The 214,759-nt window shown below is 43.6% G+C and overlaps 5 protein-coding genes and 1 pseudogene across 11 annotated transcripts; all 6 read left to right on the forward strand.

The window, feature by feature from the left end:
* Positions 1–18,884: 18,884 nt before the first annotated feature.
* LOC308297432 (G2/mitotic-specific cyclin-B2-like) lies at positions 18,885–26,602 on the forward strand (annotated as a pseudogene). The gene is made up of 7 exons (XR_013963370.1): positions 18,885–18,927; positions 22,179–22,316; positions 23,553–23,755; positions 24,351–24,355; positions 25,032–25,172; positions 25,287–25,394; positions 26,345–26,602. The product of XR_013963370.1 is annotated as a G2/mitotic-specific cyclin-B2-like (transcript).
* Positions 26,603–28,820: 2,218 nt separating this feature from the next.
* On the forward strand, positions 28,821–41,008 carry LOC308296608 (H-2 class II histocompatibility antigen, E-S beta chain-like). The gene is made up of 7 exons (XM_080739933.1): positions 28,821–28,885; positions 29,914–30,186; positions 30,807–31,017; positions 31,850–31,917; positions 33,702–33,785; positions 34,056–34,169; positions 40,170–41,008. The coding sequence occupies exons 1-7, from the start codon at positions 28,825–28,827 to the stop codon at positions 40,250–40,252; spliced, it is 894 nt and encodes a 297-aa protein (XP_080596059.1). The 5' UTR covers positions 28,821–28,824; the 3' UTR covers positions 40,253–41,008.
* On the forward strand, positions 38,058–39,302 carry LOC308296712 (arginyl-tRNA--protein transferase 1-like; the record flags this gene model as incomplete). Its single annotated transcript, XM_080740040.1, has 1 exon — positions 38,058–39,302. One exon carries the CDS (start codon positions 38,058–38,060, stop codon positions 39,300–39,302), a length of 1,245 nt encoding a protein of 414 aa, XP_080596166.1.
* An 11,856-nt stretch (positions 41,009–52,864) lies between the features above and the next one.
* Positions 52,865–141,038, forward strand: LOC308297054 (apoptosis-stimulating of p53 protein 2-like). 6 transcript variants are annotated; one of them, XM_080740434.1, is made up of 23 exons: positions 52,865–52,911; positions 53,335–53,560; positions 85,955–86,102; positions 91,042–91,155; positions 95,416–95,486; positions 97,481–97,582; positions 104,342–104,516; positions 106,092–106,273; positions 107,548–107,712; positions 109,019–109,057; positions 113,810–113,857; positions 117,560–117,755; positions 122,187–122,318; positions 123,077–123,198; positions 124,892–125,306; positions 127,834–128,257; positions 128,806–128,954; positions 129,855–130,222; positions 133,907–134,044; positions 135,446–135,579; positions 136,924–137,090; positions 137,685–137,887; positions 139,516–141,038. In XM_080740434.1, the coding sequence occupies exons 2-23, from the start codon at positions 53,534–53,536 to the stop codon at positions 139,555–139,557; spliced, it is 3,561 nt and encodes a 1,186-aa protein (XP_080596560.1). In that variant the 5' UTR covers positions 52,865–52,911; positions 53,335–53,533; the 3' UTR covers positions 139,558–141,038. The 6 variants fall into 6 exon arrangements, with proteins under 6 accessions (XP_080596560.1, XP_080596561.1, XP_080596562.1 ...); XM_080740435.1 differs by having other exon boundaries at positions 124,895–125,306; XM_080740436.1 differs by having other exon boundaries at positions 109,025–109,057.
* A 9,142-nt stretch (positions 141,039–150,180) lies between these two features.
* On the forward strand, positions 150,181–175,979 carry LOC308297433 (uncharacterized protein). Its single transcript, XM_080740839.1, has 13 exons — positions 150,181–150,391; positions 150,899–150,994; positions 152,076–152,213; positions 153,713–153,846; positions 154,592–154,758; positions 156,055–156,291; positions 156,842–156,903; positions 168,294–168,431; positions 169,675–169,812; positions 171,216–171,349; positions 172,644–172,810; positions 173,442–173,644; positions 175,332–175,979. Exons 1-13 carry the CDS (start codon positions 150,356–150,358, stop codon positions 175,371–175,373), a joined length of 1,692 nt encoding a protein of 563 aa, XP_080596965.1. The 5' UTR covers positions 150,181–150,355; the 3' UTR covers positions 175,374–175,979.
* A 1,128-nt stretch (positions 175,980–177,107) lies between these two features.
* Positions 177,108–195,618, forward strand: LOC308297434 (apoptosis-stimulating of p53 protein 2-like; the record flags this gene model as incomplete). Its single annotated transcript, XM_080740840.1, has 8 exons — positions 177,108–177,194; positions 186,496–186,633; positions 187,877–188,014; positions 189,258–189,395; positions 190,843–190,976; positions 192,273–192,439; positions 193,081–193,283; positions 194,971–195,618. 8 exons carry the CDS (start codon positions 177,108–177,110, stop codon positions 195,010–195,012), a joined length of 1,047 nt encoding a protein of 348 aa, XP_080596966.1. The 3' UTR covers positions 195,013–195,618.
* Between the last annotated feature and the right edge of the window lie 19,141 nt (positions 195,619–214,759).

Raw genomic sequence — 214,759 nt, forward strand, 5'->3', positions numbered from 1 at the left:
CCTTGGATGTTGAGAGGAGGGAACTGCCATGGTTTCCTGGATGTTGAGAGGAGTGCACGCGTCGTTGAGATTCCCAGGAAGTAGAGAGAAAACAATGCCAACGCAAGGAAATAAATCAAATGCAAAATAGATTAACAGTGTCGTCGAAGTTCCCTTGATGTTGAGAGGAGACGTGTCACTCCAGGAACATGTCTCCATGGCCCGGTTCTGGAGCGAGGCCCACTCTGACACGCCCAGGCCTTGGAACACATCTCCATGGCCCGGTTCTGGAGCGAGCCCCACTCCGACACGCCCAGGCCTCGGAACACATCTCCATGGCACGGTTCTGGAGCAAACGCTGGATGTAGAGAGGAGGAAAACGCGACCGTTTCCAGGATGTTGAGAAAGCCTGTAAACTCACCCAGGTGTCGTCGCGTTTCCTTGGATGTTGAGAGGAGGGAACTGCCATGGTTTCCTGGATGTTGAGAGGAGTGCACGCGTCGTTGAGATTCCCAGGAAGTAGAGAGAAAACAATGCCAACGCAAGGAAATAAATCAAATGCAAAATAGATTAACAGTGTCGTCGAAGTTCCCTGGATGTTGAGAGGAGACGTGGCCCGGTTCTGGAGCGAGGCCCACTCCGACACGCCCAGGCCTTGGAACACATCTCCATGGCCCGGTTCTGGAGCGAGCCCCACTCCGACACGCCCAGGCCTCGGAACACGTCTCCATGGCACGGTTCTGGAGCAAAACACTGGATGTAGAGAGGAGGAAAACGCTACCGTTTCCAGGATGTTGAGAAAGCCTGTAAACTCACCCAGGTGTCGTCGCGTTTCCTTGGATGTTGAGAGGAGGGAACTGCCATGGTTTCCTGGATGTTGAGAGGAGTGCACGCGTCGTTGAGATTCCCAGGAAGTAGAGAGAAAACAATGCCAACGCAAGGAAATAAATCAAATGCAAAATAGATTAACAGTGTCGTCGAAGTTCCCTTGATGTTGAGAGGAGACGTGTCACTCCAGGAACACGTCTCCATGGCCCGGTTCTGGAGCGAGGCCCACTCCGACACGCCCAGGCCTTGGAACACATCTCCATGGCCCGGTTCTGGAGCGAGCCCCACTCCGACACGCCCAGGCCTCGGCACACGTCTCCATGGCACGGTTCTGGAGCAAACGCTGGATGTAGAGAGGAGGAAAACGCGACCGTTTCCAGGATGTTGAGAAAGCCTGTAAACTCACCCAGGTGTCGTCGCGTTTCCTTGGATGTTGAGAGGAGGGAACTGCCATGGTTTCCTGGATGTTGAGAGGAGTGCACGCGTCGTTGAGATTCCCAGGAAGTAGAGAGAAAACAATGCCAACGCAAGGAAATAAATCAAATGCAAAATAGATTAACAGTGTCGTCGAAGTTCCCTGGATGTTGAGAGGAGACGTGTCACTCCAGGAACACGTCTCCATGGCCCGGTTCTGGAGCGAGGCCCACTCCGACACGCCCAGGCCTTGGAACACATCTCCATGGCCCGGTTCTGGAGCGAGCCCCACTCCGACACGCCCAGGCCTCGGAACACGTCTCCATGGCACGGTTCTGGAGCAAACGCTGGATGTAGAGAGGAGGAAAACGCGACCGTTTCCAGGATGTTGAGAAAGCCTGTAAACTCATCCAGGTGTCGTCGCGTTTCCTTGGATGTTGAGAGGAGGGAACTGCCATGGTTTCCTGGATGTTGAGAGGAGTGCACGCGTCGTTGAGATTCCCAGGAAGTAGAGAGAAAACAATGCCAACGCAAGGAAATAAATCAAATGCAAAATAGATTAACAGTGTCGTCGAAGTTCCCTTGATGTTGAGAGGAGACGTGTCACTCCAGGAACACGTCTCCATGGCCCGGTTCTGGAGCGAGGCCCACTCCGACACGCCCAGGCCTTGGAACACATCTCCATGGCCCGGTTCTGGATCGAGCCCCACTCCGACACGCCCAGGCCTCGGAACACGTCTCCATGGCACGGTTCTGGAGCAAACGCTGGATGTAGAGAGGAGGAAAACGCGACCGTTTCCAGGATGTTGAGAAAGCCTGTAAACTCACCCAGGTGTCGTCGCGTTTCCTTGGATGTTGAGAGGAGGGAACTGCCATGGTTTCCTGGATGTTGAGAGGAGTGCACGCGTCGTTGAGATTCCCAGGAAGTAGAGAGAAAACAATGCCAACGCAAGGAAATAAATCAAATGCAAAATAGATTAACAGTGTCGTCGAAGTTCCCTGGATGTTGAGAGGAGACGTGTCACTCCAGGAACACGTCTCCATGGCCCGGTTCTGGAGCGAGGCCCACTCCGACACGCCCAGGCCTTGGAACACATCTCCATGGCCCGGTTCTGGAGCGAGCCCCACTCCGACACGCCCAGGCCTCGGAACACGTCTCCATGGCACGGTTCTGGAGCAAACGCTGGATGTAGAGAGGAGGAAAACGCGACCGTTTCCAGGATGTTGAGAAAGCCTGTAAACTCACCCAGGTGTCGTCGCGTTTCCTTGGATGTTGAGAGGAGGGAACTGCCATGGTTTCCTGGATGTTGAGAGGAGTGCACGCGTCGTTGAGATTCCCAGGAAGTAGAGATAAAACAATGCCAACGCAAGGAAATAAATCAAATGCAAAATAGATTAACAGTGTCGTCGAAGTTCCCTGGATGTTGAGAGGAGACGTGTCGCTCCAGGAACATGTCTCCATGGCCCGGTTCTGGAGCGAGGCCCACTCCGACACGCCCAGGCCTTGGAACACATCTCCATGGCCCGGTTCTGGAGCGAGGCCCACTCCGACACGCCCAGGCCTTGGAACACATCTCCATGGCCCGGTTCTGGAGCGAGCCCCACTCCGACACGCCCAGGCCTCGGAACACGTCTCCATGGCACGGTTCTGGAGCAAACGCTGGATGTAGAGAGGAGGAAAACGCGACCGTTTCCAGGATGTTGAGAAAGCCTGTAAACTCACCCAGGTGTCGTCGCGTTTCCTTGGATGTTGAGAGGAGGGAACTGCCATGGTTTCCTGGATGTTGAGAGGAGTGCACGCGTCGTTGAGATTCCCAGGAAGTAGAGAGAAAACAATGCCAACGCAAGGAAATAAATCAAATGCAAAATAGATTAACAGTGTAGTCGAAGTTCCCTTGATGTTGAGAGGAGACGTGTCACTCCAGGAACACGTCTCCATGGCCCGGTTCTGGAGCGAGGCCCACTCCGACACGCCCAGGCCTTGGAACACATCTCCATGGCCCGGTTCTGGAGCGAGCCCCACTCCGACACGCCCAGGCCTCGGAACACGTCTCCATGGCACGGTTCTGGAGCAAACGCTGGATGTAGAGAGGAGGAAAACGCGACCGTTTCCAGGATGTTGAGAAAGCCTGTAAACTCATCCAGGTGTCGTCGCGTTTCCTTGGATGTTGAGAGGAGGGAACTGCCATGGTTTCCTGGATGTTGAGAGGAGTGCACGCGTCGTTGAGATTCCCAGGAAGTAGAGATAAAACAATGCCAACGCAAGGAAATAAATCAAATGCAAAATAGATTAACAGTGTCGTCGAAGTTCCCTGGATGTTGAGAGGAGACGCGTCGCTCCAGGAACATGTCTCCATGGCCCGGTTCTGGAGCGAGGCCCACTCCGACACGCCCAGGCCTTGGAACACATCTCCATGGCCCGGTTCTGGAGCGAGCCCCACTCCGACACGCCCAGGCCTCGGAACACGTCTCCATGGCACGGTTCTGGAGCAAACGCTGGATGTAGAGAGGAGGAAAACGCTACCGTTTCCAGGATGTTGAGAAAGCCTGTAAACTCACCCAGGTGTCGTCGCGTTTCCTTGGATGTTGAGAGGAGGGAACTGCCATGGTTTCCTGGATGTTCAGAGGAGTGCACGCCTCGTTGAGATTCCCAGGAAGTAGAGAGAAAACAATGCCAACGCAAGGAAATAAATCAAATGCAAAATAGATTAACAGTGTCGTCGAAGTTCCCTGGATGTTGAGAGGAGACGTGTCACTCCAGGAACACGTCTCCATGGCCCGGTTCTGGAGCGAGGCCCACTCCGACACGCCCAGGCCTTGGAACACATCTCCATGGCCCGGTTCTGGAGCGAGCCCCACTCCGACACGCCCAGGCCTCGGAACACGTCTCCATGGCACGGTTCTGGAGCAAACGCTGGATGTAGAGAGGAGGAAAACGCGACCGTTTCCAGGATGTTGAGAAAGCCTGTAAACTCACCCAGGTGTCGTCGCGTTTCCTTGGATGTTGAGAGGAGGGAACTGCCATGGTTTCCTGGATGTTGAGAGGAGTGCACGCGTCGTTGAGATAAAACAATGCTAACGCAAGGAAATAAATCAAATGCAAAATAGATTAACAGTGTCGTCAAAGTTCCCTGGATGTTGAGAGGAGACGTGTCGCTCCAGGAACATGTCTCCATGGCCCGGTTCTGGAGCGAGGCCCACTCCGACACGCCCAGGCCTTGGAACACATCTCCATGGCCCGGTTCTGGAGCGAGCCCCACTCCGACACGCCCAGGCCTCGGAACACGTCTCCATGGCACGGTTCTGGAGCAAAACGCTGGATGTAGAGAGGAGGAAAACGCTACCGTTTCCAGGATGTTGAGAAAGCCTGTAAACTCACCCAGGTGTCGTCGCGTTTCCTTGGATGTTGAGAGGAGGGAACTGCCATGGTTTCCTGGATGTTCAGAGGAGTGCACGCGTCGTTGAGATTCCCAGGAAGTAGAGAGAAAACAATGCCAACGCAAGGAAATAAATCAAATGCAAAATAGATTAACAGTGTCGTCGAAGTTCCCTGGATGTTGAGAGGAGACGTGTCGCTCCAGGAACATGTCTCCATGGCCCGGTTCTGGAGCGAGGCCCACTCCGACACGCCCAGGCCTTGGAACACATCTCCATGGCCCGGTTCTGGAGCGAGCCCCACTCCGACACGCCCAGGCCTCGGAACACGTCTCCATGGCACGGTTCTGGAGCAAAAGCTGGATGTAGAGAGGAGGAAAACGCGACCGTTTCCAGGATGTTGAGAAAGCCTGTAAACTCACCCAGGTGTCGTCGCGTTTCCTTGGATGTTGAGAGGAGGGAACTGCCATGGTTTCCTGGATGTTGAGAGGAGTGCACGCGTCGTTGAGATTCCCAGGAAGTAGAGATAAAACAATGCCAACGCAAGGAAATAAATCAAATGCAAAATAGATTAACAGTGTCGTCGAAGTTCCCTTGATGTTGAGAGGAGACGTGTCACTCCAGGAACATGTCTCCATGGCCCGGTTCTGGAGCGAGGCCCACTCCGACACGCCCAGGCCTTGGAACACATCTCCATGGCCCGGTTCTGGAGCGAGCCCCACTCCGACACGCCCAGGCCTCGGAACACGTCTCCATGGCACGGTTCTTGAGCAAAACACTGGATGTAGAGAGGAGGAAAACGCTACCATTTCCAGGATGTTGAGAAAGCCTGTAAACTCACCCAGGTGTCGTCGCGTTTCCTTGGATGTTGAGAGGAGGGAACTGCCATGGTTTCCTGGATGTTCAGAGGAGTGCACGCGTCGTTGAGATTCCCAGGAAGTAGAGAGAAAACAATGCCAACGCAAGGAAATAAATCAAATGCAAAATAGATTAACAGTGTCGTCGAAGTTCCCTGGATGTTGAGAGGAGACGTGTCACTCCAGGAACACGTCTCCATGGCCCGGTTCTGGAGCGAGGCCCACTCCGACACGCCCAGGCCTTGGAACACATCTCCATGGCCCGGTTCTGGAGCGAGCCCCACTCCGACACGCCCAGGCCTCGGAACACGTCTCCATGGCACGGTTCTGGAGCAAACGCTGGATGTAGAGAGGAGGAAAACGCGACCGTTTCCAGGATGTTGAGAAAGCCTGTAAACTCACCCAGGTGTCGTCGCGTTTCCTTGGATGTTGAGAGGAGGGAACTGCCATGGTTTCCTGGATGTTGAGAGGAGTGCACGCGTCGTTGAGATTCCCAGGAAGTAGAGATAAAACAATGCCAACGCAAGGAAATAAATCAAATGCAAAATAGATTAACAGTGTCGTCGAAGTTCCCTGGATGTTGAGAGGAGACGTGTCACTCCAGGAACACGTGTCCATGGCCCGGTTCTGGAGCGAGGCCCACTCCGACACGCCCAGGCCTTGGAACACATCTCCATGGCCCGGTTCTGGAGCGAGCCCCACTCCGACACGCCCAGGCCTCGGAACACGTCTCCATGGCACGGTTCTGGAGCAAACGCTGGATGTAGAGAGGAGGAAAACGCGACCGTTTCCAGGATGTTGAGAAAGCCTGAAAACTCACCCAGGTGTCGTCGCGTTTCCTTGGATGTTGAGGAGGGAACTGCCATGGTTTCCTGGATGTTCAGAGGAGTGCACGCGTCGTTGAGATTCCCAGGAAGTAGAGAGAAAACAATGCCAACGCAAGGAAATAAATCAAATGCAAAATAGATTAACAGTGTCGTCGAAGTTCCCTGGATGTTGAGAGGAGACGTGTCGCTCCAGGAACATGTCTCCATGGCCCGGTTCTGGAGCGAGGCCCACTCCGACACGCCCAGGCCTTGGAACACATCTCCATGGCCCGGTTCTGGAGCGAGCCCCACTCCGACACGCCCAGGCCTCGGAACACGTCTCCATGGCACGGTTCTGGAGCAAACGCTGGATGTAGAGAGGAGGAAAACGCTAACGTTTCCAGGATGTTGAGAAAGCCTGTAAACTCACCCAGGTGTCGTCGCGTTTCCTTGGATGTTGAGAGGAGGGAACTGCCATGGTTTCCTGGATGTTCAGAGGAGTGCACGCGTCGTTGAGATTCCCAGGAAGTAGAGAGAAAACAATGCCAACGCAAGGAAATAAATCAAATGCAAAATAGATTAACAGTGTCGTCGAAGTTCCCTGGATGTTGAGAGGAGACGTGTCCCTCCAGGAACATGTCTCCATGGCCCGGTTCTGGAGCGAGGCCCACTCCGACACGCCCAGGCCTTGGAACACATCTCCATGGCCCGGTTCTGGAGCGAGCCCCACTCCGACACGCCCAGGCCTCGGAACACGTCTCCATGGCATGGTTCTGGAGCAAACGCTGGATGTAGAGAGGAGGAAAACGCTACCGTTTCCAGGATGTTGAGAAAGCCTGTAAACTCACCCAGGTGTCGTCGCGTTTCCTTGGATGTTGAGAGGAGGGAACTGCCATGGTTTCCTGGATGTTGAGAGGAGTGCACGCGTCGTTGAGATTCCCAGGAAGTAGAGAGAAAACAATGCCAACGCAAGGAAATAAATCAAATGCAAAATAGATTAACAGTGTCGTCGAAGTTCCCTGGATGTTGAGAGGAGACGTGTCACTCCAGGAACACGTCTCCATGGCCCGGTTCTGGAGCGAGGCCCACTCCGACACGCCCAGGCCTTGGAACACATCTCCATGGCCCGGTTCTGGAGCAAGCCCCACTCCGACACGCCCAGGCCTCGGAACACGTCTCCATGGCACGGTTCTGGAGCAAACGCTGGATGTAGAGAGGAGGAAAACGCGACCGTTTCCAGGATGTTGAGAAAGCCTGTAAACTCACCCAGGTGTCGTCGCGTTTCCTTGGATGTTGAGAGGAGGGAACTGCCATGGTTTCCTGGATGTTGAGAGGAGTGCACGCGTCGTTGAGATTCCCAGGAAGTAGAGATAAAACAATGCCAACGCAAGGAAATAAATCAAATGCAAAATAGATTAACAGTGTCGTCGAAGTTCCCTGGATGTTGAGAGGAGACGTGTCGCTCCAGGAACATGTCTCCATGGCCCGGCTCTGGAGCGAGGCCCACTCCGACACACCCAGGCCTTGGAACACATCTCCATGGCCCGGTTCTGGAGCGAGCCCCACTCCGACACGCCCAGGCCTCGGAACACGTCTCCATGGCACGGTTCTGGAGCAAACGCTGGATGTAGAGAGGAGGAAAACGCTACCGTTTCCAGGATGTTGAGAAAGCCTGTAAACTCACCCAGGTGTCGTCGCGTTTCCTTGGATGTTGAGAGGAGGGAACTGCCATGGTTTCCTGGATGTTCAGAGGAGTGCACGCGTCGTTGAGATTCCCAGGAAGTAGAGAGAAAACAATGCCAACGCAAGGAAATAAATCAAATGCAAAATAGATTAACAGTGTCGTCGAAGTTCCCTGGATGTTGAGAGGAGACGTGTCACTCCAGGAACACGTCTCCATGGCCCGGTTCTGGAGCGAGGCCCACTCCGACACGCCCAGGCCTTGGAACACATCTCCATGGCCCGGTTCTGAAGCGAGCCCCACTCCGACACGCCCAGGCCTCGGAACACGTCTCCATGGCACGGTTCTGGAGCAAACGCTGGATGTAGAGAGGAGGAAAACGCGACCGTTTCCAGGATGTTGAGAAAGCCTGTAAACTCACCCAGGTGTCGTCGCGTTTCCTTGGATGTTGAGAGGAGGGAACTGCCATGGTTTCCTGGATGTTGAGAGGAGTGCACGCGTCGTTGAGATTCCCAGGAAGTAGAGAGAAAACAATGCCAACGCAAGGAAATAAATCAAATGCAAAATAGATTAACAGTGTCGTCGAAGTTCCCTGGATGTTGAGAGGAGACGTGTCGCTCCAGGAACATGTCTCCATGGCCCGGTTCTGGAGCGAGGCCCACTCCGACACGCCCAGGCCTTGGAACACGTCTCCATGGCCCGGTTCTGGAGCGAGCCCCACTCCGACACGCCCAGGCCTCGGAACACGTCTCCATGGCACGGTTCTGGAGCAAACGCTGGATGTAGAGAGGAGGAAAACGCGACCGTTTCCAGGATGTTGAGAAAGCCTGTAAACTCACCCAGGTGTCGTCGCGTTTCCTTGGATGTTGAGAGGAGGGAACTGCCATGGTTTCCTGGATGTTGAGAGGAGTGCACGCGTCGTTGAGATTCCCAGGAAGTAGAGAGAAAACAATGCCAACGCAAGGAAATAAATCAAATGCAAAATAGATTAACAGTGTCGTCGAAGTTCCCTGGATGTTGAGAGGAGATGTGTCACTCCAGGAACACGTCTCCATGGCCCGGTTCTGGAGCGAGGCCCACTCCGACACGCCCAGGCCTTGGAACACATCTCCATGGCCCGGTTCTGGAGCGAGCCCCACTCCGACACGCCCAGGCCTCGGAACACGTCTCCATGGCATGGTTCTGGAGCAAACGCTGGATGTAGAGAGGAGGAAAACGCTACCGTTTCCAGGATGTTGAGAAAGCCTGTAAACTCACCCAGGTGTCGTCGCGTTTCCTTGGATGTTGAGAGGAGGGAACTGCCATGGTTTCCTGGATGTTGAGAGGAGTGCACGCGTCGTTGAGATTCCCAGGAAGTAGAGAGAAAACAATGCCAACGCAAGGAAATAAATCAAATGCAAAATAGATTAACAGTGTCGTCGAAGTTCCCTGGATGTTGAGAGGAGACGTGTCACTCCAGGAACACGTCTCCATGGCCCGGTTCTGGAGCGAGGCCCACTCCGACACGCCCAGGCCTTGGAACACATCTCCATGGCCCGGTTCTGGAGCAAGCCCCACTCCGACACGCCCAGGCCTCGGAACACGTCTCCATGGCACGGTTCTGGAGCAAACGCTGGATGTAGAGAGGAGGAAAATGCGACCGTTTCCAGGATGTTGAGAAAGCCTGTAAACTCACCCAGGTGTCGTCGCGTTTCCTTGGATGTTGAGAGGAGGGAACTGCCATGGTTTCCTGGATGTTGAGAGGAGTGCACGCGTCGTTGAGATTCCCAGGAAGTAGAGATAAAACAATGCCAACGCAAGGAAATAAATCAAATGCAAAATAGATTAACAGTGTCGTCGAAGTTCCCTGGATGTTGAGAGGAGACGTGTCGCTCCAGGAACATGTCTCCATGGCCCGGCTCTGGAGCGAGGCCCACTCCGACACACCCAGGCCTTGGAACACATCTCCATGGCCCGGTTCTGGAGCGAGCCCCACTCCGACACGCCCAGGCCTCGGAACACGTCTCCATGGCACGGTTCTGGAGCAAACGCTGGATGTAGAGGAGGAAAACGCTACCGTTTCCAGGATGTTGAGAAAGCCTGTAAACTCACCCAGGTGTCGTCGCGTTTCCTTGGATGTTGAGAGGAGGGAACTGCCATGGTTTCCTGGATGTTCAGAGGAGTGCACGCGTCGTTGAGATTCCCAGGAAGTAGAGAGAAAACAATGCCAACGCAAGGAAATAAATCAAATGCAAAATAGATTAACAGTGTCGTCGAAGTTCCCTGGATGTTGAGAGGAGACGTGTCACTCCAGGAACACGTCTCCATGGCCGGGTTCTGGAGCGAGGCCCACTCCGACACGCCCAGGCCTTGGAACACATCTCCATGGCCCGGTTCTGAAGCGAGCCCCACTCCGACACGCCCAGGCCTCGGAACACGTCTCCATGGCACGGTTCTGGAGCAAACGCTGGATGTAGAGAGGAGGAAAACGCGACCGTTTCCAGGATGTTGAGAAAGCCTGTAAACTCACCCAGGTGTCGTCGCGTTTCCTTGGATGTTGAGAGGAGGGAACTGCCATGGTTTCCTGGATGTTGAGAGGAGTGCACGCGTCGTTGAGATTCCCAGGAAGTAGAGAGAAAACAATGCCAACGCAAGGAAATAAATCAAATGCAAAATAGATTAACAGTGTCGTCGAAGTTCCCTGGATGTTGAGAGGAGACGTGTCGCTCCAGGAACATGTCTCCATGGCCCGGTTCTGGAGCGAGGCCCACTCCGACACGCCCAGGCCTTGGAACACGTCTCCATGGCCCGGTTCTGGAGCGAGCCCCACTCCGACACGCCCAGGCCTCGGAACACGTCTCCATGGCACGGTTCTGGAGCAAACGCTGGATGTAGAGAGGAGGAAAACGCGACCGTTTCCAGGATGTTGAGAAAGCCTGTAAACTCACCCAGGTGTCGTCGCGTTTCCTTGGATGTTGAGAGGAGGGAACTGCCATGGTTTCCTGGATGTTGAGAGGAGTGCACGCGTCGTTGAGATTCCCAGGAAGTAGAGAGAAAACAATGCCAACGCAAGGAAATAAATCAAATGCAAAATAGATTAACAGTGTCGTCGAAGTTCCCTGGATGTTGAGAGGAGATGTGTCACTCCAGGAACACGTCTCCATGGCCCGGTTCTGGAGCGAGGCCCACTCCGACACGCCCAGGCCTTGGAACACATCTCCATGGCCCGGTTCTGGAGCGAGCCCCACTCCGACACGCCCAGGCCTCGGAACACGTCTCCATGGCACGGTTCTGGAGCAAACGCTGGATGTAGAGAGGAGGAAAACGCGACCGTTTCCAGGATGTTGAGAAAGCCTGTAAACTCACCCAGGTGTCGTCGCGTTTCCTTGGATGTTGAGAGGAGGGAACTGCCATGGTTTCCTGGATGTTGAGAGGAGTGCACGCGTCGTTGAGATTCCCAGGAAGTAGAGATAAAACAATGCCAACGCAAGGAAATAAATCAAATGCAAAATAGATTAACAGTGTCGTCGAAGTTCCCTGGATGTTGAGAGGAGACGTGTCACTCCAGGAACACGTCTCCATGGCCCGGTTCTGGAGCGAGGCCCACTCCGACACGCCCAGGCCTTGGAACACATCTCCATGGCCCGGTTCTGGAGCGAGCCCCACTCCGACACGCCCAGGCCTCGGAACACGTCTCCATGGCACGGTTCTGGAGCAAACGCTGGATGTAGAGAGGAGGAAAACGCGACTGTTTCCAGGATGTTGAGAAAGCCTGTAAACTCACCCAGGTGTCGTCGCGTTTCCTTGGATGTTGAGAGGAGGGAACTGCCATGGTTTCCTGGATGTTCAGAGGAGTGCACGCGTCGTTGAGATTCCCAGGAAGTAGAGAGAAAACAATGCCAACGCAAGGAAATAAATCAAATGCAAAATAGATTAACAGTGTTGTCGAAGTTCCCTGGATGTTGAGAGGAGACGTGTCGCTCCAGGAACACGTCTCCATGGCCCGGTTCTGGAGCGAGGCCCACTCCGACACGCCCAGGCCTTGGAACACATCTCCATGGCCCGGTTCTGGAGCGAGCCCCACTCCGACACGCCCAGGCCTCGGAACACGTCTCCATGGCACGGTTCTGGAGCAAACGCTGGATGTAGAGAGGAGGAAAACGCGACCGTTTCCAGGATGTTGAGAAAGCCTGTAAACTCACGCAGGTGTCGTCGCGTTTCCTTGGATGTTGAGAGGAGGGAACTGCCATGGTTTCCTGGATGTTGAGAGGAGTGCACGCGTCGTTGAGATTCCCAGGAAGTAGAGAGAAAACAATGCCAACGCAAGGAAATAAATCAAATGCAAAATAGATTAACAGTGTCGTCGAAGTTCCCTGGATGTTGAGAGGAGACGTTTCGCTCCAGGAACACGTCTCCATGGCCCGGTTCTGGAGCGAGGCCCACTCCGACACGCCCAGGCCTTGGAACACATCTCCATGGCCCGGTTCTGGAGCGAGCCCCACTCCGACATGCCCAGGCCTCGGAACACGTCTCCATGGCACGGTTCTGGAGCAAACGCTGGATGTAGAGAGGAGGAAAACGCGACCGTTTCCAGGATGTTGAGAAAGCCTGTAAACTCACCCAGGTGTCGTCGCGTTTCCTAGGATGTTGAGAGGAGGGAACTGCCATGGTTTCCTGGATGTTGAGAGGAGTGCACGCGTCGTTGAGATTCCCAGGAAGTAGAGAGAAAACAATGCCAACGCAAGGAAATAAATCAAATGCAAAATAGATTAACAGTGTCGTCGAAGTTCCCTGGATGTTGAGAGGAGACGTGTCACTCCAGGAACACGTCTCCTTGGCCCGGTTCTGGAGCGAGGCCCACTCCGACACGCCCAGGCCTTGGAACACATCTCCATGGCCCGGTTCTGGAGCGAGCCCCACTCCGACACGCCCAGGCCTCGGAACACGTCTCCATGGCACGGTTCTGGAGCAAACGCTGGATGTAGAGAGGAGGAAAACGCGACCGTTTCCAGGATGTTGAGAAAGCCTGTAAACTCACCCAGGTGTCGTCGCGTTTCCTTGGATGTTGAGAGGAGGGAACTGCCATGGTTTCCTGGATGTTGAGAGGAGTGCACGCGTCGTTGAGATTCCCAGGAAGTAGAGAGAAAACAATGCCAACGCAAGGAAATAAATCAAATGCAAAATAGATTAACAGTGTCGTCGAAGTTCCCTGGATGTTGAGAGGAGACGTGTCGCTCCAGGAACACTCCGACACGCCCAGGCATGGAACACGTCTCCATGGCCCGGTTCTGGAGCGATCCCCACTCCGACACGCCCAGGCCTCGGAACACGTCTCCATGGCCCGGTTCTGGAGCGGACGCTGGATGTCGAGAGGAGTGAAACGCGACAGTTTCCAGGATGTTGAGAAGGCCTGTCAACTCACCCAGGTGTCGTCGCGTTTCCTTGGATGTTGAGAGGAGGGAACTGCCATGGTTTCCTGGATGTTGAGAGGAGTGCACGCGTCGTTGAGATTCCCAGGAAGTAGAGAGAGAACAATGCCAACGCAAGGAAATAAATCAAATGCAAAATAGATTAACAGTGTCGTCGAAGTTCCCTGGATGTTGAGAGGAGACGCGTCACTCCAGGAACACTCCGACACGCCAAGGCCCTGGAACACGTCTCCATGGCCCGGTTCTGGAGCGAGGCCCACTCCGACACGCCCAGGCCTTGGAACACATCTCCATGGCCCGGTTCTGGAGCGAGCCCCACTCCGACACGCCCAGGCCTCGGAACACGTCTCCATGGCACGGTTCTGGAGCAAACGCTGGATGTAGAGAGGAGGAAAACGCGACCGTTTCCAGGATGTTGAGAAAGCCTGTAAACTCACCCAGGTGTCGTCGCGTTTCCTTGGATGTTGAGAGGAGGGAACTGCCATGGTTTCCTGGATGTTGAGAGGAGTGCACGCGTCGTTGAGATTCCCAGGAAGTAGAGAGAAAACAATGCCAACGCAAGGAAATAAATCAAATGCAAAATAGATTAACAGTGTCGTCGAAGTTCCCTGGATGTTGAGAGGATACGTGTCACTCCAGGAACACGTCTCCATGGCCCGGTTCTGGAGCGAGGCCCACTCCGACACGCCCAGGCCTTGGAACACATCTCCATGGCCCGGTTCTGGAGCGAGCCCCACTCCGACACGCCCAGGCCTCGGAACACGTCTCCATGGCACGGTTCTGGAGCAAACGCTGGATGTAGAGAGGAGGAAAACGCGACCGTTTCCAGGATGTTGAGAAAGCCTGTAAACTCACCCAGGTGTCGTCGCGTTTCCTTGGATGTTGAGAGGAGGGAACTGCCATGGTTTCCTGGATGTTGAGAGGAGTGCACGCGTCGTTGAGATTCCCAGGAAGTAGAGAGAAAACAATGCCAACGCAAGGAAATAAATCAAATGCAAAATAGATTAACAGTGTCGTCGAAGTTCCCTGGATGTTGAGAGGAGACGTGTCGCTCCAGGAACACTCCGACACGCCCAGGCATGGAACACGTCTCCATGGCCCGGTTCTGGAGCGAGCCCCACTCCGACACGCCCAGGCCTCGGAACACGTCTCCATGGCCCGGTTCTGGAGCGGACGCTGGATGTCGAGAGGAGTGAAACGCGACAGTTTCCAGGATGTTGAGAAGGCCTGTCAACTCACCCAGGTGTCGTCGCGTTTCCTTGGATGTTGAGAGGAGGGAACTGCCATGGTTTCCTGGATGTTGAGAGGAGTGCACGCGTCGTTGAGATTCCCAGGAAGTAGAGAGAGAACAATGCCAACGCAAGGAAATAAATCAAATGCAAAATAGATTAACAGTGTCGTCGAAGTTCCCTGGATGTTGAGAGGAGACGCGTCACTCCAGGAACACTCCGACACGCCAAGGCCCTGGAACACGTCTCCATGGCCCGGTTCTGGAGCGGACGCTGGATGTTGAGAGGAGGGAAACGCGACAGTTTCCAGGATGTTGAGAAGGCATGTCAACTCACCCAGTTGTCGTCGCGTTTCCTTGGATGTTGAGAGGAGGGAACTGCCATGGTTTCCTGGATGTTGAGGAGTGCACGCGTCGTTGAGATTCCCAAGAAGTAGAGAGAAAACAATGCCAACGCAAGGAAATAAATCAAATGCAAAATAGATTAACAGTGTCGTCGAAGTTCCCTGGATGTTGAGAGGAGACGTGTCACTCCAGGAACACTCGACACGCCCAGGCCCTGGAACACGTCTCCATGGCCCGGTTCTGGAGCGGACGCTGGATGTTGTGAGGAGGGAACCACGATGGTTTCCTGGATGTTGAGAGGAGTGCAGGCATCGTCGAGGTTCCCAGGATGTAGAGAGAAAACAATTACAACGCAAGGAAATATTTAAAAACTACTCTTTGAGTAAAAAGTACTTTCTTCTTTAGAAAAAATAAGTTGAGATCCGAGCACTCGGAGTTTAAAATAAACTCCTCGAGTGCTCGGATCTCAACTTCTTTTTTCTACAATATTTTAATCCCACTGATCCTAGAAGCACCACTTATACATTTTTACTATACGATTTTATCTCCCTTGAGCACCCGGTTGTTCTCTGCTTTTCGGTCTACTTTCATTTTTCTTTACATTAATTACATGTTACACGTTAACGTTTACCTAAGCTTTCCCAGTGCATTGTCATTAATTAGGAAGAGATAAACACTAATCAGAAAACCACTTTTAGTACAATTTTTAAGATAATATATTATGTAAACTGTATGTAAACAATACACACAAATCAAGTGCTGCAAATGTTGGAAACAAAGGACATATCTTAGGTCAGTGGTTCTCAATCTTTTCAGGCTGTGACCCCCAAAATAATAATATTTCAACTTCAAGCCCCCACCCTGACAACTACTTGGAATAGACCGTTTGTCAGCCTTCTGATTGGTCCCTGAGACTCCCTGACTGGCCAACCAGAAAAAAACATTCACTTTTTGCTATCGGGGGTGGAGTTTGTGCAGTGGAGAATGTTGAATGTGCCTTTCAACAACTGTCCGCAGTGCGCGACACGGAGATCGGCCGGTACGGTGATAGCGACGGCAAGCGTCAAGCGATCTCGCTCATCATAACGAATAAGCTTCAACAAACTAGTTCACATGTACCTTATCAATGGTCTAAGAGTCACGATTGGGTACATATAATTTAAATGGGCAGAATTACGAAAAGCCAGCCTATTATGTGAGGAGAAACATTCTCTCTGTCCTCTTCCTAGTACCCAAGATGCAATGCGCTTCTCTTTCTATCTCTGATCCAGAGGATTAAACTAATTAAAACATTTATTTTTCGGGGGAAAACTACTGTTTTGCTATGTAATTACTGTACCTTTTTCTTCCCTTTTTATTAATATCACGTAGATGTGTTTTTTGTGGTACTTTATATAGCTGTAATGAGGCTATGAAGGGGAAAAAAATCCCATCCACTACCACTATAAAAGAATCTGCAAAGAGGATTCTGTCCCACTGGGATAAAACAAATTAAAACATATATTTTCGGGTAAACCCCCTGTTTTGCAATGTAACTACTGTACCTTTGTCTTCCCTTTTTATTAATATCACCTAGGTGTTTTTCCTTTGGTACTTTATATAGCTGTAATGAGGCTATGAAGGGGAAAAAAATCCCATCCACTTCCACTATAAAAACAATCTGCCCAGGGTTAATGTCCCATCATAGTAACAGGGCAGAATGGGGCGGGATTTACAAAAGGGTTTATTGTAGGAGTTGGCATTACATTAGTTTGACTACATCTGTTCCATTGTAAAAATAGCAGATCTACATGCTGTGAACCCCAAAATAATATTTCAACTGCAAGCCCCCACCCTGACAAGCACTTGGAATTGTAGTTGTTGGCATTACATTAGTTTGACTACATCTCTTCCATTGGGAAAATAGCAGATCTACATGCTCAAATTTAATCCACACACACACACACACACACACACACACACACACACACACACACACACACACACACACACACACACACACACACACACACACACACACACACACACACACACACAAACAAATGTAATCTACTCGTACTCACTCGTTACTGTTCATTTGGACAGAGTAAAAGTATTTACTTTTTAAATTACTCAAAAGTAAGAGTAAAATTAGAGCATTTAAAAATGTTCCAACTCTAATTGCAGTATTGATACTAGATATGCGAGTACTTTTTCCACCACTGTTAATTACCTTGGTGTTATTGTTAGCTAGCCAGCTGGCTTTGGTGGCTTTTCCATCTGTTTAGATACATGCAAACAACCATTTTAAAAAACACGTTTAGCTCAAACAAAAACCAACCAACGGTCATGCACTTTACGTTTATAAGGTTCCAAATTTACTTCAACGTTGAATCAAAACTTTCAAAATGCACTTCACTAATGTTCAAAAGATTCAAAAAACGCCTCACTAACGTTCAAGATTCAAAATACACAACGAACAACCAGCTAACATAAACAAAACAGCAACCAAAGCGGAATGGACACAATAAAACAACGTGAAATAAGCCACAACAGCAAAACAACCGTTTCAAAAACGCGTTTAGCTCATACAAAATCATCCGACGGTAAAAAATACACTTTGCGTTCAGAAGATTCCAAGTTTACTTCAACAATAACATTGAATCAAAACATTCAAAATGCACTTGACTTCAGTCATGTTCAAAAGATTCAAAACGCATTGCACTAACGTTCAATATTCAAAATACACGATGAACAACCAGCTAAGCTAACATAAACAAACAAAACAACGTAAAATAAACCACAACGGCACCACGAAAACAAGACGCTTGCCGACCAGAGGACAGATATTCAAGCTAAAAAAGCGTCCGTTATGGTCAGATCGGTGAGCGACACCAACACCTAGCCTTGTATCACCATCATGTATTATGTATTTTATCGATTTTTACATTTACATATCACAACATGATAAAACACTTCCACAATAGTCTTAATCCAAGGCTAAGCATTAGCCAAACGAGCCATAATGCTAACGTTTAGCATCTCCTCTCCCTAAACGAGAGAATAAAAAGCCTTTTTTAGTTGTTCTTGTAGTTATTGTACTCACCGTTAACGCTGAACTCCACCGAAGAGTGATGAATCCGTTGAATTTTGAAAGCAACTGACGATGAAACTCTTGAGATGCAGGTCCGTTGTATCCTCAAAACAGTAAAAAAAATCGTTTGATTCTGAAAGCGAATGACGATTAATCCGTTTGACTTTGATTCTGAAAGCAAATGACGATGAATTCGTTGGATTCTGAAAGCAACTGATGATAAAACGGCTGAGAATCAATGATGATCCGGTGAAGTTGTCTGAACTAGTCTCCTCAACTCTCCAACGCTGAATGACACATAGCTGTATGTGTCAAAAGTTAAATAGCCGCTCCCTCGCCTCTGATTGGCCGACGGTTCGCACGTGCGGGCGCCGCTCATTGGCCGCCGGGCTGCATTGCGTCGTGACGTTTATTTTTAAAATGGCAGATCTAAAAGCTCACAACGCGTCGCGGAGACAACGCGCTGTGAGCTTGTAGATCTAGCTCTTTTCGCAAGTAAACATTGCGTCATGTAGAATTGGCCAATCAGAGGTGGGGGGCGGTGCGTGAAATGTTGATACAGGAAGTAGCGTGTCGTTCAGTCGTTCACAATTTTGTTAACTGACCAGCAGTGGTGCAAAGTAACTGTACATTTACTTAAGTACTGTACTTAAGGAGTACTTCTGCTTCTGCTCCACAACATCTCAGAGGCAAATATTGTACTTTTAACAGCGTATTTTCTGCATTACAGTATTTCATTTGATACTTTTGTGAGTCTGACCATCAGCGCGGCAGCGCCCTCTACTGGGCAACATAACTGAAATCACAGCCCAGATTTGGCGTCACGTGGTGTGTTGTTCCCCAATCACCTCCCATGTTTTTGTTTCCTTAAAACATGGCGGCTGTGGAAGCGCCAGAAAGAGAAGGAACTCACGCTTGTAACTTTTTACTCAGGTAAATGGAAATGTTGAGTACAGCTGCTGGGTTAAAATGATCCAGTGCAAACTAAAAACTAATTCTAGGTGTTAGTTTGCCGTTAAATTGGTCATTGAGCGTATATATTTTTATAGTTCATATCCCGTGGTGAAAAGAAATACTCAATTAATTTTTCTGTAAAAGTATCAATATTGCAATGTAGAAATACTCTGTTACAAGTAAATGTCCGGAATTCAATATTTAATTAGGTAAAAGTACAAACATATTTTGATAAAAATTAGTAGAAAGTAGAAAGTACTAATTATGCAAAATGTCCCAAATTCACAAGTTTTCAAATGTATACAAACATTTTGTTGCAAGCTTGTAGTTCTGCTATTTTCAAATGGCCGAAATGTATATAGAGCTGAAGTGGTTAGTTTATGTTTTGTAATAGTAATCAAAATCTACAAAGTAACTAGTAGCTACTAGCTAAAGTTGTCAAAGAATTGTAATGGAGAAAAAGCCTCTGATGTGTAGTGGAGTAGAAGTAAAGGTATTGGAAATACTCAAGTTAAGTACAACATACTTAGTTACTTTCTATCACTGCTGAAAAGGAAGCTTTTTTTTTTACAGTGCTCATGCAGTGCTCATGTTCATAATATTTTACTATTGAAGAACATCACTGAATCATTATAAGGCTTTGAAAGGCTGCATACATCAATGTGATCTTGAGATGAGTGACAGGTTATATGACTAATGACTGTACATATAACAGTCCTCAGATGACATTGAAGTTAACCTTTTAAATACCTCAACCAACAAAAAAAAAAGAAAGAAAAGACCATTAGGCCTACTGCATTTAAAGTAATCTACAAACAACTGTACTATAAAAACTGAGCTTATTGTAGATCGGATATTTTCACAATATTTATCTGTGGAACAGATAAATATTGGAGTCAAACTAAATGTAATTATTGGAGTCAAACTAAATGTAATGCCTCAACTCTTACCATTCCAAGTGCTTGTCAAATTATGATTATTTTGGGGGGTCACGGCATGAAAAGGTTGAGAACCATAGTTACTGCACTACTAGTGCATTTAGGTTATCGTGTGTGTGGGTGTGAGAGAGAGAGAGAGATATATTGGGTTAGTCTGATCATGCATTTCAACAGTAGACTACTAAATCATATGTAATTGCATTACCCTTATTTTCAATTTGACTAGTAGGTGTGATTATCCAAGATTTTAAAAAAACCAATTTATCAATAGAGCAGAGTAGTATTATGATGTTTTACTAATGCAACAAGTAATGATGAATAATGAATGATATTATAAGCAACATACATTATATGGTGCCAAACCGACCTTCTTAAAACGCGACACTTTGTTAGCTTGAATATCTGTTCTTGTATTGTTTTGTATTGGTTTGTGGTTGTTTTGTGGTGTTTGTGGCTTATTGCAACCAAAGGTCACAGTTTAGTATGTGAAACGGCACATGCTGACTCCGTCTGGACGTGAACACTTTTTTAAGGTCTATGGGTTTGCTGCTCTGACATCATGCTTCACTTCACTGTGATGTCACAATTAGCCTTATTCACGGCCCGCCCACTCAGCATCCCTCGGGTGCTGAAGTCACATTTTGAAGGGGAAAAATCCTACTATAGCCTATAGAGTTAACACAGAAATCGCAAATTTAATGCAATTTCCGAATGTAAAGTATAAAATACGGCTAGCATGATCAAGAACACAAGATAGTAAAAGGCACAAAGCATTATAATTTACTTTACTGTTCGAAATAATGATTTGTTGGCTTTAAGTCCAGCCAGAGCCTTCTACCTACGGAGAGTTGCGTCACTCCCGTTCACTTCATGGGGCCAGGTCTTCTACGCACACATCTATTGGCGTATAGTGACAAATGGCGAACCGGAAGTTTACAGAATGCATTGAAGTCTATGAGGTGTAAAGTGACAATGAACCACATGACCAGCGCTGTTTCTGACCCCGCAGTGGCAGGACTCTCTGATTAGACGACTCTGAGTCCAGCTAATTCTGTTATATTTTCCCCTTCTAAATTGATGTCAGCACCCGGGGGATGCTGAAAAATTTGCTGAGTGGGCGGGCCGTGAATAAGGCTTATAACGGAATCCCCTTTATGCCCATATATGAAGTTCCCTGATGTCATCAATAATATTAAGCCCATATCTAACAGGACTTCATATGGGAATACCCATATATGGAGGCCACATCGGACACATAATGTACCACACTAACAGAATCCATATATGGCCAAGACAGATGGCCAAGACAGCCCATATCTGTGTGGCTGGTTCTACAGACATGGATATCCATGTATGGGCATAGATGTCAGATGTCATAGATATCATACTAAGGACTTAACAAATAACTGAGTAAGCATGTTTGGGCTTTCACAGCATATCTCCATATACAGTACACAGATATCCATATACAGGGGTCTCCATATATGGGTAACTGCCTGGTCTGATATACATCACTGTCCAGATGGCCAAGACATGGCGTGACCTCACCCTGAGGCGTCTTACTAGTTGTATGTATCTTACCATATACAGTAGTAAGCGATTTGGTAGGATTTTGTGTTTGCTGGTTGTTCAACAGCTTTTAAACATAAAGTGGATTTTGAATATTCTGAACGTTGGTTACATGTATTTTGAACCTGCTAAACGTAAAGAGCGGTTTGAACTTAGTTTTGTAACGAACAGGTGTACGAGGCCAGGTGCAGTGCAGAGATCCTGGAGTCGTGAGTGAGTTTAGGCTAGTCTGCACCATGTCATTGAATATACAGGTAGGCCTACTTGATGTTTACATTTAAACTACAAGATACAGATTAGCTATAGTTTAACCCTATAGAACAGGGGTCAGCAACCTTTTTCAAATGAAGTACCATGTTTTTATTTTCTAGATGTGTGCCATGTCAACATACATTTTAATGACATCCCATCAAAATTCTGACATATTTTGATTGTCAGGACATTGTTATAACAATCATTAGACACCTATCTCCCCGACTCCCTCCCCAGTCAGAGTTCAGAATTTTAATGAATGTAGAATTATGTGCAGGATGTAATTTGCTGCTAATTAGGTGACTTTTAATTTAATTGACTATGTTTAAAACAATATTTGATTTTAAAATATAAATCCTCTCATACACTTCTGCCAGTGATCACCCTCCCCAGTGATATGTTGGCACCCGTGCCCAAGGTTTGCCTACCCCTGCTATAGAAGAATGCATTTAATCTTTTTGTCTTTTTAAGGACTGGAGTGACCAATCTTACAACCAAAATGACATGCAAGCTCTCCTAATCAGCTGGCTGATCCTGCTTCGTTCCAGATTCCAGCCGCTCCAGGAGACGCTGTATCTGACGGTTGCAATCTTCGACCGTTTCCTGCAAGTAAGGGCAACTTATATATGTGTTTTTGCCATTTGATCTGCTCTTGTGTTTTGTTCAGTTTTTGATCTGTGTGAAACACAGATCCAATACATTGCCATGAAAGCCACGTGACCATGAAGCGCTTGAATCACATCCTTTGTAACGCCGACGGCACCGCGTCCAATTGAATCTAACGTGCTGTGAGCCTAGCTCCGCCTTCTGTCTAATTTTTCGAGTGCTCCTGCTGCTTTTTCCCCCTCGAGTCGCTTTTTCAGCAGCCCCTCCTATTTTGGTTTATAGTTGTTTCCAGAGATCAAATTAAGCAGTCGACGAAGAAACAGCGTTAACACAGCAGGCAACAATATCTTCTTTGTTGGTGTCAAAACATGAAGAATACATGAGGTCAGGTACGTCCGTTATAAATGTTAGGTACGTCCGTTATAAAATATCTGATCTAAAAAATGTCAGCAGTGCTGGATCCAGTGATTGAGCTAGCCATCAAAGACTTTTCCCAATCGTCTTGATTGGTCATCAGAAGTTTTACAGGTTGATGTTATTAATCACCTCCAGATTAAATGAGATGAGGATTAGGTTTAGAATTCTAGATGTTCTGTAAGTCCCTCTGAGTGCCAGCAGTTGTTGATCTATCTGCTGCATGGGGTAATTAATTAGCGAGATATGATGGAGCGTTGATTAAGCCCTCCTCTAAACTCCTACAGGCTAACAATAGTGGAGGGTACTTAATGTTCTTGGCATAACAATATGGGCTGAATGGGTTCATGTGGTGGGATTACTTATGGTCTGACTTTGATCAGTTGATGTGTTCGTATCAGTTGCATTACTTGGCCTAACAATAATTTATAATCAATAAATAAATAAATCAGGGGGCACGGTGGCGCAGTGGTTAGCGCTTTGCCTCACAGCTAGAAGGTCCTGGGTTCGATTCCCGCCGGGGGACGCTGTGGGCGCTGGGGGCGTGTTCCTTCCACGCGCTACGTCCATCCCGGGGAAATCCCCCCTGTCAGGTGAAAAGAAACAACTTGGACTACTCATGCATTGAAGGAAGCATGAGGTCAGTCCGTTGTCTCCCCAGGCGCGGCAGAGGGAGAGCAGAGCCCAGGATTACATAGGCAATTGGCACCGGGTGAAAAAGGGTTGCAAAATCGTGGGATAAAAATTATAGAAAAAAAAAATAAAAAAAAATATTGACATTATGTCAATTCTAGTTAATAATAAGATGTTGTTGATGTATTACAGGTTCAGCCGGTTTCACAAAAGAAGCTCCAGCTTGTTGGTGGCTGCCATGCTGCTGGCCTCAAAGTACGAGGAGAAGTCGTGGGGCAGAGCCGGAGACACACCAGGGGTCCTGGACTTTGCTCACATCACAGACTACACCTTCACAGCCTCTCAGATTAGACAGATGGAGCAGGGGCAGCTGGGGCATCCGCTGCCGTTGCACTGTACTTCCTAAGGAGAGCTTCCAAGGCTGCAAGCGTGAGTCTCTGACTGTTCACATGATGGCTCACTAACATAGACACAGGGTTCCCACGGTCATGAAATTCCTGGAAATATTTTGAAATTAGAAAAATATTTTTCCAGTACTGGAAAAGTTTTGGAATTGATCAAGGGAAGTACCTGAAAAAAAAATAGCTATGCATTGTCTTTGGTTATTTTTGTTAATACCTCTGAATTGACAAATTAAACATTGGCCAAACTGTCAAATATTAGAGGCAGAAATTGCCTCTACTAATAGAAGATCTACATGCAGATATTTTCCCAATAAAACCGTGTTATACTAATTCCTCTACTCTTAGTGCTCGTCAGGGTGCCGGGGTCCCCAGTTCAAATATGATTATTTCGGGGGTCACGGCCAGAAAAGGTTGAGAACCACTGGCATACACTACCTGTCTTTGGGCATTGCACATAGGAGTAAGCGACTTGTTATTGAGCTGAATTATCGTTATATAGTCCTGGAAATCGGGTTAAATATTCTGGAAATGTTTTGGAAAAGTTTTGGAAATTAATGTGTAAATGTGTGGGAACCCTCCGCTGTAGACAGTGTAGTGATCAGAATGGACCCTCTGCACTAAGGCTTTACTCACACTGCGGGAAAATCTTGTTTGTTTCTCCAATCTGATCGTCATGACTGACTGCCCAAACTGTTATTTTGCAAGTGATTGGATTTGGGTTTCCGTGTTCAGACATCGGTGCATAACAGATCTACAAGCACTCGACACATAGCGGTGAAACATGTTGTTAAGCTTGTAGATTGGCTTGGACCTGGTGAGAGTATTTGGATTTTTATTTGCTACTGTTAGACTCATGATTTGTTTACCTATGATACTAGATTATTATTTCTATGCAATTGATGTGCTGTCCTTGCTTATTGTAAATCGTGTCTGCTAAATGCTTAAATTGTAAATTGAAACACACATTTGGTAATCATTTAGACTTTGAATCACATTTCAATCCACCAAACTATATCTGACTCGGAAAAATCTGATTGCATGAGGAAAATTATTTCCATTCTGGATATAATGATATCAGATTTGGGCTAGCCTCGGAAACCCAGACTTTTATTTTGGCGATAGGAAGAAGAAATAAAAAGATTTGGGCTGGCAGTGAACACAGGTTCCGTGAACCTGTCTGTGGTTAAAATAAAGGATGTAGCAGAGTATTTGAAATTGTATTTGCAAGCAGCATTTTAAATAGTGTTTGTTTGTTTGTTTCTTCCAGGTCACTATGGAGATGCACATGCTGGCCAACTATCTGATGGAGCTGACACTCTTCGACTACGACATGGTTCACTACCGGCCATCTGAGATCGCTGCTGCTTCCCTGTTCCTCTCCCAGCTGCTGCTGGATGGCCTGTCATGGGTGAGTTGACTAGAACCATTGGAGGGACAGCGATATGTTGGCTTATATTAGTACAGATGGCTAGCTGGACAGTTTGTCTTTTGGTTCTAGGTGTTTTTGCTTCTTGTGTTGCAGACACCTACAGAGCAGTACTACACCACATAATGACGAGGCTCACCTACAGCCAATCATGCAGCACATCGCTAAGAATGTAGAGGTCGTCGACAAGTGGAAAAGCTCCAGGTAAAGTACCATGCATAGTAGTAATTCATAAGGACTGCAGGTCTACACTAGAAACGGAGGGGGAGAGTGATTTCTTCCGTTTGGTCCGTTTGATGTACGTTCTTTCTCCCAGTCCGTACTTGTCCGTATTATACTGGATTTGTCCGTAGCAAGAAGTACCCGTGGCCACCGTTGTCAACCCTAGGGGCAGTAGTGAGGAAAATTACATTACTTTTCCTCTGCAAAAAGAGTGAAAAGATGTTGGCTGTTGAAAAAATTAGAAATATATTTTATCAAGAAATGGAAAAAAGGCACACCTTGACTCCTCACATGCACACGCGCGCACACACACACACACACACACACACACACACACACACACACACACACACACACACACACACACACACACACACACACACACACACACACACACACACACACACACACACACACACACACACACACACACACACACACAGGTCCGCCTCCAACACTGAGCGAGACTAGTGCAGTGCAGCAGCAACACGACACAACACAAGACAAGACAAGACACAGACAGCTATAGTAGGCTGAGGCACACAAGAAGAGCTGATTTAGCGCAGCGGCTCATTTATGTTCAATACGAGCGTAATTTTATGTTTGGTTGCTCTCAGTTGTGGCGTGCTGAAAATAGCAGATCACAGATCTACAAGACTGTAAAATCAGTCATTACGATGCCATCAAGGCCTGCCAAAATACATTTTAGTTGACTAAATCAACTGTAGATTTAGTCGCCTAAAACGTATGATATTTGGTCGACTAAAATTAGACTAAAACTAAAACTTTTCAGGTGACTAAATTATGACTAAAATTAAATGGCATTTTATTCAAAAGACTATGACTAAAACTAAATCAAAATGTGCTGTGGTTGGGCATGGGTATGTGATGGGTATGGTATGAATATAATGTTCATGTTCCCTCTCCTCTAGGTGGGCAGAGAAAGTACTCTGGGAGCAAGCTGATGAACATCTCTTCTCCCTGAACGGCAGTCTCCTGCTGTGAACAACCTGGCTGCTCCTCGACTACTGGACAACGTCCCAGTTGAATACTGATGGGGTTTTTTTTGTTAGTTTTTTCCCTCCCCATCCATTACTTGCACTTTATACTGTGACCAAATTATGACACACCGACAATATCAACTAGCAGTGAAACTAGCAAAGGTCTCTCATATGTAAATATATCTATGTAAATAACAAATTAAATTGTGTGATTAACTGTATTTGTTGTAGTTAAAAAAAAAAAAATCAAAATCAGGGGGTCCGGGACTCCTAGGGGGTCCTCAGAGTTTCTGCCGAGCAGGTGCCAAATCTTTGTGTGATAGGGACTTATTTTTACATTAACCACTTGAAACCTCCCATCCCTGTTCTTGGGGGAACATTAGCCTAAATGTTGAATAGTTTAAATCTGACAATAGTTTGAAAATGGACTAGTATTGTTGATTGTTGAAAAGGCAGTATATCGTCGTTGTCGAGTGGAAACCTCGTATCTCCAAGTTTCAAATTTGCACGTTATTTCGCAAAGTAAAGCCCTTATTCATCATGCAAGGCCGTCGCACAAAAGTAGTGAAAACAGCAGATCTACAAGCACACAACGCCTCGCGGTGCGAGGCGTTGTGTGCTTGTAGATCGGCTGTTTTCACTAGTTTAAATCATTTTTAAAATGATAAATGCAAAACAAACGGTTTTGGACATACAAGGTTTCCACCCGACAACGACGATATGTTGAATGGAATTGGTACTCTGCTCTGCTCTCCTTCGCATTTTTATTTCAAGAAAAATACAGTAGGACACATGTCAGTGAGACAGTGTTCACTAGCGTGCTTCAATCTCTGACCAGACAGTGTTTGAGTGGTTCTGAACTATGCAACCACCAGAACCACTACTTCAACATCAACTGTCATAGTTGCAGTAGCCTAGTCGACTATTACTTTGTGCTTTACAATTTTAGTACATGGTGAAGATGCTATAATTACAGTACATAATCTTTCCACTGGGTGGCAGTGTATCATTATAAATCGGATTCCTTCTAGGGGGCCTATGGTGCTTTTAAGCCGTGACATCATTTTGTAGGCAGAGGAGAACTCTGCCCCCAGAGCATTTTCTGTCCCTCGCTATTTCAACAGATCCGAGACAAAAATAACGACTAAATTCACGGAAATTGGGGGCAGAAATTCTCCTCTGCCTACAAAATGATGTCATACTTAACAGCCCCATAACAATTCAAGATTCAGGAACAATTCAAATTTCATATAGGATACAACTTCACATGTTAAATCAGTAGCCTATGCATATGGCATAAAATAGATTCTAGTAACTAGGATCTTTTCTATGCCATATGCATAGGCTACTGATTTAACCCAAGAATAGAATAGACTAGAATCTAGTCTATTCTATTCTAGGGCATTTTATTCAATGTTGTGTGCCTCAGTGGGTTTTAGCTATAAGGGGTTTGAGTTTGCATGGACATGGTCGTTAATAGGCCTATACCCATCAGTAGGTACTATTACAGCCGTGAAGACAGGCTAGATGAACCCATATAGCCTTATAGGCCTACTCCTCAGGCTCAGATTAGGCTACAAAGAGTATGCTATTAAAAATGGAAATAGGCCTACTCAAAGTGAACCAAAAGTCGGTCAAAATTGTACTCTTAAGTAGCCTACTTGAGTAAATGTACTACTTTCCACCACTGCATAATTACATGCAGTGGTGTAATGTAAATAAGTAGCAAAAACATGCAGGTTTCTTCTCCTCTCTCCAGACTCATTTCACATTGAAAATGCATTGAGTGCTTAAAGTTAAATATTTCAAAAATTACTAAACATTTCTCAAAGAAAAGTAATAGCACATGTCTCCACAGTAAGCTGAACACATTAAAGTGTGAATGGTGTTTTTGGTGTAAGTAGGAAAGTTTTGAGGAGAACTTGATATGACTGACTGACTGATAGATAGAAATAATAAATAAATAAGAGAAATAATGGAGATAACATATGTGTGCTCGCTTTCACTTTCAGCGAGCCCACAATAACGTGTTCCTTCCAAGTGCTATGTCCAGCCGGGGACCCCCCCTGTCAGGTGAAAAACAGCGGCTTGGACTCCTCGTGATAGAAGAAAGCATGAGGTCAGTCCGTTGCTCTCCCCAGGTTGGCAGAGGGAGTGTAGCCCCCAGGATTACATGATTAGACAATTGACACCGGGTGAAAAATGGGTTATAAAATCGTGGGATAAAAACATTTAAAAAGATAATATAATAATAAAATAATCTGTTGTACTAGATTATTTTGTTTGATGTCTGCCTAATGACAACAAGTGATGAGAGTGAACCGTGCTTTTTCATTGGTTGTTGTAGAGTAGAGACCGTAGAGATGTGAGTCTGTGTTTTCAGTTCCACCTCAGAACATCATCTCATCAACATGGCTTCAGCTAAACTCTGGCTCAGTGTTTCACTGTGTTTCATCTGTCTTCATGGAGCAGGTAGACTCCATATTCATTCATTAATCAGTTACTCATTCAGTTTGTGTTGACGTTATAGATATATAGTCTATCAGTATTAACCAGTTGAACCGCAGCATCCATTTTCTGGGGGGAGGATTATTTGCCAAAAATAGCTGATCTACAAGCTCACGTCTCGTGATACACACTAACATGAATCCAACACTATTAATAGAAAAGATTGTGTAAAAAGAAAACGTGCAATTGACACAACACTGGTGATAGTGCTGTCAAACAAGTCTATGGAATCTATGAAAAGGTTTAATCTGCAACATCATTGTATACACTTGTGTGGGTCCATGCTTCTCTCTCTCAGCTAGGGGCCATTGGCCTGAAAAAAAGAGGGTTCAAGTGTTTATTTAGTTAACAATTAAATCTGTATCCAAAACTCTTCTTATTAGGCCTTTACCCGATCGGCCATAAGATAAAAAACTGCGAGATAACATTTCTGGACCTTGGGTTCCTACAAGCCAAAAGGGTTATCGCCCTTTCATGGAAAAAGACAGGGAAACCTAGCATCGCTCAGTGGTTTAAGGAACTATCTTTGTGCCTTCCTTTAGAAAGAATCACATACACTCTTAAAAACAAACAAGAGCTATTTGAGAAAATATGGGGGAATTTTATTCAGTATGTTAAGGGCAACGATCTTTCCTATTTGATGGAGGAACCGGGAGTAGGGTAGCTGCTTTTTCTTTTTCTCTCTACAGTCATTTGTCTGGCCTTGTGGCATAAGAATCTGGATGTTAATGTGTTATATGTGCTCTTTGTATCATAATTATTTTATATTCTTATATGTCGTGTTAGTGTCAAGTATTTAGTTTTTTGTGTTTATTTTTTGTATATTGTATACTTTTTTGTTTTGTCTGAATTTTGAATGTAGTCTTTTATTGTATTGTATACGTTGTTTTGTATGTCTTTAAAAAAATAAAAAAATAATTAAATCTGTTACATTATAGAGACAGTATACAGTACATTTAAGACTGATGACATTTGAATGTTTCTATTTCCAGATGGATATCTCTTCTTTACGGCTGACCAGTGTGTGTTCAACTCCACTGAGCTGCAGGACATAGTGTACATTAAAACGTATACTTTCAACCGAGATGAGTTTGTGAGGTGGGACAGCAGGGTAGATCAGTTTGTTGGCTACACTGAGTTTGGTGTGAAGACGGCAGAGAGCTGGAATAAGAACCCTGCTGTGCTGGCTGGGATGAGAGCACAGCGAGCGACATACTGCAAACCCAACGCTGAAGTAGACTACTCCAATGTTCTGGATAAGACAGGTTTGATTGTGTGTGTGTGTGTGTGTGTGTGTGTGTGTGTGTGTGTGTGTGTGTGTGTGTGTGTGTGTGTGTGTGTGTGTGTGTGTGTGTGTGTGTGTGTGTGTGTGTGTGTGTGTGTGTGTGTGTGTGTGTGTGTGTGTGTGTGTGTGTGTGTGTGTGTGTGTGTGTGTGTGTGTGTCATTGATTGCTCAACGCACCAAGTCACATGTTGTGAGCTTGCAGATCTGTTATTTCCGGTATATCACCCTAACCCTGAAGCATACAGGATTTAAATGGTTAAAAAACACAACTCTACAGACTTGCTTTCACTTCCCGCTTTTATATTTAACTCAATGTCTTCAGTTCTGTCTTACAGGATCATGTGTATCTTGTTCCTCTTTGTTCTTCCTTTGTTCATATTAGTATATTCATGTAATTATAGTTTGCATTGTTGCAGTTTTTTGTTCATAACTGTTAAGGGCAAATAATAAGATAAAGATAAACCTTTATTAATGATCAGTGTGGGGAAATGAATAACACTGAATGCCTCTTTTTTTATGAAACTGCATGAACATCAGTCTGATTCATTTGAATTATATGGTAATAACTGAATCAATGAAACAATAATCTTGTTCTTCCAGCTGAGCCCAATGTGAGACTGACCCCAGTAAGGCCCCCTGTTGGCACCCATAAGTCCATGCTGATTTGCAGCGTCTATGACTTCTATCCTAAACTGATCAACCTCACCTGGCTGATGGACGGAGAACCAACCAGCTCTCCCTCCATTGAGCTGCTGCTGCCAGGTGGAGACTGGTACTACCAGCTGCACTCCTACCTGGAGTACACACCCAGGTACACACCTAATAGACACCTATACATATAAACACACCACTAAACATGAGGGGTCTTTCACTTTGAAACTAAACATGAGTGGACTTTCAAAGATCAACCAGACAAGGCAGAACAGTCCAAATCTGTTGGAAATTTTTTATTTTGATGTGGGGTCATAACTCAAACTAATCTCTATAGGTGCAACATAGGTTATTATTTTATAAATACTTATGTCCACATTGTTGGTCATTTCAGGAACCTCTGGAATATGTGAGCTATAGGTTTATGTCTGTATTGCTATCAAGCATATTTTAATATCTGGTCTGTTTTCTTTCTTTCTTTCTTTCTTTCTTTCTTTCTTTCTTTCTTTCTTTCTTTCTTTCTTTCTTTCTTTCTTTCTTTCCAGAAAACTACAATACTACTGACTGAAAAAACTATTATGTTTTACCCACAGATCTAAATCTGTGATGTGACAAAAAATCAAACCTCGGTTCGAAGTGAAGCGGTGAATTCTATGTGTTATTCTATGTGTTCTAGAGCTATGAAATCTGTGTTCTAGATCTATACATTTGTCATGTGAAGCTTGACCAATCCTCAATTCTGCATGCACGGGACATGTACGGGACAGACAAGATTGACCAATCCAATGCACTGGACATGTACGGGACAGACAAAGCCACACCTTGGAAGCGGCTTTCACCGCTTCAAAAAATAAATTGGCATTGAACTTGATGTGTGCATTGAAACTCATTGAAACTACTACGTAGCAGACACTGCTAATACTGTATGTGTGTGCTCGTGTGTGTGTGCGTGTGTGCGTGCGTGCGTGCGTGCGTGCGTGCATGTTTTACAGATCTGGAGAGAAGCTCTCCTGCATGGTGGACCACGCCAGCCTCAAAGAGCCTCTAGTGCTGGACTGGGGTATGTCACCCTGTAGTGTTGTACTCTGTTGCAGGGGTCCTAAAACGTAATTCACTAGAAGTTCGCCTGGCTTTGCCGGGCTCTTTCTAGGCTCGGCCCTTCTGGGTGCTCGCAGTCGAAGTATTTTGAGGCTCGATCCAAACATGCACGGCTGTCATAACTGTCTGTCGGGTGACTCGGGTCCATTTGGTTCCATGCATTTGCAGGGACACACGTGCTGTTAAAGCATTGCTTCTTTTTGTTTTGTCTGCATGCAAGTCCCATAGCTACCCCACTTAACACTCATGTTGCCAAACTCGTTCAGGGACGAGTTATGGCCACTAGATGTCCCCCTGCCACAGGAAGTTATATCGTTCAGGGACGAGGCAACAAACAGTTAACTTTTTGAGACTGCAGCTTCCCTTTGCATGACCTGAATCCATTACGTCACTGCAGTCAGTGCAGGAAGCCCCTCTAACTCTCCCCTCAAGGAAGGATTTAACACACGTGCTGTGATATGTGTTAAGGTGAGATCCGCGAGCGACACATAGACGACACAGGCAGCAGAGATGCAAACAGCGACATATTATGTCACCATGGCGACGGCCGCTAGCCAATTGACAGCGGTCCTATAAGCTGGGAGGCTATAATGGGCGTATAATGTGTCGCTATGGCGACAGCTCCTAGCGAATGAACGGCGAGTCCCGTACCGCCTGTCTAGTGCCTATGAGTGCAGAGCGGGTGGAATTGGGCATGAAAGTAGGCGTTGGCCTTAGTGAGAATGTATGTATAGATAGATAGATAGATCTCTTGGGCCGGCTACAGACCTAAAGGCACAAAGTCTAGTGAGAGTTGTGTGGGGGGAGCGGGGGGCAGAGACAGCACAATGCATTCCGGATGGAAGTCACATGGTTTGAAGTCTAGTGAGAGTCCTGTGGTGTTGCTTAAGCACAAGCACAGTTGCTTAAGCACAAGCACAGTTGCTTAAGCACAAGCACAGAGAGTTGTAGGCAAGCAGTAGAGGGCAGACAAGCTGCACTTGATGAGACAGAAGGGCAGGGTTCAACTGCCAACCAATAGGACAGAGAGGCCATGATGCAATCCCACACAGGTGTGTTCACTTGTAGTTTGTACTCCACAGCAGCAGAGCCTGTCTGCACTGCAGTGACATGAAACCTCCATTTCAGAACGAAAAATATTATAAATAAATTAAAGTTAAGTGTGTGTAACAGTAAACATTCGACAATAACAATGAATATTACAAATATTTCTTTACATGTCATACATGGTGACAGTGATGCCTACACAGATGCAATTGATTGAATGTGCTATTCATAATAAAATGTAAGCTTTATACAGTGGTGAAAAAAATACTCAAATTCATTGCTTAAATAAAAGTATCAATACTGAAACATACAAATACTTTGTTAAAAGTAACTTTTTTAAATAGCAGATCTACAAGCTCACAACGTGTCGCATGGTGGCACGCTGTGAGCTTGTAAATCCATTTTACCTGTCACCAAAAAGCAGCAGGTACTCTGCCTTCACCCGATGACACCTCCAAAAGAACTACATGGCCAAATACCATATCTGCTTCCTCCTCAAGCAGAACCGCCCACTTCCGCAAAGCATTGTGGGAAATGTATTCTTTTTTTGGAACAGACTTTGACTGAACACACAACTTTGACTGAACTTAGTGCGTAAGAGTGCGTTCCAGTGTGAGTGCAGCCTTGGGATGGAAACCTCATATGTTCAAAACTGTTACTTTTCTTATCAATGCATTGATAATGTTCTTCTTATTCCAGTGGAGCCCTATGAGACACTGACCTCTGATCAGGAGAGAATGCAGGAACACTCCAGCCTGAACGAGCCTCTAGTGGTGGACTGGGGTATGTCACTCTACTGTGTTTTTCACTCTACTTATGTTTTAATCTACTGTATGACAGTGAATCTCAACTTTGTTCTTTGTATTTAAACAGGAATCTACTGTATATTCATCCTATATAATATAACATGTCATAATGATATATGAAAGGTTCTCAACCTTTTCAGTTGGTTGATTACTTTTGACACAGTAATGGTCTTATTTTTCTTTTGTGTCCAGGTTGAGAAGCACTTGTAATAAATACATCATTGTGTTGTGGTTGTTATATTGTCAGATCCTTCCCTGCTGGAGTCAGAGAGGAAGCAGGTCCTCATGGGAGCATCAGGTGTGGTTGTGGGGCTGCTCTTCTCTCTGTCTGGATTCATCTACTACAGGAGACAGGAGCAAGGTTAGTGACAGGCACGTGCACACGTAGACATCAAAAGGGGCTTGAGCCCTTTTACAGGTCTGTAAAAAACTTCCTTCTCCAGAACACGAATGCAGTTTTTACTATGGTGAAAGAAATGCAAATGTCCCCTTTCCATCCATGCCATGCCAATTCAAGAGAATTTCCTCCTGAACTTGCAGCATATTATGTTGAAAGAATTGCCCTCTCTGTGTATAAATCCATGCTGTATGCGTACCATCTCCAGTATTGACTTGATTATGCTTAGTTGTGGGCTCGCCTGAAAGGCGAGAACACTATGTTATCCTCATTATTTATATAGTGAGTTCCGCCGCAGACAGTTCAAAGGCGAAAACACTATGGTTTCGTCATTATTTCCGCCGCATATCGTGTTCCGTTAGCCAATGAGGCACAATTGGTGGAAAACAATCTGGGAGTGGTGTTGGCTGGAGTATTGGTTGAGCTTCACATGACAGTTAGCACGCTGCAGAGTATAGTCACAAGCGAGCCCACACTGTTTCGTAGGAACAGTATTTCTAGTATCAGTATGTTATGCTATACTTTACGCCCACTCTGTTATACGAAATCTTTATAGGTCAAGTTTATTCTCCTAAGAAAAATGACCGACGTTACAAAGGCAGGGCCCTTAGCCAATAAGGAGCAGCGTTCTAGGTGACCTCATCACCAACAAGTGCGACCTGATATAAACAACAACACCCCCCACATGAAATCTTTTGCATTATGTTCTCACAAATCTTTATATACTCAGGTTATTCTCCTCCAGTACAAAGGCAGGGCCTTTAGCCAATGAGGGAGCAGCGAGCCCACACTGTTTCGTAGGAACAGCTTTTCTTGTCAAGTTAATTTCATACCTTTATGAATGAGTTTAATTCAGGATTTGGCCGCCGGAAATTATGATCTGCTTGTGAAATGTATATTGTAATAATCCATGCTGTTATTGCAGTTGTACTGTTCTATTTGTGTTTCTTCCCTATTAATGTACTAGTTTCAATACCTTTAATGTGTTGAGAAAGGTTTTAGTGTTAGTGTAATATGACCTCATCTTAAGTTGAGGCCTCATGAGTTTCGTACCGCGTAACCTGATAAACTAAGATCTGAGTGAATGTTTAGAGTGATTGTAATTGTTTTCCATAATTCAATAAATCAAAAAAGACATACTTTCGTCATTATTATAGACCGTTAGCAATAATAAACCAGCGCGAGTATTATCGTAAACCTATCCTGGGTCATCTCAGCCTTTTCAGTAGGCGAAGTTAATGCACACAAAGTGTGTTGGTCTAAAAAACTGAACATTTCTAGTTACTGAATGAAAAAATAAAATAAACTGGGTCTAATAATGGCCTGGCATCTACGTGGATCTCTTCCATCACGGTGGTGATGTCATATTGATGACGTCACTCTAGCTCAAATATGGAGTGGCGGCAGCCTGTGCACATCGGTGTTGTCAGGCATGCGCGGCAACCGCGCATGTGAGTGAGGTCAGACCCGAGCTCTGCTCAGCATGTATAAGAGTTGAACATATTTTTAATTCACTTCATTCCAGACCAGAGCATTCATTGTGTGAACTAAGTGTCGAACAGAACAGAACCTAAAACTCCCTATCACAGTCCATGGATAGATGCAGATTTGATGATGAACCGCCACTCCAGGAAGGAGTGTGGTTTCCCCAGACCAGGGTCCGCTGTACTGATTGTACACACTTCAGATCTCAATCGAACCATGATGACCTCTACTGCCAAATGCCCATAAATGGACAGGTCCCCTCAGAATCCAGAATTGCAACCAGCCAGGAACAAGGAGACACAAATGAACCAAAATCTTCCAGTTATCAAAAGTTTACCAAGACTTTAACTCAACCAGGAGAAGTAAAGACACATCAGCTGACTTGTACAGGGAAGAAAACTCACGTCTGTAAGCAGTGTGACAAGAGTTTCAGCAAGTTAAGTCACCTGGAAAGACACCAGCGTATTCACACAGGAGAAAAACCTTTCTATTGTAAACAGTGTGACAAGAGTTTCAGCCAGTTAACTAACCTGAAGACACATCAGCGTATCCACACAGGAGAAAAACCTTTTCACTGTAAAGAGTGTGACAAGAGTTTCAGTAAATTATATCACCTGACGACACACCAGCGTATTCACACAGGAGAAAAACCTTTCCATTGTAAACAGTGTGACAGGAGTTTCAGTGAGTTAGGTACCCTGAAGATTCACCAGCGAATCCACACTGGAGAAAAACCTTTCTGTTGTAAACAGTGCGACAAGTGTTTCAGTCATTTATCTAGCCTGAAGAATCACCTGCGAATCCACACAGGAGAAAAAACGTTTCACTGTAAACAGTGTGACAAGAGTTTCAGTCAGTTATCTAGCCTGAAGAGTCACCAGCGTATTCACACAGGAGAAACCCCTTTTCACTGTAAACAGTGTGACAAGAGTTTCATTCAATCAGGTAACCTGAAGAGTCACCGGCGTACCTACACTGGAGTATAACCACAGTGAAAACCATCATCTACACAATGACGAAAAACCTTTTCACTGTAAACAGTGCCACTATTTGCACATTTGAGAAGAAATCGCACCAGAGTGAAGGTATCAAACACGACACATGTATATCTCCTTGTATGGGCCGTTCTGTCAGTTATCTCCATACATGGAGATCCATGCTCACACACACAATCCATGGTCATACATACAAAGCCAGACGTAGGAGTAGGGATGGGACGATAAGCGATATTATCGTTTATCGTGATAAACTAGACCAGGTCAACCTGGTTGTGCCAGACCCCCTGTCTGTCATCATCATTTATGACATCATGCCTTTTGTAGGCATGTCATCATCATGTCATCATCATATATACCCTTTATATAGAAAACCCGGACCGACATTTGCTTATGTAGGCCTACCCATTTCATGGGTCTGGCAAAAACACTCACGATAATCGCATCGTGGAGATTTCATTTATCGTGATATATGTCCTCCGTCACGCACTGGGATCAATTCACCTTTTATTTGCCGAGCTGCATATCCGGGCATTTAAACCCTCTATAATTGGTAAAAGGTACTTATAATATACATACTTGATACAGTCTTGCAAGTGTGGTTGCACTGACATGAGTCCTGAGGAATCCACAGGGTAATGAATTCCCCCTTACCATTTATATACTCAGGTTATTCTCCTCAAAAAACTGGCCGACAGTACAAAGGCAGGGCCTTATGCACCCCAACATCATGATGTCATCATGCTGCTATTTGATGACATCGTCATAATATTAATCTCCCTTTCCCTATGGGTGTCCATTTTGTACTCAAAGGCGCTAAATGTGACTTTCATGCATTAAGACAAAGTTGACCAACGTGTTTTTTTACATGATCTGATGTCATAACTTGACTGATATAAATTAGATTCAGACAACATGTTCTGAACTGCTTCTGGGTGAGTGTTGGGTACTTGACATTTAACTCTATCAGTAAATAGATACATGTACCAATACCAATAACTAGCTCTATCTAACAATAACTAGGTCTATCTACTACCAATACGTTGCTCTATCTACTGTACCAATAACTAGCTCTATCTAACAATAACTATATCTGTCTCTGTGTCCTTGTCACCCATCTCATTAGGAAGTCTCGCGGTGCTGAATAACTGAAGGCGAGTATCTGTAGACTCCAGAACATATCCACGTTCATATCCTCCTCCCGTCAGACAAACAGACGTTTATGAAACGTATTCAGGTTACCATTGCAGCCATTGAAGATGGCAGTAAACAGTCACGTACACTTGTCGAGTATTTCGGTGAAGATGAGAGCCGCTGTGGTTACTGTAAAACTCAAAAGGGAAGCTTCTCTCATGGAATGTGGTCCCACACCATGACGGTACAAGACTACCAGGACCTCTTAGACCGAGGCTGGAGAAGAAGTGGAAAGTACATCTACAAGCCTACGCTGAACAAGACATGCTGTCCCCTGTACACCATCAGGTGTCGTGCCTTGAACTTCCAGCCGTCCAAATCTCACAAGAGGATCCTGAAGAGAATGAGCACATTTCTGTCTGAAGGGGAATTATCGCGAACGGAACAGGGGCGACCCACAGTGGACGCTGGCTGTGGTGAAACCAGCCCACAGGAAAAGAAAGTAGAGGGACCTGTTTTCACCAACGTTCAGACGGAGTTTGGGGACTCTGATCTATCTGTCTCCGAAGTATCTAGAAATGATTCAGTGCCCGTACCGGATGGGAGACCACCCACCTCAAACTCTAAACCAGGAATAGGAGCAGATCCCAGCCGGCCTCCGTGTCGGAAGCCAGCCCACAACCAGCCCACAATCCTGGAGGATTTCATCTCCGAGGCTCAGAAGCTTCGCCTTGAGGTGAGGCTGGTGCGCTCCAACCCCCCGAGCCCACAGTTCAAAGCCTCTTTCGACGCTTCCTACCAGGTGTACAAACTATATCAGATGGCCATTCACAAGGACCCCCCAGACAAGCCCTCCCAGAGCCAGTTCCAGAGGTTCCTCTGCGACTCTCCGCTGGAGGCGGAGTGGCCTCCTGACGGGCCGGATGCGGGCTATGGCTCCTTCCACCAGCAGTACTGGCTGGACGGGCGTATGGTCGCGGTGGGGGTGATCGACATCCTGCCTAGCTGTGTGACCTCCGTCTACTTTTTCTACCACCCAGAGTTCACCTCACTGTCTCTGGGCTCCTACTCTGCTCTCAGGGAGATCGCCTTCACCAGGCAGCTGCACAGACAGTCTGCCAGGCTGTGCTACTACTACCTGGGCTTCTACGTCCGCTCCTGTCCCAAGATGTGCTACAAGGGCCAGTACCTCCCCTCGGACCTCCTGTGTCCCGAGACCTTTGTCTGGGCGCCCATAGAACGCTGCCTACCCCGTCTGGAGAACTCCCTTTACTCTCGCTTCAACCAGGACCCTGACGCAGGGGATGCCCGGGTGCTCAGGGATGTGGACAAGGCTCTGGTGCTGTATAAGAGGACAGTCATGCCCTACGCCATCTACAGATGCAAACGCGAGGAGGGCTCCAGTGATGAGACGGAGGTGCGGAGGTATGCAGGTCTGGTGGGGCAGGTCTGTGCAGAGAGGATGTTACTCTACCGCACCTAAACATTAAAAGCAGTGCTTTCCAAAATTCCAACGTGAGGTCTGGAGACCGTGGTCCAAACGGAGGCTTACGGGTATGTAACTCTGAGAGTGTTCGAAATCTGCGAATGGAACCAAATGGACCCAAATTGTACAAATAAAACCAAATGGACCCTAATACCGGTCTGTAACTGAGAGCGTACAAATGGAACCTATGAATGGAAGTCTATGACTACAGTATGTGAGCGTAATGGAACCAAATGGTCCCATAAGGGTTTCACATTCGCTGCGTAGCCACTCGGCGGTCACGCGGCCTTCAAATCCAGTACTATATTGCGCTGATCAGAGCGATGGTCACTGATGGCCATTTAACTCTTTGACTGTCGATCGCTGTGGTGCTCCGATCTGAGCATGGGAGCATTCAAAAGACACCCACGGGTGTGCTAGAATCGGAACATAATCCCTGTTCACGCGTGACGATCCACTCCAAAGATAAATGCTTCTTTTTTTTTCTAAAAAACATATCCATCAGGTTTTTTCGGGTTTCATTCCAATTGACTGCAATTGTTGTGACCCGGTTTGCACGAAATCCCACAAATCCATAACATCCGATTGCTGTGAAACTTTGCAGGTATATTGCCAGTAGGCCATTCGAGAAACACCAACCCAAATCTATCAAATCAAATGGTGGTGCTATAACAGCTCACTTCATATTATTGGCCTCTAACTCTTGATTTGTTGTTGAATTAGATTATACTTGAGTACTTGAGTATAGCCTATACTTTGTCCACCACTGGTTATTTACAACAGTCTAATTCTTTAGAGGTTCGTTGTAGGCTATTTCCACAGAACAATGCATGGTTCTAATAACGGGATTGTTTGTGTTTTCAGAGATGAAGATGAAGCTGACCCCTAGTGGAGAGAGGAGGACAAATCCATGTCAACAGAAGCCCACTGATGATAAACCTTTTTGACAACATGTGTCCTTTAAACCAGTGGTTCTTATTCTTAAACGTTTTCATGTCAAGGGCCCCCAAATCGATATGTATCTGACAAGATATTGTAAGAAAAGATTATTTGTGATTAAAAAAAATAAAAACTAAAAAACAACTACAAATATCTTTGATTAAAACTGACGTCCAAATAAAGTAAAAGTTCCTCACATTTGTATTTGAGTAAATGTTCTTGCAGTTTCTTTCCATCACCGTCAATGGCAACTCTTAGCTCGTAGGCCTACTGAGTTAATATTCAAACACATGCATTGACCACAGACAAGTATACTGTATCTAAACCTGTTACCACTAGGAATCGAATCAGAATTTCAGGAAGAGGCTGGTATACGAGGCCACTGTCTGATGGGTGGGCCGTGCGTATACATTTTCAGAGCATTTTAACGATCAGTCAATCGATTGAGCGCCAGCTACGATAAACGGTTCAAATAAGTTCCTATTCATTGGAATCACGATAAAAAAATATATATATATGTTTCTCTACCTTTACTTAGTTTTTTGTTTTGCCAATTATATGGGGGTCCACTTACATTATCCTCACGGCCCACCTGCAGGCCACCGGACCACAGGTTGAGAACCACTGATCTAAATGGACATGGAAATGAAAAATGTCTTATAATTTACTTAAAAAAATCATATTACACAATTGTTTATAATTATGTGATAATAATTTGTGACTTGCAATAATGACGATTGCAATCATTCATAATAAATAATCATTTACTGTATGCAATCATTCATAATCATGCATTGTTTAATGGGATGTTTCATTCATAAATAAAGCAATGGAAAGCACTGTGTCTCTTCCCAATGAACGAGCACGCACACACGCATGGATAGTTAGATCTCCCATAGAGATTTCTGAAAATATTTGTGAAACATGAACATTTAATCTGTAGTGTTGCCTAATTGCAGGCATTCTGCATTGCAGGGCTTTTTCTCTGTATATCAGGACCTGAACAGATCCTGATATTTCAAATTAAAACCATCTCTCTGATCATATTTTGAATCCATAAAGAGATGATAATAAAACACCAACTCTGGGTTGACACGGTGGTGCAGTGGCACGGCGCAGTCGGTAGTGCGATACAACGAGAAGCCTGTTCAGAAAAAGCAAAACAACAGCTTTCAACAAGCTGGAGAACACATAAATGAGCTTCAGGGTCTGAGAACCTTTGGCTTGACAGATAGTCTACCAGAGACTTTAACATGTGTAATATGCTCTCGCTCTCTATGGCCTAAGAAATAGAGCAAAGGGCCAGCCATGTTACCGTCTTGATGAGCTAATTGTATTTAGACAGACATGCCAGTCTCACATCTGAGGATGCTTTTGAACAGCATGTTCAACAGGCTCTGACCGTACCAAACTGGTATATTGTGCCACACAGTCAAGTCCCAAACCCCTTCAGTGGAATCCAGTTGGGAAGGGCTGGATGCTAAAGGATGATACATCACTGCAGCCTGTCCTGTTCAAAAGGGAGCCTAATGCAGGATAATGGACATACAAATGAGCGGACAATGATATTACCAGAAACACATAAAGAACTAAAGCCTTAGATGTAGCCTGGCGTTGCCAGCCTCTTTCACACATGCAGGGTGGTGTTGAGGGCTGGAACCCAGGCTACCTTAGATGACCTTTACAGGTCTGTAACTCTGAGAGTGCACAAATAGTAAAGTAAACATTTACTACAGTAGTTGCAAAGCAGATGTTAATGCCGCCACAGTCATTGTCTGTGCCACTAGATGGCAGAACACAATTACAGCACTCTGTGCATTTGTATAGCCTGATCACTGTGAGCTACCACAGGCCTTAGGAGTGCAAATCCCTATAGCCTCTTTCAATATTGATCTAAAAAGTCACCTACAAAAGGCTACTATTCAAAACTTGTAATAAACTAAGCCCATACCTACCTCCCCCTTTCCTTTCCCCCCATTATTCCTTGTTCTATTTTTTATGACTGCTTTTCATTTTCTCCCCTTTTGTTGCTGACAATTCCCTATGCAAAGTACTGTGTTCTATCCGTCTGCCTTTCAATGTTATATGAGATACATGAAGTGGTTCCTTTGTAAATATGCCGAAAAGCTTACTAGGATTTTCTTTTTTGATTGAAGACTTTATTAGAAGTTTGCATAGGAAAAGGTAGAGTTTCATGACGGTACAGTTCACTGGTACAAGGTCTACTAAAAGGAGATCCATGAAAAGACTAAGCTTATTTCCACTGGAAACCATTGAAGTATCTCATTTAGTTTACCTTGTACCAGTGACTTGTACTGTCATGAAACTGCAAACTTCTAATAAATTCTTCAATCAAAGCTTGTAGATCTGCTATTTTTGCTGAAGAGGCTGAAAATAACCCTTTTACTAAGTATAGAAGTGATTAAACTGGTGGCATTGATATAGTATTTGAAAAGCCCTGCTGTAAAAGACAACCAGCTAGGACCTGAATGGTCTCTGGACACAGTCTAGTGACATGGATCACTGTATGTACAGTATATAAGTAAAGAATGAATGTTTGTTAAGGTTTTAAGACCTAAATTGATTGTCAGTTGATTATGGTGAGTTAACAGAAGGAGGAGGTACGGATGGATGTTGGGACTTCACTTGGTTATGTCCAAAGATCCAGTGTTTCAGCAAGGATGCCACATTACCAGTTCAACCCTGTTCAATAACACAAATACACACAACACAACTCTGATTTTGATGTGGTCTTTAGAAGGTCAGGTTTAGAAGGCAATCGATGCATGCTTTCAAAAAATCTAAGAAAAATAAAGAAAAGCTTTAATTCTGAACGCTCAGTTGAGTCCGTTCTAACTACATACCTACATCATGTGATTCAAAGCAAAGATAACATTTTAGCAACCTTTTATTTAAGTCCTTTAGACCACAACTGTTTGTGTGATATATGAGGAATTGAATAGTTCATTGTGATCCTTATCAGTGGTCATTTGAGGAGGCTTGTGCTTCAATTCCAAAAGTTCTTCAAGAGATGAGCTCATTGAGATTCACGGACTATGTCAGGCAGGCACATGTATGAAACCCTTGTAAGGTTATGAACTAGCTGTCAGGCAGAATTCCCACAGCTTACAACTTCTTATTATTTCTTCTTGTTTATTTATTTTTCTTTTTGTTCTTTTATATTTTTATTACCTTTTTCAACAGCATTATCTCTGTGAGAGTGGCCATAATACCTGAAGGATATAGCGATATACAGGGCAAGATCGGAGCCAAAATAATGTGTGCTCTTTATTTCCCTGTCCATCATTATAGCCAAGATAAGGCAGCCATGTCTTCAGCGTTGCAGAGACAATAACAGTGAAAATAGCAGACCTATGTGTAGATGGAGTAGCTTAAATCTACTCTGTGTAGACATCACACATTCTGTATTCATGTATGGTTCAGGAGATAAGACGCAAAATACATTATTTGGTTATGGCGGATATTAAAATGGCTACCAGGGCCACCAGGGGCGTTTTTGCGATGGCTCCATATCTGAAAATGCTCAGGGCCCCAAACTGTACAAGTTTAACAAGTTTCATACTTTTATGATAAAGTTAAAAATTTTAGTAGCCCAGTGTCTCTCTAATGGGGGTATGTGCTTGGGGGTATGTGGGGAAAAAAAGTAGAAAATGGAAATATGTATTTTATTGTTGGTTAATGATAAAACATTGACAGTTAGTGTGAACCTGCTCATCGGTACATTTCTAAACCAAATTATATCAATAACTTAGAAAGCGATGTTTATTTGCCATTATGCCGTTTTATTTTGAACGTATTGGCATTGGAACTGGACTGGTCAAATTTAGGAAGGGGGTACTTGGCTTCAGAAATCAGTGTAAGGGGGTACTGCACCCAAAGAATATTGAAAAACACTGCTGTAGCCTATCTCAGGGGGAAGGATTTACACATTTACCTATGACATACTGTAAATGTAAGGTGCTACATTAGTATCAGTGTAATTCAGGGTGCCGTGGATGAAGAGGTTATTTTCAGGGGTTGTCATAGACACCAAACGGACCACTTTGTCTGGTCCTTTGACATTCTACCTCTCCTTAGCTGCATCAGTTCTATCAATCCAATGGTGTAGAATAGAGCTGGAGTAATGACTATAGATAGAAGAGGTAACACTTTCGATGAAGGCCAATGCATCATAAACATTTGTATTATAATCTGCTTAAACACAATCATTGAGTTCATATGAATTATATATAATTCATAATCAGGGACCCCGCCATGGGGGATACAAACGTGTGTGACAGAGGGTTAAGAAAAGAAGGGTGCAGCAAACCGTTTGGCTTTGGCTGATGAGGTGTCCTCATTGAACCTCAACCCAAACTAGTGTGTGTGTGTGTGTGTGTGTGTGTGTGTGTGTGTGTGTGTGTGTGTGTGTGTGTGTGTGTGTGTGTGTGTGTGTGTGTGTGTGTGTGTGTGTGTGTGTGTGCGTGCGTGCGTGTGCGTGTGTGTGTGTGTGTGAGAGAGAGTGATTAGAGATCCAAGGTGATGTTTTTCCACACCATATCCATATCTCTCCACGTAGCCTTACTTTTATTCCAAACATTGATGCAACCTGGTCCCTCTCCCACAGTTATCAGGCATCAGTCAGCTATAAAAGTAAAGGGGAGAGGAAGGCCAGGCACACAGTCACCTGCGTTCAGAGTTCAGAAGGTAAGAGGTCTGCCGTTCCCTTTAAAAAAACATTTTTGTCTGCAGTGTTTTGTTGAAAAGAGAGGAAAAAGTAGGCCTATATAATATATGCAAAACAGTTTTTGTTTTTCCCCTGCAGAAGTCAGAAGAAAAAAAGACAAGATGAAGGTTTTTGTTTTCGCTGTCCTTCTGCTGGCGGCCGTCAGCTACGGTGAGGATCTTTTCTCAACTTCCTACAATTTAGGCATTTAGTGGACCCTCTTAATCCAGAGCGACTCACAATAAGCAATATCAATACATCAAATGTATAGAAATATCAATCTAGACAAAATAACGTAGGTAGACCAAACACCTAATCAATAAAACGCTTTATATAAAACCTAAAAAGAAGTGCTACAGACTTCCACTAGAACAGTGGTTCTCATTGTGGATTCCAGGGACTCTGTGGGTTTTATGGGGGTATAAATTGACCCATACGGGTCCATTTGGTTCCATTTGTATACTGTCAGAGATGTAAAGGTTGAAATGTAAAGGTTAACTGCTCTAGGTCATTCATTATCCACCATATGAACTAGTTGTGATCTTGAATAAGTCACGTGTGAACAGAAATACGAAGACACATAATTTCTTTCTCTCTTTCTTCTCTTCTCTCCTCTCCTCTCCTCTCTCTCTTTCTCTCTCTCTCTCCCTCTCTCTCCCTCCCCCAGGTGAGGCCCTCCAGTGTGCCAACTGTGTCCGTGAGGCGCCCGACACGGCAGAATGTGTGGAGATGGTGGAGACCTGCTCCCCGGACATGGACGCCTGCGCCAAGATCACCTACCCTGCCCCTTATGGTGAGTCCATATAGTTCACCTACCCTGCTTATGGTGAGTCCATATATCACCTACCCTGCCCCTTATGGTGAGTCCATATAGATCATACCCTGCCCCTTATGGTGAGTCCTCTGCCAAGATCACCTACCCTGCCCCTTATGGTGAGTCCATAGTTCACCTACCCTGCCCTTATGGTGAGTCCATAGATCACCTACCCTGCCCCTTATGGTGAGTCCATAGTTCACCTACCCTGCCCTTATGGTGAGTCCATAGATCACCTACCCTGCCCTTATGGTGAGTCCATAGATCACCTACCCTGCCCTTATGGTGAGTCCATAGATCAACTACCCTGCTCCTTAAGGTGAGTCCATAGATCACCTACCCTGTCCCTTATGGTGAGTCCCTGTGGCAGAGCGGCAGACCAGGCCCCCATCATGTGAACACTGACCCACAAATGACTTCAACTTGACATCTGCCACAATTAGCCTTATTCACAGCCCGCCCACTCAGCATCCCCCGGGTGCTGAAGTCACATTTTGAAGGGGAAAATCCTATTTCCGAATAGTAAAGTATAAAATACGGCTAGCATGATCAAGAACACAAGATAGTAAAAGGCACAAAGCATTATAATTTACTTTACCGTTCGAAATAATGATTTGTTGGCTTTAAGTCCAGCTATTTCTGTTATAGTTTCCCCTTCTAAATTGATGTCAGCACCCGGGGGATGAGAAATTTGCTGAGTGGGCGGGCCGTGAATAAGGCTTATCGTTTTCAAATCAGGCTTTAGTGCGTGCAAGCATGTGTGTGTGTGTGTGTGTGTGTGTGTGTGTGTGTGTGTGTGTGTGTGTGTGTGTGTGTGTGTGTGTGTGTGTGTGTGTGTGTGTGTGTGTGTGTGTGTGTGTGTGTGTGTTTTAATGTGTGGGGTTTATTATAAGTTTGCAGTCAGGCTGAGACCTCCTATATGTCCAAAATCGTGTCTTTTCAGGAAATGGGGAAAAGTCACAATATTTATCAGAATTGTTCAAAACTAGCTAAAACAGCGGATTTACAAGCTCACGTGTGAATTGGCAAGAGGTAAAATGTTGAGATATTTTTACTTTAATGGAGCATTTCCATTCTCAATACTCCACTACATCTCAGAGGCAAATATTGTATTTTTTTCTCTTCTCTACAATTATTTAAAAACTTTAGTTACCAGTTACTTTGTAGATTATTATTATTAAACATGCATTAACATAAGCTTTATATATAGTTCGGCCGATCTACAAGATCACAATGTGTCAAAAGATTTGTATACATAGTGAACTTGTGAAATGGGACATTCTGCATAATGAGTAGGCCTACTTTTACTTTTGGTACTTTAAGTATACTAGCCCTTACCCGTTCAAAGATATGAGCTCCAAAATTATGTGCAGTGTGTGGGTTATGGGATGTGCACTGTGCACACAGTATATGAGGGATGGAAAGTAACTTTAACTGGTGCTTGCATGATGTAGGAGCATCAATGTAAGAAACCCGTTTCGTTTAATGGCTACAGAGATACTGTCCCCCCCCCCCCCCCCCCCCCCCCCAGCCCGCCCGCCCACCCGCCTGCACACACACCCGCCTGCCTGCACGCACGCACACACACACACACACACACACACACACACACACACACACACACACACACACACACAGAGCTGGTTAAACATTTCGCCTCAAGCTAGATGCAGAATAGATGTGCCTCATGCTAGATGCAGAATAGATAGTAGATACACCATAAAAATGCTAATATACAGCATACGATTTGTGAAAGTGACAAACGGGCTTCACAGTTATGTCAGGTGTGTTCATATGCTAATGGTGATGCGATTTCAGATCAATTGCTCCAGCCACTGAGGAGAAACGCTGTTTCAGACAGACAGACACTCAGACAGACATTCGCAAAATTATAGTATAGACTAGCCCTTACCCGTTCAAAGATATGAGCTCCGAAATGATGTGCAGTGTGTGGGTTATGGGGTGTGCACTGTGCACACAGTATATGAGGGATGGAAAGTAACTTTAACTGGTGCTTGCATGATAATATGTAGGAGCATCAATGTAAATACCCGTTTCGTTTAATGGCTACAGAGATACTGTTTACCGATCTGCATGATTTTTGGACAACATCTGTAACAGGGCCAGACAACACCCCCCCACCCGCCTACACACACACACACACACACACACACACACACACGCACACACGCACACACGCACACACACACACACACACACACACACACACACACACACACACACACACACACACACACACACACACAGAGCTGGTTAAACATGTTGCCTCATGCTAGATGCAGAATAGATATGCCTCATGCTAGATGCAGAATAGATAGTAGATACACCATAAAAATGCTAATATACAGCATATGATTTGTGAAAGTGACAAACGGGCTTCACAGTTATGTTAGGTGTGTTCATATGCTAATGGTGATGCGATTTCAGATCAATTGCTCCAGCCACTGAGGAGAAACGCTGTTTCAGACAGACACTCAGACAGACAGACAGACAGACAGACAGACAGACAGACAGACAGACAGACAGACAGACAGACAGACAGACAGACAGACAGACAGACATTCGGAAAATTATATGTTTGATGTTGATGCCAATACTTTTGCACTTTTACTCAAGTCATTTTAAAATGCCAGACTTTTTTACTTGTAACCGAGTGTTTCTAGATTGCGGTGTTGATACTTTTTCCACCCCTGGAATGGGCACTGGTGAACCTCTGTCTCTCTGTTCTCCAGAGAACACCTTCCACAAGTCCTGCTACAAGATGATGGAGTGTCTGAAGCTGGGCATCACCGAGGGCCTGAGGGTCACCTGCTGCAACTGGGACCACTGCAACAAATAAGCTGCTGTCTCAGCTATGTAGGAAGCATCACACCATCCTAATAAAAGAGTTGATCTTGGATTTCTGTCTGTCTGTTTTCTTTTCCTTTTTCGGCGGGATAATGGCGCAGGAGCTAATAGCAGGAGTTTGGGGAGGAGGATGGAGTTTGCAGAGACGATGCTAATACTACTGGCAATCAGTGGTGTAAAGTAACTAATTACATTTACTTAAGTGCTGTACTTAAGTACAGTTTTGAGGTACTTGTACTTTACTTGAGTATTTCCAGTGATGCGTCGTTGTGAGCTTGTAGACGTCTATTTTCAAACATGTTGTACTTTTACTTTTGGTACTTTAAGTAGCCTGTTTTGATGGTCAAGGATTCCATTGAGAACATGTGCACCATCATAAAATGTTCAGATGAATGGTTAATAATCAATTCAGTGACATAATGAGGATTGCAATTAAATAGTTAAAAAAAGTTGAAAATTTAAATAGATGAGATTACCGTATGCAGAATTACATTTCAAGCATATTTCATATCATCCCACTAACTGGGGCCTAATTTACAGTTATGTTAGTGTCCACAATAAGTATTTATATGGTTGATACATCTCAGTAACTGATATTACCCATTCTCAGTGCTGGGCAGTAACTTATTAGGCCTACTTAGTAATATATTACTATAATATTATTACTTTACTTGTGGACCCAGTGTCCTATCTTCTCACCCACAAGGAACAGAGTTGATTGCCCATTGCACACACGAAGAGGCAGACACAAGGATGCATGTGGCAGATGTGGCAAGAAAGGGGAATAAGAAGATCACTCCCCTGCCCCTTCTCTACCCTCCCCTGCCCCTTCTTTGTATATACTTACTGTTTGTTTAGACGCACTGATTTTTTTTCTTTTTTTTTTTTGGTTCTTTCATTTTATTTTATTTACATATCTACTGCATAGTACTGTGTTCTATTCATCTGTCATTCAATATGAGATACTTAAATGGTTTCCTGTGGAAATAAGCTTAGTCTTTTCTAGGATCTCCTTTTAGTAGACCTTGTACCAGTGAACTGTACCGTCGTGAAACTGTACCTTTTCCTATGCAAACTTCTAATAAAGTCTTCAATCAATCAATCAATCAATCAATCAATCAATCAAACTCTGCGCACTGTGGACACAGAGGTTGTGGTCCTAGCAATTGCTCATGTTTTTGAGCTGAACATTGACAAACTACTGGGTGGCATTTGGGACTGGCAAAAACTTCAGACACATACCTGCCCATGAGATTGCCAAGACTCTGGGTCCTGACAAATCCAAGGCTGTGACACAGTATCTGCATTTGCAACCGGGGGAAAGAAGAAAGCATGTGAAACCTGGAATGCCTTTGACATGGCAACAGAGGCCTTCGTGGCTCTGTCAAAGTAATGTCCATTGTGGAACGGTTCACAATTCTCCTCTATGATCGCACCAGCAACCAACTCAACCTCAATCAAGCTCGTCTTGAGTTATTCACAAAAAAGAAAGAGAGATGGAAGACACTGTTGGGACAAGCACTCGAGGTGACACGCACCATGTTTGCCATCTCCAACAGACGGGGGTTGGACAAACCCATGTGATTGGAGACCATTGTGGTCAATTCTTCCACAGGCAAGCCAATCCCCCCTCCAGCTCTTAAGTTGTGGCTGCAAGAAAGGCTGCCAGGGGTATTGGGTATTGCAAATGCAAAAAGGCCTCCTTAAAGTGCACAGCATTGTGCCAATGTGGAGGAGGCTGTAAAGGAGACTGTGAAGAATAGTTTCATCGCCTTCATCAACAAGACAACAATCAATCAATCAATCAATCAGTCAAACAAAAAACATGCTCATGAAAACAATTCTAGCCAAACACAACATACCTGTATACTGTATGTAGACCTATGAGCTTAAGAAATCAATTTAAACAAGCCAATGAAACCAATATGTTACCTTTGACTGTGATACATTGTTTTTTAAGCAAAACATATGTGTGGGCATCACATATTCTGTATTATCATGTTTGGTTCATAGTAAGGGAATTTTATCGGATATTTGACTCATGACTCATCACTAAACCATAGTTTTGTGGGTCCGTTTTTAGCCCAAGGAATGTTTTTCATGCAAAAAATGCTTGCAATGGATTCAGAATCATGAATCAACCCTAGTTTGACCCCTCACATGCTACTTAAAGCAGATTTATTTTTAGTATAAATAATATCATATAATAAAATAAAATAAAATAAAATAAAATAAAATAAAATAAAATAAAATATAATATATAAAATAAATGATTTATTTTTGTACGTTTTTCCCTATAGCCTATAGTAAAGTTAATGGGACACAAACTTTCAGCAGCTTTGTTTCCCTTGGGAGTTGAATTTCAAACTTTTTGTACATATTACCAGTAAGACTCCCTAATCGGGAGATAAGCGACCGTTGGTCGCTTATCTCCACAAATAGGCCAAAAGTTTGTTTTACCAATTATTACACTCTATGTGAACATTTACATCAACAAATCCCAAGTACTATGCAGAACAACCCATTTCAAGTTTTTAATGTACAACAATATTTAGAAAATAGGTCTACAGGCTGACAGTCCTCGTCCCTTATATTCCCATAGGTTATATGGAGATCTCAGTGTTTGTCAGTCCTTGTTCATTTATGCCCATATATGGACATCTCTATATCTACTGTAACAGTCCTTGTCCCTTTATGCCCATATATGGAGATCTCTTAACTGTAAGTCCTTGTCCCTTTTATGCCCATATATGGATATTCCTGATCTCATCAGTATATGAACATATATGGGCTTTCTGATATGCCCATATATGGAGATCTCTTAACTGTAAGCCCTTGTCCCTTTTATGCCCATATATGGATATCCCTGATGTCATCCGTATATGCCCATATATGGGCTTTCTAATATGCCCATATATGGAGATCTCTGTATCTCCATATATGGGTATAAAAGGATACTTCAGGTCTGACATCAGGTTTGTTTATATTGGGTTGCTAGGTTTGACATCACAAACTCTATGGGCCATCTGACCTAGAAATCTATATTTGGGCATAGATGACTCATCGTGACCTCATCACACGTCTACCGCACGTGTGACGTGCGGTCGACCGCACGTGTGACCGACGGACGGCCGGTGGAGGTTTTCATACTAAACTGCGACCTTACGGTCGCAATTACACACCTTTAGAAACACATTGGTGAAGGCATTTCTTGGTAACGATTTAGTTCCCAGATTTTCATTTGTTTACCTAACTATCAGGAGATAATGACACAAAATACATATTTGGTATTATGGAAAGTAAAATGGCCACCAATGTTCAGGGTCTCAAACATGCGTGATTCCTAAACCCACCAGGCTTGAGTTAAGACCCGCCTCGCGGAAACGCGAGGACTTCCAGGAGTGGCTGAAATCCCTGCCTGACACATGGAGGGTGGATAAAGTTAGAGGCATGAAGACTTGTACTTGAGAAAAGCCTGCATTTGCACAATGCACAACTATTAATTTCTCACTACAGTGCTCAAAATAAACTGTACTAAAAAAAAAACTTGAAACTGACTTAATTGTAGGTGCACTTGCAGTTTAAACACTTCAATAGTATACAGTGTAAAGGGAAAACTTTGTAACTTTGCTAAAGAGAAAAACGTTCTGAGAAAGCTATTAATTTGTCACTACTGTGCTCAAAATAAAAACTCTTACTGATTATCAGTTAAATTGTTATGGTTTGGATATGGCTTTGGGCCTCTTATGCTGCGTGTATTATAGTAATGGTAAAGGTAGTAGGTACTTTGCACTTGAGCGAGCAGCACTAACGTTCATGGGCACTTTCATAATTAAGATTATCGAGAGGAGGCGGGTCTTAACTCAATCCTGGTGGGTTTAGGAATCACGCCTCAAACATAGGTCCCAAACTATACAAGTACCAAGTTCAGACAAAACCACCGGTCTACCTCACAAGCATCACCAAATTGACCATTAACCTGGACAGTTTATGATGTTGTACATGATATCAATGGAATCCTTGACCATCAAGATTCAAAACATAGGTGTAGGCCTACTTACTTATGTCTCATGGCGTGACTAATCAATAGAAAAAAGTAATTTTGGGGTGAACTACTCCTTTAATAGAAAAAAAAGAAGCCTTGTTCCAAAAAGAGGCGGGGCTTACATTCCAATGTGGGATGAGTTTCCTCTCACTACGTCACTCACTTCGGGATAGGCTGCCGAACAACACTGGTCTGTCAACGGGCGTCCTCTCGGGTAAATATATCTCCTAAAAACACAGCTTATAACTAACTATTCGTGCACTATTATGTCATTGATAGCGGCTTTACAATATGCCAAGTTGAATATCCAGCAGTGTGTGTGTCTGTGTGTTCGATATTAAGGCAACGCGCTCGCTAAACAAGCCATATAAAAAAAAGGAAAAACTTCCAAAAGAAAAAAAAAAGAACGATGCTCGAAACGACCGCTACGCCAAACTTTCTCGCCAAGAAGGCCTCGTTTATGTGTGTTACTGGTTTAGTTGCAACAGGTCCGCGACGCAGTCCAGTAAAACAACACGTATAATAACTGCGATATAACGTATTGTTGTTGCGTTTTATATTCACACTATCGATGGATGCAGTTGACTGGACTTTCAGGTAACCTGCGGTGCATTGTGTTGTGTGTTGAAACATCCAGGAGGGGACAGACAGCGGACACAGGGAGAGAAACTAAAGTCTCTTGGATATAAACTGGGCTGATAGGAGGGCGCTGCTCTGCTCTGGGATTACTGGCTGTTGACCGCATTCCCACCGCCGCTTGTTCCATCGATACCGAGCCAGGCTGGTGGGATTCGGGGGTTCGAACCATCGTTCTCGGCTTGGAAGAGGGGAACTAAATGCGGTACGACGCCAAAATGATGCCGGTGAGTCTCGCCTTTCTATTCACCGCTAAGTAAAGCCCCGTGATGTTATAATCATTCTGCTATGCTATACGATGCCGATGGTGTGTCGCTTATTTTTGGCAAAGTAAAAGAACGGAATCTACATGATGCGATGGGTAAGGTTGGTTGTACTTTTTGTTTTGGCAAGGGACACCCTCCTCGCGAGATGGATGCATTGTAGCTGGTGGATATGTATAGCCTATATTGTAGCTGGATATTATGTTACAAGCCGGTGTAGCTAGCCAGTCTACCTAGGTCCTAGTACTACCTGTCCTGGGCATTTAAATTGACGTGGCATCTGAAAAGTAGCAACTGTATCGACATTGCAGAATAAGTTTATGTGGTGAAGTTTCACCTGTGTGTCTTATGTCCCGCACTCGTTTGGTGGGTTGATTTTAAAGCAGGGTTAACCTTAACCCAGATTCCAGCTCCACACTTAACCTACATAGTACATGATGTAGGTTAACATGTACCATACATAGTACACAATACACAACCTACATAAACTGTAGTTAAAGCCGGAGGGCACCCACTAAGATAGTTGCCAGACATCCGCAAATTGTAACACTATATATTTGTTTTAATATTTTGAATCTAGGGTTTCAATACCCCCCATTGGCAGCCTATGTATCCAAACAGTCAAACTCACCAACATAGCTTGAATTATCCTCTTTCTATCTGCAAAGTGTTTGTTTAATACAAATCCACAGTAGACATGTTATCAGCTACTTTCTGTCAAGAAATTCTGTTCAGGTGATTATTTTTCTAAGTGTTGGAGTTTGGAAGCGCTTGTGTGAAATGGTATTATTGTATCCGTAGAAGATGTCTTGTAAAGGAGCGCTTGTTTTCAGTGGAGACGACGGAGGCACCGTCTCACGCGTACTTGAGCCACGTGAGACACTGGCGAGTGAGTTAAAGCGAGCGAGTTGCCGTGTCGAGTGTTGCGAATTCCATTTGAGCCGACTCAGCGCCGTCCAAGTTACGTTCCGATAGGGACAGAATCGTAAATCTTCGTCCCCCCGACTTTTGGCACCTTCGTACGATCCAAGTGAACACAGCAGAGCGCTCCCTAACTCTGATTCAGCCAATCACAAGCCGCGGCCAACAAGGCATCTCCTACGGCCACCATAATTGCGTGTGAAATCACACGTTTCTAAATTGCACATAATGCAGGAGGAGGCAGCGGGCCGTTGCATTATAAAAGATGATTCTTCCGAAGTTCAACACCTGAACGGTCGGAATTGAACCTGAAATAATCACCTGAACGGTCGGAATTTCTGGACAGAAAGTAGCTCATAACATGTCTATGGTACATTTCTATTTAATAAACAACGTTTGTGCAATGTTGGTGAGTTTGATGTCATTTAATAGAATCAGATAGCGAAAGACTGTTTGGATGCATTGGCTGCCAATGGTTGGTATTTCAACCCTAGCTTCAACATATCAAAACAAAAAATCTAGTGTTGCAATTTGCGGCTAGTCGCCAGATCTGGCAAGGAGTACTAACTACACTAAAAAGCCTTGTTTTTTGGAAATGTGCCCATGTCATCACCAGAGCCTCTGTTGCTTTTGCCGCAGTGCTAGTAGGCTCCCCATCTCTCAGCACTTCTTTGGTGTAAATACACTACAGTGCGTGTGGAGAGTTTTGTGGGGGTGTACGTGAGTTTTTAAACCACCCTCCTCTAGACTTCTCAACCTTTTCAGGCAGTGACCCCCTCAAATGGTCACATTTGAACAGTTTTACACAATTTTTTTATATAATTATTATTTGACAATTTGGCCAATGGTAGAGCAGCTTTTATGGTATAGTTTGTTGATTAAGTTTGATGCAGTAAAGGTCTTTCTTTCTCTTTTTTGTTGAGGTATTAAAAAAAAGTCCTTGAATTGTCACTTCACTGTCATCTGGGGAGTCGTGGGGACACCCCCAGGGGACCCACAGGTTGAGAACCACCTCTCTAGACCAGTGGTCCTCAACCTTCTCAGACAGAGACCCCCTGAAAAGAATCGTATGAGAACCGACGGGGAACCCCACGGTGACAAGCACTTGGCAAAGTTGGCATCGTGGCGGTTAAGGCATTACATTTAGTTTGAATCTGTTCTACAGATAAATAATATGAAAATAGCCCATATAGCGCCTCGCAACGTTGATGAGATATGAGCATGTAGATCATCGACATGTATGTTCTTTTTGTCTTATAAGATTTGACAATTTTACCAATGTTTGACTATTTTCTAGTCTAGTTTGTTGGTTACATTTGACACAGTAATGGTCTTATTATGTATTTTTGGTTTCATTTTAGAAGTATTAATGAAATAGTCCTTAAATTGTAACTTTAGACATCATGCTAATCATCTGGGCACCCAGACCTCCTGGGGGTCCCGACCCACATGTTGAGAACCACTGCTCTCTACTTTAGAGGAATCGGTCTTGAGCTACAGCTGTACTTCGCCTACACCAAAATCTCTTCGGCTTGTAGATCTGCTATTCCAGAATGGGCATGCTGGGGTTCAAGTCAAGTGGTTAAGAGAAGTCCTAGTCAGTCTCAGTCAGTACATTAGGCCTATTGTTGTGATGGTTGGATGAATGGTGTTGAAAAATGCCTGTCTCTTACGTAGTGGTTTTAGTGGTGGTGGATCAAAGGTCATCCGTGTCAGTGAAGAGTAGCTATTAAAAAATTGGGGATTGATTTACCTGAGGGAAAATGTCTATTTGAAGGACCTTTCGTTGACACACAGGGGAGAGAACAGTCATTTTCTACGGGTTTGAAACCTGGTTGTTTTTGTTTGCTTGGTGAAATAGAACATTCTAAGGAAATATTGTAATAACTAATCTACAACAACACATTAAGAATTTAAGCTACAACATACCCCAAAATATATCGAAACCGATATTTAGAACCGATAACCAACTTTAAACCGAATAATGGAGAAGTATGTTTATTTAGCTAGTTTCCTTTTCTTGTGTGACGACTAATTCTTTTTAATAGATTTTATAATTGGCTAAATTGATGATTAACCTGATTACCCACCTAACCCTGTACTCTGTATTTATGTATTTTAGGCTTTGTAAACAAAAAGAATCACAGGGCATACATGACAAATAACTTGAATATAAGAAATGCCTGACTGACTGTCTCTAATACTGATTTAATAATTGTTGTACAGTACACTTGCACGCACACGTCAAGATGTGTGACGGCACGGTAAACACTTCAATACCCCTCCCTACCTGGCTGCTTTGCATAACAATACTCGGCCGCACACATGCGAGTGCACGACGTGCGCGCGCATGTGACGTGACATTATAAAAATATAGTTCCACTAGTTAAACAAATCCACATCACACTACTGGCAGCACGTCTGTATTTTGTGCACAAGTTGTGTCTCAGTGTGTGCTGCTCAGTCAGAGCTCCTCTTCCAGTAAGACGTGTGGGGGGGGGATCAGCGTGCATTCATCATGTTGTCAGGGGAGACAGATTGGTGTTGGGATGCCGTCTGCTCCAGGACCTGTAGGTCAGCTGCTCTCACACAACAAGTCATTCGTCAACGCCAAGCAGCAGGCTACATTTTCATGTACGATATCAATATAAATTGTTACCGTGCCATGTTTTCCCCATAAAAACACTTCATAATGTCACACGAGACCTTGGCCGACGCTTGCCCCCACCGCTGTGTTTGTGTGTGTGTGCCGTGAGCCGTGTATTACTATACTTGTGTGAGGGCCAAATGTATAGCAGGGTACAAGGGAATGGGAAATGTACTTATCCAAAGGACAAGTGCCTCAAAAAGTTCATGTCAAGCTCTACTGCATACTTAATATCTTGATCTTCACCAAATATCTACGCCAAAAAACAGCACATGCTCACTACGCGTCACGGCGCTTGTAGATCGGAAGAGATTTGATGAATGTTCCCCCCCAGGGATGCTGGGTATCTAGTGGTTAAACAGCAAGTGTAAAGTTATTTTAATGGAAACAGATATTCTCTCATGCTTTGCCCGGCCGTGACATACTGTATCCCAAGGGAAAGGATTTGCATATCTATTCGTACTGTAAAATGACATAAATGTAAGGTTCTATAAAGCAGTGGTTCTTTTTTGGCTGCAGTACCCCCTAACCTTCTGATTGGAGATGTGTAACCCTAATCCCCTGAATGGAGATGTGTAACCTACTAGGGCTGTCTTCGACACAGGATTTATGAAGTCGATTCGAGTCGCGGGGGTTAATCCGACGCGTCGACGAATCGTTTTATAGTCTACTTTGTGTAAAAAAATAAATAAAAAAAAAGTGTTGCTTTAAACCACGTCAACATAATAGAATAATACATTAAGAGATGAATTGAATACACAGTGTTTTCGGTGATATCGGTGCGCGAGCACAAATGTTATCTGCATAGCAGTGTACAACCATAGAGTTAAAACACACCGTTAAAACAAATAAAACATCTCCGCTGTTTCAACTCTGCCCCGTCTCTCTGCAGCGTGCAGTAGAGATGAGACATTCGCGAACGATTCCGCTCTCTTGAACGGCTCTTTTAAATGAACGATGGGATCCAGTCCGCAGTCGCGGGACACAGAGCACTGACAGAGTAATGAGTCAGTGTCGAGAACAGATTCATTTCAGAAACTGATCATAAAAAGGTGGAGGCACAGCTCCCAGCTAGAGCCCTCAGTGTGGACATGTCATGGACGCAAACACAGCGAAACACAATCATTCATCATGGATTACAACACTGGAACAATTCAGAAGCACTTTAATTAGAAAATGTAACTTGTAGCCTACACTTGTGTATGTTCATTTGACTTTAGAAGATTGTTTACTACTTCGTGGATGCGCGTTTGTGCTGTGGCAGGTTATTTAATATGGGATTTTGACAGCGTGCTTCCTCCTCTTAACGGAACACTGTCCCGGCTCTGAATGTTTTAACGAAGCGGCGGTCTGAACAGTTCTGGCCGTTCCGTCTCACTTTCAACCCGACGCTGGTGCGAGACAATAAATAACTGTTCGCCAATTGCTACTTCTCATTGGAAGTACATGATACCACACCAGTCCAGCAGTGCACCGCAGTACTGGCAGTAGTAGGCTAACTGGTGATATAAAAAAATATATATTTTCGCTTCGACTCAAACAATTGGCGTCGATTCCCGGGGCTTAAAACGACGCGTCGATTTTTAGAAGACACCCCTATAACCTACACTGATTTCCGAAGCCAAGTACCCCCTTTCTCTGACTGCAGCAAAATGTACAACAAAAGTCCAGTTCCAATGCCAATACGTTCAAAATAAAACAGCATAATGGCAAATAAACATTGCTTTCTATTCAACAGTCACTAGTAAAGTAATTGATGTACAGTCATTTTGTTTAGAAATGTACAGATGAGCAGGTTCACACAAACTCTGTCTATGTTTTTTATTGTGGCATGAGACAACAAAAAAGTTTGCTGTGTGGGGTGTAGAATGGTTTTTTTTCTTCTTTAAAGTCTGAGCTATGGGCCAGATCGGCAGAAAAGAATGTGTCTCCACTCTCCACACAGCCATGTTTAACTATGAGGTATTGTCCGAGCCTGTAGTGTACAATATCCCCTGGTACAGGCTACCGACTCAACGCACAGACAGTCAGAATAGCGTGGTAATTGCTGGCTGGGATGGAAAAGAGAGGGGGGCACTGTTTTTGGAACACAATGGCCTCCCAGCCATCTTTACGACATGCGGTGGGAGTGGGAGGGCACCATTGTGTGTGCCTGGCTGCTCTGTGGCTGCCAGGCAGCACCCTGATAAGGGATGCTTGTTTCTTTATTGAACCCTATGCAGCGTCCAACAAACACTTCTACCTTAACCCATTTAGGCCTAAAATTATTGAATGCTTTAACCAGTGAAGAATAGCAGATATACAAGCTCACAGCGTGGCACCGAGTGCCGCGCTGCGAGCTTGTAGATCTGCTCTTTTTGAAAAAGTCGTGAAAATGTGTGCGAATCTTTGAATATATGTATTTTCAAAGCGAACGTTTGCAACTCAAATTTTGCTTCTGGGTGGTCCCTGGAACTAAATATTTTGAGATGCGGGTCTGTGGCCAAATACATATCATTTTGGGGGTCCTTCACACGCAAAGGTTTGAGAACCACTGACATACTGTAGTAGTCTCTCAAGAACAGACTAACTGAGCTCCAGTTAAGTGAATGGTAGCTAGCCAGATTGCTGACATAGAAACATAGGTTTTTCCAAAAACCTTAAGAAGGATTCAAAAGACAAGAATCTGGTCAAAATTTAAATTTTCATGATTTTTCAAAAATAGCAGATCTACGAGCTCGCAGCGCGGCACTCGGTGCCGCGCTGTGAGCTTGTATATCTGCTATTTCTCAATAGTTAAAGCATAAAATAATGATACACAAAATGTGTACCCGTTCTAAATGGGTTTTAATTCACCCCCGTCTCTCCAGCAAAGCCCAGGCTTTGTTCTTCTTTCGACATCGATTGATTGATGGATGCCAATATGCCACCTCTTTAGGCCACCGTCCCGCGCTGCTGTCATCGGCCCATATGTCTAAACTAAAGCCATACTGTACACTTTGCTCTCATTAGTTAACAAAGTGTTGCATTGCGACGAGTTGTGAGCTAGTACATCTGCTATCTTTGCTACATAAAAATAAACAAAAAGAAGAACAATTTGGGGGGGCATTTTTTTCTGGACAGTGTGACAATTTTCACATATAAAGACAAACCCATTGAAAATGGGTTTGATGTGTCATACATTTATTCCTCTTGACTTTATAACATAACATTATACTGAACACAATTCAATTTTCAATTCAAAGGAGCTTTATTGGCATGCAAAAACATACGTTTACATTGCCATAGCAAGTGTCACAGATAACACAGAACACAATGTCTTCATTGCTTTGCCTTAAAATGTTGTGTTCTCAAAAAATATCTTTCCTCATTCTTCTCTACATACCAGCAACGTGTGTGTGTGTGTGTGTGTGTGTGTGTGTGTGTGTGTGTGTGTGTGTGTGTGTGTGTGTGTGTGTGTGTGTGTGTGTGTGTGTGTGTGTGTGTGTGTGTGTGTGTGTGTGTGTGTGTGTGTGTGTGTGTGTGTGTGTGTGTGTGTGTGTGTGTGTGTGTGAGAGACTTTCAAGCAGGTGAAAGTTTGCCTGCCTGGCCGGCCGGCGAGGCCTACACTTTCGGTGGTTGTGGCGTTGTTCACTTTGACCACACTCGTCTGCTAAGACTGTAAAATGTCAGGCTTAACAGTAACCACTAACTATCTATCTGTTATGACGGTGGGAAAATGAGGTAATGTTCTGGGTAGGCAGGCTTTAGTGTGTGTGTGTGTGTGTGTGTCAATACAACAGAAACCCGAGCTGCTGCCTTCCTCTGTGGCTCAGGCAAAGGCTTTGTGTTTACTCTGTGGGAGGGGAGGGTCTCCGTGGTTGTTACGTAAGCACACAGTCACATCGGGGATACTAGCCAAATGGACACACACACAAGGCCAGTGTTACAAAGCGCTGTCTGCTTTTAAGAAGAATGGATTATAAAACTCAACTGATTACAGTGGTGGATGGAATAATGGACCCTTCATAACTCATAATAACTCATAGCTATGGACGGTACCATTTCCATAATGGCTAGGCTGTAATACACAAGTCTCTTAAGTGCTGTACCGTAACAATGTAATTGATGTTGCACTGATGATTTAGCACTTTGAGATTTGTTTCAGATGTTAAAGTGCAATATAAATAAAACAATATATTATGTGTTTATGTCTCAGCACACAGAGCATCCAGCTTTTGTTATGGAAAATAAGTTCAGTTTCACTCAACCCTTTGCTCTCATACAATACTCTAAATAAATGTTAAATACATGTCTTTTACATGCATAGTAATGTCACAACCCCTCCCAAACATGCATGTGAGTCCAGGCATTGACACTAAGGCTTGCCCACCTGCCCCCGACAGATAAATAAAACTTTCGGGCAGGTGGAGTTTGCTTTCAGGTTGCCCGACCGGTCAAGTGTTTGAGAGGGAACACAACAGTCTCTGTTACTTACTACACGAGATATCTGTCTAAACACCCGAACGTGGCCAGAGCGCTCTGTCTTCTGGTCTGTGGAATGTAAAATAAGAGCACTGTTTAAGAGCATTGTTTACCTATCACTGTTGCTACACTTAAAAATATAAAATAAGTGTGAACCCATAGTCATATTCAATCATAGTATGTAGGTATTTGGATAAAAAAGTAGGTATGAATTTTTATTTATTTTTATTATCGCACAGCCTCAGAAAGTAAAACTAAATAAGTGTTAAATTGAACAGTAATTAAAAATGTACTTATCATTTTATTACTTTTTCGGGCAAGTGGGCAAGACCTTTGGGCAAGTAGAACATGACCTGTACTTGCCCGATGGGCAAGTGCCTCTGAGACCTTAGTCTCTGAGACCCTCTGTGTGGTCTCTCCATGCCCCATCACAGCAGTGTCACACAAACCTGTTTCCCAAGGAGAAAGACAATACACATCACAAGAGTCACCCGAGCAGGTATCAGTTTTCCCTGCCTTTAGAAAAGTGACTGTGACATCTGTGAGGAATCCAGGCGAAAACACAGAATCTGCTTTGACCACTTATATAATTAGGCCAAGTTCACACTATGCACAATGTTTGTCCACTCTGCGACATTTACAAGCAAAGCCCTCAGATCTGGGCTATATCTCTTTTTTTTTTTTTTTTTCTTTTCAGTGATCGGTGAACTGTGAACCGATCAAAAGTTGACCAATCTGGATAAGGGCTACGTTTCAAGCAGTTAAAGCCACTTGATTGCCAGAGAATGCTGTCTTTTCCATTTTTACAAAGTCAGGAAGACATTGTGGCCATGATGACCCGTCTGCCTACAGAGTGCAGAGAGGCCAGGGTTGAGAACAACTGTTGTACCAGGGTTGGTGGTCTGTCTGTGGTTCTCATTCATTTGGGGGTCTCTAATTTGCTTTTCCCTAAAATGTTGTAGGGGGAATGTTAAGAAATATTTTCCTAACTCTTCTCTATATACTGTACCAGTAACAAATGAATATGTATTTGGCCACGGACCCCCATCTGAAAATATTTAGTTCCAGGGAGTCCCATAAAATATTTTGGTTGTTTAAAACATTTAAAAAAGTCCTAGTGCACTCGATAATGTTTCCAGGAACTGTACCCCCCCATCATCACTGATCTCTTTATTCTGCATAGAGATACTCATTCAGTGACAGTTGTTTGAGGAGGCCAATTACTGTCTGCTTATTTTCCCACAACTTTGACTGAGTGGCTCTTGCCTCCCTCCTCTGAGAGTTGATTTGATAAAGAAACACGACCACACAGACTCCAAACAACTGGGCTGATATTTTCCGTGAGCGTATTCATTTATTTACCTGCTCACAAGAAACTGGATGACGTATTTATCACTGTTTTAAATTTCTATATACTTTCAAATGCCAAATATGCGTCACCATACGTGGCGATATAAATAATTCAGATGAGCGACCCCAGATGTTACTCTGAAAAACTTTTATCCAAGTAGTGTAGCCAGGCCTGATTTTGGACAGAATAGATACTCCTCTTTTCTGCATAGTTTTGATACCCACCCATTCTCCTTATCTCTTTATGGGAAGTACAGTCAGTGTTGGAGCTCTCATTATGTAGAGCAGTGGTCCTCAACCTTTTCAGGCCGTGACCTCCAAAATAATCATATTATAACTGGGGACCCCCCCCCCCCCCCCCCACCCTGACGAGCACTAAGAGTTGAGGCATTACATTATGTATAACACGGTTCTATTGTGATTAAATAGCAGATCTACATGCTCGCAACGCCTCACGTTGCGAGCATGTAGATCAGCTATTTTCACAATTTCTGCCTCTAATGTTTGACAATTTGACCAATGTTTAATTTGTCATTTTAGAGGTATTAAAACTTCCTTAAATTCCACATTTTGACCCAAATACTTCCATATATATGGTGGGGATTCGTATTGATGCTTTCATAAAAAAGTTACTCAATGAGTTTTGATCACCAGTAATAACTGAAGTGGATAAAGGCAATTAACCCATTCAGGCCGGAATAGAGCCCTGCACGGGCCTGAAATGTGGGGCCCGGCTCGACCCGGGCCCGTGGAATTAAGGCCCGGCCCGGCCCCAGGCCTGTTGGTGAGTTTCAGAAACGAGCCCGGCCCGGCCCGTAAGCCCGTCACCTTATTATTTGATTAAATATTTTCGTGCGTGGCTTTCACTGCTGCGCGCAGCAGCTACACTCTCAACGGGAGTCCATACTGTCACAGACCACCGAAATTTGCGTCTGAAAGGTCCGGTTCTACTACAAAATGACATCTCTTGCAACTTCTGAAAAGGATTACTCCTAATTTGAGTTCGGAAAGCTGCACGCACTTTAGAAAGTTGGAACTTTCCCACGAAAACGCTGTGGTCGGAGACAGTATGTACAGCCCTCTACTCCAGCTGTGCTCGTCTTGCGCTCTGATTAAAAGAAAGAAGTCAACATCACAACACAAGTAAGAAATCTTCCTCCACCCACCGTTTGTGATGTTACTGTATATCCTCACAGCAGAAAATTAGACATTGATTGATTGATATTATTGTCGGCTTGCCGTGGTTACAAGCCATCTCGTAAAATACGGAGTATCGTCCAGTTAGCCTACTAAAGAGTAAAGACGCATTCCGTAATGAACGGATACGGGAGGTCGGGGAATCATTACAAGGCGATTTATTTGAGAAATGACTGGGTGAATCTACAGTAGTGCTCCTAATTTTCTAGTCTCGCTGTGTGAGTCGCAGACACAGAGTTTGTGTGAGTGTGTGACAGAAGAAAAGCCGTAAAGCGCTCGGCTCGTCGTGGCCATTGGCTAATTTACTCATTTTCACGACCAATCAGAGCCGTGTTGCTAAAGATACGGATAGAACCCATAGCCTAGAAGACTATAGGCTATGCGAGCCAGCACCGCACTCACTCACACTCTCCATTCTAGCTATGCGCACAGCCGCACACAGAGACGTCATGTGTGAAATTCACGACGCGAAATGTTCCGAGCATGGTTCTGAGCCCGGCCCGGTCCTAGGCCCGTTGGTGAGTTTCAGAAATGAGCCCGGCCCGTTTTTGGCGGGCCGGGCCCTGGTCGGGTTCCGTCAGGCTTGCAGAGGGCTCTAGGCCGGAACACATTTTAGTGTAGTACAGTACAGTGTACAGTATGTAGCAACACATTTGTTTTTGTAATTTTTTTATGTTTTTCAGGAAAGGTTTAGGTCACCTTTTCTGAAAATAAATTTAGGTCAGGCCTAAATGGGTTTAATGGAACGAGGAAGAATTATTGTTGAAGACTCTTTTTTTCCTTAACTAAGAAAAATTACATCACTTTACTGTAACGGCGGCCTTTAAAACCAGGAATGGATAACGCAACTTTCCAGACGATAGTCTCTCATCTCATGGTATGGATATAATACCAGGTTATACTGCACAGTCCTATGAAGACGCACAGCGTTTGAACTCTCCCATCTCCCATGTAGATTAGGAACAGCAGCATAGCATACTGTACGCTGTGATGTTAGATTATACATTAATACCCCAGTGTGTACTGCAGTGCAGATAGTGGCTTGCTGCAGTTTCTGCATACTTGGTGCTCCTGCATGTCTTCCTAAATATTGCAGCCAACTGGGAAAACTGCACCTGCACCCCCCTCCAAATGTTCTCTCCCATGCATTTTACTTGACCCGCTCTGACCTTTCTCCCACCTTGCCCCCAGAATAGGGATGCAGGGGGATCAAGTGGTTAGAAAAAGTGACATTTTAAGCCTGAAGCATATTTTAAAGATTTTCTTTGGGGGGGAGGCTTTATGCCTTTATTCGACAGGAGAGTAGACTGACAGGAAATGGGGGGAGAGATGGGGAGCGACACGCGGCAAAGGTCTTCCGGATCGGGAATCGAACCGGCGACGCCGCCAGGCATCAATGCCTATGTGGCAATGCCTTGTGGTATGCGCCTGGACCAGTAGGCCAGCGGGAGCCCCGTCTTAAAGGGGCACTCCACCACTTTTCAACCTATGTTCATATAATTGGTCCTCACTCAAAAATAGCTTATTTTTTTTTTCTCAGAGGAGGGCTGTGGGCAGGTCAGAAACCCATCGTCTTGTGACATCATCGATTGCCAATCCAGCTTATAGAAACTGCAGGCTTTCTATTCCTGAAAAGTTGCAATTTTAAAGTGGAAGCCATTGTTCTCGCGATAATAAAAAACGAAATATTAAAAAAAATATATATTGATTACATTCTTTTTTTTTTAAATGATGATGTCACAAGACGATGGATTCTGAACTTCCCACAGCTCTCCTAGGAGACTAGATTTTTTTTTTGATATTTTATCATGAACATTAGTGAGGACCCATTATATGAAGACAGGTTGAAAAGTGGTGAACTACTCCTTTAAGCATATTTTGATTATCGCGATAATATCAATAGATTATTCAATAATCGTGACGTATCATATTCGCATCTTCCCATCCCTAATGAAGTGCAGGAACAGTCGCTACGAGCTCACAACACAATGTAGATCTGCTATTTTTGTCAAATCGATGTGTGCGTGAGTGAATACCAAATGCACTCTTTACAGGTCAGTTTGTACAGTACAGAACGTTTTAAGTGGCGACAAAAGCGAATTTGTCCTATAATTGTGTATGACAGAGCACAATTTCACGATAAATTAACCACGATACAATTATTGTGAGCGTTTTTTTTTATCGCGATAACGATTATCGCCCCATCGCTACTAGGGATGGGACGATATGAAGAAAAGAAATCGCGATTTACGATATTATCGTGATAATCAAAATCCATTATCCTGGGGCCCAACATTTGCCAATGAATAGCAGATCTACAAGCTCACGTTGCAACGCGTTGTGAGCTTGTAGACCGGTTATTTTTTGGCAAAGACATTTGATGGAGTGAAAAAAAGTCTTGTATCAGACAAGTACGTATTTTATAAGTATCTTTGATATGCAGCTCGGTAAATTGATCCCAGTGCATGATGGAGGACGATATCACGATAAACGATACTATCGCTTATGGTCCCATACCTAATCGCTACCCTTCATTTTCCTAATGCAGCAAAGAGAGACAGAGAGAGATGAAGAGGATTAAACCATATAGCTCTTAGCTAGTTGTCGTCATGCCTCTTTTTGAAGGTGTTCTCTGCTGGAACCGTGTCAAGTCTTGAGGCACAGTGTTTGGCTGGGGAGGACAGAGAGATGCTGCTGCTCGCTGGGGGGATGGAACGGTAGATCCTGCCGCATTCTCCTCCTCCGGCGCACTTCTCCTCATAAACTCATAGTAATCACATTCAGAGGTGACTCGCTCAAACAAGACTTGGTTGGCTCGATTGCTTACCACAGCAATATGTGTAATGGAAAGTGTGTGTGTGTGGGTGTGATGGGCAGAAGCCCCCACCCCCCCATCCCCCCAGGCAAGCCCCTCAGCCATGGTCAAGGACGGCATCCGGCCTTCTGTCTTTGTCTCCTGTCGTTCCCCCTGGCTCCCAGTGCTCCGTAACGGGCTTCAACTGTGATGCTGTTCGACCCGCGGCATATATCCAACCATTACCTCTTTCAACCTGGCATTAGGGGTGGGCGTTATGGTGATAAATATCGTTGAGACGATACAATGTCTCCACAATATGCCTTTTCCGAGATATCGTATATATCGTGATACAATGAGGGAGCCTTATAAAGAAATCCTGTTGAATTTTTAATACAGAGATCCATTGCAGAATTCATTTTTAAAACCTGCATTTTGGTCTAAATCAGTGGTTCTCAAACTTTACAATGTCAAGGTCTCCCCTTAACTCTGACAGTATACAAATGAAACTTACGGGTCCATTTGGTATTCATTTGTATGCTGTCAGAGTTACATACTTGTAAGGGTCAATTTAGACCTCCCAAAAGGATCTTTTTCTTTTAGTTTTTGTTATCTTATAGGTGGTTGTGCCGTTAAGTAGCATGAAAAATATCCATAAAAATCAACATGAAAAAAGAACCGTGATAAGATTGTGTATCATAATACAGCTTAGAAAGATATCGTGATATCGTATTTTTCCATATCGCCCACCCCTACCTGGCATCCATTTTTTGGCCATGTCATTCTAATGTTGAAAATGAAAATCTTTAAAACAAAAAAATCACGAAAGTAAGCTTATAGATGGGTCTGTTTTCGCCCGACGACGTCATCTGATGAAAATATGAAATAGGGCTTGAGTGATTAAATGACCTCTATTCCTCTACTCCTTGCCTGCACTACCTTATTTATATATACGATATTTGCAACTTGAGCTAAAACAACAACATTGGCGGTTTGTTGCTTGTTCATGTTTCACTTTTTTATGCACACGTGGACTATTAGTCGTTAAAATTGTAGTGATACATTCAGACACCAGTGTGCAGATGTACGTGAATATTCAAATGAAAACGTCACATTCTGCCATGTGGCATAATAAATGACAAATAATTGCGTTGTCGCCATCCTCCTAGCTGATGAATGTGTGATTGGGGTCATAATTAACCAACAGTCTATAAAGGTTTACTGATTAAGTTTTGTATGGGATTTTCCTTTAATCTCTCTCGTGACATTCATGAAATAGTACTCAACACTGCTCCTATTCAAGGTCAAGTAATTTCTCTTCGCCATTTATATGACATTTATTTACAGTTTACTTGATAGGGATAGATACCGTACACAGTCGACTGACAGGCTGAGAATAGCTATTCAATGCAAGTGCCATAGTGCTTAGAGCGGATGCTCATTTTGCAACAACACCTACCTACCCCTTGGCCAGTGGTTCTCAACCTGTGGGTCGGGACCCCCAGAGTGGTCCCCAGATTATTTTGGGCGGTCCACAGATGATTAGCTAATGTGCAACATTGTTTCATCACTCAACAGTAAACAAACCACCATAAAGTTTTAAGTGTTAGTGTATAGAGGGTATGTGCATTGTGCACATTTCTAGTGACAATTGAAGGACTTTTTAATACTTCTAAAATGACAATTTAAACATTGGCCAAATTGTCAAATATTAGAGACAGAAATTGGGAAAATATCCGATCTACATGCTCACAACGCCTCGCAACGAACGCCTCGCAATGCGTTGTGAGCATGTAGATCTGCTATTTTCACAATAGAACCGTGTTATACAAAATTCCTCAACTCTTAGTGCTTGTCAGGGTGGGGGGTTCCCAGTTAAAATATGATTATTTTGGGGGGTCACGGCCTGAAAAGTTTGTGAACCACTGCCCTAGGCCTAGAAGGACTTGTGTGAAAGTGAGGTTAAAAAGACAGTGAGTTCCATTTCTACAGTATGACCTGGCCAGGGAATAAACCCCCGACCTCACAACCTCAGGGCAGACGCTCTAACCACGGGCCACTGAGCTTGTAAACATGTGTATAAATGCCAAACGGGCATTAGAAATAATGTTGTTGCAGCATTTAGTTTATTTTTGTATTTATTTTGTATTTATAGCTGCATTGATGTTTATTCCCAGTAATGGGCTTTCATTTGGTAACGACTCCTGATTCAGCAGTGTGATTGCATTTCGACCGTCGTGCCGTGCTTTATTCTTGGCGGCGTGAGATGGGGAAACTGCAGCGGCAGACAGTTCCGAACGCTCTTCTATTTTAACTCGATAAGAGGGCAATTGAGTTTACACAACGGTCTCGGGAGACTAATGCAGCAGAATTGACCCTTTACAAGGAGAGGATGGGCTCCGAGAGGGGCGTTTAGGATTGAAATGCTAAGCCTCTTAAAAGCCGACTGGAGTGTAAGTCTTCTGATGGGAAATCGAACCACCACCCCACTCTCCCCAAAGCTCATCTCTTGAGTCTCATTCTTCTTCCCAGTTCATTTTTCATCAATTTTTTTTTTCAATCAATTTTTGATGTAGTTTTATTCATAGTCTTTTGAATGAAATGTCATTTAGTTTTCGTCATCTGAAAGGTTTTAGTCTAGTTTTAGTCGACTAAATATCTAAATCTACAGTTTATTTTGGCAGATATGACAAATAACTTATACAAAGAAATGACTGACAATGACCAATAGTCCATGGGCCATACGAGTTGTCGGTATCAAAACGGTGGCAAAGGTTACCATGCATTTTTTAGCTCTATATCTGTAGATTATATTTTGGTATGATAACCCTTTCTTAGACACAGCTAAATTGGTGTTATCAGCCGCTAGAGTTGGTGTCCCATTAACTTTACATTACAGGAAAAAAAAAGCTAAAAATTCATCTGCTTTAAGTAGCATAAGAGGGGTCAAATTAGGGGGTTTTCATGATGCTGAATCCATTGCAAGCATCTGTTTTGCACGAAAAACATTCCTGGGGCTAAAACAGCCCCCACAAAAGTGTGAAAAGTGATGACTCATCACTTTTCATCACTAAACCATAGTCTTGTGCGACAGTTTTTAGCCCAAGGAATGTTTTTTGTGCAAAACAGATGCTTGCAATGGATTCAGCATCATGAAAACCCCCTAGTTTGACCCCTCATATGCTACTTAAAGCAGATTCATTTTTTGCTTTTTTTTCCTGTAATGTAAAGTTAATGGGACAACAAATCTAGCAGCTGATAACCCCAATTTAGCTGTGTCTAAGAAAGGGTTATCATACCAAAATATGATCTACAGATATAGAGCTTTTATAAAATGCATGGTAACCTTTGCCACCTTTTTGATACCGACACCTTGTATGGCCCATGGACAATAACAATAATCAAAATAAATCAATACTACTATGGCAGGAACAGGCCATATATTATTAATTTTATACTTTGAACATCTTTGAAAAATAATGGAAAAAAGGCCTAGCTAGAACCAGCGAACTAGAACACCTTTCAACAGAATAACGTTTACAGATGAATGCCCCACGTGTCTTGACGATTATGCAAAAAAAAAAAAACTATTGCTATTCTCTCAACAATCATTGTGTCATCTATGTTCTGTTCTGCCTACTACTTATGTTGGCATCCAGTCTGATGTGTGTAGTAGCAGAATGCCCTCCCTGCCCTTTAGTGTTGGAGCACACGTGCATCAGTGCACGTTATCTCAATGATCAGTGGGAGTGACACACACACACACACACACACACACACACACACACACACACACACACACACACACACACACACACACACACACACACACACACACACACACACAGCCGATAGCATGCCTCCCTGTAATTGGCCACGGGTTACATTGTTTATGTTTGAACTGCAGGCATCTTAAGTCTTCTGGCAAAGCAAAGCAGGGAGGCCTGAAAAGCCAGTTCCCCGCGGACCTCCCCTCTCCTCTCGCTGTTTAACAACAGAGGACATGCAGGAATAAATCAATTGAACACACTTGTGGGCCTCAGGGGCCTGCCCTGTACTAGTGATTGGACGGAGCCGATTGAAGCTCGCAAGGGTAAGGCCTGGCGATATACGACTTCAAATCTGTATCGCGGTTCATTTCAAGCTTTTGCCTCAAGGTTTTTGTGCGTTGTGAGCTTGTAGATTGGCTATCTATGCACGCCACCATTGTGCAGCGTTGTGAGCTTGTAGATTGGCTATCTAACAAAGTATAATATTGTCGTTGTCGGGTGGAAACCTCGTATCTCCAAGTTTCAAATGTGTATGTTCTTTCGCGAAGTAAAGCCCTGCTTCATCGTACAAGGCCGTCGCACAAAAGTAGTGAAAACAGCAGATCTACAATCACACAACGCCTCGCACCGCGAGGCGTTGTGTGCTTGTAGATCGGCTGTTTTCGCTGGTTTAACTTATTTTTAAAATGATAAATGCAAAACGAATGGTTTTGGACATACAAGGTTTCCACCCGACAACGACGATATAATGCTCAACTTGTTATTCCGATTATTTTCATTTCAATTAATTGATATATAAGAAGAATAAAATGTATATACAAAGATCTTGCTTCTCGATGATTAGAGTAACCTACGGTTATTGCCTCCAAACGTCGGTTGTGATATACTTTTTGGTTAATTGGCCAGGCCTATGCTTATAGTGCCAGCTCAGCACCTTGAAGGGCAGTAAAGAAAGGGCTTGCATCAGTGAGATTGGGTGGACTTGGCAGAGCTCGTGCCCCCACTCCTCCCTCCCCCTCTCCGGACTTATCTGTCCTGACGGGTGATTGGCACATGGGATTATTCACATAGAGGCACTGAGGGATGTACAGTAAACAGTGGTGTAAAGTAACTATGTACATTTACTTAAGTAATGTACATAGTTACTATTTCCAATACTTTTATTTCTACTCCACTACATCTCAGAGCCACATTTTTTACTTTTACTCCACTATTTATTTGAAAACTTTAGTTACTAGTTACTTTGCAGATATATATTAATATGTTATATAACACATAAACCACTATAGCCCTATTTTATACCGTGGCTATTTGAAAATAGACAATCTACACGCTCACAACACGACATGTTGTGAGCTTGCAGATCTGCTATTTTGAAACATTTTGTACTTTTACTTTTGAGTACAATTTTATGCATTGCCAACACTTTTATACTTTAAAGTACATTTTGAATTCCAGACTTTTACTTGTAACAGAGTATTCCTGTATTCAATATTGATATTTTTACAACTACTACTTTTTCCAACTCTGACAGTAAACTACATTATGTCTCTTTCTCTCTCCAAATGAGTTGCTCTTGGTTGTTGTGTTTTTTTAGAGGGCACCTCAGGTCAGTGTTTATAGCTGTTGCCATTATCTGCCCAAGTGACTCTCTATACATAACATACGTAATCTATTTCGGGGTTTCTCAACTTTGGGGTTGAGACCCCCATAGGGGATGGCAGTGGAGTGCATGACAATTTGAGGACCTTTTTTAAATACTGTCCTCAATCGGAAAAAGAGGGAAATGAAAAAGACCGGTTCTGCTTCAAAAGTAATCAACAAACTATGCTATAAAAAATTGTCAAACATTGGCCAAACGCCTCCCAACGCATGTAGATCTGCTATTTTCACAATATTTATCTTTGGATCTTAGTCAAACTAAATTAGATGCCTCAAATCCTACATTCCAAGTGCTTATCAGGGTAATTATTATTATTATTATTATGGGGGGGGGGGGGGTCCATTTGAGTGTTTTATATTTTTGCATTCTTGCAGTCTAGACGAGAGACACAACACTATTAGACTGTGCGTGTAGATGCAATTGAATTGTCCGATGGTTATTGTTGTTTTGCTCAACTTGTAGCATCGCTGCAGGCGAGAGAGAGAGCGAGTGAGGCGAGCTCACCGTTGCGAGACAGAAATGGTGTATGTGAGAGACAGAGTACGCTACAGTATTTTGACCCTGGCAAGTCAGAATACATAATCATCATCATAATCACAATCATAGTAAAATAATAGTGTGAAAAACATAAAAAAAACAAACAAATAGATAGCAAGTCGTTAGAACAACGCAGAGAATCTAAGTGGAAGGGCAAAGTTATGGAGACGGAACGGAGATTTGGGGAGAAGAGGCTAGAACAGGGGTCTTCAACAGGGGGTCCGGGACCCCTAGGGGGTCCTCAGAGTTACTACAGGGGGTCCTCCAAATCTTGTGTGATAGAAACCACAAGCTCACAACGCCTCGCAGCGCGAGGGGTCCTTGGCCTGAAAATGTTGAAAACCCCTGGGCTAGAATTAAAGCACGCAACACAGTGAGACGCTGCCCCCAGAAGCGTTCCACTGGCTGATGCTGGGGGTGGAATTATAATTCTGTCCCCACATGCAGCCGCATTAGCTATAAACTTAGTTATAAACTTGACCTTTCAGTCTGTACTTAGTCTGCTCTTTTTCTCCTCTACACCAAACCTCTTTGCCAAAAATAGTCGATCTACAATCTCACAACGCCTCGCAGAGCGAGGACTGCTATTTTTGGTTAAAGTTCTCAGAATATGGACACTAGGGTTCAAGTGGTTAATATAAAAAAGAAGAAAAAAGTTCCTATCACTCAACGATTTGTGGGACCCCCTGTAGTAACTCTGAGGACCCCCAAGGGGTCCCAGACACCCTGTTGAAGACACCTGCCGTAGGCTATATAATACCCGAAAACATTTTAATCTAATAAGGGGTTCCTGGCACAACATGTCTTGTCATGACATTTTTTGAGAACCACAGGTTTAAGGTCACCAGTGACCAACGCTCTGTGGTTTGAACTCTTAGCTCTGCGGTTTGTTTGCTTCCGTGCGCCCGTCGGGTTGATCTTACGTACATGGAGTTGTTAGTGAGCTGTTTAATTCCTCCGGACGGGGTTGTCTAATGAATATTTAAGGTGGCGCAGGACTCGGGAGTTGTTTGGCTGAGAGAAAGCAGAGTGTCTGAAGTGCCTGTGCTCGCCCTTGTCTCCAGCTCGCTGTACCGACGACACTGGAGGCAATTACATTCATTCATTCCCCCTCTGCTTCCAGGATCACACGGGAGGCTCAGCCACATTCCATTATCTATACCCTCTCAGCCAGCATATTGTCGGGTGGAAACCTTGTATGTCCAAAACCGTTCGTTTTGTAGTTATCGCTTTAAAAATGATTTAAACTAGTGAAAACAGCCGATCTACAAGCACACAACGCCTCGCATCGCGAGGCGTTGTGTGCTTATAGATTTGCTGTTTTCACTACTTTTGTGCAACAGCCTTGTATGATGAAGCAGGGCTTTACTTTACGAAAAAACGTACACATTTGAAACTTGGAGATACAAGGTTTCTGCCCGACAGCGACGATATTATTGTCGCTGCCGGCCAGAAATCTTGCATGTCCAAAACCATCTACGAGCTTGTCACTTCTGCAAGTCTGCTGTTTTTGTAACATTTTTGAAAAATCTCAAAAGTGTGAGCACTACTGATTTTAGAAGGCCTTTCTAGAATCGGCCGCAGGTCTTCTTAAAGGGATCCCTGGCTAACGCGACAAATATGCCTTAATACATTATAATTGTCTTCTAAACCTTAAATATTGTATTTCTTCTAGAAATAGCTAATCTTTCTCTCAATAGGGGAAACACCCGTCGCAAGTTGATATTGTCATGAAACCATGTGTGATCAAGCTGGAATGTATGGCATGCATGTGAAAATAAAAACAAACTTAATACTTCCTATGGTTAATATGAGCGTCAAATCAATATTTTGTGTGTGTGTGTGTGTGTGTGTGTGTGTGTGTGTGTGTGTGTGTGTGTGTGTGTGTGCGTGTGCGTGCGTGCGTGCATGCCATGAATTCCATAGGGATAGATCACACATGGTTTTATGACATTCATCAACTTGCGACGGGAATTTCCTCTATTGAGTGAAAGATTAGCTATTTCTAGAAGAAATAACATATTTTTACATTGTAGTTATAGATGACAATTATAATGTATTAAGGCATATTTGTCGTATTAGTCAGGGATCCTTTTAATGGGTCAATCCCTCTTGAAGCACCTTGCATACTTTCCCTAGTTGCGCTGGTGAGCCTGACCTTTTCATGTACTGTAGGTGTATCATCATATTATGTGCACCCACTCATACACACACAACACATAGACAATAATTTGGGGTGGGGGGCTGGGTGGGGCCTACTTGAAATATCCCCAGCCCACAGTTTGGGAGTGGCTGGCGTAGAGCAGGGGTTCCCAAACTTTTTTGTCTCAGGGCACCCCATAAATATATTTTTTTAATCCGAGGCACTATTATGATTTTCACTCCCAGCACCTTACATTTATAGCATATCGTCGTTGTCGGGTGGAAACCTTGTATGTCTAAAACCGTTCGTTTTGTATTTATCATCTGTAAAATGTACTAAACTAGTGAGAACGGCAGATCTACAAGCACACAACGCCCCGCATCGGCTGTAGATCGGCTGTTTTCACTAGTTTTGTGCGACGGTCTTGTATGATGAAGCAGGGCAAAAGACGTACACATTTGAAACTTGGAGATACAAGGTTTCTGCCCGACAGTGACGATATTTTAGTGATTATGTTGTGAAGAAAACGTTGAGATAATAGCCATTTTGGTTAGAACTGACTGAAAATAACGTTGTACTTCAAGTTTAAAATTATACAAAATAATATTTTTTCAAGTGTCCAAATAAATTCCAACTATTATCAAATTATCTCGCGGGCACCCCTGGACTGCTGTCACGGCACCCCAGGGTGCCCCGTCACCCACTTTGAAAACCCCTGTCGTAGAGGGACTGTCGGGCTGTGAGTGAGGGTCAGTGTGAGTTAAGGAGCATGAAGGTCACCGGGTAAGACGCAGCAAAGTGCCAGCAAATGACGGGATGCAGGCTGGGGGTGGGTGGGAGTGGTCTGCGTGTGTGAGGGTCCTGGATCATTAACTTGTAGTGCTGAGTAGAATGGTATTTAACATAGAGCTCTCCTCCCCTCCCGCACCATCCTCCTGTCAGGGGCGTCACAAGGGGGGGAGGGGGCGAGTGTGACTGAGTTACTAGGGCCCAAGGTGGAGGGGCCTTAATTATTTTATACTATTGAAAAATAGCAGATATATAAGCTCACATCTGCTATTTTTGTGAAGTCGTGAAACTGTGCGCAAATCTTTGAATATATGTATTTTTTAAGCTAACATTTGTAACTAAAATTTTGCTCCCGGGGGGGTCCCTGGAACAAATTATTTCGAGATGGGGGTCTGTGGCCAAATACATATCATTTTGGGGGTCCTTCACATGAAAAAGTTTGAGCACCGCTGACATAGAAACATAGGTTTTTCAAAAACATATTCAGACTCCGCTGATCTACAAGCTCGATCTACAAGCTCGCGCAATAGTTGAAGCACAGAATAATGCGTAATAATGCGTTCCTGGTCTAAATGGGTTAAACCCCCTCCCCCTATGAATAACAATCACGGGGGGGCCGCAGTGAATCCTTGTACCCAGGGGGGCCCAGAATTTGGTGCGACACCCCTGCTCCCGTTACTGTTGTGCTGTCCTCCTTTTCTCTTACGTTTTAAAATGTTTCTCTTTCCCACACGCACTAAGCCCCGCCTCCTCTGTTGTTTCTCATTCACTCCCGCAAACATTAACGGGGTCATTTTGAATGCCCTTACTTTACTCAACGCTAACAGGAAACCCTGATGATGTCAGCCGTTCCCAACAAGCTCTCTGAATGAATGAATGACTCACGTCAAGAGAGGCGATGTGTACTTTACTCTACAGCGGAGGGGGGGTTGGGATCATGGCTTTTATGATGGACTTCTAAAGAGTCCGACATTTTTGGTATTCAGCCAACTTGAGGACACCCCTGTCAAGTGAGCCTGATTTATATGCAGCGTACGGCAGTGTCACGTGGGTACTGGGGATGGGGCTGTCACGATTATGACAGTTTACATGACGATTAATTGTCACTCAAAATCATTGCGATTAACGATTTAATTGTGTTTTGACAATTACATTTCTGTTTGGCTTTTAGGCTTTGAAGTTGCACATGGTAGATATGACCAAAATATACAGAAAAATTATGACATATTTGACAACTTTATACTTAAAAAAGAACATTGATAGTGGTAATAGCCGATCTACAAGCTCACAACGTGGCGCGATGTGACGCGTTGTGAGCTTGTAGATCTGCTATTTCCACTGTTTTTGATTTAAAAAAAAATATATGAAAATTTTTCAACATGGAAACAATTATAACGATTATGAAAAATAATCACGATTATGTCAAATAATTGCGATTAGACGATTATGTAATAATTGTGACTAGCCCTAACTGGCGTAGAGGGGATGCCCGGGAATCGAGCAGGTCCCAGGTTCGATTCCCGGCCACGCGTTGACTTTGAGGTGTCCCTGAGCAAGACCCTAACTGCTCTGCCCCTGCGCTCAAGTGTGACCACTTGGGCAGCAATCAGCTGGTTGAAGCTGAACAATGAATTTCCCCCTGAGAGATCACATTTTAAAAAAAAAGCCCAAATACACAACAAAACTTTAGAAACAAGCCCAAAAGACAGCAACTCACAGCCAACCAATATTTACAAGCAACTTCACAGAAAAAAAAGAAGTCGCTTATAATATTACACCAGGAGCAATGGAGGGTGGACTCTTCTTCCTCCTGCGAGAGTCGTCATTAAAGGCCCAGATCTATTCTCAGCTGTGTGTGGGAACTGTAGATTAGCGAGCATGATGAATCACTGATCGTTAGCTCCATTGAAGGGATCGTTCATTTGCATCCCGGGGGAACAAAGCCACCACCGGTGTGACTCAGATCCCCTGAGTAACTCAAACACACACACACCATCCATCCCTCACTTCTGTCTTATCTGCTGGGCATTGAGCAATGCACACTTTTACAGAATTTATAGTGTTGCATTTGAGGAATAAGAAGTGGGATAAAAGGCAACCCATTAGGCCTAGAATTATTGAATGCTTTAACCAGTGAAAAATAGCAGATATACAAGCTCACAGCGCGGCACCGAGTGCCGCGCGGTGAGCTTGTAGATCTGCTATTTTTGAAAAAGTCGTGAAAATGTGTGCAAATCTTTGAATATATGTATTTTCAAAAGCGAACGTTTGTAACTCACATTTTGCTTCTGGGGGGTCCCTGGAACTAAATATTTTGAGATGCGGGTCCGTGGCCAAATACATGTCATTTTGGGGGTCCTTCACATGAAAACGTTTGAGAACCACTGACACAGTAGTCTCTCAAGAACAGACTAACTGAGCTCCAGTTAAGTGAAAAGGACCTTTTCTTTGACGATGGCTGGCCAGATTGCTGCCATAGAAACATAGGTTTTTCAAAAAACCTTAGAAGGATTCAAAAGACACTTATAGAATCGGGTCAAAATTCGAATTTTCACGATTTTTGAAAAAATAGCAGATCTACAAGCTCGCAGTGCGGCACTCGGTGCCGCGCTGTGAGCTTGTATATCTGCTATTTTTCAATAGTTAAAGCATAAAATAATGATACACAATAATATGTACCCGTTCTGAATGGGTAAGAGTGTTGCTCACTGCTTTTAGTGCACCCTGCAGTTGTAAAGGCCTTCTCTGAGTCTGACCGCCGTTTCACCGTCTGTCTTCCTGTCAGAGGCCACCAGCTGCTGCTACTGGTGGTGCTTTTGGTCCCTCTGGCCTTTGTGTCTGTGACCCTCCTGACCTCTGATATTCCCATCATACAGTAGTCCCTGAAGTCCTGCTGACGCTTTTAGAATAGGAAAACCCTCCCAGTCTGTAATGCGGGTTTAGCCATAGCCATACTTTTTATGGGTCATCGTGAACTTGTTAACTATACCCCCAACACATTGTGAGCTTGTTGTGAATCGTCGGATTTCGCTATTTCTTTAAAGGGATTAGTGTTTTTGTACGTTTGAGTCCTGGCCAGAAGGTCTGAGTGACCAAAACGTTATATTTTACCATTTCAAATATGTTTTTGGAAGTGAATATGGTGTATGGGACTTCCTCTCCCCCTTCCCGCTTTCTTCTACTATTCATGTCTCAGTCTCAAGCTGAAACATTTTGGTACGTAGCTCCTGATTTTGGACATTGAGCGGGGAGAATAAGCCACTACATTGCAGAAGAATGACACTCACTCTGTCCTGTTTTTGAATGTAATTATTTTCGCGACTTGTGAGGTTTAGAGAGCACATGGTCTCACTGGGCCGAGGATTGTTGCACAGAGACTAGGGATGGGACGACAAGTGATATTATCGTTTATCACAATAAAATACACTCTCAATAATCGTATCTTAGAGATTTCATTTATTGTGATATCGTCCTCCGTCATGCACTGGTATCAATTCACCTTGTATTTGCCGAGCTGCATATCCAGTTACACTTAAACCCCTCTATAATTGGTAAAAGGTACTTATAATATACGTACTTGACACCGTCTTTTTTTCACTATCAAATGTCTTTGCCAAAAAATAGCTGATCTACAAGCTCAGTAGATCGGCTTGTAGCTTGTAGATCGGCTATTTTCTGGCAAATGTTCTGCCCCGGGATAATGGATTTTGATTATCGCGATAATATCGTTATAAATCGTGATTTCTTTCGTCACAATAATCTTGATATCACATTTTCATATCGTCCCATCCCTTACCCCCCGGCTCCACCGAGCGCGTCAAGCGTCGCGTCAACGGCAACGTTGGGAACGCTCCGGTTTTAATCAATGTAGTGTGCTCCACTGCCGACGGCAACGTCGGACGCTCCGGTGACGGCGTCCAAACTCGAAAATCGCCCCGGTTCAAATTTTTTTACGCGTCCACAACGTCCAGTCATGTATAAATTATGATTAAAAGTAATTGCATTGCATTTAAATGTATATGTTACAGTATGTTTGGGTAACTCAGGACGGTAAGAGTAAGAACGCTTGTTTTGTCGTTCACCACACACTAATCACCACCAGATGGCGACGACAGCCCATAGACAGCCATTCACTAGTGCAGGCGCTGACGTCACTCGTTTGCGACTCTCTTTCTTTATTTACTAGCCTAGCTGGGCGGTGTTTAGCCATTAGCTTAGCCATTAGCTTAGCCATTAGCTTACTATGAGCGTTTATCGTGGGCTTGCCCAGGCCTTACGGCCTGGGCATAAATATAACGATTGCATTCACCACGGCTTCGTAACTCCCGCGGCGCTCCGCCGGCCGCGCGGCCCTGGCCAAGGTCCGCTGGCCTTCGCGCCGCTTGCAATGTCGTGGACAATCGAGCGGCACCGCCTGGAGGACGTTGTTGTGGGCAACCGCTTGTTCCGCCCCGTGCGGCACCACGAGTGCTCCGTTTCTCGACCGTCCTGTTTCTCTAACAAACCGTGACATATATACTGTATACCTATATGAGCTTTTCTGCCGGCTATCCATTCACGTAATTCACAATGGTGACTATAGATGTCCCAAAAATCCTAGCACATTTTTAATGTAATTACAGTGGTCTTTTGATAAAACTATGTATAAACACAACAGGCTGGGAAACGACTCCTTCCTCATTTCTTCCTCCTAAAACAGGTCAGCAGTGAGTGACTGAGTCTAAACTCAGAACACTAAAGACCGATTTTTATACATTATCGTGGCGGCGCTTGTGCACCGAAAATAGCCAGTCACAAAACAGCATGTCCTGACTCATGCATGCGACGTGTTGTGAGCTTGTAGATCTGCTACTTTTTTCCGTCCCTTAACAGCATACATTATAATTTGTTAGGCATAACACTATAGTTGATAATGCTCATATCCTCATCTGATCTTTGATTGAAATATCAACAAATTCACGTTCAGTGGAGCCAGTCGGACGTCAACGTGACGGCGCCAATGACGGCGTCCGACGCCGGCAAGACGCCGTCTTTTTGGTGGAGCCCTGGAGTAACAGAGACTTCACAAAGCTCAGCTCACGCCACACAGGGCACCTGTGGTCTTCATGTTGGTTTTATTACAGCCTTATCTAAGCTCTCGTCACATGCAGACGGACACACATTAGAGCAGTGACCGTGTCCCAGTACGGCTTTAAAAGCCTCTTAAACCGCACTTCCCGTTCATGACATCACACTGACAGGGATATTGTAGGTATTAGACTGCATCACGCCCAGGAGAATGGAACGGCACTCATTACGTTCACATGAACTCATGTGAACTTATCGATTCAATAGATTATTAAAAGACAAAAAGTTGTTAATCAGACTAATTGATTTGGTCTAATCTGTTAGAATCTTTGTGCTTGATTATGCAATTAATCCAAAAGTAATCACTAGAATAAATGCTAAGTATATAATCAATAGTTTCAACTCACTATAATCAATAGGTTTGATGCAGCCCTAATAGTAGTTTGTAGGTGTTTTTAGGTTTCTCTGCACTGGCCACCCCAGCATAATGTTTACTGTGCACAGTAAATACAATGGTGCACAGTTGTGTTATGTTATTACATGATTACATCTAGCTATGTTTAAGATCAAAAGGTAAATAGGGCCTCTTTACTCCCACATGTGTGCTCTCTCTGCATGAATAATCGTATGTGCAGAAGGCAACATGTAGGCTTATATATATATATATATGTACACTATTCAAAAACAATGCAATTATCCCAAACCCGGAGCATGAGGTTTGAGCTACGGTTTGATGTATGCTTAGTTGCGCACAAGTGTTAACGCACCAAAAATAGCCAATGTACAAGCACACAACTCGTAGGCTATGCAGCACGTCGTGAGCTTTAATATGAATAAGGCATAATTTGTCAGCATCCGTCGTGTGTGTCTGTGTATGTCCTCTACCGTGGACATTTCTATGCAGCAGTCATAAGAGGCACATGAAGGAACTTGAAAGGAATGTGAGAACCATGTACACCAGCCCCGCAGACGGCTCATCTTTAGATTCTGTTCAGGGGTTGACACTAAGGTCTCAGAGGCACTTGCCCGTCGGGCAAGTACAGGTCATGTTCTACTTGCCCTCGGGTCATGACCACTTGCCCCCCCCACCCCTCCTCACTGCCCCCCTCCCAAAAAAAGAATAATAATAAAAGGTTTTTATTTCCATAGACCTGATTGCTTGTTTCTCTCTCATAAACAAAACATGGCAACGGTGGGCAAAGGCACCAATAACTCGTGAATAATAACACAAATACATTATGAATTAACCACTTAAACCCTTATTTCTAAAACGGTGACATTTCTGTGGGGTGTGGAGTGGGATAGTGGTGGGGTGAGAGTAGGGGTGAGCGATATGGAAAAATACAATATCACGATATTTTCCCAAGCTGTATCACGATACACAATTTTATCGGGATTCTTTTTCACATTGGTTTTTATGTTTATTTTTCAAGTTACTTGACAAAAACTAGACACTCTGGGTTCCTTTTGGGAGGTCTAAATTGAACTTGACAAGTATGTAACTCTGACAGTATACAAATGAAACCAAATGGACCCTTACGGGTCCATTTGGTTTCATTTGTATACTGTCAGAGTTAAGGGGAGACCTTGACATTTTAAAGTTTGAGAACTACTGATTTAGACCAAAATGCAGGTTTAAATTGAATTCTGCAACGAATCTCTGTATTAACGATTAAACAGGATTTTTTTACAAGGCTCCCTCAATTGTATCACGATATATACGATATCTCTGAAAAGGCATATCGTGGAGACATTGTATCGTCTCAACGATAATTATCACCATATCGCCCACCCCTAGGTGAGAGGGGGTTCTCTCACTATGGTGACAGGGCTGGTTAGCGAGGCTGCGCAGGGTGGGACGGAATGCCAGGCCTTTCACTGTTGACATAAAGGAATGAGGGCAGTGGAACGAAGGGAGGCAGGTGTCAGTGAAATACACACACACACACACACACACAAAATTACACTATTTACTGTGGTTTTCCTTCACTGTCGGTGTGTGTGTGTGTGTGTGTGTGTGTGTGTGTGTGTGTGTGTGTGTGTGTGTGTGTGTGTGTGTGTGTGTGTGTGTGTGTGAGTGTGAGTGAATGCATTTATTATGGGTGAAAATAACGTACGTTGTACATGTAAAGGATGTACAGTAACTAAATGCACCATTTATTTACCATTTTACAATTTACATCAGGGGTCTTCAACGTTTTCAGGCCAAGGACCCCTTAGTTGAGAGAGAGATAAAGCAGGGACCCCCCACAACCTCCATATAGTTTCATTGTTTGACAGCCCAATCGTCGGTGTATTTTGGTTTCATGTCAATTTGTGTATTCACATATTTAACCACTTGAACCGTCAATACTTAATAAACTTGACTTTCCCTCTGTACTTAGTCTGCTCTTTTTCCCCGCTACATCAAAGCTCTTTGCCGAAAATTGCCGATCTACATGCTCACAACGCCTCGCAGCGCAAGGCGTTGTGAGCTTGTAGATCTCCTATTTTTGGCTAAAGTTCTCTGAATATGGACACTAGGGTTCTAGTGGTTAATATAAAAAAGGAGAAAATAACTTTCTATCACTCAAAGATTTGGAGGACCCCCTGTAGTAACTCTGAGGACCCCCTAGGGGTCCCGGACCCCCTGTTGAAGACCCATGATTTAGACATTTAACAGACTTCCTCATCCAGAGTCATTTACAATAAGCAAGGTAATCACATTTTCTCATGTCTCATAGTGACTGCATGGAGACAGTGTGGTCTGTAGTGTGTCAAGGAACTAGGATCAAAGCAAGGTAAACCTAGCATCAGTCTAAACTAGAATATCAAAAACTAATGTGTACATTGAAACTATAGGATACCAGGTAAACCATGAACATAGCATCTGTAGAAATAACATGCTATCGAAATTAAAACATTTTAACATTGTGGTTAAGAACAGAAAAAAAGAAAAAAAGCGTAAGTAACACAAACACAAGAACAATTTATTATGGAGCTAGGTACGTCTCTGCATGGTCGTCATATCTAGGTCAAGTGCTAAGGGCTGAGGCGGAGTCTGAATAGTCGAGTCTTCGGATTACGGCGGAAACGTTTGGGAGCGGTTCTTCAGTGCTCCTCGGTGTCTGCCTCTCCTCCAGATGTTCGAGACAGTGTGTACCAACCTCATGAACGTGTCTGTGCCTCCTAGGGCTGTCACAATTATTACATAATCGTCTAATCGTGATTATTTGACATTATCGCAATTATTTTGTCATAATCGTCATAATCGTGAATGTTGAAAAATGTCAGAAATAGTGGAAATAGCAGATCTACAAGCTCACAACGCGTCGCATCGTGACGCGTTGTGAGCTTGTAGATCGGCTATTTCCACTATCAATGTTATTTTTTAAGTAGTAAGTTGTCAAATATGTCAGTAATTTCTTTGTGTATTTAGGTTTTGTGTCATATCTGCCATGTGCAACTTCAAAGCCTAAAAGCCAAACAGAAATGTAATTGTCAATGACAAAAACACAATTAAATCGTTAATCGCCAATTATCTGAATGACAATTAATCGTCATGTAAAATGTCATATCGTGACAGCCCTAGTGCCTCCTCCGTTCATTCTGGACAGTGGTGTAAAGTTACTAAGTAGATTGACTCAAGTACTGCACGTACTTGCTTGTCTTCAGAATTTCCAGTTTTCAGTACTTTTACAAACACTTTTCGTCCGTGGCACCCCTACATTAAATCGTCTTTGTCGGGTGGAAACCTTGTATGTCCAAATCCTTCTCTTTTTGTGTTATTATTTTTAAAACGATTTAAAGTAGTGAAAATAGCCGATCTACAAGCACACAACGCATCGCGAGGCGTTGTGTGCTTGTAGATCTGCTATTTTCACTACTTGTGTGAGACTTTTTTATTTTACCAAAAAACATACACATTTGAAACTTGGAGATACAAGGTTTTTGCCTGACAGTGACGATATTCATCATTTTCACTCCCTGCACCTTATAGTGCAGGCGTTTCGGGCAGTATTTTGATGGAATCGTGCACTTTATGAAAGAAGCATGAAATTTGGCACACAGTTAGAACATGCCATATGGAACATTTTTGGCTATAGGGGCATCGCAGATTTGTCTTGGGAAACGTGTGGGAGCCAATCAAAGTTGGGCTCTCATAGACTTTACTATAGAGTAAAATAATACAAAAAATAAATATGCTTTAAGTAGCATGTGAGGGGTCAAACTAGGTGTTTTTCGGGATTCTGAATCCATTGCAAACATTTATTTTGCTGGAAAACCATTCCTTGGGCCAAAAACGGACCCCATATAAGTGATAAAAGTATGGTTTAGTGATGAGTCATCACTTTTCAACAGTTTTGTGGTGTCCGTTTCTCGGAAAGGAATGTTTTTCGTGCAAAACAAATGCTTGCATTGGATTCAGAATCCCGAAAAACACCTGGTTTGACCCCTCACATGCTACTTAAAGCATATTTATTTTTTGTATTATTTTACTCTATAGTAAAGTCTATGAGAGCCCAACTTTGATTGGCTCCCACAAGTTTCCCAAGACAAATCTGCGATGCCCCTATAGCCAAAAATGTTCCATATGGCATGTTCTAACTGTGTGCCAAATGTCATGCTTCTTTCATAAAGTGCACGATTTTTGCCTGAAACGCTCCCACTATTATATTTATAGCATATTTTAGTGATTATGTTGCGAGCAAAACGTTGAGATAATAGCCATTTTGGTTAGAACCGACTGAAAATAACTTTGTACTTCAAGTTTAAAATGATACTAAATATTTTTTTAAGTGTCCAATTAAATTCCAAATATTACCAAATGATCTCGCGGCACCCCTGGACTGCCATCGCGGCACCCCAGGGTGCCCTGTCACCCACTTTGAAAACCCCCGAGGCAGACATTAACATATCTATGTCTCCTCCGTTCATTCTGTCGCTTCCAAATGTTCCCTCATTAACATGTCTATGTCTCCTCCGTTCATTCTGTCGCTTCCAAATGTTCCCTCATTAACATGTCTGTGTCCTCTCGTTCATTCTCTTATCTTCCAGATGTTCCTGACAGTGTACCTCAGTAACAATGACCAGCATTTTACCGAGGTGCCCGTCACCCCGGAGACGCTGTGCCGGGACGTGGTGGAGCTGTGCAAGGAGCCGGGCGAGACGGACTGCCACCTGGCCGAGATGTGGCGAGGCTCCGGTGAGTGGAGGAGGCTGTCCCTTTTGTCACCTGTATCTAGGGGCTGTCACAATTACAGTATTTTCTGGACTATAAGGCGCACCTGACTATAAGGCGCACTGTCAATGAATGGTCTATTTTCAAACTGTTTTCATATATAAGGCGCACCTGACTATAAGGCGCACTGGACTATAAGGCGCACTGTAGTTTTTTGAGAAAATTAAAGGCTTTTAAGTGCGCCTTATAGTCCGGAAAATACGGTACTACATAATCGTCTAATCGTGATTTTTTGAAATAATCGTGATTATTTTTCATAATCGTCATAATCGTTTCCATGTTGAAAAATTTTCATATATTTAAAAAAAAAATGTAAAAAATAGTGGAAATAGCAGATCTACAAGCTCACAACGCGTCGCATCGCGACGCGTTGTGAGCTTGTAGATCGGCTATTTCCACTATCAATGTTATTTTTTAAGTATAAAGTTGTCAAATATGTCAGTAGTTTTTTGGTATATTTAGGTTATGTGTCATGATTGCCAATGTGCAACTTCAAAGCCTAAAAGCCAAACAGAAATGTAATTATAAACGTCAAAAACACAATTAAATCGTTAATCGCCAATTATTTGAGTGACAATTAATCGTCATGTAAAATGTCACATCGTGACAGCCCTACCTGTATCAGTGGTTCCCAAGCACTGGGGTCGGGACCCATTTGTGGGTTGCAGACATATTTTTATGGGTCCCTTGATTTTTGTTTCCTACATTTTGTTTTGGACAAATTGTCAAGAAAGAGGCAAATATTGTGAAAAGAGCTACGCGAGGCGTTGTAATATAAAAAGCTAGATGCCTCGTCCGCCGCTGCGGATCATTGGAGCGACCCGTCAAACTTGATAGGCAGAAATAGATAGATAGATAGATAGATAGATAGATAGATAGATAGATAGATACTTTATTAATTCCCAAGGGCAAATTCAGATATCCCATAGCTCATACAGGAATATTAGTTAAAAACACATGACAAAAAGAGGAGGGAAACACAAGTTAAAAACAAAACAAAGAGTGAATAAACATAAAAGACATTAAAAAGCATTTAAAAGGTAACCATGAAGATCATAAAAAGTCCTTTGCATAGGCCCAGAAAAACAATTTAATGCGAAAGTGTCAAGGGCAGGCTGCCACTCAAAAAAAACTACTGGCCAATCGCAGCGCATGTTTTCCGGGACTTCAATTCAACTGAACGTCCCCTTCTGTGACACACACGGAAGCGTCCACGCCTGCAGCCATACAGTCTTGGAAAAGTTGCCTATCAACCAAGACTGACGCCCCAGAGCCGAAGGAGGCGTCTACCTTTTTATGTCTATGATTGGGACCTGTGGGCTCCGTCTCGGTTAAGGGGGAGGAGGAGGAGGAGGAGGAGGAGGTGGTGTTGGAGGATTCAAGCCCCTCCCCCATCCTTTGATGCTCACTCAGGAAGTGAAGTGTGCACCATCACAACTCAAGGACCTGGGCTTCACAGCCGTTGCCATGACAACGCCGCCTTAAGTGAGTGAGGAGAGCGCCAGCCAATCTGCTCGAGTGTTTTCACAAGACAAAGCAATGGTCAATGACCAAGACATCAGAAATGAGACCACTGATGGCTTTACAGTTTCTGTATTTATCAGACTTACAATAAAGCCCTTTGCACAAAGACGCGTTTATCCGTACGGATAAAACGGACAATTTCACTTTTTAAAAAGAATGATTCTCTACGACCTCATGCACACCGGATCCGAATTGGCCGTGCGACGAGTGGCTGCGGCCGTGCGTTTTTTTCTCGATCGAACCCAGTTCGATTCGTGTGTCTTGTCGCATGCGGTAAAAAACTCATCACTTCTTTTATGACTCCTTTTGGGATCCGCAGTGCCGATTTCTGCACAGCATTGCACACCAAATCCAATGCGTTTTATTCATGCAGCAAACGGAAGAAACGCAACTGTCCTGTGTGCAAAGGGCTTTAGAAACCTAGCATCAGTCTAAACCAGTGGTTCTCAACCTGTGGGTCGAGACCCCACCCCAGGGAGGTCCCCAAATTATTTTGTGAGGTCTCCAGATCGTTAGCTTAATGTAATTTATTTTTTCTCACTCAACGGTAAACAAATCAATATACAGTATAATTGTATACAGGGTATCTGCACATTTATAAAATGACAATTGAAGGACTTTCAAGACCGTTTTAATACCAAACTGGCCAAACCGTCAAATATTAAGTTGGCGAGACGTGAACATTGTGAAAATAGCCAATCTACATGCTCACAACGCCTCGCGCTGCGAGGCGTTGTGAGCATGTAGATCGGCTATTTTCACAATATTTATCTGTGGAACCGAGTCACATTGCATGTAATACCTACAATTCCAAGTGCTTGTCAGGGTGGGGGTCCCCAGTGCAAATATGTTTATTTTGGGCGTCGCTGCCTAAAAAGGTTTGAGAACCACTGGTCTAAAACAACGTGCTATCAAAAATAACAATCTGAACTTTATCCAAATCTTAACTGTTGTGGTCAAGAACAAACAAAGCTAAAACGTGAGAACAAGTGGCCAAGATGTACTGTATGTCTTCACAGTAGCCCATTGTCTTGGTCAGCCGCTCAGTTCATCAGCCGAGAAAGAGGGGGAGAGTGAAGTGCTAAGTGAGGGTGAGGGTGAGGTGGAGTCTCAATAATCCTCCCTCGGCTGTTGTGTGTCGGTCCATTTGTTTAATGAAAAGAAACTACTAATGAGGCTGAATGATGAGCTCTCTGCCTCTCGGGAACAGCCTAATATTATCTACAGTATAATAGATGTCTGGATAGGGCTGTCACGATATGACATTTTACATGACGATTAATTGTCACTCAAATAATTGGCGATTAACGATTTTGACAACTTACTACTTAAAAAATAACTTTGATTGTGGAAATAGCCGATCTACAAGCTCACAACGCGTCGCATCGCGATCTGCTATTTCCACTATTTCGGACATTTTTCAACATTCACGATTATGACGATTATGAAAAAATAATTGCGATAATGTCAAATAATCACGATTAGACGATTATGTAATAATTGTGACAGCCCTACGTCTGGACGTTTCCCCGAGGCCTTTCCTCATGAAGATGCGGTGCATTCTTATTTAATTTTTATGGACGGATGTCCTGTTGAAACAAATACACTGCCTTGAATTTAAAGGGCACGTACCTTTTAGGCGAAGCCCGAACTGGCGAAGTGGGGAAATGTCCGATACCGTAGCGATCTGGCGAACGTCTTCTGGACAGGGCGTTTATCGTGCGCTTGCCCAGGCCTTACGGCCTGGGCATAAATATAACGATTGCATTCACCACGGCTTCGTAACTCGCGCGGCGCTCCGCCGGCCGCGCGGCCCTGGCCCGCTCTTCGCGGCCACTCGCGCCTGCGGCGCTCGGGGGCGAAGAGCAGGACCAAGGTCCGCTGGCCTTCGCGCCGCTTGCAGTGTCGTGGACAATCGATTCGCCAGATCGCTACGGTAGGAGACAAATCCTCACTTCGCCAGTTCGGGCTTCGCCAGAACAGGACTTTCCCAATTTAAAGGTATCGGCTCTGTTTCATACTGTATGTGCAGTAGGTCTAGATGTCAATCCATGGTTTTGTAGTCCTTAGGGTGGTTGTGTTTCTAGCCTTCTTTTGTCGCAACAGTTCACAAATCTTGCAGCCGTGCATTCTTATTTTATTTTTATGGACGGATGTCCTGTTGAAACAAATACACTGCCTTGAATGTGGGCCGACGCAGGTGTGGTCTGACAGGATTCACAAGGCACGCTTCTTCACGTACACACAACCATAGCATTGTCTTGTTTGTGTTTGAGTTTGTTTCTGTGTGTGTTTGCTGACTGTGCACATGGATTATACTGGTGTCTTAAAAGTTTTTCAGGCCAAGGACCCCTTAGCTGAGACAGAGATTAAACGGGGACCCCCCTCTACATACTGTATAAAATTGTGTTGCAGATTAAACCTTTTTGATAAAAAAACAAATAAAAGAATGTAACACAAAGATTTGGCTGTAGTAACTCTCCCGACCCCCTGTTGAAGACCCATGGATTAAAGATTTCACTTGCCATTTTTATAAGATTAAAGTGTTCAATTGGTTGAACTACCAATCGAAGTTCTACTGCTCTGAAATTGATTTTCAGAAGCATCTTCCCTCAAACAGTAATGGCAATTAGGTTATTTAATAAACTAGTAAGACGCCTCAGGGCATATATGGAGAGGGCTGCTCTGAGTATCTGACATCACTGTGATGTCACCTGTGATGTCACAGTGATGTGTCTGTACGGACGGATACAGACAAGCTGTGCCGGTACTGACAGTAAACTGCGACCTATGGTCATGATAAAAAAGCAATGTTCAAAGTCTCAATCTGCAATTTCTTATTTCAGATCTTATAAGTTTACCACAGGGGTATTTCAAATACAAATCATAAAGGTCCAGAACATTTTCAAAGGTCTGTGTATATTAATTACAACTGACGTATGTGGAGACAAAGCAGGAAATATACCGCTGTTGCCTGTTCTAGGCTGTTGCGTGTCGCATACAGTCAGTCTCACATGACAAGTCGACAACACACAGCACAGAGAAATTGAAAAGGAAAGAGAGATGGATGAAAAGAAGACAACGCTGTTGCATAATCTGCTGATTCTTCAGATTTGGTCGTGAAAAAGGAGTCAACCGCCATTGTTTTGGGAAATTTGGATTTAAAATTGAGGATGTAAAACAGCGTTCATGTGTTGTGTATGCGGCCGTGACTCGTGCCGTCCCCCGCCTTGTCACATCGAAGCAAAGCAACACAAGCAACGCTGTACAGTTCAATGAGAAGAAAGTAATTTCCCCATCAATAAACTCTGCATGCTTGCAACGCATCGCCGTGCCAGTCCGGCCCTCTGTGTATTTGACTTTGACATCCCTGTTGCAGAGCGTCCCGTAGGCGATGGGGAGAGGATGCTGGATGTGCTGCAACGATGGGGGCAGCACCGGGCAGAGGTCCGCTTCTTCCTGCGGCACGACAGAGCCCCCAGCAGGGAGTCTGGTAAGTGTCCATGTCTTGCACGCACGCACGCACGCACGCACGCACGCACGTACGCTCACACACACACACACACACACACACACACACACACACACACACACACACACACACACACACACTTACACCTAAACATGGGGCTGGGTTCCGGAACCATTCATTCATTCATTCATTCATTCATTCATTCATGCATGCATTTATTTAAATCACACTGTCATAGCTGGTATGTAGCTTCACGTATCCTAAATGATCCTGATCCTTCACACACACACCTGATAATAGTCCACAGACAGAGACAAGGTTCAAGACCTGTCTTACATAAGGTCCGTCGGCTCCTGGGATTCCTAGCATGTCACACACAGACACACAGACACACAGACACACACACACACACACACACACACACACACACACACACACACACACACACACACACACACACACACACACACACACACACACACTCTCTGCAGGTGGGATCTTGTGGGAAAGGTGTATTACATAATGTTCCAATAGCACAGCTGTGGAGCATGTATCCTATAAGACCCTCTCCCTCCAGGTCCAGACATGGATTTATGGATTTATGAACAGCCTTCAAAATCCCCCTTCAAGCCTCCTTTAGCCTGAATGTAAAGCCATGGAGTCTGAAGAGAAGTGTCTGATCTATCCCTATTTTGGGCAAAGAGAATCTTTTTATTTTTTTGAGCGTAGGTCGCATTTAGTGTGAAAACCTGCAGATCATGTCCGTGCGCGTGCGCGTCACGCCTCATGTCGCGCTCCATATATGGCCAAAACATCTGTTGTGAGCTTGTAGATGGTGTTATTTTACTATTTTCCCAAATTATTAGTGACAAAGCATAAAATAGAGCTCAAATAAAAAAAAATCTTCTTTATTATTCGATTAATTAAAAAAAAAGTAATTGATGGAATAATTACTAAAGAAATAATCGATACTTGCAGTCCTAGTATGTCCCAGCAGTGACATTTAGACAGTTTAAGTTTGACGATTTTCAGGATGGCAACGCCGGGTGGAGTACGGCTGCTATGACGTAATCGCTGTAGCAGTCAAAATCGTTAAGCAAACAGCCGTCGGCGGCGACGGCGTCGCACCCCTTTTACTGAACGCTTTGGTTCCCATGGCGACGCATTTATACAGCAGACGTTTTAGGCGCAACGTGGAAAGGGAGCTTCTGGCGTTGTAGAGACGGCAGGAGGTTGATCTATCGAGCGCTGATCATTTCGGGTTACCGTTGTCATCTGCCGTAGCCATTTGCTTAAAGTCGCTACTGTCATAAGCCTGCTACTTTTCAGTTTTCTTAGAATAAGGCATTAAAAAAGCCTTAGTATTTCAGTCCTGCTCTATCCTGTCCGGTTGCATAATAACTAAGCCCTCTTACCCCCCTCACAGCTTGAGTCTGGAGCAGGGATTAGATGCCTGTTTTCCTTTCCTGTTATCTTAGCCCGCTCTTGTTTTCCCACATGGTTAGCTTAGCGCAGCTCAGCCCGTACAACGCAGCCGGGTGTCCGTCAGAGTCAGGTTGTTCTTTTTTAACAAACATCTGGCGGGCTTCTCTGAGCTGTGTTTTTTATTTAAGTAAAAGTATCAATACTGCAATCTAGAAATACTCTGTTAAGATTAAAAGTCCAGAATGAAAAATGTACTTGAGTACAAAAGTTTTGATATCAAAATATCCTCGGACACACCCCAAAATGATCATGTATGATACAGTAAGTCACATGGTCTCTCTAAAAAACAGTTTGAGACGACGCGCAAAGTTGCTGCGGGCGAGGGGAAGAGATTGTACAGTAAAAGAATTTGATTGGCTTATTGTGCATTCCCACAATTACATAATCAAAATGTTAGCGAATAAAAGAGCAGTTTTCCCCCTTTTTTTGAAATGTCAGCGGTCATTTAAAGTACCAAAAGTACAAGTAATTATGCAGAATGTCAACTTTTCAAATGTATAAATTCTATAAAAATATTTTGAAAATTGCAGATTTTATGTGCTATGTAAGCTTGTAGATTGGCTATTTTCATGGAATTATAATATATTATTATTATAATTTCTTATAATTATATTTAGGCTTCGATTATCGATTATGTCACGTAGCTGCATTGAATTAAATTACGGTACGATGCATTGCTGAACCGATTATTTTTGACATTTAAGTACTAACTTGAATAACTCGACTCTACTTCAGTTTTTTTAGAATCTGTACCATCAAAAATACACCGTGTATAAAAGTAATTGGGTGAAATTATTTTGGGCATGCTTCCCGCCAAATGCAGTACCCTAAAAAAAACAACAACAGTGAGATAAACAAAGTCCGTTGCACACCTGATTAAAAGGCTCAGCGACAGGTGTGCAGTTGGAGCAGCAACGTGTAAGGAGAAGGAGACACCCGCCCACCTCCATCTTCGCTTGCTTAAAGCTATACTGTGTAAGTTGCTCAACTAGTGGTCAGTAGCTCTATAGCAAACCTCGGTCGCGTCCGCGTCTTTTGGCCGTTTTTCGCCGCGGACACCCCCGCGTCTGCCTCCACCTCGCCGAGATCTATCTTTAGAGGGGTCCCTGGTTCCTGTGCGTTCAGGCATTCCGGAGAAACAGACTCCTTCACCCATGCTTCACCGTTCACCCGAGTATAGAGACACACGGGAGACTACAAATATGGCCGCCCTAGCGACCCCACTTCAAGATGCGCTGTGATTGGCTGGCAGTGTATAACCCTCGCTGTGATTGGCCGGTAGTGTATGATGACGTCATTTTGCCGCGAAATTCTCCCCCCCTCACGACTTATAGAAAACATATAAAGAGAAGGCTTTTGAAGCTGAAAATAACGGAGTGGGTGTTCTAAAACTTTAGCGATTTAACAGTTAGGACAATTTTAAGATTTGTTTTATAAAAAAAGTTACATGGTATAACTTTAAATTCGTAACGTTTCGGTCCAAAGACCCGAGGATGGTCTGCAAATGTAATAATAGTATTTTATTTATTGAGCAAGCGAAGATGGCGTGCAGGTGTCTCCTTCTCCATAAATAAACAATAAGAAAAAGAGGTGGAAGTAAGTGCAAAAACATCAAATATCAAACCCGCAGTGTACGACACAAAAGAAAAGACATGTCATGCAAAAGAATAATAGACGCCATGTTGGGTGCTGTGGGTTCCTCATCCTGAGCAGGTGGACTAAGCTTGTTGGCTAATAAGTGTTCTTGTGCGTCTCCCTTTGAAGGCTTAATAAGTCCTGGTCTCTCTGACTGGCAGAGTGTCAGGACACGTATGACACGCATGTCAAAGGGTCGCCGCTCAATGCCATTATGTAAGTGTAAAGGGGCTTTGTTAGACGCGCCACAGCGCTTGGGAGAGGGGCTGCGTTTCTGCTCCACCGACCCCCTAATAAGACCCCGACGCGTTAATAACCTGGATCAACAACAACATGCGTGCTCCGCGGACACGTGGAGCGTACGCCCACGCCGCACACACATGTGCACACACACGCACGCGCGCGCTTACACACACAGACACAGACATACAAAGGGCGCGGCCTGCCTGTGTTGTAGGTTAAATCCCTCAGATTATGACGGCGGCTGAAGACGACACTGATCTCTTTGTGTGTGTCCCGAGAAGAAGCGAAGCTTTAAAGCCGCTTCACACCAGCCAGTCTGTTTGACTAAACTCCTGTTGACCTCTGGCCCCCCGCGGAGACAGCCTAAAGAGGACTAATACACACCTAGGTGTGTTTAGACTGTTTGTGTGAGGAGGGAGGGAGGGGGGAGAGAGAGGGAGAGAGAGAGAAAGAGAATCGAAGCTTCCTGCCACTTAGCTGTTTGTTTTGTTGCTGGAGTTCGGAGAAAGGCTGGGGCAATTAACCCCAACTATATGGAAATATATTATTTAGAACTGATATCCAACTTAAAATCTTGCTCACGTAGCTTGAATTGAATAATAATGATTATATTTCGATCGACGAGGGAAAATTCCAATGGATTATTTTTTCAAATAATTGACTAAATCGAATATACGTTGTTGTACAATGGTAGCGTAAAAAAATAGACGATCTACAAACCTGCAACGCGCTGCCGCTATTTTCAAAGCTATAGTGATTTCTTTACACGTTTCTTTATAATCTTTCACTCGTTGATTATCGGAAGTCGTAAGGCCGCAGCCCCAGTATTTTTTTTTGGGACTAAACAAACCTCGGTTGTGTGAGACATGCAGCTGATGATGACTGAGCGGGTGTTGTGTCGTTTTGCTGGCTACACAGGAGGTTCCAGAAGCCTGGAGCCCAGGAGGAACGGAGTGAAGGCTCCTCCAGACAGAAGGATGGAGAATGGGGTGAGTCTTAACGTCTACAACCCGCGTTTGTGCTGGCCATTCTCTAACCCAGGGGTCTTCAACGTTTTCAGGCCAAGGACCCCTTAGTTGAGAGAGAGATGAAGCCATATATATTCCATATAGTTTCATTGTTTGACAGCACAATCACCAGTGTTTTTTGGATTCATGTCAATGTGTGTTTTCAGATATTTAATCACTTGCACCGTCAATACTTAAAAAACTTGACCTTTGACTATGTACTTAGTCTGCTCTTTTTCCTCTGTACACCAAAGTCCTCTGCCGAAAATAGCCAATCTACAAGCTAGCTTTGTAGATCTGCTATTTTTTGCGATTAAGTTTTTATCACACAAATATTTGGAGGACCCCCGGTATTAACTTTAACTCACTTACTGCCAATTTAAAATGCCCCTCGAGTGGCACTAGTGCCAGAAGCCTCCATAGACTCCCATGTAATTTATAGTGCACAGATCATGCACGCCCATGCACAGATCATGCACCATGTTTGTGCAGGCTGTTCACAGCTTTCAAACAAAAAAAAAAGATTGGAAATCCGTTCTGGCATTCATGATTTATCAGCCATAATGTTTTCTTCAGATGTAAACAAAAATGGCTGCCATGTTTGAAAGATGGGGTTGTATGGGGGGTGGAACATGCAAAATCGCGATTGAAATCATGTTTACTAGATTTAATTGGGTCCAAAAAAAAAGTAAAAGTCGCCCAAAGTCGCTTGGCAGGGAACTCCATAGTGAGAAAGTTGCTCTAAAAGTCGCCTGGCACTGTATGAGTTAAGGAACCCCTGTTGAAGACCCCTGTTCTAACCCATTTAGACCTGAGGCCAATTCTACAAATGGCCTATCTAAGACCATTTGATATGTTTCGAAAATGTTTGAAAATAGCAGATGTAAATGCTTGTACATGTAAGTCTGCTATTTTTGAATGGCCAATGCAAAAAAAATCTAAAATGACACGGATTGGTCAAGGTGCAAGAACATGAAACATGGCCAAAAACAATTAATCGGTCATCATATCAGTAAAATGCAATATCAGTAATCAAACCTATATCGAAATAATATATCGGTTACAGCCGATATTTTATTTTATAATAATTATGTTTGAATGTGAAGCTGAAAAAACCTTTTGAGACGATAAAGGGCTGCAGCAGATTCTATCAGTGTTTTCTGAGGAAGCTCTCAAAAGGGTCAACACGTTGGAACATTTTGAAATAAAAAATACTACACTCAAGCTGTGTTTATGTTGGGGTATGGGCCAACATTTCAATGACGGTGCATCCATAGTTTTGGAATAAAGAGGCATTGCCTTTGTAAATTCCGTGTTTAGGCTACATACCTTTTTTTTCAGAAAGGAAAGAAGGACATTTGGAACATCTGTAAATATCGGTTATCGACCATGACAGCAATGTTGACATCGGTTATCTGTATATCGGCCAGAAATGCAGTGGTGTAAAGTAACTAAGTACATTTACTTAAATACTGTACTTAAGTACAGTTTTGAGGTTTTTGTACTTTACTTGAGTATTTCCAGTTTTCAGTACTTTTACTTCTACTCCACTACATCTCGGATCCAAATATTGTACTTGTTCTCCACTACAATTATTTGAAAACTTTAGTTACTAGTTACTTTGCAGATATTAATAATTATATTATTAAACATACATTAATGCACTTTAGCCCTATTCTATACCGTGGCTATTTGAAAATAGCCGATCTACAAGCTCGCGACCCGTTGTGAGCTTGTAGATCTGCTATTTTCAAACATTTTGTACTTTTACTTTTGGTACTTTTAAGTACATTTTGATGCCAATTCTTTCATACTTTTACTCGAGTACATTTTGAATTCCAGACTTTTACTTGTAACAGAGTACATCTACATTGATACTTTCACTTATGTACAAAATGTGAATACTTTTTCCACCACTGCAGAAATGTCACATGGGTGCATTCCTAATATCAATGAGCGTTTGTGTCTTTGTCCAGGTGGGGGCTCCCAGGATGGACATGACCCTGGCTGAGCTGCAGGAGATGGCCTCCAGACAGCAGCAGCAGATAGACGCACAGCAACAGCTGCTGGCTTCCAAGGTACAATTTGACCATTTAGGCATTCAGCGGACACTGTTATCCAGGGCGACGTACCTTGCGATACCACGTGACATTGAGCAGGGTAATCGCATGACATCAAATGCAGAGAGACAGTGTGGTGCCTCTGTAAACTAGGATTGCAAGGTAAACCAATAACCTAGCATCAGTCTAAACCAGGCGTCTTCAACGTTTTCAGGCCAAGGACCCCTTAGTTGAGAGTGAGATTGTTTGACAGCACGATCATCAGTATATTTGGGATTCATGTTATTGTGGGTTTTCAGATATTTAACCACTTGAACCGTCGATACTTAACAAACTTGACCTTTCGCTGTACTTAGTCTGCTCTTTTCCCCCTCCAAAGCTCTTTGCCAAAAATAGCCGATCTACAAGCTCACAACGCCTCGCAGCAGTGAGCTTGTAGATCTGCTATTTTTGGCTACAGTTCTCAGAATATGGACACCAGGGTTCAAGTGGTTAATATAAAAAGGATTGGAAGATTTGGAGTAACTCTGAGGACCCCCTAGGGGTCCCAGACCCCCTGTTGAAGACCCCTGGTCTAAACAATGTACTGTACTATCAAAAATATTATGTACTGTACATTGAAACCATAGGATGCCCGGTAAAAAAATAACCTAGCATCTGTTTTAAAAAATTATACTTTCAACATTGTGATCAGGATACAGAGATCGAGAGAGAGGGAGAGAGAAGGGCTGGCAAGATTGGGGAGATGGTGACGAGAGGAGATGGGGGGGGAGGATTGGGTGGAGAAACGGGTGGAGAAACGGGTGGAGAAACGGGTGGAGAAACGGGTGGAGAAACGGGTGGACACGGCGAAGGCAAAGCGGCTGAAAGAGAACAGATGAAAGTGTAAAAGCCGGCGAGGAGAGGAAGCAGAGAGACACAGAGATTAAAGGAGCGGTGGAGAGAGGAGCACTACAATCACAACAGAGTGGTGGAGATGGGGAGCCGTGTACCGAACACTCTGGGAAATTGAACACGCCGGGGGGAGGGTCAGTAGGCATTCAGGATTTAGAACAGGGGTCTTCAACAGGGGGTCCGGGACCCCTAGGGGATCCTCAGAGTTACTACAGAGGGGCCGCCAAATCTTTGTGTGATAGAAGCTTTTTTTCTCTCCTTGTTTATATTAACCACTTGAACCCTAGCGTCCATATTCTGAGAACTTCAGCCAAAAATCGCAGCGCGAGGCGTTGTGAGCTTGTAGATCGGCTATTTTCGGCAAAGAGGTTTGGTGTAGAGGAGAAAAAGAGCATACTATTTACAGAGTGAAAGGTCAAGTTTATTGACGTTTCATGTGGTTAAATACCTGAAAACACAAATTGACATGAATCCAAAATACACTGATGATTGTGCCATCAACTATTTGGTATCTATGGATTGTGGGGGTCCCTGCTTCATCTCTCTCTTAACTAAGGGGTCCTTGGCCTGAAAACGTTGAAGACCCCTGAATTAGAATATTGTTTCTGTCGGGTGGAACGCTTGTATATCCAAAATAGGGACGGGACGACATGAAATCGGAAAAATGTCACGATTATTGTGACCAAAGGAATTGCGATTTACGATATAATCGCGATAATCAAAACATCCCCAACGTCCATTATCCTTGGGGCGGACACATTTCCCAAAAAGTAAATAAAGATCTACACGCAATGCGTTGTGAGCTTGTAGATCGGCAAGCATAAGAAGTTGACATTCATGGAGATATAAGGTTTCTGGCCGACAGCAACGAGATCAAACCAGCTGTGTGGATCGCTACAAAGCTGCAATGAGTGTGTTGGTTGTCATAAATCGTTGCAGTCTGGGGGAAACCTTGTATGTTCAACTTTCAGGATTCAAATTCAAAAATGGCTAAAATTGCTGGTAGATTTTTTTTTAGGTTTCGGGCCTGACATTGGAATCGGCACGAATAAATTCTAAATGATTCTTTAGATAATCGACTAAACCGACGAGCTTGATTAACCACATACGCGCCACATTTTCTATACTAAAGCTAATCGTCTATTTTCTCTATTTTTGAAAATTGATTTATTTGATTAAAATCTATATATTTGTGTATTATATATTACATGTTTTATAATCAATTGCATTGATTAGTTTGATTAACTGTTGCACCTCTAGTGTGCATGCTTGTGGACAACATAGTGAGCTTGAGATTGTATAAACTGGGATCGGTCACGCACAGCAGTGGCTCTCAACCTTTTTAGGCCGTGACCCCCCCCAAAATAATCCTATTTTAACACTTATGTTGCAATGATTTTTTCTCTTCAATGTCTCGCGTTGCCATGGTTACCATAGACTTCCATGTAATTGTGCAATTGTGTAAAAAGTGCACGCCCATGCCTAGATGATGCACCACGTGTGTAGATGCTGTTCACAGCTTTCAAACAAAAAAATCCGCTTGGAAATCCGTTCAGGCATTCATGATTTATGGGCCATTATGTTTTCTTCAGATGTAAACAAACATGGCTGCCATGTTTGAAAGAATGGGTTGGTATGGGGGTTAAACATGCAATTTCGCGATCGCGATCATGCCTAATACATTTCTGGAGGTCCAAAAAAAAAATTTGAAAAAAAAAATTTAGATTTTTTTTTTTTATTTATTTTTTTTTTCAAAAACGGCCCAAACTCGGGAAACTCGGGGTTGGCACAGCGTTGGTATCAATACAAACTCGGGAAACTCGGGGTTGGCACCAGATGTGTTAACTTGTTACCCTCCCAAAACCTGTCAAGCACTTGGAATTGTAGGAGTTGAGGCATTTAGTTTGACTCGGTTCCACAGATAAATATTGTGTAAACAGCCGATTTACAAGCTCACAACGTCAGATCATCTAAGAGGCCATAGTATAGTTTCCGTTTGTTGATTACTTTTGAGTCTGTTGTTCTTTTAGTAAAAGGGCAGTAAAAGGGTCTTAAAAGTCCTAAAATTGCCACATGACTGTCATCTGGGGGGCCCCCCCTGAGGGTCCCGACCCGCAGGTTGAGACCTACTGACCTTCAGTATGCTAGTGCTGCACAGCAGTCATGTGTCAACAAACTGGCTCTACTATGTGACATCACCTGAAAAGAGCTGAGTGGCACAAAGGCTGCATTGTGCTCATCCAGGAAGCGCTTCTAGCTTGTTTTTACATCACACAGCTGAGTGGACTGGAGGATTTTAAAGGCACTGTAAAGTGACCAACCTGATTGAATTATACTATTATTTACATCAAAACAGCCGCCCCCATTAATTTCAATGAACCTACCCACACCGGTGGCGTCACTCCTATTTACGCCACTGTTATATTTCCAGGCGTTGCCGCGCTGTGAGAAATGTTTTGTTTAGTCCGCAGCCGGTGTGTGTTCCCCTTTACCCTTTAGCTACCTCCTCCACCCCAGCCTCCACCTTTTTATCTGGCACAGGCTCAAATAATGTTTTTATGATTCATGTCTCTGCTGTTTCTAGCTAATGTGTCAATGTATAACTATTGTACTGCTATTGTATCCCTATGGGGGGTTCTGCTTAACGTTCCCTGACATTAGCCATGTTTCCATAAACTTATTCGAATTAGGGAAGCGAATTATCAGAAATACGCATTAAGACAAAGCGAATTTAGCATGTTTCCATTTGCGGGTGTCATTCCAATTAGCGACGGTCGCAAGAGTTGATCGGGCTGATTTTTTTCAGACCGAACCTGAGCACTGCACCGTTATCAGTCATCATCATGGCCCCAAATAACTTTTAAATATATTACAATTGGCGACGAGTCTCTTACGAAATTGGCAAGAGTTCCTCTCAATACATAAAGCTACCGGTTCACCGGGAAAAACGCGGTCGCGTCGCTGCACAGTGCTCATCCTCCAAGTTTCAGCGTCCTCTGGAAGGTCAGGTGGCCGATCTGCAAGCTCACAACCCGGCGCGGAGACATGGATGCGAGCTGCTGTGAGCTTGTAGATTGGGCACTTCAGGCACGCAACACCGTGTGATGAGGAAGGGTTTGCCACCGATGACTCCGGGAGGTGAAAACGGGAGGAATTTACACACGGTCCGTGTCACTCCGTGTGTAACAAACAACCGGTTTGTTTTGTGGGCTAACGCTATACCATGGACGTAAAGCGGCAGGGGAAATGGACCTAGAACGTCATAATCTATTCGCATTTATTGTCTGACCCGTTTCCATTCACTTATGCGCTTTTAGTTTATTCGATAAAGGCTCAAAATCCTCCTCCTCCAAGCGGATAACTTTTTTTGCGGATAATGAAAGTTTCCATAAAAACATTTTGCGAATAAGCCGTTAATGCGCAAAAAGTGGCTTTATGGAAAAGCCACTATTGCCTAGCAAGCAGCTTGGTCAAAATCCTGGGAACATCTCAGAACGCGGAGCCTTTAGCGCCAAGTTTAACTATTCCATTTGTTGCAATAAATGGTTAAATCTATTTTGACTAAACTATGAAAATGGTACCCAATACAATCCAGCTTGGCACTCCGGATCGGGTCGGACATACTAACTAGCATCATGTCCAGGGGGTGTACTTGTACATCAATCAATCTCACGCTTCAGAAACAGGCTCAGGGATTGTTGTTTCCCAATGCTATTTACTTAACTCATTTAGTGCCCCTGAAATTAACGGATTATAAAGTCCACGATGCCACCTTCAGGCTGGCATCACCGCCGTTATCTTATTTTGAAGGCCAGAAGTCCACCGCGCAATCACTTCCGGTCTGACGTCATCGGATCGTGCGCCGGAACCGATCCGTGTCCACGTGGAGTTGTGTAATGGCCGACCGGGAGCTTTTATAACTGTGTAACATAAGCGAGCATCTGCCTCCATCCTAGCTTCTAAAGTTTAGTTTTGAGATAATGGACATTAAAGATGAGATCCCCCCTCCACCTCAATGTTATGGATGGGACTATTTTGTGCTCGTGGAGCCGTGATGATGCAAAATCAGCGACGGATTTCGTCTCCGGACCGCCGGCCATTCTTCTCGGTAATGTACTCGCCGTTACAGTAATAGATTACTTTTCACGAGTATACTCGGGATTGGCACTGCAGATACTCCATTACTTTTCACGAGTCTTCGCGGGATTGGCACTATATGAGTTAATTAAGATGAGACAAGAAAACACTGAATTATTTAGCTGACTACAAAATCATTCTGTGTTTTCAATGACACCCATCATAAAAGGCCTTTATTGATCCTGTGATGTAAATTTAGTCACCAGAGGCAGCATGGCAGTTAAGATACAGTTCTCCAGGGGCAAGAGAGAAAGTACTGTAGAGATACAGCAGGGTAAATGACATCACTCATACAAAGGATACACCATCAATAATGAACAACAACATCAACTCAACAAAGTGTGCATTATGCAGTACAAAAATAAATAAGGAAGTGCGTTCCGTAATCCTGGGAAGTCTCAGAACTTTTTGCACTGACCGCCGCGCACCTCCAGTCCATGTCCATGTCCTGACTCTCCAAACTATAGTTTGGAAAAGCCTGCCCGAACCGGCAGATTGTTTTCCCCACATCAGAAGGAGCATGCATTGGCCTTTAGCCACTTAACCCATTTAGGCCTGAACACATTATGACGCAATATTTTATGCTTTAAATATAAAGAAATAGCAGATATACAAGCTCACAGCGCGGCACCGAGTGCCGCGCTGCGAGCTTGTAGATCTGCTATTTTCAAAAAATCGTGAAAATTAGAATTTTGACCCGATTCTATAAGTGTCTTTTGAATCCTTCTAAGATCTTTGGAAAAATGTTTCTATGTCAGCAATCTGGCTAAGCCATCGTCAAAGAAAAGGTCCTTTTCACTTGACTGGAGCTCAGTTAGTCTGTTCTTGAGAGACTACTATGTCAGTGGTTCTCAAACCTTTTCATGTGAAGGACCCCCAAAATGATATTTATTTGGCGACGGACCCCCATTTCAAAATATCTAGTTCAAGGGACCCCCCAGAAGCAAAATTTGAGTTACAACCATTCGCTTTGAAAATACATATATTCAAAGATTTGCACACATTTTCATGACTTTTTCAAAAATAGCAGATCTACAAGCTTGTATATCTTCTATTTTTCACTGGTTAAAGCATTCAATAATTCTAGGCCTAAATTTAAACCCTACAGTATATGGTTGAGCGGAGTCCCTCAGCGCGCTATTCTAGTGTCTTTTCAGTTTTCAGTTATTATGGGGCTGAAAATGGCCGACCGACGAGCTCACAGTGCTGTGAACTTGTCGAGCGGCTGTTTTCTGAACATTTTCGGCAAAAGCTATCCTCACAATGCCCGGGGTTTAAGTGGATAATGTCCTTAACTGCAATGAGCTGTTGTTACTTCAGAGCTAATTAGGCTGTTGAGCGAGCCTAACGAACTTACATGTTTGTGCGTGGATGTCTGACACGTCTCTCTCTCTTCTCCTGCGTTCAGGAGTAGGGATGGGACGATAATCGTTATTATCGTTTATCTACGTGGAGATAAAGGATTATCGTGAAATGATCCTCTGTTGTGCACTAGGATCAATTCACCTTTTATTTGCCGAGCTGCAAATCCGGTTAAACCCTCTGTAATTGGTCAAACGGACCAATTATTTGTTGATGGTCTTTTTTTCACTCTCTACAAAATCTCTTTGCCAAAAATAGCTGATCTACAAGCTCACAATGTGTCACATTGTGACGCGATTATTGCGATAATATTGTAAATCGCAAATTTCTTTTACCCACAATAACCGTGGGGTGACATTTTCATATGGTCCCGTCCCCATTCAGGAGCAGCGGCTGCGCTACCTGAAGCAGCAGGAGCAGCGGCAGCAGCAGCAGGCCTCGGAGCAGGAGAAGCTGCTGCGCCTCCGTGAGAATGTGGAGAACCAGGAGACCCGGCTGAAGAAGGTCCGGGCCCTCAAGGGCCAGGTGGAGCAGAAACGCCTCAGCAACGGCAAGCTGGGTGAGTGAGTGCTATAGGCCTTCCGTGTCTCTTGGTGTTGGAGACACAGGGAAGTTTGCAGCAAGATGACAACGTGACAAATACTGTAACTGAAATATACACAGAAACAGGGGTTAAAGTTCTCAGTCCTGGGGACTGATTTCAGTCTTGATATTATGGTATGTGTGGGTTGTATATTGCGATAGCAGTTATATCACATTTAAAAGGAAAATCAAATAAATGGGAAATGTTATTAGAAGACAAATAAAATCCCTACAAACCCCGTATTCAACCACTGAAATTACAGTATTTTACTATGCCTCTCATAAGGATCGCATTGACAGCTGCAGTAAACCGTTCTCCCTTATCTGAAGTGGGGCTGCTATCACAATCAGGGGCGTGAATTTGTAGGCGCCCGTGTGTATCTATTTAGTGGGCGTACAACAAACTTTGAACGCTTTGTGCCAACACTGCTTAAAAATAGTGACATAAGTGAGTGCACATGATGGATCGATGGATGTCCTCTCTCCCTCCTGCAGTGGAGGAGATCAAGAGATTTCTTTATATATATATATATATATATATATATATCCATCCATCCATCCTGATATGTTTAACCCATTTAGGCCTGAACACAATATGACGCAATATTTTATGCTTTAAATATAAAAAAAATAGCAGATATACAAGCTCACAGCGCGGCACCGAGTGCCGCGCTGCGAGCTTGTAGATCTGCTATTTTTGAAAAAGAATTTTGACCCGATTCTATAAGTGTCTTTTTGAATCCTTCTAAGTCATCTTTCTAGGTCATCAATCTGGCCAGCCATCGTCAAAGAAAAGGTCCTTTTCACTTAACTGGAGCTCAGTTGGTCTGTTCTTGAGATACTACTGTGTCAGTGGTTCTCAAACCTTTTCATGTGAAGGTATGTGGCCATGTATTTGGCCACGGACCCCCATCTCAAAGTATTTAGTTCCAGGGACCACCCAGAAGCAAAATTTGAGTTACAAACCTTCACTTTGAAAATGCATATATTCAAAGATTTGCACACATTTTCACGACTTTTTCAAAAATAGCAGATCTACAAGCTCGCAGCGCGGCACTCGGTGCCGCGCTGTGAGCTTGTATATCTGCTATTTTTCACTGGTTAAAACATTCAATCATTTCTAGGCCTAAATGGGTTAATATTAAAACTTGACAAATGTATGTGAACGTGCTGCTGTAAAGCTTTATACCAAATTAAGTACGAAATTTGACTAGCAACTGTTACTGAATAGAAAACAGTACGTTACCGGTACTTGCTTTCAACATATTGACATAAAAAGTGATCTTTTGAGATGTCAGTATATTCCGATCAAAATGGTGTCGATTAAAGGGGGTACTTGGATTCAGCAATCAGGAAAAGCCCAAAAAGTTTGAGAACCACTGCCCTAGGAGACACGGGGAGAACATGCAAACTCCACACAGAAAGACCCTTTTAGCTGTGAGGCGACGGCACCACCTACTGCGCCACCATGCCCCCGAAGATGAACACTTTCTATAATTGTCTCTACTTTCTTCCGCTTTCTCTCCTCTCTCTCTCCTCTCTCCCCTTGCAGTGGAGGAGATCGAGCAGATGAACAGCCTGTTCCAGCAGAAGCAGAGGGAGCTGGTGGTGGCCGTGTCCAAGGTGGAGGAGCTCAGCAGGCAGCTGGACATGCTGAAGAACGGCAAGATGGACGCCTTCCACGACAACCAGAGCTCTGTGGCCGAGCTGGACCGCCTCTACAAGGAGCTGCAGGTGTGTGTGTGTTAACTGAAAAATAGCTGATCTACAAGCGTCGATGTCGGATGGAAACCTTGTATGTCCAAAACTGTTATATTTTTTTAATTATCTTTAGTTAAGTTAAAGTAGTGAAAATGGCTCCCTATACGTGGCCGTGTGGGTCTGTCTGTCTGTCTGTGTGTGTGTGTGTCTGTGTGTATGTAGCCTGAACTTCCTAAACTTCGGCACTAAGAGAAAGGTTCTATAGTTTAATTGATATTAATTTATTAGTGAATTAATTTTCCCCATTGACTTATAATGGGAATTGCAAAAACTCACATTCAATTATTTGTCTCTCGCAAACCATAGGGGCTAGAGTTTCAAGACTTGGAGAGGAGGTTCATAATGATTTCAAGGATTAAATAAAAAATAATTGTGTCATTTGGCCGCATGGTGGCGCCATAACACCCCACTTTACGTTTTGGCCTGTAACTCTTGAACCGTAGGTCGGAAAATTAAAAATATTTTTTCCCTGGATTCCTTGGGTCATGACGCATCTCCCCATATAGGCCACGCCCATTTGCGCCATGATAGATTTTCCGCCATCTTGAATTTTCTCCAAAACACACTTTTTGCTCCTTCTCCTACATATTTTCTTCAAATGTCACAAAAATCGGTACACATGATCCACACACACACACACACACACACACACACACACACACACACACACACACACACACACACACACAGCTCCACTTCACACGGGTGTGATTTTTTGATGAATTAGGGGTTTAATTTACGAAGGAAGATAGTATTTTGAAACTTGGAGATACGAGGTTTCTAACCCTAACCCGGCCCCCAGGGGGGTCCCCAAAATATTTGGGGGGGTCCCCAGATGATTAACTTAATGTGCAACATTGTTTTCTCTCTCAACAGTAAACAAACCATCATAACGTTTAAGTGTATAGAGGGTATGGTATCTGCACATTTCTAGAGTGACAATTTAAGATGACAAATTAAACATTGGCCAAATTGTCAAATATTAGAGGCAGAAATTGTGAAAATAGGAGATCTACACGCAATGAGAGGCGTTGTGAGCCTCTCATGGCGAGGCGTTGTGAGCATGTAGATCTGCTATTTTCACAATAGAACCGTGTTATACAAAATGTTATGCCTCAACTCTTAGTGCTCGTCAGGGTGGGAAGGGTCCCCAGGTAAGATATGATTATTTTGGGGGTCACGGCCCAGGTTGAGAACCACTGGCATAGATGATTAACACCCGTGCTGTGATGACTCTTGGTCCACAGCTGAGGAACAAGCTGAACCAGGAGCAGAACTCCAAGCTGCAGCAGCAGAGGGACAGCCTGAACAAGCGCAACCTGGAGGTGGCCGCCATGGACAAGCGCGTGAGCGAGCTGAGAGACCGCCTGTGGAAGAAGAAGGCTGCGCTGCAGCAGAAAGAGAACCTGCCGGTGAGTTGGAGCTTGCTGCTTCGCACGTCAACACACATCAAGACCATAGATATAAAAAGCTAGATGCCTCACCCGCCTGCTGCAGTTCATTGGAGCGACGCGCAACAACTGGAGGCCGGACATCCGGGAGTGCCGGAGAGACCGCTCCGTGAGCTTGTATATCTGCTGTTTCTTTGAAAATGACGGAATGGATGCTTTCCCGGGTTTTAATGGGTTGTTATAAACACACTTGCGAGGACCTGTCACCATCGTGACTCACTATATCACTATACTTGGTTGACCGGAGTCCCACAGGGCTCTATACCAGGGACCTTTTTATGTTTTCAACCTTTTATGTTGTCCTACCAGTAATTGCTATTATTTAACTGTGTTTTGGCCATTGAAACATCGGGGCATAGTAATCAAAATCACATTTCTGTTGGCCTCTTTAGGCTTTGTAAACGTAACTAGAGGGTCGCGGCCCTTTGGGCCGCTCACATCTAGTTAAAAAACAAAAAACAAAAAAAAAAATGGGGGGGGGGGAACTATTGTGCCGCAGCGCACGTTTCCGGTCGGACATATTTGACCGGCGGACTATTTTATACAGAGGCAAAATATGAGGGTAATAACGAATACAACTGTATACAGAGGTTTGGAAACGACATCTTGCAAAGGTGACATGGGTGTTTGAATTTTTAAGCTATATTTAGTACATATGTAGTACATCTTGGCCAAGTGGTTTGGTATTTAAGTTAGCGATACATGACCCGGAAGTAGATCACTTACTCTGATGTAATATAAAGATAGTTGATAGTTTATCATTAGGAATAGTTTCACTCAGAGCTCCCCCTAGTGTTCAGATAGAGTAAAGCAGAGGTGGGCAACCATGTCTTTTTTCAGTCTATAACCCAGACTAAGACATCCATTCCTTTCTTTTCCCCCATGCAAATAGCCAGACTTTAATCGTTAATATTTAAAAAAAATTTGATTAGCAGCCTGTAATAAGATGTCTCCACATGAACCCTAAGTGTCCCTTTTCCGTTGGGGGATTATGCCAAAATAGCAGATCTACAAGCTCACAGTGTATTGTGACATGTTGTGAGTTTGTAGATAGACACAGATCCCGGGAGGGTTAACCAAGGGCTGTATATAAGAGGGTAAAAGGCAGTAGTTATTTTCACTATGGACTTGGGCTGGTGATGGTACAGTACATGAGGTCGCCCCAAGCCTTAGATACAGTAGATCACATGCCAAAAAAAAGGTCATCCCACACAACAACCCTGGAGTAAAAAGACTGTGTGTTTTTACATGTGTTTACCTCCGGAAGCCACAGATTCCCAGGCAGTCCCAATCGGCCCGTACAAAAGTAAGGTTTCTCCTCGACCTCTCACAAAACCTCTGCTGTCTTCTCTCTGTACCGAGGGAGGCTTAAGCCACGATTCGTACTTCCGTTACGCGGTGGTGTCGCGCACGTGTCTGAGAATAGCAGAATCGTGCGAGTTCACAGCTGTGTACGGTTCTGCTATTCTCGCCCGTTCTCGCCGCGCAACATCATCGCGTAACGGAGCAGAAAAACAGGCCTTAACGACCTCCTGGACAGGAAGGAGACACGTCCCCTTCTGATCTGTCTCTTCCTCTGCTCTTCTTTGATCTCTGTCTCTGTTTGAGTGAAAAAGGGCTGGCAGGGAGAGGGGGGGATTTGATCGCATCTCCGACGCTGATAATAATGATGCCGTCTTGGAGTTTACACTACTAGTCCCCTCCCCTTTTCCCTCTGCCATTTTCCCTGGGTTCCTGCTCTGTGAAGGCTGAGGGGTTAATGAAAACAAGCAGACATGAGAAGACAGGAATGTCAGGGGAGATGCTAATCTCTCTCTTTCTCTCTCTGACTGTGTCTCTTGCAGGGAAAACTGCATACAACTTAAAAGCTGCGATCCATAACTTTTTGGTGGGGAAAAAATGAATACATACATTTTGTATGGTAGAGCAGTGGTTCTCAAAGTGGGGTCCAGGGACCCCTCAGAGGTCCCTGGTGGGGTTCCAGAGGGTCCCCAGCTAAATGATTGATAGTTAGGAACCAAATGGATCCTTAAAGGTCTTTAACTCTGAGAGTGTACAAATGGAACCAAATGGACCCGTGAGGGTTCCTATTGTACTCTTGCGTTATGGGGGTCCGTGACCTAATGCAGAGTGAACTGGGGGTCCTGAAATTAAAACATTTGAGAACCTGGTAGAGAAGGTGGTTGTAGTTTTCTGTTGAGAACTTTATATCCTGAGGTTGGGTGTAGGCCCCCTACCGGTTGAAAAGAGGTATCACAATCAGGCTTTCCGTTATACAGCTCAACAGTATAAATATCTGCGCTTGTGCTGGCGACACGGTTTCAAACACCTGTGTAGGATATAAAAGTTACGGATTGCAGCTTTTAAATCGTATTCGCTCAAGACAATTGTAGACTTGCAATGACAAATTCTAACAAACATTTCTTAACATCAACTACAATATAATAAACACTAATTGGAAGGTGGCCTTTTTTTTGGCCTTTTTATTGCTTAAGTTCCTGAGCTGACGTCTCCTGTGTTCCTTTGCCCCTCTCTTCCCCTCCTGAGCGTCGCCATGGGAACTGTTTAATCTTGAGTAAACCAACTCCTCCTTGAAATGGTTTATCGGGAGAGGAGAAATTAACATATTCAACGTTGCCTCATTCAGAGAGTGATGCGGGAGAGAGTGATGCATTCTGGGGTAGCGAAAACATGGGTGACAACAAGGATGGCAGTCGACGCAAATAAAACTACTCGCAGCCTAACTGATGTGGATGATTGTCTCTCCTGTTCATATTCTTAAATAACAACACATGATTTCTAAGTATTCTGAAAAAACAAGAACACTCTTCTTTTTTTCCCCCCCTAATCAGTTTGAAACTGCTAAACAGAATGATGGTGTTTTGGTGTCGCACAGCCAGACGATTGGAGATGTCTGCCTACCCTATCGTCTGGGGAAATTAAATTAGATGTGGGGGCTTAGAACAACGGAGAACTAAGGCACTAAGACCAGTGGTTCTCAACCTGTTGGTCGGGACCTGTGGGGGGCCATTACGGCATCAAAAGAGTCGATACTGCATCCAAAGAGCCTGTGGATCTGCTATTTGCACAATATTTATCTGTGGAACCGTCAAATAAAATGGACTCCACTCCTACGTTCCAAGTGCTTATCAGGGTGGGGGTCCCCAGTTCAAATATGATTCTTTTTGAAAAGGTTGAGAACCACTGACCTAAAACTGTGGTCCTTTTCAGGCTGCGACCCCCAAAATCATATTTTAACTGGGGACCGCCCCCACCCCCACCGACGAGCACTTGAGAGTTGAGGCATTACACTCTGTATAAAACGGTTCCATTGTGAAAATAGCAGATCTGCATGATCTACCTCGCAACACGAGGCGTTTTCACAATTTCTGCTTCTAATATTTGACAAATTGGCCAATGTTTAATTAGTCATTTTAGAGGGATTAAAATGGACACTTTAGAAATGTGCAGATACCCTCTACACACTTAAACTTTATGTTGGTTTGTTTACTGTTGAGTGAGAAAACAACATTGCACATTACGTTAATCATCTGGGGACCCCCCACAATAATTTGGGGACCCCCCTAGGGGTTCCGACCCACAGGTTGAGAACCACTGACCTAGAAGACCCACGGCCTACTGCTTTGAAAACCAACGCGAAATCCCCGAAGGATCTCTGCGTTGCAGTTTGTTTGTTAAAGTTTCCAAACTGTTTCAACCCAGTTCGATCCCCTACATTGAATTTAGACGTCCCCACATGTCTCTGTACTGTAGGTAGAGGTCGCTGATCATCTGGCTACACGAGAGTAGTGTTTCTGTGACCTATGCTAACTATGCTAAGTTTCTTTTTCTCAAATCAAATTAACCGAATTCAACCACCTAACTATAATGTGTGTATATATGTTGTTGCAGAGTGTTAACATGTAAATACTCTTTTATACATCGCTTCTTCGTAGAGAATACAAAGATAACTTATCGTATTTGAGATTTACATCAGAAACTACTTGATTTGTTTTGGAGATATATACAGTATAGGAGCATGTAGTCATGCTTTGAGGATGCTGTACGAAGCATTTCCATTGCAAATACAGCCTGCCCTGCACAGCTTAGAGCCGCTCTGGACTTTATTCCTCAACAGCGGGTCCCACAGTGCCACCTTGAGGCCTTTCAGTTGAAGTGAAACAACATTGACCTGTGAGGTGGCAGAGTACCCAGCATTTAATACTAAAATCTGGAATTTACAGAAGACCACCTCACTTGATTGTGCCTTCGTCATGTGAGTGTGTGTGTGTGTGTGTGTGTGTGTGTGTGTGTGTGTGTGTGTGTGTGTGTGTGTGTGTGTGTGTGTGTGTGTGTGTGTGTGTGTGTGTGTGTGTGTGTGTGTGTGTGTGTGTGTGTGTGTGTGTGTGTGTGTGTGTGTGTGTGTGTGTGTGTGTGTGTGTGTGTTAGGGATGGGATGATAAGCGATATTAAAAACACTCACAATACGTATTGTTGAGATTTAATTTATCGTGATATATCGTCCTCCGTCATGCACTGGGATCAATTATTTTGATTTGCCGAGCTGCATATCTGGTACCACTTAAACCCTCTATAATTGGTAAAAGGTACTTATAATATACGTACTTGATAAAGTGTTATTTTCACTCTCTACCAAATGTCTTTGCCAAAAAATAGCCTACAAGCTCACAACGCGCTGCGTTGCGTTGCGTTGTGAGCTTATCGGCTATTTTTTGGCAAAGACATTTGATGAGCGTTGTGAGCTTGTAGACGCTCATCTTGTGAGCTGTAGAAGCTCACAAGATGAGCGTTGTGAGCTTGTAGATGAGCTTTTAGATCTGCTATGCAAATCTTTCGCCCCACGATAATGGATTTTGATTACTGCGATAATATTGTAAATCGCAATTTCTTTTGTCACAATCGAGAATTGAAATTTTCATTATCGTCCCATCGTGTGTGTGTGTGTGTGTGTGTGTGTGTGTGTGTGTGTGTGTGTGTGTGTGTGTGTGTGTGTGTGTGTGTGTGTGTGTGTGTGTGTGTGTGTGTGTGTGTGTGTGTGTGTGTGTGTGTGTGTGTGTGTGTGTGTGTGTGTGTGTGTCGGGTGCTGAAGGTCTGAATAGGCCCCCGTGAGGCGGTGATTTACCCTCCACTCTGCCTGGAATCATAATGACTTGGTCTTTTTCAACAGCAGCCACACAAAGCCATGCTCCCTGCACCAGGCAGGCAGCCACACACCACCAGGCCTCTGTTTGACATCACACACCAAGCATGTCCTGCCGCTGTCCCCCGCAGAAACCTCCTAACTCCAAAACCCTCAGGTTTCAGGGAGATTAACCCCAAAAATACCTAGAAAAGTGTTCTAAATCCTAACGGTTTTCTGAAAAACCTTTATCTGTGGTGCTCAAAGTTTTTTATGTCAAGGACCCCTAGAGTTGTATTTATTTGGCTGCGAATTCTTATCTCAAAATATTTTGTTCCAGGGACCCCCCAGATGCAAAGATTTTAATTAAAAATGTTCCCTTTGAAAGAATATTATGTTAAAAGTCTTTCACAAAATAATGTTCATGTTTTCTTTTTTCCAAAAATAGCAGATCTACAAGCTCAAATCTGCAAATTGCATCTGGGGGGTCCCTGAAACAAAATATTTTCAGATGAGAATCCAAAGTATAAAAAAAGTATAAAAACATTGAAATTAAAGTCGGTCTTAATGTTTAATACTTTAACTTTAACTTTAAAACAAATTCAAAACAATTCTGAGCTTGTTGGTGTCACAGAAACAAAAAAAAGTTAAATTATGGAGATACGAGGTTTCTGCCGGACACCGGCGAGGTACCACCACACTGACTGAACAGGCTTGAGAGTTCATCCCACACTCACATTCACACACAGTTAGGCCAGCGATCGGATCAAAAGGACACTATTAGATGTTGATATTAGGACTGTGTAGTGACCAAGAGGAGAGAGGGATTGCCTGGCATTTATTTCTTTGAACTGCTGTTGCATCCTTGTGTTTATTTTATTTTTTTATTTTATTACTTTTTTGTTTTACTTTCTCAAGAATGGCTATGCTGGTAAAGAGCGGGCTTCAAAAGACACTCATCACCAGGTAACTAAAACTAGCGTTGGAGCTGAACCTTTTCTACCCCTTTCCCCCCCCCGCCCCCACGCACACACACACACACACACACACACACACACACACACACATGCACACACACACACGCACACATACAGTACACATCGTTTAATCCGACCTTTTCCCGCAGCATGACTCGACACAAACTGTTGGATTTTTTTTTTTCTTCTTTGCTTCGGCACCGATAACAACTCTTGGCAGGGACTTACTTGGGTTCATCTGGGTTTAAACAGACACTACTTTCTTTTGTGTAATGATTAATTCATGCTCTGTCATTGGTGTTGTGTTTGTGTAGAGCTTATAGATCGATGACGTTTAAATCAGGCTTTTAGAGAAGTCTTCGCACGAGGGATAAAGGGTCTGAGTTGAGCTGCTCAGTTTGGGTGATACATTGTCCAACGTTACAAAGTACACGTCATAATGTGGATGTAATGTGTATCATCATTAGGGCTGTCACGATTATGACATGTCACTCAAATAATTGCGATTAACGATTTAATTGTTTTTATCGCTGACAATTATATTTCTGTTTGGCTTGTAGGCTTTGAAGTTGCACGTGGCAGATATGACACATGACCTAAATATACAAAGAAATTACTCACATATTTGACAACTTTACACTTTAAAAAGAATAGTGGAAATAGCCGATCTTCACTATTTATTTTTTATGTTTGAACATATATAAACATTTTCAACTTGTAAACGATTATGACGATTATCACAAAATAATTACGATTATGTCAAATAATTGCGATTAGACGTTTATGTAATAATTGTGACAGCCCTAATCATCATTGTCGGGTGGAAGCCTTGCATTTCCAAGAAAAATGTCCAAGAAAAAAATATATAACTTTAGTGTCTATTTGAAAATAGCCGATCTACAACGCCTCGCGATGCAAGCCATTGGGAGCTTATAGATCTGCTATTTTGTGTAGCACTCTTATATGATGAAGTAGGGCATTCATTTACAAGAAAGAAAAAAAAACATTAAATAGTGAAAATATCGAGCTATGAGGTTTCAGCCTGACAATGGCAATACGTAGGACTTTCACAGTGTTATTTTGTTCATTCACTGTCTGAGAAGCAGTGAAACTAACATCACGTCTTCACGCACTTAGTCTTTGGGACTCAAATGAACAGCTAGGCATCAGTCACAATGAAAGGACAGTGCATTGTCCTTTTGTTCTGACTTGTGCTTTTGTCATCTCCATGTGTAGAGACAACTGAAGTCTGACATCACTATAATAGTCTGAGCGTTTCGTGCACAAATCGTGCACTTTATGAAAGAAGCATGAAATTTGGCACACAGTTAAAACATGCCATATGGAACATTTTTGGCTATAGGGGCATCGCAGATTTGTCTTGGGAAACTTGTGGGAGCCAATTAAAGTTGGGCTCTCATACTGTGAAGAGTGACGACTCATCACTAAACCATGGTTTTATGGGGGCCGTTTTTAGCCCAACTAACTAGAATGTTTTTCGTGCAAAACAAATGCTTACATTTGATTCAGAATCATGAAAAAAAAACTAGTTTGACCCCTCACATGCTACTTAAAGTATATTTATTTTTTGTATTATTTTACTGTATAGTAAAGTCTATGAGACGCCAACTTTGATTGGCTCCCACAAGTTTCCCAAGACAAATCTGTGATGTCCCTATAGCCAAAAATGTTCCATATGGCATGTTCTAACTGTGTGCCAAATGTCATGCTTCTTTCATAAAGTGCATGATTACATCAACATACTGACCGAAACGCCCGGACTATAAGAACTGTGTTCCAAACATTAACAAAATGAGCATGGCAATTTTACTCGTATGGATATGAAGTATCAACTGACGGTGGAAAAGTTCTAATTCACCCAAAGAGTATGAAAATAAATGCATTTTCTACAAATATAGACGTTATCAAAATGTGACTCAATATCATAAACAACACAGAGTCCTGTGGGCTTATTTATTTATTTTTGGAACACAGTTATGGTTTGACACAATCTTAAGTTTTCCCTAGGGGATTTTCAATAGAAGAAATACTTCTGTGTCCATGGGGTAGCAGGGCTGACGTCAGGATTTTGTTACTCTACATGACTGAATATTAACCTTAAAAGGATCCCTGGCTAATACGACAAATACGCCTTAATACATTATAATTGACCTCTATAACTACAATGTAAAATTAAAAACACCTCAAATATTTTATTTCTTCTAGAAATAGCTAATCTTTGAGTCAATTGGGGAAATGCCTGTCGCAAGTTGATGATGTCATAAATGTCATGTGTGGTCTAATTTATGGCATGCATGTGCAAAATAAACCACAAATACATTTGAAATATTGATTTGATACTCATATTAACCATAGGAAGTATTATGTTTGTTTTTTATTTTTACATGCATGCCATAAATTCCATAGGGATAGATCACACATTACATTTATCATCAACTTGCGACGGGCATTTCCCCTATTGAGTGAAAGATTCGCTATTTCTAGAAGAAATAAAATAATTGAAGTGTTTTTAATTATAATGTATTAACACGTTGCAAGCCGCGGCAGAACCCTCTGAACAGAGGTAGCGCCGAAGAAATAAGCCATTTATTTACAAACATGTTTTAAAAAAACAAAGCCCACATGATAACAACACGTACTGGAGTGCTCGACACAGCGTACATATTCATCCTGCAGAGGTCGGCGATCTTACTTTGGCGAGGCGGAGGGGAGATCAATTCCATTCGTTTACGTGCGGCGAAGCAGGGAAAGGAGCGATAGAGAAGCGGCGCCCGAACGTGATTGAAACCGCGATCCACGAACAGAGACAAAGACCAGCCATCTTGTTTGAGCTTCTTGCTGAGTTTCAACACTGGGGAGAGGATGAGGCTCCTCCTGGCCAGCCATCCATCCAGAATGTGAGTCAACGGCGTGGCCTGCTGGATATTAGGAGTATCACACCCAGCACCAGAAAATGACTGTCAGAGCATATTAACCCTTTCAGATCGCTCCAAAAAGACACAGAGAAGAATTTCCGATGTTTTTTTTTTTTTTATTATAATTTATATCAAAAGTCCGGGAATAGACGGCGTGGCTGATGGGACCCAGTAGGAAGTCCGAGGGAGTACGGCCAGGCTTAGAAGGTGTTAAGGCATATTTGTCGTATTAGCCAGGGATCCCTACACTTGGTCACTGGCACAATATCTTTTCAGATGGGGTTCCGTGGCAAAACAACATTTCAATTTGGGGTTCCTTGACATGGAAATGTTCTCACTGGTCTTCCACACCATCGCTAGACATTTTAACTCTCTCTCACCTCTAACACGGTGGTTCTTTTCAGGCCGCGAACTGGGGACCCCCCACCCTAACAAGCACTTGGAATTGTAGGAGTTGAGGCATTACATTTTGTTTGACTGAGTTCCCACAGATAAATATTGTTAAAGTAGCCGATCTACAGCTCTTTATTTGACAATTTGGCCAATGTGTGAAACATTTTTATAGTATAGTTTGTTGACCTTTGGTGCGTCTTTTTTTCTTTTTTAGGTCGGCCTCTTGCAAAGGTCTTAAAAGTCCTTAAATTGTCACTTTACTCATCTGGGGACCCCCACAAATCATGTGGGTGGGGACCACTGCTCTAACAAATCATATCTCTGTCTCTGTATCTCTCTCTCTCTCCATCTCTCTCTCTCAGGTGCCCTCTGACGGGCCTGTGGTCCAGCAGTCGGGTCCGTCCCGCGTGGCGGCGGTGGGTCCGTACATCCAGTCGTCCACCATGCCCCGCGGCCCGCCAGGCCCAGTGAGACACGAGCTGCTGGTCAAACCCGCCGCCCACCCGGACGGCACCAACACACTGCCGCCCCCTCCGCCCCCCGCTCACGACACGCAAGGTGAGAGACAGAGAGAGAGGGAGAGAGAGAGAGAGAGAGACGCCACTAGACAGTAGGGCTGTCACGATTATGACATTTAAGTTGAAGATTGATTGGCACACAAATAATGGCGATTTAAGGAATTTTTTTTTGCGTTTCATTAAGGATTTTTTTTTTGCGTTTCATTTTGTCAAACATTGGAACACAATGTATGTATACAGTTTACATTTTAGTTTCAGCTTTTAGGCTTCGTAAACAAAAGGTGCACAGGCCAGATAAGAAAACATTACTTTGTAAAAAAAAAGGGGGGGTAGGGAAACCGTCATTAGAACACGGAGGGATCCCGAAGTCTACCTCTACAGTATGTCACGTTTATATTCAAGAGCTGAAATATAACATACAATGTCCTGCTGCACCCCCCTTCACCCCACCCACCCCACCCAGCTGAACCCAAGGAATGTGAGAGATCTTCTGCTTGTGATGTCAGTCTGAGTTCTGAAGGTAGCTGGTCTGGTCCATCTCCTGGATGTGCTGCTGTGGCCTTGAAGCTGCTGTTTCTCAACGTGGGGTTCGAGGACCACCAGCGCCAGTGTCTGTAGGGCTGTCACGATTATGACATTTTACATGACGATTAATTGTCACTCAAATAATTGCGATTAACGATTTAATTGTGTTTTTGTCGTTGACAATTACATTTCTGTTTGGCTTTTAGGCTTTGAAGTTGCACATGGTAGATGAGATGACACAACCTAAATATACAAAGAAATTACTGACATATTTGACAACTTTATACTTAAAAAGAACATTCATAATGGAAGTAGCCGATCTACTTGTAGATCAGCTATTCCTACAATTTGTAACTTTTTTTTTTAAAAGTATATGAACATTTTTCAACATGGAAACGATTATGACGATTATGAGAAATAATCGCGATTATGTAATAATTGTGACAGCCCTAAGTGTCTGTAACTCTTAAGAGGGTGTGAATGGAACCAAATGGACCCGGATGTGCCATTTGAACCAGAGGTTCCATTTGGTTCCGTTTCACTGTACCCCGATATTCACTGTGAAATCCTCAGTGTAAATGTAACTCTGAGACAAATGGAATCAAAATGGTGATGGTGAAGGGTTACATTTGAAGCCCTGGCGGTCCCCAAACCCGGCTGAGTTGAGAACCAATGGCTCAAATGTGTTAAAGTGCACTCATACACAGCAGGTTATGGATGTTCAACTTCTCTCACATTGTTTAGTTTTTTCTGCTTATTTTTGTGTGTGGATTTGCAGTGAGGCTGCTAGCACTGCTGTTGAAATTCAGAGGAGTGTTGTGATGTGTTTGTGTGTGCTATGTTTTCTGTCCTGTCACCATTCTGTTGATCTCACCATGACGGGACAAAGGTCAAGGGGACAATTAGCAAATTATAATGGTGTCCCATGTACAAGTGTATCCAGTAGATGGGGGTAGAGTGCAGGTCATCATAGAGGTCTTCTGGCTGGTGAAAGGGCCAGATTTGGACATACATTCGCGAACATAGAAGATTATTGATTAGTTTAGTATGTGAACGGTCACAGCTTGACCGTATCTTTGTCACGCCTGACACTGTGGTTCCTGTGACATCATCCTCTGACTTCACTGTGATGTCAGGGAAACCACACTAACAGAATCTCTTTTATGCCCATATACTGTATGGAGATCCCTGATGTCATCAATATTAAGCCCATATCTAGGCTTCATATGGGAATGCCCATATATGGAGGCCACATCAGCCACATACCACACTAAAGACCGATGGCCAAGACAGCCCATATCTGTGTGGCTGGTTCTACAGACAGGGATCTCTATGTACGGGCATAAAAGGGATTGTATGTATGATGTCAGATGTCATAGACGTCATAGGACTTTCACCAGCATGTTTGGGCTCCCACAGCATATCTCCATATACAGTACATGGATCTCCACATATGGGTACCAGGGGTCTCCATATATATATATATATATTTATGTCCGATATACATCACTGGCCAGATGGCTAAGACATGGCCACATGTTGCCCTGAGGCGTCTTACTAGTATATATATAGAGAGAGAGAGATAGAGATAGATAGATAGATAGATTTTTTACAAGTCGTTTTTTGGACCGACTTGTATAGTCGGTATGCCAGATTCCCAGTCCACCCCATGGTGAAACAGACGATGGAGTAGTGTATGTGTTATGGATACATACAGGTCCCATTTAGTGATGCCCCCCCGCCCCGCCACACACACACACACACACACACACACACACACACACACACACACACACACACACGCGCTGCACTACTGTACACAATGCACACAAGCACTGTGACAGGCTCTCCTTAGATGCCCCCCTCCCCCCCAGTGACTCCTGGGCCAGCAGAGAGCTTGATATCATTAAAGATAAATGAGCTGGGACTCCAGAACAAAACAAACTAACAAACAACGGCATAATGGATCCTCCTTACGACAAGACACTCCCCCTTCCTCACCCCTTCTCGCTGCCTCCACATCCGACCATCCTGTGTTTTAGTGCAATTGGAGAAAAAAGAAGCCGATAGTAACAAGACTGTACTCGTACTACTTTTACTTTAACCCATTTAGGCCTAGAAATATTAAATGCTTTAACTATTGAAAAATAGCAGATATACAAGCTCACAGCGTGGCACCGAGTGCTGCGCTGCGAGCTTGTAGATCTGCTATTTTTGAAAAGTCGTGAAAATGTGTGCAAATCTTTGAATATTATGCATTTCTTAAGCAAACATTTGTAACAAAAATCTTGCTTCTGGGGGGTTCCCTGGAACTAAATATTTTGAGATGGTGGTATGTGGCCAAATACATATCATGGGGGTCCTTCCTGTGAAAAGGTTTGAGCACCACTGACATGGAAACAGGTTTTTCACACAAAAAAAGACTTGCACAAATGTTCAGGATTTTTTTTAAATAGCAGATCTCGCAGCGCGGCACTCTGTGCCGTGCTGTGAGCTTGTAGATCTGCAATAGATAAAGCATAAAATAACTGTTAAAGCGGTTCAAATCTTAACATGACACAGATTTGTGTTCAGGTCTAAATGGCTTTTTAATAAATAAAAGCAGTGAACCTCTTTCCCTACTGTTTTTCTTCATTCTTGTTTGGTGATGTTGCATGCAATCTGTTCCGCATGGTGAGTTGATATGGGGAGGTTGGAGGGCTTGGAGATCTGGGGCTCCAAGTGCCATTGAGTGCAAGGCAGGCTCCTGGGAGTGTGTGTGTGTGTGTGTGGGGGGGGGGGGGGGTGATGGAGAGAGCAAAGGGGGAGATGGGAATATCTAAGGTGGTCCTCTCTCTCTATCTCTCTCTTTCTCTCTCTCGTGCGCATCTTCTCCAGAAGCCATGTTCTTACTAAATCCAGTGAAAGAGCTGCGGGCAAAGAGAAAAGGTACACACTTGTTGTGTTGTGTGCGCGTGTGTGTGTTCTTATCCTGTGTTTTGCGATTCTCTACGGTTGTTGTGAGCACTTGTCAACTTTAACCCTAGCATCCATATTCAGGCAGGTGGGGTAGGTAAGAATATCAATATTTTGTTAGCAATAATGTCCAAAAACGTGTCGCGTTCTGTGCCTATAGATCGACAATTCTTGGTGATGTGGAAAAAAGCAGTCCAGAGTTAAGAGCCACTGAGTCTAGAGGGGCTTAATTTGTTAAATGAAGTGGCGGCGACCGTAAAGAGCAAACGTCGGCTCCATCCGTCTCTCAAAGCGACGTTACTTTATCCGTCCTGTTTGCTGTGCTTTGCTTCTGTCTTGTGTTTGGCGTGTTGTTGGCTCGGTTGTCCTCCTCGATTCATCTCTCTTCTCTCCGCTGTTCTAAAATGGGTCATAACAATAACCGCGCTCTGAACTGACTTGTGGTGTGGATCCCGGGCAGACTTCTGCGACTGTTTCGCGCACCTCTCAAGAGAACGCTTTTTAGTTGCCGGTGATCAGACGTCCCAGTTTGGATCGGGATTTAAGTGATTAAGGGTCCTTTGGGTTAGGGTTAGGGTCACCCGCCCTAGTGTTTTACGTGCCTCTCAAGAGAATGCATTTTTGTTGTCAATCCTCAAGCAATGCACTGGTGAAGTGGTGATGATCCGTTGTTTTACCATCTTAGTTGTGATGCTAATGTCTCTGGTTGAGAAGAGACTCCCCCTGCTTGAGTGGCTGCCCAACGTTTGCTGATGTCTTGAAGGCTTTTTGGTGCAATCAACCACAATGTGGCTGATTAGTAATCTATGTTGTAATACATAATGGCCTCCTCTGGTTGCCATGTTCTTTTCTTTTCAAACGGTCGAAGCTGGTTTCCATCTCTGTGTTTTGATTCTTCTTTTATTTAGTTTCGCTTCCATACCAGATCCCGAGGTACACAACATTAACATCCTCCCGGTGTCTCTCTGTGTGTGTGTGTGTTTTGTCACAGGTCTTCAGTCATCCAAGCTGGCTGAGTGGGGCTCCTCCTCCTCCTCTGGTCCTGAGTCCAGTGCCAACAGCCATGGCTCAGCATCCACACTGCCACGCATGACCTCCCGCTCCAGCCCCAGCGCTGAGCAAGGTAACGCGCCGCAAACAGTACTGGTCCTCAATCTCAACCTGTGGGTCGGGACCTTATTTTGAGGGGTCCCCAGATGATTAACCTAATGTTCAACATTGTTTTCTCACTCAACAGTAAACAAACTACCATAACATGTAAGTGTATAGAGGGTATATGCACATTTCTAATGTGAATTTTTAAGGACTTTTTAATCATTCTAAAATGAAACATTGGCCGAATTGTCAAATATTAGAGGCAGCAATTGTGAAAATAGCATGTAGATCTGCTATTTTCACAATAGAACCGTATTAAACAAAATGTACTACCTCAACTCTTAGTGCTCGTAGGGTGGGGGGTCCCCAGTTAAAATAGGATTATTTTGGGGGTCGCGGCAGTGGCTCAGGGGTAGAGTTTCGTCTTAGAACACGGAGGGTTGCAGAAGGGTTCCCAGTTCGATCCCGGACTCCCCCAGAGTTAAGGGCTTTGCGCACAGGCTTGTTGCGTTTTTTCCGTTTGCTGCATGATTAAAGCGCATTGGATTTGGTGTGCAAGGCTGTGCAGAATCCACACTGCGGATCCGAAAAGGAGTCATAAAAGGGGTCGATGAGCTTTTACCGCAAAAAGTTAAATGTTTGTGACTTGTTTTGAGCTTGTACCTCTGCAGCAACAAACATTTCATAACTGTGTGTGCGTGTGTGTGTGCGTGTGTGTGTGCGTGTGTGCGTGTGCGTGTGTGCGTGTGTGCGTGTGTGTGTGTGTGTTTCTCTTTCTCTCTCTAGACGAGACAGAATTAAAGAGGGACAGAAAGGTGCGTCCATTCTCCATGTTTGAGCCCACTGAAGTGCCCGCCACCTCCCTGCGCAAGAACCAGAGCAGTGATGACCTGGTCAGGGACGCCCAGGTGAGAGGGGACACGAGCCACACGTCCACCTAGGCTATTAAAAAAAAAAAAGCAGATCTACAAGCTCACCGCGTGTCACTTCGGGCCACGCTATGAGCTTGTGGATATGCTATTTTTTTGCTTCTGGAACTAAATATTTTTAGATGGGAGTCTACGGCCAAATACATGTCATTTCGGGGGTCCTTGACATGAAACATTTGAGCACCACTGATATATAGCAAGTCTTTCCGAAAAATGACAGGATTTAGAAGACATTTCGTAGAATCGGCCTCAGGTCTTTAACTCATTGCATGCCAGGCCCGATAGTCCCGAGATTTTTTCAATGTCTTTCCCTGCCAGGCCCGATAGTCCCGAGAATTTCCGCCATTTTGAAAAAAAACATTTTTTTCAAAATTTTTTTTGGACTCCAAAAAATGTAGTAGGCATGATAGAAATCACGATAGGCACGATAGTCCCGAGAATTTCCGCCATTTTGAAAAAAAAAAAAAATTCAAATTTTTTTTTGGACTCCAAAAAATGTAGTAGGCATGATAGAAATCGCGAAATTGCATGTTTAACCCCCATAGCAACCCCATCTATCAAACATGGCAGCCATCTTTGTTTACATTTTAGGAAAACATAATGGCTTGTATCTCATGAATGCCTGAACGGATTTCCATTCGGATTTTTTTGTTTGAAAGCTGTGAGCAATGTGGACACACATGGTGCATTATCTAGGCATGGGTGTGCATGATCCGTGCACTATGAATTACATGGAAGTCTATGGAGACCAGAGGCACCATAGAGTACGAAGGTATTGTTAAATGGCGGGGAATGTGTTAATGGCTTTTTATACACCCAGTTCTCTGCTCCTGGGCCTCACATGTGTGTCTTACAGGCACGTGCACACATAGACATCAAAGGGGGCTTGAGCCCCTGCCCTTTTATCCGTCCGTAAAAAAGTGCCCTCTCAAGACGATGAATGCCGTTTTTACTATGGTGAAAGAAATGCAAATGCCCTCTTTCCATGCCATACCTGAAGGCAGCATTCAAGAGAATTGCCTTGTCCAAACTCTCCTGAACTTACAGCATCTTATGTTGAAAGAATTGTCCTCTCTGTGTAGAAATCCCTGCCGTTATGCCACATGTGCAGTATTCGATTGATTATACTTAGTGTGGTTAGGGCTGTCACGATATGACATTTTACATGACGATTAATTGTCACTCAAATAATTGGCGATTAACGATTTAATTGCGTTTTTGTCGTTGATAATTACATTTCTGTTTGGCTTTTAGGCTTTGAAGTTGCATATGGCAGATATGACACATAACCTAAACACACAAATAAATTACTGACATATTTGACAACTTACTACTTAAAAAATAACATTGATAGTGGAAATAGCCGATCTACAAGCTCACAACGCGTCGCGATGTGACGCGTTGTGAGCTTTTAGATCTGCTATTTCCACTATTTCTGACATTTTTCAACATTCACGATTATGACGATTATGACAAAATAATTGCGATAATGGTCAAATAATCACGATTAGACGATTATGTAATGATTGTGACAGCTCTAAGTGTGGTTTCAAGTACCGAAAATAGCCGACCTCCAAGCTCGGAGGTCGGCTATTTCCGCTATATTTCCACCAAAAGGCCCTACCTGGTGTCTTTCAACTAAGAACCCTCACTCTCTCCTCTCTCTCGTCAGCAGTCTGCCGCCACCAACAAGCCCCCCGTGGTCAAGGTGCCCCCGCCCGTCCCCAGCAAGCCCAAGGGTCCCTCCGGCGGGCCCTACGGCAAGCCGGCCCTCAACACGGGGACCTTCCCCAAAGCCACCAAGCCCCAGCAGCAGAGCCAGCAGCAGCACCTCCAGAGCCGCGGCAGCCCCGTGCCACCGCCGTCCCAGAGCCAGACGCTGCCCCTGCCCTCCAAGCAGCAGGACCCCCAGGCGCCCCCCGCGGCCACCGTGCGGCCCTTCACCCCGGAGCTGCCCTCGTCCAAGCCCCAGACCCTGGCCGCCAGCTCCATCTACTCCATGTACACGCAGCAGGGCGTCTACCACCAGCCCGTCATCCAGGGGGCGCTCAACAGGGCCCAGGGGCGCGGCAACGGATTCGTCAGTGGTACGAATGTTATGAATATTCTAAATCAATCTGCTTTTTTTGAAAAATTCTTGAACTTTTGTGCAAGTCTTTGAATTTTTTTGACACGATTCTCTAAATGTCTTTTAAAAACCTCTAAGGTTTTTTGAAAAAAGGCATGTTTCTATGTCAGCGGTGCTCAAACTTTTTCATGTGAAGGACCCCCAAAATGATATGTATTTGGCCACGGACCCCCATCCAAAATATTTCGTTCCAGGGACCCCCCAGAAGCACAGTTTGAGTTACAAATGTTCGCTTAAGAAATACATCATATTCAAAGATTTGCACACATTTTCACGACTTTTCAAAGATAGCAGATCTACAAGCTCGCAGCGCGACACTCTGATATTTTTCAATAGTTAAAGCATGAAATAATTCTATGCCTACACTTTTTTTTACTTCAACCCTAGCATTCCTATTCTAGGTGGAATTTACCCCTAAAAAATAACAGATTTACAAAAATGTAGATCAGTTATTTTTGGCCAAGAGGTTTGGTGTAGAGGCAAAAAGTGGCAGACCAAGTACAGAGCCTGTAATACTACCTATGACAATGTAACACAACAAATATGTAGTGGGGGGTCCCTGCTTCATCTCTCCCTTGGACTGAAAAACCTTGAAGACCCCTGATATAGGGCATAAGTGATTCCTTATGCGATGTTGTAACCTTTGGTCCCTGGGGACAGTGGGGAGACTTTTGGGACTTTGAGCTACAAAGGTTTATAGGCAGCACTGCTATAAAGCACACCGCCCCCACACTTTAACTCATTCTGAGCCCCAGACATTAACGGATTATAAAGTCCAGAGTGCCTCCCTCAGGCCCCATTAACGGTCATTATCTTATTTTGAAGGCCAGAAGTCCATAGCAGTAACACTTCCGGTCTGACGTCATCGCGTCATGCGACGGAATAGATCGTTGCTTACGTGGTGTCATGGCGGCTCGGATCAGTGCTTTTATACATGTGTTATATAAGCGAGCATCTGCCTCCATCTTCGCTTCTAAAGTGTAGTTTTGAGATAATGGACATTAAAGATGAGATCCCCCGTCCACCTCAATGTTATGGGATTACTATTTTGTGCCCGTGGAGCCGTGATGATGACAAATCAGCGACGGAGATCGGATCGGGACCTCCGGCCATTGTATCCGGTAATATAACCGCCGTTACAGTAATATATTACTTTTCGCGAGATATCTCGGGAATGGCACTCCAGATACTCGAGTACATTTCGCGAGATATCTCGGGAATGGCACTAAATCGGTTAAAAGTGTCACCCTGTCAACAGTCGGTCTCCATAAGAGAGGAGAGTGGAGAGGAGTGCCCATCTGGTCCTTTATCGCTCCATTTGAGTCCATTTAACTGGACACAGTTCAGAGAGCTTTTTATTTATTTATTATGTACTGTCCTTTTTTCAATCGATCAGAGCGCTTTTCTGGACGCCGTTGTCATTGAGAGTGGCAGTTCCTGGTTCCTCTTGGCAGCCTTAACGGCTCCCCAGATGCTGTTCAGTAGCGGCACGGCAGTGCTTTTACCATCTAGTGACCCAGCAATGAAAGTCATTTTACCCATAGCCAATGCTACACGTAATTCTTACAGTAACCCAAGAAAAATTACTCCATGTGCAAAGTGGTCATCTATAAGCTACTGCAGGGGTGGGCAACTTTGATGATGGCGAGGGCCACTATATTTCCACGTTCACTCCAGAGGGCCACATTACATATTGCTACGTCCTACTTTGTCATTCTAGTATCTCATACAAAAAGAAGCAAAAATAGCCGATCTACAAGCTCAAAACGCATCGCGCTGCGATGCGTTTTGAGCTTGTAGATCGGCTATTTTTGATCAGCTGTGCTCACACTCATGTGCATTAATAGCCGAGCTGAAGCAATGTGAACGTGCCATGGACCTCTCTTGGTCGCAGTAACGATGTCAACGTCAGGTTGTAAATGACCCGTTTGTCGCATACGTAACGATTGGGAGGATCAAAAAGTCGGGCACGCGGAATCGCGGGCGGTCGGCCCGGGGAAGAGGAGCAGCACTAGCGCTCCTTTACCATAGGAACGCATGGCAGACGGGCGCCGCCAGCTCAAACGGCCTTCTCTCTGTGGACGCGGCCCCTTTAGTCCGTCATGATTAGCGGTGATGCCTTAAGGGGAAAATGCCTGTTGACATGTAGCATGTAAAGTGGGTAATGTGCCTTTTTAAATAATATATATCGTCGTTGTCGGGTGGAAACCTTGTATGTCCAAAACCGTTTGTTTTGCATTTCATCATTTTAAAAATGATTTAAACTAGTGAAAACAGCGCACAACACCTCGCACCGCGAGGCGTTGTGTGCTTGTAGATCGGCTGTTTTCACTACTTTTGTGCGACGGGCCTGTGCGATGAAGCAGGGCTTTACTTTGCGAAAGAACGTACAAATTAGAAACTTGCGAGGTCACGAGGTTTCCAGCCGACAACGACGATATGTATTTGTATTATAACTGGGTCTCTGTGCGCTTGTGTGTTTACAGTCTACGGTAAACCGGTGATCTCCAGCGGAGGCCCGCAGCACCCAGACAACCCCTACACGGAGCGCCGTTCCTCCCCCGACAGCGAGGTGGACCACTACGCCGGCGGTCCGCCGTCCCAGGGAGGAGGAGGCGGCGGCGGCTCGTCCTCCGAGACGCCGGCGGCGGCGCCTCCTCCCCCCGAGACGGAGCGCAACCCGCGGCCGCTGAGCCCCACCAAGCTCCTCCCCTTCATCTCCAACCCATACCGCCACCAGAGCGACGGCGACCTGGAGGCCCTGCGCAAGAAGCTGTACAACGCCCCGCGGCCGCTGAAGAAGCGCAGCTCCATCACGGAGCCCGAGGGCCCCGCCGGCCCCAACATCCAGAAGCTGCTCTACCAGAAGACCACGCTGGCCGCCATGGAGACCATGGTCTCCTCGCCTGGGTATTTTAACGTTTTGTTTTTTTTTTCTTCCTGATTGTTTGTTTCTTTCCCTTCGTTGTCAGTTTTTTTTAGTCATATTGGGTAGTCAGAGGCAGGGGCGTAGCCAAGCGTGGGCCTGTATAGGCCTAGGCCCACCCATTTCGTTTTTGTGCCCCACCCAAAAATAACGAAAAGATTTGCGGCGCGGCAATTATGAAGTGATTTCTAAAATTAAAACGTCTCCATGTTGCTTGGGAAGTCCACTTCCGAATGACTGTATTGTGTCCCTGTAAATATTTGAATATTCGCTATTTTAAAATAGCTGATGTACAAGCTCGCAACTGTGCCCGCCCACATTGTGCCAGGCCTTAGTTGGTAAATCCTGGCTACACCACTGGTCAGAGGCAAGATTAAGAATCATATAATAATAAAAGAAAATAGCAGAACAGAAGCTCATAATGCGCTTGTAGATGACTCACATATCAGTTAACTCACATATTTTGCCAATTGTAGTTTTCATTGTGTTGTTAGTATTAATGAAGTACAATCACCTTGCTCCACACCCTCAGCACGCCCACTTATCCCGGTGAAGCGGAGAAAGCGGTGGAGGGATCGATGGCGCCACCTGGTGTCCCTGCAGAGAACGGCCAGCAGGAGGCAGCAGCACAGAGTCAGGAGGGAGGACAGGTTCCACCTCACATCCCCTCTTATACTCAAGGTATCATAGTGTTAAATTCTTCATTTCATTTTTATTTTTATTTACAATATATATACAGAGTGTATGTTAATTTCCCACAAAGTAAAGCCCTGCTCCATCATACAAGGCCGTCGCACAAAGGTAGTGAAAACTACTTTGGATCGTTTTTAAAATGACAAATACAAAACGAACGGTTTTGGACATACAAGGTTTCCACCCGACAACGACGATATACTAGGGAACTAACCAAAAAAGTCGACAAGTCGACTCAGTCGACTTCAGTACACAAGTTGACTCCCACAAGGGAAAGTCGAAAGTAAAAAAAAAAGGAAAAAGAAACAAACTAAAAGCATATCATAATTATTTTTGCTCCATGTGTATGTGTGTACAGCATTCAAACCATAGGCTTGTCCTGTTCCAACTGTGTTTTTTCAATGGAATTAAGCACAGGGTTTTGAGTTTTGTGTCCCCCGTACACGCACAATTGATGACACCTTGATGGACAATTTCTCTATTCACTATATATGTCTCCAATGTTATCTTGAGTCTTTTTCACTATTCAGAATGCAAATTTTCCATAGGAGGAAATCCTCTCAATCCTCTTTTCCCTAGTAAGTGATCACAGCATTACAATTTGGTAAGAGAAATGTGATGTTTTACACTGCATTTGTGAATTCTTAGGGGTTTGCATACATTTGGTGGGTCAAGAGTAGCCACAATCATTGTAGTTTTGTGTCCTCGACTGTTCCAATTTGGGCATGCATTTTAGGCGGATTTTTCCCCTTGACCCCCCTGGGAGCCGTTCAAGTCATGACGTCATCAAACAATAAGTCGATTTCAACTCACCTTTTCACTGAGTTGAGTCGACTTGCAAAAATCACAAGTCGTTAATGCCCTACGACATTCTGTCCCTGTCCGCAGCCCAAAGTGAGCACCACTCCGGCCCTGCATCCTCCTCCTCCTCCTCCTCAGTGGTCCCTGCAGACAGCGAGGACATCATCCCGCCGCCGCCGCCCTCCCACCCGGCGCCCCGGCCCGACGACGGCGGCGCTCTGTTCCCGCCGCCGCCGCCTCCTCCGGGCGGCCTGGAGGAGGAGACGGCGCCCGCTCCTCCCAGCCTGCCTCCTCCCCCGCCGCCCCCCGCCCCTCCCGAGGGCTTCCTGGAGGAGTTCCCCCCCTACCCGCCGCCCCCTTACCCCAGCGGAGCCGAGCAGGAGGGCATGCTGGGAGACGACACCTTCAGCATGAAGGCCCCGGAGGTCACGGGACAGGTCACCACTCTGCCACCGGTACGAACTGTTAGGGCTGTGACCATCATGACATTTTACATGACGATTATTTATCACTCAGATAATTGCGATTAGTGATTTAATTGTGCATTTTGTCGTTGACAATTACATTTGTTTGGCTTTTAGGCTTTGAAGTTGTACTTGGCAATTATGAAACATAACTTAAATATACAAAGGAATTACTGACATATTTGACAACTTTATACTTAAAATAGAACATTGATTGGAAAATAGCCGATCTACAAGCTTGTTGTGAGCTTGTAGATCTGCTATTTCCTCTACTTTTTGAAAGTGTTTGAAACGTAACATTTTTCAACATGGAAACGATCATGACGATTATACAAAATAATTGCGATTACCTCAAATAATTGCGATTAGACAATTATGTAATAATTGTGACAGCCCTAGCTGTGACTGTTATCCACCTTGGACCCTGTCGTCCATATATTGGGGGGAACATTAGCTAAAACAATTGCAGATCTACAATCATTGCATTGCGACCTTTTGTGAGCTCGTAGATTGGTGACAGAAAAATGCAGTCCCGGGCAGCGCAGAGACAACTCATGTCCAGTTCATCAAGTCTAGAGGGTTTAACACATTGGGTGCCTAATATATAATTAATTATTTAGACTAGTCCTTACCCGTTCAAAGATATGAGCTCCGAAATGATGTGCAGTGTGTGGGTTATGGGATGTGCACTGTGCACACAGTATATGAGGGATGGAAAGTAACTTTAACTGGTACTTGCATGATAATATGTAGGAGCATCAATGTAAGAAATACCCGTTTCGTTTAATGGCTATGTGTGTGTGTGTGTGTGTGTGTGTGTGTGTGTGTGTGTGTGTGTGTGTGTGTGTGTGTGTGTGTGTGTGTGTGTGTGTGTGTGTGTGCAGCGGTTTGGACCGTGAGACCATCCGCAGAGTGGTCTGTGTTTCTTTTTGAGAGGGTCGGTCCGCCTGAAAAACGCGTTTTGGAACAAAACGGTTACGTTTTGCGCGTTTGTGACGCCCTCTACGGGTCGAATTGGAAATGCTTCTGGGGATTCGTTGAGTAAGCCACCCGCAACCTGTGGCAGAAATTCAGTGTCGACGTTTTGTTTGTGATTTATGGCTATTGTTTGCAAAACGGGCCCCTCCCGCTAACTTTGGAGGCCCGTTACGAACGAACGGTATGGACTATCAAAATATCCCTTGACTATGTTCATTGCATGGGTTCAGAGATCATGTGTACCCATTTTCGTGACATTTGAAGAAAATATGTAGGAGAAGGAGCAAAAAGTGTGTTTTGGAGAAAATTCAAAATGGCGGAAAATCTATCCTGACGCAAATGGGCGGGGCCTATATCGGGAGATGCGTATTGACCCAAGGAATCCAGGGAAAAAAGAATTTTAATGTTCCGACCTACGGTTCAAGAGTTACAGGCCGAAACGTAAAGTGGACTGTTATAGCGCCACCATGAGGCCAATTTGTGAAAGTGACAAACGGGCTTCACAGTTATGTCAGGTGTGTTCATATGCTAATGGTGATGCGATTTCAGATCAATTGCTCCAGCCACTGAGGAGAAACGCTGTTTCAGACACTCACTCAGACACTCACTCAGACATTTGGTGAATTATATGTTAGATAGGGGCACACACACACTCAATTCAATTCAATTCAAAGGAGCTTTATTGGCATGACAAAACATACGTTTACATTGCCAATGCAAGTGTCACAAATAAAATAAAAACTGTTGAAAATGTAAAACATAAACATGTATATACAGTTGGAGGGGGTACAGCATTGTGCCAACAGAGCTACGTCGCATTAGGGTATAAAGCTTTTGGAACAAATAGCATTATTTTTTTCTCAAAATGCATTTAAAGGTAGCAGCTCTGTTTCATACTGTAATTAGGAATCACTCTCTCTGGTCAACAAGGTTCATGGGTCATTCTGCCTGTCCAGACTCCAGACTGTACATGTCTCATTACTAACAAGCTGTTCTGAGGTTACATAATGAACTAAATCCCCCACCAAGGGCGTCCATTGTTTGGAGAAGAAAGTGCTCTCTGTTTGGTCTCCCCTAATCGGCGGCAGGCCCCGTAATTCCAGCACCGCTCCGTTTATTTACACACGTTGTGCTGTGCTGAAAATAACCAGCGTTGTGTGTTTTAGCTTCTATTCATTCTCCATAAGAGGGCTTAGCCGTGAGGTGGAAGGTCTTGCCCTAAAAGTGTCAAACCAACCAGCAATCAGCAGTGGTGTAATTTTTACTTAACTGGAGTATTTCCAATTTTCAGTAACTTTTACTTCTACTCCACTACAATTATTTTAAAACTTATAGTTACAAGTTCTTGTTAGATTTTTATTATTATTACAAAACATACATTAAGGGGTCTTCAACAGGGGGTCCGCGACCCCTAGGGGGTCCGCGGAGGTACTGCAGGGGGTCCTCGAAATTATTGGTAAAAAAAAAAAAAAAAGATTTCAAAAAATGTTGTTTTTCACATTTATGTTAAAAAATAAATCATGATTCTATCTATTTTGAATAGCTTGAATACATGATTACTATGCAATTGACAGATTGTTGATACTATTGACATTGGTTCTCAGTTAATAAGTAGTATGTTTAGAAATGGTAGTGGTACGGCCCACCCTGCTCGCTGTAACTTGTACATGTTTAAAATAAAAAATATGTCGTAGCCCCGACCCCCCCCCCACTCTACGAGGTGGTAAGGGGTCCCTGCTCCATCTCCTCATCAGTTTGGGGGTCCCCGGCCTGAAAACGTTGAAGACCCCTGCATTAAGCTCTTCAGTCCTACAGTATATACAGGCCATTTGAAAATATTTTAGTTTTCAAAAGATTTTTATACATTTGAAAACGTGCGAAATAGGACATTCTGCATAATGACTATTTTATACTTTTGTTACTTTAAGTACATTTTGATACCAGTACTTTTGTACTATAACTAGAATATATATAGTTTTAATATTGGACTTTAACTTGTAGCAGAGTATTTCTACATTGCAGTATTGATACTTTTACTTAAAAAAAAAGAATTGAACTGACAATCAGTGCTCTGACCAGAGGAGGAAAAAGAATTTCAGAAGTCAGATAAAAGTAATGCAATACCTCAGTGTAAAAATACTCTGTTACAAGTCAGTCGTTTATTCAAAATTACACTTGTGAAAATAGAACAAAAGTGTTGGCATCAAAATATTACTACGGTACCAAAAGTAAAAGTACTTGTTAATCATCTAAATCTACAAAACTACTTGTAATGAATAACTAATTGTACTTCTTAATTACTGAGTCTATGTATTTATTCATTACTTTCCCACCTCTGCTTATGTCCCATTTCTCTCTCCGGCTGCCCTGGGTCCTGCCCTGTGCCCCGTAACCCCAGACAGGATTTGTACAACAATAACAGATTGCATAACAATCTTTCAGCGAAGCGGGTGCGTTTTTGGTACAGCAAGCCACCCTTCAGTGCTGAATTGGATTAGTGGTGAGGTTAAGAGCCTCTCGAAACGAGCACCTCCTCTTTTTCTGCTTCGAAACACCGAAGCAGGCGGACATTATCTGGACGCAAACGCATAGATTTAGTCTCTCTTGCTTTCTTTATTTTATTTGTTTTGTGTTGCTGCTTGGGATTCCTGATGCCTCTGTGGTGCGGCTCACCGGTGGTGTGATTGTGTTCTGCAGGGCAAGAGGACCAACCTGCGTAAGAACGGCTCGGAGCGCATCAGCCACAGCATGAGGGTCAAGTTCAACCCGCTGGCTCTGCTGCTGGACTCCTCGCTGGAGGGAGAGTTTGACCTGGTGCAGAGGATCATCTACGAGGTGAGGAAGCTGCTCCGATCGATCGGTGGCAGATTTAAATTAGCCGATTTATTCAATTAATGATGCGATCGGCCGTCACCGATCCGGAAAGCGGATCTTTTATAATATAGCTGCCAAGTTTACATCCTAAATAGCTGTTGCCACACAGCACAGTCTGATTGGTAGAACACGTTTGGTGGTGGAAGTAATGCAACTGCAGACATCCTTTTGTTAGGTATATTAGTTTAAATAATTTTGAATTCACGTTTCTATAATTTGCAATAATTCAACTGTATGGCATGCTAATGTTTTGTATTTGACATTGTATTTTATTACTACATACGTAATTGATCAATAATCATCTATAACAGAGGTTAAATATTTTCCTTTCAAAATAAATCGGTATCGGCGGATCATGAAAAAATAAATCGGTGATCGGAAATAAACCTCCAAAAAAGTGATCGGAGCATCCCGGAGCACTGGTTCCCATTTAGGGATGGGACGATATGAAAGTTTCATGTCCCGATTATTGTGACCAAAGAAATGGTGATTTACAATCGCGATAATCAAAATATCCCCAACATTATCCCGGTGGCGGAACATTTGCCAAAAAAAATCCGATCTACAAGCTCACAACGCATTACGGTTGCGACGCGTTGTGAGCTTGAAGGTCGGCTATTTTTTGGGCAAAGAGATTTGGTAGAGAGTGAAAAAAAGACTATCAAGTATGTTATTTCCAGGTTAGTTTTATCGAGGGTTTAAATGGTAATGGATGGGACGATAATCGTTGTCGTTTATGCAACTCGGCAAATAAAAGGTGAATTGATCCCAGTGCATGACGGAGGATAATTTCGCGGTTTCATGTTTTTTTATCACGATAACCGACAATAACGATTATCGTCCCATCCCTAGTTCCCAAACAGTGGGTCGGGACCAGTGTTGGTCGTGTCGCGCACGTACAGCTTGTAGATCGGTTGTTTGGGTCCCGGGGCAAACCTCTAATTTCAATTGATTATTATCACTAATTAACCACACGCGACACATTGTGAGCTTTCAAAAGATTTTTACGAGTTACTTTACTTACTTACTTTTAAGTACATTTTTATGCCAATACTTTTGTACTTTCAGTCAAGTACATTTTGAATTTCCGGACTTTTACTTGTAACAGAGTATTTCTATATTCCATCACTGATACTTTTAAGTAAAGAATTTTAGTACTTTATCCACCACTGGTGTTTGGTACTATTTGGCCATTCGAAAGTAGCAGATATACAAGATCCATCAGCCTATTTGGCCATTCGAAAGTAGCAGATATACAAGATCCATCAGCCTAATATATTAGGCTGACAGGTGTGCCTGGAGCTCAGACCAGGCCCCAGTGCCTGTATTTCTGTGACTAACAAGTCAATATGGCGCCCCCAGGTGGACGATCCGAGCCAGCCCAACGACGAGGGCATCACTGCCCTGCACAACGCTGTGTGTGCCGGACACACAGAGATCGTCAAGTTCCTGGTGCAGTTTGGAGTCAACGTCAACGCTGCAGACAGCGACGGATGGTAAGTGGCCGCCGTTACAATCGTGATGACGAAAAATCACATTATGTTTTCCATATGTATGGAAAGTAAAGCCCTGCTTCATCAGACAAGGCTGTCGCACAAAAGTAGTGAAAACAGCAGATTTACAAGCACACAATGCCTCGCGGTGCGAGGCGTTGTGTGCTTGTAGATTGCCTGTTTTCACTAGTTTAGTTCATTTTTTTTAAATGATGAAAACAAACGGTTTTGGACATACAAGGTTTCCACCCGACAATGACTATATATAGCTTGCTGCTTAGAAAAAAATGAAATAGGGCTGTCACGATTATTATATAATCGTCTAATCGCAATTAGTTGACATAATCGCAAATATTTTGTCATAATCGTGAATTTTGAAAAATGCTCATACTTTTCAAACATTTTCAGAAATAGTGGAAATAGCAGATCTACAAGCTCACAATTGTGAGCTTGTAGATCGGCTATTTCCACTATCAATGTTCTTTTTTTAAGTATAAAGTTATCAAATATTTCATATTTTCTTTGTATGTTTAGGTTATGTGTCATATCTGCCATGTGCAACTTCAAAGCCTAAAAGCCAAACAGTAATGTAATTGTCAACGACAAAAACACAATTAAATCGTTAATCGCAGTAATTTGAGTGACAATTAATCGTCATGTAAGATGCCATAATCGTGACAGCCCTAAATGTAAACATAAAATGTAAAGATATGTTAAAATGTATTTTTTTAAGAGAAATGCCAGCTTGAGGGGCGGCATAGCTCAGGGGTAGAGAAACCGTTATTAGAGCACGAAGGGTTCCCGAAGGGTTCCCAGTTCGAATCCGGGCTCCCCCTGAGTTAATGTCGAAGGGTCCTTGGGCAAGACTCTGAACCCCTAATTGCTCCCGGTGAGTAGGTTGGTACCTTGCATGGTTTCCTCCGCCACCGGTGTATGAATGTGTGCGTGAATGTGTGAATGTAATGCACAATCTATGTAAAGCGCTTTGGATAAAAGCGCTATATAAATGCACCATTTACCATTTACCATTTTCCTGATTTTATATACAGCCAGGAAGGGTGTAGTTAGGGTGTAGTGCTCAAATACCTGTAGATGTTCTGGCTACGCGAGACTAGGTTCTATCCTAACCTTTCTTTTTTGTCAATTAAGTCCTGTGTAAAATGACCCCAGAAAATGCGGTTGTAAACTGTAACTCTCTCTCTCTCTCTCTCTCTCGCTCTCTCTCTCTCTCTCTCTCTCTCTCTCTCTCTCTCTCTCTCTCTCTCTCTCTCTCTCTCTCTCTCTCTCTGTCTGTCTCTCTCTCTCTCTCTCTCTCTCTCTCTCTCTCTCTCTCTCTGTCTGTCTCAGGACGCCGCTGCACTGTGCGGCCTCCTGTAACAACGTGCAGGTGTGTAAGTTCCTGGTGGAGTCTGGAGCGGCGGTGTTCGCCATGACCTACAGCGACATGCAGACTGCTGCTGATAAGTGTGAGGAGATGGAGGAGGGATACACGCAGTGCTCCCAGTTCCTCTACGGTAAGACTGTGTGTGTGTGTGTGTGTGTGTGTGTGTGTGTGTGTGTGTTGTTTATTGTGATTAAAAAACATAATCATAACGTGGAGATTTAGATTTATCGTGAGATTGTCCTCTGTCATGCACTGGGATCAATTCACCTTTTATTTGCCAAGCTGCATATCAGGCACCATTTAAACCCTCTATGATTGGTAAAACTGACCAGGAAATAACGTACTTGATACTGTCTCTTTTCACACTCTCTGCCAAAAAATAGGCAATCTATAGCTCACAATGCGGAGCTTGTGGATCTGCTATTTTTCAACGACAAAATGATGGTCGTTATAAGATGGCTCCGTTTCCGTCTAATTTTTGCAAGTCTTTGAATATATTTTTTTAAAAGCGAACATTTGTAACTCAAATATTGCTTCTGGGTGGTCCCTGGAACGACATATTTTAAGATGGGGGTCCGCTGCTAAGTACATATAATACCGGGGGGGGGTCCTTGACATTAAAATGTTTGAGAACCACTGATCACAGGTTTAACAAGAACCTTAGCAGGGCATTTTTTAGAATCAGGTCCTCTGGTCTTAACCCCCACCTCTCCCCACTCCCCAGGCGTCCAGGAGAAGATGGGCATCATGAACCGGGGCGTGGTGTACGGCCTGTGGGACTACGCCGCCGAGAACGCCGACGAGCTGTCCTACCACGAGGGTGACTGCATGGCCATCGTGCGCCGGGAGGACGAGGACGAGGTGGAGTGGTGGTGGGCGCGCACGGCCGCCGGCGCCGAGGGGTACATCCCCCGCAACCTGCTAGGGGTGAGTTCACGGAGGAAGATAATGATAGCCAGTGGCAGAACGATTTTCACAGTGCTTGATTGGCTGTCGGGCCGAAGCTCCAAAATGTGTTCAAGTGGAGTTGGGAGGTTTTGACCGACGTGCTTTTTACTACTTTTCATTGGTTCAATATTATTTTAACCAACACACAGACGTAAAGGGTGTTCAATAGCACATATTTATGAAAACAAGAGAGGGCCAATCGGGTGGAGTTAGCTGGTTTGGCAGAAAGTGTGGAGTTAGGAGGTTTTGGCCCAAGCACTTTTTACTACTTTCCATTGGTTCAATATTATTTTAACCAACACTCAGATGTAAAGAGTGTTCAATAGCCCTGATTTATGCAAAAAGAAATCAAAAACCTCAAAAATGGAGTTAAGAGGTTTTGGCCAGACAGTGACGAATATAATCCGATAGTAATCATTGCTATAGAGTCTTTGTTCAGTAACAGGTGTCTCCCTGTTTCTTCAGCTCTTTAATAAACAGAATAAATCAACCTTTTTTGGTTGGGATACAGATTTTATCCAATCAGGAACTCATACAGGATACAGGTTAAACAAGTGGTATCGGAAGCGATGACACAAAGAAATGAGCAGACACAATTGGAACTGGAACACTACTGTATATAATTGACACTGATAAATGGGTTCTCTCTTATAATTGGTTTAAAATTTCCAACCCACCTAAAAGAATATTTTCTGTTCTGTGATTAATAATGGCGGCAGTGGCTCAGGGGTAGAGTTGCCGTCTTAGAACACGGAGGGTTCCCGAAGGGTTCCCAGTTCGATCCCGGGCTCCTCCAGAGTTGGTGTCGAAGAGTCCTTGAGCAAGACTCTGAACCCCTAATTGCTTCCGGGGATAATGTTTAATGTTTAACAAAAACAAAAATTTCACTTACCCTACCTTTAATTCATAATTATACGTTTGGGTTCCGGGGAGACACCAAATGTATCTTTTTGGGCCTTGAGCTGCAAAGATTGGGAGCCCCTGGATTTAACGTTGTGTCCCTTAACCCATTTAGGCCTAGAATTATTGAATGCTTTAGCTATTGAAAAATAGCAGATCTACAAGCTCACAGCGCGGCACCGAGTGCCGCGCTGCAAGCTTGTAGATCTGCTATTTTTGAAAAAGTTGTGAAAATGTGTGCAAATCTTTGAATATATGTATTTTTAAAGCGAACGTTTTATAACTCAAATTTTGCTTCTGGGGTGGTCCCTGGAACTAGATATTTTGAGATGGGGGTCCGTGGCCAAATAAATATAATTTTGGGGGTACTTCACATGAAAATGTTTGAGAACCACTGACATAGTAGTGTCTCAAGAACAGACTAACTGAGCTCCAGTTCAAGTGAAAAGAACCTTTTCTTTAACGATGGCTGGCCAGATTGCTGACATAGAAACATAGATTTTTCAAAAAACCTTAGAAGGATTCAAATGACACTTATAGAATCGGGTCAAAATTCTAATTTTCATGATTTAAAAAAAATAGCAGATCTACAAGCTCGCAGCGCGGCACTCGGTGCCGCGCTGTGAGCTTGTATATCTGCTATTTTTCAATAGTTAAAGCATAAAATAATGTTCTAACTGGGTTTATGTCTCCTGTCCTCCCAACAGCTCTACCCCAGAATAAAGCCCCGTCAGAGAAGCCTGGCTTAGAGGAGGACATGTCCCACTGTGTCAGACAGACAGACAGACAGACTGAGAGGACACAGACACTCACTGGACATCTTCAGCTGGGTGGACCACCAGAGACAAAGCAATCAAAATGAAGAACGTGGAAATGAGACCAAACCATATGAAGGATCTTTAAAAAATGAACTATGAACTATTATGAACACCACACTAATAGCTGGGCCCGGGAAACCACAGTACGTTTCTGGTCCAACTGGCACTTTTTTTATATAACGTCTCCACAGACAGGATTTCCACATGTATTTTTCCAGACCACTCCTTGATGTACTGTACACTAATGGCATTATGCTGTATTGCTCCCTTTCCTTTTTTTTATTTTCTATTTTTTAACTTGTTTCATAATGAGATTTAAGCATCTGGGGCCGTTTATAATGCGTGCGACCCCCGAGCCATTATGTTGGGATGTCAAATGGAATAGGGTTGCAATATTCTATCGGTTTACTTTTTTCGATTAATCGGATAATCGAGAAGGGTTTCAAATTTAAATGTATTTTATTTTTTATAATCAACTAAATCGATGAGTCTGACTGATTAACCACTTTAGCCCTATTTTATATTTTGTTCTACAATGGTGTTAAGAAGAAAACAGCCAAAATAGCCGATCTACAAGCTCATTAACTCGTAAATGGCTATTTTCACCATTTCACTATCAGTTAGTGTCATTAACTGTTGCGCCCCTAAAAGGGAGCAAGCAGTATTTTACAGTAGAAAATGTGAATTATTTTTTGTCTTTACACCTTTATTTTTTTTTAGTTATTTCTTCGAGCTTAACTGGTTGTTTTCGATAGGTTCACCACACAGTGCATGATATGAATGAAAGGATGATGATGATGATGAAGATGATCGTGATGATGATCGTGCTTTTTGAAAATGTCCCCCTTTCTGTTACCGTGACAATCCCTTGAGGCTTGGTACTTTTGCCTTGGTCCTTTACTTGGCAAATATGCCTCAGTTTAACATAATATACAGTAATTAGCTGCATCAACAACAGCTGTACAGCTTTTCAAACTTGGATTCTTTCCTCAAACCACCATTCCAGCTCTGGATTCTAGAATGTGCAATGATCACCATGATGTGGTTGATGATTTTGCTTAAAAAAAAAAGAGAGAGACCTACTGCTATGCTTTTGACTCTTCTGTGGTCGATGACACCCAAGAAGCCAGCCTCCTTCTCTTCCCCGGGCTGGCAATGTGGCCGAGATACCCACAGACATACTGATACTAACATATACTGCAGCAGGTTGAATATTGGTGTGAAGGAAATCATAGGCAAGAGACCAAGGAGGTGATATAATAATATGTTGTTTTTTTAATCACTTTATTATACAGATTGTTTTAGAGGCGTTGCGATGAGAAGGCCACTCTTGAAGGAGCACTCTTCACCCATTTTCCCCCTTTCCCCCAACCCCATCTTCACATAATTAGTCCTTGCTAATCGTGGTTGTCGGGTGGAAACCTTTTTATCATTTAAAAAAAAATAACTAAACTAGTGAAAACAGCCGATCTACAAGCACACAACGCCTCGCACCGCGAGGCGTTGTGTGCTTGTAGATCGGCTGTTTTCACTACTTTCGTGCGACGGCCTTGTCTGATGAAGCAGGGCTTCGCTTCGCAAAAAAAAAAAACATACACATTTGAAACTTGGAGATACAAGGTTTCTACCTGACAACGACGGAATGATGATCGTTATAAGATGGCGCCCTTTCCGTCTAATCACTGTGACTGTGTCTCGTTGGTTGGCTGCTGGGGACAGGTCAGCAGCCTGCCTGTAGTACCACTGGTACCAGTGACATACATCATCAATGGGGGATTCCTGGCTAATAGAAACCCCGGCCTTTTCGCTTCCCTGGAGCCATTGTTCCATGTTTTGAAAGAAAGTTTGAAATCTTGTTTTGAAATGACCACTGTCATCATCATCGTGCTTATCGATGCCATCATCAATAAGCACGTTTTCCAATCATCCACGGCCCACCGCTGAGACAGCTTGTCGACAGCGTCCTGTAGTGAGCATTCCATAATTACAGTATAATAGTCCATGGGCCATACGAGATGTCGGTATCGGAAAGGTGGCAAAGGTTATCATGCATCTTTTAAAAGCTCTATATCTGTAGATTATAATTTGGTATGATAACCCTTTCTGAGACACAGCTAAATTGGTGTTATCAGCCGCTAGAGTTTTGCACAAAAAACATTCCTTGGGCTAAAAGACGGCCCCACAAGACTATGGTTTAGTGATGAAAAGTGATGAGTCATCACTTTTCACACTTTTGTAGGGGCCGTTTTAGCCCAATGAATGTTTTTTTATGCAAAACAGATGTTTGCAATGGATTTAGAATCATGAAAAATATGTTACTTAAAGCAGATTAATCTTTTGCTTTTTTCCCCTGTAATGTAAAGTTAATGGGACACCAACTCTAGCGGCTGATAACACCAATTTAGCTGTGTCTCAGAAAGGGTTATCATACCAAAATATAATCTACAGATATAGAGCTTTTCAAAAATGCATGATAACCTTTGCCACCTTTCCGATACCGACATCTCGTATGGCCCATGGACTATAATATGGATTCATATATTATATACAGTACGTACATACAATATGTATGGAGGTGATAAAGACGCAAACCGTTCCTTTAATCCAGTGGTTCTCAAAGTGGGCTCCAGGGGGGCCTCCCCAGGGGTCCTCGAGAGGGGTTCCAGGGGGTCCCCAACCAAATGTCTGATAGTTGTCTGTAACTCTGAGAGCGTACAAATGGATTGTGTTCCATTTGTACCACAGTGTAGATTCGGGGTATCAAAATGGTATCAAATGGGCCATATCAAACTGGGCGGTCCTTGAAATGAAAATGGTTGAGAATCATTGCTATTAGTTGTTAAAAGGCTTCTTTTATGGGGGATCCGTGGCTGTGGGCTAATATGTGTCAATTTGGGGGGTCCTTGACATGAAAAAGAACCACTGATTTGATCCAAACCCTCTTCAATCTTTGTTGTTTTGTAGTAACGGTGAACGATGCCGTTCTCTTTATAACGAGTGCAGTTATTTTATTTTAAGTCTCATGTTTCACTAAACCCGTCTGCCATCAGTTGATGCGTTCTAAATCCCAGACATCATGGCTGTCAACGCAGATATATTTATTTTTGCTACCTATCGTTCTATTTTCTTGTCCTCTTGGCAATATACTGTAACCACACACACACGTAGTATTTCCCACATTTACAATAAAAATACTTTGTACTACTAAGTATTTGTGGTGATTTTTATACTCGTTTCTGGCCATTTGGTGCCATTTCTCTTGAGTGTTATCTTAGGAGACTGGGGGTACGTAACAAAAGGTATTTTACCACACTGATCTCTTGCTTAGAATATCGGATTTTAACCTAAGATTCCATGATTTTATTCAATGCACCAAGAAAGAACTGTGTGTGTGTGTGTGTGTGTGTGTGTGTGTGTGTGTGTGTGTGTGTGTGTGTGTGTGTGTGTGTGTGTGTGTGTGTGTGTGTGTGTGTGTGTGTGTGTGTGTGTGTGTGTGTGTGTGTGTGTGTGTGTGTGTGTGTGTGTGTGTGTGGCGCGTACGTACGTACACACAGTTGGCATTCACTGACTATTGGACAACTAGCAGGTGACACTGACTGCACAGACTACAACTGGTATAGATAGGATCCTGCTGTAAGGAATATTTTCAGACTAGTATATAATAGTAATGAAATGGTGCCTGAACTTGGAGAAAATGGAAATAATAACAATACATTGACGTAGAAAATGGAAATAACAATAACAATACATTGACGTAATGAAATTGGGACACTTTTTTTGTATTGTTTGTTATTTATGGTACACTTGCATCATCACAAAGTGGTTTGTACTCTGTAATGATGCTTTGATAAAGTGTTTAAGTATGTCATCTAGTGTGTGCGTGTGTGCGTGCGTGCGTGCGTGCGTTGGTGACGAAACTTTTCGACTAAGCCCCTCCCCTTCATTAACATACGGTCGTCTGCATTTTTTACGCGCTGGGAAACCTACCTTAACGCCCTCATTAGCATAATGTATGCGAGCATAATGTATGCGCACCACGCCCACACGCATTTCCAAACCACGCCCCGCCCCCAATTTGCATATGTCGACTAAGCTCCTCCCCTTCATTTACATACGGCCGCCTGCATTTTTTACGCGCTGGGAAACGCCACTTAACAGCCTCATTAGCATAATTTATGCGGACCACACCCACACGCATTTCCAAACCATGCCCCGCCCCCAATTGTTTTAAGTCGACTAAACTCCTCCCCTTCATTTACATACGGTCGTCTGCTTTTTTTACGCGCTGGGAAACCTACCTTAACGCCCTTATTAGCATAATGTATGCGAGCATAATGTATGCGCACCACGCCCACACGCATTTCCAAACCATGCCCCGCCCCCAATTTGCATATGTCGACTAAGCTCCTCCCCTTCATTTACATACGGCCGCCTGCATTTTTTACGCGCTGGGAAACGCCACTTAACAGCCTCATTAGCATAATTTATGCGGACCACACCCACACGCATTTCCAAACCATGCCCCGCCCCCAATTTTTTTAAGTCGACTAAACTCCTCCCCTTCATTTACATACGGTCGTCTGCTTTTTTTACGCGCTGGGAAACCTACCTTAACGCCCTCATTAGCATAATGTATGCGAGCATAATGTATGCGCACCACGCCCACACGCATTTCCAAACCATGCCCCGCCCCCAATTTGCATATGTCGACTAAGCTCCTCCCCTTCATTTACATACGGTCGTCTGCATTTTTACGCGCTGGGAAAGGCCACTTAACGCCCTCATTAGCATAATTTATGCGAGCATAATAATAATAATAAATCTTTATTTCTATAGCACCTTTCAAAACGAGGTTACAAAGTGCTTTACAAGAGTTACACAGAACATCAAAGGACAGAGAACAAAACATACACACAAGAGGTTATAAGGATTAAAAATAATGCAGAAAACAATGCATTGAATTAAAAACAAAGCTGACATATGGTAGGATACAAATACATAAAAGTTAAGAGAATTAGGGATTAAAAGCTAGTCTATAAAAATGTGTTTTAAGGAGGGATTTAAAGCGGGGGACGGACTCAGCGAGGCGAATCTCAGGGGGCAGGGCATTCCAAAGGGAAGGGGCTCTAAAAACAAAGGCCATATGTCCTTTGGTGTTATATTGACCTGTAGGAGGGTTGAGAAGTGCTTTATTAGCAGATCTTAGTGAACGTGAGGGCACATAATTAGTAATTAGATCTGAAATATAGGTGGGGGTAAGGCCCATCCTGGCCTTACATGTAATTAGGAGGATTTTAAAGTTAATTCTGAACTCAACTGGGAGCCAATGAAGAGATGCTAGGATGGGTGTGATGTGATCATATTTTCTGGTACCGGTTAATAGACGGGCTGCTGCATTTTGAACCAATTGGAGACTATGGATGGATTTTTTTGAGAGACATGTATACAATGAGTTACAGTAATCTAGACGAGAGAATATGAAGGCATGGACTACTTTTGACAGATCGGAAGGGGTTAGGAATGATTTGATTTGTGAAATATTTCTTATGTGATAGAATGATGATTGAATGACCTTTTTTATATGTTGTTGAAAGCTGAGGTCTGGGTCGAAAATTACACCAAGGTTTCTAACTGTGGGTTTAAGGTTGGGAATCAATGGGCCAAGGTTAAGTTCGATCTGGGCTCTGGCGAGGGGGGGGCCGAACACCAAAACTTCTGATTTATTTTCATTTAATTGAAGGAAATTGTTGTGCATCCAGTTTTTTATATCAGTTATGCAGTTATGGAGGGTGGCTAGTCTGTCTGTATTGTCTGGGGTTAATGGTAAGTAAAGTTGAGTGTCGTCTGCGTAACAATGAAATTGAATGTTATGGCTACGGATTATATCACCTAGTGGGAGCATATACAGAGAAAAAAGGATAGGGCCGAGGATCGAGCCCTGGGGGACACCACAGTGTAAAGGGGCTACGGATGATGATGCATCACCGATAGCGACGGAAAAACATCTACCACTTAAATATGATGTAAACCATTTAAGGGCCACACCAGAAATGCCCACAACAGTCTCCAGTCGACTGATGAGGACCGCATGGTCGATGGTATCGAACGCGGCCGTTAGGTCGAGCAGGACCAGGATGGAGCAACTGCCAGAACCGGTGGATAACAGCAGATCATTGGACACCTTTAGGAGCGCTGTTTCCGTGCTATGCATGGAGCGAAAACCTGACTGGAACTTTTCAAAAATTGAGTTTGCACTCAGGTGGGTTATAATGTATGCGCACCACGCCCACACGCATTTCCAAACCATGCCCCGCCCCCAATTTGCATATGTCGTCTAAGCTCCTCCCCTTCATTTAGATACAGTCATCTGCATTTTTTACGCGCTGGGAAAGGCCACTTAACAGCCTCATTAGCATAATTTATGCGAACCACACCCACACGCATTTCCAAACCATGCCCCGCCCCCAATTTTTTTAAGTCGACTAAACTCCTCCCCTTCATTTACATACGGTCGTCTGCTTTTTTTACGCGCTGGGAAACCTACCTTAACGCCCTCATTAGCATAATGTATGCGAGCATAATGTATGCGCACCACGCCCACACGCATTTCCAAACCACGCCCCGCCCCCAATTTGCATATGTCGACTAAGCTCCTCCCCTTCATTTACATACGGCCGCCTGCATTTTTTACGCGCTGGGAAACGCCACTTAACAGCCTCATTAGCATAATTTATGCGGACCACACCCACACGCATTTCCAAACCATGCCCCGCCCCCAATTTTTTTAAGTCGACTAAACTCCTCCCCTTCATTTACATACGGTCGTCTGCTTTTTTTACGCGCTGGGAAACCTACCTTAACGCCCTCATTAGCATAATGTATGCGAGCATAATGTATGCGCACCACGCCCACACGCATTTCCAAACCACGCCCGCCCCAAATTTGCATATGTCGACTAAGCTCCTCCCCTTCATTTACATACGGCCGTCTGCATTTTTTACGCGCTGGGAAACGCCACTTAACAGCCTCATTTGCATAATGTATGCGCACCACACCCACACGCATTTCCAAACCATGCCCCGCCCCCCCTCATTTGCATAAGTCGGCTTAATTTACATAATTAATGCGTGCGACGCCCACAAAACTCATTACGTTAGGCCCACTCATTAAGTCAGACTCCTCCCTCTTGTTGAAACCACGCCCACTCATTAAGTTAGACTCCTCCCACTCATTAAGTTTGACTCCACCTCTTGTATTTGCGTCCACGTCAGCGCGGTGAAGAGAACGCTTGTCATGCGGCCTCATTTACATAATTAATGCAGACCACGCCCCAACCTCATTTACATGATTAATGCAGACCACGCCCCCAATTTGAATAATTAGTCTAATTAGCCCCGCCCCCTGCATTCGCGTATAATTAGCAACAAGACGCGCGCGTCAAATGCATGTTGTGCAGGCTCATTTACGTAATTGATGCAGACCACGCCCCAACCTCATTTACATAATTAATGCAGACCGCGCCCCCAATTTGAATAATTAGGCTAATTAGCCCCACCCCCTGCATTCGCGTGTAATTAGCAACAAGACGCGCGCGTCAAATGCATGTTGTGCAGTCTCATTTACATAATTAATGCAGACCACGCCCCCAACCTCATTTACATGCCACGCCCCCAATTTGAATAATTAGGCTAATTAGCTCCGCCCCCTGCATTCGCGTGCAATAAGCAACAAGACGCGCGCGTGGAATGCATGTTGTGCAGTCTCATTTACATAATTAATGCAGACCACGCCCCCAACCTCATTTGCATAATTACGGCAGACCACGCCCCCAACCTAATTTGCATAATTACTGCAAACCATGCCCCCAACACATTTGCATAATTAATTAGGCTAATTAGCAACAAGACGCGCACGTCGAATGCATGTTGTGCAGTCTCATTTACATAATTAATGCAGACCACGCCCCCAACCTCATTTGCATAATTAATGCAGCCTCATTTACATAATAATCATTTGCATAATTAATGTAGCCTCATTTACATAACAATATGTAAATGAGATTATTTATTTATTTATTTATTTATTTATTGAAGGAAGGAAGAAAGAAAGAAAGAAAGAAAGAAAGAAAGAAAGAAAGAAAGAAAGGTTGCACGCTATTTAATTATTTATTTATTTATTTATTTATTGAAGGAAGGAAGGAAGGAAGGAAGGAAGGAAGGAAGAAAGATGTACGCTATTTGTTTATATATATTTATTTATTTATTTATTTATTTAGCCGATAGGCAGACGCCTGGGGGGGGGGCGGAGACCCGATTCCGGATAAGCGGTTGAAGATGGATGGATGGATGGATGGATGGATGGATGGATGGATGGAAGGAAACATAGTCGGGAGGGAAATAAATAAATACATAAATAAATGAATGAATGAATGAATGAATAAATAAATAAATAAATAAATAAATAAATAAATAAATAAATAAATAAATAAATAAATAAATAAATAAATAAATAAATAGTCAGTCTCGACAGGGGCCTCATATAATAATAATAATTAATTAAATAAATAAAGCTCCTTTTAGTTGACCTTGTACCAGTGAGCCCAGCCAGTGCAGGGGGCGGGGCCATAATTAATTAATTAATTATTTAAAGAATCAGTAGCCTACGCAGTCGGGGGAAAGTTAGTTGCCGGGGCCAATGTGTCCTTTCGGCCTGGTGCAGACAGGGAAATAATTAATTAATTCATTCATTCATTAAATAAATACAGCCAAGGAGTGTGTGTGTGTGTGTGTGTGTGTGTGTGTGTGTGTGTGTGTGTGTGTGTGTGTGTGTGTGTGTGTGTGTGCAACGTTTGGCATGGATAAATAAATAATTAAACCAGTAAGACTCCCTAATATATACTGCGTGGCGATTTGCGTGATTTTAGGGCAAAATCTGTAGGAGTAGTGTCCAGAATGGGTTTCGCCTCATGGTGGCGCTAGAAGAGGAGGAGAGAATCGATGGGTGGAGGGCAAGGACTGTCTGTGCAAAATTTGGCACGGATCGGCCAGCGGTTGCAGAGATAGGTTGCAGAGATATGAGCAGTGCAAAAGTGTGACGGACATACAGACAGCTGGTCGAGGTTTCGATAGACCTGACGGTCGCAATCATTCATTTGTCAGCCTCGACAGTGGCGGCGCCCAAAACAGCTGATCCACAAGCTCACATATGCAGCCTTGTAGATCGGCTGTTTTTATTGTTTTATTTTTTAAATTGTTTCCCCTGCATAGTGCTTTGTTCTATCCGTCATTCAATGTTATATGAGATACTTCAATGGTTTCCTGTGGAAATAAGCTTAGTCTTTTCTAGGATCTCCTTTTAGTTGACCTTGTACCAGTGAACTGTACTGTCAATGACACTGTATACCTATGACAGTCCTATATCAATAATTAGTTCATTCATGAATGACTTCCCTGTGGAAATAAGCCAACAACATTACTGGGATCTCCTTTTAGTTGGGCTTGTACCAAATCATGTTTATTACGTATCTATCTATCTCTCTATCTTCCTATCAATTAGTCACATGCATTCACATTGCACTGAATGCACGCACGCACAGGTCAGCTCAGCTTAGCAGCTGGCTTTTTTTTTTTTTTTTTTCTTTTTCTCTCAGAGCTCCAGACTCAGACACCGAGGTCTCGGAGGGCACCCAAGCCGGACTGCGTGCTCTGGCTGCGGCCGCGAAGCGGCCGCGGCCCCCCTCAACCCCCTGGAGCCAGGTAGAGTCTGGTGAAATAAGAACCTATCTCCCGCTATTGACACTAGCTGCCATGGCAGCTACGCTAGAAAACCCAAACCACGTAACCAATCAAGCCAGCCATGGCCCCCCAGCCCATGGGATACATTCTCCTGGCAGCCGGTTGGCTCTCCCCAATCACCTGACCAGGAAGTGTTCTCTCTCCTTCTCTGTTTACCTAGGAGCAGACGCATGAGTTGAGTGTTGCTTCAAACTATGTCAAGGGATGTATATAGATGTCACATTGCTCTGTTCAATTGCTCTTTAAACAACTTGGGACAACATGAGACGACGCTGTGTACATTTGGACACAAGACGTGGGTCAACGTGCCTCGTGAGGAGAGGAGAGGAGGTGATGCACCATGGTGTCATGAACTTCAAACAGAAGCAGCGCGAGGAACAGGCAGAACCAGACGGCACTGAGGGTGAGAGGAATGAAAATAATGCTGTAATGCTTTGTCACAAAGATTGTATTTAGTTATAATATTCTAAATGAACTAAGCCAGTGGTTCTCAAACCTTTTCATGTGAAGGACCCCCAAAATGATATTTATTTGGCCACGGACCCCCATCTCAAAATATTTAGTTCCAGGGACCACCCAGAAGCAAAATGTGAGTTACAAACGTTCGCTTTGAAAATACATATATTCAAAGATTTGCACACATTTTCACGACTCTTTCAAAAATAGCAGATCTACAGGCTCGCAGCGCGGCACTCGGTGCCGCGCTGTGAGCTTGTATATCTGCTATTTTTCACTGGTTAAAGCATTCAATCATTTCTAGGCCTAAATGGGTTATTTATCACGATAAACGATATTAAGGATTATGGTCCCATCCCTAGGTGGAGGCGGAGTCGGAGTCGGAGGACGAGGGTGCCGCCAGGCGCAGAAGGAGACGGCGCCAGCCCCCGGCGGAGAACGTGGTGTCAGAGGTGGACATCCCCAACGTGGGACGCATCATGGTCCGAGCGGACGCAGACGGATACAACGAAGAGGTTCGTAAAATGTGGTCGGATTGTATCGGTGGTTCTTTTTTATTTACATTTTTATGTCGGGGACTTTTTCAAAAATCTTGACTAAAATCTTACAAATGATTCCCCAAATGTTCATATTGGGAATTGACGATCTACAAGCTCACAACGCGTCGCCATGCGTTGTGAGCTCATAGCTATCTTTGAATATCCGAAGTATAAAATAGGGTTTTTTTTTGCACACAGGGTCTGATTTTCCACACGGACAAAACAGACAATATTGTCCAAGAGAGCTCGCCCTCCCTCCCTGTATGCAAAGGGCTTTATTCACTCATTTTGCTGGGGACCCCCTGGAACCCCTTCAAGGATCCTTGGGGGTCCCCACCGGCTGCTGGGCCTCCCTTTGAGAACCACTGAGTTATGTCACACGTGTGTGTTTTTAATCCATACGTCTTCTGTTCATGGCTATGATGATGTGGATAGGAATGTAGTTTCTAACATCTATGTGCTTGTATGTTGTTCCCTGTCCAGATGATGCTGACTCCAGCCATGCAGGGAGTCATCATGGCTATTGCCAAGGCCAGACAAACCTTTGACGACGAAGGCCCTGAGAAAGCTCTCATCAAGGTATGCCTTTAACCGTGAGGTGGAAGGTCTTGCCCTAAAAGTGTCAAACCAACCAGCAATCAGCAGTGGTGTATTGGAGTATTTCCAATTTTCTGTACTTTTACTTCTACTCGACTACAATTATTTAAAACTTTTAGTTACTACTTCTTTTTAGATTTTGATTTTTATTACAAAACATACATTAAAGCACGTCAGTCCTACAGTATTATACATTTCGGCCATTTGAAAATATTTTAGTTTTCAAAAGATTTGTATACATTTTATTCATTTGAAAACTTGCGAAATAGGACATTCTGCTTAATGACTATTTTATACTTTTGGTACTTTAAGTACATTTTGATACCAGTACTTTTGTACTATAACTAAAATATATATATTTTTAATATTGGACTTTAACTTGTAGCAGAGTATTTCTACATTGCAGTATTGATACTTTTACTTAAAAAAAAAGAATTGAACGTCCCACCACTGACAATCAGTGCTCTGACCAGAGGAGGAAAAATATAATAAAAGTAATAATGCAATACCTCTGTGTAAAAATACTCTGTTGCAAGTCAGTCGTTTATTCAAAATTGCAAAAGTGTTTGCATCAAAATATTACTACGGTGCCAAAAATAAAAGTACTTGTTAATCATCTAAATCTACAAAACTACTTGTAATGAATAACTAATTGTACTTCTTAATTACTGAGTCTACGTATTTATTCATTACTTTCCCACCTCTGCTTATGTCCCATTTTTCTCTGGCTGCCCTGGGTCCTGCCCTGTGCCCCGTAACCCCAGACAGGATTTGTACAACAATAACAGATTGCATAACGATCTTTCAGCGAAGCGGGTGCGTTTTTGGTACAGCAAGCCACCCTTCATTGCTGAATTGGATTAGTGGTGAGGTTAAGAGCCTCTTGAAACCAGCACCTCCTCTTTTTCTGCTTCGAAACACCGAAGCAGGCGGACATTATCTGGACGCAAACGCATAGATTTAGTCTCTCTTGCTTTCTTTATTTTATTTGTTTTGTGTTGCTGCTTGGGATTCCCGATGCCTCTGTGGTGCGGCTCACCGGTGGTGTGATTGTGTTCTGCAGGGCAAGAGGACCAACCTGCGTAAGAACGGCTCGGAGCGCATCAGCCACAGCATGAGGGTGAAGTTCAACCCGCTGGCTCTTCTGCTGGACTCCTCGCTGGAGGGAGAGTTTGACCTGGTGCAGAGGATCATCTACGAGGTGAGGAAGCACCTTCAAGTGGTGTAAAGCACCGGTTCTCAACCTTTTCAGGCAGCAATCCCCAAAAGAATCCCATTTTAACTGGGGACCCCCCCACCAAGACAAGCACTAAGAGTTGAGGCATTACATCTTGTATAACACGGTTCTATTGTGAAAATAGCAGATCTACATGAGCATGTAGATCGTCTATTTTCACAATTTCTGCCACTAATATTTGACAATTTGGCCAATGTTTCATTTGTCTTTTTAGAACAGGGGTTCCCAAACTTTTTTGTCTCAGGGCACCCCATGAGTATTTTTCTAATCTGAGGCACCCCTACATTATAAATTTCACTCCCAGCACCTTATATTTATAGCATATCATCTTGTCGGGTGGAAACCATGTATGTCCAAAACTGTTCGTTTTGTATTTATTAACTATAAAATGTACTAGTGAAAACAGCCAATCTACAAGCACAAAACGCTTCGCGATGGGAGGCGTTGTGTGCTTGTAGATTGGCTGTTTTCACTAGTTTTGTGCGACAGAGGTTTCTGCCTGACAGTAATGATATTTTAGTGATTATGTTGCGAGGAAAACGTTGAGCCAATAGCCATTTTGGTTAGAACTGGCTGAAAATAACTGTGTACTTACTTCAAGTTTAAACTGATACTAAATATTTTTTCAAGTGTCCAAATATTATCAACTGATCTCGCGGCACCCCTGGACTGCCGTCGCGGCCCCCCAGGGTGCCCCGTCACCCACTTTGAAAACCCCTGTTTTAGAGGTATTAAAAAGTCCTTAAATTGTCACTTTAGAAATGTGCAGGTACCCTCTATACACTTAAACTTTACGTTGGTTTGTTTACTGTTGAGAGAGAAAACAATGTTTCAACCACTGGTGTAAAGTACTGGTTCCCAATAGGGACGGGACGATATGAAGGTTTCATGGCACGATTATTGTTACCAAAGAAATAAGCGATTTACAATATTATTGTGATAATCAAATATCCCCGGGGGGCGGAACATTTGCCAACAAAAATAGCAGATCTACAAGCTCACAACGCGTTGCAACCTTGACGCGTTGTGAGCTTTCAAAAGATTTTTATACGCTTGAAAACTTGAAATGGGACATTCTGCATAATGAGTACTTTTACTTTTGTACTTTCAGTTAAGTACATTTTGAATTCCGGACTTTTACTTGTAACAGTATTTCTATATTCCATCACCGATACTGTACTTTTACTTAAGTAAATAATTTTAGTACTTTTTCCACCACTGGTGTTTGGTACTCTTTGAATTATACTCCTCTTCTAGCTACCCTGATTTCCTCAACAAATGAAGACCGCAAAAGCATGTGTGTCATCTTGGATTCGAAAGCTTTGGCTATTAAAAAATAGCAGATATACAAGATCCATCTGCCTAATACATTAGACTGGCACTAGGTGTGCCTTAGTCCTGTGGAACTCCAGGCCCCCAGTGCCTGTATTTTTGTCACTAACATGTCAATATGGCGCCCCCAGGTGGACGATCCGAGCCAGCCCAACGACGAGGGCATCACTGCCCTGCACAACGCAGTGTGTGCCGGACACACGGAGATCGTCAAGTTCCTGGTGCAGTTTGGAGTCAACGTCAACGCAGCAGACAGCGACGGATGGTAAGTGGCCGCCGTTACACTCCTGATGACAAAAAAATCACATTATGTTTTCCATATGTATGTTTTCCCACAAAGTAAAGCCCTGCTTCATCAGACAAGGCCGTCACACAAAAGTAGTAAAAACAGCAGATTTACAAGCACACAATGCCTTGCCGTGCGAGGCGTTGTGTGCTTGTAGATCGGCTGTTTTCACTAGTTTAGTTAAATTTTTTTAAATGATAAAAACAAAAGGTTTTGGACATACAAGGTTTCCACCCGACAACGACGATATATAGCTTGCTGTAAACATAAAATGTAAAGATATTTTAAAATATATTTTTTAAGAGAAATGCCAGCTTCCTGATTTTATATACAGCCAGGAAGGGTGTAGTTAGGGTGTAGTGCTCTATATACCTGTAGCATTCTGAGATTTTCTGGCTACGCAAGACTAGGTTCTATCCTAACCTTTCTTTTGTTGATTAAGTCCTGTGTAAAATGATCCCAGAAAATGTGGTTTTAAACTGTAACTCTCTCTCTCTCTCTCTCTCTCTCTCTCTCTCTCTCTCTCTCTCTCTCTCTCTCTCTCTCTCTCTCTCTCTCTCTCTCTCTCTCTCTCTCTCTCTCTCTCTCTCTCTCTCTCTCTCTCTCTCTCTCTCTCTCTCTCTCTCTCTCTCTCTCTCTCTCTCTCTCTCTCTCTCTCTCTGTCTGTCTCTCTCTCTCTCTCTCTCTCTCTCTCTCTCTCTCTCTCTCTGTCTGTCTGTCTCAGGACGCCGCTGCACTGTGCGGCCTCCTGTAACAACGTGCAGGTGTGTAAGTTCCTGGTGGAGTCTGGAGCGGCGGTGTTCGCCATGACCTACAGCGACATGCAGACTGCTGCTGATAAGTGTGAGGAGATGGAGGAGGGATACACGCAGTGCTCCCAGTTCCTCTACGGTAAGAGTGTGTGTGTGTGTGTGTGTGTGTGTGTGTGTGTGTGTGTGTGTGTGTGTGTGTGTGTGTGTGTGTGTGTGTGTGTGTGTGTGTGTGTGTGTGTGGGGCTGTCACAATTATTACATGATCGTCTAATCGCAATTATTTGACATAATCGCGATTATTTTTCATAATCGTTTCCACGTTGAAAAATGTTCATTATATATTTTTTTAAAGTCGAAAATAGTGGAAATAGCAGATCTACAACAAGCTCGTACTGTAGATCGGCTATTTCCACTATTAATCTTCTTTTTTAAGTATAAAGTTGTCAAATATGTCATAATTTCTTTGTATATTTAGGTTATGTGTCATATCTGCCATGAGCAACTTCAAAGCCTAAAAGCCAACAAGTAATGTACGACAAAAACACAATTAAATCGTTAATCACAATTATTTGAGTGACAATAATCGTCATGTAAAATGTAATTATCGTGACAGCCATGTGTGTGTGTTCGGGATGGGACGACATTCGTTATTATTGTTTATCGTGATAAAGAAAACAGTCCGTCATGCACTGGGATCAATTCACCTTGTATTTGCCGAGCTGCATATCTAGTACCATTTTAAACCCTCTGATTGGTAAAACGGACCAGGAAATGACGTACTTGATACTGTCTCTTTTCACTCTCTATCAAATCTCGCTCTGCCAAAAAATTGCCGATCTACTATCTCACAATTGTAGATCTGCTATTTTTTTTTTTTTTTTTTTTTAACATTCCACCTCAGAATAATGGATGTTTGGGATGTTTTGATCATTGCGATAATATCGTAAATAGCCATAACTCTCACATGAAATGTTCATATCGTCCCATCCCAAATATTTAGAGATGGGAGGGTCCGCTGCTAAATACATATAATTCTGGGGGGTCCTTGAGATTAAAACTTTTGAGAACCACTGATCATAGAAACATAGGTTTTTCAAAAGCCTTAGAAGTAAGCCATTTACCATGAGAGGGAGTGGGTTGTTCTGGTAAATCAGCCAACAACCCACGACCCTTGAATGGTAAATTGCTTTTATACCACTTCTACCATATAAATGAAAGAAAACACAGTTGTAACTTGCAAGATCTTGGAAATGTTACAACTGCAACACAACAGTGGGCGGGGTCCATGAGCCAACTCAAGGTTGTTGACTGATTTACTACTGTTTTAAGCCAATCAGAATCCAGTATCTGAACATGTGACCACAAAAAGTGGTAGAAGGACATTTTTAGAATCGGGTCCTCAGGTCTTAACCCCCACCTCTCCCCCACTCCCCAGGCGTCCAGGAGAAGATGGGCATCATGAACCGGGGCGTGGTGTACGGCCTGTGGGACTATGCCGCCGAGAACTCCGACGAGCTGGCCTACCACGAGGGCGACTGCATGGCCATCGTACGCCGGGAGGACGAGGACGAGGTGGAGTGGTGGTGGGCGCGCACGGCCGCCGGCGCCGAGGGGTACATCCCCCGGAACCTGCTAGGGGTGAGTTCACTGAGGAAGATAATGATAGCCAGTGGTAGATCGATTTTCACAGTGCTTGATTGGTTAATCCATTTAGGAATTATTTAATACTTTAACTATTGAAAAATAACAGATCTACAAGCTCACAGCGTGGCACCGAGTGCCATGCTGTGAGCTTGTAGATCTGTAATTTTTTGAAAAAGTCACGAAAATGTGTGGATCTTTGAATATCGATTTTTTTAAGTGAACATTTGTAACTCAAATATTTGCTTCTGGGGGGTCCTGAAAATATATATATTTTGAGACGGGTGTCGGTGGCCAAATACATATTCTAGGGGTCCTTGACATGAAAGAGTTTGAGAACCACTGACGTAGAAACGTGTTTTTCAAAAAACCTTCTGAGGATTTAGAAGACACTTATAGAAGGGGTCAAAATTCAAATGTTCACGATTTTTCAAAAATATCACTTACCGCACCTTTAATTCATAATTGTACGTTTGGGTTCCGGGGAGACACCAAATGTATCTTTTGGGCCTTGAACTGCAAAGTTTGGGAGCCCCTGGATTTAACATTGTGTCCCTCTGTGTCTCCTGTCCTCCCAACAGCTCTACCCCAGAATAAAGCCCCGTCAGAGAAGCCTGGCTTAGAGGAGGACATGTCCCACTGTGTCAGACACACAGACAGACAGACAGACAGACAGACTGAGAGGACACAGACACTCACTGGACATCTTTAGCTGGGTGGACCACCAGAGACAAAGCAATCAAAATGAAGAACGTGGAAATAAGACCAAACCATATGAAGGATCTTTAAAAAATGAACTATGAACTATTATGAACACCACACTAACAGCTGGGCCCGGGAAACCACCGTACTTTTCTGGTCCAACTGGCACTTTTTTTATATAACGTCTCCACAGACAGGATTTCCACATCTATTTTTCCAGACCACTCCTTGATGTACTGTACACTAATGGCATTATGCTGTATTGCTCCCTTTCCTCTTTTTTTATTTTCTATTTTTTAACTTGTTTCATAATGAGATTTAAGCATCTGGGGCCGTTTATAATGCGACCCCCGAGCCATTCTGTTGGGATGTCAAATGGAATAGGGTTGCAATATTCTATCGGTTTACTTTTTTCGATTAATCGGATAATCGAGAAGGGGTTCAAATTTAAATTGTATTTTACTTTTTTTTATAATCAACTAAATCGATGAGTCTGACTGATTAACCACTTTAGCCCTATTTTATATTTCGTTCTACAATGGTGTTAAGAAAAAAACAGCCAAAATAGCCGATCTACAAGCTCATTAACTCGTAAATGGCTATTTTCACTGTTTCACTATTAGTGTCATTAACTGTTGCACCCCTAAATGGGAGCAAGCAGTATTTTACAGTAGAAAATGTGAATTATTTTTTGTCTTTACACCTTTATTTTTTTTAGTTATTTCTTCGAGCTTAACTGGTTGTTTTCGATAGGTTCACCACACAGTGCATGATATGAATGACAGGAGGATGATGATGATGAAGATGATCGTGATGATGATCGTGCTTTTTGAAAATGTCCCCCTTTCTGTTACCATGACAATCCCTTGAGGCTTGGTACTTTTGCCTTGGTCCTTTACTTGGCAAATATGCCTCAGTTTAACATAATATACAGTAATTAGCTGCATCAACAACAGCTGTACAGCTTTTCAAACTTGGATTCTTTCCTCAAACCACCATTCCAGCTCTGGATTCTAGAATGTGCAATGATCACCATGATGTGGTTGATGATTTTGCTTAACCCATTTAGGCCTAGAATTATTGAAAGCTTTAACCAGTGAAAAATAGCAGATATACAAGCTCCCCCCATCTCAAAATATTTAGTTCCAGGAACCCCCCAGAATCAAAATTTGAGTTACAAACGTTCGCTTTGAAAATACATATTATTCAACGATTTGCACACATTTTCACGACTTTTTCCAAAAATAGCAGATCTACAAGCTCGCAGCGCGGCAGTCGGTGCCGCGCTGTGAGCTTGTATATCTGCTATTTTTCAATAGTTAAAGCTTAAAATAATGTGACACAATAATGTGCACACGTTCTAAAAGAGAGAGACCTACTGCTTTGCGTTTGACTCTTCTGTGGTCGATGACACCCCAGAAGCCAGTCTCCTTCTCTTCCCCGGGCTGGCAATGTGGCCGAGATACCCACAGACATACTGATACTAACATATACTGCAGCAGGTTGAATATTGGTGTGAAGGAAATCATAGGCAAGAGACCAAGGAGGTGATATAATAATATGTTGTTTTTTTAATCACTTTATGATACAGATTGTTTTAGAGGCGTTGCGATGAGAAGGCCACTCTTGAAGGAGCACTCTTCACCCATGTTTCCCCCTTTCCCCCAACCCCATCTTCACATAATTAGTCCTTGCTAATCGTGGTTGTCGGGTGGAAACCTTTTTATCATTTAAAAAAAAATAACTAAACTAGTGAAAACAGCCGATCTACACACAACGCCTCGCACCGCGAGGCGTTGTGTGCTTGTAGATCGGCTGTTTTCACTACTTTCGTGCGACGGCCTTGTCTGATGAAGCAGGGCTTCGCTTCGCAAAAAAAAAACATACACATTTGAAACTTGGAGATACAAGGTTTCTACCCGACAACGACGGAATGACGATCGTTATAAGATGGCGCCCTTTCCGTCTAATCACTGTGACTGTGTCTCGTTGGTTGGCTGCTGGGGACAGGTCAGCAGCCTGCCTGTAGTACCACTGGTACCAGTGACATACATCATCAATGGGGGATTCCTGGCTAATAGAAACCCCGGCCTTTTCGCTTCCCTGGAGCCATTGTTCCACGTTTTGAAAGAAAGTTTGAAATCTTGTTTTGAAATGACCACTGTCATCATCATCGTGCTTATCGATGCCATCATCAATAAGCACGTTTTCCAATCATCCACGGCCCACCGCTGAGACAGCTTGTCGACGGCGTCCTGTAGTGAGCATTCCATAATTACAGTATAATAGTCCATGGGCCATACGAGATGTCGGTATCGGAAAGGTGGCAAAGGTTATCATGCATTTTTGAAAAGCTCTATATCTGTAGATTATAATTTGGTATGATAACCCTTTCTGAGACACAGCTAAATTGGTGTTATCAGCCGCTAGAGTTTTGCACAAAAAACATTCCTTGGGCTAAAAGACGGCCCCACAAGACTATGGTTTAGTGATGAAAAGTGATGAGTCATCACTTTTCACACTTTTGTAGGGGCCGTTTTAGCCCAATGAATGTTTTTTATGCAAAACAGATGTTTGCAATGGATTTAGAATCATGAAAAACCCCTAGTTTGACCCCTCATATGTTACTTAAAGCAGATTAATCTTTTGCTTTTTTTCCCTGTAATGTAAAGTTAATGGGACACCAACTCTAGCGGCTGATAACACCAATTTAGCTGTGTCTCAGAAAGGGTTATCATACCAAAATATAATCTACAGATATAGAGCTTTTCAAAAATGCATGATAACCTTTGCCACCTTTCCGATACCGACATCTCGTATGGCCCATGGACTATAATATGGATTCATATATTATATACAGTACGTACATACAATATGTATGGAGGTGATAAAGACGCAAACCGTTCCTTTAATCCAGTGGTTCTCAAAGTGGGCTCCAGGGGGGCCTCCCCAGGGGTCCTCGAGAGGGGTTCCAGGGGGTCCCCAACCAAATGTCTGATAGTTGTCTGTAACTCTGAGAGCATACGAATGGATTGTGTTCCATTTGTACCACAGTGTAGATTCGGGGTATCAAAATGGTATCAAATGGGCCATATCAAACTGGGCGGTCCTTGAAATGAAAATGGTTGAGAATCATTGCTATTAGTTGTTAAAAGGCTTCTTTTATGGGGGATCCGTGGCTGTGGGCTAATATGTGTCAATTTGGGGGGTCCTTGACATGAAAAAGAACCACTGATTTGATCCAAACCCTCTTCAATCTTTGTTGTTTTGTAGTAACGGTGAACGATGCCGTTCTCTTTATAACGAGTGCAGTTATTTTTTTTTAAGTCTCATGTTTCACTAAACCCGTCTGCCATCAGTTGATGCGTTCTAAATCCCAGACATCATGGCTGTCAACGCAGATATATTTATTTTTGCTACCTATCGTTCTATTTTCTTGTCCTCTTGGCAATATACTGTAACCACACACACACACACGTAGTATTTCCCACATTTACAATAAAAATACTTTGTACTACTAAGTATTTGTGGTGATTTTTATACTCGTTTCTGGCCATTTGGTGCCATTTCTCTTGAGTGTTATCTTAGGAGACTGGGGGTACGTAACAAAAGGTATCTTACCACACTGATCTCTTGCTTAGAATATCGGATTTTAACCTAAGATTCCATGATTTTATTCAATGCACCAAGAAAGAACATTGTGTGTGTGTGTGTGTGTGTGTGTGTGTGTGTGTGTGTGTGTGTGTGTGTGTGTGTGTGTGTGTGTGTGTGTGTGTGTGTGTGTGTGTGCGCGCGCAGAGCGTGTGCGTGTGCGCGCGTTGCACACACACAGTTGGCATTCACTGACTATGGGACAACTAGCAGGTGACACTGACTGCACAGACTACAACTGAATGGAATCATGACATGATATCATCGTATAGCGCCTGGGTATAGATAGGATCCTGCTGTAAGGAATATTTTCAGGCTAGTATATAATAGTAATGAAATGGTGCTAGGCCCACTCAGCTATGTTTACAATGATGTGCCTGCCTGGGACTGGGCCTGAACTTGGAGAAAATGGAAATAACAATACATTGACGTAATGAAATTGGGACACTTTTTTTGTATTGTTTGTTATTTATGGTACACTTGCATCATCACAAAGTGGTTTGTACTCTGTAATGATGCTTTGATAAAGTGTTTAAGTATGTCATCTTAAGTGTGTGTGTGTGTGCGTGCGTGCGTGCGTGCGTGCGTGCGTGCGTGCGTTGGTGACGAAACTTTTTTGCATACATCGACTAAGCCCCTCCCCTTCATTAACATACGGTCGTCTGCATTTTTTACGCGCTGGGAAACCTACCTTAACGCCCTCATTAGCATAATGTATGCGAGCATAATGTATGCGCACCACGCCCACACGCATTTCCAAACCACGCCCCGCCCCCAATTTGCATATGTCGACTAAGCTCCTCCCCTTCATTTACATACGGCCGCCTGCATTTTTTACGCGCTGGGAAACGCCACTTAACAGCCTCATTAGCATAATTTATGCGAACCACACCCACACGCATTTCCAAACCATGCACCGCCCCCAATTTGCATACGTTGACTAAGCTCCTCCCCTTCATTTACATACGGTCGTCTGCATTTTTACGCGCTGGGAAAGGCCACTTAACGCCCTCATTAGCATAATGTATGCGAGCATAATGTATGCGCACCACGCCCACACGCATTTCCAAACCACGCCCCGCCCCCAATTTGCATATGTCGACTAAGCTCCTCCCCTTCATTTACATACGGCCGCCTGCATTTTTTACGCGCTGGGAAACGCCACTTAACAGCCTCATTAGCATAATTTATGCGGACCACACCCACACGCATTTCCAAACCATGCCCCGCCCCCAATTTTTTTAAGTCGACTAAACTCCTCCCCTTCATTTACATACGGTCGTCTGCTTTTTTTACACGCTGGGAAACCTACCTTAACGCCCTCATTAGCATAATGTATGCGAGCATAATGTATGCGCACCACGCCCACACGCATTTCCAAACCACGCCCCGCCCCCAATTTGCATATGTCGACTAAGCTCCTCCCCTTCATTTACATACGGCCGCCTGCATTTTTTACGCGCTGGGAAACGCCACTTAACAGCCTCATTAGCATAATTTATGCGAACCACACCCACACGCATTTCCAAACCATGCACCGCCCCCAATTTGCATACGTTGACTAAGCTCCTCCCCTTCATTTACATACGGTCGTCTGCATTTTTACGCGCTGGGAAAGGCCACTTAACACCCTCATTAGCATAATGTATGCGAGCATAATGTATGCGCACCACGCCCACACGCATTTCCAAACCACGCCCCGCCCCCAATTTGCATATGTCGACTAAGCTCCTCCCCTTCATTTACATACGGCCGCCTGCATTTTTTACGCGCTGGGAAACGCCACTTAACAGCCTCATTAGCATAATTTATGCGGACCACACCCACACGCATTTCCAAACCATGCCCCGCCCCCAATTTTTTTAAGTCGACTAAACTCCTCCCCTTGATTTACATACGGTCGTCTGCTTTTTTTACGCGCTGGGAAACCTACCTTAACGCCCTCATTAGCATAATGTATGCGAGCATAATGTATGCGCACCACGCCCACACGCATTTCCAAACCACGCCCCGCCCCCAATTTGCATATGTCGACTAAGCTCCTCCCCTTCATTTACATACGGCCGCCTGCATTTTTTACGCGCTGGGAAACGCCACTTAACAGCCTCATTAGCATAATTTATGCGAACCACACCCACACGCATTTCCAAACCATGCACCGCCCCCAATTTGCATACGTTGACTAAGCTCCTCCCCTTCATTTACATACGGTCGTCTGCATTTTTACGCGCTGGGAAAGGCCACTTAACGCCCTCATTAGCATAATTTATGCGAGCATAATGTATGCGCACCACGCCCACACGCATTTCCAAACCATGCCCCGCCCCCAATTTGCATATGTCGTCTAAGCTCCTCCCCTTCATTTACATACGGTCATCTGCATTTTTTACGCGCTGGGAAAGGCCACTTAACAGCCTCATTAGCATAATTTATGCGAACCACACCCACACGCATTTCCAAACCATGCCCCGCCCCCAATTTTTTTAAGTCGACTAAACTCCTCCCCTTCATTTACATACGGTCGTCTGCTTTTTTTACGCGCTGGGAAACCTACCTTAACGCCCTCATTAGCATAATGTATGCGAGCATAATGTATGCGCACCACGCCCACACGCATTTCCAAACCACGCCCCGCCCCCAATTTGCATATGTCGACTAAGCTCCTCCCCTTCATTTACATACGGCCGCCTGCATTTTTTACGCGCTGGGAAACGCCACTTAACAGCCTCATTAGCATAATTTATGCGGACCACACCCACACGCATTTCCAAACCATGCCCCGCCCCCAATTTTTTTAAGTCGACTAAACTCCTCCCCTTCATTTACATACGGTCGTCTGCTTTTTTTACACGCTGGGAAACCTACCTTAACGCCCTCATTAGCATAATGTATGCGAGCATAATGTATGCGCACCACACCCACACGCATTTCCAAACCATGCACCGCCCCCAATTTGCATACGTTGACTAAGCTCCTCCCCTTCATTTACATACGGTCGTCTGCATTTTTACGCGCTGGGAAAGGCCACTTAACGCCCTCATTAGCATAATTTATGCGAGCATAATGTATGCGCACCACGCCCACACGCATTTCCAAACCATGCCCCGCCCCCAATTTGCATATGTCGTCTAAGCTCCTCCCCTTCATTTACATACGGTCATCTGCATTTTTTACGCGCTGGGAAAGGCCACTTAACAGCCTCATTAGCATAATTTATGCGAACCACACCCACACGCATTTCCAAACCATGCCCCGCCCCCAATTTTTTTAAGTCGACTAAACTCCTCCCCTTCATTTGCATACGGTCGTCTGCTTTTTTACGCGCTGGGAAACCTACCTTAACGCCCTCATTAGCATAATGTATGCGAGCATAATGTATGCGCACCACGCCCACACGCATTTCCAAACCACGCCCCGCCCCCAATTTGCATATGTCGACTAAGCTCCTCCCCTTCATTTACATACGGCCGCCTGCATTTTTTACGCGCTGGGAAACGCCACTTAACAGCCTCATTAGCATAATTTATGCGAACCACACCCACACGCATTTCCAAACCATGCACCGCCCCCAATTTGCATACGTTGACTAAGCTCCTCCCCTTCATTTACATACGGTCGTCTGCATTTTTACGCGCTGGGAAAGGCCACTTAACAGCCTCATTAGCATAATGTATGCGCACCACGCCCACACGCATTTCCAAACCATGCCCCGCCCCCAATTTGCATATGTCGTCTAAGCTCCTCCCCTTCATTTACATACGGTCATCTGCATTTTTTACGCGCTGGGAAAGGCCACTTAACAGCCTCATTAGCATAATTTATGCGAACCACACCCACACGCATTTCCAAACCATGCCCCGCCCCCAATTTTTTTAAGTCGACTAAACTCCTCCCCTTCATTTACATACGGTCGTCTGCATTTTTTACGCGCTGGGAAACGCCACTTAACAGCCTCATTTGCATAATGTATGCGCACCACACCCACACGCATTTCCAAACCATGCCCCGCCCCCCCTCATTTGCATAAGTCGGCTTAATTTACATAATTAATGCGTGCGACGCCCACAAAACTCATTACGTTAGGCCCACTCATTAAGTCAGACTCCTCCCTCTTGTTGAAACCACGCCCACTCATTAAGTTAGACTCCTCCCACTCATTAAGTTTGACTCCACCTCTTGTATTTGCGTCCACGTCAGCGCGGTGAAGAGAACGCTTGTCATGCGGCCTCATTTACATAATTAATGCAGACCACGCCCCAACCTCATTTACATGATTAATGCAGACCACGCCCCCAATTTGAATAATTAGTCTAATTAGCCCCGCCCCCTGCATTCGCGTATAATTAGCAACAAGACGCGCGCGTCAAATGCATGTTGTGCAGGCTCATTTACGTAATTGATGCAGACCACGCCCCAACCTCATTTACATAATTAATGCAGACCGCGCCCCCAATTTGAATAATTAGGCTAATTAGCCCCACCCCCTGCATTCGCGTGTAATTAGCAACAAGACGCGCGCGTCAAATGCATGTTGTGCAGTCTCATTTACATAATTAATGCAGACCACGCCCCCAACCTCATTTACATGCCATGCCCCCAATTTGAATAATTAGGCTAATTAGCTCCGCCCCCTGCATTCGCGTGCAATAAGCAACAAGACGCGCGCGTGGAATGCATGTTGTGCAGTCTCATTTACATAATTAATGCAGACCACGCCCCCAACCTCATTTGCATAATTACGGCAGACCACGCCCCCAACCTAATTTGCATAATTACTGCAAACCATGCCCCCAACACATTTGCATAATTAATTAGGCTAATTAGCAACAAGACGCGCACGTCGAATGCATGTTGTGCAGTCTCATTTACATAATTAATGCAGACCACGCCCCCAACCTCATTTGCATAATTAATGCAGCCTCATTTACATAATAATCATTTGCATAATTAATGTAGCCTCATTTACATAACAATATGTAAATGAGATTATTTATTTATTTATTTATTTATTTATTTATTTATTTATTTATTGAGGAAGGAAGAAAGAAAGAAAGAAAGAAAGAAAGAAAGAAAGAAAGAAAGAAAGAAAGAAAGGTTGCACGCTATTTAATTATTTATTTATTTATTTATTGAAGGAAGGAAGGAAGGAAGGAAGGAAGGAAGGAAGGAAGAAAGATGTACGCTATTTGTTTATATATATTTATTTATTTATTTAGCCGATAGGCAGACGCCTGGGGGGGGGGGCGGAGACCCGATTCCGGATAAGCGGTTGAAGATGGATGGATGGATGGATGGATGGATGGATGGATGGATGGAAGGAAACATAGTCGGGAGGGAAATAAATAAATACATAAATAAATGAATGAATGAATGAATGAATAAATAAATAAATAAATAAATAAATAAATAAATAAATAAATAAATAAATAAATAAATAAATAAATAGTCAGTCTCGACAGGGGCCTCATATAATAATAATAATTAATGAAATAAATAAAGCTCCTTTTAGTTGACCTTGTACCAGTGAGCCCAGCCAGTGCAGGGGGCGGGGCCATAATTAATTAATTAATTATTTAAAGAATCAGTAGCCTACGCAGTCGGGGGAAAGTTAGTTGCCGGGGCCAATGTGTCCTTTCGGCCTGGTGCAGACAGGGAAATAATTAATTCATTCATTCATTCATTAAATAAATACAGCCAAGGAGTGTGTGTGTGTGTGTGTGTGTGTGTGTGTGTGTGTGTGTGTGTGTGTGTGTGTGTGTGTGCAACGTTTGGCATGGATAAATAAATAATTAAACCAGTAAGACTCCCTAATATATACTGCGTGGCGATTTGCGTGATTTTAGGGCAAAATCTGTAGGAGTAGTGTCCAGAATGGGTTTCGCCTCATGGTGGCGCTAGAAGAGGAGGAGAGAATCGATGGGTGGAGGGCAAGGACTGTCTGTGCAAAATTTGGCACGGATCGGCCAGCGGTTGCAGAGATAGGTTGCAGAGATATGAGCAGTGCAAAAGTGTGACGGACATACAGACAGCTGGTCGAGGTTTCGATAGTAACTGCGACCTGACGGTCGCAATCATTCATTTGTCAGCCTCGACAGTGGCGGCGCCCAAAACAGCTGATCCACAAGCTCACATATGCAGCCTTGTAGATCGGCTGTTTTTATTGTTTTATTTTTTAAATTGTTTCCCCTGCATAGTGCTTTGTTCTATCCGTCATTCAATGTTATATGAGATACTTCAATGGTTTCCTGTGGAAATAAGCTTAGTCTTTTCTAGGATCTCCTTTTAGTTGACCTTGTACCAGTGAACTGTACTGTCAATGACACTGTATACCTATGACAGTCCTATATCAATAATTAGTTCATTCATGAATGACTTCCCTGTGGAAATAAGCCAACAACATTACTGGGATCTCCTTTTAGTTGGGCTTGTACCAAATCATGTTTATTACGTATCTATCTATCTCTCTATCTTCCTATCAATTAGTCACATGCATTCACATTGCACTGAATGCACGCACGCACAGGTCAGCTCAGCTTAGCAGCTGGCTTTTTTTTTTTTTTTTTTTTTCTCTCAGAGCTCCAGACTCAGACACCGAGGTCTCGGAGGGCACCCAAGCCGGACTGCGTGCTCTGGCTGCGGCCGCGAAGCGGCCGCGGCCCCCCTCAACCCCCTGGAGCCAGGTAGAGTCTGGTGAAATAAGAACCTATCTCCCGCTATTGACACTAGCTGCCATGGCAGCTACGCTAGAAAACCCAAACCACGTAACCAATCAAGCCAGCCATGGCCCCCCAGCCCATGGGATACATTCTCCTGGCAGCCGGTTGGCTCTCCCCAATCACCTGACCAGGAAGTGTTCTCTCTCCTTCTCTGTTTACCTAGGAGCAGACGCATGAGTTGAGTGTTGCTTCAAACTATGTCAAGGGATGTATATAGATGTCACATTGCTCTGTTCAATTGCTCTTTAAACAACTTGGGACAACATGAGACGACGCTGTGTACATTTGGACACAAGACGTGGGTCAACGTGCCTTGTGAGGAGAGGAGAGGAGGTGATGCACCATGGTGTCATGAACTTCAAACAGAAGCAGCGCGAGGAACAGGCAGAACCAGACGGCACTGAGGGTGAGAGGAATGAAAATAATGCTGTAATGCTTTGTCACAAAGATTGTATTTAGTTATAATATTCTAAATGAACTAAGCCAGTGGTTCTCAAACCTTTTCATGTGAAGGACCCCCAAAATGATATTTATTTGGCCACGGACCCCCATCTCAAAATATTTAGTTCCAGGGACCACCCAGAAGCAAAATGTGAGTTACAAACGTTCGCTTTGAAAATACATATATTCAAAGATTTGCACACATTTTCACGACTCTTTCAAAAATAGCAGATCTACAAGCTCGCAGCGCGGCACTCGGTGCCGCGCTGTGAGCTTGTATATCTGCTATTTTTCAATAGCTAAAGCATTCAATAATTCTAGACCTAAACGGCTTAAGAGCCTCTTGAAACGAGCACCTCCTCTTTTTCTGCTTCGAAACACCGAAGCAGGCGGACATTATCTGGACGCAAACACATAGATTTAGTCTCTCTTGCTTTCTTTATTTTATTTGTTTTGTGTTGCTGCTTGGGATTCCTGATGCCTCTGTGGCGCGGCTCACCGGTGGTGTGATTGTGTTCTGCAGGGCAAGAGGACCAACCTGCGTAAGAACGGCTCGGAGCGCATCAGCCACAGCATGAGGGTCAAGTTCAACCCGCTGGCTCTGCTGCTGGACTCCTCGCTGGAGGGAGAGTTTGACCTGGTGCAGAGGATCATCTACGAGGTGAGGAAGCTGCTCCGATCGATCGGTGGCAGATTTAAATTAGCCGATTTATTCAATTAATGATGCGATCGGCCGTCACCGATCCGGAAAGCGTATCTTTTATAATATAGCTGCTCAGTTTACATCCTAAATGGCTGTTGCCACACAGCACAGTCTGATTGGTAGAACACGTTTGGTGGTGGAAGTAATGCAACTGCAGACATCCTTTTGTTAGGTATATTAGTTTAAATAATTTTGAATTCATGTTTCTATAATTTGCAATAATTCAACTGTATGGCATGCTAATGTTTTGTATTTGACATTGTATTTTATTACTACATACGTAATTAATCAATAATCATCTATAACAGAGGTTAAATATTTTCCTTTAAAAATAAATCGGTATCGGCGGATCATGAAAAAATAAATCGGTGATCGGAATCGACCTCCAAAAAAGTGATCGGAGCATCCCGGAGCACTGGTTCCCATTTAGGGATGGGACGATATGAAAGTTTCATGTCCCGATTATTGTGACCAAAGAAATGGTGATTTACAATCGCGATAATCAAAATATCCCCAACATTATCCCGGTGGCGGAACATTTGCCAAAAAAAAATCAGATCTACAAGCTCACAACGCATTACGGTTGCGACGCGTTGTGAGCTTGAAGGTCGGCTATTTTTTGGGCAAAGAGATTTGGTAGAGAGTGAAAAAAAGACTATCAAGTATGTTATTTCCAGGTTAGTTTTATCGAGGGTTTAAATGGTAATGGATGGGACGATAATCGTTGTCGTTTATGCAACTCGGCAAATAAAAGGTGAATTGATCCCAGTGCATGACGGAGGATAATTTCGCGGTTTCATGTTTTTTTTATCACGATAACCGACAATAACGATTATCGTCCCATCCCTAGTTCCCCAACAGTGGGTCGGGACCAGTGTTGGTCGTGTCGCGCACGTACAGCTTGTAGATCGGTTGTTTGGGTCCCGGGGCAAACCTCTAATTTCAATTGATTATTATCACTAATTAACCACTTCAACCCTATTTACATTTCGGCCATTTGAAAATAGCCGATCTCATCGCGACACATTGTGAGCTTTCAAAAGATTTTTACGAGTTACTTTACTTACTTACTTTTAAGTACATTTTTATGCCAATACTTTAGTCTCTCTTGCTTTCTTTATTTTATTTGTTTTGTGTTGCTGCTTGGGATTCCTGATGCCTCTGTGGCGCGGCTCACCGGTGGTGTGATTGTGTTCTGCAGGGCAAGAGGACCAACCTGCGTAAGAACGGCTCGGAGCGCATCAGCCACAGCATGAGGGTCAAGTTCAACCCGCTGGCTCTGCTGCTGGACTCCTCGCTGGAGGGAGAGTTTGACCTGGTGCAGAGGATCATCTACGAGGTGAGGAAGCTGCTCCGATCGATCGGTGGCAGATTTAAATTAGCCGATTTATTCAATTAATGATGCGATCGGCCGTCACCGATCCGGAAAGCGTATCTTTTATAATATAGCTGCTCAGTTTACATCCTAAATGGCTGTTGCCACACAGCACAGTCTGATTGGTAGAACACGTTTGGTGGTGGAAGTAATGCAACTGCAGACATCCTTTTGTTAGGTATATTAGTTTAAATAATTTTGAATTCATGTTTCTATAATTTGCAATAATTCAACTGTATGGCATGCTAATGTTTTGTATTTGACATTGTATTTTATTACTACATACGTAATTAATCAATAATCATCTATAACAGAGGTTAAATATTTTCCTTTAAAAATAAATCGGTATCGGCGGATCATGAAAAAATAAATCGGTGATCGGAATCGACCTCCAAAAAAGTGATCGGAGCATCCCGGAGCACTGGTTCCCATTTAGGGATGGGACGATATGAAAGTTTCATGTCCCGATTATTGTGACCAAAGAAATGGTGATTTACAATCGCGATAATCAAAATATCCCCAACATTATCCCGGTGGCGGAACATTTGCCAAAAAAAAATCAGATCTACAAGCTCACAACGCATTACGGTTGCGACGCGTTGTGAGCTTGAAGGTCGGCTATTTTTTGGGCAAAGAGATTTGGTAGAGAGTGAAAAAAAGACTATCAAGTATGTTATTTCCAGGTTAGTTTTATCGAGGGTTTAAATGGTAATGGATGGGACGATAATCGTTGTCGTTTATGCAACTCGGCAAATAAAAGGTGAATTGATCCCAGTGCATGACGGAGGATAATTTCGCGGTTTCATGTTTTTTTTATCACGATAACCGACAATAACGATTATCGTCCCATCCCTAGTTCCCCAACAGTGGGTCGGGACCAGTGTTGGTCGTGTCGCGCACGTACAGCTTGTAGATCGGTTGTTTGGGTCCCGGGGCAAACCTCTAATTTCAATTGATTATTATCACTAATTAAACACTTCAACCCTATTTACATTTCGGCCATTTGAAAATAGCCGATCTCATCGCGACACATTGTGAGCTTTCAAAAGATTTTTACGAGTTACTTTACTTACTTACTTTTAAGTACATGTTTATGCCAATACTTTTGTACTTTCAGTCAAGTACATTTTGAATTTCCGGACTTTTACTTGTAACAGAGTATTTCTATATTCCATCACTGATACTTTTAAGTAAAGAATTTTAGTACTTTATCCACCACTGGTGTTTGGTACTATTTGGCCATTCGAAAGTAGCAGATATACAAGATCCATCAGCCTAATATATTAGGCTGACAGGTGTGCCTGGAGCTCAGACCAGGCCCCAGTGCCTGTATTTCTGTGACTAACAAGTCAATATGGCGCCCCCAGGTGGACGATCCGAGCCAGCCCAACGATGAGGGCATCACTGCCCTGCACAACGCTGTGTGTGCCGGACACACAGAGATCGTCAAGTTCCTGGTGCAGTTTGGAGTCAACGTCAACGCTGCAGACAGCGACGGATGGTAAGTGGCCGCCGTTACAATCGTGATGACGAAAAATCACATTATGTTTTCCATATGTATGGAAAGTAAAGCCCTGCTTCATCAGACAAGGCCGTCGCACAAAAGTAGTGAAAACAGCAGATTTACAAGCACACAATGCCTCGCGGTGCGAGGCGTTGTGTGCTTGTAGATTGCCTGTTTTCACTAGTTTAGTTCATTTTTTTTAAATGATGAAAACAAACGGTTTTGGACATACAAGGTTTCCACCCGACAATGACGATATATAGCTTGCTGCTTAGAAAAAAATTAAATAGGGCTGTCACGATTATTATATAATCGTCTAATCGCAATTATTTGACATAATCGCAAATATTTTGTCATAATCGTGAATTTTGAAAAATGCTCATACTTTTCAAACATTTTCAGAAATAGTGGAAATAGCAGATCTACAAGCTCACAATTGTGAGCTTGTAGATCGGCTATTTCCACTATCAATGTACTTTTTTTAAGTATAAAGTTATCAAATATTTCATATTTTCTTTGTATGTTTAGGTTATGTGTCATATCTGCCATGTGCAACTTCAAAGCCTAAAAGCCAAACAGTAATGTAATTGTCAACGACAAAAACACAATTAAATCGTTAATCGCAGTAATTTGAGTGACAATTAATCGTCATGTAAGATGCCATAATCGTGACAGCCCTAAATGTAAACATAAAATGTAAAGATATGTTAAAATGTATTTTTTTAAGAGAAATGCCAGCTTGAGGGGCGGCATAGCTCAGGGGTAGAGAAACCGTTATTAGAGCACGAAGGGTTCCCGAAGGGTTCCCAGTTCGAATCCGGGCTCCCCCTGAGTTAATGTCGAAGGGTCCTTGGGCAAGACTCTGAACCCCTAATTGCTCCCGGTGAGTAGGTTGGTACCTTGCATGGTTTCCTCCGCCACCGGTGTATGAATGTGTGCGTGAATGTGTGAATGTAATGCACAATCTATGTAAAGCGCTTTGGATAAAAGCGCTATATAAATGCACCATTTACCATTTACCATTTTCCTGATTTTATATACAGCCAGGAAGGGTGTAGTTAGGGTGTAGTGCTCAAATACCTGTAGATGTTCTGGCTACGCGAGACTAGGTTCTATCCTAACCTTTCTTTTTTGTCAATTAAGTCCTGTGTAAAATGACCCCAGAAAATGCGGTTGTAAACTGTAACTCTCTCTCTCTCTCTCTCTCTCTCTCTCTCTCTCTCTCTCTCTCTGTCTGTCTCTCTCTCTCTCTCTCTCTCTCTCTCTCTCTCTCTCTCTCTGTCTGTCTCAGGACGCCGCTGCACTGTGCGGCCTCCTGTAACAACGTGCAGGTGTGTAAGTTCCTGGTGGAGTCTGGAGCGGCGGTGTTCGCCATGACCTACAGCGACATGCAGACTGCTGCTGATAAGTGTGAGGAGATGGAGGAGGGATACACGCAGTGCTCCCAGTTCCTCTACGGTAAGAGTGTGTGTGTGTGTGTGTGTGTGTGTGTGTGTGTGTGTGTGTGTGTGTGTGTGTGTGTGTGTGTGTGTGTGATTTATTATTGTTTATTGTGATTAAAAAACATAATCATAACGTGGAGATTTAGATTTATCGTGAGATTGTCCTCTGTCATGCACTGGGATCAATTCACCTTTTATTTGCCAAGCTGCATATCAGGCACCATTTAAACCCTCTATGATTGGTAAAACTGACCAGGAAATAACGTACTTGATACTGTCTCTTTTCACACTCTCTGCCAAAAAATAGGCAATCTATAGCTCACAATGCGGAGCTTGTGGATCTGCTATTTTTCAACGACAAAATGATGGTCGTTATAAGATGGCTCCGTTTCCGTCTAATTTTTGCAAGTCTTTGAATATATTTTTTTAAAAGCGAACATTTGTAACTCAAATATTGCTTCTAGGTGGTCCCTGGAACGACATATTTTAAGATGGGGGTCCGCTGCTAAATACATATAATACCGGGGGGGTCCTTGACATTAAAATGTTTGAGAACCACTGATCACAGGTTTAACAAGAACCTTAGCAGGGCATTTTTTAGAATCAGGTCCTCAGGTCATAACCCCCACCTCTCCCCCACTCCCCAGGCGTCCAGGAGAAGATGGGCATCATGAACCGGGGCGTGGTGTACGGCCTGTGGGACTACGCCGCCGAGAACGCCGACGAGCTGTCCTACCACGAGGGCGACTGCATGGCCATCGTGCGCCGGGAGGACGAGGACGAGGTGGAGTGGTGGTGGGCGCGCACGGCCGCCGGCGCCGAGGGGTACATCCCCCGGAACCTGCTAGGGGTGAGTTCACGGAGGAAGATAATGATAGCCAGTGGCAGAACGATTTTCACAGTGCTTGATCGGCTTTCGGGCCCAAACTCCAAAATGTTAATTTTCTTGAAAATGAGTTCAAGTGGAGTTGGGAGGTTTTGACCGACGTGCTTTTTACTACTTTTCATTGGTTCAATATTATTTTAACCAACACACAGACGTAAAGGGTGTTCAATAGCACATATTTATGAAAACAAGAGAGGGCCAATCGGGTGGAGTTAGCTGGTTTGGCAGAAAGTGTGGAGTTAGGAGGTTTTGGCCCAAGCACTTTTTACTACTTTCCATTGGTTCAATATTATTTTAACCAACACTCAGATGTAAAGAGTGTTCAATAGCCCTGATTTATGCAAAAAGAAATCAAAAACCTCAAAAATGGAGTTAAGAGGTTTTGGCCAGACAGTGACGATACAATCCGATAGTAATCATTGCTATAGAGTCTTTGTTCAGTAACAGGTGTCTCCCTGTTTCTTCAGCTCTTTAATAAACAGAATAAATCAACCTTTTTTGGTTGGGATACAGATTTTATCCAATCAGGAACTCATACAGGATACAGGTTAAACAAGTGGTATCGGAAGCGATGACACAAAGAAATGAGCAGACAAAATGGAACTGGAACAATATATCATTGAAGCTGATAAATGGGTTCTCTCTTATAATTGGTTTAAAATTTCCAACCCACCTAAAAGAATATTTTCTGTTCTGAGACAGGGAGACTGTTACAAAAAATATACATATATAAAACTCTATAGCAGTGATTAATAATGGCGGCAGTGGCTCAGGGGTAGAGTTGCCGTCTTAGAACACGGAGGGTTCCCGAAGGGTTCCCAGTTCGATCCCGGGCTCCTCCAGAGTTGGTGTCGAAGAGTCCTTGAGCAAGACTCTGAACCCCTAATTGCTTCCGGGGATAATGTTTAATGTTTAACAAAAACAAAAATGTCACTTACCCTACCTTTAATTCATAATTATACGTTTGGGTTCCGGGGAGACACCAAATGTATCTTTTGGGCCCTGAGCTGCAAAGATTGGGAGCCCCTGGATTTAACGTTGTGTCCCTTAACCCATTTAGGCCTAGAATTATTGAATGCTTTAGCTATTGAAAAATAGCAGATCTACAAGCTCACAGCGTGGCACCGAGTGCCGCGCTGCAAGCTTGTAGATCTGCTATTTTTGAAAAAGTTGTGAAAATGTGTGCAAATCTTTGAATATATGTATTTTTAAAGCGAACGTTTGTAACTCAAATTTTGCTTCTGGGGTGGTCCCTGGAACTAGATATTTTGAGATGGGGGTCCGTGGCCAAATAAATATCATTTTGGGGGTACTTCACATGAAAATGTTTGAGAACCACTGACATAGTAGTCTCTCAAGAACAGACTAACTGAGCTCCAGTTCAAGTGAAAAGAACCTTTTCTTTGACGATGGCTCGCCAGATTGCTGACATCGAAACATAGATTTTTCAAAAAACCTTAGAAGGATTCAAATGACACTTATAGAATCGGGTCAAAATTCTAATTTTCATGATTTTTCAAAAATAGCAGATCTACAAGCTCGCAGCGCGGCACTCGGTGCCGCGCTGTGAGCTTGTATATCTGCTATTTTTCAATAGTTAAAGCATAAAATAATGTTCTAACTGGGTTTATGTCTCCTGTCCTCCCAACAGCTCTACCCCAGAATAAAGCCCCGTCAGAGAAGCCTGGCTTAGAGGAGGACATGTCCCACTGTGTCAGACACACAGACAGACAGACTGAGAGGACACAGACACTCACTGGACATCTTCAGCTGGGTGGACCACCAGAGACAAAGCAATCAAAATGAAGAACGTGGAAATAAGACCAAACCATATGAAGGATCTTTAAAAAAATGAACTATGAACTATTATGAACACCACACTAATAGCTGGGCCCGGGAAACCACAGTACGTTTCTGGTCCAACTGGCACTTTTTTTATATAACGTCTCCACAGACAGGATTTCCACATCTATTTTTCCAGACCACTCCTTGATGTACTGTACACTAATGGCATTATGCTGTATTGCTCCCTTTCCTTTTTTTTATTTTCTATTTTTTAACTTGTTTCATAATGAGATTTAAGCATCTGGGGCCGTTTATAATGCGTGCGACCCCCGAGCCATTCTGTTGGGATGTCAAATGGAATAGGGTTGCAATATTCTATCGGTTTACTTTTTTCGATTAATCGGATAATCGAGAAGGGGTTCAAATTTAAATTGTATTTTACTTTTTTTTATAATCAACTAAATCGACGAGTCTGACTGATTAACCACTTTAGCCCTATTTTATATTTCGTTCTACAATGGTGTTAAGAAAAAAACAGCCAAAATAGCCGATCTACAAGCTCATTAACTCGTAAATGGCTATTTTCACTGTTTCACTATCAATTAGTGTCATTAACTGTTGCGCCCCTAAATCGGAGCAAGCAGTATTTTACAGTAGAAAATGTGAATTAATTTTTGTCTTTACACTTTTTTTTTTGTTTGTTCTTTTTTCTAGCTTAACTGGTTGTTTTCGATAGGTTCACCACACAGTGCATGATATGAATGACAGGAGGATGATGATGATGAAGAAGATGATCGTGATGATGATGATCGTGCTTTTTGAAAATGTCCCCCTTTCTGTTACCGTGACAATCCCTTGAGGCTTGGTACTTTTGCCTTGGTCCTTTACTTGGCAAATATGCCTCAGTTTAACATAATATACAGTAATGGCTGCATCAACAACAGCTCTACAGCTTTTCAAACTTGGATTCTTTCCTCAAACCACCATTCCAGCTCTGGATTCTAGAATGTGCAATGATCACCATGATGTGGTTGATGATTTTGCTTAAAAAAAAAGAGAGAGACCTACTGCTATGCTTTTGACTCTTCTGTGGTCGATGACACCCAAGAAGCCAGCCTCCTTCTCTTCCCCGGGCTGGCAATGTGGCCGAGATACCCACAGACATACATATACTAACATATACTGCAGCAGGTTGAATATTGGTGTGAAGGAGATCATAGGCAAGAGACCAAGGAGGTGATATAATAATATGTCGTTTTTTTAATCACTTTATTATACAGATTGTTTTAGAGGCGTTGCGATGAGAAGGCCACTCTTGAAGGAGCACTCTTCACCCATGTTTCCCCTTTCCCCCAACCCCATCTTCACATAATTAGTCCTTGCTAATCGTGGTTGTCGGGTGGAAACCTTTTTATCATTTAAAAAAAAATAACTAAACTAGTGAAAACAGCCGATCTACAAGCACACAACGCCTCGCACCGCGAGGCGTTGTGTGCTTGTAGATCGGCTGTTTTCACTACTTTCGTGCGACGGCCTTGTCTGATGAAGCAGGGCTTCGCTTCGCAAAAAAAAAACATACACATTTGAAACTTGGAGATACAAGGTTTCTACCCGACAACGACGGAATGATGATCGTTATAAGATGGCGCCGTTTCCGTCTAATCACTGTGACTGTGTCTCGTTGGTTGGCTGCTGGGGACAGGTCAGCAGCCTGCCTGTAGTACCACTGGTACCAGTGACATACATCATCAATGGGGGATTCCTGGCTAATAGAAACCCCGGCCTTTTCGCTTCCCTGGAGCCATTGTTCCATGTTTTGAAAGAAAGTTTGAAATCTTGTTTTGAAATGACCACTGTCATCATCATCGTGCTTATCGATGCCATCATCAATAAGCACGTTTTCCAACCATCCACGGCCCACCGCTGAGACAGCTTGTCGACGGCGTCCTGTAGTGAGCATTCCATAATTACAGTATAATAGTCCATGGGCCATACGAGATGTCGGTATCGGAAAGGTGGCAAAGGTTATCATGCATTTTTGAAAAGCTCTATATCTGTAGATTATAATTTGGTATGATAACCCTTTCTGAGACACAGCTAAATTGGTGTTATCAGCCGCTAGAGTTTTGCACAAAAAACATTCCTTGGGCTAAAAGACGGCCCCACAAGACTATGGTTTAGTGATGAAAAGTGATGAGTCATCACTTTTCACACTTTTGTAGGGGCCGTTTTAGCCCAATGAATGTTTTTTATGCAAAACAGATGTTTGCAATGGATTTAGAATCATGAAAAACCCCTAGTTTGACCCCTCATATGTTACTTAAAGCAGATTAATCTTTTGCTTTTTTTCCCTGTAATGTAAAGTTAATGGGACACCAACTCTAGCGGCTGATAACACCAATTTAGCTGTGTCTCAGAAAGGGTTATCATACCAAAATATAATCTACAGATATAGAGCTTTTCAAAAATGCATGATAACCTTTGCCACCTTTCCGATACCGACATCTCGTATGGCCCATGGACTATAATATGGATTCATATATTATATACAGTACGTACATACAATATGTATGGAGGTGATAAAGACGCAAACCGTTCCTTTAATCCAGTGGTTCTCAAAGTGGGCTCCAGGGGGGCCTCCCCAGGGGTCCTCGAGAGGGGTTCCAGGGGGTCCCCAACCAAATGTCTGATAGTTGTCTGTAACTCTGAGAGCATACGAATGGATTGTGTTCCATTTGTACCACAGTGTAGATTCGGGGTATCAAAATGGTATCAAATGGGCCATATCAAACTGGGCGGTCCTTGAAATGAAAATGGTTGAGAATCATTGCTATTAGTTGTTAAAAGGCTTCTTTTATGGGGGATCCGTGGCTGTGGGCTAATATGTGTCAATTTGGGGGGTCCTTGACATGAAAAAGAACCACTGATTTGATCCAAACCCTCTTCAATCTTTGTTGTTTTGTAGTAACGGTGAACGATGCCGTTCTCTTTATAACGAGTGCAGTTATTTTTTTTTAAGTCTCATGTTTCACTAAACCCGTCTGCCATCAGTTGATGCGTTCTAAATCCCAGACATCATGGCTGTCAACGCAGATATATTTATTTTTGCTACCTATCGTTCTATTTTCTTGTCCTCTTGGCAATATACTGTAACCACACACACACACACGTAGTATTTCCCACATTTACAATAAAAATACTTTGTACTACTAAGTATTTGTGGTGATTTTTATACTCGTTTCTGGCCATTTGGTGCCATTTCTCTTGAGTGTTATCTTAGGAGACTGGGGGTACGTAACAAAAGGTATCTTACCACACTGATCTCTTGCTTAGAATATCGGATTTTAACCTAAGATTCCATGATTTTATTCAATGCACCAAGAAAGAACATTGTGTGTGTGTGTGTGTGTGTGTGTGTGTGTGTGTGTGTGTGTGTGTGTGTGTGTGTGTGTGTGTGTGTGTGTGTGTGTGTGTGTGTGTGTGTGTGCGCGCGCAGAGCGTGTGCGTGTGCGCGCGTTGCACACACACAGTTGGCATTCACTGACTATGGGACAACTAGCAGGTGACACTGACTGCACAGACTACAACTGAATGGAATCATGACATGATATCATCGTATAGCGCCTGGGTATAGATAGGATCCTGCTGTAAGGAATATTTTCAGGCTAGTATATAATAGTAATGAAATGGTGCTAGGCCCACTCAGCTATGTTTACAATGATGTGCCTGCCTGGGACTGGGCCTGAACTTGGAGAAAATGGAAATAACAATACATTGACGTAATGAAATTGGGACACTTTTTTTGTATTGTTTGTTATTTATGGTACACTTGCATCATCACAAAGTGGTTTGTACTCTGTAATGATGCTTTGATAAAGTGTTTAAGTATGTCATCTTAAGTGTGTGTGTGTGTGCGTGCGTGCGTGCGTGCGTGCGTGCGTGCGTGCGTTGGTGACGAAACTTTTTTGCATACATCGACTAAGCCCCTCCCCTTCATTAACATACGGTCGTCTGCATTTTTTACGCGCTGGGAAACCTACCTTAACGCCCTCATTAGCATAATGTATGCGAGCATAATGTATGCGCACCACGCCCACACGCATTTCCAAACCACGCCCCGCCCCCAATTTGCATATGTCGACTAAGCTCCTCCCCTTCATTTACATACGGCCGCCTGCATTTTTTACGCGCTGGGAAACGCCACTTAACAGCCTCATTAGCATAATTTATGCGAACCACACCCACACGCATTTCCAAACCATGCACCGCCCCCAATTTGCATACGTTGACTAAGCTCCTCCCCTTCATTTACATACGGTCGTCTGCATTTTTACGCGCTGGGAAAGGCCACTTAACGCCCTCATTAGCATAATGTATGCGAGCATAATGTATGCGCACCACGCCCACACGCATTTCCAAACCACGCCCCGCCCCCAATTTGCATATGTCGACTAAGCTCCTCCCCTTCATTTACATACGGCCGCCTGCATTTTTTACGCGCTGGGAAACGCCACTTAACAGCCTCATTAGCATAATTTATGCGGACCACACCCACACGCATTTCCAAACCATGCCCCGCCCCCAATTTTTTTAAGTCGACTAAACTCCTCCCCTTCATTTACATACGGTCGTCTGCTTTTTTTACACGCTGGGAAACCTACCTTAACGCCCTCATTAGCATAATGTATGCGAGCATAATGTATGCGCACCACGCCCACACGCATTTCCAAACCACGCCCCGCCCCCAATTTGCATATGTCGACTAAGCTCCTCCCCTTCATTTACATACGGCCGCCTGCATTTTTTACGCGCTGGGAAACGCCACTTAACAGCCTCATTAGCATAATTTATGCGAACCACACCCACACGCATTTCCAAACCATGCACCGCCCCCAATTTGCATACGTTGACTAAGCTCCTCCCCTTCATTTACATACGGTCGTCTGCATTTTTACGCGCTGGGAAAGGCCACTTAACACCCTCATTAGCATAATGTATGCGAGCATAATGTATGCGCACCACGCCCACACGCATTTCCAAACCACGCCCCGCCCCCAATTTGCATATGTCGACTAAGCTCCTCCCCTTCATTTACATACGGCCGCCTGCATTTTTTACGCGCTGGGAAACGCCACTTAACAGCCTCATTAGCATAATTTATGCGGACCACACCCACACGCATTTCCAAACCATGCCCCGCCCCCAATTTTTTTAAGTCGACTAAACTCCTCCCCTTGATTTACATACGGTCGTCTGCTTTTTTTACGCGCTGGGAAACCTACCTTAACGCCCTCATTAGCATAATGTATGCGAGCATAATGTATGCGCACCACGCCCACACGCATTTCCAAACCACGCCCCGCCCCCAATTTGCATATGTCGACTAAGCTCCTCCCCTTCATTTACATACGGCCGCCTGCATTTTTTACGCGCTGGGAAACGCCACTTAACAGCCTCATTAGCATAATTTATGCGAACCACACCCACACGCATTTCCAAACCATGCACCGCCCCCAATTTGCATACGTTGACTAAGCTCCTCCCCTTCATTTACATACGGTCGTCTGCATTTTTACGCGCTGGGAAAGGCCACTTAACGCCCTCATTAGCATAATTTATGCGAGCATAATGTATGCGCACCACGCCCACACGCATTTCCAAACCATGCCCCGCCCCCAATTTGCATATGTCGTCTAAGCTCCTCCCCTTCATTTACATACGGTCATCTGCATTTTTTACGCGCTGGGAAAGGCCACTTAACAGCCTCATTAGCATAATTTATGCGAACCACACCCACACGCATTTCCAAACCATGCCCCGCCCCCAATTTTTTTAAGTCGACTAAACTCCTCCCCTTCATTTACATACGGTCGTCTGCTTTTTTTACGCGCTGGGAAACCTACCTTAACGCCCTCATTAGCATAATGTATGCGAGCATAATGTATGCGCACCACGCCCACACGCATTTCCAAACCACGCCCCGCCCCCAATTTGCATATGTCGACTAAGCTCCTCCCCTTCATTTACATACGGCCGCCTGCATTTTTTACGCGCTGGGAAACGCCACTTAACAGCCTCATTAGCATAATTTATGCGGACCACACCCACACGCATTTCCAAACCATGCCCCGCCCCCAATTTTTTTAAGTCGACTAAACTCCTCCCCTTCATTTACATACGGTCGTCTGCTTTTTTTACACGCTGGGAAACCTACCTTAACGCCCTCATTAGCATAATGTATGCGAGCATAATGTATGCGCACCACACCCACACGCATTTCCAAACCATGCACCGCCCCCAATTTGCATACGTTGACTAAGCTCCTCCCCTTCATTTACATACGGTCGTCTGCATTTTTACGCGCTGGGAAAGGCCACTTAACGCCCTCATTAGCATAATTTATGCGAGCATAATGTATGCGCACCACGCCCACACGCATTTCCAAACCATGCCCCGCCCCCAATTTGCATATGTCGTCTAAGCTCCTCCCCTTCATTTACATACGGTCATCTGCATTTTTTACGCGCTGGGAAAGGCCACTTAACAGCCTCATTAGCATAATTTATGCGAACCACACCCACACGCATTTCCAAACCATGCCCCGCCCCCAATTTTTTTAAGTCGACTAAACTCCTCCCCTTCATTTGCATACGGTCGTCTGCTTTTTTACGCGCTGGGAAACCTACCTTAACGCCCTCATTAGCATAATGTATGCGAGCATAATGTATGCGCACCACGCCCACACGCATTTCCAAACCACGCCCCGCCCCCAATTTGCATATGTCGACTAAGCTCCTCCCCTTCATTTACATACGGCCGCCTGCATTTTTTACGCGCTGGGAAACGCCACTTAACAGCCTCATTAGCATAATTTATGCGAACCACACCCACACGCATTTCCAAACCATGCACCGCCCCCAATTTGCATACGTTGACTAAGCTCCTCCCCTTCATTTACATACGGTCGTCTGCATTTTTACGCGCTGGGAAAGGCCACTTAACAGCCTCATTAGCATAATGTATGCGCACCACGCCCACACGCATTTCCAAACCATGCCCCGCCCCCAATTTGCATATGTCGTCTAAGCTCCTCCCCTTCATTTACATACGGTCATCTGCATTTTTTACGCGCTGGGAAAGGCCACTTAACAGCCTCATTAGCATAATTTATGCGAACCACACCCACACGCATTTCCAAACCATGCCCCGCCCCCAATTTTTTTAAGTCGACTAAACTCCTCCCCTTCATTTACATACGGTCGTCTGCATTTTTTACGCGCTGGGAAACGCCACTTAACAGCCTCATTTGCATAATGTATGCGCACCACACCCACACGCATTTCCAAACCATGCCCCGCCCCCCCTCATTTGCATAAGTCGGCTTAATTTACATAATTAATGCGTGCGACGCCCACAAAACTCATTACGTTAGGCCCACTCATTAAGTCAGACTCCTCCCTCTTGTTGAAACCACGCCCACTCATTAAGTTAGACTCCTCCCACTCATTAAGTTTGACTCCACCTCTTGTATTTGCGTCCACGTCAGCGCGGTGAAGAGAACGCTTGTCATGCGGCCTCATTTACATAATTAATGCAGACCACGCCCCAACCTCATTTACATGATTAATGCAGACCACGCCCCCAATTTGAATAATTAGTCTAATTAGCCCCGCCCCCTGCATTCGCGTATAATTAGCAACAAGACGCGCGCGTCAAATGCATGTTGTGCAGGCTCATTTACGTAATTGATGCAGACCACGCCCCAACCTCATTTACATAATTAATGCAGACCGCGCCCCCAATTTGAATAATTAGGCTAATTAGCCCCACCCCCTGCATTCGCGTGTAATTAGCAACAAGACGCGCGCGTCAAATGCATGTTGTGCAGTCTCATTTACATAATTAATGCAGACCACGCCCCCAACCTCATTTACATGCCATGCCCCCAATTTGAATAATTAGGCTAATTAGCTCCGCCCCCTGCATTCGCGTGCAATAAGCAACAAGACGCGCGCGTGGAATGCATGTTGTGCAGTCTCATTTACATAATTAATGCAGACCACGCCCCCAACCTCATTTGCATAATTACGGCAGACCACGCCCCCAACCTAATTTGCATAATTACTGCAAACCATGCCCCCAACACATTTGCATAATTAATTAGGCTAATTAGCAACAAGACGCGCACGTCGAATGCATGTTGTGCAGTCTCATTTACATAATTAATGCAGACCACGCCCCCAACCTCATTTGCATAATTAATGCAGCCTCATTTACATAATAATCATTTGCATAATTAATGTAGCCTCATTTACATAACAATATGTAAATGAGATTATTTATTTATTTATTTATTTATTTATTTATTTATTTATTTATTGAGGAAGGAAGAAAGAAAGAAAGAAAGAAAGAAAGAAAGAAAGAAAGAAAGAAAGAAAGAAAGGTTGCACGCTATTTAATTATTTATTTATTTATTTATTGAAGGAAGGAAGGAAGGAAGGAAGGAAGGAAGGAAGGAAGAAAGATGTACGCTATTTGTTTATATATATTTATTTATTTATTTAGCCGATAGGCAGACGCCTGGGGGGGGGGGCGGAGACCCGATTCCGGATAAGCGGTTGAAGATGGATGGATGGATGGATGGATGGATGGATGGATGGATGGAAGGAAACATAGTCGGGAGGGAAATAAATAAATACATAAATAAATGAATGAATGAATGAATGAATAAATAAATAAATAAATAAATAAATAAATAAATAAATAAATAAATAAATAAATAAATAAATAAATAAATAAATAGTCAGTCTCGACAGGGGCCTCATATAATAATAATAATTAATGAAATAAATAAAGCTCCTTTTAGTTGACCTTGTACCAGTGAGCCCAGCCAGTGCAGGGGGCGGGGCCATAATTAATTAATTAATTATTTAAAGAATCAGTAGCCTACGCAGTCGGGGGAAAGTTAGTTGCCGGGGCCAATGTGTCCTTTCGGCCTGGTGCAGACAGGGAAATAATTAATTCATTCATTCATTCATTAAATAAATACAGCCAAGGAGTGTGTGTGTGTGTGTGTGTGTGTGTGTGTGTGTGTGTGTGTGTGTGTGTGTGTGTGTGTGCAACGTTTGGCATGGATAAATAAATAATTAAACCAGTAAGACTCCCTAATATATACTGCGTGGCGATTTGCGTGATTTTAGGGCAAAATCTGTAGGAGTAGTGTCCAGAATGGGTTTCGCCTCATGGTGGCGCTAGAAGAGGAGGAGAGAATCGATGGGTGGAGGGCAAGGACTGTCTGTGCAAAATTTGGCACGGATCGGCCAGCGGTTGCAGAGATAGGTTGCAGAGATATGAGCAGTGCAAAAGTGTGACGGACATACAGACAGCTGGTCGAGGTTTCGATAGTAACTGCGACCTGACGGTCGCAATCATTCATTTGTCAGCCTCGACAGTGGCGGCGCCCAAAACAGCTGATCCACAAGCTCACATATGCAGCCTTGTAGATCGGCTGTTTTTATTGTTTTATTTTTTAAATTGTTTCCCCTGCATAGTGCTTTGTTCTATCCGTCATTCAATGTTATATGAGATACTTCAATGGTTTCCTGTGGAAATAAGCTTAGTCTTTTCTAGGATCTCCTTTTAGTTGACCTTGTACCAGTGAACTGTACTGTCAATGACACTGTATACCTATGACAGTCCTATATCAATAATTAGTTCATTCATGAATGACTTCCCTGTGGAAATAAGCCAACAACATTACTGGGATCTCCTTTTAGTTGGGCTTGTACCAAATCATGTTTATTACGTATCTATCTATCTCTCTATCTTCCTATCAATTAGTCACATGCATTCACATTGCACTGAATGCACGCACGCACAGGTCAGCTCAGCTTAGCAGCTGGCTTTTTTTTTTTTTTTTTTTTTCTCTCAGAGCTCCAGACTCAGACACCGAGGTCTCGGAGGGCACCCAAGCCGGACTGCGTGCTCTGGCTGCGGCCGCGAAGCGGCCGCGGCCCCCCTCAACCCCCTGGAGCCAGGTAGAGTCTGGTGAAATAAGAACCTATCTCCCTTAATTGACACTAGCTGCCATGGCAGCTACGCTAGAAAACCCAAACCACGTAACCAATCAAGCCAGCCATGGCCCCCCAGCCCATGGGATACATTCTCCTGGCAGCCGGTTGGCTCTCCCCAATCACCTGACCAGGAAGTGTTCTCTCTCCTTCTCTGTTTACCTAGGAGCAGACGCATGAGTTGAGTGTTGCTTCAAACTATGTCAAGGGATGTATATAGATGTCACATTGCTCTGTTCAATTGCACAACTTGGGACAACATGAGACGACGCTGTGTACATTTGGACACAAGACGTGGGTCAACGTGCCTTGTGAGGAGAGGAGAGGAGGTGATGCACCATGGTGTCATGAACTTCAAACAGAAGCAGCGCGAGGAACAGGCAGAACCAGACGGCACTGAGGGTGAGAGGAATGAAAATAATGCTGTAATGCTTTGTCACAAAGATTGTATTTAGTTATAATATTCTAAATGAACTAAGCCAGTGGTTCTCAAACCTTTTCATGTGAAGGACCCCCAAAATGATATTTATTTGGCCACGGACCCCCATCTCAAAATATTTAGTTCCAGGGACCACCCAGAAGCAAAATGTGAGTTACAAACGTTCGCTTTGAAAATACATATATTCAAAGATTTGCACACATTTTCACGACTCTTTCAAAAATAGCAGATCTACAAGCTCGCAGCGCGGCACTCGGTGCCGCGCTGTGAGCTTGTATATCTGCTATTTTTCAATAGCTAAAGCATTCAATAATTCTAGACCTAAACGGCTTAAGAGCCTCTTGAAACGAGCACCTCCTCTTTTTCTGCTTCGAAACACCGAAGCAGGCGGACATTATCTGGACGCAAACACATAGATTTAGTCTCTCTTGCTTTCTTTATTTTATTTGTTTTGTGTTGCTGCTTGGGATTCCTGATGCCTCTGTGGCGCGGCTCACCGGTGGTGTGATTGTGTTCTGCAGGGCAAGAGGACCAACCTGCGTAAGAACGGCTCGGAGCGCATCAGCCACAGCATGAGGGTCAAGTTCAACCCGCTGGCTCTGCTGCTGGACTCCTCGCTGGAGGGAGAGTTTGACCTGGTGCAGAGGATCATCTACGAGGTGAGGAAGCTGCTCCGATCGATCGGTGGCAGATTTAAATTAGCCGATTTATTCAATTAATGATGCGATCGGCCGTCACCGATCCGGAAAGCGTATCTTTTATAATATAGCTGCTCAGTTTACATCCTAAATGGCTGTTGCCACACAGCACAGTCTGATTGGTAGAACACGTTTGGTGGTGGAAGTAATGCAACTGCAGACATCCTTTTGTTAGGTATATTAGTTTAAATAATTTTGAATTCATGTTTCTATAATTTGCAATAATTCAACTGTATGGCATGCTAATGTTTTGTATTTGACATTGTATTTTATTACTACATACGTAATTAATCAATAATCATCTATAACAGAGGTTAAATATTTTCCTTTAAAAATAAATCGGTATCGGCGGATCATGAAAAAATAAATCGGTGATCGGAATCGACCTCCAAAAAAGTGATCGGAGCATCCCGGAGCACTGGTTCCCATTTAGGGATGGGACGATATGAAAGTTTCATGTCCCGATTATTGTGACCAAAGAAATGGTGATTTACAATCGCGATAATCAAAATATCCCCAACATTATCCCGGTGGCGGAACATTTGCCAAAAAAAAATCAGATCTACAAGCTCACAACGCATTACGGTTGCGACGCGTTGTGAGCTTGAAGGTCGGCTATTTTTTGGGCAAAGAGATTTGGTAGAGAGTGAAAAAAAGACTATCAAGTATGTTATTTCCAGGTTAGTTTTATCGAGGGTTTAAATGGTAATGGATGGGACGATAATCGTTGTCGTTTATGCAACTCGGCAAATAAAAGGTGAATTGATCCCAGTGCATGACGGAGGATAATTTCGCGGTTTCATGTTTTTTTTATCACGATAACCGACAATAACGATTATCGTCCCATCCCTAGTTCCCCAACAGTGGGTCGGGACCAGTGTTGGTCGTGTCGCGCACGTACAGCTTGTAGATCGGTTGTTTGGGTCCCGGGGCAAACCTCTAATTTCAATTGATTATTATCACTAATTAACCACTTCAACCCTATTTACATTTCGGCCATTTGAAAATAGCCGATCTCATCGCGACACATTGTGAGCTTTCAAAAGATTTTTACGAGTTACTTTACTTACTTACTTTTAAGTACATTTTTATGCCAATACTTTAGTCTCTCTTGCTTTCTTTATTTTATTTGTTTTGTGTTGCTGCTTGGGATTCCTGATGCCTCTGTGGCGCGGCTCACCGGTGGTGTGATTGTGTTCTGCAGGGCAAGAGGACCAACCTGCGTAAGAACGGCTCGGAGCGCATCAGCCACAGCATGAGGGTCAAGTTCAACCCGCTGGCTCTGCTGCTGGACTCCTCGCTGGAGGGAGAGTTTGACCTGGTGCAGAGGATCATCTACGAGGTGAGGAAGCTGCTCCGATCGATCGGTGGCAGATTTAAATTAGCCGATTTATTCAATTAATGATGCGATCGGCCGTCACCGATCCGGAAAGCGTATCTTTTATAATATAGCTGCTCAGTTTACATCCTAAATGGCTGTTGCCACACAGCACAGTCTGATTGGTAGAACACGTTTGGTGGTGGAAGTAATGCAACTGCAGACATCCTTTTGTTAGGTATATTAGTTTAAATAATTTTGAATTCATGTTTCTATAATTTGCAATAATTCAACTGTATGGCATGCTAATGTTTTGTATTTGACATTGTATTTTATTACTACATACGTAATTAATCAATAATCATCTATAACAGAGGTTAAATATTTTCCTTTAAAAATAAATCGGTATCGGCGGATCATGAAAAAATAAATCGGTGATCGGAATCGACCTCCAAAAAAGTGATCGGAGCATCCCGGAGCACTGGTTCCCATTTAGGGATGGGACGATATGAAAGTTTCATGTCCCGATTATTGTGACCAAAGAAATGGTGATTTACAATCGCGATAATCAAAATATCCCCAACATTATCCCGGTGGCGGAACATTTGCCAAAAAAAAATCAGATCTACAAGCTCACAACGCATTACGGTTGCGACGCGTTGTGAGCTTGAAGGTCGGCTATTTTTTGGGCAAAGAGATTTGGTAGAGAGTGAAAAAAAGACTATCAAGTATGTTATTTCCAGGTTAGTTTTATCGAGGGTTTAAATGGTAATGGATGGGACGATAATCGTTGTCGTTTATGCAACTCGGCAAATAAAAGGTGAATTGATCCCAGTGCATGACGGAGGATAATTTCGCGGTTTCATGTTTTTTTTATCACGATAACCGACAATAACGATTATCGTCCCATCCCTAGTTCCCCAACAGTGGGTCGGGACCAGTGTTGGTCGTGTCGCGCACGTACAGCTTGTAGATCGGTTGTTTGGGTCCCGGGGCAAACCTCTAATTTCAATTGATTATTATCACTAATTAACCACTTCAACCCTATTTACATTTCGGCCATTTGAAAATAGCCGATCTCATCGCGACACATTGTGAGCTTTCAAAAGATTTTTACGAGTTACTTTACTTACTTACTTTTAAGTACATTTTTATGCCAATACTTTAGTCTCTCTTGCTTTCTTTATTTTATTTGTTTTGTGTTGCTGCTTGGGATTCCTGATGCCTCTGTGGCGCGGCTCACCGGTGGTGTGATTGTGTTCTGCAGGGCAAGAGGACCAACCTGCGTAAGAACGGCTCGGAGCGCATCAGCCACAGCATGAGGGTCAAGTTCAACCCGCTGGCTCTGCTGCTGGACTCCTCGCTGGAGGGAGAGTTTGACCTGGTGCAGAGGATCATCTACGAGGTGAGGAAGCTGCTCCGATCGATCGGTGGCAGATTTAAATTAGCCGATTTATTCAATTAATGATGCGATCGGCCGTCACCGATCCGGAAAGCGTATCTTTTATAATATAGCTGCTCAGTTTACATCCTAAATGGCTGTTGCCACACAGCACAGTCTGATTGGTAGAACACGTTTGGTGGTGGAAGTAATGCAACTGCAGACATCCTTTTGTTAGGTATATTAGTTTAAATAATTTTGAATTCATGTTTCTATAATTTGCAATAATTCAACTGTATGGCATGCTAATGTTTTGTATTTGACATTGTATTTTATTACTACATACGTAATTAATCAATAATCATCTATAACAGAGGTTAAATATTTTCCTTTAAAAATAAATCGGTATCGGCGGATCATGAAAAAATAAATCGGTGATCGGAATCGACCTCCAAAAAAGTGATCGGAGCATCCCGGAGCACTGGTTCCCATTTAGGGATGGGACGATATGAAAGTTTCATGTCCCGATTATTGTGACCAAAGAAATGGTGATTTACAATCGCGATAATCAAAATATCCCCAACATTATCCCGGTGGCGGAACATTTGCCAAAAAAAAATCAGATCTACAAGCTCACAACGCATTACGGTTGCGACGCGTTGTGAGCTTGAAGGTCGGCTATTTTTTGGGCAAAGAGATTTGGTAGAGAGTGAAAAAAAGACTATCAAGTATGTTATTTCCAGGTTAGTTTTATCGAGGGTTTAAATGGTAATGGATGGGACGATAATCGTTGTCGTTTATGCAACTCGGCAAATAAAAGGTGAATTGATCCCAGTGCATGACGGAGGATAATTTCGCGGTTTCATGTTTTTTTTATCACGATAACCGACAATAACGATTATCGTCCCATCCCTAGTTCCCCAACAGTGGGTCGGGACCAGTGTTGGTCGTGTCGCGCACGTACAGCTTGTAGATCGGTTGTTTGGGTCCCGGGGCAAACCTCTAATTTCAATTGATTATTATCACTAATTAAACACTTCAACCCTATTTACATTTCGGCCATTTGAAAATAGCCGATCTCATCGCGACACATTGTGAGCTTTCAAAAGATTTTTACGAGTTACTTTACTTACTTACTTTTAAGTACATGTTTATGCCAATACTTTTGTACTTTCAGTCAAGTACATTTTGAATTTCCGGACTTTTACTTGTAACAGAGTATTTCTATATTCCATCACTGATACTTTTAAGTAAAGAATTTTAGTACTTTATCCACCACTGGTGTTTGGTACTATTTGGCCATTCGAAAGTAGCAGATATACAAGATCCATCAGCCTATTTGGCCATTCGAAAGTAGCAGATATACAAGATCCATCAGCCTAATATATTAGGCTGACAGGTGTGCCTGGAGCTCAGACCAGGCCCCAGTGCCTGTATTTCTGTGACTAACAAGTCAATATGGCGCCCCCAGGTGGACGATCCGAGCCAGCCCAACGACGAGGGCATCACTGCCCTGCACAACGCTGTGTGTGCCGGACACACAGAGATCGTCAAGTTCCTGGTGCAGTTTGGAGTCAACGTCAACGCTGCAGACAGCGACGGATGGTAAGTGGCCGCCGTTACAATCGTGATGACGAAAAATCACATTATGTTTTCCATATGTATGGAAAGTAAAGCCCTGCTTCATCAGACAAGGCCGTCGCACAAAAGTAGTGAAAACAGCAGATTTACAAGCACACAATGCCTCGCGGTGCGAGGCGTTGTGTGCTTGTAGATTGCCTGTTTTCACTAGTTTAGTTCATTTTTTTTAAATGATGAAAACAAACGGTTTTGGACATACAAGGTTTCCACCCGACAATGACGATATATAGCTTGCTGCTTAGAAAAAAATTAAATAGGGCTGTCACGATTATTATATAATCGTCTAATCGCAATTATTTGACATAATCGCAAATATTTTGTCATAATCGTGAATTTTGAAAAATGCTCATACTTTTCAAACATTTTCAGAAATAGTGGAAATAGCAGATCTACAAGCTCACAATTGTGAGCTTGTAGATCGGCTATTTCCACTATCAATGTTCTTTTTTTAAGTATAAAGTTATCAAATATTTCATATTTTCTTTGTATGTTTAGGTTATGTGTCATATCTGCCATGTGCAACTTCAAAGCCTAAAAGCCAAACAGTAATGTAATTACTGTTAAATTACACAATTAAATCGTTAATCGCAGTAATTTGAGTGACAATTAATCGTCATGTAAGATGCCATAATCGTGACAGCCCTAAATGTAAACATAAAATGTAAAGATATGTTAAAATGTATTTTTTTAAGAGAAATGCCAGCTTGAGGGGCGGCATAGCTCAGGGGTAGAGAAACCGTTATTAGAGCACGAAGGGTTCCCGAAGGGTTCCCAGTTCGAATCCGGGCTCCCCCTGAGTTAATGTCGAAGGGTCCTTGGGCAAGACTCTGAACCCCTAATTGCTCCCGGTGAGTAGGTTGGTACCTTGCATGGTTTCCTCCGCCACCGGTGTATGAATGTGTGCGTGAATGTGTGAATGTAATGCACAATCTATGTAAAGCGCTTTGGATAAAAGCGCTATATAAATGCACCATTTACCATTTACCATTTTCCTGATTTTATATACAGCCAGGAAGGGTGTAGTTAGGGTGTAGTGCTCAAATACCTGTAGATGTTCTGGCTACGCGAGACTAGGTTCTATCCTAACCTTTCTTTTTTGTCAATTAAGTCCTGTGTAAAATGACCCCAGAAAATGCGGTTGTAAACTGTAACTCTCTCTCTCTCTCTCTCTCTCTCTCTCTCTCTCTCTCTGTCTGTCTCTCTCTCTCTCTCTCTCTCTCTCTCTCTCTCTCTCTCTCTCTCTCTCTCTGTCTGTCTCAGGACGCCGCTGCACTGTGCGGCCTCCTGTAACAACGTGCAGGTGTGTAAGTTCCTGGTGGAGTCTGGAGCGGCGGTGTTCGCCATGACCTACAGCGACATGCAGACTGCTGCTGATAAGTGTGAGGAGATGGAGGAGGGATACACGCAGTGCTCCCAGTTCCTCTACGGTAAGAGTGTGTGTGTGTGTGTGTGTGTGTGTGTGTGTGTGTGTGTGTGTGTGTGTGTGTGTGTGTGTGTGTGTGTGTGTGTGTGTGATTTATTATTGTTTATTGTGATTAAAAAACATAATCATAACGTGGAGATTTAGATTTATCGTGAGATTGTCCTCTGTCATGCACTGGGATCAATTCACCTTTTATTTGCCAAGCTGCATATCAGGCACCATTTAAACCCTCTATGATTGGTAAAACTGACCAGGAAATAACGTACTTGATACTGTCTCTTTTCACACTCTCTGCCAAAAAATAGGCAATCTATAGCTCACAATGCGGAGCTTGTGGATCTGCTATTTTTCAACGACAAAATGATGGTCGTTATAAGATGGCTCCGTTTCCGTCTAATTTTTGCAAGTCTTTGAATATATTTTTTTAAAAGCGAACATTTGTAACTCAAATATTGCTTCTAGGTGGTCCCTGGAACGACATATTTTAAGATGGGGGTCCGCTGCTAAATACATATAATACCGGGGGGGTCCTTGACATTAAAATGTTTGAGAACCACTGATCACAGGTTTAACAAGAACCTTAGCAGGGCATTTTTTAGAATCAGGTCCTCAGGTCATAACCCCCACCTCTCCCCCACTCCCCAGGCGTCCAGGAGAAGATGGGCATCATGAACCGGGGCGTGGTGTACGGCCTGTGGGACTACGCCGCCGAGAACGCCGACGAGCTGTCCTACCACGAGGGCGACTGCATGGCCATCGTGCGCCGGGAGGACGAGGACGAGGTGGAGTGGTGGTGGGCGCGCACGGCCGCCGGCGCCGAGGGGTACATCCCCCGGAACCTGCTAGGGGTGAGTTCACGGAGGAAGATAATGATAGCCAGTGGCAGAACGATTTTCACAGTGCTTGATCGGCTTTCGGGCCCAAACTCCAAAATGTTAATTTTCTTGAAAATGAGTTCAAGTGGAGTTGGGAGGTTTTGACCGACGTGCTTTTTACTACTTTTCATTGGTTCAATATTATTTTAACCAACACACAGACGTAAAGGGTGTTCAATAGCACATATTTATGAAAACAAGAGAGGGCCAATCGGGTGGAGTTAGCTGGTTTGGCAGAAAGTGTGGAGTTAGGAGGTTTTGGCCCAAGCACTTTTTACTACTTTCCATTGGTTCAATATTATTTTAACCAACACTCAGATGTAAAGAGTGTTCAATAGCCCTGATTTATGCAAAAAGAAATCAAAAACCTCAAAAATGGAGTTAAGAGGTTTTGGCCAGACAGTGACGATACAATCCGATAGTAATCATTGCTATAGAGTCTTTGTTCAGTAACAGGTGTCTCCCTGTTTCTTCAGCTCTTTAATAAACAGAATAAATCAACCTTTTTTGGTTGGGATACAGATTTTATCCAATCAGGAACTCATACAGGATACAGGTTAAACAAGTGGTATCGGAAGCGATGACACAAAGAAATGAGCAGACAAAATGGAACTGGAACAATATATCATTGAAGCTGATAAATGGGTTCTCTCTTATAATTGGTTTAAAATTTCCAACCCACCTAAAAGAATATTTTCTGTTCTGAGACAGGGAGACTGTTACAAAAAATATACATATATAAAACTCTATAGCAGTGATTAATAATGGCGGCAGTGGCTCAGGGGTAGAGTTGCCGTCTTAGAACACGGAGGGTTCCCGAAGGGTTCCCAGTTCGATCCCGGGCTCCTCCAGAGTTGGTGTCGAAGAGTCCTTGAGCAAGACTCTGAACCCCTAATTGCTTCCGGGGATAATGTTTAATGTTTAACAAAAACAAAAATGTCACTTACCCTACCTTTAATTCATAATTATACGTTTGGGTTCCGGGGAGACACCAAATGTATCTTTTGGGCCCTGAGCTGCAAAGATTGGGAGCCCCTGGATTTAACGTTGTGTCCCTTAACCCATTTAGGCCTAGAATTATTGAATGCTTTAGCTATTGAAAAATAGCAGATCTACAAGCTCACAGCGTGGCACCGAGTGCCGCGCTGCAAGCTTGTAGATCTGCTATTTTTGAAAAAGTTGTGAAAATGTGTGCAAATCTTTGAATATATGTATTTTTAAAGCGAACGTTTGTAACTCAAATTTTGCTTCTGGGGTGGTCCCTGGAACTAGATATTTTGAGATGGGGGTCCGTGGCCAAATAAATATCATTTTGGGGGTACTTCACATGAAAATGTTTGAGAACCACTGACATAGTAGTCTCTCAAGAACAGACTAACTGAGCTCCAGTTCAAGTGAAAAGAACCTTTTCTTTGACGATGGCTCGCCAGATTGCTGACATCGAAACATAGATTTTTCAAAAAACCTTAGAAGGATTCAAATGACACTTATAGAATCGGGTCAAAATTCTAATTTTCATGATTTTTCAAAAATAGCAGATCTACAAGCTCGCAGCGCGGCACTCGGTGCCGCGCTGTGAGCTTGTATATCTGCTATTTTTCAATAGTTAAAGCATAAAATAATGTTCTAACTGGGTTTATGTCTCCTGTCCTCCCAACAGCTCTACCCCAGAATAAAGCCCCGTCAGAGAAGCCTGGCTTAGAGGAGGACATGTCCCACTGTGTCAGACACACAGACAGACAGACTGAGAGGACACAGACACTCACTGGACATCTTCAGCTGGGTGGACCACCAGAGACAAAGCAATCAAAATGAAGAACGTGGAAATAAGACCAAACCATATGAAGGATCTTTAAAAAAATGAACTATGAACTATTATGAACACCACACTAATAGCTGGGCCCGGGAAACCACAGTACGTTTCTGGTCCAACTGGCACTTTTTTTATATAACGTCTCCACAGACAGGATTTCCACATCTATTTTTCCAGACCACTCCTTGATGTACTGTACACTAATGGCATTATGCTGTATTGCTCCCTTTCCTTTTTTTTATTTTCTATTTTTTAACTTGTTTCATAATGAGATTTAAGCATCTGGGGCCGTTTATAATGCGTGCGACCCCCGAGCCATTCTGTTGGGATGTCAAATGGAATAGGGTTGCAATATTCTATCGGTTTACTTTTTTCGATTAATCGGATAATCGAGAAGGGGTTCAAATTTAAATTGTATTTTACTTTTTTTTATAATCAACTAAATCGACGAGTCTGACTGATTAACCACTTTAGCCCTATTTTATATTTCGTTCTACAATGGTGTTAAGAAAAAAACAGCCAAAATAGCCGATCTACAAGCTCATTAACTCGTAAATGGCTATTTTCACTGTTTCACTATCAATTAGTGTCATTAACTGTTGCGCCCCTAAATCGGAGCAAGCAGTATTTTACAGTAGAAAATGTGAATTAATTTTTGTCTTTACACTTTTTTTTTTGTTTGTTCTTTTTTCTAGCTTAACTGGTTGTTTTCGATAGGTTCACCACACAGTGCATGATATGAATGACAGGAGGATGATGATGATGAAGAAGATGATCGTGATGATGATGATCGTGCTTTTTGAAAATGTCCCCCTTTCTGTTACCGTGACAATCCCTTGAGGCTTGGTACTTTTGCCTTGGTCCTTTACTTGGCAAATATGCCTCAGTTTAACATAATATACAGTAATGGCTGCATCAACAACAGCTGTACAGCTTTTCAAACTTGGATTCTTTCCTCAAACCACCATTCCAGCTCTGGATTCTAGAATGTGCAATGATCACCATGATGTGGTTGATGATTTTGCTTAAAAAAAAAGAGAGAGACCTACTGCTATGCTTTTGACTCTTCTGTGGTCGATGACACCCAAGAAGCCAGCCTCCTTCTCTTCCCCGGGCTGGCAATGTGGCCGAGATACCCACAGACATACATATACTAACATATACTGCAGCAGGTTGAATATTGGTGTGAAGGAGATCATAGGCAAGAGACCAAGGAGGTGATATAATAATATGTTGTTTTTTTAATCACTTTATGATACAGATTGTTTTAGAGGCGTTGCGATGAGAAGGCCACTCTTGAAGGAGCACTCTTCACCCATGTTTTCCCCTTTCCCCCAACCCCATCTTCACATAATTAGTCCTTGCTAATCGTGGTTGTCGGGTGGAAACCTTTTTATCATTTAAAAAAAAATAACTAAACTAGTGAAAACAGCCGATCTACAAGCACACAACGCCTCGCACCGCGAGGCGTTGTGTGCTTGTAGATCGGCTGTTTTCACTACTTTCGTGCGACGGCCTTGTCTGATGAAGCAGGGCTTCGCTTCGCAAAAAAAAAACATACACATTTGAAACTTGGAGATACAAGGTTTCTACCCGACAACGACGGAATGATGATCGTTATAAGATGGCGCCGTTTCCGTCTAATCACTGTGACTGTGTCTCGTTGGTTGGCTGCTGGGGACAGGTCAGCAGCCTGCCTGTAGTACCACTGGTACCAGTGACATACATCATCAATGGGGGATTCCTGGCTAATAGAAACCCCGGCCTTTTCGCTTCCCTGGAGCCATTGTTCCATGTTTTGAAAGAAAGTTTGAAATCTTGTTTTGAAATGACCACTGTCATCATCATCGTGCTTATCGATGCCATCATCAATAAGCACGTTTTCCAACCATCCACGGCCCACCGCTGAGACAGCTTGTCGACGGCGTCCTGTAGTGAGCATTCCATAATTACAGTATAATAGTCCATGGGCCATACGAGATGTCGGTATCGGAAAGGTGGCAAAGGTTATCATGCATTTTTGAAAAGCTCTATATCTGTAGATTATAATTTGGTATGATAACCCTTTCTGAGACACAGCTAAATTGGTGTTATCAGCCGCTAGAGTTTTGCACAAAAAACATTCCTTGGGCTAAAAGACGGCCCCACAAGACTATGGTTTAGTGATGAAAAGTGATGAGTCATCACTTTTCACACTTTTGTAGGGGCCGTTTTAGCCCAATGAATGTTTTTTATGCAAAACAGATGTTTGCAATGGATTTAGAATCATGAAAAACCCCTAGTTTGACCCCTCATATGTTACTTAAAGCAGATTAATCTTTTGCTTTTTTTCCCTGTAATGTAAAGTTAATGGGACACCAACTCTAGCGGCTGATAACACCAATTTAGCTGTGTCTCAGAAAGGGTTATCATACCAAAATATAATCTACAGATATAGAGCTTTTCAAAAATGCATGATAACCTTTGCCACCTTTCCGATACCGACATCTCGTATGGCCCATGGACTATAATATGGATTCATATATTATATACAGTACGTACATACAATATGTATGGAGGTGATAAAGACGCAAACCGTTCCTTTAATCCAGTGGTTCTCAAAGTGGGCTCCAGGGGGGCCTCCCCAGGGGTCCTCGAGAGGGGTTCCAGGGGGTCCCCAACCAAATGTCTGATAGTTGTCTGTAACTCTGAGAGCATACGAATGGATTGTGTTCCATTTGTACCACAGTGTAGATTCGGGGTATCAAAATGGTATCAAATGGGCCATATCAAACTGGGCGGTCCTTGAAATGAAAATGGTTGAGAATCATTGCTATTAGTTGTTAAAAGGCTTCTTTTATGGGGGATCCGTGGCTGTGGGCTAATATGTGTCAATTTGGGGGGTCCTTGACATGAAAAAGAACCACTGATTTGATCCAAACCCTCTTCAATCTTTGTTGTTTTGTAGTAACGGTGAACGATGCCGTTCTCTTTATAACGAGTGCAGTTATTTTATTTTAAGTCTCATGTTTCACTAAACCCGTCTGCCATCAGTTGATGCGTTCTAAATCCCAGACATCATGGCTGTCAACGCAGATATATTTATTTTTGCTACCTATCGTTCTATTTTCTTGTCCTCTTGGCAATATACTGTAACCACACACACACACACGTAGTATTTCCCACATTTACAATAAAAATACTTTGTACTACTAAGTATTTGTGGTGATTTTTATACTCGTTTCTGGCCATTTGGTGCCATTTCTCTTGAGTGTTATCTTAGGAGACTGGGGGTACGTAACAAAAGGTATCTTACCACACTGATCTCTTGCTTAGAATATCGGATTTTAACCTAAGATTCCATGATTTTATTCAATGCACCAAGAAAGAACATTGTGTGTGTGTGTGTGTGTGTGTGTGTGTGTGTGTGTGTGTGTGTGTGTGTGTGTGTGTGTGTGTGTGTGTGTGTGTGTGTGTGTGTGTGTGTGTGTGTGTGTGCGCGCGCAGAGCGTGTGCGTGTGCGCGCGTTGCACACACACAGTTGGCATTCACTGACTATGGGACAACTAGCAGGTGACACTGACTGCACAGACTACAACTGAATGGAATCATGACATGATATCATCGTATAGCGCCTGGGTATAGATAGGATCCTGCTGTAAGGAATATTTTCAGGCTAGTATATAATAGTAATGAAATGGTGCTAGGCCCACTCAGCTATGTTTACAATGATGTGCCTGCCTGGGACTGGGCCTGAACTTGGAGAAAATGGAAATAACAATACATTGACGTAATGAAATTGGGACACTTTTTTTGTATTGTTTGTTATTTATGGTACACTTGCATCATCACAAAGTGGTTTGTACTCTGTAATGATGCTTTGATAAAGTGTTTAAGTATGTCATCTTAAGTGTGTGTGTGTGTGCGTGCGTGCGTGCGTGCGTGCGTGCGTGCGTGCGTTGGTGACGAAACTTTTTTGCATACATCGACTAAGCCCCTCCCCTTCATTAACATACGGTCGTCTGCATTTTTTACGCGCTGGGAAACCTACCTTAACGCCCTCATTAGCATAATGTATGCGAGCATAATGTATGCGCACCACGCCCACACGCATTTCCAAACCACGCCCCGCCCCCAATTTGCATATGTCGACTAAGCTCCTCCCCTTCATTTACATACGGCCGCCTGCATTTTTTACGCGCTGGGAAACGCCACTTAACAGCCTCATTAGCATAATTTATGCGAACCACACCCACACGCATTTCCAAACCATGCACCGCCCCCAATTTGCATACGTTGACTAAGCTCCTCCCCTTCATTTACATACGGTCGTCTGCATTTTTACGCGCTGGGAAAGGCCACTTAACGCCCTCATTAGCATAATGTATGCGAGCATAATGTATGCGCACCACGCCCACACGCATTTCCAAACCACGCCCCGCCCCCAATTTGCATATGTCGACTAAGCTCCTCCCCTTCATTTACATACGGCCGCCTGCATTTTTTACGCGCTGGGAAACGCCACTTAACAGCCTCATTAGCATAATTTATGCGGACCACACCCACACGCATTTCCAAACCATGCCCCGCCCCCAATTTTTTTAAGTCGACTAAACTCCTCCCCTTCATTTACATACGGTCGTCTGCTTTTTTTACACGCTGGGAAACCTACCTTAACGCCCTCATTAGCATAATGTATGCGAGCATAATGTATGCGCACCACGCCCACACGCATTTCCAAACCACGCCCCGCCCCCAATTTGCATATGTCGACTAAGCTCCTCCCCTTCATTTACATACGGCCGCCTGCATTTTTTACGCGCTGGGAAACGCCACTTAACAGCCTCATTAGCATAATTTATGCGAACCACACCCACACGCATTTCCAAACCATGCACCGCCCCCAATTTGCATACGTTGACTAAGCTCCTCCCCTTCATTTACATACGGTCGTCTGCATTTTTACGCGCTGGGAAAGGCCACTTAACACCCTCATTAGCATAATGTATGCGAGCATAATGTATGCGCACCACGCCCACACGCATTTCCAAACCACGCCCCGCCCCCAATTTGCATATGTCGACTAAGCTCCTCCCCTTCATTTACATACGGCCGCCTGCATTTTTTACGCGCTGGGAAACGCCACTTAACAGCCTCATTAGCATAATTTATGCGGACCACACCCACACGCATTTCCAAACCATGCCCCGCCCCCAATTTTTTTAAGTCGACTAAACTCCTCCCCTTGATTTACATACGGTCGTCTGCTTTTTTTACGCGCTGGGAAACCTACCTTAACGCCCTCATTAGCATAATGTATGCGAGCATAATGTATGCGCACCACGCCCACACGCATTTCCAAACCACGCCCCGCCCCCAATTTGCATATGTCGACTAAGCTCCTCCCCTTCATTTACATACGGCCGCCTGCATTTTTTACGCGCTGGGAAACGCCACTTAACAGCCTCATTAGCATAATTTATGCGAACCACACCCACACGCATTTCCAAACCATGCACCGCCCCCAATTTGCATACGTTGACTAAGCTCCTCCCCTTCATTTACATACGGTCGTCTGCATTTTTACGCGCTGGGAAAGGCCACTTAACGCCCTCATTAGCATAATTTATGCGAGCATAATGTATGCGCACCATGCCCACACGCATTTCCAAACCATGCCCCGCCCCCAATTTGCATATGTCGTCTAAGCTCCTCCCCTTCATTTACATACGGTCATCTGCATTTTTTACGCGCTGGGAAAGGCCACTTAACAGCCTCATTAGCATAATTTATGCGAACCACACCCACACGCATTTCCAAACCATGCCCCGCCCCCAATTTTTTTAAGTCGACTAAACTCCTCCCCTTCATTTACATACGGTCGTCTGCTTTTTTTACGCGCTGGGAAACCTACCTTAACGCCCTCATTAGCATAATGTATGCGAGCATAATGTATGCGCACCACGCCCACACGCATTTCCAAACCACGCCCCGCCCCCAATTTGCATATGTCGACTAAGCTCCTCCCCTTCATTTACATACGGCCGCCTGCATTTTTTACGCGCTGGGAAACGCCACTTAACAGCCTCATTAGCATAATTTATGCGAACCACACCCACACGCATTTCCAAACCATGCACCGCCCCCAATTTGCATACGTTGACTAAGCTCCTCCCCTTCATTTACATACGGTCGTCTGCATTTTTACGCGCTGGGAAAGGCCACTTAACGCCCTCATTAGCATAATTTATGCGAGCATAATGTATGCGCACCACGCCCACACGCATTTCCAAACCATGCCCCGCCCCCAATTTGCATATGTCGTCTAAGCTCCTCCCCTTCATTTACATACGGTCATCTGCATTTTTTACGCGCTGGGAAAGGCCACTTAACAGCCTCATTAGCATAATTTATGCGAACCACACCCACACGCATTTCCAAACCATGCCCCGCCCCCAATTCTTTTAAGTCGACTAAACTCCTCCCCTTCATTTGCATACGGTCGTCTGCTTTTTTACGCGCTGGGAAACCTACCTTAACGCCCTCATTAGCATAATGTATGCGAGCATAATGTATGCGCACCACGCCCACACGCATTTCCAAACCACGCCCCGCCCCCAATTTGCATATGTCGACTAAGCTCCTCCCCTTCATTTACATACGGCCGCCTGCATTTTTTACGCGCTGGGAAACGCCACTTAACAGCCTCATTAGCATAATTTATGCGAACCACACCCACACGCATTTCCAAACCATGCACCGCCCCCAATTTGCATACGTTGACTAAGCTCCTCCCCTTCATTTACATACGGTCGTCTGCATTTTTACGCGCTGGGAAAGGCCACTTAACAGCCTCATTAGCATAATGTATGCGCACCACGCCCACACGCATTTCCAAACCATGCCCCGCCCCCAATTTGCATATGTCGTCTAAGCTCCTCCCCTTCATTTACATACGGTCATCTGCATTTTTTACGCGCTGGGAAAGGCCACTTAACAGCCTCATTAGCATAATTTATGCGAACCACACCCACACGCATTTCCAAACCATGCCCCGCCCCCAATTTTTTTAAGTCGACTAAACTCCTCCCCTTCATTTACATACGGTCGTCTGCATTTTTTACGCGCTGGGAAACGCCACTTAACAGCCTCATTTGCATAATGTATGCGCACCACACCCACACGCATTTCCAAACCATGCCCCGCCCCCCCTCATTTGCATAAGTCGGCTTAATTTACATAATTAATGCGTGCGACGCCCACAAAACTCATTACGTTAGGCCCACTCATTAAGTCAGACTCCTCCCTCTTGTTGAAACCACGCCCACTCATTAAGTTAGACTCCTCCCACTCATTAAGTTTGACTCCACCTCTTGTATTTGCGTCCACGTCAGCGCGGTGAAGAGAACGCTTGTCATGCGGCCTCATTTACATAATTAATGCAGACCACGCCCCAACCTCATTTACATGATTAATGCAGACCACGCCCCCAATTTGAATAATTAGTCTAATTAGCCCCGCCCCCTGCATTCGCGTATAATTAGCAACAAGACGCGCGCGTCAAATGCATGTTGTGCAGGCTCATTTACGTAATTGATGCAGACCACGCCCCAACCTCATTTACATAATTAATGCAGACCGCGCCCCCAATTTGAATAATTAGGCTAATTAGCCCCACCCCCTGCATTCGCGTGTAATTAGCAACAAGACGCGCGCGTCAAATGCATGTTGTGCAGTCTCATTTACATAATTAATGCAGACCACGCCCCCAACCTCATTTACATGCCATGCCCCCAATTTGAATAATTAGGCTAATTAGCTCCGCCCCCTGCATTCGCGTGCAATAAGCAACAAGACGCGCGCGTGGAATGCATGTTGTGCAGTCTCATTTACATAATTAATGCAGACCACGCCCCCAACCTCATTTGCATAATTACGGCAGACCACGCCCCCAACCTAATTTGCATAATTACTGCAAACCATGCCCCCAACACATTTGCATAATTAATTAGGCTAATTAGCAACAAGACGCGCACGTCGAATGCATGTTGTGCAGTCTCATTTACATAATTAATGCAGACCACGCCCCCAACCTCATTTGCATAATTAATGCAGCCTCATTTACATAATAATCATTTGCATAATTAATGTAGCCTCATTTACATAACAATATGTAAATGAGATTATTTATTTATTTATTTATTTATTTATTTATTTATTTATTTATTGAGGAAGGAAGAAAGAAAGAAAGAAAGAAAGAAAGAAAGAAAGAAAGAAAGAAAGAAAGAAAGGTTGCACGCTATTTAATTATTTATTTATTTATTTATTGAAGGAAGGAAGGAAGGAAGGAAGGAAGGAAGGAAGGAAGAAAGATGTACGCTATTTGTTTATATATATTTATTTATTTATTTAGCCGATAGGCAGACGCCTGGGGGGGGGGGCGGAGACCCGATTCCGGATAAGCGGTTGAAGATGGATGGATGGATGGATGGATGGATGGATGGATGGATGGAAGGAAACATAGTCGGGAGGGAAATAAATAAATACATAAATAAATGAATGAATGAATGAATGAATAAATAAATAAATAAATAAATAAATAAATAAATAAATAAATAAATAAATAAATAAATAGTCAGTCTCGACAGGGGCCTCATATAATAATAATAATTAATGAAATAAATAAAGCTCCTTTTAGTTGACCTTGTACCAGTGAGCCCAGCCAGTGCAGGGGGCGGGGCCATAATTAATTAATTAATTATTTAAAGAATCAGTAGCCTACGCAGTCGGGGGAAAGTTAGTTGCCGGGGCCAATGTGTCCTTTCGGCCTGGTGCAGACAGGGAAATAATTAATTCATTCATTCATTCATTAAATAAATACAGCCAAGGAGTGTGTGTGTGTGTGTGTGTGTGTGTGTGTGTGTGTGTGTGTGTGTGTGTGTGTGTGCAACGTTTGGCATGGATAAATAAATAATTAAACCAGTAAGACTCCCTAATATATACTGCGTGGCGATTTGCGTGATTTTAGGGCAAAATCTGTAGGAGTAGTGTCCAGAATGGGTTTCGCCTCATGGTGGCGCTAGAAGAGGAGGAGAGAATCGATGGGTGGAGGGCAAGGACTGTCTGTGCAAAATTTGGCACGGATCGGCCAGCGGTTGCAGAGATAGGTTGCAGAGATATGAGCAGTGCAAAAGTGTGACGGACATACAGACAGCTGGTCGAGGTTTCGATAGTAACTGCGACCTGACGGTCGCAATCATTCATTTGTCAGCCTCGACAGTGGCGGCGCCCAAAACAGCTGATCCACAAGCTCACATATGCAGCCTTGTAGATCGGCTGTTTTTATTGTTTTATTTTTTAAATTGTTTCCCCTGCATAGTGCTTTGTTCTATCCGTCATTCAATGTTATATGAGATACTTCAATGGTTTCCTGTGGAAATAAGCTTAGTCTTTTCTAGGATCTCCTTTTAGTTGACCTTGTACCAGTGAACTGTACTGTCAATGACACTGTATACCTATGACAGTCCTATATCAATAATTAGTTCATTCATGAATGACTTCCCTGTGGAAATAAGCCAACAACATTACTGGGATCTCCTTTTAGTTGGGCTTGTACCAAATCATGTTTATTACGTATCTATCTATCTCTCTATCTTCCTATCAATTAGTCACATGCATTCACATTGCACTGAATGCACGCACGCACAGGTCAGCTCAGCTTAGCAGCTGGCTTTTTTCTTTTTTTTTTTTTTTCTCTCAGAGCTCCAGACTCAGACACCGAGGTCTCGGAGGGCACCCAAGCCGGACTGCGTGCTCTGGCTGCGGCCGCGAAGCGGCCGCGGCCCCCCTCAACCCCCTGGAGCCAGGTAGAGTCTGGTGAAATAAGAACCTATCTCCCTTAATTGACACTAGCTGCCATGGCAGCTACGCTAGAAAACCCAAACCACGTAACCAATCAAGCCAGCCATGGCCCCCCAGCCCATGGGATACATTCTCCTGGCAGCCGGTTGGCTCTCCCCAATCACCTGACCAGGAAGTGTTCTCTCTCCTTCTCTCGTTCTCTGTTTACCTAGGAGCAGACGCATGAGTTGAGTGTTGCTTCAAACTATGTCAAGGGATGTATATAGATGTCACATTGCTCTGTTCAATTGCTCTTTAAACAACTTGGGACAACATGAGACGACGCTGTGTACATTTGGACACAAGACGTGGGTCAACGTGCCTCGTGAGGAGAGGAGAGGAGGTGATGCACCATGGTGTCATGAACTTCAAACAGAAGCAGCGCGAGGAACAGGCAGAACCAGACGGCACTGAGGGTGAGAGGAATGAAAATAATGCTGTAATGCTTTGTCACAAAGATTGTATTTAGTTATAATATTCTAAATGAACTAAGCCAGTGGTTCTCAAACCTTTTCATGTGAAGGACCCCCAAAATGATATTTATTTGGCCACGGACCCCCATCTCAAAATATTTAGTTCCAGGGACCACCCAGAAGCAAAATGTGAGTTACAAACGTTCGCTTTGAAAATACATATATTCAAAGATTTGCACACATTTTCACGACTCTTTCAAAAATAGCAGATCTACAAGCTCGCAGCGCGGCACTCGGTGCCGCGCTGTGAGCTTGTATATCTGCTATTTTTCACTGGTTAAAGCATTCAATCATTTCTAGGCCTAAATGGGTTATTTATCACGATAAACGATAATAAGGATTATGGTCCCATCCCTAGGTGGAGGCGGAGTCGGAGTCGGAGGACGAGGGTGCCGCCAGGCGCAGAAGGAGACGGCGCCAGCCCCCGGCGGAGAACGTGGTGTCAGAGGTGGACATCCCCAACGTGGGACGCATCATGGTCCGAGCGGACGCAGACGGATACAACGAAGAGGTTCGTAAAATGTGGTCGGATTGTATCGGTGGTTCTTTTTTATTTACATTTTTATGTCGGGGACTTTTTCAAAAATCTTGACTAAAATCTTACAAATGATTCCCCAAATGTTCATATTGGGAATTGACGATCTACAAGCTCACAACGCGTCGCCATGCGTTGTGAGCTCATAGCTATCTTTGAATATCCGAAGTATAAAATAGGGTTTTTTTTGCACACAGGGTCTGATTTTCCACACGGACAAAACAGACAATATTGTCCAAGAGAGCTCGCCCTCCCTCCCTGTATGCAAAGGGCTTTATTCACTCATTTTGCTGGGGACCCCCTGGAACCCCTTCAAGGATCCTTGGGGGTCCCCACCGGCTGCTGGGCCTCCCTTTGAGAACCACTGAGTTATGTCACACGTGTGTGTGTTTTTAATCCATACGTCTTCTGTTCATGGCTATGATGATGTGGATAGGAATGTAGTTTCTAACATCTATGTGCTTGTATGTTGTTCCCTGTCCAGATGATGCTGACTCCAGCCATGCAGGGAGTCATCATGGCTATTGCCAAGGCCAGACAAACCTTTGACGACGAAGGCCCTGAGAAAGCTCTCATCAAGGTATGCCTTTAACCGTGAGGTGGAAGGTCTTGCCCTAAAAGTGTCAAACCAACCAGCAATCAGCAGTGGTGTATTGGAGTATTTCCAATTTTCTGTACTTTTACTTCTACTCGACTACAATTATTTAAAACTTTTAGTTACTACTTCTTTTTAGATTTTGATTTTTATTACAAAACATACATTAAAGCACGTCAGTCCTACAGTATTATACATTTCGGCCATTTGAAAATATTTTAATTTTCAAAAGATTTGTATACATTTTATTCATTTGAAAACTTGCGAAATAGGACATTCTGCTTAATGACTATTTTATACTTTTGGTACTTTAAGTACATTTTGATACCAGTACTTTTGTACTATAACTAAAATATATATATTTTTAATATTGGACTTTAACTTGTAGCAGAGTATTTCTACATTGCAGTATTGATACTTTTACTTAAAAAAAAAGAATTGAACGTCCCACCACTGACAATCAGTGCTCTGACCAGAGGAGGAAAAATATAATAAAAGTAATAATGCAATACCTCTGTGTAAAAAATACTCTGTTGCAAGTCAGTCGTTTATTCAAAATTGCAAAAGTGTTTGCATCAAAATATTACTACGGTGCCAAAAATAAAAGTACTTGTTAATCATCTAAATCTACAAAACTACTTGTAATGAATAACTAATTGTACTTCTTAATTACTGAGTCTATGTATTTATTCATTACTTTCCCACCTCTGCTTATGTCCCATTTTTCTCTGGCTGCCCTGGGTCCTGCCCTGTGCCCCGTAACCCCAGACAGGATTTGTACAACAATAACAGATTGCATAACAATCTTTCAGCGAAGCGGGTGCGTTTTTGGTACAGCAAGCCACCCTTCATTGCTGAATTGGATTAGTGGTGAGGTTAAGAGCCTCTTGAAACGAGCACCTCCTCTTTTTCTGCTTCGAAACACCGAAGCAGGCGGACATTATCTGGACGCAAACACATAGATTTAGTCTCTCTTGCTTTCTTTATTTTATTTGTTTTGTGTTGCTGCTTGGGATTCCCGATGCCTCTGTGGCGCGGCTCACCGGTGGTGTGATTGTGTTCTGCAGGGCAAGAGGACCAACCTGCGTAAGAACGGCTCGGAGCGCATCAGCCACAGCATGAGGGTCAAGTTCAACCCGCTGGCGCTGCTGCTGGACTCCTCGCTGGAGGGAGAGTTTGACCTGGTGCAGAGGATCATCTACGAGGTGAGGAAGCTGCTCCGATCGATCGGTGGCAGATTTAAATTAGCCGATTTATTCAATTAATGATGCGATCGGCCGTCGCCGATCCGGAAAGCGGATCTTTTATAATATAGCTGCTAAGTTTACGTCCTAAATAGCTGTTGCCACACAGCACAGTCTGATTGGTAGAACACGTTTGGTGGTGGAAGTAATGCAACTGCAGACATCCTTTTGTTAGGTATATTAGTTTAAATAATTTTGAATTCATGTTTCTATAATTTGCAATAATTCAACTGTATGGCATGCTAATGTTTTGTATTTGACATTGTATTTTATTACTACATACGTAATTAATCAATAATCATCTATAACAGAGGTTAAATATTTTCCTTTAAAAATAAATCGGTATCGGCGGATCATGAAAAAATAAATCGGTGATCGGAATCGACCTCCAAAAAGGTGATCGGAGCATCCCGGAGCACTGGTTCCCATTTAGGGATGGGACGATATGAAAGTTTCATGTCCCGATTATTGTGACCAAAGAAATGGTGATTTACAATCGCGATAATCAAAATATCCCCAACATTATCCCGGTGGCGGAACATTTGCCAAAAAAAAAATCAGATCTACAAGCTCACAACGCATTGCGGTTGCGACGCGTTGTGAGCTTGAAGGTCGGCTATTTTTTGGGCAAAGAGATTTGGTAGAGAGTGAAAAAAAGACTATCAAGTATGTTATTTCCAGGTTAGTTTTATCGAGGGTTTAAATGGTAATGGATGGGACGATAATCGTTGTCGTTTATGCAGCTCGGCAAATAAAAGGTGAATTGATCCCAGTGCATGACGGAGGATAATTTCGCGGTTTCATGTTTTTTTTATCACGATAACCGACAATAACGATTATCGTCCCATCCCTAGTTCCCCAACAGTGGGTCGGGACCAGTGTTGGTCGTGTCGCGCACGTACAGCTTGTAGATCGGTTGTTTGGGTCCCGGGGCAAACCTCTAATTTCAATTGATTATTATCACTAATTAACCACTTCAACCCTATTTACATTTCGGCCATTTGAAAATAGCCGATCTCATCGCGACACATTGTGAGCATTCAAAAGATTTTTGCGAGTATTTCTATATTCCATCACTGATACTTTTAAGTAAAGAATTTTAGTACTTTATCCACCACTGGTGTTTGGTACTATTTGGCCATTCGAAAGTAGCAGCTATACAAGATCCATCAGCCTAATATATTAGGCTGACAGGTGTGCCTTAGTGCTGTGGAACTCAGACCAGGCCCCAGTGCCTGTATTTCTGTGACTAACAAGTCAATACGGCGCCCCCAGGTGGACGATCCGAGCCAGCCCAACGACGAGGGCATCACTGCCCTGCACAACGCTGTGTGTGCCGGACACACGGAGATCGTCAAGTTCCTGGTGCAGTTTGGAGTCAACGTCAACGCCGCAGACAGCGACGGATGGTAAGTGGCCGCCGTTACAATCGTGATGACGAAAAATCACATTATGTTTTCCATATGTATGGAAAGTAAAGCCCCGCGAAGTAAAGCCCTGCTTCATCAGACAAGGCCGTCGCACAAAAGTAGTGAAAACAGCAGATTTACAAGCACACAATCGTTGTGTGCTTGTAGATTGCCTGTTTTCACTAGTTTAGTTCATTTTTTTTAAATGATGAAAACAAACGGTTTTGGACATACAAGGTTTCCACCCGACAATGACGATATATAGCTTGCTGCTTAGAAAAAAAATAAATAGGGCTGTCACGATTATTATATAATCGTCTAATCGCAATTATTTGACATAATCGCAAATATTTTGTCATAATCGTGAATTTTGAAAAATGCTCATACTTTTCAAACATTTTCAGAAATAGTGGAAATAGCAGATCTACAAGCTCACAATTGTGAGCTTGTAGATCGGCTATTTCCACTATCAATGTTCTTTTTTTAAGTATAAAGTTATCAAATATTTCATATTTTCTTTGTATGTTTAGGTTATGTGTCATATCTGCCATGTGCAACTTCAAAGCCTAAAAGCCAAACAGTAATGTAATTGTCAACGACAAAAACACAATTAAATCGTTAATCGCAGTAATTTGAGTGACAATTAATCGTCATGTAAGATGCCATAATCGTGACAGCCCTAAATGTAAACATAAAATGTAAAGATATGTTAAAATGTATTTTTTTAAGAGAAATGCCAGCTTGAGGGGCGGCATAGCTCAGGGGTAGAGAAACCGTTATTAGAGCACGAAGGGTTCCCGAAGGGTTCCCAGTTCGAATCCGGGCTCCCCCTGAGTTAATGTCGAAGGGTCCTTGGGCAAGACTCTGAACCCCTAATTGCTCCCGGTGAGTAGGTTGGTACCTTGCATGGTTTCCTCCGCCACCGGTGTATGAATGTGTGCGTGAATGTGTGAATGTAATGCACAATCTATGTAAAGCGCTTTGGATAAAAGCGCTATATAAATGCACCATTTACCATTTACCATTTTCCTGATTTTATATACAGCCAGGAAGGGTGTAGTTAGGGTGTAGTGCTCAAATACCTGTAGATGTTCTGGCTACGCGAGACAAGGTTCTATCCTAACCTTTCTTTTTTGTCAATTAAGTCCTGTGTAAAATGACCCCAGAAAATGCGGTTGTAAACTGTAACTCTCTCTCTCTCTCTCTCTCTCTCTCTCTCTCTCTCTCTCTCTCTCTCTCTCTCTCTCTCTCTCTCTCTCTCTCTCTCTCTCTCTCTCTCTCTCTCTCTCTCTCTCTCTCTGTCTGTCTCAGGACGCCGCTGCACTGTGCGGCCTCCTGTAACAACGTGCAGGTGTGTAAGTTCCTGGTGGAGTCTGGAGCGGCGGTGTTCGCCATGACCTACAGCGACATGCAGACTGCTGCTGATAAGTGTGAGGAGATGGAGGAGGGATACACGCAGTGCTCCCAGTTCCTCTACGGTAAGACTGTGTGTGTGTGTGTGTGTGTGTGTGTGTGTGTGTGTGTGTGTGTGTGTGTACACACACACAAAACAAAAAACATAATCATAACGTGGAGATTTAGATTTATCGTGAGATTGTCCTCTGTCATGCACTGGGATCAATTCACCTTTTATTTGCCAAGCTGCATATCAGGCACCATTTAAACCCTCTATGATTGGTAAAACTGACCAGGAAATAACGTACTTGATACTGTCTCTTTTCACACTCTCTGCCAAAAAATAGCCAATCTATAGCTCACAATGCGGAGCTTGTGGATCTGCTATTTTTCAACGACAAAATGATGGTCGTTATAAGATGGCTCCGTTTCCGTCTAATTTTTGCAAGTCTTTGAATATATTTTTTAAAAAGCGAACATTTGTAACTCAAATATTGCTTCTGGGTGGTCCCTGGAACGACATATTTTAAGATGGGGGTCCGCTGCTAAATACATATAATACCGGGGGGGTCCTTGACATTAAAATGTTTGAGAACCACTGATCACAGGTTTAACAAGAACCTTAGCAGGGCATTTTTTAGAATCAGGTCCTCAGGTCATAACCCCCACCTCTCCCCCACTCCCCAGGCGTCCAGGAGAAGATGGGCATCATGAACCGGGGCGTGGTGTACGGCCTGTGGGACTACGCCGCCGAGAACGCCGACGAGCTGTCCTACCACGAGGGCGACTGCATGGCCATCGTGCGCCGGGAGGACGAGGACGAGGTGGAGTGGTGGTGGGCGCGCACGGCCGCCGGCGCCGAGGGGTACATCCCCCGGAACCTGCTAGGGGTGAGTTCACGGAGGAAGATAATGATAGCCAGTGGCAGAACGATTTTCACAGTGCTTGATCGGCTTTCGGGCCGAAACTCCAAAATGTTAATTTTCTTGAAAATGAGTTCAAGTGGAGTTGGGAGGTTTTGACCGACGTGCTTTTTACTACTTTTCATTGGTTCAATATTATTTTAACCAACACACAGACGTAAAGGGTGTTCAATAGCACATATTTATGAAAACAAGAGAGGGACAATCGGGTGGAGTTAGCTGGTTTGGCAGAAAGTGTGGAGTTAGGAGGTTTTGGCCCAAGCACTTTTTACTACTTTCCATTGGTTCAATATTATTTTAACCAACACTCAGATGTAAAGGGTGTTCAATAGCCCTGATTTGTGCAAAAAGAAATCAAAAACCTCAAAAATGGAGTTAAGAGGTTTTGGCCAGACAGTGACGAATATAATCCGATAGTAATCATTGCTATAGAGTCTTTGTTCAGTAACAGGTGTCTCCCTGTTTCTTCAGCTCTTTAATAAACAGAATAAATCAACCTTTTTTGGTTGGGATACAGATTTTATCCAATCAGGAACTCATACAGGATACAGGTTAAACAAGTGGTATCGGAAGCGATGACACAAAGAAATGAGCAGACAAAATGGAACTGGAGCAATATATCATTGAAGCTGATAAATGGGTTCTCTCTTATGTTTGGTTAAACATTTCCAACCCACCTAAAAGAATATGTTCTGTTCTGAGACAGGGAGACTGTTACAAAACATATACATATATAAAACTCTGTAGCAGTGATTAATAATGGCGGCAGTGGCTCAGGGGTAGAGTTGCCGTCTTAGAACACGGAGGGTTCCCGAAGGGTTCCCAGTTCGATCCCGGGCTCCTCCAGAGTTGGTGTCGAAGAGTCCTTGAGCAAGACTCTGAACCCCTAATTGCTTCCGGGGATAATGTTTAATGTTTAACAAAAACAAAAATTTCACTTACCCTACCTTTAATTCATAATTATACGTTTGGGTTCCGGGGAGACACCAAATGTATCTTTTTGGGCCTTGAGCTGCAAAGTTTGGGAGCCCCTGGATTTAACGTTGTGTCCCTTAACCCATTTAGGCCTAGAATTATTGAATGCTTTAGCTATTGAAAAATAGCAGATCTACAAGCTCACAGCGCGGCACCGAGTGCCGCGCTGCAAGCTTGTAGATCTGCTATTTTTGAAAAAGTTGTGAAAATGTGTGCAAATCTTTGAATATATGTATTTTTAAAGCGAACGTTTGTAACTCAAATTTTGCTTCTGGGTGGTCCCTGGAACTAAATATTTTGAGATGGGGGTCCGTGGCCAAATAAATATCATTTTGGGGGTACTTCACATGAAAATGTTTGAGAACCACTGACATAGTAGTCTCTCAAGAACAGACTAACTGAGCTCCAGTTAAGTGAAAAGGACCTTTTCTTTGACGATGGCTAGCCAGATTGCTGACATAGAAACATAGATTTTTCAAAAAACCTTAGAAGGATTCAAATGACACTTATAGAATCGGGTCAAAATTCTAATTTTCATGATTTTTCAAAAATAGCAGATCTACAAGCTCGCAGCGCGGCACTCGGTGCCGCGCTGTGAGCTTGTATATCTGCTGTTTTTCAATAGTTAAAGCATAAAATAATGTTCTAACTGGGTTTATGTCTCCTGTCCTCCCAACAGCTCTATCCCAGAATAAAGCCCCGTCAGAGAAGCCTGGCTTAGAGGAGGACATGTCCCACTGTGTCAGACACACAGACAGACAGACTGAGAGGACACAGACACTCACTGGACATCTTCAGCTGGGTGGACCACCAGAGACAAAGCAATCAAAATGAAGAACATGGAAATAAGACCAAACCATATGAAGGATCTTTAAAAAAATGAACTATGAACTATTATGAACACCACACTAATAGCTGGGCCCGGGAAACCACAGTACGTTTCTGGTCCAACTGGCACTTTTTTTATATAACGTCTCCACAGACAGGATTTCCACATCTATTTTTCCAGACCACTCCTTGATGTACTGTACACTAATGGCATTATGCTGTATTGCTCCCTTTCCTTTTTTTTATTTTCTATTTTTTAACTTGTTTCATAATGAGATTTAAGCATCTGGGGCCGTTTATAATGCGTGCGACCCCCGAGCCATTCTGTTGGGATGTCAAATGGAATAGGGTTGCAATATTCTATCGGTTTACTTTTTTCGATTAATCGGATAATCGAGAAGGGTTTCAAATTTAAATGTATTTTATTTTTTATAATCAACTAAATCGATGAGTCTGACTGATTAACCACTTTAGCCCTATTTTATATTTTGTTCTACAATGGTGTTAAGAAGAAAACAGCCAAAATAGCCGATCTACAAGCTCATTAACTCGTAAATGGCTATTTTCACCATTTCACTATCAGTTAGTGTCATTAACTGTTGCGCCCCTAAAAGGGAGCAAGCAGTATTTTACAGTAGAAAATGTGAATTATTTTTTGTCTTTACACCTTTATTTTTTTTAGTTATTTCTTCGAGCTTAACTGGTTGTTTTCGATAGGTTCACCACACAGTGCATGATATGAATGACAGGAGGATGATGATGATGATGATGATGATCGTGATGATGATCGTGCTTTTTGAAAATGTCCCCCTTTCTGTTACCGTGACAATCCCTTGAGGCTTGGTACTTTTGCCTTGGTCCTTTACTTGGCAAATATGCCTCAGTTTAACATAATATACAGTAATGGCTGCATCAACAACAGCTGTACAGCTTTTCAAACTTCCATTCTTTCCTCAAACCACCATTCCAGCTCTGGATTCTAGAATGTGCAATGATCACCATGATGTGGTTGATGATTTTGCTTAAAAAAAAGGAGAGAGAGACCTACTGCTATGCTTTTGACTCTTCTGTGGTCGATGACACCCAAGAAGCCAGCCTCCTTCTCTTCCCCGGGCTGGCAATGTGGCCGAGATACCCACAGACATACTGATACTAACATATACTGCAGCAGGTTGAATATTGGTGTGAAGGAGATCATAGGCAAGAGACCAAGGAGGTGATATAATAATATGTTGTTTTTTTAATCACTTTATTATACAGATTGTTTGAGGCGTTGCGATGAGAAGGCCACTCTTGAAGGAGCACTCTTCACCCATTTTTCCCCTTTCCCCCAACCCCATCTTCACATAATTAGTCCTTGCTAATCATTGTTGTCGGGTG

The sequence above is a fragment of the Nannobrachium achirus genome (genome assembly GCF_963921795.1).
Source record: "Nannobrachium achirus genome assembly, chromosome: 13".
NCBI classification, from domain to species: Eukaryota; Metazoa; Chordata; class Actinopteri; order Myctophiformes; family Myctophidae; genus Nannobrachium; species Nannobrachium achirus.

Excerpts from the sequence above, each read along its gene's own strand:
- LOC308296608 (XM_080739933.1), top strand. The coding sequence starts at position 28,825 with ATGGCTTCAGCTAAACTCTGGCTCAGTGTTTCACTGTGTTTCATCTGT. Across the intron at positions 31,018-31,849 it reads TACCTGGAGTACACACCCAG|ATCTGGAGAGAAGCTCTCCT; the intron begins GTACACACCTAA and ends CATGTTTTACAG. Across the intron at positions 31,918-33,701 it reads GCCTCTAGTGCTGGACTGGG|TGGAGCCCTATGAGACACTG; the intron begins GTATGTCACCCT and ends TTCTTATTCCAG.
- LOC308297054 (XM_080740434.1), top strand. The coding sequence starts at position 53,534 with ATGCGGTACGACGCCAAAATGATGCCG. Across the intron at positions 53,561-85,954 it reads ACGACGCCAAAATGATGCCG|ATGTTCCTGACAGTGTACCT; the intron begins GTGAGTCTCGCC and ends CTTATCTTCCAG. Across the intron at positions 107,713-109,018 it reads AGCAGAAAGAGAACCTGCCG|CCACAGATTCCCAGGCAGTC; the intron begins GTGAGTTGGAGC and ends TACCTCCGGAAG.
- LOC308297433 (XM_080740839.1), top strand. The coding sequence starts at position 150,356 with ATGGTCCGAGCGGACGCAGACGGATACAACGAAGAG. Across the intron at positions 168,432-169,674 it reads TGCAGAGGATCATCTACGAG|GGCAAGAGGACCAACCTGCG; the intron begins GTGAGGAAGCTG and ends TGTGTTCTGCAG. Across the intron at positions 169,813-171,215 it reads TGCAGAGGATCATCTACGAG|GTGGACGATCCGAGCCAGCC; the intron begins GTGAGGAAGCTG and ends TGGCGCCCCCAG.